At 44.7% G+C, this 288,358-nt stretch overlaps 1 protein-coding gene and 1 pseudogene across 1 annotated transcript; both read left to right on the plus strand.

Moving 5' to 3' along the window:
* The first annotated feature begins 8,149 nt into the window (after nt 1-8,149).
* Nucleotides 8,150-229,973, plus strand: LOC126235465 (protein Wnt-1-like). The gene is made up of 6 exons (XM_049944187.1): nt 8,150-8,490; nt 8,609-8,860; nt 109,906-110,171; nt 198,272-198,438; nt 203,541-203,684; nt 226,684-229,973. Exons 1-6 carry the CDS (start codon nt 8,150-8,152, stop codon nt 227,176-227,178), a joined length of 1,665 nt encoding a protein of 554 aa, XP_049800144.1. The 3' UTR covers nt 227,179-229,973.
* Nucleotides 62,166-62,286, plus strand: LOC126238649 (5S ribosomal RNA; annotated as a pseudogene).
* Nucleotides 229,974-288,358: the final 58,385 nt, after the last annotated feature.

Raw genomic sequence — 288,358 nt, forward strand, 5'->3', positions numbered from 1 at the left:
TTTGCTTCTAATTTCCTCATTTGAGTACAAAAGAGAGGCCTGCGTAATATAACAGAGTATTTTTGTGTGTTCTTTCTATAATCTGAGGTGTGGCCATGTTTGTAATGGCGGGATGTCTCTTGTCTGTTTGCAGCTTGGTACCACTTGGTTGTACATAGTTTAACGCTGTAACTTCATCAGGCTAAGGTCCGCCACGAAACTGTGCTTATTCCATTGTAGTTTACCTGAACACATAAGCTTCACAAAAACGCAAATTTCCAGAAAGGAATCCGTTCAACTAGTAGGTACGGAGTGGCTGCGAACGTAATTTCTTATGAACAGCAACATTTTGATACTTTCCCGAACGAAAACAAGAGTGTAGGCCTATACGTTAAGAAATGTGATAAGTAGGTGACTTTGAAATATTAGTTGCATTGTAAGACATCAACCCAAGCAGAATTTAAAGTACAGAGCGAGCACAAAATAACTTTACAGTTTCAAAAATTCATACAAATGAAACGGTACAAATTATTCGCTTCAAATCTTAAATGTTTAGTAGAGTATCCCTGGAAGTTTCTTTTACGAATGGGTGCAGTTCTTTTGTTAGGGGCTGCTGCCGCCGGAGAGTGCAAATGGTTCAAATGGCTCTGAGCACTATGGAACTTCTGAGGTCATCAGTCCCCTAGAATTAGAACTACTTGAACCTAACTAACCTAAGGACATCACACACATCCATGCCCGAGGCAGGATTCTAGCTTGCGACCGTAGCAGTCGCGCGGTTCCGGAATGAAGCGCCTACAACCGCTCGGCCACCCCGGCCGGCTGTATTAATATTCTGTAAGAACAGAGGTAAGCAGACTGTCTGATTTTTCTTTTTTTCATAAGAATTTGTTGCCTTTGTAATCAGACAGCTATACATAACAGTTCAGTCGAACAGTCTAAACGACATCAAGCTGGAAATCCAGCACTCAAAAGGAATAAAAGAATTTAAGAGAAGATTAGTACGTTACGTCGACACTGCGGGAGTGAAACACTACATTGTTAAATTGGCGTTTTCATTAACTCTTTTTGTCCGTCTTCCATGTATAGAGTACAGTGGGATTTCTGGTCGATTTCATCGATTCATATCCATAGAAAGTGGCCCAATACGAAACCTAACTCCACATACACCACACAAACCGACAATATGTGTCTAATGCCAATCGCTGCAATCGTTTTTCCGTACTTCTAAGGGAAGGGTGTGCTTTCGTAGAATTTCGTTCTTTTCAACCAAACAAGAAAGGAAAAGGAACAAGATCAGGGTTTAACGTTCTCTCGACGACGAAGCGCAAACTCGGATAAGGGAAGGGTGAGGAAGGAAGTCAGCTGTACCCTCTCGAAGAAAACATCCTAGCATTCACTTAAGCAATTTAGAGAAATCACGGAAAACCTATATCTGGAAGGTCGGACTGTGATATGAACCGCCATCGTCCCGAATGCGAGTCCAGTGTACAAATCACTGCAACATGTCGATCAGTCATTGATGACTTATTCAAATTCCGGCAGTTGCCTGATAACTAAGGAAAATAGCCTGAAAAATTTGGTCAGAAACAGGGGATTGGAACTGTTTTAAATCGTTCCTAGCAACGAAATGAGATGACGGACGGAATTAAGATTGGAAGAGGTGTCAGACAAGGCTGTTTCCTTTCGCTTACTCTGTTTAAACTCTTATGTACATGATTTAGCTTAAAACAAAAGAGGCTGCGTCAATAGGCTAGGAGTAAAGATAATGAAATGTAGAAAATTTGCTGATTATATGGCATTAATTAATCGAAAATAAAAAGACAATTAACGTTATGTTAAAAGAGCTGAATGCCAGATGTAAGAAGTGAGGAATGAGTATAGATGTGAAGAGGGCTAAGACCGTTATTTTCACAAGACAAGCAAGACAAATAAAAGTGTAAATCTGAAGTGGTAAATCGTGATCTAGAAAGTTAAGTGTCTAGCAATTGGATAAAGGATGGGAAAGACCCAGCATAGTTTAACAACGAAATTCAGAAGATGCTGAGAAAGCAAAGGCTGTTGCACTCTTAGTTCAAAATAGAACGCAAAAATGACGACAAACAAAGGTTTGTACAGATTCGTGCATCCGTGAAAAGACCTATGCGCGAAGTATACAACTACCACCGTCACACATTAGCAAATGATCCGGGAAAGAACTCGAGAAAATTCTAGTACTATGTAATATCGCTGATTGGATCTAAGGCATTCATTCAGTCACTTGTTGACCAGTCTGGTATGCAGTTGAAGATAGCAAAAAGAACGCCGAAGTTTTAAATTTCTCGTTTAAGAAATCGTTCACTCAGTACAATCGTACAAACATACTGTCATTTGACCATTGGACGACATAATAATAAACGTCTATGGTACAGAGAAACAACTGAAAGATTTGAAAGCAAATGTATCACCAAGTCCGGATGGAATCCCAATTCAGTTTTAAAAAGAGTATTCTATGGCATTAGCTCCTTGCCTGGACTGGAAAAAAGCGCAGGTGACTCCAGCACGTAAGAAGGGTTAAAACACGGACCTGCAAAATTACGGACCAGTATACCTAACTTCGGTTTGCTGCTGAATCCTTGTTCGTATTCTCAGCTCAAATATGATAACTTCAATGAGACGAGAAGCTTATATCCACGAATTAGCATGGTTTCAGAAAGTATCGCTCGTGCGAAACTCAGCTTCCCCTGCGAACTATGGACGAAAGGCAACAGCACATGCCATGTATCTAGATTTCCGAAAAGTATTCGACACGGTACCCCAGTGCAGATTGTTAACAAAGGTACGAGCATATGGAATAAGTTCACAGATATGAGAGTGGCTCGACGACTTCTTAAGTAATAGAACGCAGTACGTTGCCATTGACGGCGAGTGTTCATCAGGGACAAGGATATCGTCAGGAGTGCCCCAGGGAAGTGTGATAGGACCGTTGTTGTTCACTACATACATAGATGATTTGGCGGATAGGGTGGGCAGCAATCTGCCGTTGTTGCTGATGATGCTGTGGTGTTCGGTAAGGTGTCAAAGTTGCGTGACTGTAGGAAGATACGAGTTAGACAAATTTTCTAGTTTGTGTGATGAATGGCGGCTAGCTCTAATGAGAAAAAATTTAAGTTAACGCGGACGATTAGGAAAAAACAAACCCGTAATGTTCGGATACAACATTAGTAGTGTTCTGCTTGACGCAGTCAAGTCGTTTACGTATCTGGACGTAACGTTGCAAAGCGATATGAAATGGAACGAGCTCGTGAGAGCTGTGGCAGGGAAGGCGAATAGTCGACTTCGGTTATTGGGAGAATTTTAGGATAGAGTGGTTCACCTGTCAAGGAAAACGCATATAGGGTGCTGGTGCGACCTATTCTTGAGTACTGTTCGAGTGTTTGGGATCCACACCAGGTCGGATTGAAGCAATTCAGAAGCGGGCTGCCAGATTTGTCACCAGTACGTTTGAACAACACGTGTCACGGAGGTGCTTCTGGAGCTCAAATGGGAAACTCTGGTGGGAAGTCGACATTATTTTCGAGAAACACTATAAAAGAAATTGAGAGAACCGGCATTTGAAGCTGATTGCCGAACGACTTTACTGCCGCCAATGTACATTGCGCGTAAGGACCACGAAGATAAGATACGAGAAGTTAGGACTCACACGGAGGGAAAAAATAGTCGTTTATCCCTCGCCCTGTTTGCGAGTGGAACAGGAAAGGATTATGACTAGTTGTGGTACAGGTACCTTCCGCCACGCGCCGTACGGTGGCTTGAAGTGCATCGATGTAGAACTTCAGGTAGCTAAGACGCAAAATAACGAGTAACATAATATGGTATGTAATGAAGAAATAAAAACAAGGGTAAGCATTGCAAAATAAACATCGTAGGAGGAAAATGTTGTTTGGCCCATTAAGTAAACAGTTAAGAAAAATAGTGATTTAATATGTAGAGGGTGTTGCCTATATGGCGCTGAAACATAGACACTGCGGTGGAGAGGGGAGAAACGCTAATAGGCTTTTGAGACGTGGATCTGGAAAAAAATGGTGAGTGTGAAACGCACAGATAAAACAAGGAACGAGGTTGTGATACAGAGGGTGAATGAGAAACAACGTGGAAACAGTTGGTTAGGACGCTGAGTGAAAAGAGATTGCATCATAAAGGATGCACTAGGAGGAGCGGTAAATGGGAAGAGGACCAGAGGAAGGCGAAGATACCAGCTAATTGACATCAAGATAAGTGCTTGATATGTAACTACAAAAAGGATACCGGGAAAACGGGAAATCTGCAGAATGATTAGCAATCAGTGACGGACCTGGAGGGTTGTGTGTGTGTGTGTGTGTGTGTGTGTGTGTGTGTGTGTGTGTGTGTGTGTGTGTGCGGCGGGGGGGGGGGGTTGTATGTCAGTTTGTACCAAGGCTTACAGCGATTTCAGAAAGTAGTGACGGTTGTAAGTTTATAACGTCATTGAAAATATCAAAATCATTCCGACAATGAGTGGTGAGGCAGAGCAGGACTTGGGCATGCGGACGTTAGTCGCCGTTTTTATTGAACTGTTTTCAAAACATTCGCAAAAGTATGGAACATGCTTAGATCTTACATGAACGCAAGTTAATGATTGATCCACATCGTACGGGAATATGGGCCGTACCTTACATAAAAATCATCAAAAGACAAGACACGTGTGGAGTTCAGTACAACAGAACGCATGTTTCAGTGTGATATAACTGTAATCGCGGTCCTGCGATACACTCGAACAAACAGCGATCCCTGGGTATCAGTCACGCATGCAAATAATTGAAGCGTCAAGCATTTCTCAGATCGATTGAGTTTCATATGTTTGTCATACTGCAGTGTCTTGTGCTTCCTAATAGAAAAATTTCGCAGCAAAATATCTTGACCAGATGTATTTAACTGTTGTTCCAAAAAGCATTTTATTTCCTTTAATAGTGTGCGTAATTGTAGTTTCTATTGATCGTTTGTTACCATAGGTAGATTCAGCTGTTACGCAGTACGCTGTATTTGATTCATAATATTCACTCGCACTATGTGTCGGGAAACACCTATACGGGACGAGGTGTCAAGACTCAAACACGTCCAGTTCCACACAGGAAGTATAGTACGTCACAAAGGAACTGAAGACGGTGTGCTGTTAGCTGCCAGATGTACAGAACTGAAGTTTTAATCTTAGATTGAATTTGAGAACTGGGGAAGACTTATCTGTACATTTTATTTGAGTGTAATTTTGTTATTTCAACTTATTGCATTTATCTTTATATTTCACTGTTGTTATTTTCAAATTTCGCTGATAAACATCATAATGTTTTAAATATATTTCTAGAAATTTGGCCCTGAGTGAATGATTTCCAGTTTTCTTTTTTTCACCCACACAATTTTTGGTGATATTTCACCATCACCAAAGGGCTTCCCTCTAATTTAGTAAACAGCGCTTATTTTTCATATCGATTCTGCCTCCGGCAGAAGAACTGCCGCTCGATTACAGTATTTCATGTGGAATTTTGCTGTTAGAAGTTGTAGCTTCCATGTTGCCAAAGTTCTTTATTGTATTCGTAATGCGCACTGTTTCACCGTTTACGAGACAAAATGGCAGAAGAGTTGAACATAATGTTGATGTTTGGTTTGTGGGCGCTCAACTATGCAGTCATCAGCGCCCGCACAAAATTCAAATTTTTGGACACTCCAATTTTCTACGCAGTCCAATCTAGCCACTATTACGAATGATATTGATTATGAAATGAGAATCGAACCCGGGACCCCGTGATCCAGAGGAAGCAACGCTAGCCACTAGACCACGAGCTGCGAAACGCAGAAGAGTTGAAAGTAATGCAAGTTTTGATGGAATGCGTCTTGCAAATACTTTTCATGGGTTTAGCAACGTGGAAAAGCGCGCCACTAACAATAAAATTGCAGACGACGAACGTTATTGATATACCGGCTATGCTGCAGAAGACACCACGGGCAGTGATGTTCTTCAAAAGCAGCCAAAAGTTATGTAAAATCACACAAACTTTTCCACTAGAGCAACGCAAAACTAGCTCAAGTCTTGCTTGGTGAAGTTCGTTCACGTCGTTTTAATTCATTCTCGGGCCCAGTTACAATAAGCAGTCATTTTTCTTACATCGTTGTTTGCTGAAGGGCACTACCACCGCAGGACATCTGGCTACGACAAATTAGAGCCGACAACAGCTTTAGAGCATAACAATGTAATTTTTAACGCGACAAGCGTATGATGATAAACCCCTCGGTTCAAAACCGGAAATGACGGTAGTTTTTCATAACGAATTATATTATTAAAAGTGACTGCCTGCTGCTTTTACATCCTTAGAATCAACCTGATTTGATGACAAGTAATCACGAATATCCTGCAAAGTGTCAGTTTACGGCAATTCTGAGACTGTGGAAGTCGACAGTTGTTACATTTACGAAATGTTTTTGTTTTAACGATTATAAATTGTCGGTGAAAGCCTGCGACAGTGTAACCAATGGATTTGTTTATGAAAATAAAAACAATTAACGGCCACTTGGCTACATATTACTGTATTCTTCTTCTATTGTCCAACACAATGCTAAAAGTTCTTAGACCATTAACATGTCATATCTGGTAAGGTCAGCTGACTTGTGCTCGATAATCGCGTAAAAGCCGAAATCTAGGTGGTACAGAAGAAAAGTACAGTGATCTTCAGTCAAACCGCGATTTATTCTTTCAAAAAATACTCTATGACTGTGGCTTAGCACCATCGACAATTTATTATCAAATAACTTTTTCTGCTACGAGTCACAATTATCTTTTTTGTAAGATCGATTTTTGTTATACGGCACCTCCACTGCAGGGAACTCTCGCTGACAACGAAAACCAGCCTAGCGTTTTGGGAGGTAACTTCCACTGTCAAATCTGTGACGATTTCGATGCGTGAGTTGCTGCATTGTTCTGCTGTCTTTACTGTAGCTAACACCTAAAAAACTGACGCAATTTTTAATTCTGTATATAAAAATTGTTCCTTAATTCTGTGTACAAAGTCAAATCATTAGCTAAAAATTGCATGTGTTGTTATATATTACAGTGTAGAAAACACAACAATGCAGCAACTCACACTTCGAAATCATAATGAATAAATAGCATAGCACACAAGAAACCAACTTGAATATAAAAAACATTTCCCAAAAGACGTCAGCTGTTTTTCATTGTGGCGAGAGTTCCTTGCGTTGGTGGTGTCCTATAGCAAAATACGTTGTAAGAAAAAGAGAATCGTGTCTGGTAGCAGAAATGAAATGAAATGTCGTGTGACGAGGGCCTCCCGTCGGGTAGACCGTTCGCCTGGTACAAGTCTTTCGATTTGACGCCACTTCGGCGATTTGCGCGTCGATGGGGATGAAATGATGATGATCAGGACAACACAACACCCAAGTCCCTGAGCGGAGAAAATCTCCGACCCAGCCGGGAATCGAACCCGGGCCCTTTGGATTGACAGTCTGTCGCGCTGACCACTCAGCTACCGGGGGCGGACCTGGTAGCAGAAAAAGTTGTTTCGTGAATAAACCCATTGTTTTTACAATTGCAAGTTTTCATCAACTAATGAATAAAATAAAATAAAAAACAAATCGTAAAAGTAACATCATTAGACTTCCATAGTTTCTGAATTGGCGTAAGCTGATACTTTTCATGACATTCGAGATTTCTCTTCATCAGCGCTCATTATTGGTACAGGTTCATTATTAGAAAGTGAAAACAGCAGCCAGCCACTTTTAATAATACTATTCGTTAAGAAAAACTACCCTCGTCACACGTCAAAAACATTACGAATAAATGACATACCACACAAAAAACCAACTTCAATGTGGAAATTATTTCTGAAACGCGAAGGACAAAATATAAACAAAAAGAAAATCGTGATTGGTACCGGAAAAAGTTATTTTACAAACAAATCCATTATGACCTGTAGTGAGCAACAATGGAGCAGATTATTTAAATTGGTAGCGTTGCTAAGTAAACTGGTCTGTATGTTTTTGGCGCGGGAATGATTAGGAAAACGACTGTGAGGAACAAATTTAGTTTTGTTCCCATTAGGCTGACGTGCGAAATCACAAAGCAGCGCTGGTTTGCGAATCGCTTTATCTTTTCTTGTAAGGTACAATGGAAAGAGTCAGCTTAACAGACGCCGGGAATGTTTCCCCCGGTGGTCCACCGGGCTGCCGCTGCTGCCGCCGCCGCCGCGACGGCAAAGGGGCGGAACCGACGGCGCGGAGTGGGGGCCGGGCGGCCGCGATTGGCCGCGGCCGGCCCGCCCAGCAGGCGCGGGAGCGCACGCGGCGGCCGAGCGGCCGGCGGCCGGCCACGCCCCCGCAGCTGCCGGCCAGGAGCGGCCTCCCCTCCCCTCCCCTCGACCCCCTCCAGCGACCGGTAGCGGCGGCTGCTGCTGCGCCTACCTGGGCGGGCGGCGCGCTACCTAGGGCGCGCAGCGGCTCAGATGAATGGTGGCGGGCTATGCGAACACTGAGCCGCCATGAGGTGGAGCCGGCTGCTGCTGCTGCCGCTGCCACTGTCGCTGCTGTGCCTGCTGGCCGCCGCCGCAGCCGCCGACGCGCAGTCCACGTCCGCGCTGTCGACGCCGTCCGCCCCCGCGTCGCCCACGACACCCACCGCCACCGCCCCTACTGCCGCCCCCGCAGGCCTGCGGGGACACCGGCGAGGAGGCGCCAACCGGAGACCGCGCAACGGGAACAGCGGGCACCACAACAACAGCCACGCCAACGGCAGCAACAACAACAACCACCGGGGAGGCACCGAGAGGCGGCAGCGACACCGCAAGGGAGGCGGAGGCCGCGGTCGCGGCTCCAAGTGGTGGTACGTAGCAGCGCTGCCTGCCTGTCAAACTGTCACGTGCGCGCATCGAGCTGTTTACTACTCTAGCACCTCGCCTCGCTCGTAAACCGACGGCCGGTTCGCGCCAAGATAGCACTTTTCTGTCGGCCTTTTCACATTAGGGAGCGTAAACAAGGTGTCGATGTCGTATAAGAGTGCTGCCTGTTTCTGTTGTGGTACGGTTTTTGCGAGCTTTGTAAAATGTACACAGTGTTTGCCCACGTACAACCCTTTTAAGGTATGTCAAACGCCTCTATGATTTCTATTAAACGTAGTACCTCTTCCTAATTCACATATATCATCAACATAAAAAATACTCATCAGAGATTTATTACATGTAACACAGATTTTGTGAATTCATCTCGCAGCTGTAACTTTTGTAAGGGAATGTCGTTAAATATGGCGCGAACGCAGAGGAGGCAGCGTTCACATCAATCTGTTACCACAATATATTTGGTATTCTCATCCTTTGGCTCCGCCACCTCACAACCGAAGTCTCACCTAACCTAAACTCGGGCTACGCTGAAGATCACGCTCTCGCTGCAACCAAGATTTCAGGGGCAGAAGGGCGGTGGGGGAGGTGCAGGGGGGGGGGGGGGGGGAGATCCAGTATCAAATCAGATTTCTTAAAGTTCCGTTGAAATAAGTGTTGCGACAATTGCGAGAGTGTATGTTTTTCCATATCATGCAAACGTCAATGCTTACACGTATTCGTGCGTTTGAAGTTGCGCTTTTAGTGTTTTAACAAAGTAGTTGACTTCTGTTCTGCGATCTTTCCTATACTCCTAATAAACAGCTAGTAGGAGTCGACAAAGTTTGAACAATTGCGTGCCTTGCTAGAGACTGTATAGGACACGGTACGTGCTCCTTCCGAATAAATTACCTGAACATCGTTGTAGAAGAACGTACGATTTCAAATGCGTTTTCGATCAGCAAATATATTTTATTTATTCACATAAAAAAGCTTGTCAACGTTTCTCACGTTAAATGACAGAAAAAAAATCTTAGTGCTGATAGAACTTAGATTGCCGTATCTTTTCTCCTTGGGAGAATGCGTTGTCAGCATTCAGTTAAAGATAACATCTGTCTAGCTAACTGATAAATTGGAAGACAACCCGAAATGGGTGCTGATCGGACAGGAGCTTGTAATTTTGAAGAATAATTCTTTCCTTACTTTACTGCAAGTTGGTCGACATCATGATATGACCCGAATATTAGTCGCTTTCCTCGCAAGTTGTGGCAATGTCGCAAACGTTTTCAGTGTATATCTCAATATTATGGCATATACACGACAAGAATTGAATTTCCACTGTGAATCAACGCTTTTCTTAAGTTGTAAATCAGACCTGTCTTTATACATGCAGTTTGATGAGAAAGACGCAAATGTTCGGTTTTGTTTACTGTACTTGCTTCAGTAACCGTTGGTGTTTTATTTGCGTTAAATTTCGGACAAGCGTGAGCTGTCGTTCTCGAAATTTAAGTTCATTGAAGACGTTTCTAGAGACCTGTGGCATTATAAAACTTATTTGAATACCGGACGCAGAGTTAAACAGCGCCAGAAGCATTTTACGTGAGCGCGGCAAAACTTCCGAGGGGCCATGTAAACAAAGTGGCACTTGTGAGGACTGCATTAAGTAGTCCTGGGTGGGGGAGTGGGGCCGTTAGTAGGGCGCTAGGGACTCGCGCAGCTGCTGTTTACTTAAGGTGCTTTGTTTACAACCGAGCTGTTCAGAAACATTTTGTCTGCTGACAGCTATTTTGGGAGCTCAGGCGTGTGGAGCGCATCTGTTTAACAAAAGCGGTCATCAATCTGAAGGTGAGCTTTGTCAGCATAGTGCTTCCCTGAGCGATGTACCGTCTGCGACATCGATAGTGGCTACGTTGGAGACGGCACGTTAAAATCCCAAAGTTGATTCCTATTGGAGGTGGTCTGCTACCTCCTCTTTCCACTCACCGGAGTTTGAAGAGCGGCAAGTTCCTGCTTTTCTCACGCACAAAGATTGTCATCAATTGAAAAGTTATCGTATAGAAAACCTTACCATTTCTACTGTGACAGCTAGTGATATGCCACGCCACAGGAGCAGGTTTATCACTAATGAATTTCGTTATTGCCCAAAATAAAAGCAAATAAGACAGTTCAAATGACTTTGCACGTTATGTTTATTTACACGGGAAGAGGGCTCTTTGTCTGCATCTGGCTCTGTGTGGGATGGAGTAGTTTTCTGTTGTAATATGGAACTTCTTGGTCACATATCTCAGCATGTCTGTAACAATCCCACGTCTGAAACATAACTCCTGTCATTCGCATTGACGTCCTTTGACCACGTGCAGTTTCATCTTTTTTTTCCCAATATATTACGAATTCCACACGATAATGCAGCATTCAGGCATAAACTGTAAAGGTTGTTTCTTCATAACTTGCACTATCCCAATATCCTATGTGGACTGAAGTACACTACCTGACGTAAGTCATCGTTCCGTTTCGTACTCTGGCGCGTCGTTCAACCATTGCTCTTGCTCCATGCAGTTGTGGTTTACTAATACCTTAGTCAACGACTACAGCATTTTTACACATAGCGGACTGCACATCTTTGAGTCTGGAGATATTTTTAAAGTCGTTGCTCGAGGCTAATAGCTTGAGAAACACTGAGGAAAAGTTGACGCAATTAAGTTTTGATAGCGCTTCGCCTGAAAGCACGTACGGGAAAGGTGTGAGGTCACAGTTGCCATTGCCAGTCAGGCTGTTAGTATATGTTACTATTCGCGTCGTAAAAAATGTCTGTTTCAGGAGCCAATTTAAATCGAAAAACAAAGTTTTCCGATGAATAAGTATTTAAAATGTGAATCTCTGTTTTGCGCAGAAGGAAAGTACAAGATAGCTTCGAGTATCTTAAAATGTTTGACAGCAGCATCACATTTTTGTGGTGACAGCAAGAGATCCACAGTTATTTGACAGGGAAGTTGAACCATCGAGTTTCGCTTCAGTGTCTGGGGTTAAACGAAGCCACCACGGCAGCAAAAAGACTGCACGTGTTTACGACCCACGTCAGTCAGAGTCGAATTAAACCAGTTGCCCCGCTCCTGTCACGACATATTTGTCAGTCACTGAATGAACAAATTTCTCAGATCTCTGTTGACTTTATATGTTCATCGCACTACTGTTAAGCGCCGAATCGTATGAGAAGAGCATGAAATCTGTTAAGATAAAAAAACCTTTTTTTTCTCAACATCAAATTAAGATGATTCTTAAACTGCACTCCGTATGTTCAAGATTGCTCATGTAATCGGTTTGTGATTGCTCAATACTGCAAAACAGTTTGTAATTTTGAACAAAGGAAACTGGCAGCTTAACATGTCCAAAGGCGTGCTTCTGGTATGCTTAGGACAATTTTCTACGCTGCTGAAATATTAGTGTTAGTGCGCGCAGGAAATCAATTTCAGGTCCATGTTTGATTAAGGCGATAGGCCCATATTACACTGTGTAAGATACTTCACAAACATTTTATAAAAACTAGGACCGCGCTCTAACTTCTACAAAAGTACAACGTCAAAAATTTTATAGACCGTCTTCACTAACATACCTCTGACAACGGGCATATGATTAGTGAAACTGAACGGTTCAAATTTCTTAGTGTTCAGATAGATATTAAAAACTGTCGAGGAAAGTCCACGTTCAAGATCTTATTCAGAGTTAATGCTGCCATTTTTACTATTCGAACGGCATCTGAAGTAAGTGTTAATTCGACACGAAAAGTTGTCCACTTTGCTTAACTTCATTCGCTTATGACGTATGGTATTATATTTTGGGTTAACTCTTCCCATTCTCAAAGAATATTTTTGGCTCGGAAACGGGCATTAGTCTTGGTATTCTGACATTGGCCGCTCAATATATATATATAAATACTTCACTCTCGTTTCTTGTTAACTATATCAGCTTATTCCCTAGAATTAGCAGCTTCAACTCAGTTAATACTAGGCAGAATCCAATCTGCATTTGGCTCGCACTTCCTTGGCTCTTGTACAAAAATGTGTGCAGTATGCTGCTGCAGCCATTTTCATTAAGCTACCACAAGAATTCAAAAATCTTAGCAGTAATCCACGTGCTTTCAAATCGAAGCTGAAGAGTTTCCTCATGGATCACACTTATTCTGTCGAGGAGTTCCTTGAAAAATCAAGCTGATTCCTGTGTTATATTGTTGATTGAGTTTACATAAACTTATGGCTTGTCTTATTTTGTTTATTTGGGGTGGGTCATAAAAGCTTTATCTGTTATTAATTTTATATTGTAATTTCTTGTACTGTCACGTTCCATGACCTTGGAGATTCGCTCCTCAAATTGGTCCTGCGGAACTAGACGTGTGAAATAAACAGTTCTATTACACTCTAATACGTCACCAATGATAAGTGGACTGATGTTGCCAATGAGACTCTCACAAGACTATTAACGACGAATTATTAATCACATCGAATATTTGACAGTTTTGTCCTACAAATGCTACATCGCACTATGGTTAATCTTCGTGCGATAAAAGTCAGTGAAAACCGATAGATTGTGACACCAAGAATGTTATTGACCCTTCGATATTTCTAGTTAAGGACTGCGGTGTTCGAATCTCCCTTCTCAATTTGACTGTTGCGTTACTTCAGCGACCAGAACTGGGATATTGCGGGAAAGTAATAAACCATATTGTCAGTTGGCCAAATAATTTCAGCCGAACAATGCTTCACAGTGGCTAAGACACTCGTCGCATTCGGCAGAACCGGCATTAAACTCCCGGACTAACCATACACACTGGGGTTTTCTGTAGTTTCCCTACATCGCGCGTGCCGAAGTGGCCGTGCAGTTCTAGGCGCTACAGTCTGGAACAGAGCGACCGCTACGGTCGCAGGTTCGCATCCTGCCTCGGGCATGGATGTGTGTGATATCCTTAGGTTAGTTAGGTTTAATTAGTTCTAAGTTCTAGGCGACTGATGACCTCAGAAGTTAAGTCGCATAGTGCTCAGAGCCATTTTTGAATCCTAAATCGCCTAAAGCAAATGCTGGATGGACCGATTTTCCTTGTCGTATTTCGCTTTGCGGCGTTACTTACCAGTCTAGCTCCGTGTCTCGTACGTGTCAGCTGCGGACGTCTATGTATCTCGCACTTCCCCGCCGTCCACTGAGACTAATAGGCGTATTGCTCGATGTCGCTGTTACTCGCCACTATGAGGAAAGACAATAACCTGTTGTCTCTCTTCGCCGACGGCTGGAAGGAAAATGATTTATATATCAACAACCGACCTGTTCCCTCAACTCCCTCTATTCGACTAGTTTCAGCTTTTGTAAAGGTAGCGACACTAGTAATTCAGAGATTGGCAACGGCGAATAATCAAGCACTTTGTGCAAGGAGCCGTCTATAAGGTAATTTTGCGCAAGCATTCGGACTCTTAAAAGCTGCCTGAAGCTCGATCGGTTTTCACTTACGGAAGCTTGTGCAAGAGTACCACATGCACTTACGCAGGTGTATATGCCGACAATGTGTTGAGCATATGCAAGAAACAGCAAAGTGATGGAAAGGTTTAGCGAAATACGTGCAAGCGTTCCTAGTTTCACGAACATTAAATAGAAAGCCTGTCGCTACAAAGCAAAGAGAGAGATTGCGTACGTTGTATTCTTAAAGAAATACAAGGAAATCTTAAATGTCACAACGGAACTTGTTATTGACGAAACTAGAGTATAAAAAAAGAAAAAAAAACAGTGGAAGTTATTTATCAATTTGGGGCAGGCAGAGTGAGATAAGTTATATTCGTATTTGATGTCGTCCTAGGCCCTTCAGCTTGCGAGAAACCACAATATTGTTGTCAGTCTTCCGTGTGCTTGTCTCGTCTTCCTAACTGTTTTTTGGTTGAAGGTGACTAATCTCTCGGTCCATTAATGCTGAAATAATTACAGCGCATGAATGTATCTTCAGCGAGAAAGACTGGTGTTGTGAGAGAACCTTTTTCGTTTCATTAGGCTGTTTGTACACATACCATGTTTCCTCATTAGATTTTTTTTTTTTTTTTTTTTTTTGCATCGCATGCTAACTCCACAGATTAGAAGATCAAACCAAAACTTGTAAAAAGTACCATTCGATTGTTAATAGGAGAAAGAATTTCTAAAGACATGCACACCCAGGATTGTCAGGGTTCCAGTTCAGTTTGTGGCAGCGCTTAGTCACGCATACCATGTCCAACGTCTAGCATTTCTAGCAAGCAGATAACGTGAAAAGCTTCGCCGAATGCTGTTTAATATGTAAACTACATAAAAGTGAGACGCCGTAATTTTTATATTCTACATTCGTAAGTGCAAATATACAGCGCGTGGCGGAGAGCTCACCGTACCAAAATAATGTCAGTGATTTTCTGTCCTATTAATCTCGTGTACTGAGAAAGGGAAAATTACTGTCGATATGCCTCAAAATCTGCCCTCACATATCTTTGGGTTATCCTGATAAGTCCTGTGGGAGATACACTACTTGGTAGAAAAACTGTCGAAAAGTCTCCCTGGAATACAGGTTATCTAATTTTACCCACAAGGGTTTCGCGAAAACAAGGTCATCTTTCCTCCATAAATTCCCCGTTTAAGTTGACCGACAACATCTCTTCTTCTTGGACTTATCCACTTATGTTGATACTAGTAGCGCGTCTCGTTAGATGTATGCTGCCATGCTTACTTGGTAAGAACTCCAAACGCTGCAGAAATGCACTACAGAATTGGTCGCATTAGCGTTATGCTCGAGATTTCCTTTACAAATGCACTGTACTTGCCCCGAACTCACATAAAGAATGTCTTCCATTTACTCACGTACTGCACTTTTTACTCATTCGTCCCTATAGCATCGCTTCTTCGCATTACTCCTAAATACTTAAACGACGTGACGTATTCCAAATGTTCGTCGCTAAATTTCTTATCTGGTTCTGTCTGGTTAATTAAGAGGTCGCATGATAGTCTCAAACTCGCATCAGTCTTCCTAGCTCTTCGACAACTTCTAGTGATTTCACGCTCTATTACAAAGCGTGCACAAATTATCCTACGACCGGAGACCACGGCAGTGCACGCGTGCTAACGAGTACTAGGGATGGTGTAACATTCACATTCAGTGCAATTCACCCCATTTCCTCACACAGCTACGAACACTTACTTTATCTGGAGACGGCTTTCCTCTCTACCCGTGGAATTATTTTTAGCAGCGTGTCAGAAACGATTCCTGAACAATTTTTATGATCTTCGTCCAGCATCCGATTATATTACGCCAGTCGGCGCGCACACGTTCTCACACAGGTGTCAACACCGTGTCCAGGAACTGTGCCTCTCTTAGACTGCTCCGTCACAAAGAATTTCTGATTAGCTTTCCTCTCCATACAGTGCAGTTCGCTGAACACTAGTCGATTATAAAGCGGACTCGGTGAAATAATAGGATATTCTTTTTATTTACTTTTCTATGCGAGAAGCATTAGCTACCGCAGGGAAGTATATTGCCTCTGCCTAAAAGTAAAACTTATCGGTATTTGGTTAAGAGAGGGAACCTAATAGAAAATTTGTACCTTAGTGGTTTCGAGATAATGCCCTCCACTGAATCCATGAACGCATTCTTGGTGAAAATTAGTATTGAAATTTGATGATGATTGTTTATTTATATTTATGGATTGCGACAGCTTCTTCAGTTTCAGAAGTGCGTGACGCGGCTGCTTGCTTCTAGAATTTCCGGTGGGAAACTGATGAAGGAACCCTGTGTCTGTACATTCCGTCTGAACAGTGCGCGAACTAGAGCTGCTGAACCATGGCAGTGCAAACACAACAAAAATTCTAGTGTTTTGTCGCATGGAATTATAGGGAATGTCGAACAACCGCTCTAGTTTCTTACTATTAAGCTTTATTTATACGTATTGGTGCATCGATGTGTAGATACTTATCACTGACGTCACTCGCCGGCCGATGTGGCCGAGCGGTTCTAGGCGCTTCTGTCTGGAACCGCACGACCGCTACGGTCGCAGGTTCGAATCCTGCCTCGGGCATGGATGTGTGTGGTGTACTTAGGTTAGCTCTAAGTTCTAGGGGACTGATGACCTCAGAAGTTAAGTCCCACAGTGCTCAGAGCCATTTGAACCATTTGAACTCTCTGAGAATCTGTTTCCACAAAAAGCCCCCAAGCATCCAATCCATAGTGCTCAGAGTCATCTGAACCATTTTTTTTATGTCGCTTCTCTTCAAACACTGAATATTGATTAATCTTTTTCCTCTCCTTCACAGGTTTCTTACCTATATGTTCATTGCTTATCGCACCTTGCTTTCACACTTTATAGGTATCCTATATGTAAATGAAACGTTTATGGTTTAGTACGTTCAAAACATTGGTCTACAATAAGCCTTTTTTTAACTCTGTATATCTATCTAGCTGCTTGGCTAGCTTCCACCTTCAACTAATCCCACCTGAGATCGCGGAGCTTGTATATAACTCTCCCGTACTGATCATAACGATTGGTAACAAATATCCGGATGGAAATGTGTTCCTTTGACATGGCCTGATGGGGATCCGAAAAACTCGATCAACACTCAAAATTGGATCTCAAAGCAGTTCTCTATGACGTATCTCCTGTATAAGTGCTACACTTCAAACGAACTCCCCGAACCCTGCATTCGCCTTCCATTTAACTGACTTTACGTCCTCGTCCCATTTCACGTCGTTTCGAAACATTACTCCGTGAGACTTAATCAACGTCACTGAGTCTAGCGGTATGTCATCATTATTGTGTTCGAACATCACAGGAATGTTCGTTGCGGAGGCAGTCACGGCCCGCAAAGAGCAAATTTAAATTTGACTACGTACGCGGCGCTAAGAGATGTTAACAAATGGCTCTGAGCACTATGGGACTTAACTAGAGATGTTAACACCACTGAAGGAAAAATTCCTAGAGAGGCTTTACTCTCTCATCTCACTGAAGCACTGCTCCGCCTCGGGTGGTCACGTTAGCACTCTGGTTAATTCAGTGGTCTCGCGTCGGGAAGAGCTTAGTTCAAAGCCCTACTCGACTGTACCTTATTTAGATTTATTAGATACCAGACTGAGATTTTCACTCTGCAGCGGAGTGTGCGCTTATATGAAACTTCGTGGCAGACTAAAACTGTGTACCGGACCGAGACTCGAACTCGGGACCTTTGCCTTTCGCGGGCAAGTGCTCTACCAACTTAGCTACCCAAGCAACTTGGGTAGCTCAGTTGGAAGAGCACTTGCCCGGGAAAGGCAAAGGTCCCGAGTTCGAGTCTCGGTCCGGTACACAGTTCTAATCTGCCAGGAAGTTTCTTATTTATTAGATAATTTTGTAGGGGATGTCGGTACGGTTCCTTAAACAACACCACGGCCAGTATCTCACCTTAGCCGTTTCGGACTAGGAGCTTGTACTCCGGAATGAATAATCTCGTTATCGACGAGTGGACGACACGTTAAAATCTGGTGCTCTTGCCGACTATTCGGTTGGTAGTCCATACATCGTTCCTGGCGTAAGTGAAATCCTCTTTGTCGCCGGCTGGCTTCACCCTCCTGCTGATTATTTCTCCAACCTCGTTTCATTATAGTCGACCTCTCAAAACAGCGACATCCCAGTACGTTTTGGCTTTCTCACTTTCACTGTCATGAATCTTCCGACGAGAGGTTTTTTACTCTGTCTTCACCCATAATGATGTAGTATACTAATGATGCTGCAGTATACAGAGAAGTTGCAGCATTAGAAAATTGCAGCGAAATGCAGGAAGATCTGCAGCGGATAGGCACTTCGTGCAGGAAGTGGCAACTAACCCTTAACATAGACAAATGTAATGTATTGCGAATGCATAGAAAGAAGAATACTTTATTGTATGATTATATGATAGCGGAACAAACACTGGTAGCAGTTACTTCTGTAAAATAACTGGGAGTATGCGTGCATCACGATTTGAAGTGGAATGATCATATAAAATTAATTGTTGGTAAGGCGGGTACCAGGTTGAGAAAATGTAGTCCATCAACAAAGGAGGTGGCTTACAAAATATTTGTTCGACCTATACTTGAGTATTGCTCATCAATGTGGGATCCGTACCAGGTCGGTTTGACGGAGGAGATAGAGAAGCAGAGCGGCGCGTTTCGTCACAGGGTTATTTCGTAAGCGTGATAGCGTTACGGAGATGTCTAGCAAACTCAAGTGGCAGACTCTGCAAGAAAGGCGCTCTGCATCGCGGTGTAGCTTGCTGTCCAGGTTTCGAGAGGGTGCGTTTCTGGATGAGGTATCGAATATTTTGCTTCCCCCTACTTATATCTCCCGAGGTGATACGAATGTAAAATTAGAGAGATTCGAACGCGCACGGAGGCTTTCCGGCAGTCGTTCTTCCCGCGAACCATACGCGACTGCAACAGGAAAGGGAGGCAATGACAGGGGCACGTAAAGTGCCCTCCGCCACACACCGTTGGGTGGCTTGCGGAGTATAAATGTAGATGTAGATGAATCGGACTGGCAGGGGATAGGATGCGGGTGGGAAGGCTGGAAGGCCCTTCATCTACTCTGGTCTATTCAGTGCTTCAACTTTGCCATTCCTCCATACTTACGTGGTCCGATCAAATTTCTGGCTCACGTCGCTACCGCCAAATGAGGAAGACTCTTGATAAAGGGTCTACCGAGTTCGGTGTTTAGTCCCTTAGCCCCCCAAACACCAACCAACCGCTCTGTACCTCCGCATGGAAGAATGACAAACAGCTATCTTGCAGATTAAAACTGTGTGCCGTGCCAGTACTAGAACATGTAGTGGGAAGCGCTCGTACCGCATTGAGTTATCAATGCACGAGTCACTTCTGTGAGGACAACTCGTGAGTCATGCCTGTATAACTCAAATTTTCTTCGAAAGGCAAGGTTCCAGATAAGAAATCTGGTCCGGATGCAGTTCTAAACTGCTCCGAAGTCTCTGAACATCTGGTAATAAATATGCAACGAGTCGGTTTTTTACGATTAATTCAACCACGTGCAGTGGTCCGAAAACATGTTCGTGGTTGAATAAATCGTAAAAAAGCTACTGGTTGCATATTTATTACCAGATAAACGCCAATTTAAATCACAGTCGTTGTTCGTCATCCGCAATGGATATACTGAAACCTGTGAACACCGTTCATTCCCTGCAGTGTGCAGGATTCATTGTGGTTGCTCGATACTTCCTCAGGATGGGGAGCTGATACCCAGTCACCCCGAATGTGAAACCAGTGGTTAACCACTACGAAACATCGCTCGGTAGAAACTTCTCGGAGTACTGACACTGTTATTTATTACTTTTTGCAGCATATTCCAATACCGGTTGCTGACGTGCGGCAGTAGTCGAGCTACAGGTTTGTTTCATCGTCACAGTCCTTTGGTAGAAGTGTTGAAGGGGTCTGTGATTCCTGTAACCTAGGAAATAATAACCGTCTGAGTTGTAGAGCTTAGAATCTTAACCACAGTGCGATTAGCATTTCTCAGATAAAGCTGACATGTTCCATGTGAATGAGAATGAACCGGTAAGTTTTATGTGAATCTCAATGGCAACACCATATCGTCTATCATGCATATTACTCGTGGAATATTCGGTAAGTCCTTCAAGATGCACGCTGCGTTCGGTTTTCTGTGAGCACTTACACGAATATTCTACCAACGAAAGAAGTTCTTACACGCACGCCAGAATCACACCCTCTAACATTTGTTAGGTTGCCATAGATTGTTACGTCCAGAATTCCCAACTGTTTGCAATAGCATACATTCTCACCCAAATGGGGAATGTGTGATGCTAAACATCGAGACCGCGACTTAAAAAGTTAATCTTATTTTGTCGCAAGAATAAGGAGTTCCGCGACTTTGAAGAGAAGATCGTTCATCCGGATGCCACTTGTATTGAAGACAAAAGTTACGAAAGTTCTATTTCACGAATTTCCGATACCATCACTGAACCTTTTATATAAAATGTGTGTTTAGACTCTGCCCAGTAATATGCGAAGATTCCTCATGCGACTATCGACATGGCATTTCTGGCGCTTTATATGTGGGATTAGGGGCTTGGTTATAAAGCGAAGTATTTTAAGATACGTCACACACCGCGGAACTCATATAAAGTATCAGCCAGAAAGGTCCGGCAGAGAGCTGAGAATGACAGAAAATACGAAGCTTGTTACATGCATATAATAATTTAGAGAAAAAATGTCATTCAGGTGATATTGTTGGAAGTTCCTATCACTGCAGCAGCAGCACCGCAGCCAATCACCGTCCACTTGCTACGAATCCACACCTTATAGAAAACATACATTTAACACAATACGATATAACTAGTCATGAAAATCTTACCAGTGAGATTTTTATCATATCTAAATTATTGATCTTCAGCCAGTGTACTGTAAGACAAACTAATTGTTGGTGTCTATTACTAACGTCGTAAAGATTAAGATTTTCTTCTCATCGTCACGAGACAGCCGCAGTCACTGATGCAAACCCAGTGTGTAAAATTTCGCCTCAGCTAGACATCTTTATTTGTATTGCAAGCTGTTTGCGGGTAACAAGTACCAGCAGGTCCTTATAATAATGCATATCCTACAGATGACTGCTATTCAGTATTGGACATAAAGTGAAAATGGTCATGTAGGTCTGAAACTGGCCAATTAAAGATTAATACTATAGTTGTTGCAATAGTTCTCTTTTTGTGGGTGATGCAGCTGTTTGTTATTCGGTGTGCAGCAGAACTTCACTATGTTCTTGGTACAGTGTTAACTGAGTCGTTATTATCATCATCCGTATACTCATAATCATCATCAAATGTGTTGAATCACACTGCTCATAAAACAGTACTACTGGTTCATAAGTAGCCCACGTGCTTATGGATCATCCAGACGGACATGCTACTAGGTCTAGTAAAACTGTGTGTAGTGTCTGACTGTCCCGACACAGTAAGGAAATGTAACACAGACTGCGCTTCTTGCATTGTTATAGCGACCTCGCTATTAACGCGACACCAAACATGATCTTGTGTAGAGTATTCAACCGATACGCCCAACAGTGATAGGTAACGACGTCGTTTATAGACGGTCAATCCGTCGTGAAGACTATTGAGAGATCCATATATACAGGGACTTTCAAACCCTTTAAATGTAAAGTAATGTGCCAGTGTTACTCGTGCAATGTCACCTATTAATTAATGGCGTAAAATACTCTGGCGCGTTCGTTTGGAGATACAAAATGGAGCGAACATAGGCCTATCAACAAATTAATGCGAACGTCAGACTGCGATTCACTGGATCGCTTATAAGGAAGCGTAATTTCTCAGTAAAGGAGCCGCACCTAAGAATATCATAAGAGCTATGTTCGAAATGATGTGTAAAGGCGGTACGTGAGCGTCCCATAGAAACATTATAAACCAAAATGTGTACTCGACAAGGGCTGCTATCTTTTTCTAACCATTATCTGCAGAAGACTATGGCCGAGGTCCTTTCTGCTACCCAAATATTATAGAAAAAAAACAATGAATGATGACAGCCTCATGTCAGAGCAGGAATGGAAGTTTACAGGAAATAGCTCCATCTGGACAGCAGCGGTGAATGAGTTGGGAAGACAATGGGGTATTAATGTGCTACGAGATACGCTTGGTTTTATTTGGATCGCAGTATTCACTTACTGGTTTTACAATTAACTGCGTGGGGGTTACACCTGAAAAAATTTAGAAAAACTGGAGTCCTTAGCGCGGTAGCTGTCGATGCGGCAGATAGAGACAGGTGCGGATTGAATAAGCGCGGCGAGACGAATTAATGACGATCTAGCGTAAAGACCAGTCTGGGCGTGGTTTTTAGACGGTTGTGCAAGCCGTTTTAGCTAAATACTGGGCTGTTCCTCCCCTCCGCCTCATAAAACACGCTGCACAAACAGTTAAATACGTTAACACACGGAACACTGTTTTCCCGTTTCACAGACAGATGGTGCACACAACTTCACTCTCTCATATTAGCTGACAACTGTGGCGGCAGAAAGGGAATTCAGCCACAAAATTAAACAAATTTATCAAACCATGGTAACACCAGTCCCCGCACGACAGGACAGACGCTGGGAACCACACTGGGAAATGAGGTCAACTATTTACTACGGAATTAATGTCGGTGGTTGTTATGCCAAACAGAAACAACGCGTGCAACGTGCAAAAATCTTGCACGGATCCGAATGTGAGTACCTAACCTGCCACGTCGCTAAATAAAATGATTCGCTAACGATTGCATAATTCCACGAGAAGGCGGTACATTCACTACTGAGAATCAGCCTTCTTTCGCCACCATACTTCGCGCAGATCCCGATTCCATGTCCACAATCAGCGTAACACGCTTCAGAGATATGGGACATTTATTTAGAAAAGACTATTGTCAAAGTAGAAAATTGAATCAGCACTGAAAAACTCTGTTTGCAGACTGCTAGTTTATCAGTCCCCAAAAAGTCTAGAATTTTTAAATGGTTGGTTGGTAGCAAACGATTTCTAACCTCGCGACACTCTTGATCAAGTCTTAATACTGTCTTGAAGCCTGCAGTGTTTTCCCAGATATGGTACGGTATTCTTCAGACCTGAGAACCAGAGCCAGATTAAAATGGAATCGAACCCGCGGTCTAACATGTTAACATTTGTCATGTATAACGCATCAGGTTTAGAAACTACGCTGAAGGCCCAAAAAAGGAAAGAATCGTAACATCAATCTTGAACCTTTAAGAGATGAGGTCAGACCTTAGCTCATCGAGAAAAGACACGCCGCAGAATTGTATTCAAGATTGCGCTGGGCACTGATTAGTCATAAGAGAGATACAGAGTTTCCTAATTTACTGTTCATTTGAAACACACTTTCCACCACTGGACCAAAAAGTAAGCAATATACCTAAGAATAACAACAATCTCTTGCAGCCTCCGCTTTGACACTCCATTAGTTCCTTTCCTTGGTTCCAAGATTAACAGAACAATGCTTGCAGAGTGTAAACCAGTTGAGCCTCCTAACAGACGTGACGTAAAACGCCGTTCTCCCATGGAACGCCGGCCGTCAGTCAAACGGTTTTATGCTACTAAATGTACCATATGTGGGGAGAGAGTGACAGACAGAGAGAGAGAGAGAGAGAGAGAGAGAGAGAGAGAGAGAGAGAGCCGACCGAGCGGTGGGGTTTTGGGGGGGGGGGGGGGGGAGGGGCCGGGGTTTACTTGCAGCAGTAGGATCCTCATAATTCGTCAATTGCAGCAGGAGTGTCACAGAAATGCACTTCGATTGGAGTGGGAAACTTGGGCATAGTCATTGTACATAACGGAGAGAGTTATTCTTAGAGTTTATATATGTATACTGTCCAGCATCAAGACTGCAATGGTTAAACTACAGAAATGTTGCTTCATACGGAAGTGTAATCAGTTATGTGCACCATCTGCTGAAACAATATGAGGAACTAGTGATAAAAGCTTACACTTCCATACACCGTGCGGTAAACTGAGGATTAAAAATATCGACACTGCAAGTATAAATTACTTATTCACACACTGGTTTTCGGCTATGAGACAACTGAATGTCGCCACAACAGGTAGGATGACGCCCTAGTTCTACAGATATTACTCATGTAGACACAAGGCTGTTGAAATAAAGATCCATATAAAAAATGCGAAGGAAATCATTTTTGAGGTACGAATAAAGTAGTTTATTCTACTGCTGCAGTCAGGTTCTCTAACATATGGATAACTGAAGGTTATTATTATCTCGTTCTGCGAGGTCCCAATGGAGAATTCAGAAAGTGCCGTAGATTGTATTCTAGGTCAGTAACAAGAAACTTTTTGCGTCTGATTTATTTCAAACAGTTCTCATATTATTCGCACGTTTTCCTCGTGAATGCTGTGTCTAGTCTTTTTGTAGTAGTGAGTTCAGCAATTACTACGAAGACGATTGTAATTCATTCTCTGGCGTGAGTGCCTAGCAATTTCCATTCTACATTCCTTCAATCACACTAGACCAACTAACGACTTGGTGGAGAATGTGCACGCAACCTACTTGCAGTCAGTTTGCGAAGTAAGATTAAAAGTTTCCCCTGTCACGTAGGTAGCAAACATATTTTGAATTTGCTACGTGTTACGTAATAACCTGTCATGCGTCGTCTTCAGCTGCGGAATGTTTTTGTTTGCTCGTTCAAGTGGTCGTGTCGTGCGTGATTCTATGAAATGGATAAACTGGAATACCGATCTAAGAACTCTTTTCGACGAGTTACCGGAATTCCTTCTAGTCAATGAAGGAGTCGGCTTTCCAACGGCCATTAAATGGATGTCTCAATACTACTCGGCTATACTTATGCCGGAGATGAGTCACATGAGGGACGACTTGCCAAAGCTGAAACCATCGAGAAACGGCAGAATGCTGTTTTGATCGGTAGGCAATTACAAGGTGTATGAAAGGCCTAAAGAAAGGCTAGATTTTAGATGAAGAATTCACTATGAAAATATTTCGTGCAAAAAGCGTGTGGAATGTGTTGATTCCGACCAAACTCGAACTGTGGCATAAGAAGCTGACTTTTTCAGAACAAATGCGATAAATTGTGTTCGAACGATTTATCGCTCTGGAAACTACGAATGTCCTCCACTTCTGAGGAAACGAAACAACAATCGAAACGGTGGATGCGAGCCGGTGGCCGTACTCAGAAAAGACAGAAGCTTATGTCACCTGCCGGTGGCGTTTTTATTTGTTACTAGGTTTGATCGTTACTCTGATGTAGCCACTTCCAGTATGTGGCGAACACTGTTGTTTACTCACAGTATCAGATATTAAAGTAACAACCATCGTTCAACTTACAATGGGTATGTCGAGTTCGCTACGACGTACTTGGACAACAGAGGCCAGATTTGCGATGTCTCGAAGAAATATAATATTCAAAGTATAAACACACATATTTTCATAACCTGAGAAACTAAACGTGTTTTTGAAGGTTCGTCTCTGTTGTGGACGAGACAGGCGCTGTCAGTGTTGCACTTCCATCACCAAAAGTAAATTCAAAAACCTTGCTGTCCGCTTCTATCAGGAACGTTTTGGAGCAATGTGCCGGCACTGTTATGGTCGCTAGGATGCAATAGGTTCTTGCTGATTAAATGATAAAGGCTATTTTATTTTGGCTTCCAGCAGTTAAGTGGCCTGTAACATACCACGCTTTGTTTACAGTTATTCAACACATTAATTAAAGGATTTTATTTTATGTCCTTTTCCCTTTCACGAACAGAACTACTGCATCGCTATGATTCGATCTTGTGCAGCTGATGTTGTGTGAGAGGTACAGAGTATAACTAAAAACTGCTTTTCGATGCAGCATAATTCCCGATGAAGGATATACAAATCTTTTGTTCGTGTTGTCCCTGTTGGCAGCAGCGGCAGTTCTTCTGTTCTTTCTAGCAATAAAGATACGTTGGAACATTCTGATATCTAGCTTGTTTGAACGAAACAAGCAACGCAGTCCCTGTATCTTCGTGTTATGCCTTTCTCGCGCTTTTTCTATCTCTGGCTCAGATATACTGCCGTAATTAGATCACTATTTTGACTATTGTCGACGGTGAATTTAACAATGCCAAACTCATTACAGTTTCCAGTTTTCGACCTCTGTTTTTCATCAGCTGCATTATCATCTCTATATTCAACTTAAAGCTAAATTGCGGTGTATTTTTGTTGCGATTTCTCTAGCAATGAGCCTAAAAAAGTTTGTTTTTGTATATAGAAAGAAAAAACACGGTTTTGACACCGAATTCACTGATTTCGACACACTATAAAACGACTTTAACACCGCTGATCACTGACATATGTTTTGACAACGGCAATACCCAAAGACAGTTGTTAATATTGCAACAGTAGCAAACACTGTTTAATTTGTTCGTTCGAACAAAATAAAGCCCCCCTGAACCATAGACCTTGCTGTTGGTGGGAAGGCTTGCGTGCCTCAGCGATACAGATAGCCGTACCGTAGATGCAACCACAACGGAGGGGTGTCTATTGAGAGGACAGACAAACGTATGGTTCCTGAAGAGGGGCAGCAGACTTTTCAGTAGTTGCAGGGGCAACAGTCTGCGTCATTGACTGATCTGGCCTCGTAACATTAACCAAAACGGGCTTCCTGTGCTGGTACCGCGAGCGGCTGAAAGCGAGGGGAAACTACAGCCGTAATTTTTCCCGAGGGCATGAAGCTTTAGAGATCTACTTCAAACCAGTCTCTGGACTGAAGACGAGAACAACAACAAAATAAAAAATAGGCTAATAAATGTGGATGATACCGTACTGCAAGAAAAGTATATTTCACCGCCTGAGAAGCGAAGTCTTTTCGAGTTAAATAGCTTTTTCGTTTCAAAAGAAAATATGAAATTACGAATCATGTTGGCGGGACTGCAGTATTATTTCTTATTAATCGATTTTTTATCTTACGTATTTTCGTCTTAAGCGTTTCACGGCATTATGGCTAATTTGCATTGTTCTAACGTTAGTGGGTAATACTACTACTTCAATAGAGTGCAGATTTATGTGTAAGGAAAATACGGACGGCGAATAATACAGTCAAGAAGATATTGAATGCTCTTGGAACGTGGTGCCAGACAACAGAAGAATACTGAAGACTAGATCGAATAACTAAGAGAAACGGAATCGAACTGAGAGGAAAAGAGCATTACCTCACACGTTAACTAATGTAAGGAATAGAGTGTTCGGACACGTGCAGTAACACGTATTGCAGTGTCTGTTTGTAAGAAGTACTATGCGATGTTCCTTAGGACTAGACTTACGATTAAATGTCTCCCCTATATAGGAATTACGCTAAGTGTAAGAGTGCAGGTTAATGACATGTGGTTGAAGACACGTGGAAGTTGGGTCTGGCCATGAAGCGTGCACGAATAGCCGAAACTTTTAAGGTGACCGCTTGCGACAGGCGATAAATCACAGTCCGGAACAAATTTTCGATGTCGTCGTTCCATTCCACAATTGGAGGTTGTCCGTATTCGCAACTGCTAATTTGTTTCCTGTTCATCCTGACACATCAAATAGTAGCAAGTTGGCTAATTGAGTGACGTGTGGGAGGAGAGGAGAGCTCAGCGGAAATTGTACAAGATGAACAAGAATTGACTGGAATTAAAATACTGACCATTAAAATTGCTACACCACGAAGATGACGTGCTACAGACGCAAAATTTAACCGACAGGAAGAAGATGCTGTGATATGCAAATGATTAGCTTTTCAGAGCATTCACACACGGTTGGCGCCGGTGGCGACACCTACAACGAGCTGACATGAGGAAAGTTTCCAACCGATTTCTCATACACAAACAGCTGTTGACCGGCCTTGCCTGGTGAAATGTTATGATGCCTCGTGTAAGGAGGAGAAATGCGTACCATCACGTTTCCGACTTTGATAAAGATCGGATTGTAGCCTATCGCGATTGCGGTTTATCGTATCGCGACATTGCTGCTCGCGTTGGTCGAGATCCAATGACAGTTGGCAGAATATGGAATCGGTGGGTTCAGGAGAGTTACACGGAACGCCGTGCTGGATCCCAACGGCCTCGTATTACTAGCAGTCGAGATGACAGGCATCTTATCCGCATGGCTGTAACGGATCGTGCAGCCACGTCTCGATCTCTGAGGCAACAGATGGGGACGTTTGCAAGATAACAACCATCTGCACGAACAGTTCGACGACGTTTGCAGCAGCATGGACTATCATCTCGGAGACCATGGCAGCGGTTACCCTTGATGCTGCATCACAGACAGGAGCGCCTGCGATGGTGTAGTCAACGACGAACCTGGGTGCACGAATGGCAAAACGTCATTTTTTCGGATGAATCCAGGTTCTGTTTACAGCTTCACGATGGTAGCATCCGTGTTTGGTGACGTCGTGGTGATAGCGTATTGGAAGCGTGTATTCGTCATCGCGATACTGGCGTATCACCCGGCGTGATGGTATGGGGTGCCATTGGTTACGCGTCTCGGTCACCTCTTGTTCGCATTGACGGCACTTTGAACAGTGGACGTTAGGTTTCAGATGTGTTATGTGCCGTGGCTGTACCCTTAATTCGATCCCTGCGAAACCCTACATTTCAGCAGGATAATGCACGACCGCATGTTGCAGGTCCTGTACGGGCCTTTCTGAATACAGAAAATGTTCGACTGCTGCCCTGGCCAGCAGATTCTCCAGACCTCTCACCAACTGAAAACGTCTGGTCAATGGTGGCCGAGCAACTGCCTCGTCACAATACGCCAGTCACTACTGTGATGTCGTGTTGAAGCTGCATGGGCAGCTGTACCAGTAGACGCCATTCATGCTCTTTTTGACTCAATGCCGAGGCGTATGAAGGCCGTTATTACGGCCAGAGGTGGTTGTTTTGGGTACTGATTTCTCGGGATCTATGCACCCAAATTACGTGAAAATGTAATCACATGTCAGTTCTAGTATAATATATTTGTCCAATGAATACCCGTTTATCATCTGCAGTTCTTCTTGGTGTAGCAATTTTAATGGCCGGTAGTGTAGAAGGTTAAAGTGGATGTAGTCATTAGTTATGCAGAAGTGATTAGCGTGGACAGCTGCATCAAACCAGTCTCCGGTCAGAAGGCAGCAGTAACAACGTGGGCGGTAGAGACTGGACCAGTGGCGGATACCGGAAGGCGTGAGGCGGCGTGCGCCGGTTATCTGGTCACGCAGTGCGGCGGTCGCAGCGGCCCGTGTCGGAGCGGAGGCCGGCCTGTGGCGCAGAGACAAACAACCGACAACAGCTTAGTCCGGCCAAACGACAGGCGGCGCTGTTTGTCGACTGGGCGGGCGTGTCGGTCCGGCCCAGCCCAGCCTGACGCGTGGGCGCGTTTACCCAGCGCAAGCAGCGCCCCGACCCAGTGTGTAGCGCGGCACGCAGGCGCGGCTGCTGATACGGCGAGGACGTGCTCAGATTCCTCGTCCGGTACAGTCACACGCCGGGAACGCGACGTGCGAAACCCTGGGAGAGACTCCCGACTGCGCTGCAACCGTAAACAGCCTACAGCTTCACTTTCTTCGTTGGCTCAACTGAATGTTTCTTAAGACTCCCTCATTGTCGTTGTGTTAGTTCAAAAGACAGACCGGTTGATGCCACGATTCTTGACTCTAAGAAGGCATCCGAGAATTCCCCGTGTAGCTAGCTACTGTCAATCTCCGTGGGAATCAAGTGGTACTATATTATCGAATGCGAAAGGGGCAAATAGATGAATGAAGCCGGCCTGTTGTGGCCGAGCGGTTCTAGGCGCTACATTTTGGAACCGCGCGACCGCTACGTCGCAGGTTCGAATCCTGCCTCGGGCATGGATGTGTGTGATGTCCTTAGGTTAGTTAGGCTTAAGTAGTAAGTTCTAGGGGACAGTTAACCTTAGATGTTAAGCCCCATAGTGCTCAGAGCCATTTGAGTTTAGAGATGCTTAATGCAGCTGATGAAAAACAGAGGTCGAAAACTGGAAACTGTAATGAGTTTGGCATTGCTAAATTCACCATCGACAATAATCAAAATAGCGATCTAATTAAGGCTGTGTTCGAGCGAAGTATATCTGAGCCAGAGATAAAAAAAAGCGCGAGAAAGGCATAACACGAAGATACAGGGACTACGTTGCTTGTTTCGTTCAAACAAGCTAGATTTCAGAATGCTCCAACGTATCTTCATTGCTAGAAAGAACTGAAGAACTGCCGCTACTGCCAACAGGGACAACACGAACGAAAGATCTGTATATCCTTCGTCGGAGTTTTTGGCATCCAAAAGCAGTTTTTAGTTATACTCTGTACCTGCCACACAACATCAGCTGCACAAGATCGAATCACAGCGATACAGTAGTTCCGTTCATTAAAGGGAAGTACTCGTAATAAACGTAGCTTCGGAAACCGATGGTTTCTGCAATATTACGGATACACAGTTGTAGTTCAAATGGTTCAAATGGCTCTGAGCACTATGGGACTTAACATCTGTGGTCATCAGTCCCCTAGAACTTAGTACTATTTAAACCTAACTAACCTAAGGACATTACACACATCCATGCCCGAGGCAGGATTCGAACCTGCGACCGTAGCGGTCACACGGTTCCAGACTGAAGCGCCTATAACCGCACGGCCACACCGGCCGGCCACAGCTCTAGTCACTCAATGCTAGAGCAAAGCCAATCGAAAGCTATGTTTATTTCGAAACACCTCAAGTGAGACGTAAATTACAAGCTGCCCTCGTTTCATTTTATCATCATTCCGGATACCATAGTCCTGGTAAACAGTGTTTTGACAAAAATATGTATCGCTCCTGCTCGCTAATACTAAAGCTTTGCATGTTCCCCGACTTGAACCAGTCTGACTTTTCGTTGTGGGAAATATATAAGTTTTGGTGCGTTCCAGCCGACAGTGTCAATGAGCACTTGAAACGCACTGTGGATGGTTGTCAACAAATTCAGAAGACGCCTGGGAATGTGTACGGGCGTCGATGACGAGACGTCAACGCCGGCCACGTTGAGCACTTGCTGTGGTGCGCTTGTCCTCACGTGCATGTCTGCAGTCTGAATCCTCGGGAAATCTACTATCAGCTGCTCATGCACTCCATCGTAAAACGTCGCATCGAGAAAGCCACTGGTTCCTGGACTTATTTGTTTTGGGATTATTTGCCTATTTCATCGACTTCTGCTCGCCCCTTTCGTTTGTATCTGAAGTTATCAAATATTCAGTATACTACACAATTAATTCGTTTATCGGTCAATAAATCAAATGAATAAGCTTTAGCACCTCAGATGACTTAAAAGCTGCTTGTTGGGAGATTAAATTCCTTTAAGAATTTTTAGAGAGCGTAATTCACTTGTGAAGAAGCAGACGAGTTGGCTAAGGCAATGGCAAAACACTAGACTCGTATTTGGGAAAGAAAGCTAGTGAAATAGATGTTGGCCGGTTGAACCTGAAGATGGTGTACTGAATCAGCGAAACTGGTTGCAATATAATAAAATAACATCACAACGAAGGCTGTAGGTGTTTCATTTGATTGCATAAGTGAGCGGCCGAAGACCCGCAGAGCATCCATCACAAACGTGCGCATACAAAAACTATCAAATATAAGTTTTCCATAATTCCCTAATTGCTTACGGCAAATGCCGGAATGGTTCTTTTTGTGAAGAACACGCACGATTTTCTTTCGCATTCTTCACCTATTCAAGGTTGTTTCGCCTCTACTGACAAAGTGGACGAGAGGTAAAACCCTAAACTTCTTTCCTTTCTCTTTACGAAGAATACGCTTACAAATGCCTCAGCAGGAGCACTCTGTGACACTTTTCTTTCTAATTGTGTTCCTCTAAGACGGGAGTAATAGGGAAGAACGGTCAAGGCGATCCAACGATTCTTCATAATTGATAATAAGTGTGATGTCACAGAAATTCTCGGTGAATTTTGCTTAGCAGGAAGCAGTGTCTGTGTTACCCGAATGATTTAGGGTTCCGAGAACCAATATTCCGAAAGCAGTCAAGCAATATACACTTTACATCAAGACCACGATAGAGAAATCGGAGCCGGCCGGAGTGGCCGTGCGGTTCTAGGCGCTACAGTCTGGAACCGAGCGACCGCTACGGTCGCAGGTTCGAATCCTGCCTCGGGCATGGATGTGTGTGATGTCCTTAGGTTAGTTAGGTTTAGGTAGTTCTAAGTTCTAGGGGACTGATGACCACAGCAGTTAAGTCCCATAGTGCTCAGAGCCATTTGAACCATTTTGAATCATTGCTTTTCCATCCAAATTGTGGTGCGATACGGCGTTTCACAAAAATTTGTTGCCTCTATGCTTTAATTATTTGTGACGCAAGGCGTCAAATTGTGTGTCTATCAATCACTGCAAGCCACCACTCATAGAGATTTATCAAAATGCTCGAATATACGAGATCTAAGAAATTCACAAGCTTCACAACGGGGAACTGAAGTTTGAGAATATCTCCTGGAAACTTCAATATTAATTTGGTCGTGTTGTACAAGTGGGATACATACGTTCGAAATAAGTTACCATGTAGTATAAAATTGGGGGAATGCAAAAAGTATCAAGGAATATCAGTTACAAAAGAAGGTTCGTATTAGTAATTTTTACTTGTGTGGCAATACGGGAGCAAATAAATGCTTTTCCTGGGAGTATAAGACGATCTCATAATGTATTTACGGAGAAGTCGGGGTCGTTGACATATTCTTGTCGATATGCGGCAGTTTCTCATCCCCTAAGATGTAAGAATTTTGATATATAGCCTATATATGAAACTAGATTTCTTACTATCCTACTATATAACTAGCTTTTCTCCGCTGTTCTTTCTGCCAAGATACTCAGATGACAGCATCACTAAAGCGTTTCGTCTTCGCTACACTTACTCCTTTACTCACGCTGCACAATGATAAATTACCTTTCCTTACAGTTCCCATGATGATTTTGTCCGTTATCATCAACGTATTAGAAACAATTGTATTACTATGCACCTGATGCCTAATAAACACACAGGCGGCCTATAACTCATGATAACGTCAGACTAAGTCAAATCAATTACATACTCTTTTTCCTCGTGCGTTTCATACTATGTTATTGGAAGGACTCGGAGCGGAATTGTGGAACAAAGTAGACAATCTGTTGCTCCACTAGTGTTCACTATTTAACGTGGCAGGGGGGCTGCCTTTACATGTGTTGTCAAAGAAACAGAACCGACTGAATACATTAAATATGCTTTGTAATTTCAGACTGTCAGATATTTCAGCTCTAGTTGTACAAAAGCTGCGACATTTGCAAGTCTTCGGAGTATGGAGCAGCGTCAAGGGCAGTAATAGTTAAAATCGCAGACTTTACCCACATATAACTGTTGTTCCTGAGAAAGTGTTGTTGAATAAAAATTTTAATGATATCGAGGTGTACGTTAGCAAACGTGAGCTCATAAAATGTGAGTTTATGGCGATGAGGAATACAAGGTTCTGCCCAACGTGAAACGCAATGATCCAGTGCTGAATATATAGTTAATAAGTAGCAGCTGGAGTTAGTTCTGTAATACAAATATGTGGAGGATGCAATGCTTAGAGGTGAGAAATAAAACGATAACACAGGCTCAGAGATAGCTAATGCAAGTGGCAGGCATTGCCAGTCTTCCAGTAAATGAAAGAGTTTGTCAGTAACTGGAAAACTTGGACAGCCTATAATGATATATTACTAAAATACTTTTGAATGAATACGGGTTAGACTGACATTGAACATAATGCAGTATCGTGACTAGTGAATACTGGTGTCTTATGTACTGCGAAAACCTACCAACAAAGAATTCACGAATTTTCAGGCGCTACTATTACAGGGTATTATTGACCCCCTTTCAAATCTCTCTCGTATTGTTTTTGGAGATAAAATGCTCCATCCATGAACTGAACCTAATTCAGCCCTAACGGCCAGCAGATTAGCTTCTACGCACTTTTAAATAATTAAACTATGGTTACTAGTGAAAGATGACAAATATGTGAATGTAACTATTTACACAACTAGCAGCTAACAATGAAATTACAAAACGGGAGAGACAGTACTCATATTTTCTTCCCTATAATTTGATTATAAAAACCATCTCCAGCAAAATCTGGCCGTATCTAATGACCTCGTTGTCGACACTAATCTTCTCTCCTTCCTTTTCCTTCCAGTAAAATTACTAATAGTTTAAAAAGAAATGCTACTCAACAAATCGAGGACGAATTTTATTTCACCAGCTGAAAAGTAACTTTGTTTCCCCTTAGTTAAATTTTTCTACAGACTTAAAACAGAAACTAATAAGTGCCGTCATAAAAATTATATAATTGAGAAATGGTTTTCTAATATGTCGTCCCTAGGGACTGGAGATAAACAGTTTTGACATTATGAAGATCTAGTCCTCGTTAGTTTCTGGGTGAAGTTGCATTTATGAAGCAAGCTTGTCTTCTTCACATGAAAATTTGTTTGGTTAATTGATGTTCCTTCATTTCGTGAATAAATGAGAATAACATTTCTGAAAAGGACAGTTTACTTATGATTTGTCAAGTTTTGAGTACTAGTCCATAATTCATCATACACTGCTTCTTACACAAATTTTAATGCTGCGACCTTGGACGAGGGACAAGAAGCAATATCTTGCTAATAACAGTGTGGCGTTTCAGATTCAAACATTTTCGCTGTCTTTTTGCTTTATCAATGGCTACGGGTCATTGGAATGTCTGAACAGTTGTTGAGGCCATTAGAATGGCGCACCCAGCGGTAACAATTAGCAAGGCTGATTTAAGAGGTACTTAATCAGGTTGTACATAGGGCTGAGTGGCTTTCAGTGATACACCCTCTTCAGTACAAAAACAAATCGTTAAACCCTTGTAAAGTCTAACGTTCAAGCAACATTTCGCGTCTGAACCGAACGGAACATAAAGTAGGTACATTCTGACAAAGTGCTGTTCTCCGTGCAACCACGAACATATTTCCTGAGTATCAGATTCCACCGTTGTTGTTGGGACTATATATTTGTAGAATAAAAGATCACAAGCATCATAGAGGAACTGAAATAACATCTACCGAATGTGCTTCGTTTTCGTATCTATTGATTGCCGTGCGTTAAACATATATTAGCACATGCAACGATTCTAAACTAAGGAAATTTAGACGTCTAACATATCACAACCAATTCAAGATGTTCAATCAGCGTTCTTCACAAATGATAGTACGCAAAGACGAGAGCATTGTAATATTTCCTCTAGGGAGGAACTTATTTGTCGAAACTGCGCAATAGCATTCTGGGCGTGAGCCCAAGTGCTCCGGCACACGCAAACATAGCGTCTCAGGTTGAAATTACGAGTGCCACGTATTTGTATCTTAAATTTAATGGTTCAAATTGCTCTAAGCACTGTGGGACTTAACGTCTGAGGTCATCAGTCCCCCAGACTTAGAACTACTTAAACCTAACTAACCTAAGGACATCACACACACCCATGCCCGAGGCAGGATTCGAACCTGCGACCGCAGCAGCTGCGAGGTTCCCGACTGAATCGGCCACAGCGGCTGGCTACATTTAATGGACTCAGACACATTTTGTAAAACATTTCACAGCAAAATTTCAGAAGACATTTCACGACTGTAGTTACCTTCCACGATCTATCATTTGCTGTTTAAGTACCGGCACATACGTTTTGTATAAAATTTTATGTCGTTTAAATTTTTATCATGTAAAATTGTATTTAGCGTACTAGTCCCTTTTGCGTTCACTCACCTGTTGAACATCTTGTTTGACTATACTTATGTAATATTTTAAGTATCACCGACAGATACGTTAACCTGATATAAATTGAACAGATCTTATCCAGAGTGTGGCTTGGAACAGAAGAAAACAATTTCCTCAGCAAAAAGCCTCTTTAAGATGACGCTGTGGTCATTTTACTGGTGGAACCTGCAAACAGTTCGATTCCTTAAGCACGGTGACTATAATGAAAGAGTCAATTTAGGGGCTAATGTCCCGTCGGCGACAATGTAATTAGAGACAGAGCTGTAAGGTTGCGGACGGACCTCGAAGAAAATTGACTGTGTCACTTCTAGTGTACAACCCGACATTTACCTTCAGAAGTTCAGGAAAACCGAGAAAATAGTGTTCTGAAACGTTGTCCACCGGAATGCAGGCCCAGTGTCTTGGTACCTCACTCGGTGGAAGTGTGAGCACGTAAACGTCCCTGGCACTGTTACAGTGTACGTTCTCACAGTATTTTGTAGGTGTCCTCAAAAGGTCAGTGTCGATTAAACGGGGCTAGGTTTATCTGTAGTTTGGCGGCGGCACATGTGAGGGCGTGCGTTTTCGGCGGTGTCTGGCGGCAGGGAGGCCGTGAGAGCGCCGTCGCCGCCTGGCTGGGCTGCGCCGCGCCGTATCCTTGACCCCGGGCGGGCAGTATCTCACTAGCCGCGGCTACTGCAGGCTGCTGCCTGCTGCTACCGCCACCGTGCGCGCCGGGCTGCCTACACGGCCGCGCGCAGGCGCAACCAGTGGTCTCAATACGGCCTGCAACCGCAAGACAGTAATGCCCGGGTTACAAACAAGTTCTTTCGCTTCATTTAAACTTTAATTTAACTGCCGGATATTACAGCCATCTCAGTCATTTTCAAAAACCATTTATATTTTCCGTTTAAGTCAATTTAATTAAGAGATTTTGGTAACAACTGAAACTCTAGTCAGTAACAATTTTCCATTATTTCGGAGGGTTAAAACTCCATCAGCCGGATGACTGTCAGTTAATGAATCATTCATGTACCACTTTTGGATAACCTGTTGCACTGCGTAATCGTACAAGACAACAAAACGATACCTTAGTGGCCGGCCGCGGTGGTCTCGCGGTTCTAGGCGCGCAGTCCGGAACCGTGCGACTGCTACGGTCGCAGGTTCGAATCCTGCCTCGGGCATGGATGTGTGTGATGTCCTTAGGTTAGTTAGGTTTAAGTAGTTCTAAGTTCTAGGGGACTAATGACCACAGCAGTTGAGTCCCATAGTGCTCAGAGCCATTTGAACCATTTTTTGATGCCTTAGTGCAAGGCTCAAAGTTTTGAGAAAGTCTTCTACACTTGCAAGAGGATTCAGTAAAAATGGATAAACAAAACACACATTAAGAGAGCTGGGCCAGCGGAATCGCCAGCCCAAAGAAAGGAATACCAAGAAGAAAGAGATCTAAAGTCTACGCCTTCCTACCGTATGTGAGAAATGTTACGTTCTTCAAAAATTGCGGGAATAATGGGGTAGTATAAAGAGGACGTGACCTTCCTCCCACCGACGAAGATGGCAGCTCATAGGTGAGACGTGAAGTCTCGTAAGAGGTATAAATGAAGGTTGTATCAGTGCTATTACTGACGTAATAAAAATATATGGACTTCACAGGTTGTGGTCACTACTTCCTTTAATTAAAAGTCTCGGTTTATACATCATCGTCTGATTAACGACGGTTTGGGTGAACACGTCATACATACGTATGGAGTCGTGTATCTCATCCATTAGACAATACGAAACGTTCGTACTGTCTTATGATCAGACAGATGACTCCATATATAAGTATGACGTGTTCATCCAAACTCTGATTAATCTGATAATAATGATGTCCACAGAAGTACGTAATTAAATAATCAGCACACAACCTATGACTTACACGTCTTTTTTGTGGTGTCCATTATATCACTGATGCAATCTTCACAAGACAGCTGCTCTACAGCGATCTGTAACACGTAATCCATGTTAACGAAAGGGTGGGTATATATGCAATTTCTAGTCAGTATGGTAAGACGTGCATAAAACAAATAACAGGCACTGCACAAAAAAGGCGTATCGAACACCAGTGACACACCTGCTTTCTAAAGCCCAACAAACTTAAAAGTGTCTGAAGGCTGTATCTCCTCTTATCATTCCATGGATTGCCGAACGGAAAAATCAACAAACTGGTTATAGTCTCATCCTTTTGTGATTCTGTGGATAGGGAAGCTAACGAAATGTTAGCAGGCAACCTTCCTGACAAAGACGAGGGCTTCAACAAATCATGGAAACCACTTACTTCATATCAGAAGCTCAAGAAATCAAGTCCCGAGTGCACGCCCGAAAGATGATGGAACAAAACTAATTTCATGTCTGCACTCTCAGAGGAATTACTGTTCTGTCTTCACTGTCGGGCATTAAACAAATTCCATCCATTTTAATAACCAACTACACAGCTCATAACCACTGAAGATTTTTTTATTCTGTGTTCGTTTTGTTTTGCTTATAGAACAGTAACTTTATATTTGTGACTTTAGATCTTGTTACCGACAGTGTTATCTCTGACACACGCGCTTTTACTCCAGTACTGTGTCAAGTGGTTTAAATTTTGCCAGCGACTCACTCTGAAGACGATTGTAAGGTTATCATCCGAAATAATCAAAGAAGGCATTACCATATGCACGACCGACTAATGATGGGATAACCACACATAGTTTCGACCTTAACAAATGCTGGCTCCAAGTCCGTCGCTTTTATCCGGCACCACCTCCAGCTAGCTCCCGGCTCCGTGATCGGATATGAGATTTCGGCTTTTATGTATGATGAGATAAAAGAAATTATTCAGACAGTTAGGGGAGACGAAAATTTAATTGTGACGGGGGACTGAAATTCGATAGTAGAAGAAGGAAGAGAAGGAAAAATTTTAGGTGAATATGGACTGGGGTAAAGGAATGAAAGAGGAAGCAGCCTGGTAGAATTTTGCACAGAGTATAATTTAATCATCGCTAATACGTGGTTTTAAAAAAATGGTTCAAATGGCTCTGAGCACTATGGGACTTAACTGCTGAGGTCATCAGTCCCCTAGAACTTAGAACTACATAAACCTAACTAACCTAAGGACATCACACACATCCATGCACGAGGCAGGATTCGAACCTGCGACCGTAGCGGTAGCGCGGTTCAGGCTGTAGCGCCTACAACCGCTCGGCCACCCCGGCCGGCCACGTGGTTTAAGAATCATGAAAGGTTATATACGTGGAAGAGACTTGGAGACGCCGGAAGGTTTCGGATTGGTTATATCATGATAAGACAGATATTTCGGAACCAGATTTCAAATTGCAAGATACTCGCAGGGACAGGTTTTACTCTGACCACAATTTATTGGCTATGGACTACAGATAATAACTAAAGAAAGTGCAAGAAAGTGAGAAATTAGAAGGATGGAACCTGGATAAGTTGAAAGAACCATAGGTTGTTGAGAGTTTCAGGGAGCATTGGGCAACAACTGAGGTTGTTGAGAGTTTCAAGGAGCATTTGGCAACAACTGACGAGAGCAGGAGAAAGAAATACAGCAGAAGACGAATGGTAGCTTTAAAGCTGAAATAGTGAATGCAACAGAGGATCAAACAGTTGAAAAAAAGCCTAGCAGAAATACTTAGATAACACAGGAGATATTGAGTTTAACTGATGAAAGGAGAAAATTTAAAAAATGCAGCAAATAAAGCAGGTCACACGCTCCTGTAACTTCTGTATATTGTAGGTGGGTCGGGCATACATAAATTCCTTTAAAAGTCCTCGTAGGCAGTAGTCCAATACCCTGAATGGGAAGGCCATGCTACCCCACCCCCTCGAAAAAATCCATCGCCTATGAGACGTTGCGGTGAGGTGCAATCGTATGATTTGTTAAAAATGGGGTGGTGCTCCGTCGCATATAATTCACAGACTACTTTCTGAGAGGGTATCGGATTCCAATAGCGCTGGGTAATTCGTAGCGCTGACTTCGGCGATACACAGCACCCCTTAATTTCTTTGGTAAAGTGTACTGGACAACGAATCTCACACCGACAGTTCCTGCTCATACACAGCTTCAGAAGCGATGCTGACGGCTCACCTCCGTGACTGTTCAAGGATATTCATTTGGCGAAACGAGCATATTGTGGTAATTTACTATGCCATGTCTTGTGAATCCGAATGTTGAACATTACTCGTCATAATTACGAAGACCCATTCCCAACAGGTATTGTTATCTGGACATACAATTCTAGAAACTTTTAGTTTTGACCAATATTACTTCGTTTAGGAATATCTGACAATTCTCTTTGACCACCCTGTACTCTTGGGGCATGCTCGTACTTATATTTGCGTCTGATGGTTTCTCTTCGTTAAAATGGTACAAAAATTATTGTTTTAAAATTTCTACAGCCTTATAATCAACAAAACATAGAAGTAGGTAGAGTGGTCTTTACCGTGGCGAAGGACCGAAGGGCGTGTGGCTGGACCTGCCATCTCTTGCGTACCTAAAGCGGCTAGCGCAGCATCAGTCGCGCTGCTGTTTTCTCTGCGTCTGCTTGTTTACTCACTCCCTCATCTCACCTTTCTATCGGCTCTGTTTTAGATTTCTTAGTTTTCAGGTTAACTGTGACTTGTTCATTTTACAATTGTCGAGGGCAGAACGCGGCACTAATTTTTGTTTACGAAATATGGGAACAAAGGCGTCCGGCAATACTCGACTGTACACGACTGACGCACGTGTCTCGGCATTGTATAGTCACGTTGTCATAGTGCGTTACTACTTCTGCGTATGCTTAAGGTCTACTGAAATGTACAGAAAAACAGAGGTCTGCTTCGTTTGAAAAAAAAAAAAAAATGTAGAAACAGGGTGTGTCTGGTTGAGAGGGACAACCTTGTAGCACGGTCTGCACACTTTCTTAGAACGGTGAGAGAAAACGATAAAGGTGCAAACAAACCTAAAACTGTGATCTAAATCCCAACTCCAGTTACTAGATCGTAAAACGAGACTGACAAAACATACAGTGAGCGTCACGGGCTGATGATTAAGCTTTTCTTTCATTTGCAGTGTCGTTTCGAATCGGCAGCGTAAGAAGAAGAGCAACACGAGGCAGCTCCGTAAAGCAGACGGCAGTACCCGCGCCGTAGCTGCCAACCTCATTGCGGAGAATCCCCAATGTATCTCACGTATCTTCTCGAGAATGGATAGTCTTATCACTCTCTCTCCACCGTTAAAAACAATTTCGATATGTTAGCTAAATTTCGTACGCAGCAACCTTTGTCCTAAAATCCACCAAACGTAAAATAGCCAGCAATTGCATTTTTCAAAAATGTTCAAATGTGTGTGAAATCTTATGGGACTTAACTGCTAAGGTCATCAGTCCCTAGGCTGACACACTACTTAACCTAAATTATCCTAAGGACGAACACACACACACACACACACACACACACACACACACACACACACACACACACACACACACACACACACACACACCCATGCCCGAGGAAGGACTCGAACCTCCGCCGGGACCAGCCGCACAGTCCATGACTGCAGCGCCCTTGCCGCTCGGCTAATCCCGCGCGGCTTACATTTTTCACTGCAAACTTTCGTAAATACGCGCCGTGTTGTACTTTATTTCGAAACACCACAATAACTATGGGTTATAATTAAAAGAAAAAAAGTTCACCATGAAGCTGAAATTTGTGTTTATAAAATTTGGAATTACCGAATAGTTTGCTCAAAACTGGATGAGAAAGACTGCATAGCGGAGAACACTCGCGAATTCCAGAACAGTGCTTTCCATTTTTTTACGCGAAAACTTAATGTTTTATTGAGAAACTAATTACAGAGACGGGTGTAGCTTTGCTTCATCTACGTAAAACTTTTTTTTTTTTTTTTTTTTTTTTGCAGTGACTTCTATGCTGCCTGCCTACGATGTGGCTTACTGATGTGTCGTTGAGGGTGATATCTTGCTGGTCGAGTAATACGGTTACTGGCGGAAAGAGCAATTTCGGGTGAGGTGCAGAGTTGATGTGTTGATCGGCTAAAAATTGCGGATGCAATTTTGTCATATGATGACATGATGGAGACCGTGGCTGTTGTTTGAAGACGAATGTTGATGGTGTTAGGACAGTAACTAGCCACAAATTTACTTTCAGTTCCTTTATTCAAAGGGCACCTTACCGGTTTCGAATCGTTGCGATTCATCCTCAGTTTACACGCTTTCTTTATGACATGTGGTGCGTTTGTTTTACAGATTAATTGTCCTAAAATATAAATAATACATAATTATAAACACGCCACACACAGATGGTTGCGTTACAGATTTTCGTTGCATGTGACTTACATGAAACGTCTGCTTGGAGTGTTTGTTTCCATAACATTCGTCGAACAGATGTAAATGCATTCCTACTGCCTTCTTATTGTTGCACACGTAAATTGTTCTCACTAAACACTTTAGATTCGTCACTGAGAAGATTGCATGTGACTTACGTGAAACGTCGGTTTGGAGTGTTTGTTTCCATAACATTCGTCCAACAGATGTAAATGCATTCCTACTGCATTCTTATTGTTGCACACGTAAATTGTTCTTACTAAACACTTTAGATTCGTCACTGAGAAGATTTCTACCACGCACCACATGTTTTGATACATACAAAGAGCTTACAAACATATGAGTATCACAGATGCTATGATATATCGTAACATTTGACGATAATGTCCTATGTTTGGAAAGGATTATGTATTCATTTACGCAACTGTAATGCCTTTTACACTAGTACAGAGACATTGAATTTTTGAGTTGATGTAAAGGTAAAATAGTATTTAGCATCATGAGATTTATAGTAACATATAAATTTGGTACTTAATCTGCAGATCATGCGAGCCGGGGACAAGAGGGTGAGTAATAAACCACCCCGTGCCGTCACGTTCATCGTCCCACGCCCCCCCCCCCCCTCCACTCCGCTCCTCTCCCCCTATCTCCGTGTTGACCAATTAAAGAATGCGCCGTCGGGCTGAGGACCCTGGAGGCTGTTATCGCGTGTGTGGTGGCCATGCATATGGATCAGCGGCGCTCGCCCGTTTCCGCCGCTCGCCTCGGCGAATTCCTTCGTAAACGGATACGCTATTAACGTGATTTACGAGCTCCGCGGCCGGGGCATAAACGCACAGCAGATGGCCGCGCCACGGCGGTTTTATGCCAGCAGTAACATCCCAGCCGGCGGCTGGCGCCGTCCTCCCTCATCACTCAAGCTGGCGAGCTGCCGCCGGGAGCGCGTGTCCGCTGTTTATGGATTATCTCGACAGTCTTTAGATCTGTCAGTCCCCCAGCTCTGCGTTTTCCTCGCGGAATTCTCTGAACAAGCTGGTACTGATATCGTTCAGTGTGGATGCCTTAGTAACGCGACTGAGTAGTTAAGACAGAGGCCTCGTGGGGCATTACAATCTTCGGCACCGAGTGGGTACTAATGGTTTACTTCGCATACGATAATCGCTTATGGTCTCAGCCGGGTATTCTTCAAAAATGAGATCGCTGCTTCCATCATCAGCGCTTCTTCGGCTGAGCTTCCCTAATTCAATTGAAAACAATGGTTCTCCCGTCAAGGACACAGACAGTTGCCACTCGTCCTCACCAAATCTCAGCTTGCGTTGCGTCTCTAATGACTCCATCGTCGACGGGACGTTACATTCGATGGTGTTTCTAATGGAGTACTAAAAACATGTTTCCTCGTGATAAGCTCGGTCTTATCTGTTATATGTAATTCATCACTAACAAAAGGCATTTCTTCAGATAGGCTGAAAAGCCTCGATAAGAAAGGTCATAGGAAAAATGACGGTAACTACCGACCTATGTCACTGTCACTGTCGATTTTTTGAGAAGGTGATGTATTCTAGAATACTATCTCACCTAACCTACAATAACATCCTCAGAAAATCTGTGGACGAGCGGTTCTAGGCGCTTCAGTCCGGAACCGCGCTGCTGCTACGGTCGCAGGTTCGAATACTGCCTCGGGCGTGTGTGTGTGTGTGTGTGTGTGTGTGTGTGTGTGTGTGTGTGTGTGTGTGTGATGTCCATAGGTTAGTCAGGTTTAAGTAGTTCTAAGTCTGGGGGACTGATGACCTCAGATGTTAAGTCCCATAGTGCTTAGAGCCATTGGAAACATATGAGTCAGAAAACCACTGTTTGGATTTCAGAAAAGTTGTTCTATTGAGAATTCCATTTACAGTTTAATTTACAAAGTTTTACGAGCATTAAATAATAAAATGGCACCAGCTGGTGTTTTCTGTGACCTGTCTAAGTCATTTGACTGTGTAAGCCACAATATTCTCCTAGATAAACACCGAGCGAGGTGGCGATGCGGTTAGCACACTGGACTCGCGTCCGGCCATCCTGATTCAGGTTTTCCGTTATTTCCCTAAATCTCTTCAGGAAAATTCCGGGATGGTTCCTTTGAAAGGGCACGGCCGACTTCCTTCCCCATCCTTCCCTAATCTGATGAGACCAATGACCTCGCTGGTTTGCTCTCCTGCCCCCAAAACAATTCAACCCCTAGATATGGAATTGATGGTGTAGCCAGTCAGTGGATAATGTCATATCTAACCAAAAGAATGCAGAAAGTTGTGTTTAGTAAGTAATTCGACCAATTTCCGGAGACATTATTTTGACTGGAGAGAACTCAATTGTGGGGTCCACAAGGCTCAACATTAGGTCCACCACTGTTCCTCATACCTGTAAACGCTCTTGCGTTTAATAAGCAGGAACGGGAATTAATTCTTTTTGAGATGATACAAGTATTGTAATCAGTCCAAGTCCTTCTTTCCCTCTTTTCCAGTCGTTGTAATCATCTTCCAGTAATACACTCATCGAATTGTTCTTTGATTTCATTGTTATTTCATATTATTTTCTTCTCATTTTATTGCGTATACGTCGTGCCAGTCTCATTGTAATTGATTTTCGAGCCTACTTTGAAAATTGTTCAACACAAAATAAATAAGAAGGTAAATATGATCATTAAATAAATAAAATTAAGCTTTAAAAGTGTGCTGTTTGGCTTTGCTGAAAAAAAGTCGCACGACATGGTTGGTTCAGGCGCCTAATTTGAAAGGTTTTTACTATTCTTCTTACTCAATGGAAACTTTCTTTCGCGAAGTGTGTTTGTATTTAAATATATGTGGTACATGTAGTGACAGAAATGGGTTTGTGTGTAGTGTTCCACGTCTGTGTTGAATGCTTACGACAGAAGGGGAGGGTGAATCCCGGTGACAGATCATAGCCTACTCCTCTCGAATAACATTAACCACGTCCCCAACTGTCGGACGAATCATTGTCAATCGTGTCACGTTCTCACTTCATGAGATACTGCGGAGACGTTTGGAATTTAATCCAGGACACTGACACAAATACTGGTGATAGGGACTTTACACCATTAATCCCTCTTCCCCCTTGCCGAAAAGGCGAAGGGGTGGTAAGTAGCCAGTACGCCTCCCTTCCCCCCTTCCCCCCTCATTCTACTAGGGTATCACAACGAGGCAAGGCTCTTAGATACTTATATAAGTAATTTGTATTAATTGGCATATGGAACGGGATGTATTTATGAGACAAAAGCAATCATTTTTCAGTGTTTACGTGCTCTGGTTGACATGACAGCTTCCTACCATGGGACCTTTATCCTACTAAATACCGTTTGTAACGTGGTAATAAACTGTCTCGGCAAGGCATCGGGACGATGTAGCTATGCCATCCTCGGCGGCCGGATTGGCCGAGCGGTTCTAGGCGCTTCAGTCTGAAGCCGCGCGACCGCTACGGTCGCAGGTTCGAATCCTGCCTCGGGCATGGATGTGTGTGATGTCCTTAGGTTCGTTAGGTTTAAGTAGTTCTAAGTTCTAGGGGACAGATGACCTCAGCTGTTAAGTCCGATAGTGCCCAGGGCCATTTTTTTTAAGCCATCCTCTCCTCGATTTGTATGCACGGTCTCAAATAAATGTTGATTTAATTAAGGCCGGATGGGACAACATTTCGCTCCGGGCCAGGACAAAACACGGCGCGGTGTTCCGCGAACAGGGCGGCGTGGCGCAGTTTGCCTCGGCGAGATGGTACGGCACGGATCCCCCTTATAGAGTGGGTCAGCGGGCCCCCCGCGGCGCCCGCGGCCAGACAGCCTGCTTCCTGCCGTTTTTCCCGCGACACGCGGCGGGTCACGTACCGCGGCTTCGCAGTATTAGCAATATGGACGGCGGTGTCGGCCGACATGCTCGGCGTAGGCTATTACAAGGCTTTTTGCTGTCGACGCTGGGAGCGGCCAGGCTACATGTGTTCTCATCGCCACCCAGGTAGAGAGGTCTCTCCCACCTGTCTGCCTCTCCCCACCACTCCCTCCTTCCACACCAAATCCGGCGAGCCGCTTGTCCTTAACACTCGTGTTATACAACGCGCGCATCTGTATGCGTAAACTCACGGGCGCACAGGTGTCGTGTCGCCCAACTTCTCTTTCACTTGGCTCCGCTAATCAACCTCGATACTTAACTCCGTCAACCAAACCATTGACCGACTAATGTTTCAATCTGTGACCCACGTGCGTCACAAATTTTTGTTCTCCTTTATATTATTCATCATCTCCGCAGTTCTGGGGTCTTTCCGCCGTTCTCTTGTCATGTTTCCCATTCTCTACCATTGCTCTAACGTCCTTGCTCTGTTGTAGCGTCTGTGCTCTGTTAAAGCATCTCTGCTGTTATCAGTCCTTACATTCCCCCTCTTATATTCCTTATTATCTTCCCTAGTTACCTCTTGTCTCCTCCAGTTACCTCTTGTCTTCTGCAGTTCGTCCCAGTTCGCTGTGGATAGCTTTACAGTGCTAAGCGATAAGGCTGTTTTCACGTAAAAGTAACCGTTTACTTTTGGCTCTTTAGGAGATAATTCAACTGTTCAGTTCTTCGCCGGTTTTTGTGTTATATTAATATTTAGTAAAATTTATACAGCTTATTAGACCAAGTAAAATGACTATTCATAGATGTGCTTCCCTTTATTCCCTTCATGACTGCATGCCAGCACTACCCTAACAGAGAGACGCGAAGCAAGTTGCGGTGCTTGCACCAGTCAACACACAAAGTAGTCCCCTCCAAAAAACAATAATTTTTAGAAATTTCACATATTCTCGTATTAAAAAAAAGAGCTGCCATGTTTTTAATTATTATTTTTGTCGTGATTAAGAGAGTATAATTATTCTACTTATATTTTTTGGATGCAGAAAATTCTCCACATGGCATGGCACATGGATACTAGCATGTTCATAATATAACGTGTTGCATGAATGAAATGCGCAACAGTTCAGATTTGACGTAAGTAACGAATGTCTTTGAGTTCCTCATAGTCTCTAGGATGTTACCTGCTACAGAGTTAAAGAAGTTGTTATAACCTCCTCCTCCTCCTCCTCCTCCTCCTCCTCCTCCTCATACTCCACCTCGCCAGCCGGAGTGGCCGAGCGGTTCTAGGCGCTTCAGTTTGGAACCGCGTGACCGCTACGGTCGCAGGTTCGAGCCCTGCCTCGGGCATGGGTGTGTTTGATGTCCTTACGTTAGTTAGGTTTAAGTAGTAAGTTCTAGGGGACTGATGACCTCCGATGTTAAGTCCCATTGTGTTCCGAGCCATTTGAAGCATTTGTTTAGGAAACTACATTTAGTTCCTCTGTGGCTAAGTGTAAACGTGTCAGACTATTACTTCTTAAGTCACGGATTTACTCTACAGTCGAACCAATCGTTTCATCTATCACCGCGTCTTTAATCCCTGGCAATCATTTGTATTCCATGCGTTGAAAATACCGAAATGCTCCATAGGTTAAAGTCTATGTTGAACTGTAAGTCCTATTGTGACTGACTTCCCAAACTAATTTTTGGATTGAGAACTGGTGAGTCTATCTTTACAGAGTTTAACGAACGCAATTTTTTAGTGTCATTTCAAGCTTTTACAATTTCCAATTACATTTGTTTATTACACGTTACTTTAGCTTAAACACGATTTCTTTTGAAGTCTGTAGTTATAATTGTTCTGTTCTTACGCTAATTCTTAATTTTTCCTGAACTATAGGAAAAACTACAGTCACGCTAGTATTCACTTGCAGATGTCCGTTGTTAACACAGCTCGTTGTTTGAGTGAAACGAAAAACAGTTCTCTGAAGTCGGAGTTAAGATAGTTCCTGAATTATTAATAACTACTAATTTTACATTGCTTATTGTTTATTTTCTGGAGTATATAGCTCTTTCATTTCTCTCCAGCGAGTATATTTATCTTTATGTTGGTAAGAACTTGTTTATACGTTTCTAAGGCATGTGACGTTCAGTTCCTCATAACTGTTCTCTGTGATGTATCCTGTGAGTTGCTAAGCTACATGCTGCTTGCTACTTCGCCAATGAAGCGTTAGGAATCCTTCGTATTTTAGTCCTTTACATTTCATTTTTGTACAAGTATGAGAAGTTCACTCTCAGAAATATGCACGCAGTTTCGCTTCGTTATGACATCATTTGTGCAGACTAGAGCAATATCTGCCTCTATTATGCATTCTTAAGTTTCGTGTCAAGATTTTGTAAATAGTCCATTTTTGTACGTAGAAAGTAGCTGAGTGGTACTAGGAAGTTGGTGATACTTGTTTCGGCAGATGGTCTGATGGATTTCGTTGACCACAAAAGAGGTAGGGCACATTAGGCAAACAGAAGCTGGAAAGGGTGCACCAGCTGCAGGAATTCGTTCGCAGAATGTCCACTTCGGGGTAAGGTGGGTCTCCAGAAGCTGTCAGCTGCCACTTTGCTGATACGTAGCATGTGTTTTACATTTGGCCAGGGCGCGTGCGGTCGATTCTACTCAAGCTGCCGACGATCTCGACACGATACATGAGGTGTGCCTGGGCCGCGAGGAGAAAGCGCAAACGTGCTCGGACAGTGGTGGGGACTCTGTTTTCTCTGCCTAGTCTCACTCGATTTATGTTTTGTTTGTTTCTGTTTTTAACGTCCTGTCAACGGCGAGGCCATTACGCAGCTCAAGTGCGCGAGGAGGATGGAGAAATCGGCTCGAGAAACGTTGGTCACCATTTACCGTTCTGTTCACTGGTCTTCATTTCGTGCCCTTCGACAGACAGACGTTGGAATGCTTTTTTTTTTTTTAACATTGCACCATAAGCAGTCGACACTTTCAGAAAAGTGTCGCTTTCCACAGTAGGTAACGCACATTACTTTCCCCTGATCTGCCATTCTCGTATCACTGATTACGGCCCTGTTGAGACGGCTTTAAACTGTATTCTCCGTGTCTTGCCTTTTGCTCATAGTTTGTGCATCTTGCCTGCCTTTGCGTGCCTTACTTCTTCCGACTCTTTGTTTCTAATTTGCTTTCATTTTTCCTTCCTGTTATCTTTTTGTCTTCATTCTTTCCTCTTTCCTTTACGTCTAGTAAGCTCAGAATGGACGGGTCAGTGTAGGTCACCCATCCACTTCCCTCAAATAAGATATCGTTTGGAACGATTTTTAAATGTCATATACGCCACTGACTGCTCATTTGTTACAACATCTGTTACTCCACTTTCGACCTTTTGGTCATTTCTGTATTGTTGCAGGTGATGAAAACACAGCAGTAGTCAACATTAATATAAAGCATAAAAATGACGTGAGCCTCTGTGGCACGCGACAGCTCTTGTTACATACACCAAATAGTGTGTTTCTGCTAAGAGTCGTCACTTGCATTGTCTCTGGCGTTTAAGCAGACATTCACCATTTCGTTTTTTCGCTGTATAGCTGGAGTCAGCCCAAACAGATAGTGCTCGTCACTTCTTTCATGAGATGCCCAGTGTCGACGGTAAGCGTCAGTTTGTTTTCCGTTACAAACAAAAAGATTTTTAAAGCGAAATTTTACGTGACAATTCGATAGAGCCGACCCAGATTAGTCTAGTGAGATACTTTTTATCGACATATGTTAACAGGAAAACTAGAATACGCGGGCTAACCAGTACTTCAGCAACGACAGCACTGCCTCGGCCGCGCTGACTGCTACCGCCAAGCCTAACTGTCCCTGTTAACACATACCGACAAAACGAGTACAGAACAAGAGTACTTTGGGAGCGCCCTATCGAATGACCAAGTAAATTCCAGTCTTATTTATTTACTTGTTTCAGTGGGAAACAAATCTTCTCTTTCTGTTGACATTGGGCGTCACATTAAAGATATGATGAGCACTTTTTGTTTGGGCTGACTCGAGCTATACAGTGCAAAAGCGAAATTGCAGATATCTGTCGGAATACCAGACAAAATGCGCCTGACGACTCTTACGAGAGACACCAGTTACATGTGTGAGCCTGTTGTCACATACACCACATATTTTTGAGGAAGGTTGACACGAGACATCTAGACTCACGTTATTTTTATGCTTTTTATTAATGTTGACTTGTGTTGTGTTTTAAACATCTGCAACAAGATGAAAATGACCGGAACGTCGAAACTGCAGTAGTGAATACCTTAATAAATGTACAGTCAATAGCGAATATGAAGTCGTTTGAAAAATACTACTGGACTGTGAGCCCACCAAAAAAAAAAAAGTTTGGAACGAAGTAACAGGAAACAAGCTGAAACAAATTAGCCCTCGGTCACAATTTTTAGTCTTATTAACCATGTTACAACACTTCTAAATGTGCCTTCGTCAGAATTTAAATGTTTAAAGTTGCCTATAACATAATTACGAATTTATGGGAAAAGAAAATTTTTGTGTAAAAGTGTAAGTACTGACTAACATACAAGACAGAGACAGTACTTACAAGTCACGTATAAAATAAATAATAGGCCAGGAGGGCTTTAGTCACCAAATACTTTTTAAAAACATTGCATGAAGGCGAGCCACTATGGGCTACTCATGTCTGTAAAGTATAGGTAGCAACGGACTGAGGCGCCCGTGTTAACAAGTGCGGGCAGGTGAACATGACACCAAGAGTTCCATCTGGTAGCCGTAAATATAAGTAGGCTACATAACATTTAAAATATAGACAGCTGAGTGTTAAAATGAATAGTATTTAGTGCTTGAACTCATACGAAAAGTTTTATATGGCAACAGCAGACAGGAAACTTTGAAAGCCATAACTGCCTGTCAGTACAGTCAAGGTGCCCGCGTGTAATTACGACGCCCCCGGTAAAATGATAAATATCCATCTCCGAAAGTCTGAAACTTCCGATACCTCTCTGTATTTTGAGTCCACCGGGACTGACTCCATTTCCTGTCAGGAGGGGTGACGAGCGACTCCCAGATTCCACCAATTCAGAGCAGCTCTGGAAACTTGTGGAACAATAGCGCCTTGTAGTCAATCAGCGCAGGAGCTACATGAAGGTTGAGTTGTTTCTCGCTTGCTCACAGGTTCAGCTCCTCTGTCGCTTGTAAATACTCTAGTCGGTGCTGCCATCTAATAGAAGCACTTCAGAACTAATTCTGCCAATGAAAGACACAAAGTTTCCGCTAAGTCACCGGGATCGAATAATTAGTCGTACTGCAACTCATCCTTATCGACGCAGAAATGCGAAGTACTTTTTTTATCTTTCAATAACCGTGTAATGCTAGAGAAGTGAAAATTGGAAACAAACGATGACTGGATATGGTCCTAATAGTAGCAAGGCAAACAGCTAGGAACGGGCGGCGGATTCATGTGGTGCAGTGTTCCCGAGGCAGCTGGGGAAGACACCTGTTGGACGGAAAGGTGACACATCAGAGGTGTGGCCAGAACAAATAGCGTAGCGAACGACAGCTTCAGCGGTTAGAGGCGGTCCCAGTGTAAAGCCTGCGGCTGAGCGCTGCGCTGCGCGGTGCGTTATTGGTGACACTGACTGCGTAGGGGGGCGTGGCACCTCTGCCGCCATTGTGGCCGCCGTAATAAATTCTTTACGATGCGCTGGGCGTCGCAGTCTAACTGCGCGCATCAGTCAGCACTCTACGGTGCCACTTGTTGCATGCAAAGCAGGGGAAGCGGTGCTTACACTGAGGACAGCCATACATCATCGTAAAAGGGGAATCGTTTGTTTAAGGCATAATCGGGAAAGGCTTCGATACGTTCAGCACATAGAGCTGCTTTACGGCCACCGTTTAGTGGAAGGAAGGAAGATCAGGATTTAACGCTCCGTCGACGACTGGTTCAATACAGAATGAACACAAGCTCGGGTTAGCGGAGGATACGTGAGGAAATTGGATGTGCCTGCCCAAAAGAACCACTGTGGCATCTGCACTGATTCAAGAAAACAATTGAATACCTAAATCTGCAGTCCTCACGAAACCATGACAGAGTGCGTTGGCTGTTAACTAGCGATGAAACGATTCAGTAGTTTCTGCCGTGTCTGGGTGAAGTGTAGGAAATACGAAGGTGTTCAATGTGGAGGACGGGACTTGAACGGTACCTACTACTTACAGGTCATACAAAACAGATTCACGTTACAAAGTTTTGCTGTCCTTTAATCGCCTGTATTATGTGTAAATTGTTTCTAGAGACGTGGAAGTAGTAGGATTCCCTTAGCACCGCCACTTGTGTTGGTAGTTCGAATGGAGCGGTCCACTGTCTTAACGAATCTCTGTAACAGCTCTGAAACGAATGCCATGAAATGATTCCTTCATCTTAGGGATCAAGCTGATGTCACAGGAGCTTATTGAGTCCATGTCGGTGATATAGCACTTCCCAGCCCCATCGATCGAACAAATCAGTCACAACTTGCACCATATACGTCGGAGCATTGTCCTGGAAAATTGTGGGTGGGTATGTTGTCCTCTTAGCTGGTTGCAGACTGTGTGCCAAAAGATGAACAGCTTAGAGAAAGAAGCGACGACACTTTCCACAGCACCCGCGTACCATTTTGCAGGACAATCCTCGGACGCGTATGGCACAAGTTGCGACTGATTTGTTCGATCGATGGAACTAGGGAGTCCTGTGTGACACTCCCCGGACTTAGGTCCTTGTGACTTCAACTTGAGTCCTAAGATGAAGGAAACATTTCAAGGCATTCGCTTTAGAGCTGTCACAGAGATTCATCGGGCTACAGACCGCTTCACTCGAACTATCAAGACAACTGGCGCTGGTAAGTGTATACTATGACTTCCACGTCACTGGCAACTGATTATACATAATGCTGGTGACTTATCTGAGGGACAGTAAAACTTTCAAAAATTTACCTGTGTTGCAAAAGTTGTAATTGGAGAAGTCTCATAAAAGAATACCGGACATATATTCTTAGTCTTCCTAACCACAGAAGTAAGCATCAAATTTGTTCTCGTACTGTAAATGTACTGTGTTCATTTATGGCTTCTGAGTAGAAATGATACAATTTTAGATAATTTTTTATTCTTTTATTTCGTATCAAATCAAGTAAATAGCTGTCGCCTTCTTATCATATAAGCGAAATGTTGCTGGGGAGCAGAGAAAGAGAATAAAGAATAAAGAACGAAGTCGATGTGTCTCCTCTGTGATCAACAACGTGCCAAAAAAACTTCGATTTTTACTTTCAGTGACAGACGAGCATCATTTTAAGCGTACCAAAAGGTACTGATGATGTGTAACCGGAAACTGATAAAAATGGTCAAACGTCACTTAGATTCCATTGTGGCTAAACCACGTGTTCAGGTATTCGGATAGACCAGTTGCGAAACTGTTGCTCGTGAAGGAGTGTCTGCTTGTAAGGCGCTCGTGAGAGATGTTCAAATCACTGATCACTACTGGGCCACTACGCAGAGAAAGGACAATCACAGTTTTGTCTGAGTCAAGAGACGGAGAGGGAGAATAATTTGAAGTGGTAGACTCTAAAACAGAGAAACGGAATATTTTGAAAAAAAAAATTGCTGCCATAATTATAATTGTCGGTATCTATTGAAGCAATGTTTTGCAATCGTTTGCATACCATTAGCGCACAAACCGCAGGAAATCAAGTCGGCTGTCACAGACGCGTAACTAAACTTAACCGCTGTACTTCTGCAATAGAAATGGCCAGATCTTTAACCAACAATAAAAAGAAACCCACCCTCTATCTCACACTTCCCGGAGTTAAGTAGGCATCGTTCTGCAGAGACAAATTTCTGCAATTTTTATCTTTCCTTGTTCTTTCACATTTTCTAAATTTGCCTTATAGCATACAAAGCAAATGATGATGTTGTCTTCAGTCCAGAGACTGGTTTGATGCAGCTCTCCATGCTACTCTATCCTGTGCAAGCTTCTTAATCTCAAAGTACCTATTGCAACCTACATTCTTCTGAATCTGTTTAGCGTATTCATCTCTTGGCCTACCTCTACGATTTTTACCCTCCACGCTGCCCTCTAGTACCAAACTGGTGATCCCTTGATTCCTCAGAATATGCCCTACCAAACGATCCCTTCTTCTAGTCAAGTTGTGCCACAAATTTCTCTTCTCTCCAATTCTGTTCAATACCTCCTCAGTAGTTATGTGACCTACCAATCTAATCTTCAGCATTCTTCTGTAGCACCACATTTAGAATGCTTCTATTCTCTTCTTGTATAAATTATTTATCGTCGACGGTTCACTTACATACATGGCTACACTCCATACAAATACTTTCAGAAACTACTTCCTGACACTTAAATTTATACTCGATGTTAACAAATTTCTCTTCTTCAGAAACGCTTTCCTTGCCATTGCCAGTCTACATTTTATATCCTCTCTACTTCGACCATCGTCAGTTATTTTGCTCCCCAAATTTTGCTCCAAAGCAAATAATAAGTAGCAATTAGCTTTGCACATCTCTGATTTTTATGTGCCTTACAATTAAACAAATTTACCTTAAGTTGTACGCAACATGTTACGTTTTAACCCCTATCTTGCATTGTGAAAACGTAGTTCACAACGAATATTCCAAAACCTCAACTTAACGAAAGCAGGGAAAAATCAATGAACCTACTGAATTTTCGAGAGCATGTGCATATGAAAGAACGATTTCTAAAGTTATTGGGACCGGAAAACATCTCAGCTGTACAAGGAAGAGTAAGTGAATCCGCTGTATCCTCGGTAATGGAATGGACCGAGCATTCACCCCAAGTGATGCAAGGGAAACGCCCAGAATCATACAGAAATGCGACTCGGGCGAAATTTCAACTTTGCCTTTCTTAAAACGAATAAATTACCTAAATATGCTATCTTTTTGGCTGCACTTAGTGACTGTGGGAGTAATTTTACTGTAACAGTGTGAAAAGATGTTAGACAATTAGGAAAATGGGTGATACAAAATTTTAATTGAGTAAATAATGAGAAGCCAATACATATTGAAGTTTTTACGTGACTAATCTGTTATTTCACGAACCTTTAGACTATCAAAGACGTGAAGGGAATGAGGACTGCACGTAAATATTAGGGCGTATTCGTTGGTGGCCGTCCCGGTGCTCGGTCTGCACGTTTCATTCGCCAACAGATGACGACGAAAGCTATAAGCTTGCCAATCAGTGGTCGCGTGTTTTTTGCGCGCAGCCCTTTCAGTGCGAGGAGATTCGCAGAACAGGTAGAGAAGGCGAGAGAGGGCGTGGACGGCGCGAGCTAATTGCAAACAGCGGCGCCGCAGCCGACAGGAAGGAGCGGGCGTGGATCGCGCGACCACCCGCGGCGCAGCCACACCCAGCAGACACCTGCTAACAGGCCGCCACCTGCTGCTGCACCTGCTCCTAATTGCCCGCCAGCCAATGTCGGCGCGCCTTGCCTAAGAGCAGCCGACTAACGTGCCACCTCCGTACACGCTAATTGGCACATTAAACCAATCTGAAAGTCAAACATTTTCTTCCTTATTACGTTCTCGTAGACCTCAGAGTACTTGGGTAAGGTGAAAGTCAGCGTACAGGTACACACTTACGTTCCTATCAGTAAAATTCTGCTGTAAAAGTTGACGCAAAGACGTAAATCGAGGCAGAGTAAAACTCTGTGAGGAATGGGACTCCTATCCAGGAACCTTGCCATCTTACGGGGGGTAGGACGTCAAACGGGCCGACTTGGAGCAGGAGACTCACCACAGGACATTTTCATTTCTACTGTCTATACTTTTACAAATAAATGCACAAACTTTGTCGCCATGACCAGGAAGGATTGAGGACTCACAGTCATCGCAGTGGAAGTTCAAAAACGTAGCAAAATACTCTTTTTTTACATGTGAAATTTCATCATTTTTTCACTTATTACTGGCTGCATTTGTTGCTATAGGTACTCTTTTCTTCCTAAGTAAGAGAGATTCTCCGATGAATTTTTCATAGCATACAAACAGTAGTTTCAGGTGTATGAAATTATAGAATTTTCCAAATCTATTAAAAAGCTATGGAAAAAATTGAGATAATTAACTATAAAACTTGAGTTTTTTCTAAACATGAAGTTTAAAATGTAACAGTTCATTCATTTTTCATAAATTAAATAACTTCTAGAGTTTCATACACCTGTAACTATGGTTTGTATGCTGTGCAAAAGTCATCGAAGAATCCCTCTTACTTAGGAAGGAAAGTGTACCTATAGCAACAAATGCAGCCAGTAGTAAGTGAAAAAAATTACGAAATTTCACATGTAAAAAAATGTTTTATTACGTTTTTGAGCTTCCACTGCTATGAGTATTAATCCTGAATCCTTCCTGGTCATGCTGTTAAAGTTTTATGAATTTATTTGTAAAAGTATAGACAGTGGAAATTAAAATGTCCTGTGGTGCCTCTCCTGCTCCAAGTCGGCCCGTTTCACGTCCTACCTCCCTTAAGTCTATATCCATACTCCGCAAGGCACCTTACGGTATGTGGCGGAGTGTACCTCTGGTGCCACTATCATTTTCCTCTTTCTCTCTTGGACTTGCGAACGGGGCGTGGGAAGAACAACTTCAGTATCTTTCCGTATGAGCTCTAATTTCATAGTTTCGGGTCATGGTTGTTCAGCGAGACATATGTGAGAGGAAGTAATGTTCCCCGAAACTTCTCTGAACGTAAGCTCTCTGAATTTCAACAGTAAACCTATTCGTGATAAACAACGCATGTCTTGTAGCAACTGCCAATTATGCCCGCACACCCACCGTCGTCGCAACTGCACTGATATTGCTTCGACGTTCCCCCCCTTCGGCAGCGGAGCTGAACTCACAAGTTTATATACATTCTTTCGGCTAGTAGAGAACCATTCCCTGCCGTTTGGGTCGGGCATAAAACATCTTTCAATCACGTTGTGAATCTGTGTGAACTAGCAGCTGAAAACTGATCTCGCTTTCTATTTCCAATGATATTTCAAACACTTTCAACCACGACATATCCAAAGACAGTGATTTTATTTATTACTCGGGAATTACATAGCAGCCGGACGGAGTGGCCGAGAGGTTCTAGACGCTACAGTCTGGAACCGTGCAATCGCTACAGTCGCAGGTTCGAATCCTGCCTCGGGCATGGATGTGTGTGATGTCCTTAGGTTAGTTAGGTTTAACTAGTTCTAAGTTCTAGGGGACTAATGACCTGAGAAGTTGAGTCCCATAGTGCTCAGAGCCCAATATCTCAAAATAATCTATTATCCACCACTCCAATGTCTAATCCACTTATCAGAATGATATTTAATTAGGCTTATAATCCCTAACTTCCGACTACCACGAGAGACTGCGAACTTGCACCATTGAAAACAGACTCAAGAGAACAACGCTGCGCATTGGCTTATACATTATATTCAAAACGAAACGCAAGTCTGTTATGTCTTCCTTGGATTCCCTTTGTACTACTTTGCGTTACTCTATTTCAAATATACACTCTTTATAAAATTTTAACTGTTACTTCGAAATACGACTCCCGGGTTTTGGCTCTTGGGCCATTTCGTATTACAGATTTTAACGTAATATTCGTTTCTGAATACGCACTCTCTAAAGAGCGGTTACACAATGAAGTTCGTTGAGTCTCTCCGTAATGCTCTCGGGCTTTCTAAAAACGATCCCTTGACGAAACTTGCAGCTCTTCATTCAACCCTCTCTCTCTCTCTCTCTCTCTCTCTCTCTCTCTCTCTCTCTCTATATATATATATATATATATATATATATATATATATATATCCCTCCTGTTATGCCAAGGTAGGCTACGGTGAATCAAACTTGTTGCGAGCTACACTGATTGGATACCGCTTGGTGGTGTTGCGGTCACGTGACACTGTAACAAAAGTATGTAAACGGAGCAGAAATGGACGGGGGATCACTCTAGTGAAGATATGGGCTCCAAATGGGGAAATCCATCGAGATAGGCGACTTTGACAAAGAGCAGATTATCATCACGTAGTGCCTGTGAACGAGTATCACGAAAACGGCGAAGCTGGTCGAATGTTCACGTGCTACTTCTTGAGCATCTACGGAAAGGGGTAAAAGGACAGTGAAACTACCACAAGGCACTAAATGGCTGGACATCCACAACTCTTCACAGAACGCGTGATTCGGAGGCTCATATACTCTGCCTGAAGAGCACCCTGCTGGTGCATGTGCAAGTGTATCCGAGCACACCGTTCATCGTACATTGTTGAACATGGAGCTCCGCAGCAGACCACCCCACGTGTTCACGTGTTGACCCAACAGTATTTTCAGTCACGACTGATGTGAGCACGAGGCGATAGGGATTCGACCGTCATCAACGGAAACGTGTCTGCTCTTCGGATGAAACATATTTTTGCTACACTAAGTCGTCATCGAGGCTCGAGACGTGCTACTCCGTACGGATGCACCATCGTGGGCGTTTGAAGTCCTGGAGGAACACTTTCTGGACCGCATTCTGGCTCTGGGGTACCCACTGGCATGATTCTCGATTGGCCACCATATTCTCCGGAGCTGAACACATCAGACTCCTTTTTGGGGGCTATATTAAAGATAAGGTGTACAGCAATAACCATTGCTGAACTGAAAACAGCCATTCAGGAGGTCAACGACAGCATTGATGTACCGACAGTTTAGCTGTTCATGGAGAATTTCGCTATTCGTCCGCTCCACAACATCGCCAATGATGGCAGGCATGTCGAACATGTTATAACATAAATCCGAATATCTATAGTGACGCCGTCCGCTGTGGCCGAGCGGTTCTAGGCGCTTCAGTCTGGAACCGCGCTGCTGCTACGGTCGCAGATTCGAATCCTGCCTCGGGCATGGATGTGTGTGATGTCCTTAGGTTAGTTAGGTTTAAGTAGTTCTAAGTTTAGGGGGCTGATGACCTCAGATGTTACGTCCCACAGTGCTTAGAGCCATAGTTTGTAACTGATGTACGTTTTTTTTTTCTTTTTTTCATATACTTGCATAATTGTATCCCTGTGAGTTAGTCTTGGAGAGATGTTCTGTGCACTGAAGTGAGTCTGTTTTTGGTATGTTTTCTGCAGTCATCTTCCGAAACTTCGGAGTTACTGACCATTAATTATTGATATTCCACCCTTCTCTACGCTGGAAAACAAAGTGACGCGCAATATTTTTTTCGTATTATTACTTCTAAGCTCTGAATGCTGCAGAGCCACTCATTCTATCCCGGTCGTCCTATTCGTTACATTTCGTACGTGTTATCTTGAATTGCTGGCAGTCGCAGCCAAATGCCCACATTGTTGTATGAAGGCAACAAACTCCGCTCGGGCTGTAGAAAGTTTGTCAACACCACGACCGGTTTCACGCCAGTTTAGGTACATCTTTAGGTGATGTAACGGTGTCCACAACATTATTTAACGCTTTTATTGAAGCTTCTCCCCGTCCGTCGCATCCCCGATAAAATTAATTTCAGAAAATGTGATACCGGGATGCTTCCTTCGATGCTACCTCCCGGCTTTTGGTCACCGAGCAGAGGAGTTGAGAGTGAAATACCTGGCGGCGCACAAGTGTCGCGGTCCACGGAGCATCTGTTCGTTTTTTGGCTCTGCTGGAATTGCTGTGTGCGCAGGGCGTCCGGTTTACGGAGCGCGTCCGCGCGGCAGGTCGGCGACGCCGCCTTTCTTGCCGGCGGCTGGCGAATGAACGCCGGCAGGCCACGCTAATGATTTAATTACCGATGTGTCGCGCATCGCGGTGGCTTCTTGCGGCGCCGACCTCTCGTTTCGCGGTACGGGCGGCGCCACACAACGCACCCCAGCGGCCGGCAGCGCGTCCGCTGCCGTCGCCACGCACGACCGCGCCGCATCTCCGGCCGAGCGGAGGCGCAAAAAAACGGCGCCGTGTTCGCAGCCGCCACCACCACCGCTGACATCGACGCGCTGCGGCCGACGCGGTCGTTAATTGTTAACGGTGGGGAACACGAGCAGCGACTAAGAAACGCCACTCGATGGCACAAAGTGGATACCGCGAATGTTTTGTAACTGTTAGAGGTATCCAAACGCATCTTATGGAAAAGTGCCTGAGCGGCACGTAATTTAATCTGTTGTTGACACAGCTTTCTTGCTGTTTCTACGGTGATGGAAGAAATGGGAGCCGGCCGGAGTGGCCGAGCAGCTCTTGGCGCTACAGTCTGGAACCGCGTGACGGCTACGGTCGCAGGTTCGAATCCTGCCTCGGGCATGGATGTGTGTGATGTCAGGTTGGTTAGGTTGAATTAGTTCTAAGTTCTAGGGGACTGATGACCTCAGAAGTTAAGTCCCATAGCGCTCAGAGCCATTTGAACCAAGAAATGGGAACATCAACTACTAATGCTTGTTACTCACCCCCCTTTAAAAGCACACGCCTGTAGCTTTGGAACAATGTGGATCAGGGATGTAGTCTTTCGCCCCTACTGTTCAGTCTTTACATCGAAGAACCAGTGGTGGAAATAAAAGAAAGTTTCAGGGTTGGAATTAAATTTCAAGGTGAAAGGATATCAATGATATGTTTCGCTGATGACAATGTCATATTCGGTGAAAGTGAAGAAGAATTACATGATCTGCTGAACTGAATGAACAGTCTACTGACTACAGAATACAGATTGAGAATAAATCGAAGAAAGACGAAAGTAGTTAGAAGTAGCTGAAATGAGAATTGCGAGAAACTAAACATCAGGATTTATAGAATGAAATTTGGAAGTTTGGACGTTGTGAGACGAGGTACTGGCGGAATTAAAACTGTAAGGACGGGTCTTGACTCATGCTTGGCTAGATTAGATGGCAGAGCGCTTGCCCGCGAAAGGCATAGGTACCAGAGTTCGAATCTGGTCGCACACAGTTTTAATCTATCAGGGTCACGGAGTAGATGAAGTTAAGGAATTCTGCTACCTAGACAGCAAAATAACCGATGACGGACAGAGCAAGAAAAACATAAAAAGCAGACTAGCATTGAGAAAAAGGGACGAAGAGAAGTCTACTAGTATCAACCATAGGCCGTATTTGAGGAAGAAATTTCTGAGAATGAACGTTTGGAGCACACCATTGTATGGTAGTGAGACACTGACTGTGTGAAAACCAGAACAGTAGTGAATCGAAGCATTTGGGTTGTGGTGCTGCAGAAGAATGTTGAAAATTAGGTGGACTGATAAGGTATGAAATGAGGCCCTGCACAGTATCGGAGAGGAAAGGAATATGTAGAATACTGTCAAAAAGAAGGAACGGGACGATAAGTCATCTGTTACGACACCAGGGAACACCTTTCATGGTACTAGGGGGAGCTGTAGAGGGTAAAAACTACAGAGGAAGACATCCAGCAAATAACTGAGACTGCAGAGTGCAAGTGCTACTTGGAGATGAACAGCTTGGTAGGAGAGGAATTCGTGGCAGGGCACATCACACCAGTCAGAAGCTGATGACTCAGAAAGGATCGGGGATGGCCAAGAATTCAGTTCACTAGCCGTTCCCTGGCTCACATGCTGTAGCACTCAGCCTTGCTGCACACTTTCCCCACCGTCGTGCCACGCTGAGGAGGAGGAACAGGAGAAAACTGCGAACGAGCCCTATTTAGGTGGCAATGCAGTCGCACAACATATTACTTGGTTTCATATTTTTCACTGATACAGATCACAAACGTCACATTTTCAGTATTATTTATTTTTGCCACGCTGAAGACAATTTTTATCTGGTACAAACAGTCGACGGCAACGGCCTTGCCGCAGTGGATACACCGGTTCCCGTGAGATCACCGAAGTTAAGCGCTGTTGGGCGTGGATGGCACTTGGATGGGTGACCATCCAGCCAGCCGCCATGCGCTGTTGCCATTTTTGGGAGTGCACTCAGCCAATTGAGGAGATACTCGACCCAATAGCAGCGGCTTTGGTCAATAATACCGCCATAACGACAGGGAGAGCGGTGTGCTGACCCCACGTCCCTCCTATCCGCATCCTCCCCTGAGAGTCCTTGCAGAAAGGACTGAACTGGGGTACGTTCAGCTTCGTAATGCCAATTGAAGGGCTGTCTGATTGAGAGGTGTGGTGAGCCAGCCAGCCTCGAAACTGTTTTTAGGCTGTTTCCCACAACTAGCTAGGCACCCAAGTTCCGGCTCAGATTTATGCTACGTAAATATTTAGTAAATGCTCTGTAACTTGAACATCCTGAGCGTCGTCTTCTTTCCTATAGCCAGTAACCCTAGTATGGGCTGTCTCCCACCAGGCATCTCCAACTCCCTTTCGTCGACAACTTTGCTATTTATTGTAGGTCTCTATGGAGTTGTCTCATTGAGCAGCGTCTTCAGCGATGTCTCAATCGTCTTTACTCGTGGAGAGTCGACAATGGCTTTCGCTTTTCCACTGGCAAAATAGTCTGTATGAATTTCTGGCGGCGCAGTGGGTTTCTCCCACCGTCTTTACATCTTGGGCCTGTTGTTCTTCCGTTCTGTGAAACTACGAAATTCCCGGGGCTCATGCGTGATGGGAAACAATCTTGGTCCTCCCACGTGTCTCACCTGCCGCACGCTGTATCCGGTCCCTCAAAGACTTACGTGTCATAAGCGGCACTTCCTGGGGAGAGGATCGGACCACGCTCCTCCGTTTGTACCGACCCCTTGTCCGTTCAAAACTAGAGAATTGGTGTTCATTTATTCCTTCCATCTTACGCTGTCTTAACACACTCCACCATCGCGGTATACCTTTGCCCACTGGCGCCTTTTACATTAGCCCGGTTGAGAGTCTCTACGCAGAAGCTGCCAAACTACCACTTTCATACCGGCATGAGGTCCTCCTCAGCGGAAATTCACGCCGCTTTCGTCACGGTCCGTGCGGCTCCCACATCGGAGGTTCGAGTCCTCCCTCGGGCATGTGTGTGTGTGTGTGTGTGTGTGTGTGTGTGTGTTGTCCATAGTGTAAGTTAAAGTTAGATTAAGTAGTGTGTAGGCTTAGGGACCGATGACCTCTGCAGTTTGGTCCTATAAGACCTTACCACAAATGTCTGCCCCCGGTAGCGGAGTGGTCAGCGCGACAGAATGTCAATCCGAAGGCCCGGGTTCGATTCCCGGCTGGGTCAGAGATTTTCTCCGCTCGGGGACTGGGTGTTGTATTGTTCTAATCATCATCATCATTTCATCCCCATCGACGTGCAAGTTGCCGAGGTGGCGTCAAATCGAGACACTTGCAATCGGCGAACGATCTACCAGACGGGAGGCCCTAGTCATACGACATTTACATTTACCGCAAATTTCCAATTTTCCACGCAATTTGTCTGCCATGCCGAGATACTCATTCTATACCCTCTTTTCCAACGACTCCTTGACCACTAGTTTGGGGCGCACCCTTTTTCTGTTACTTCTCGGAATTCGCTTTCGGCTACAGCTTAACTTCACGCTATCTGTCACATTCCCGATGGGTGTGAACACTTCACCGCTTTGGCTTTGTGCGGCGGCCCGTATTGATTTTGGACTTCATTCGCTCTCAAGGACACTACTCCGGATTCGATCTATAGCTGTAAGTTTCTTGATTTTCGCACGCTACCTAGCGATAGCACCTTCGTGTACACTGATGACCCTAAGACCGAGCATGGTGTCAAATTTTCCTTCGTCATTGGAACCGACAGTTTTCGGTATCGGCTTCCAGAACACTGCTCGATTTTTACAGTGGAGCTCTAAACCGTCTATCAGACGATCCCGTAAATCCAGCGACACAAACTTTTGAAGAGGAGTAGTCTGAGGCAAGACTATAGCACTGTGCAGATCTTGATGGTGTTAGGACAGCAACCAGCCACAAATTTACTTTGGCTGCTGTCCTAACACCATCAACATTTTTCAAATAACAGCCACGGTCACCATCATGTCATCATATGACAAAATTGCAGTGTGCAGATCGTTTGTCGGAATGATTATTGTCAGGTAGTTAACCTTCCTCGCTTGGTCGGAGAGAAAGACCACCCCACTTCTCTGAGTCATACATTAACAACTGATTAAGCTGTTTAGTTGTTATTGGAAGTCTCTGTTAACATTGTACCCTTTTTACATCATTGTTAACTTTAAGCATAGTATTGTTCAGAACAATGTTATGTGTGAGCCGGCCGAAGTGGCCGCGCGGTTCTGGCGCTGCAGTCTGGAACCGCGAGACCGCTACGGTCGCAGGTTCGAATCCTGCCTCGGGCATGGATGTGTGTGATGTCCTTAGGTTAGTTAGGTTTAACTAGTTCTAAGTTCTAGGGGACTAATGACCTCAGCAGTTGAGTCCCATAGTGCTCAGAGCCATTTGAACCAATGTTATGTGTGAAGTATTATTCAGTGAAGTATCGTACAGACCAGTGGTATGTGTGAAGATCACGCGAAGTTTTACTCTGTCATTTTGAATACACACTTCATTCTAAGATAATTGTCTTGGAATGTAATTTAATAGGAAAAGTTACATGCCCCATCCCAGTGTTTAAAGAAGGTTTATCATTAAGCATTGCCACATCGCACCATATGGTCTGAAACAGTTTGAATACTGTTCGGAAATTTTATTTAAAAGTATAAACCTAGCCTAGACTCTGCCTGTTTGCTGTTGTGCTTTCGAGAGATCTGCAACAATGTTGTCAAGACGCGAGGTAAATGTACTGTTTGATTAGGGCCAGGTAATTGCTTTACTTCAGATGGGCATTTAATATTAAGGTAAGTCGTATTCAGACCGGTTACAGTTCAGTTGAAATTAGGCTCTGTTGAGCCAAAGGTTGGCATACGAGTTTAAGTTGAATAACAGTTTCTGGACACACAAACTGTAGACTTTCTATAGAGTGGGAGGTAAATTTGGGCTCAATTTTGTACAGAAACACATAGTGAGGAACTTACAAAGTATTCGTAAATGAACGAGTTTATAGAATCAAATTGACTCTAAGCACTAGGGGACTTAACATCTGAGATCATCAGTCCCCTAGACTTAGAACTACTTAAACCTAACTAATCTAAGGACATCACACACATCCATGCCCGAGGCAGGATTCGAACCTGCGACCTTAGCAGCAGCGCGGTCCCGTACTGAGGCGCCTAGAACCGCTCGGCCACAGCGGCCGGCTTTATAGAATCAAAATTTGCTTCAGCTGCAAGTAATTTTCTTAATTTATTCCACGACCAGTTTCGGAGCTGAAAGCTTCATCTTCGTATGCCACCAAATGATTACGGGAACATACATATGTGGCGGTCGGGCCAGTCAGTCATTAAGGATCACACCCACGTCAAGCGACCGACACGGCACGACAGGGAAGTGACTAGTCACTTCCGTGACGAGAACTGAGTTCATTGCAGCCGTTCGACTTGATTATCCATTAGTCAAATGTAAACGATACGCCTGTTCTGAGCTAAAGTTTAAGATGGGTTTCGTTCGTTGTAAGGAGAATACACGTAGTTCAAGTGACTTCCTACGGTATCGTCATACATTCGCCAGTCCCTCTTCTCTTTCCCTCCCCCAGAACCCTCCTCCCTGCTACAGAACCGCCTCTCGCCGTCGGTCCACGGTGACTGACTCGCTTCTTCGCAGGCGCCTCGTAAATTCCGAGCAAGTGACTACTTAGAAATGTACAGCCGAAGGGGCGAAAGTAAATAATGGCAAGCTGTCGCGGTAACTCGTATCGTTTCCAGCGGCAGCAGGGAACTCTGAACAGGTGTTTATCGAGGCGGAATAAAGTGCAGCCTGCTCTGTGCACGGCAGCAACTGCTATCGGCAGGACCCCGTCCTGCGGCCATCGCCTTGTCACATCGCAGGGAGCTGCGGCTGCATCAGCGCTGTGCGATGTTTCGTGCTGCGTGGCGAGCGAAATCGTCCGCTCAGCGTGCGTACGTGTCTCGCGCTGACTTAGATACATGTAATATCGATTTACGGTCGACCGGTAGTTGGGCAGCTTGCGATTCGAGCAGCAGGTGGTTTAGCTCAGATCTATCCAGCCCGACTTCTATGACTCACTGCTGTAACACCGGTGCCACTGCAGGTATGGGAGCCGCGCAGGCGCAGTGCGAAAACAGCAGTTTTACGCGATAAACCAGCAGTCAGTAAACGAACACAGTTTTTCGCTATACTTTCATTTACTGATTTATTTGTTCTGGCAAGACGAGTGCCATCAAGCGCTCTTTTAGATAAAACAGGTATTTTACATTATGATCATTAGCACACCGATATTATGAAAAGTTTCGAATTTAACAAGAGATCCAACACTTGACACAACTGCTACGGTAGTAGCTGTAAAAGAAAAAAATCCGGATAAGTGTTAGTAGGACTAGCGCACCGAGGGCTCCATACAGTCTTGATTTATGTATCGATAGAGGCAAGATATAAGTCTACCCTGTCCTGAGAAAAAGGGCTCTCAACAGGACAGACAGACAGTTGCTTAACAAACGACAAAAAAATACATTTTTCGTGTGATATAATTACAAACTGAGCCGGCCACGGTAGCCGAGCGGTTCCAGGCCTTTCAGTCCGGAACCACGCGACTTCTACGATCGCAGGTTCGAATCCTGCCTCGGGCATGTATGTGTGTGATGTCCTTAGATTAGTTAGGTTTAAGTAGCTCTAAGTCTATGGGACTGATGACCTAAGATGTTAAGTCCCTTAGTGCTCAGAGCCCTTTGAACCATTTCAATTACAAACTGAGAACATTTGGATTTTTTCCTTTACTTCAAAAAAACCTTACTCTTGTCAAATTTTATGATTATAGGTCGACGGGAAGTACACTACAGGTTTTGATGAGAGTGTTCGCGAGTATCAAAATATGTGACGTACATGGCCGTATATTCTGATTGTACGCCCGTTCATGAGGAAGAAGGGTTTTTAACAGTCCGTCAGATAAACAGGCAGGCAGACAGACGGACAACAAAGTGATTGTATTAGAGTTTCTTTTCACCGACTGAGGTACGGAATCCTAGAAACAACAATTTATTTTAGTTTATGGAAAGTAGAGTAACGTAGGAAAAATACAGGCAGTTAGATTTAAACTGAGTGCACTGGCAGCAATGAAAGTGATAGGAGGCTTGGGGATGCAGAAGGAGAGAAAAATGATAAATATATATGATGAGATAACGCAAAATGAATTGTGGGACTGTCTAGAAATGAACAGAGGGAGGAGCGTAACTTTCGAAAGATGGGAGGCTTACTGTTTCACAGAGAAAACTGCCATTACATGTTAACTTATCAGGAAAAACTTAGGATGTTGGTAAAAGAAAGTGTTACAGTTGCCTCTTAAATGCAACAAGGCATTCAGTTACGTGCAGAGTGCGTGGTAGCTGGGTTTTTCCCCTTCCAGCAATATTTCTTAGTCACTGGTAATGTTGGCCTATTTACTGATTAAAAGAATTTGTTTAGGCAAGAATTTGTTTAGGTACCTGTTTATGGATTATAGAGCTAATAAAAGCAAAGCAGCTAAGTGTAAATTTATTCGGTGATTACCTCACAATAAATGTTCAGTTTTAATAGCAGAGTCTGTTATAGTTAAATAAGGTACACGCCTGATGGCCATTCTCCTTTAAATTTTGTGTACCGACTAAAGTAAGAAAATTTCGATACTTTTTTACGGCCAGTAAACTGCACGTGCATCATCAAATGAAGAAACGTAGTGCCTTCTCCCATTACGAACGAATTCTATAATAATATTTTCTTCATTACATGCACAATAATGGGTATCGGTGCCTTGCTTCATCGAATACAGGAAACAGTGCTTGACAAGCCAAAATATATGTGCTCGTCTGAAGTCGCACTGTCAAGATGAATTTACTAGGAGAGAATAACGAGGAATTTTCTAGGTTCACATGGTGAATAAAATCTTCCCCACTGGCTGTTTAAATTCTTTTATTAAGAAGTCACTACCAGTTTAGCAGCAGCAGATATGCGTTTTCAAATGATAGACGTTTTAAAAAGTGTCATCTCTACTGATGCAACCCGGTAGTGAGTTTTTACTTAAAGTATTTTAACGACCAGTGCGGAAGGTTTTATTTACCACAAGGAACTTTTGCTGTGGCTGCCCGACCTTTAAAATAACATATCTAAAATAACATGCTTCTAGTTTCAATTCATGACGAGATCGAAGTTCCAGGGTGGTTGGGTAATGTCATCCATAACTCTTTACAAAGCGGAAATTGACAACAGTGGATAAAGCCTCGTAAAACGTGTTCTATAGATAGCCTTGGGAATACTCCGTAGCCTTAACTGGAAACATTCTGATAGAAATTTTGACTGATAATGTTAGGCCGAAGTTCGGTTTCGTAGTCAAATAAGATTCTAAATATACAGATTCAAGAGGAAAAAGTAACAAATTTCTTCATTGGAGTAGCGTTCTGAATGACGTAGACCAGTTTCCTTATTTTTAAATTGATACTTTTTCAGTAAAATAAGTACTGGGGACTAAATAAGATCGTGCAGTTATTGTAGCGGATGATTGTTTATACTGACATCTCCATTTACATTCAGTGCTACAATATGAAAATACATGCTAAAGATTATTAACGCACTGATTACCACAACGTGAGAGACTGAACACTCGTTTCGCGTTAAACAGATATGAAAGGAAGTCAGCCGCACAGTTATTGAAGGAAGTCAAAGGGTTCACAATCCTTGACGAGTAATCCGTGCATTGAGAATGCGGCATGTCTAATGAACTATATCTTTGTGGTCTTTCCGCGAAATGTAAGTTGGCGGCAGTAAAGTTGTACTGCAGTCAGCCTCAAATGCTGGTTCTCTAAATTTCCTCAGCAGCGATTCACGAAAAGACCGCCTCTTTTCCTCTAGAGACTCCCACCCGAATTCCTGAAGCATTTCTGTAACACTCGCGTGATGATCAAACCTACCAGTAACAAATCTGGCAGCCCGCCTCTGAATTGCTTCTATGTCCTGCCTCAATCCGATCTGATAGGGATCCCAAACGCTCGAGCAGTACTCAAGAATAGGTCGTATTAATGTTTTATAAGCGGTCTCCTTTACAGATGAACCACATCGTCCCAAAATTCTACCAATGAACCGAAGACGACCATCCGCCTTCCCCACAACTTCCATTACTTGCTTGTGCCACTTCATATCGCTCTGCCATGTTACGCCCAAATATTTAATCGACATGACTGTGTCAAGCGCTACACTACTAATGGAGTATTCAAACATTACAGGATTCTTTTTCCTATTCATCTGCATTAATTTACATTTATGTATCTTTACACCAATCACAAATGATGTCCAAGTCATCTTGCATCCTCCTACAGTCACTCAACGACGACACCTTCCCGTACACCACAGCATCATCAGCAAACAGCCGCACATTGCTATCCACCCTATCCAAAAGATCATTTATGTAGATAGAAAACAACAGCGGACCTACCACACTTCCCTGGGGCACTCCAGAGAGGATACCCTCACTCCGATGAACACTCACCATCGAGGACAACGTACTGGGTTCTATTGCTTAAGATGTCTTCGAGCCACTCACATACTTAGGAACCAATCCCATATGCTCGTACCTTAGTTAGGAGTCTGCAGTGGGGCACCGAGTCAAACGCTTTCCGGAAGTCAAGGAATATGGCATCCGTCTGATACCCTTCATCCATGGTTCGCAAGATATCATGTGAAAAAAGGGCGACTTGCGTTTCGCAGGAGCGGTGCTTTCTAAAGCCGTGCTGATGCATGGACAGCAACTTCTCTGTCTCAAGGAAATTCATTATATTCGAACTGGAAATATGTTCGAGAATACTAAAACAAACCGATGCTAAAGATATTGGTCTGTAATTTTGAGGATCCGTCCTTCTACCCTTCTTATATACAGGCGTCACCTATACACAGGGAAAGTTTTAATCTGCTACCTGTTCTGACAGTGCACTATAATTTTGTTATACGTCAAAATGAGTAAATAGCGTCCTTCTAGTGGCACGTAATGTTAATACTATGAAGTGAGATAGTGGGAAAAATGTTGGTACGTTGTTGAACACAGTTGCTGTGATCACTCGAAGTATTAAAACTGTTTCGTGTTCGACGCGGAAAGATTTCGTGAGGCCATCACGCGGCCTGGATTCTTGTTGCCGTAACAGCGAGTTCGGAACGACAAAACCGTCCATAATGCTGTCTCGCGCAGACGTACACCGCGAGGGTCCGGCTAAATCACTTTACATGGCCGTCGGATTTAGTACTCGGTTCGTCGAACTTGGTTTATACGGCACGCAAATGACAGGCGAATGCTTGCTTGTCGGCGCTCGCCGCCGCCGCGCAGCGTCTTAATATATAGAAGCGCGCAGACGCCGGGCGACCGCGCTGATGCATGCTCCGCGGCCGGAGCGGGGCGAAGCGACGCAAGACAAATGCGCCCGCGGGCTATTTATATAAGCCCCGCGACGAGCAGAACAATATTTCCGAGCTGGCATCAGGCTTGTGTATGTGCTAGCCGGGCCGCACCGTATATTACCGCCGGCCGCGTACATACAATTGTAGTCAGCTGGCGGCGGGGCCGGCCACGGCCGAGTAGGACTTGTTAGCGATCTGGGCAGACGCAATGCTTCAGCCGCGGAATGCCGCGCGCCGCACCGCGCACTGCTGGCCTCGCCTCGCCCGCTCGCCGCTCGCGCTAGCCGCTCCGGCAGAGGCCCCGACAAGGGACCGAGGGCCGGCCGGGACGAGCTCAGTCCCGCGATAATTAGCCACGGACAAAGGCAGCCTTTACCTCTCCTATCTCGCGCCTCCAGAGTCGCGGCGTAAATCCCGTGTGTTCGTCGTCCTGCTCGCCGTATTAGAGTACACGCGACCTTGCCATATGCGTTAGCGCACACGTTTATTCCCGTAGATCATAGAAATACACTACTGGCCATTAAAATTGCTACACCACGAAGATGACGTGCTACAGACGCGAAATTTAACCGACAGGAAGAAGATGCTGTGTTATGCAAATTATTAGCTTTCCAAAGCATTCACACAAGGTTGGCGCCGGTGGCGACAGCTACAGCTTGCTGACACTAGGAAACTTTCCAACCGATTTCTCATACACAAACAGCAGTTGACCGGCGTTGCCTGGTGAAACGTTGTTGTGATGCCTCGTGTAAGGAGAAGAAATGCGTACCATCACGTTTCCGACTTTGATAAAGGTCGGATTGTAGCCTATCGCGATTGCAGTTTATCGTATCGCGACATTGCTCCTCGCGTTGGCCGAGATCCAATGACTGTTAGCAGAATATGGAATCGGTGGGTTCAGGAGGGTAATACTGAACGCCGTGTTGGATCCCAACGGCCTCGTATCACTAGCAGTCGAGATGACAGGAATCTTATCCGCATGGCTGTAACGGAACCTGCAGCCACGTCTCGATCCCTGAGTCAACAGATGGGGACGTTTGCAAGACAACAACCATCTGCACGAACAGTTCTACGACGTCTGCAGCAGCATGGACTATCATCTCGGAGACCATGGCTGTGGTTACCCTTGACGCTGGATGACAGACAGGAGCGCCTGCGATGGTGTAATCAACGACGAACCTGGGTGCACGAATGGCAAAACGTCATTTTTTTCGGATGAATACAGGTTCTGTTTACAGCATCGTGATGGTCGCATCCGTGTTTGGCGAAATCGCGGTGAACGCACGTTGGAAGCGTGTATTCGTTATCGCCATACTGGCGTATCACCCCGCGTGATGGTACGGGGTGCCATTGGTTACACGTCTCGGTCACCTCTTGTTCGCATTGACGCCACTTTGAACAGTGGACGTTACATTTCATATGTGTTACGACCCATGGCTCTACCCTTGATTCGATCCCTGTGAAACCCTACATTTCAGCATGATAATGTACGATCGCATGTTGCAGATCCTGTACGGGCCTTTCTGGATACAGAAAATGTTCTACTGCTGCCCTGGCCAGCACATTCTCCAGATCTCTCACCAACTGAAAACGTCTGGTCAATGGTGGCCGAGCAACTGGCTCGTCACAATACGCCAGTCACTACTCTTGATGAACTGTGGTATCGTGTTGAAGCTGCATGGGCAGCTGTACCTTTGCACGCCATCCTAGCTCTGTTTGACTCAATGCCCAGGCGTATCAAGGCCGTTATTACGGCCAGAGGTGGTTTTTCTGGGTACTGATTTCTCAGGATCTATGCACCCAAATTACGTGAAAATGTAATCACATGTGAGGTGTAGTATAATATATTTCTACAGTGAATACACGTATATCATCTGCATTTCTTCTTGGTGTAGCAGTTTTAATGGCCAGTAGTGTAGCTCAGCCAGTGGAGAGAACTTCTTACCAGCCCGTTTCGCACATGCATAATTATTGCAGCTGCATGCATTAAATAAACAGAAATGTCCACTAAGGCGCAGCTTCCATAGCCTTCCCCCTCTCCCCTTTTTTTAAGTTTCAAAATACAATTCTGACATTGTCAGCGCGGGAGCGATCTGTATTGTTATGAACAGTGAATAAATTGTCAGTTATCGAGTTGGTTAAAATAATTTATTCAAACAGATGACCGGTTTCGGCAATTCTCTGTTGCCATCTTCAGATCTGTGTTTAGTTGATCACAATCCTACATCAATACAGTAAGTGGTGCTATACAATGTTTGTCTTTTGTATGCCAACCGGATAGGCGTTGCGTGGGTCTGCTCCTAAAACTTGAAGGGTAGGTCGAATGTAGGAAGCTAGGAGGAGCAGGTGAAATAGAACACTTGGTACTGCAATTGAAAGTGGTTTTACTATGTACTTTGGCTGAGGTGAGCATATAGGTGCGAAGCTGTACATCAAGTTACAAAGTGACAAGTAGCGCCTCGCCCACTATGAAATAGAAACAATGTTGCTTGGTCGTCTGCTCATCATCAAATGGGCTGAATATGGAGCGGCGCTCCTAGAGCTGCACAGCGCCTCCTAGAGAGCGCTGTCGTCGGTGTCGGTGTCGTAGTGCCAACCTAACGAACTTGCACCTACGCCGTGGCATCGGAGCTGTCAATACCACATTGTCCATGTTGGTATCAGGAGTTACTCCAGAAGTCGGCATGTCAGTTTTAAAATAGCAGCTATGTACACACATATTACTGCGCCGATTACAAGTGCTAACATTCATCACCACGTATTAGCGATAGATTATTCTAAGGAAATACGGAAAGATTTGAACAAAATTTCCACAAGGTGTAAATGAAACGCATCTGTTTTTATATGCAGATAAATGTGAAATAATCTCTCAAACAAAGAGAAAGAACAGTATAGTATCTGATTACAAGATTAGTTGAGAATATCTTGAGCATGTTACATTTTATGTCTAGGGCTAAAACTAATAAACGATATGAAATGGGACAATCACGCGAAATGAGTACTGGGGTAGGTGAATGGAAGACTTAGTTTTATTGAAAGATTTCCGGGAAAAAGCATGCATATGTAAAAGAAATCACATTAGAGGCTCTAGTGTGACCAGCTCTAGAGTGCTGTTCAAGAAAGTCCTAATATTAGACATCGAATGAATGAAGAGGCATGCTGGCAGGGTCGCAAGAGGTCGGTGTAGCTCACAATAAAGTGTAATAGAAGTGCTCGGAGAACTTACTAGCAATCCTTGGAACAAAGACCATCTCCTTCCCGCTTAACTATGTTGGGTAATTTTACAGTCCCTATATTCAAATATAGCTGATGACTGTGCGTCCATTATGCAGCCACCAATGAGAATAGGGATATTGAGGAAAAGATAAGAAATATTAGGTCAGGCACAGAAGTATATACCCATTCGTTTTTCCCTCGCATACTACGCTTAGTAGTAGGAAAGGAAATCGCTAATATTTGCACCATGTGCACTCCGACACACAATGTACAGTTCGCATCATCAAGTACGCTCGTTTTCCACACCCCCGCCCTTTTGACAGGTCGGTGGATATTAGTCCCACAGTGGTACTTTCCAGAAAGTAGCTGATACGTGCACCAGGTTTGATTGAATTCGATCCAGTGGTTCAATAGGAGACGTGGATCATAAACAAATGCATATACTCACATATATACATACTAAATACACGTTTATAAACGTATGGATTAGATGTCCCATTACGATCCCTTGTGACTCATACTATGTTACTTTCGGTTTTGCGGAACATTCCTCGTCTATTATAGCATACTGAGTATATTAGTGGAATATTCCTCCATGCAACCACGTAATTGGAAAGATTCTGCATACGATCGTATCTTAGGAGTAGACGATGTGGTACAGCGTAGAACGCCTTGCGGAAATCCAGGAGGATCGCATTACTCTTGCAGGCGACACTGAATGGGCAAATCAGTTTGGCCTGGGGCAGTTGGGCGCCTTCGTTAAATGCGAGCAGAGGCCGCTCTCCCACGTCAGTCAGAGGTGAGCAGCCTGGCAGTTAATCAGGGAGGGGCGCCCCGCAACGGGACACCTGTGGCTGCTCGCTGCACTACACTGCACTGCACTGTGCCCGCCGAGCACGGTCTCTGATTCCGCGCGTTGTGGCGGTTGGGCCTCCCTACAAGAGTTCGCTGCGCACCCAACGCCAATGGCCTTCTGTCGCAGTGGACCGTTATCCCTGAAAGAGATCACATGCCAGACTGTACGTCGATTAAAGTTTAGCACCTAACTAAATTCTCGGGGTAATAGGAGGACGTACAAACAATTTCAATTTAAAAGTGATGTAAGATTTTTAATATGTAGTCAGCGCACAAATATACATTGTAAGTCATTCTCCAAATTTATTCATTTTTTTCCTTCTACTACCATAGTGCAAAATTAGAAGTGCAAGGAGTGGCGAATAGAAGTTGTAATCCTAAGATTTGCTGATACAAATGATGCTTGTTAGTGTGTCGTCGTCGGAGTATGAGAAATTGTATTTTGTTTCAAATTTCATAATGTGAAAATAATTATTTATTTACCAAAAATGGCATTTATTTGTTGATTTAGCAACTCGGGAAAACAATAGGAAATATAATCTATTACCGTTAAGTGCTGACTACTAAGAATGGATGGGCAGCAAAAGAAATTAATAGACGAGTAAAAAGGGCAAGGGGTGGTCTTGGTAAGCTAAGTAGTTTTAAAGACAAAGCTTCCAAAAATCGAAAGCGCCTAAAAGAGATGTTTATAAGGCAGTCGATGTCAAGTAGATGGTATTCATAATTTTGATCTAATAAATGTTACGAAAACAGTGCAAACACGATTTTTATTGTTACAGTTTTTTCTTACTCAAAAATTTTTAGTTTTTCCGCGGAAAATTTCATTTTAACTGCCAGTAGAGTAAGTCTCCCAAGGTTAGGAAGCACCACTCTGTCGCAATAAACGTGTGTGAAATCATACGGGACTTAACTACTAAGGTCATCAGTCCCTAAGTTTACAATCTACTTAAGCTAAATTATCCTAAGGAAGAACACACACACCCATGCCCGAGAGAGGACTCGAACCTCCGCCGTGACCAGCCGCACAGTCCTAGGCTCCAGCGCCTTAGACCGCTGTCGCAATCGACGCGGATTCCACAAACAGAGAAACTCAGTTATCTTTGTTCATCCATCACATACGGATACCCATAGATAACCAATCTCAGGTTGGTGTTTTGTTGCTCTACGTTCAGATGGCATTAGACACACTACTTCTGGACCCCTACTGAAAAAACAAATCAACTTTGCCTCTGGAATCAGAACTTCCTTGCTGGTAGAAATCAGTACGTCATTCTGAAATAGGTGACATCGTCAGGTTTGAAGGTAGTTTCAGTAGTGACACAAAGAAAGTATTACAAGGTCGTTGTTGTTTACAAAGTGCGGGGTGTATCCTAACGAAGCGTGTATCTTAATGAAAACGATATACTTCCAAGGTTCACAGATGGTATCTTAAGGAACAAATTGTGGATAGCCACCCAGATCTGCCTACGTCCTCAAACTACACTATCGAACGCTCAAGCTATGTAACTACTCACATTCACTAAAAATACCTTTTTTAAAATATTGAGTGTTAGTTAAGTGTGTCGCGACTTTAAATATCTAATTTTATATTTGTTTCTATACTCCGCAATCATATTCTCTTGTTCGATTTACGAAAGGTGCGTGGGAAGCACGACTTTCGATAAATCTCTGAAGATGTGTCGGATTGTGGGGCGCTGAACTGCGCGGTTGTCAGCGCCCGTACAAATTTCCAACCTTTACTCAGTCCAATCTCGCCACTTTCATGAATGATGATGAAACAATGAGGACAACACAAACACCCAGTCATCTCGAGCACTCCGTCTTCAGGCCACGAGTGGCCTACCGTTACCATCCGACCGCCGTGTCATCCTCAGTGGAGGATGCGGATAGGAGGGGCGTGGGGTCACGGGAATCGGTATAACCACTGCGGCAAGGCCGTTGCCACCAGTCATCTCGAGGCAAGTGAAAATCCCTGACCCCGCCCGGAATCGAACCCGGGACCCCGTGCTCGGGAAGCGAGAACGCGACCGCGAGACCACGAGCTACGGACGCTGAATTAAGACTACTTTCTCTGAGTTCCTCGTCATCATTTCGCGAGACGCATATGACCCTTCCTGGGACGTAAACCAGCTGAATTTCAGCAGGAAGCCTCGACGTCGTCCACAACGCCTCTCTTGTAGTGTCTGGAGTTGAGTATCTCCGTGTCGCCCGCGCCGATTAGACGACCCAACGATGAAACGTGCCACTCCTCGTTGGATTTTTCTCCCTGTTTTTCTATTAATGCAACTCGTTGGGGGTCTCACACTGAAGAACAAGAGCCAGGAGTCGTTAGAACAAGTGTTTCGTAAGCCACTTCCTTCGTGAACGAATTAAATTTTCTAAATATTTTCCCCATTTATTTTTTTTTTCTTTTCGGTCATTCTATATTAGACTGTTCTGGATGCTTATACATAGGATTCTGCAGATTGTAAACCAAGAAAGATGAGCAACTTTGATTTTTAAAAAATAATGGAAACAAAAATCCGTCCTTGGCGTGAGTGGGGAGCGCGCGTCAGTGCCGTTGCTGGGCATGTGCTAAGGATTCGCTACTCGTCGGGTCGAACCGAGTGAGAGCCGCGACCCGCAGGAATGCAGAAGCAGACAGGGTCGGCCGGGTCACCACGCCACGGCGCGTGCGCGTGCGCGCTGCTCGCCACTTCTACAGAAGCTCGTCGCCTGCAGTTCCGCCACTGCGGCCGCTATTCGCATCACGCGCAACACCAGTCCAACACAGGAATCCCACCAGCAGCCTACGTACAAGCTCACAGCAGTCAAGAACCATTACTTCACGGAACTTCAGCTGCTCTACTTTCCAGACCCCCGGAGGCACTAACGCTTCTGTAACGTCTTCCGATCGTTCCACTGGTTAATGTTGCACTGCTCGCCTCTAAAATTGCAAATCCATAAAGTCGGCACGCAACAAGTCAGACTGGCATAAAATATACCACTTGCTTGGATCATTTCAATGTAATCGTAAAAAGCAGGTAGAATTAAAGTCATCCATATTCTGTATATAAAGAAGGATTACGCACTGGGTTTCTCATTAAGAAATAGCAGGTTGTTGTTGTTGTTGTTGTTGTTGTTGTTGTTGTTGGTGGTGGTGGTGGTGGTGGTGGTGGTGGTGGTGGTGGTGATTTGTGAGACGATCGGATTATGCCTCACTTAAGAAGAAAAAACGCCTACTGACGCGTAGCTGAACGATCAATGGCGTATGATTTAGCCGATGGATCGTGGCCTACGGAGGTAGCGTTTTGTCATCTGACAATATTGCTGTTCACGTTGGTCGAAATCCCACGACTTTCATACGAATGTGGAAGCCATGGCTTCAGGGTGGCCGTAGTCAACGCCATGCAGGAACTCAGCGTTTTGATTTCGACTTGAAACCTCTACTTCTTGTCTATGGATTTTTTTCAATTTTATCTCTGGGAATATTTTCTGTAATCTGGAGGTCTTTTAAGTCGTTCTGTGTTTCCTTAAGTCAATTCGATTTGGTTTTTTCTTTTTTTTGTTGCGGAAGTAGTCAACCAATTTTTTGGTCAAACTACTTCGGTTCTTTTTTAGGATGTCTTCAGAAAAATCAATTTTTATTTTCCGTATTGTGTCTGAGAGTTTTTCGGTAAAAGGTTTCGTTTCTGATTGCTGTTGTCGAATTTGGAGCCTAGGATTTTTCTTAATATCTTTCTTTCTTTCATCGTCAACCTATTAGCTGGGTCGTGGTTGGTGAAGGACAGCCAAGTGGTTTGGTAGGATCGATACCTTGCACCAGTGAGTCTGTTTAGTGATATATAAGGTCCTATTAATCTGTCGCCAACAATTCCTGCCCATACATTAATTGAAAATTGTTGCTAATGCAATTGGCGTATTGATTTACATCAGCCCACATACGTTGGTTAGGAAAATTGACAGTCCCATCTAACAAGAAACCAGCCTCGTTTGTAAGCAGTATCTTAGCTGTTAAAAGTGGATCTTCACCACATCTTCCAACAACTGACAGAGCTCTCGTGGTCGAAGGGCTTGGACACGCTGCACATGATACGGTTATAACAACTGTTCGTGCAAATCGCCCAGACTAGAGGATGACTAATCGCAATACATACAGAAGTTCTGCGTACACTAGTTCCAGGATGTTCTTCCACTCATTGCAGTACTCTCATCTCCTCAACGGAAGTGCAAAAGGTGGAAAGTATACAATGTTCCGCCATTGTTGTATCTATGGAGCCAGTCTGCTAGTCGCCGGGAGAGGTGGCAAAATAACTGTGTAAATGGTACCCTCCGTTCTGTATGTTTCTTCGGCATACAGTACACTGACTCGACTGTTGCTTTAATACGCCTGAAAAAAAGAAAAGTTAATCATGTCTACCACATTCCGTGTGGAATAGTAGGCGTCCATAATGCTGATAAGTACAGAGATAAAGCTGCAGTGTAAAAGCATTTCACAAACGTATCGCAACACAGCCTGTTTCCATTAGAATAAATGTATACGGTGTTTCTGAAAACTGTGAGTACGGTTTACAATAACAGTAACATATGTTTACTGTTTGCTGTACCCTAGGTATATAATAATTTGAGTCCTCATTTGTTTACTGCATTCAGTAACTAGTTCATAATAGCAAAGAACTTGCAGTAGAAGACATTTGTTTCGCAGTAGCTCATAGATCTTACTGTATGTATTTTAGAGCCCATGTTTACTAGATTTTTTCCTGTTTTGGTCCATACTACCAGCGCTCAAAACACAGCATACTTTTTAACACCCTTTCTAAGTAAAAAACCTTGTCAACCAGGTTATTGATTTTACTCGTGGTGACAATGACGGGAACAACTGTCTAAATCACGACTTTAATTCGATATGTTGTGGCTTGAACCAGAGTAGTTATTATTCAGACATATCGCCATGAAAGACTCAGATGACAAAAAGAGCAAACACACTTGCTGCCCTGGTAATCATCCGAAAGACTGCGGTTCTACAGTGTGTGGCGCGAACGCGGCGCCCCTCTGCCCCTAGTGCTGCGGGTATACTGACCCGCGGCGCAATGCCCTACCAGTAGCTTCCTGGCAATGCATGTCCTTCTCGTGGTTAAACATACTGGACAGTGGTACCAGTTTTCGACTAATCGTTCGTAGGAGAAATATCGTACATCACGAGTACTAAACTAATAATGTAGGATTAATCTACGAGCGCATACGCGAGTTGATGGCATATAATTACCTCTTTTGATGTTGCAAAAGTCTCGCCGTCGATGAACTGGCAATCTGTTTGTTAAAGTAAAATGGCGAGCTAGTAGTAAAGACGTCATCAAACCGAAGGTTGATTTGGCCACCTAGGTGCTTTACTAGGCGTGGTCCTATTAGAAAAAGTATGCACTTGCCTTCGTCTCTGAGGTTCGGACTGACTCGTTGAATCCATTGTAGAGGCCTACACCTCAAAATGGACTGCGAAAAACGGTACAACAAGGAATTTTTGTAATAACAATATTTGCAGGAGTTGAAAGAGGTGATAAAGTGAATAGGTCTAACTGTGGATCGAACCCAAGGCAATTGGAACTAGGAGTCATACGGATTTACAAGTGGAAATACACTCCTGGAAATTGAAATAAGAACACCGTGAATTCATTGTCCCAGGAAGGGGAAACTTTATTGACACATTCCTGGGGTCAGATACATCACATGATCACACTGACAGAACCACAGGCACATAGACACAGGCAACAGAACATGCACAATGTCGGCACTAATACAGTGTATATCCACCTTTCGCAGCAATGCAGGCTGCTATTATCCCATGGAGACGATCGTAGAGATGCTGGATGTAGTCCTGTGGAACGGCTTGCCATGCCATTTCCACCTGGCGCCTCAGTTGGACCAGCGTTCGTGCTGGACGTGCAGACCGCGTGAGACGACGCTTCATCCAGTCCCAAACATGCTCAATGGGGGACAGATCCGGAGATCTTGCTGGCCAGGGTAGTTGACTTACACCTTCCAGAGCACGTTGGGTGGCACGGGATACATGCGGACGTGCATTGTCCTGTTGGAACAGCAAGTTCCCTTGCCGGTCTAGGAATGGTAGAACGATGGGTTCGATGACGGTTTTGATGTACCGTGCACTATTCAGTGTCCCCTCGACGATCACCAGTGGTGTACGGCCAGTGTAGGAGATCGCTCCCCACACCATGATGCCGGGTGTTGGCCCTGTGTGCCTCGGTCGTATGCAGTCCTAATTGTGGCGCTCACCTGCACGGCGCCAAACACGCATACGACCATCATTGGCACCAAGGCAGAAGCGACTCTCATCGCTGAAGACGACACGTCTCCATTCGTCCCTCCATTCACGCCTGTCGCGACACCACTGGAGGCGGGCTGCACGATGTTGGGGCGTGAGCGGAAGACGGCCTAACGGTGTGCGGGACCGTAGCCCAGCTTCATGGAGACGGTTGCGAATGGTCCTCGCCGATACCCCAGGAGCAACAGTGTCCCTAATTTGCTGGGAAGTGGCGGTGCGGTCCCCTACGGCACTGCGTAGGATCCTACGGTCTTGGCGTGCATCCGTGCGTCGCTGCGGTCCGGTCCCAGGTCGACGGGCACGTGCACCTTCCGCCGACCACTGGCGACAACACCGATGTACTGTGGAGACCTCACGCCCCACGTGTTGAGCAATTCGGCGGTACGTCCCCCCGGCCTCCCGCATGCCCACTATACGCCCTCGCTCAAAGTCCGTCAACTGCACATACGGTTCACGTCCACGCTGTCGCGGCATGCTACCAGTGTTAAAGACTGCGATGGAGCTCCGTATGCCACGGCAAACTGGCTGACACTGACGGCGGCGGTGCACAAATGCTGCGCAGCTGGCGCCATTCGACGGCCAACACCGCGGTTCCTGGTGTGTCCGCTGTGCCGTGCGTGTGATCATTGCTTGTACAGCCCTCTCGCAGTGTCCGGAGCAAGTATGGTGGGTCTGACACACCGGTGTCAATGTGTTCTTTTTTCCATTTCCAGGAGTGTATTTGGAAATAATTTAAGTAAAAGAAATTGACTTCCAAGTTTTAGAAATGCGCATATTACACGAATTAGAATACTCTGGCACATTCAAGAAATTTCTGGAAATTTATGGTAAGGACCAAACTGCTGAGGTCATCGGTCCCTAAGCTTACACACTACTTAATCCAACTTAAACTAACTTACGCTAAGGATGACACACACACACACACACACACACACACACACACACACACACACACACACACACACACACAAACCCACCTCCGAGGCAGGACTCGAACCACTGACGGGGAGAAGCCGCACGGACCGTGACAAAACGCCTCAGATCGCGCGGGTACCCCGCTCGGCGCACATTCAAGACTACATTGCTGAAGACAGTAGAATTGTTGCGATTTGGCTCTATTGACTCAGCTGTTTGTTGCTTATTGACTACTTTATATCGAAACAATACGACTTACAATGAAATGCTACACGTCGAAGAATCTAGATCACAAATTAAAATCGTGGTTTACATGGCGGGCACTGACGCCAGCAACTTATTTTCTGTTTCATCTGGTACGTATTGCCACTCTCGCATCATGTTGCTTGAAATGTGTGCCAATTTATATTCGTTTCTGTCTCTTAACGCCTATAACAAAATTTGTCCTTGTATTAAGCTGTTTGTAGGTGATGTCCATACGTCCCCAGTTTTACAATGTTTGCTACATATATTCCGGTTATCAGACATAATGAACATAAATGGTTTTGATCCAGTGCAACAAAATTACTCTAATTATAGAACCTAAATAGTGATGGACTACACAAAGCAATTTCAGCTATCTCTTTCACTAAAGTGATTGTCACTGACGTTCCCACCCGCCATCTCTATACCTTCCTCCTGCACACATGGTTTTTCCGTGTTTAGGCTTAACTCTTTTTGTGATATCCGTTAATCGCTTGAGACAAATGCCGGGATGGTTCTTGTGAAAGGGCACGACCGACTTCCTTCCACATCCTTCCTAATCCGATGTGACCGATGTCGTCGCTGTTTTGTCCCATCCCCAAAGTTCAGCACCCAGTCAACCATCTGAGGTCATCAGTCCCCTAGAACTTAGAGCTACTTAAACCTAACTAACCTAAGGACATCACACACAGCCATGCCCGAGGCAGGATCCGAACCTGCGACCGTAGCGGCCACGCGTTTCCAGACTGTAGCGCCTTTAACCGCTTGACCACCACGGCCGGCAGAAAGACTATAAAAACAACCGCTGTTGGAATAGTACTTCCACAATTCATCAATCAACTACAGTACCACACTCCATAACTGCAAGATCAAGTTACGCTTATACTCAGATATGGTGTGTAGATGACCTTGCGAGCAGAAGACAGTTACGTGTCTACAAAGGAGACAGTTTACAAATCAGTCGTGCGACCCATCGAAGAATATTGCTGAAGTGTGTGGGACCTGTACCAGATATAAATAACAGGAAGTACTGAACGTATACAGAGGAGGGTAGCACGAACGCTTACTTACTTGTCTGACTCACTACAGAGTGGCACAGAAGTGCAGAAGTAACTGACCTACCAGATACTTGCCGAAATACGGAAAATACTTCAAGGAAGCCCACCGATACAATTTCAAGGGGTATCTTTAATCGACGACTGTTGGGATGCAGCAAAATTCCCCACATATCGTTACCGTAGGGGTTGCGAGGACAAGATTAGAATACGATATTCCAACCCTCTGTCGTTAAAAAGAACGATGAAGTGTTTCTTCGGAAGTGCATGCATATCGGAAGTAACATTGCACCGTCTTTCTTAACAACGTTGGCAGTGCAATGTAGTACATATACGCCGATACCAGGCAGCGACTTCCAATTAACATGGACTTCTCTGTACACTACTGGCCATTAAAATTGCTACATCACGAAGATGACGTGCTACAGACGCAAAATTTAACCGACAGGAAGAAGATGTGATATGCAAATGATTAGCTCTTCAGAGCATTCACACAAGGTTGGCGCCGGTGGCGACACCTACAGCGTGCTGATATGAGGAAAGTTTTCAACCGATTTCTCATACACAAACAGCACTTGACCGGAGTTGCCTGGTGAAACGTTGTTGTGATGCCGCGTGTAAGGAGGAGAAATGCTACCATCACGTTTCCGACTTTGATAAAGGTCGGATTGTAGCCCATCGCGCTGGCGGTTTATCGTATCGTGATGTTGCTGCTCGCGTTGGTCGAGATCCAATGACTGTTAGCAGAATATGGAATCGATGGGTTCAGGAGGCTAATACTGAACGCAGTGCTGGATCCCAACGGCCTCGTATCACTAGCAGTCGAGATGACAGGCATCTTATCCGCATGGCTGTAACGGATCGTGCAGCCACGTCTCGATCTCTGAGTCAACAGATGGGGACATTTGCAGGTCAACAACCATCTGCACGAACAGTTGGACGACGTTTTCAGCAGCATGGACTATCAGCTCGGAGACCATGGCTGCGGTTACCCTTGACGATGCATCACAGTCAGTGTACTCAACGACGAACCTGGGTGCACGAATGGTAAAACGTCTTTTCGAATGAATCCGGGTTCTGTTTACAAGATCATAATGTTCGCATCCGTGTTTAGCGACATCGCGGTGAACGCACATTGGAAGCGTGTAATCGTCATCGCCATACTGGCGTATCACCCGACGTGATGGTATAGGGTGCCATTGGTTACACGTCTCGGTCACCTCTTGTTCGCATTGACGGCAGTTTAAACAGTGGACGTTACATTTCAGATGTGTTACGACCCGTGGCTCTACCCTTCATTCGATCGCTGCGAAACCCTACATTTCAGCAGGATAGTGCACGACCGCATGTTGCAGGTCCTGTACGGGGACTTCCTGGATAGAGAATATGTTCGACTGCTGCCCTGGCCAGCACATTCTGCAGATCTCTCACCAACTGAAAACGTCTGGTCAATGGTGGCCGAGCAACTGTCTCGTCACAATACGCCAGTCACTACTCTTGATGAACTGTGGTATGGTGTTGAAGCTGCATGGGCAGCTATACCGGTACACGCCAACCAAGCTCTGTTTGACTCAATGCCCAGGCGTATCAAGGCCGTTATTACGGCCAGAGGTGGTTGATCTGGGTACTGATTTCTCAGGATCTAAGCACCCAAAATGCGTGAAAATGTAATTACATGTCGGTTCTAGTATAATATATTTGTCCAATGAATACCCGTTTATCATCTGCATTTCTTCTTGGTGTAGCAATTTTAATGGCCGGTAGTGTATTTGTAAGAGTGCATGTTGCGACGCAGGAACAGCGACATACGTAAGTTCGGGTGTGGCCGTGAGTCGTGCACCGGTAGCCAACGCAGCTAGTGCGACCGCTCGCGTAAGCGGGAAATACAGATGTAGATAGTGGTAGAACTTGAAGTTTGTGTGACAATAAGAGATGTTATGTGAACGTACGGCATCGAACCAAATATACGTAAAGAAAGAGATAGTGAGGTTAAAAACACCTGTTGAACAGGAGTGGAGCGGACACTGCAGAGTTGATGAGAGAGGTGGGTGTGGAGCGCACTGTGCTCGCCGGACGGCAGCCAGCTGTCGGGTGTCCGGAGGCCGTGTGCTGGGCTGCTAGGCCACTGCCGCCGCCGCTGGTTCCCATGGGGACGGCCCGGCGTGGCGTGCCGCGCATTCCCGCGCCGACTGCCGCGTGCCGGCTGATTACGGCGCTGAAATATACCGCCATTGTCCGCATTCCACGCCCGCCAGGGAATCGGGAGGCCCATCGGCCCGCCGGGCCCAGCAGTTTCGGGCCACAGCCTCGCCGGTGGCGCGTCCGCTGCGGCTGCTTGCGAATCGCTCCGGCACCGTGGTCGTTCCGTATAGAGGCTCAGGCGGACGTCACCGGACAAAATACGTCGTCTCCTGGAAAGCGCGCACTGGTCGTTTTCGACCGCTGTATGTGGCACAAAAGTGATAATACGCGGTCATACGATCGTCAGCGGCTGGCACACACTGAGGTGAAAAAACTCGTGCGGTTCCTCTTAATATCCTGTCAGACCTCGGCGCAACGCAGCAACTCGACGTGGCATGGACTAAACAAGGTGTTGGAAATCCGCTGCAGAAATACTGAGCCATGCTGCCTCTGTAGCCGTCCATAGTTGCTGGTGCAGGACTTTGTGCACGAACTGACTTCTCTATTATATTTCATAACTTCAAATGGCTCTGAGCACTATGGGACTTAACTTCTGAGGTCTCAGTCCCCAAGAACTTGGAACTCTTAAGGGGGGTAGGACGTCAAACGGGCCGACTTAGAGCAGGGGAGGCATCACAGGACATTTTAATTTCCAGTGTCTATACTTTTACAAATAAATTCATAAAACTTTGTCAGAGTTGTTGGTTGGTTGGTTGGTTTGGGGAAGGAGACCAGACAGCGTGGTCATCGGTCTCATCGGATTAAGGAAGGATTGGGAAGGAAGGCGGCCGTGCCTTTTCAGAGGAACCATCCCGGCATTTGCCTGGAGTGATTTAGGGAAATCACGGAAAACCTAAATCAGGATGGCCGGGCGCGGGATTGAACCGTCGTCCTCCCGAATGCGAGTCCAGTGTGTAACCACTGCGCCACTCCGCTCGGTAACTTTGTCAGAATCACCAGGAAGGATTGCAGTGGAAGTTCGAAATCGTAACAACACATTTTTTTACGTGTGAAATTTCATGATTTTTTTCACTTACTAATGGCTGCATTTGTTGCTATAGGTACACTTTTCTTCATAAGTTACAGAGATTCTTCGATGAATTTTGCACAGCATACATACCATACTTACAGGTGTATGAAACTCTAGAATTTATTTAATTTATGAAAAAACGAATGATCTGTTGTATTTTAAACTCCATGTTTAGAAAAAACACAAATTTTGTAGTTAATTTCCTCAATTTTTCCACATTTTTAATAGATATGGAAAATTCTAGAGTTTCATACACCTGTATGGTTTGTATGCTGTGCAAAATTCATCGAACCATCTCTCTTACTTATGATGAAAATTGTAACTATAGCAACAAATGCTGCCATTAGTAAGTGAAAAAAATGATGAATTTTCGCATGTAAAAAAAAATTACTTCGTTATGTTTTCGAACTTCCACTGCTATGAATGTGAATTCTGAATCCTTCCTGGTTATGCTGACAAAGTTTTATGAATTTATTTGTAAAAGTATAGACAGTGGAAATTAAAATATCCTGAGGTGCCTCTCCTGCTCCAAGTCGGCCCGTTTGACGTCCTACCCCCGTTAAACCTAACTAACCTAAGGGGATCACACTCATCCACGTCCGAGGCAGGATTCGAGGCTGCGACCGTAGCAGTCGCGCGGTTCCGGACTAAAGCGCCTAGAACCGCTCAGCCACCGCGGCCGGCATTTAATAAATGTTGGATGGGATTCTTGTAGGGCATTCTGGGTGGCCAGGTCATCTGATCGGATTGTTCAGAACGCTCTCCAAACCAGTCGTGAACAGCTGTGGCCTGGTGACGTGGCGTATTGTCATCCATAAACATTCCATCGTTTTTGGGAAGATGATGTCCATGCATCGCTGCAAATGGTCTCCTTGTAGACGAACATAACCAAATAAAGTAAACACAGCCCTCGTCATTATGGAGCCATCACTAGCCTGCACAATACCTTGTTGACCACTTGGGTCAATGACTTCGAGGGGCCTGCGCCACCCTCAAACCCTATCATCACTTCTTACCAACTGAAATCGGGACTCGTCTGACCAGGCCACGGTTTTCAAATCTATGGCCCAACCGATACGGCCACGAGCCCAGGAAAGGCTCCGCAGGCGATGTGCTGTTAGCCAGAACATTGGCGTTGGTTGTTTGCTGCCCTAGCCCATTAATGCCAACTTTCGCAGCACTGCCCAAACGAATACGCTCGTTGTACGTCCCACATTGATTCTGTTGTGGATTGGCAGGAGTGCCAACCCTGGATTAATAGAGGAAGCCGAAAGGCACGCGTTTTAGCTCACGCAGGCTGGCGTGAGGTCTGGAACAGGACAAGGAAATTAGAACTTAGAAAAAAGGACGCAGATGGTGGAATACTTAACTTTAATCCATTAATGTTGAACGTAGCTCTTGTCTGTACATTATTTACAATACCAATAGTAACTGAACATGGCGCCTTGCTAGGTCGTAGCAAATGACGTAGCTGAAGGCTATGCTAACTATCGTCTCGGCAAATGAGAGCGTATTTTGTCAGTGAACCGTCGCTAGCAAAGTCGGTTGTATCAACTGGGGCGAGTGCTAGGAAGTCTGTCTAGACCTGCCGTGTGGCGGCGCTCGGTCTGCAATCACTGATAGTGGCGACACGCGGGTCCGACGTATACTAACGGACCGCGGCCGATTTAAAGGCTACCACCTAGCAAGTGTGGTGTCTGGCGGTGACACCACAGATTCCTGAGCTTATTTCACGCAGTGTTGCCTGCCTGTTAGCACTGACAACTCTACGCCACTGGCCGGCCGGTGTGGCCGTGCGGTTCTAGGCGCTTCAGTCGGGAACTGCGTGACCGCTACGGTCGCAGGTTCGAATCCTGCCTCGGGCATGGATATATGTGATGTCCTTAGGTTAGTTAGGTTTAAGTAGTTCTAAGTTCTAGGGGACTGATACCCTCAGATGTTAAGTCCCATAGTGCTCAGAGCCATTTGAACCATTTGAATCTACCCCACTACTTTCAGTCGTTAAGTGAATGCGGTCGGCCACTGCGTTTCCATAGTGAGAGATAATGCCTGATTTTTTCTTTTTTTTTTTTTAATTCTTGGCACACTTTTGACAGTGTGGATCTCGGAATATTGAATTACCTAACGATTTCTGAACTGGAATGTCCCATGTGTCTAGCCTCAACTACCATTCCGCGTTCAAAATCTCTTAATCCCCGTAGTGCGGCCATAATGATGTCGGAAATCTTTTCACTGGAATCAGTTGACAGCTTCGCTAGTGCACTCGCCTTTTATATTTAGTGTAAGTGAAACTACCGCCATGTGTGTGTGTTTATGCTGTAACTTTCGTCACCTCAGTGTCAGTCACGGCAATGAAATGGTGAAAATGTGTCAGTCGATTGTATGAAATCAGCACAGTAAAATGGGTGGACGTGGAGACATGACAGAATGGCAGAAAAGAGCTGTCGTGTTTGGACGTGTCGATGACCTTAACGTGAATGTAGTTGTCCGATTTGTTGGTGTTTCTACGCTGACTGCCCAGCGTGTCTACAAGCAATGGTGCACCCCTTGCAGCCAAGTAACACGGCGTAAGAAAACACGTTAAAAAGATCCTGATCGGCAGGGCCCGGACTCGTCTGTCATGCTTTTTCGGTGACAGTCGATTTTAAACCCAACAGAAACTGTTGCTGTCAGTGAATACAGGTCCGTCTCAACCTTTTTCCTAGCAAACATTGCGAAGGTATGCATGCACTGGACATGTAGAGACAGATATCTCGGAAAAAGGCCTTTGCTCGCAGCGTGGAATAATGAGGTTGCACGTCTTCAGTGGGACAAACCACATACAAATTGTATAGTAGCGAGGTTCGACGACTCGCTATTTCGCCTATTTTCAAATGATGCAAAGTGTCGAGTACACTGACTGCCTAATAAGGCGTTGAACACACAGAATGAGCCGCGGGGGATTAGCCGAGCAGTCTAGGGCGCTGCAGTTTTGGACTGTGCGGCTGATCCCGGCGGAGGTTCGAGGCCTCCCTCGGGCATGGGTGTGTGTGTGTTTGTCCTTAGGATAATTTAGGTTACATAGTGTGTAAGCTTTGGGACTGATGACCTTAGCAGTTAAGTCCCATAAGATTTCACACGCATTTGAACACAGAATGAGGAGGGTGTAGTTAAGGGTGGAGGTGGTAATGAGAACGTTTAGAGGTGTTTTCCATACCGTGACTTGGCAGTTAATGAGGTTATCCTAAACATGAACAAGGATTTTTTTCCAACTTTCTTGGTGACCAAGTATTGCCTTTCATGTGTACCTTGCTGCCATTGCCGTCTTCCAAGGTGACAGAAGCCGTTTTCTCAGGCCTTGAACCTCTAACAGAACTGGCATCTAACGACAAGATATATAGGTACTTTACAGAGGACAGTGCAAGAGTATACGCCACCAAAGATTCTGTGACAAAATGACGTGAAGTGTTTGACGGTACTGTGGCATAACACGAAAAAATACACTCTAGATATTGAGTTGTAACACAATTTCCATTGAGACTGATTTTAGGAATCGTGTTCAGTAAAAGGTTGCTAGCCACGACTCGTCCTTTGTGCTGTACTAAAACCAGTACTTTCTTTGCTTAATTAACTTACAGCTTTCTTTATGTGTCGTACCTAATAACTATGGGGAATATCATGTACTTCAGAAGTACAGTGGCTAAGAGGGTAATAGGCAGATAGCACATCCACAGGTTCGGGGCTGTATTTTCAGTTGTGCCCTAGATTTTTCTGTCTCATGTGACTTGTTCCGATTCCGGTGAAGATTTGCACAGGGTGATTCAGCTGCCCCTACCACTGTGGTTTATGCAACCCACAATTCCTTCAAATACCACATGCAAGATGTCCGTATTTTCTCCTTTGCTACATACAAACTATTGGTCCTACAGAAAAGATGAACAGGGCCTTCTTATTGGAAATTTAATATTTAAATTTTGTACTGGGATACTTTTTTGCTAGAGGGCATAGTTTTAGACTAACTGAAGAAAAATATGCAGAAGTGACCTTCATCGTGTTTTTCTTGAATAACTCGAAAACTGTGACATCCAGCGAAAATGTATTCCAGTACACAAAATGCGAATACATCAAAATTCCTACAGAAAGTTCCTTTTTTATTTTTTTCTGTATAACTAGTTGTTTGCATGTAGAAGTGATAGAATAAAATAAATCTCTCACGTGGTTTTTGAAGAAAAAATTCCGAGTTGCATCGTCGACTGGAGTCAACATTAAAGTGTAACGAATAACGCTTAATTAGATGGATAAGACAGTACGTCGGCGAGAGAAAGACAAGATCACGACGTCCCCTAAAGGACCATGTTCATTGAAGCAGCATGTTGTTGAATCAAACCTTAGGGTGAGGACAGTTTCATTTAAGAGGAGTAGGCTGACTAGTATCCTTTCTTGTGAAGGAAAAATTGTGTAGGCTTGCTCCAGTAGCGAGTAAATGGTTTCTTCTGCAGACATTTACTAGAGAAATTTCTAATTTAGTGAAGTATTACTTTTCCTCCAGTTCTTAAATCGTCTGTCAAACAAAATCATTCATAACTGCTCTTCCTTCCTTATACACAGTGCTGTTTACATACTTCTTAGGGAGTTGGGACTGTTGGTAGCTGAAGAGGGTCGTGACGATTGCCTCGACAGCAGTCGCCGCCGCTCAGAAGCGCGGACGGGGACTCCCGCTGCCGTGGCAAATTAACTCGCGAGCCGTTTTATTGCGGCCGCGCAGCGCGTTTATGAGGCACGGCCGCCCGAGGAATTTTGATAATTATATTTACGAGCCCCGGGGCAGGTGGTCATGTGTGGTGGCGCGGAGCGCAAGAGGCTCAGGAGGTGGGATGAGGGGAAAGGGGGGGGGTTTATTAGGCTGGCTGGCTGGCAGGCGGGCAGGCAGGCAGGCTCTTAAACAAATTACGGCCCCCCTGAGTACGCATTCTTCCCGCCATCCGCACCGCCGCCGGTTTATTAAGGACGCACGTCCTCCGCAAGTGACGCGAGACGCCGACAGCTTAATGTAACTTGAGACATCCCTTGTCTTGTATAATTTTCTGCTGGCGCAGATTCCGAATTGAGTTCACTGTGACCCTTGCCGAGGAATGTATTCTGTCTTCAGCCTTTGAGTCAGAGAGAACTTCAAATGCAATTTACAAATGTATCACAGAAACATATTTTTGTTCTTGCATATCAAGACCACCACCACCACCACCACCACCACCACCACCACCACTATCATCATCATCAATTTTCTTATCACCATGTCAGTACATCATCAACATATCATTATTTGGTCATCACCATGTCGTCATTTAGTCGTCACCTTGCCAATAACCAGCCATCAATGAGAATTTTACTCTGCAGCGGAGTGTGAGCTGATATGAAACTTCCTGGCAGATTAAAACTGTGCAGGAGCGAGACTCGAACTCGGGACCTTTGCCTTTGGCGGGCAACTGCTCTACCAGCTGAGCAACCCAAGCACGACTCACGCCCCGTCCTCACAGCGAGGTACTGGCAGAAGTAAAGCTGTGAGGACGGGGCGTGAGTCGTGCTTGGGTAGCTCAGTTGGTAGAGCACTTGCCTGCCAAAGGCAAAGGTCCCGAGTTCGAATCTCGCTCCGGCACACAGTTTTAATCTGCCGGGAAGTTTCAACCAGCCATCACCTTGCCAATAACCAGCTGTCACCTTGCCAATAACCAGCTGTCAGCTTGCCAATAACCAGCTGTCAGCTTGCCAATAACCAGCTGTCAGCTTGCCAGTAATCAGTTGTCACCTTGTCATAAATTAGTCAGGTCAATGCCATTGTCTAGAGTGCTACCATTTAGTCATGACCACACCACCATTTATAGTCACTGTGTCAACGGCATATTAATCCTGCTTCATTCCAAGTGAACACCATTATTGCCAGTACCATTATTGCCAGTACCATTATTGCCAGTACCATTATTGCCAGTACCATTATTGCCAGGACCATTATTGCCAGGACCATTATTGCCAGGACCATTATTGCCAGGACCATTATTGCCAGGACCATTATTGCCAGGACCATTATTGCCAGGACCATTATTGCCAGGACCATTGTGTGAGGACCATCAGGTCAACCACATTATCTTTCATGATGGCTGCTGCCCCTTTTGCTGAAATTTTTAGATCAATCTCATTTTTGTAAACTAGAAACTAGAAACTTGAGTCTCAGCAGAATACTCTCTTACAGTGTCAGAAACGGCCATTAAATTAAGTTTTAGTTTTCAGTGATGTTTCTGGAGTGCAGCCAGTCCTGGTTTACTACCACGCACTATATTTCATCCGGGCACCCCTCAAATAACTGCGGGTTTGTCGTCTTAGGAATGACTTAGGCAGCCCACCTAAAGAAAACGACAACCGGCTGCAAACTTGGAGTGTCCCAAACTCTGACAAAACTCTAAGATTCACAGCAATTTTGGCTATGCAGCCGACTCGGACTGTACTCGGACAGTAGGATTTATGACGGTGGGAAGGTGACCGGCTTCCACGGTGAGGGTGAAAGTTCCCAGAGAGGACAGCCGCGTAGCGTCGTGGACAGAAGGGAGAGAGAGCCGCGGCCGCTGTCACAGCCAGAGCCGGAGTCTGTGTTTTTGCCGTCCGCCGCTGCTGGAATCCGCGGCCCAAGGCCGGCCCGCGCGCCGCGCCGCCGCGTCCTCGCCACTACGCCAGCGGCAGAGCTCAGCGCCTGCTCACGCCACACCGCGCTGACAGCCGCCGCTTCTGCATTTCGGCCCGCGACACGCAACGCGAGAACACTGCGTCCTACTGCCTTTAGCAGGGAGTGGAAATTACAAACCGAGAGTTCGTATTTGTCATCCTTCTTGAGCGTGTTACGCTGGATTTCCGGCGTGTTGTGACGAATATCGATGTGTGGGGTGTGTCATCGATACAACATTCAATTGAAACTACCGTAGAAACGTCCGCCCCGGATATCTGAGTGGTCTGCGCGACGGAATGTCAAGCCTAAGGGCCCGGGTTCGATTCCCAGCTGGGTCGGAGATTCTCTCCGCTTAGGGACTGAGTGTTGTGTGGTCCTAATCGTCATCATTTCATCCCCATTGACGCGCAATTCGTCGAAGTGCCGACAAATCGAAAGACTTGCACCCGGCGAACGGTTTACCCGACGGGAAGCCCTAGTCACACGACATTTATTACCGTACAAAAATTTCTTGACGTTAAAGATATAAACTGAGATGACAAAAGTCGTGGGATACCTCATAATGTGTCCAACCACCTCTCGACAGGCGCAGTGCAACAACTCCGCGTAACGTAGACTCAACAAGTCGTCGAAAGTCCTTTGCCGAAATATTGAGTCATGTTGCCTCTGTACACTTCCATAATTGCGAAAGTGTTGCAGGTTCAGGATGTTGTACACGAAAGGCCTCTCAATTTTGTCCCATGAATGTTCGATGTAGCCAGCCGCGGTGGCCGAGCGGTTCTAGGCACTTCAGTCCGGCCGGCCGCTGGTGGCCGAGCGGTTCTGGCGCTACAGTCCGGAACCGCGTGACTGCTACGGTTGTAGGTTCGAATCCTGCCTCGGGCATGGATGTGTGTGATGTCCTTAGGTTAGTTATGTTTAAGTAGTTCTAGGGGACTGATGACCTCAGATGTGTTCTTCAAAGCAATCGAGAACAATTGTGGCCCAGTGACACGGCGTATTGTTATCCGTACGAATTCCGTCGTTGAATGGCAGAACTAACCATTTTCAATCGATGATCTGTTCATATGGCTCAGAGGACCAACTCTATTCCAATGTCAACGAAGACCACACCATTATGGAGCCACCACCAGTTTGGACAGTGCCTTGTTGACAACTTGGGTATGTGGCTTCATGGTGTTGTGTACCATATTCGAAACGTATCATCAGTTCTTACGAACTGAGATCGGTATTAGTCTGACCAGGCCACGGTTTTCCACCCGTCAAGGTTCCAACCGACATGGTCACGAGCCCAGGAGAGTCGCCACAGGCGATGTCGTGCTGTTAGCAAAGGCACTCGCGTCGGTCTTCTGTTGCCATAGTCCATTAATGCCAAATTTCGCAGCACTTTTTTAACAGATAAGTACCTCGCACGACCCACATTGATGTCTGCGATTATTTCATGCATTGTTGCTTGGCTGTTATCACTGACAACTCTAAGCCAACGCCGATGCTCTTGGTCGATAAGTGAAAGCACGTTGTCTGTGGTGAGAGGTAATGCCTGAAACGTAGTATTGTTGGCACACTCCTTACATTGTAGATTTCCGAATACTGAATTCCCTAACGATTTACGGAATGGAATGTTCAAAAATTTGTGTTAAATCTTATGGAACTTAACTGCTAAGGTCATCTGTTGTGGCGTAACAAGACAGCTACGCCACACTGAAGTAGCCGAAAGGCACGCGTTACTGACGCAGGCTAGAGATAGGTCTGAAACAGGATACGTAATGAATGCTATAAAGAAAAGTACGTACCTCCTTGAATACTTAACTTTAATCCATCCTTGTGGTACATCGCTCTTGACTATACAAGTGAGACTCTTTAGATACAAGCTATGTAAGGCTAATGGCGCCTTGCTAGGTCGTAGCCATGGACTTAGCTGAAGGCTATTCTGTCTCTCGGCAAATGAGAGAAAGGCTTCGTCAGTGTAGTCGCTAGCAAAGTCGTCGTACAACTGGGTCGAGTGCTAGTAAGTCTCTCGAGACCTGCCGTGTGGTGGCGCTCGGTCTGCGATCCTGACAGTGGCGACACGCGGGTCCGACATGTACTAATGGACCGCGGCCGATTTAAGCTACCACCTAGCAAGTGTGGTGTCTGGCGGTGACACCACATCATCAGTCCCTAAGCTTTCACACTACTTAACCTAAATTATCCTAAGGACACACACACACACACACACACACACACACACACACACACACACACACACACACCCGTGCCCGAGGGAGGACTCGAACCTCCGCCGGGACCAGCGTCACAGTCCATGACTGCAGCGCCTTAGACCGGAAATCGAATGTCCCATGTGTCAAGCTCCAACTATCATTCCGTGATCAAAGTCTGTTAACTGTCGTCATGCGGCCATAATCACATCGGAAACCTTTTCGCATGAATCACCTGATTAAAAATGACAGCTCTGCCAATTCATGACCCTTTTATACCTCATGCACGCACTGGACTCGAATTCGGGAGGACGACGGTTCAAACCTGCGTCTGGCCATCCTGGTTTAGGTTTTCTGTGATTTCCCTAAATCGCGTAAGGGAAAATACCGGGATGCTTTCTTTGAAAGGGCACAGCTCTTTCCTTTCCCATCCTTCCCTAATTCGAGCATCAGCTCTGTCTCTAATGACCTCGTTATCGACGGGACGTTAAACACTAATCTCCTTCTCCCGCATCCTTGCGTACGCAATACTATCGCTAACCATATAGAATGTGAACTTCGTTATCCCATGACTTTTGTCACCTGAGTGTAAAACCAAAACACCAATATGTAAATGTTCTTAACAAATGTAATTACCATAAGACGTGGCATAAGACTATGGAATGTTCCGTCAGTCCATAAAGTTAAGAGACTGATTTTATTCCTAGCTTGTAGGAGACACAACGCAAGAACTACGGTGGCAGATAGAAGTAACCGCTGGAAACAGTAGATGTGCCTTCGACTAGTCAGTTGTGGGCAGACAGCGTTAAGTAGGGGACGTGGTGGCCGTAGTGCGTCGACATTGTTGTCACAGATGTCAGTGGAGCAACCTGACTTCACTAAGCGTTCAAGACATTCTCCAGAATGTTACGAAGGAGAGAGAAATTTGCAAAGTCTGTCCAGCGCACTCTGACTCCCGAACAAAAACGACGCGTGGACGCTTGTCCTTACTCGATTGAAATGCAAAATGTGGACAATTCTTTTCTGGAAAGAATCATCAGGAGTGGCGAGATTTCGTATTATCAATGCGAACCTAGAAAAAAAAAACAACGAGAAAGTGTAGAAAATCACTGCTGGGGTGAACTCTTTGACTACATAACCGACGTTCAAGCCTATGTGACGCCCGTGCTAAACAACAGCTCAAAGAAGATCTTTTCCGATAGTTTCATACGGGGGGGAGGGGGGGGGGGGAGTGGTGGCGGCGCTGTATACCTTACAACATCTAAAACTTTAAAAACACTACCTAATTTTTTCTCTATTTGTTAATTATCCAGGCTGGAGTCTTTCTGGACTGATGGGGTACGTATTCGTTAGTTAATATCATTTACAAATTGGTATCTTGGTTTTATGTCTTTATTGTCAAATCGCTTTTCTGCGGTAGCCACATTCAGTAATTTTCTATCAGTCACGTAACTCTTACGCTAAAACACAGACAACGTGTGAGACATTGGACATCCTTGCTGCTCATTTCATGCGTTTTGTACAGTGCAGTCTCCAGCTACATGCATCCATGTCGTTGTTGCATACTTGGTCTGATGTGCTGTGATACTACACAAGAAGAGTTGGCGGTAGTTGGTTCCAGAAGTATCGTGGACGTGCATGAGCAGCAGGAACGTTACTCCGCACAAACCAACCATGCTGCCCGTGAGAATTACGCCCCCTGAACCAGCAGCGCCACTGGAAAGACACACGCGCTTAAGTAACCATACACTATCAGAAGTTGTCATTGCAAGTCGTAATTCAGTCCGTGTCTTGGTAGGAGTTCCTGCAGAACGTTCTCCGTGTCTTCAAGTCGTCAAGTGAGATACAAACAATGGCCGAGAGATACAGTCGTTAGTCTTCAGTAGAAACAGAACAGTGAATTAGTATTACCGTGTATGGGCAGAGACCGCCTACCTAGAGATTTAACGGAGTAATGCTGGTTTGGAACTGATCTTCGAATATTATACAAAAACAGAAGATTGGTTTTCTTCCTACTTCAGTTCAGTGTAAGATGGTAAGAAATATGCCCCTTATATGAAGTCATTAAAGATCACCTAACTCACGTTGAGCGAACAGTAGGTCTGAACAAAAATGACTGACAACGCACAATGCATCTTGTAGAGGGTATAGTATGGACGTATTGGAATAATTAATGTCGGGTGATGGTTTTAAAGTAATTCACACGAAATGAAAACTTCGTGGAAACGCATCGATTTACTGGAGTCTAGTTTATCCCAGGGAAGTATTCGAGTGACTGTGGCCGGCTGGGGAGCGGCGAAGACAGCTTAGGGCGGCTCAAGTTCTTAGAAAGCAGTAATGGGGCGCGGCGTCCAGCTGCCTTAAGATAAGTGACAGTGAGTGGGTGGTTGACCACATGCTGGTGTACCGGGAAGCAGACGGAGAACTTGCACGCCTGTTGATAAATGTCCGTTGTTCCGTTTTCAGTGAAACAGGCGAGAAAGCCGCGCAAAGCTATGGTGGAGTGGTCAACAGAGGAAAAAATATGCGTGTTCGTGACTATAGCAACTTCACGGTCCTCAGAGTCTGAAGTAAATCAGGTGAAGAGCGACAGAATGAACCTTGCAATATTAACACTCCTGAAAGAAAGGTTCGCAGGAGAACTTCTGTAAAGTTTGTAAGGTAGGAGACGAGATACTGGCAGAAGTAAAGCTGTGAGGACGGGGCGTGAGTTGTGCTTGGGTAGGTCAGTTGGTAGAGCACTTGCCCACGAAAGGCAAAGGTCCCAAGTTCGAGTCTCGGTCCGGCACACAGTTTTAATCTGCCAGAAAGTTTCAGTTCTGTTTTGCCTACACTAGAGGGAGAAGCCATTAACTGAGTGGTCAGCGAAGATGGCTGCCATGCTGAGGGTCCGGGTTCGATTCTCGGTACTGCGAAGGAATTTTCCCTGCTGGGAGGGCTGGTACGGGGTACAACGAGGCTCATGATGCGAACTGAGAAGCAACTTGACCGAGCAGCAGCGGCTTCACAGTCTGGGAAGTGCGCAAAATGGCATGCAGTTCCAAATCGACCCGCATGACGCCGCAAGACAGAGGATGGCACGGCGGCCGGTAGACGGAGGTTGGTCCTTCAACGCCTGGCGAGGAGCCCGAAGGTAGAAGCCAGCAAATGAGCGGGTAAGACAAGGTGTTACAAAAAGGTACGGCCAAACTTTCAGGAAACATTCCTCACACACAAAGAAAATATTTTATGTGGACATGTGTCCGGAAACGCTTACTTTCCATGTTAGAGCTCATTTTACTACTTCTCTTCAAATCACATTAATCAGGGAATGGAAACACACAGCAACAGAATGTACCAGCGTGACTTCAAACACTTTGTTACAGGAAATGTTCAAAATGTCCTCCGTTAGCGAGGATACATGCATCCACCCTCCGTCGCATGGAATCCCTGATGCGCTGATGCAGCCCTGGAGAATGGCGTATTGTATCACAGCCGTCCACAATACGAGCACGAAGAGTCTCTACATTTGGTACCGGGGTTGCGTAGACAAGAGCTTTCAAATGCCCCCATAAATGAAAGTCAAGAGGGTTGAGGTCAGGAGAGCGTGGATGCCATGGAATTGGTCCGCCTCTACCAATCCATCGGTCGCCGAATCTGTTGTTGAGACTTCGACTGAAATGTGCAGGAGCTCCATCGTGTATGAACCACATGGTGTGTCGAACTTGTAAAGGCACATGTTCTAGCAGCACAGGTAGACTATCCCGTATGAAATCATGGTGGTGAATCGAGGAAGTACAGTACATACTGACGAAACTAAAATGAGCTCTAACATGGAAATTAAGCGTTTCCAGACACATGTCCACATAACATCTTTTCTTTATTTGTGTGTGAGGAATGTTTCCTGAAAGTTTGGCCGTACCTTTTTCTAACACCCTGTATAAGTAGAAGCCAAAGTGTCTGGCCGTTACCTCACTGTACTTGACTGCAGTGTCATATCTCGTTATGGCAGCCCGGTATAAGGATTGCTAATTAGGTCGAGTGGAGCTACTGGAATTCCTGGAAGCGGGAGCGGTGCCGGATCGGCTTTTTACCGAAACGGGAGTCAGTTGGCCGGTGGCGTCGCTGCCGCATAGCTGGGGCGCATTCTCGCGATCGCCGGCAGTTGCGCCGTGCCACGGCACGCTCTTATTTCGCCAATTACACGCCGCGGTGCCCGTGGTGAGTTACGGCGCCGGCGCCGCAGACAATTAAAATGGCGCACTGGCAGGGCCCGGCCCGTCGCCGCAGCGTCGACGCCGCACAATGAGCAATTAGGTGGGCGCGCCTGGGGCCCGCGGGACGGCCGCGCACGAAACACGTGTCGCCGCGGAGGACCGCGAGTAATGACGGCCGCGGGCTCCGCAAAAAGCCGGCGGGGGCCGGGGGCCGGCGACGGCAGCGCCGCATCCGTCACCGGCTGACGGACAGCGCGGCGCGCGCCGGCAAAAAGCCACGGCCGGAGGGCGACATTTGGCCGTCACGGGCCGGCTTTGTCACGGCCTCCGGCCGGTGGGCGCCGCGGAGGGAAGGGAAGGCGAGGCGCGGCGAGGCGAGCGCGGCCCAGGGAAATTCCTGCCGTTCTGAGCCAGCGGGGGCCACCGCGGGGCACCCGGCCTCCCTTGTCTCGCCAGCTCGAAATATGACGGCCATCGCGCCGCGCGACACACTCGCAGAAATGCCTGATAGGCGTTCGCCGGAACCCTGTCAACTCGTGGGACGCTCAGATTCGTCGCTGTCACGGCTGCAGCAGCCGGTGTCGCAGCGGCGACAGCGAGTGTTCGTCGTGAGGGAAAACTGGAAGAAAGATGGGACGTTAACGTCCAGTAGATGAGACGTTAGTGGCAGATTTGTATAACTAGAGCGCAGCTGCGTCCTGTGCGGGCTGTAATAATTGTGTTGAAAGTATCCAACCAAAATTGTATCCTTTTATTCTGTGAAAGTATCAGTGATAAAGTTGTTCTAAATTAATTATTCAGCAGAATGAAATTTTCACTCTACAGCGGAGTGTGCGCTGATATGAAACTTCCTGGCAGATTAAAACTGTGTGCCGGACCGAGACTCGAACTCGGGAAATTTGCCTTTCGCGGGCAAGCGCTCTACCGACTGAGCTACCCAAGCACGTCTCACGCCCCATCCTCACAGCTTCACTTCCACCAGCACCTCGTCTCCTACCTTCCAAACTTTACAGAAGCTCTCCTGCGAACCTTGCAGAACTAGCACTCCTGAAAGAAAGGATATTGCCCGCGAAAGGCAAAGGTCCCGAGTTCGAGTCTCGGTCTTGCACACAGTTTTAATCTGCCAGAAAGTTTCATATCAGCGCACACTCCGCTGCAGAGTGAATATCTCATTCTGGAAACATCCCCCAGGCTGTGGCTAAGCCATGTCTCCGCAATAGCCTTTCTTTCAGGAGTGCTAGTTCTGCAAGGTTCGCAGGAGATCTTCTGTAAAGCTTGGAAGGTAGGAGACGAGGTACTGGCGGAATTAAACTTGTGAGGACGGGGCGTGAGTCGTGCTTCGGTAGCTCAGTCGGTAGAGCGCTTGTCCGCGAAAGGGATAGGTCCCGAGTTCGAGTCTCGGTCCGGCACACAGTTTTAATCTGCCAGGAAGTTTCAATTATTCAGCAAACCTGCATCCACCTGCGTCTGTGAACTTGTTTCGTGCACTCCTCCATTTTGCCAGAAGTGCAACATGTATTTGACTCAGCAATCAAGTCTAAGACAATAATGCCGTTTGTGCACTGGCATTAAGATGGTACTGGAAAATTAACTTTTGGCCCTGATGTTTACTTGGTTCTTTCATTGCTCGGTAACTTTAGTTTACTATTTTCATATTCAACACAAGCAAAGGATGTGGATTATGATTCAGGCTGTTAGATTTAAACACAATGTTGACCTCAGTATGTTGTTGTTGTTGTCTTCCGTTTTTGGTTTTGTGCAGCTCTCCATGCTGCTCTATCCTGTGCAAGCTTCTTCATCTCCGAGTACTTACTGCAACCTACATCCTTCTGAATCTGCTTAGTGTATTCATCTCTTGGTTTTCCTCTACGATTTTTACCCTCCACACTGCGCTCCAATGCTAAATTTGTGATCCCCTGATGCCTCAGAACGTGCCCTACCAACCGGTCCCTTCTTCTTGTCAAGCTGTGCCACAAACTCCTCTTCTCCCCAATTCTATTCAATACCTCCTCAGACCGATGACCACGCTGTCTGGTCTCCTTCCCCGAAACCAACAACAACAATACCTCCTCATTAGTTATGTGATCTACCCATCTAATCTTCAGCACTCTTCTGTAGCACCACATTTCGAAAGCTTCTATTCTCTTCTTGTCTAAACTACTTATCGTCCACATTTCACTTCCATACATGGCTACACTCCATACAAATACTTTCAGAAACAACTTCCTGACACTTAAATCTGTACTCGATGTTAACAAATTTCTCTTCTTCAGAAACGCTTTCCTTGCCAAATGCCAGTCTACATTTTATATCCTCTCTACCTAGACCATCATCAGTTATTTTGCTCCCCAAATAGCAAAACTCCTTTACTACTTTAAGTGTCTCATTTCCTAACCTAATTCCCTCAGCATCACCCGACTTAATTCGACATGCTGTTTGTAGTAGCTTACCTGCACTCCTATTTTTTTTATTCATTATTAAACCAACTCCTGCATTACCCCTATTTGATTAAGATGGTACTGGAAAATTAACTTTTGGCTCTGATGTTTACTTGGTTCTTTCATTGGCGGGTATCTTAAGTTTACTACTCATTTTTATATTCAACACAAGCAAAGGATGTGGATTATGATTCAGGCTGTTAGATTTAAACACAATGTTGATCTCAGTATATACATTGTTAAATTTTTAAGTCATACACAAAACCTACTAATTCAATCATTCTCGTAGCACGAATGACTCTTACAAAATTTTTTACAAAACTCTTACTGCGTCAAACCTTGGACTTACAAATCCTAACTCTGGGAAATTGTCTAACAAAATCAAATTTGAAATGATTATTTATCTTCTCTCATTTACGTGCTAAAGGTTATTCAGGGGCAGCGGCCTTACCTTTACGCTGTCTGCACACGTCTGCTTCCTCCGGGCACCTACCTGCGACTCTCCGGTTTTTTACTACGCGCGCCCAGCTCTCTCAACCATCAAAGATCCTCCTACTCAAATATATTATACTCGTTCCACCTTCCGATTGGCAACTACCGACTATTTTCTGGAGCTACCCTGATCAGACCTTAGCACATGTGTGGCAGCGAAACTTGGCAGATATTCTAGCGCATTAATGCGGGACCTATTAAAGTTTAAAAAAATCTTTTTCCAATTTTGGCCAGCAGGTGCAAATCTGGCCTTATAAATGCATGAAAGACGCATGTTTCCTTACGCATTGAATTAGGAACTGGACGTGGGCAGAAGACGTCAAACGAGTGAGAAAGGCGTAACGCTGATTTTATTGTTAACTGCAGCTTAACCCATTCAGACCGTCTGCCTACAATTGTGTACATTAACTTTTACTGTGTCTTAGCTGCAACAAAAGTATTTTATCCCAATGAAACCTGAGATACAAAATTGTAAATGTCCAGACTTCCACCACGCATAATTGCTGCCAACTGTTGCGCATCATTATGACAATATCAGCAAGTAAATGTATAAATGTACCAGTACGCAGCAGCTTGTGACATCCACAATACACAGATGTGGTTGTTCGCTATGTTCCACCATATAATTGCATATTGTTTTTTTCATTGGTAATTATTGAATTATCATTTTACAGTTCATTACAGTAGAGAATATTTTGTAATTGCCAATGGCCTTGTCGCAGTGGTAACTTTGGGTTCTGTCAGATCGCGAAAGTTAAGCTCTGTCGAACTTGGCTAGCACTTGGGTGGGTCACCGTCCGGGCCTGCAGAGTGCTGTTGACAAGTGGGGTGCACTCAGCCCGTGTGAGGTCAATTGAGGAGCTACTTGATGAGTAGCCGCACCGGTGACAAAAAGTGACAACAGCCGGGAGAGCGGTGTGCTGATCACATCACCGAAGTGGCCGTGCGGTTAAAGGCGCTGCAGTCTGGAACCGCGAGACCGCTACGGTCGCAGGTTCGAATCCTGCCTCGCGCATGGATGTTTGTGATGTCCTTACGTTAGTTAGGTTTAACTAGTTCTAAGTTCTAGGGGACTAATGACCTCAGCAGTTGAGTCCCATAGTGCTCAGAGCCATTTGAACCATTTGAACATCCCCCCGTATCCGCCTCCGGTGACGCCGAAAAGTCGAGGATGACACGGCGGCCGGTCAGTACCGTTGGGACTTCAAGGCTTATTCGGGCGGTGTTTGTTTGTATTTCGTAATTAGTTACTTTAGTCCACAAAATGAAGCCAAGTGCACAAAGTATGTTTTGAAAATGGGTACTTTTGTCTAAGTCTTGCATATAAAATCATTAAAAAATCACCCAAGCCCATTGCCACATAAAAAAATGGCTGTGAGTACTATGGGACTTAACTTCTGTGGTCATCAGTCCCCTAGAACTTAGAACTACTTAAACCTAACTAACCTAAGGACATCATACACATCCATGCCCGAGGCAGGATTCGAGCCTGCGACCGTAGCGGTCGCGCGGTTCCAAACTGTAGCGCCTAGTACCGCTCGGCAACCACGGCCGACCATTGCCACATAAACGAAAATTTTCCTTCCTCCAGAAAAAATGCAGGCATGAAAGAGTTAAACAGTTTTTTTCAGCATGAGCTCCGGATACGTCGACAAGTTCTGTGCAGCGCCAGATTTGCCAATGGCGGCTAAAATTGGAATATTATTTACTTTTTTTGTTGTTGTTGTTGAGCATAAATCTGTTCCACATTGAAGCATTAGCATGTCTACCAAAGTTTCGTTGCCATCCGATAATCAGAGCCCACATTGGAGCTCCGTGAGTAATTGCACTTAAATTCTAACTATCAAGTATACACTGACGTGACAAATCACGAGATAGCGATATGCACATACACAGATGACGGTGTTGTCGCTTACACAATATGTAATAGGGCAGTGCATTGGCGGAGCAGTCATTTGTACTCGGGTGATTTATGTGGAAATGTTTCCGACGTGCCGGCCGTAGTGGCCGAGCGCTACAGTCTGGAACCTCACGACCGCTACGGTCGCAGGTTCGAATCCTGCCTCGGGCATGGATGTGTGTGATGTCCTTAGGTTAGTTAGGTTTAAGTAGTTCTGAGTTCCAGGGAACTGATGACCTCAGCGGTTAGGTCCCATAGTGCTCAGAGCCATTTGAACCATTTGTGTGGAAAAGTTAGAGAGCTGATTCAGTCATGGAACGTGACTGGATGGCCGAGGCCGTCAAGGCGACCGTTGTCGAGAAACGGAAAAATCAGGACTGGAGTCCCAGTCCGGAACAAATTATCAACTTTCCCCGTTGATGTATTTCAATCCTCAATACAGCTGATCTGTTTATGTCCTCCGAATCATAGAATATATATTCTTGAACTAATATTACGCTAAATGCATCTTGCAGTAACAATCTTCAAAAATAAATCTGTTATAACTGCAATAGCACTGGTTCAAATACGCAGCGGGAACCAGAACTCTATCGAAAATCTTTCAATGGTTGTTCAGGGATACCTTCTGAGTATTTTGGTACAACGGACACAGGATCTCTGGTGGCTCGTTGCAGAGCAATAGTAATGATTCAGTCTGCTTGATACCGCAGTCACCCTCGTTTCTGTGTTCTCGCAACAGCGGAGAAGCCTGCAGTATGCAGTAATCAAAACGTACAAGCTACACGAAGGAGTGCAACAAATGTGGTGTGACATTATTACCATCACTTTGAAAACACCTCAGCAAAGCGTTGTCGTGCAGCTCTTCCATTGCATTCACTGAACGGGCACATCCGGCTATCCCCACTTAGATTTTTCGTGATTTCCCTAAATCGCTTTAGTCAAATGCAGGGATGGTTCCTGTGAAAGGACACAGCCGACTTCCTTCCCCATCATTCCTCAATCCGATGCGACCGATGACCTCGCTGTTAGGTCCCATCCCCCGAATCAACCAACCAAATTCTGCACTTTCTCTCTTTCTTTCGTATATCTGTTTAAATAGGTTATTTCCAGAACACTGCGACTAAAATGGCTTTGTTAGTTAAATGGTTTAAATGGCTCTGAGCACTATGGGACTTAACATCTGAGGTCATCAGTCCCCTAGAACTTAGAACTACTTAAACCTAACTACCCTAAGGACATCACACACATCCATGCCCGAGGCAGGATTCGAACCTGCGACCGTAGCGGTCGCGCGGTTCCAGACAGAAGCGCCTAGAACCGCTCGCTCACACAGGCCGGCTTTGTTAGTTACTTTACAAAGATGTTGCAGTTTGCGAAGTTTATCCAGCAGGTGGCCCACAAGTTGCAACTTGCCACACTCGCGCAGAACATCTGCCTGACCGGGAGGAGAGAGGGCCCCATTACAGCTCGTTGGTCTTGCAGCACTTTACTCCCACCCTCGGCATGTCCAAAGTTGGCGAGACATGGTACGGTATCTCGCTGTCGTATGCTGCCTCTTATCATGGAGCGATGTCCGGCTTCTTAATTTCTGCCATCCATATGTGCACTCGGTTCCTGCTCATAGACACTAATGAGGAGCTGCGTTCTCTTACTTCAAGATTTTCTTGGAGCGCAGGTGTCTCCCAATGAGCTGCGACCTGTTCATTGTGTACCGGGAGTCGGTTTCCATCTTCACCTGTCCACTGCTGCCGCAATCTATAGGCACACGCGAGAGGTTGCGATGCCAATGAGCCGGTGGAGTTTCTGCTCTGTTGTTGGCCTCAGCATCGCGTTGCAAGTCTCATACACTGGTTTGCCACGCTATCCGCCTCCTTCGCATAGGCATATGAGCTCCTCACGGGATTAGCGTATTCGGCAGCAGACACAGGCCGTCCCATAGGTGATGTCCGCAACAATCACGGACCGGCATCCCATATCCTCATCGTTAGCAACCTGATAATGCTGTTTCTGGCACAGACGTCGGTTTACTTCGTGATACAAAAGTGTTTAAACGACAGCTCGCGATCTAAGGGCTTTTGCAAAAATTTATCCAAGAGGGGGGAGATTGGAAAATTGCCGTTTTTTTTATAGATGATTCGTGGTTTTTGAGAACGTGTTGTGTCCTAAAAACTTATTTTGACGGGAAATATATAAAAATCATTGTTTCTGAAACGTTAGACATTTATCCACTCACCTCGTTTTTAGAGAGCTGATCTAAGCATCTTTCGCTAGCCTCAGCGAAACTATTTTTAATGTTATTGAATCCATCGAGTTCCAAATAAATCTGTAAAAGATTTCCAAAACATGTCTTTAATATTATGTTGATACTGAAAATTAAAAAAAAAATGAAATAGGGAAGAAAAAGTGGATCCATTGAAGAAATCGTATTGCAAAGGTAACCAGCAAAAACTTCCCGTACCCTCGAACTGAAGAGACAGGAAATATACCTATAAAAAACGCTTAGTCTACTTGTATTTCTTACAGAACTTCAAATCTGATCATGCGAATGGATATATTTCGTTGCTTTCCTAACTTCTACTTTTTGATGCTGATTATCATACTAAACTTTCAAGAAAAAGAGTTTAGAAAGAGACATTAAGGGCTTTTGGGGTAAAATGTACCTCAGGGCCACAATTCGATCAGATCAGTGTGAGAATCTCCCAAGACAACCATCAAATTGGCCGGTGGAACATAGAACTGAAGCAATTCACTCCGCATCTCCTCTGTTTGATTCGTTGCTGTGCAGTCATGTGGAATATACTGCACAGTTAGTAAAGCGAGCCTGCTTGTTGCACTGTGTTGAAAAAGCGTGGGATATTCTCTAAAGATACGCATCCGCCACGACAGAAAAATAGAGCAAGAACCACAGCTGCGTCAAGGAAACTGTAATTTCTCGTGAATTTTTGGCAACGAAACAAACTTAGTCAGATAGTACTTCTCAGTGCTACAATGTTTCCCCTTACATCCAGCACTGCTAAATCTGGGGTTTGGTAACATCACAGTCATTTCTACAAAAGAGTGAGAATACAGAGGGGTCCAAAAAAATGTTTCCACTGTTTAAAAGTCCATAACTAGCAAAGTAATTGACGAGTTGTCTCATCTTTGGTAGTGTAATACTTTGTAGTTCCGGAAATCGCCACACAAGCGTTGTATTGCGTTTTTTTGTTTTGTCAGATGACAGTCGCCAGATAGTCAGTGTTTTGTTCTTAGTTGCACCCAGTTACTCGAGTAAACACGGCTGGCGCAAGGCTTACATTCGATGAAAGTACGAAAACATTAACGAGGTTCAACGGCAATGGCGAAATGAGTATCATACAGAACCACCGACACGTTTAACGATTCGTCTCATTCGAAACAAATTTGAAGCCGAAGGCTGTGTTAAAGATATACACAAACAACGATCTGGACGACCTGTAACAGTAACAAGTCCAGCTAACTCCCGTCGTGTGTTACAAGAATTCACTCGTTCACCACAGAAGTCTATGAGACAGTATTCCCCTGAAACTGGAGTGAGTCGCTCAAGTGTTCGGCGAATTTTGAAGACAGCAAAGTGGAAGTGCTGCATCACGGGATTGCTACACGCAATGAACGAGGACGACGCAGATCGCAGAATGGAGTACTGCGAGTTGTTTACTAACATGGTGCGCAACGATGAAGAGTTTGCAGAGATGATTGTGTGGTCTGATGAGGCACAGTTCAAACTCAATGGTACAATAAATCGCCACAATTGCATCTACTGGGCTGCCGAAAATCCGAACGTTCAAGTAGACAAAGCCGTGAATTATCCAGGAGTAAATGTGTGGTGTGGGTTGTCTTACCGGGCTTGATTGGGCCATTCTTGTTTGACGGCACAGTTACCGGTGAGGTGTACCTTCAGAAGCTTCAGACATCCATTTTACCTGCCATCCGAGACTTGGATGGAGACGGAAGAGTTTACTTTCAACAAGATTGTGCCCCAGCCCACTGCCAAAATCGTGTTAGGTCGTATCTCGACGAAAATCCACCAGGAAGATGGATAGGCCGTAGAGGTGCCGTGGAGTATCCACCACGTTGCCCAGACGTAACTCCTCTCGACTTTTACCTGTGAGGAAGACTAAAGGACGTCGTTTATCGACAAAAGCCACGCACATTGGATGAACATCGAGAATCCATCGTATATTTGTGGTGTGCGTACTGCAAGACCTTCGGTACACACACCATCAGATTATTTGACTTGTCGCTCTAGCGAAGTAGGCGAGTGTCAGCAATATGTCTCGTGGTCTTATCGTGGCGTGTTTATCTTCTGCCGTTAGGTCAGACGATAGAAATGCCACTTGCACGCTTAGAGTAGCAGATTGACGGTGACCAACTTTAAACAGAACTTGATTAATTTTCAGACACATTTATTAAAATATTAAAAACATAGATCTTACGTAACTGGATTCTGGATGCTGTTTACAATTGACAATCTGAAGTTCCTTTGGTCTTGGTACGTTAATCTTATTCTCACATATCTCTGATACTTGACGAAGTTTCTATGCATTTCTCTTCATGGCTATGTACAGGCATATGATAATCTTATTAGGCGCAGACTGAAACTTGACTATAGACTGGTACAGACAAATGTAGACTGCCACAGACTGGTGCAGACAAGTGCAGACTGATGCAGACTGACTAATCGGAGGTCTGTACACTCTTTATAATACCTCGCGCGTTCAGGTATCACTGCGCGAGTGTGATCCGCGAGGAGAAAAGGTTCTACGTTAGCAGCGATCTCATTGGCTGCGTTACATATTAATACGCGGATCGGCGGAAGCAGAATTTGGTCCGTCTCTAAGACAGCGCCATCTCGTAGTGCGGAGACAGACGAGCGCTGCGCCTGCGCTGTTGTGCTTAGCGGGGCTCGCTCTAGTGGGAAAGTTGTGTACGCGCTGACTATGCGGAACTATGTACACAACAATATTCATGTGCAAATATCCAACTGAACATGTTGCAGTAGTAGTTCATGCAGCAGTTCGGCGGCTTCGTTTGTGTGTGGATGTTAATGGTGACCATTTCGAACACCTACAGTGATATCTTTAAGTTGGACTTTAAGCTAAACTTTCACCAAAAATGAGACAACTCCGTCAATTAGTTTGCAAGTTATGGACTTTTAAACAGTGGATACATTTTTTTGGACCTCTCTGAATAAGGAGTCTGTGACACAGGTTCCAGGGGGAGACAAGCGCCCCTATTGCCCCTCTTTCGCTCACCGTTTTGTGAACGCCAAAGTCAGATCTAGAGGTCGGCGCTGATGACTTCCCCCTTGGCATTTCGGCCGTGAGCAAACCTGGCGTCGTTCGCCTCGCCACATCGCTTCCAGTTCTCGCCGTGCCCCGTATGAGAGTGGGTGTGTTTGTGCGTTCGCAGGGGGATCGCCAAGATCGGGGAGCCGACGAACCTGTTGCCGCTGCCGCCGGGGCGCGCCAAGGCGCTGGACCCCATCATCCACGCGACGCTGCGGCGGCGCCAGCGCCGGCTCGTGCTGGACAACCAGGGCGTGCTGATGGCCGTCGTCAAGGGCGCCAAGCAGGCCATCCTCGAGTGCCAGTACCAGTTCCGCAACCGCCGCTGGAACTGCTCCACGCGAAACTTCGTCCGCGGCAAGAACCTCTTCGGCAAGATCGTCGACAGGGGTGAGTAGAGGCCCGAGCTCACTTCTGTTGCCTGTCTTCTGGTAAGGGAACCTCCCCATCGCACCCCCCTCAGATTTAGTTATAACTTTGCACAATGGATAGGCCTTGAAAAACTGAACACAGATCAATCGAGAAAACAGGAAGAAGTTGTGTGGAACTATGAAAAAATAAACAAAATATACAAACTGAGTAGTCCACGCGCAATATTAGCAACATCAGGGATAGTGTTAGATCAGAAGCGCCGTGGTCCCGTGGTTAGCGTGAGCATGTGCGGAACGAGAGGTCCTTGGTTCAAGTCTGCTATCGAGTGAAAAGTTTACATTCTTTATTTTCGCGGTTCAAGTCTTCCCTGGAGTGAAAAGTTTACTTTCTTTATTTTCGTAAAGTTATGATCTGTCCGTTCGTTCATTGACGTCTCTGTTCACTGTAATGAGTATAGTGTCGGTGTTTTGCGACCGCACCGCAAAACCGTGCGATTAGTAGACGAAAGGACGTGCCTCTCCAATGGGAACCGAAAATATTTGATCGCAAGGTCACAGGTCAACCGATTCCTCCACAGGAAAACACGTCTAATATATTCTATACGACACTGGTGACGGCATGTGCGTCACATCACAGGAATATCTTGTCAACCCACCAGTTACCTCGCATCGGACGGACGGACAGACAGACAAATAATAATTGTCTGAAAATAAAAAATTAAACTTTTCACTCGAGGGAAGATTTGAACCAAGGACCTCTGGTTCCGTAGCTGCTCACGCTAACCACGGGACCACGGCGCTCTTGCACTCAGATTATCCTTGATGTTGCCTATCTTGCGCATGGACTACTCAGTTTGTATATTTTGCTTATTTTGTTCATAGTTCCACACAACTTCTTCCTGTTTTCTCGATTGATCTGTGTACAGTTTTTCAAGGCCTATCCACTGTGCCAACTTATAACTAAATCTGAGGGGGGTGCGACGGGGAGGTTCGCTTGTGGGTATGTGGACGGACGTCTATCCCATATCTAGACTTGTTGTCAGAGAAGTGGCCTAAGGACTTTGAAAGTTGTACACATACACTTGCAGTTATTTCAGGCGTCTCATTTTTGGCCTTAGTGCCCTGAGTGGTAAACACACCACTGCTGTCCTCGTCTTAATCCACACGGACACAAAGACAATCGTTTAAAATGTATCTATTTATTATGGATATTTGCGAATGAAAGTTTGTGCTAAGCCAGGGATTCGAACCCGGGTCTCCTGTTCACCGGGCAGATGAGCTAGCCACTAAGTCGTCCTGGCACAGTGGCTTTGCATAACAGCACTGCGCCAGGGTGGCATAGTGGTCAGCACATCTGCCTAGTCAGCAGGAGAGATGGGTTCGAATCCCGGACTTCGAACAAATTTTCATTCGTCTCTGCAGTCTGCATATAAGCATCACAGATATTTCAGACTTGAGAAAGGTCTTTGGAACGATATAGTTTCATTTGATTTATTTATTTACTGTTTTATTTAGCCTGACCAGATTAGGACCTTTAGGGACTGTCTTAAACTAGGTTGGGAGTTATATATACAAATAATAGCAAAAGACTCTCAATTTGTAAGCATGCTTGTGGTATATATATATATATATATATATATATATATATATATATATATATATATATATATATATATATATGAGGTAGTCAAACGAAAATGAAACAGTCGGAAAAAAAGCGAGTGAATTGTTTATTACTTCAAAAGTAATCATCGTAACTGTTAGGACATTTATCTTATTGTGAAACAAGACGGTCAGTGCCTCCATGGAAAAATATTTTGTTTTGTCTACGGAATCATGAATGTCTTTCTTCACCACTCCAAAAAATATGGAAATGGGGCGGGGGAAGGGGGGGGGGGTGGGAACTGTGTGGAAGGTGAGTAAGGGCTTCCCAGCGCAAGTTCTGAAGCGTACTCCAAAAAACTTTGGTAACAAGTGGACCCGCAAACGTACCTCCATGAAGACACTGAGGGTCTTGTCTCATGGTGGCATAAATTTGTAAATAGTTATGGCGACTACTTTGAAATAATAAACAGTCCAGTTACTCTTTCCTACACGTCTCGTTTTCATTTCACTGTTCCTTATAAATTTTATAATAATAATGACAATAATAATAATAATAATAATAAATTTAAAACTTTTAAAACGGTGTTTAATATCATCAGAAACAGAGGGGATAGCTTGAAAACTGTGATACTTCTGATATTTTGAGGAAGATGGTTCCAAAGTCGGTTTCTTGATATTAGAAGTGATTTGATCAAGTGATCAGTGCAGCGATAAAAGACGCTACTAGCTTATTAAAAGATCAACAAACAATCGAGATCTGTATTTATTATGTAATTTCAAAGTTTGGGGCCTACAAAAATAATTATAAACGGTAAAGAAAAATTACATGTAATTATGATTAATAGCGTAACATTAATAGTCACAAGAATAATTTATAACTATTACGACAAGAGGAAGTGATCAAAGCTCAGCCTAAAAGCCTCATGTCCAAGGTATGTGTTCTATCAACTTGAACTAATAAATACCAGAACGATAAAATTCAGTCTTTACGACGCTGTCGTGAAGCTTCTACATATGTATCTCATAGCAGTGCAAATACATCGGAAAACCAACATTTTCTATATTCACTAACGAATTAAGGAAAATATGGGATAAAAACAATCTCTTAGAAACTATTTTCTTCGTATCGTACACCCTGCCGGCTTTGTGGCCGAGCGGTTCTAGGCGCTTCAGTCCGGAACCGCGCTGCTGCTACGGTCAGAGGTTCGAATCCTGCCTCGGGCATGGATGTGTGTGATGTCCTCAGGTTAGTTAGTTTTAAGTAGTTCTGAGTCTAGGGGACTGATGACCTCAGCTGTCAAGTACCATAGTGCTTAGAGCCATTTGAACCATTTCGTACACCCTGTATATGACATTCTAGAGGTACTCAACGCTTTTTCCAGAAAATTCATGGAAAAAAACAACGAATTTTGGGCTGTTGCGCAGCCAGTTAACGTTTATAACAGCATAGAAGCATGTCGAATGAACCAATAAAGGAAATTAAAATTCTAATTTCATTCAGTGACAGAGAGGTGTCACATCTACAATTCACGTAATAATAATAATAATAATAATAATGTGTAATTTCGAAAAACAAGAGGGTGAAACGTAGTTCATGATATTTCATACTGTATGACACAGCCGCTGCAGCATTAAACAGAACAGAGAGACATGGAATGGGGTGATCCTATAATGACTACATACAGAAAAACAAAAATCATAAATGGATCACACGTCGGTTAAATTTACGTTCTATGTGTTTTTGTATTTCATTTTGAGTAAATTTATTATTTTATTATCACCTAGACGTAGTGCTTGCGGTACCTAAAGCACGCCGTAAAATAAAGCGCGCACAGCTAAGCCCTTACAGCGCTGTGACATCATGCTGCGCCGCTGGCTCCTAAATTGAATCTGAGCTGGCGGCGCCTCGTCGGGCAGTTAGCGGCGAGTTGTGACGGTAACGATCCACTGCGCCCATCTGCGTAACTCCACGGATGGGCTGTCGCCGGTCGCGGGCGGTCCGGAAGCACGAAGCGCGCGCGGCGGTTTTTTGGCGACCGTATTTCACGCCGATGCGGCGGCGAGTGCCTCCGCGCTGCACCAGAACCTGTTTGTTGCCGGCGTCCGTTCCGGCTGTTGTGCACTTCGGCTCGTCCTTTCTCCTCCTCTCCTGTCTTTAAGCTGTTGCGTTGCTACCTGTCATCGCCGAGACCAGGTAATTTCACGGAATTTCTCTTTGCCGCTGGTATTAAATAGTCTCGTAAAAGCAGCGGCAGAAGGTAATGCTGCACATTTTTCCCCGTCTCCCGGGTTCTCTTCCCCGTAATAGTTTCATCATCATCACTACCATCACCAAAACGTGCTGCTGGCTTAGTGCACTCTTGGCGAAAGTACAGGCTGTTTCAAAATCATTATACAGGATTTAAGGCTTTCCAGAATTTACTACATTCAACTTACAGTTATAAATAATACCGTAAATGAAACAGCAACTCAAACAGTTTTGTTTCTATACCTGTGAGCAAAGGGATGGGTGACTGAATAACGTGTTGAACGAGTGAGAGCCTTTCACACTAACGCCAAGCCTAGTCGTCAATTAGCAGTGCTAGTGATGTCATTGTGGAGACCTTTTAAGGAGAAGCGTCCAACTCCGTCCGTATCGTTTGCAGTTGTTACCAGCTCTACAGCCTGCAGACTATGATTTGCGTGCCAACTTTGCAAACCAAATGTTTATACATGGCTATGAAGATTTTCTGCATCGTGTCGTCTTCAGTGATGAGTCGTCAATTCACCGAAGTGGAAATCTGGTTGCCATATCCCGCCCCCTTTGTCAGTGAAGCAACAGTAAGTTGTGTTCCTTACCTTGATGCACCAGAACTGTAGCTCTTTCCTCGATTGGAAAAGCTGAACCACAGAACTTCATTTGGCAACAAGACGGTGCGCCTTCTCACTAGCATAGGTCAGTGCTCGATTGGTTAAGCGACGTTGTTGCCGGCCGCCGGATTGACTGCAAGGGGCCGGATGACAGAGCTTGCTTTGCATAATCTCCACTTTCATACACCGACGCGATGTAGTTTTTACCTTCGGATGTTGATAAACGATCATGTGTGTGTGGCTCCGCTACCAGCTGATCTACCCGACTTTAGAAACAGCTCTGTTTCAGCAATTGCTCCAGAAACACTGATCAAGGCTATGAAAGAACTCGCCTACTGACTCGATGTGTGGCGAATGGAGGTCACATTGGACACTTCTAAGAAAAACTGTTTGAGTTGCTTCGTTATTTGATGTATTATTTGTCAATGTAGGTTGAATGGAACAATTGCTACAAAGCCTTAAAACCTTCATATTCTTTTTGAAACACCCTGCCCAATTATTGCACTACAATAACTTGCAGCAACACCACCACCACCACCACCACCACCAACACCCATCATTAACGTCTTCCCTAAACTCACTGAAATCCACTCCTTCCCCTGCTTCCGCTTTTCTTTTATTCTTCGACAGTCAAAATTGGCGTGGCGTAAAACAATGCTTAGATGATCTCATACAACACCGTTTACTTAAAGACCATTATCAATAGACCGCAGTTTTGATGGGTACCCTTCATTACTGATTCATGGATCGTCGTCTTCATCTCCATAATCTTCATCGTCTCCATAATCTTCATCATCATCATGATCCCCTAAAGGCAACGCCTTCTGTGTCCCTCGCTGTCTGTAAAGTTTTGTTGTTACTGCAGTTCATTCTACTGAAAACCTATGTAATGTGAGTGTTCTTGGCCTGCATCTTGATCTTTTTTCCTGGGGAGCTTTCATCGACAGTGTCTTTTATAGTGTTGTTACGCCGAAATAGTATTCAATTAATGTTGTTCTTCTCTGTGCTATGTTAACCAGTGTCATTACCTCTTCAATTTCTTTTAGTAATTGTTAGATTTCCTTTCAGTCCAGGAGGTTTTTGTGGCTCCTCTTCATATCCAAATCTACGTTGCTTGTAATTCTTTATTTTCTTGCTGCTTCAGAGCTCACATAACAATCATAACTTAAAAAATGCTGCAAAAAAATGTTTTGACGAAATTTTTGTTTCTGTATTAAGATGGCTGTCTGTTACTAAATTGCTCTTATTTCACAATGCTTGCTTAGTCACTGCAGTTCTCCTTTTAGCATCAATTATACTTCGGTTGTCAACTTATATTGTACTTCCCAGGTAGCAAAAGTCATTTACTTGCGTCAGCATTTTATTTTCTGTCTTAATGTTTGCACTTATTCGTATGTTCGATTTACTTACAACCGTTATTTTGGTCTTGTTGGGGTTTATTTTAAGTCAGTCGCTATCCAATGCGTCAGACGAAATTTTCAACATATCGTTCATATCATTTTCACTATCCACTAAGACATATCATCAGATGGAAAACAACGTACTCAGTAACCATTGATTTTGATCCCTTTGGACGACCATTAAATGACTCAAAAAGCTACGAACTTGTTCACTATGCATGCACTTCTAGTATTATTTTCAGGTTAATACACATTTGGTTGATATTTCTGCCGAGGGCACCAAAAATCAATCCTCAGCGTACGTAATTTTTAGTTGCATAGTGCACTGCACAGCACAACTACATTGGGAATGAAACTGTTAGCACGACTTTGTTGCGATGATGACAGACTCCTCGCCCAACGACTCACCCTGCTTTTGTTCACTGCCAGGTCTCCGTAGACAATCTGCGAGCACGCATGATCTGCGATACTCTGGTATCCCTCAAAAACTCAGTTAAAACTCACTGTTTAGAACATACCTCCGCTACATATGCCAGTTTGAAGACTACGTATGGCACCGGCACGTTTCGGAACTTCATGAATCTATAGGAACTGAAACTGGAATATCCCACGATGTCCCACAACAAATTACGAATTTTTTCTACAGAAATTGGCCGGAAAGAAATGTTGCATTACATTCCAAAAAATAGTATGGAAGCAAAATTAATATGATACTGGAATGAGATTTTCACTCTGCAGCGGAGTGTGCGCTGATATGAAAGTTCCTGGCAGATTAAAACTGTGTGCCGGACCGAGACTCGAACACGGGACCTTTGTCTTTCGCGGGCAAGTGCCCAACCAACTGAGCTACCCAAGCACGACTCACGATCCTTCCTCACAGCTTTAATTCCTCCAGTACTTACCTCGTGAGACGTGCTTCGGTAGCTCAGTTGGCAGAGTACTTGCCCGTGAAAGGCAAAGGTCCCGAGTTCGAGTCTCAGTCCGGCACACAGTTTTAATCTGCCAGGAAGTTTCAATATGCTAGTGTTTCTTCATTTTTAAATAATTGAAAAGCCACGATCGCTTCAATCGTTTATTAGATGACCGGTTTCAGCAATCTGAAGGTGCCATCATCAGATCTGATGATGGCACCTTCAGAGTGCTGAAACCGGTCATCTAATAAACGATTGAAGCAATCGTGGCTTTTCAATTATTTAAGAACAGAGTGATCGCCCGACGGCACACCGTGTGTTCACTGTGTCTTCATTGTTCCCTCACGAATAACGACACATGCCACAACATGACTATGCCCAAGTCAAAGCCAAAGGCCGGTGTCGGTAGAGTCGACCAATCCTCTATCCATTGGGCCGAAATTACTTGGGGAAAGGTGCACGGAGCTCCTACAGCAACAGGCCAGTCGTGCAGCTTCGTGCGTCATCTTTGTCTGGCCGGTATGACAAAGCGGATTTCTGCGGAGGGCGGGGTGCCGGCCAGACGGGCGCCGCGGCTGCGGCCGCGTATTCTCCGTCGGCGGCGACGTGTTGATCAGCTGACGAGGGCATCAAAGCCACCGCGCAGGTAAACTGTGAAGGCGTCGCTACGTCGCAGGTGGCCGCGCGAGGCCGGGACGTCGCGCCTGCCGGAGTAAACACACGTGGCGCTGGAGGCTCACACTAAGAGAGCGGGGACCCAGCCAGCTGGCGGGCGCCCAGTCGCGATCAGAAACGGAGCGAGTTCGAAGCTAATGTTGCGGGTTGCATACTTCACTAATCAAGGCGTCGCTGTTACAACTGTGTTACGCCGCCTTCCTTCCTTCCTTCCACCCTTCCTTCCTTCCTTCTTGCCTTCTATTCCCGCGAGTATAACGCGTCTGTTCACTGTGGCACTGCGGTCGCTTCATATACGTCCACTCGTTCTCTCTTACTGAAAACTGTAGGAGTGTAAGGCTAGTCACGATTTAGTTCGTTGAACGGACGATCTTCCTGTTGTAACGTGGCACTGACAAGGCGAACCGGTTGTCGGGATCTTCTGGCTTTTAACGAAGCTGTATTTCGTGAGGCTGTGGAGGGTGAAGACGAAAATTAAGTGATGCCTTGTATAAAATTGCTAATGTGTTCATTGGAGGAGAAGTGATATCTGGAATAAGTTCCAGACGAAAAACAGGCACACATTTCGTCCAATGGCAACAAAGTGGTTGTAATCTTATTTATCTCACCTCCAAATTCAGAAAACTGGACACAGAGAAATGTCATTGTGATGTCACTCTGCCCAACATTTGCCCTATTTCTGTGTTCATTCGCTCATGGCAACTTAAATGTATGTACTAACATTGAGTTATGTAGCTTATCGATCATATCTGTAGATTTTTGGAAGCCTGTTGTGGATTTATTTCAATTATTTAATCACCATTTAGAGAATGTCCTTCATTCTCGTGTTGCGATTTCTTGTGCTATCGTCCCAAACTCGGTAACTTCTCGAAAGTCTGTGTGCGTGAGCGTAATTGTTATTCTCTGTACAGACAGTCTTCATGGAAAAAGTTACCTTCCAGAGTTGCAGCCCCTTCTTTCCTTCTACTCTGCTGCTTGTATTGCGCTCCAGGAGACCCATTTTGTCAATTCTTACTCACCCGTCCTTCGTGGGTTCCACTCTTTCTGTCGGAACCGAATTGGCCCCTTGCGGGCTTCTGGTGGTGTTTGCACCTTGGTCCCCACCATACCACATACACACAAACATACACACAAATGGCTCTGAGCACTATGGGACTTAACATCTATGGTCATCAGTCCCCTAGAACTTAGAACTACTTAAACCTAACTAACCTAAGGACAGCACACAACACCCAGCCATCACGAGGCAGAGAAAATCCCTGACCCCGCCGGGAATCGAACCCGGGAACCCGGGCGTGGGAAGCGAGAACGCTACCGCACGACCACGAGATGCGGGCCATACACACACACACCAGCATATATGCATACATCGCACCCCGACAAGAAAAGTAAAACAATTCAGTAATGCAATATGTGAGAAAAATCGACTTAGAGAATTAATACGATAGAACTTGAATTGAAATATTGTAAGATTACTTTAACATTGAAGGTGGGGAAAATATTACATTGTTACCAAACCATCGTAAAGTTTACTACTCCAAATTTTATTCAAAGGAATTCAAAAGGTATCGGTCATGCGTGTTAATCACAATTATTGAATCTCCAGTATTATGTTATATACCAAATTACTTACACAATGAACTGTTTCATACCCTGCTGAAATCGTAAATTTTACGAGGGTTTAGTAAGCTAGGGTTAAATTTTAAGAAAGTATTGTAGGCAATATATCCCATTACAGTTTTCGTGCACGTTGGGGCACTTAACATGAGTTTTTCAGCGACATAGATTAGAGATGCCGTTCTTGCGTCACGTTTCTCGCCAGGATGCGATATGTATACAAGTATATACTATTACATATACACACAAATATATATGTAACACATCAAAATTCACTGCTAACCGATCAGTCACTGTGCTGATTATATATATGACGCCACAGGACTCGTTGGAGAGTTTAAAGGGAGCGTAAGGTGCTCATACCTAGTCTCTGGTGTCCAGTACCCCAAAAGATATCAAGGTAGGAACATGAGCAGTTAACGATCCGTCAGCGGCGAGTTCATTTCGGATGGAGCGGTGCGGTATTCGGACAGCTACGGCCTACTGGCGCGATAGCTCACAGGGTAAACGACGTACAGCTAACTGGTCACCGATTTTGCCCACGCTTAGGACGGTCGCAGTGAGCTGTAATAAATTCTGCTCTAGTACCGATGTTCTTGTCAAGCGTCTTCGAGAAATCGAGAGATAACGTTGGTTCTTAGTGATACTTCTTTTGGTAGGATGTTGTCTTAGCAGTTGTATCACCCTGATATGAAGAATAAGTCGCTTTATTTCCCTAGAAAGTCTTATATTGCAAAATACTTCGATTTCCAACACAAATTCCTGTCTACAAAGCATGTTTCGATTCACAAGAGGACATCAGTTTCTGTAAACACGTAACAGGCAAGAAACATGTATTTGGAGGGAAAAAATTCTTTAAGAGCAGTTTTACTTCCCTGTTTTAGAGAATTACAAGATTTGGGTTTCACGAAGAAATTTACGTCCTAAGACTATTTTAGCTCTCCAGAAGAATTTTAGTTTTTACAAAAACATTAAATTTGCTTTTAACACCGCAGAAGGCTACTTTCCTAAACTAGTGTTATAAGTTCCGTTTGTTCTGGATGTCCCCTGTCGCAAAAAGTCGAACGTTAGCGCTGAAAGATGGTACTGAAAAAGATAGTTACTGGAGGTTGAGGGGCAGGATGAATCAAACAATAGTCTATTTGGTACGCATTACGCTAGGAGGCAAGATCTCAGCCTCTAACGTGCACCAAGAAAAATTGCGACAGCTCTATGAACTGCGTCTGTTGAAGACAACTATCTGCGGTGTAGCACAGGTACTAATTGCTGTTCCATTAGAGTGCCTATGGAGTCAAAGGATTTACTTCCGCCGTTACTACACAAGAGTTACATTAGTGGCACTACAGCTCTCTCCGAAAACAGTTATGTCCACTGAGCGAATGTAACGTTCTCAAATTAAAGCAGAACAAAAAAAGGCCACACTTGGGAATAGCGGGAGCATATTACGCAATCCCTAGGAGTGCTTTTTACGACGTGTTATTAAGAGGAGTTTTACAGGTCACGGTTGCGCCGGTACGTCAAATGGTGCGGTTACGTCGACAATATAAACAGTACCGGGTTGTTTTTCGGTAACAATTTTTTCTTAAAGTGAAAGCGAGTTTCACGTTTTGCGCTTAGCACGTCGTAAAACATGGGAGTCTGGAAGTCCGGAGTTCTCACGACGGCCTGAGAGAGTGGCGGCTGGATTACTGCGCGCGGCGCGGCCCGGCTGGGTTATTCCGCAGTGGCGTGATTTACAGCGCGGCGCGGGAGCGCGACTTCCATGTCTGGACAGCGGCGCCGCGAGGGCAGCTGCGAGGGATGTGTTGCAGCTCGGTTGTCACAACACCTGCTGCAAGCCGCTGTAATGTCAGAGGCGACGAACGCTGCTCTACAACACCAGTGAAAAGTAGAATCAAAGCCGCGCAGGATTAGCCGAGCGGTCTCGGGCGCTGCAGTCATGGACTGTGTGGCTGGTCCCGGCGGAGGCCCGAGTCCTCCCTCGGGCATGGGTGTGTGTGTTTGTCCTTCGGATAGTTTAGGTTAAGTAGTGTGTAAGCTTAGGGACTGGTGACCTTAGCAGTTAAGTCCCATACGATTTCACACACATTTGAAAATTTAGTAGAAAAAAAGGGTGCCCCTTGGATAAAACCGTGGAGGCAAAGGTGGAAAAATGGGCCCCTGCTGGTATTATGGGCCCCCTACATATTTGGAAGTACAGGCCATGAATTCTAGCGGAGAGCACATGAGGTACTAGAACTAGTTGCCAAACTTCACTGTAGAGTGTGCGGACGTAGTAGCTGTCAAGGTTTGTGAGTAGTTGTGCTGTGAATTTTTTCGCTGTCATCAAAAGTTTGAAGGGTTAGTGTTTATTTGAATAAAACTCAAATTTCTAACATGTTATTACTAAAACTAAGGTAAGGTACGTATTTGGCTTGTTGTTGGGATGCCGTTTTACATTAATTAACGTCGGTTGCGAACCAAACTAACTGTAGCCAAAATCGTTTTTCCCAAGATGTCGAGGGTGGATATATGGGCCCCTTTTGCTGCTGGTATTATGGGCCCCGTAAAACCAATCAGATTTTATGGGACCATTTACAAATATTGTTACTCTTTATGTTTCAGATGCCTCGAAGACATCTTGTACCACCAAAAAAATCGAAACGGCAATCGTGGGACAAAGCAAATATGTCAAATGCTATTGTAGCTACTAAAGAGAAAAAATGGGGTTGAAAAAAGCGGTTAAAGTGTACTCTGTCCCTCGTTTTACGCTCCAAAGGCTTTCACGAATCGATAAACCGGTCGAAGAAATAGTTAATATTAAACTGGGCCGTCCACCGGTTTTACCACATGGACTTTAGGACGAACTGGTTAAATATCCTCTCATTATGGAATCCAAATTCTACAGCCTTACCAGAAATTACGTCAGGCGCATGGCCTACCAGCTTTGCACAAGAAATAAAATCCCTCATCCATTTGTAAAGGGCGAAGTTTCTGGTCAAACTTGGTTTGACCATTTTATGTCGCGGCACAAAAATATTCTGTCTATTTTGAAGCCATCCGCAACTTCGATTTCACGTGCTAATGAGGTTAATAAACAAGCTGTCGACAATTTCTTCAGTTTACTTGAAGCTGGGTTCAGTAACTACAAATATCCTGCAGACAGAGTTTTTAATGTAGACGAATCAAAAAATGGCTCTGAGCACTATGGGACTTAACTGCTGAGGTCATCAGTCCCCTAGAACTTAGAACTACTTAAACCTAACTAACCTAAGGACATCACACACATCCATGCCCGAGGCAGGATTCGAACCTGCGACCGTAGCGGTCGCGCGGTTCCAGACTGTAGCGCCTAGAACCGCTCGACCGCCCCAGCGGGCAGACGAGTCAGGTCTTAGTGTCGTTCAAAGAAAAATTTCTCGTGTTATCGGCCTGAGGGTAAAAAGGCAAGTTGGTGCATTATCTGCAGCTGAAAGAGGATCACTTGTAAGGTGTAAAAAGATGCTTGTGTGTGTGTGTGACTATTGCGAATGGACTAGGCGTAAGCTGTCAAAATCATCCCACCAGTAGACTAATTAACAATGTTCAGAGTGAATCTTTCTTTCATTATACACAAAAATTAAATAAAATTAGTTTTTTCAAATTTTTGTTTCTTTTTATTTCAAACTACCTAGGGGCCCATATTACCAGCACAAATTCTTGAAGCAATAAAATGCAGACTATCAGGAAAAATAAAATTTTGTTTTAACTATTAAAAAGTTGAGCCAAAACATGTCGTAACTATTTGCAGGACATACTAGAGAAATGCTTTATGTTAATTTCAGGTGATTGTACTAAAAATAAAAGGTGTTATATAAAAAACAAAGTGGGGGCCCATTTATCCACCTTTACCTCTAATAATACCGAGCGAGGTAGCGTAGTGGTTAGCACTCTGAACTCGCGTTTGGGAGGTTAACGATTCAAATCTACTTCCGGCCATCTTGATTTAGGTTTTCTAAGGCGAATGGCGGGATGGTTCCTTTGAAAGCGTACAACCGACTTCCTTCTGCGAGGGTAATAAGTGGAGACTGAGATACATTACCGGCCATTAAAATTGCTACACCACGAAGATGACGTGCTACAAACGCGAAATTTAACCGAAAGCAAGAAGATGATGTGATATGCAAATGATTAGCTTTTCAGAGCATTCACACAACGTTGGCGCCGGTGGCGACACCTACAACGCGCTGACATGAGAAAAGTTTCCAACCGATTTCTCATACACAAACAGCAGTTGACCGGCGTTGCCTGCTGAAACGTTGTTGTGATGCCTCGTGTAACGAGGAGAAATGCGTACCATCACGTTTCCGACTTTGATAAAAGTCGAATTGTAGCCTACCGCGATTGCGGTTTTTCGTATCGCGACATTTCTGCTCGCGTTGGTCGAGATCCAATGACTGTTAGCAGAATATGGAATCGGTGGGTTCAGGAGGGTAATACGTGCAGCCACGTCTCGATCCCTGAGACAACAGATGGGGACGGTCGTAAGACGACAAACATCTGCGCGAACAGGTTCGACGACGTTTGCAGCAGCATGGACTATCAGCTCGGAGACCATGGCTGCGGTTACCCTTGACGCTGCATCACAGACAGGAGCGCCTACGATTGTGTACTCAACGACGAACATGGGGGGACGAATGGCAAAACGTCATTTTTTTCGGATGAATCCAGGTTCTGTTTACAGCATCATGATGGTCGCATCCGTGTTTGGCGACATGTCGGTGAGCGCACATTGGAAGCGTGTATTCGTCATCGGCATACTGGTGTATCACCCGGCTTGATGGAATGGGGTGCCATTGGTTACACGTCTCGGCCACCTCTTGTTCGCATTGACGGCACTTTGAACAGCAGAAGTTATATGTCAGATGTGTTAAAACCCATGGCTCTACCCTTTATTCGATCCCTGCGAAACCCTGCATTTCAGCAGGATAATGCACGACCGCATGTTGCAGGTCCTGTACGGGCCTTTCTGGATACAGCAAATGTTCAACTGCTGCCCTGGCCAGCACGTTGTCCAGATCTATCACCAACTGAAAACGACTGATCAATGGTGGCCGAGCAGTTGGCTCGTCACAATAGGCCAGTCATTACTCTCGATGAACTGTGGTATCATGTTGAAGCTGCATGGGCAGCTGTACCTGTACACGCCATCCAAGCTCTGTTTGACTCAGTGCTCAAACGTATCATGGCCGTTATTACGGCCAGAGGTGGTTGTTCTGGGTACTGATATCTCAGGATCTAAGCACCCCAATTGCGTGAAAACGTAATCACATGTCAGTTCTGGTATATTATGTTTGTCCAATGAATACCCGTTTATCATCTGCATTTCTTCTTGATGTAGCAATTTAAAAAATGGTTCAAATGGCTCTGAGCACTATGGGACTTAACTGCTGAGGTCATTATTCCGCTACAACTTAGAACTACTTAAACCTAACAAACCTAAGAACAACATACAAATCCATGCCCGAGGCAGGATTCGAACCTGCGACCGTAGCGGTCGCGCGGTTCCAGACTGAAGCGCCTAGAACCGCTCGGTCACAGGGCCGGCTGTAGCAATTTAAATGGCCAGTATTGTATTAACTGTCGCCTAGGCCAGTAATGCAGTAAACATGCGACAAACTATGTAAACATGGCGGCAATAACGTCATATCACTGACGAAACTTTGAAACATAACTAAAATAGACAGTTAAGGATACCAGAAGTTACTTTGACGAGGAAACTGTATCTAATTATAGCAATTACGATCAATAACATATAAATACGAGAAACATATTTTGAAAAGAAAACTGAAGCAGTATCCTAAAAACAGGATTTACGGCATACAGAGCGAACTAAAAAGTTATTTATCGTGAGTAAATCTTCGCTAGTTTTGGAAAATACACTAAGCTATACAACTCAAGTGAACACTGCTCTACACAGTAACAGATATATGTATGTATAAACAGTAAATAGCAACGATTATCACAAAAGAACTTTAACTGTTTGTCGGAAAAAACAGAAACGAAGCACTTAAAGAAGCCCTACAGGTACAGCGGGGAACACCTTAAATCGTACCTATTTAAAAAGAATTACTTAGAGCTAAGCACGATGCAAACCAAGCCAAAGGAAGAGAAATAATAATAAATCAACAATAACTCATAAAATCAAATATATTAATATTACCAATTAAAATAATTAAAGATAATAATATTAAAGCCAATATCACTGATAATTCGACTGAATAATACAGTTTCCTCCGAAACAGATAAGACAGTATTTTGCTTCACATTACAATTCAATTTCTCTCGGAACTAACGAAAGTGCGACAAGGTATCGAAATATACCATAAAATCGGACGTAAATACGTATGCATATATGCACCCACATCTCCTCCTAATCCGCTGGACCGATTTCAACGAAATTTGGCACACTTATGACTTACAACTGGAAACAGTCGCTTGGGGTACGAATCACCTATCTATTAAAGGGTTGGGGGAGGGATAAAAAATCAGCTTTGCCCACGACGCCCTTACTTTAGTCATCCAGTATTTGAAAATGAGAGCCGGCCGGAGTGGCCGTGCGGTTCTGAGCGCTACAGTCTGGAACCGAGAGAGCCCTACGGTCGCAGGTTCGAATCCTGCCTCGGGCATGGATGTGTGTGATGTCCTTAGGTTAGTTAGGTTTAATCAGTTCTGAGTTCTACGCGACTGATGACCTCAGAAGTTAAGTCGCATAGTGCTCGGAGCCGTTTTTAAAAAAAAATGAGAGCACTTAGTGACTTGCAACAAACTTTAAACATAATTTCAAGCTCTTACGAAATTTCTTCTCACCGAAAACCCCCACAAAATGAAGAAAGGAAAAAGAGTTTATTGCTTATTAGACTTCCGCTTTTTAAGTTGTAAGACTGTTGCATGAAGCATGACGTTTTAATTCATTACTTCCTTATCTATTGCTCTACTCACAACATATTTCGCAGATAGTAGGCACATATACCACTGGATGTACCTGCAAAATCATTTCATTTTACGACACACTGTTTAGGAGACACGACGTCATAAGCACTGAGCTGCGTGAAAATGAAACTGCAGGGGTTAATTCGCTAGAGATAAAGGTGAAATGTGTGTTCAAATGCGTATGAAATATGTTAAATATATGGGAAATATATTTGACATAGGCGTACGTAGGGAAAGTCACTGGTAAAAAGTTCATCCTAAACCCCTGGAACGATTTCATCCAAATACGGTTCACGGATTAATAACGATTTGGAAAGAAATATTGTGCGGGTAAGAGCCACCAGCCTCCTATTGGGGTGGGGGTGATAACGTGGAGAGCGAAGAGGGTGAGGGGAAGGAGGAAGGAGATGGTCAGAGAAAGGGGTGGGGAAATGCTCAGAGAGAAGGGAGATAAGGAGGTGGACAGATAGCAAAAAGAGAATAGGAGGAGGTGGTGGCAGAGATGCACGAAGAGAGGGGGAGGAGCAGATGGAGTCAGAGAGAGGAAGAAGCAGCAGACGGAATGAGAGAGGGGCAGGAGATGGGAAGGGTGTGGCGAGGTGGAGGAGCTAGACAGAGGGAAGGGGAGGGAGGAGATTGTCTAATAGAAGGTTTGAATATACACATACACTGGTACTCAGCTAGTAGCTCTACAAAGAAATTCAGAATGCGCGCAAAGAAATGAAGCCACAGCGGCCTTTTTCATTACGTCACTGACCAGAGCCGACTACTGGTGTCACAAATTCCTCTTGATTTTGTCGAACTTCTTTCGAAGAGAGCTACTAAATTTTGATATTAACGGTCTTCTTTCCAACAGTGCTGTTTCCTCTCGCTCGCGTCTAAAGCCGATACGCCACCTGCCACTGAACCGGGGAACGGGCCGTAGCGTTATTCGGTGGTCGGGATTTGCCTGCAGGGTTATCGGACCCCGCCCAACGCCAGAGACAGCCTTTACGTCAGTACTTAGTGAAACACTCTGTTTTGGTCAGATATTCCTCGGCAGTATGTTGTATGTCGTGGGTTGCTGACACCCTCCACGGACTGGACACCAGGTCTTTGTGCGTCCCGCGAAGGCCGGGGGAGCGGATACGATGTTCCGCAGACGGGCGACTAGGACTGGTTGCCGGGCAACGCGTCACGTGGCTCCATGCACTCCCAGCGGCCTACATTCTGCCAGGCAAATGAAGGCGACGGACAAAAGGCTGCATATCTGCCGCCGAGATACGTATAGCCGTGTCGCGCCCCGAGGACACGGAAATCCGTCAAGACACGCGACCGTGCGTTCAACCGCGGATTCCGAGAAAGCGTACAGCACGTCCGCGTTGCGAGATGCTCAGCTGCGCGGCGGCGGACAACCTGCGACATTCGTCCCTGAGCCGCCGTCCGTGTGAACGAGTAGCCGCCGATAGTTTTATAAAGGCAGTGCACAGCCCCTGGTGGAACCTCTAAAGTAGTGCATGGGAGCTGGAAACCCTACATCATCTCGAAAATTTTAAACTGAATGTTCAAAATAAACTCTTAACATGTAAACGCCCTGATAATTATACCAAGGTTATTTAACGTCGGGCCAGTTTAGCTCCACTGTTACATTTCTGATATGGTAGACACTTCGAAAGTTCAACAACGGACTACTCTGAAATATTTCTGGAACAATCAGGTTTAAATACTGACCATAATTACTGTATGATTAACAACCGGCATGTATTGAGTTTCACTTTATAAGTTCAGCTTGTGCAGGGCAAATGTGATTCTCAGGTGTATTACTTGTAGCACGAAAAAGATAAAGAAATTAGTGAGCAGACGTCCTTGTGGAACCGACTTTTAGTGCACTGTCCCTGTAATTGCATGTCTTACCCACATGCCGTAAAAATTATAAGCAAGACAGCGGCGAAAGCGATGGATAATCAAGTGTTGTTAGCCATGAAACAACACACTGCAGTATAACGCCCGCCCCCCCCCCCCCCATATTGCAAGTAACGGGACCGTTGTAATGTAAATGTAAACATATGAAAATAACGTGGTCATAACTATAGAAAAAGCGAATCTTTAAAGCAATGGCTACGAAGTCTTTCGTGACGTATTTCTTGAATAAAAATCTCTCGGTGTACATGCCGCGTCAATTCAGGATAAAACTCCAAGCTTTCAACCACTACCTCCATGGTCGTCGTCAGGGCTCAGTTTTAGCCCTGACGACGACCATGGAGGTAGTGGTCGAAAGCTTGGAGTTTTATCCTGAATTGACGCGGCATGTACACCGAGAGATTTTTATTCTTTAAAGCAATGAATTTCTAAAAAAAATGAACAATTATCTACTTTTTCTTTTCGTTTTGGCCACCTGCAGACAACGTCTTCCGGTGTTCATCCTCGTACAATATTCTTTCATTCTCAAATTCTTCGCTATTCTGTCGATGTTTCTGTCCTGGGTCTAACTCTTTCCTGGAAACCTATGGAAGCATGATTTTTAATTTGAATTGTAAATTTCTTCTTCTTCTTCTTGCGTTATGGCCTCTGTAGGACCACGGGTACCCCTTCGTGGACTGCATTTTCCTCTTCTTCTCCCACAACCTCTTCGTTCTTCCTCTTCTTCTTTCCCGCTCTTCTTCCGAGATCTTCAGTGTCCGTTTCTCCTGTCGACTCCACTGGTGACACTCCAGTCTTTTCCTGTATTCTTCTCTTTCATTGATCTCCGGCATCTTGGTCGGTGTATATTTGTTCCTCCAATTTTAATTTCCTTCGACCTTGATCCCCAATTCCGTGCAGGACTTCCGAAGTTCAACAATCCACTTGGTTCCTGTCTTTCCCCTTGTCCTCCCTGTTGTTTCCCACACTCTCTTCGTCATTATGTCCATACTCATCCTAACTACATTTCCCAGCAAATCTTGCCCTTTTGAGTCTGATTTCCCCGGATATTGTTCTCTATTTCCAGTATTCCCATTTATTCTTGATCACTGTGTACCTCTTTGATCCAGCTCACTTTTTAGTTCTCTTGTTCACAAGTAACTATAATATCCAATGTGTTACACCCTCCGAGGTTCATTCTAAATATGTGTCGGACGAATGTAGTTTTCCTGTTCTTTGCGTTAAGGCTGACTGTGTCTGTCTAGATACAGTTACTCGATCGCTAATGTCCCATAGTGACCATTGCCTGTTATTCGGGGTCACGATATCCTCTTGACAATTCTGCATTATGAAAGTTCTGGTATCATAATAAATCCTGCTCTTACTAGGTTATGACTTTGTTGCAATCAGCCACGGTTAACAATGCTATTTATTAAAAACAAATACGGACGGTACCGGTTTCGACCCGACAACTATTCATGTGCTTAATATTTCATTTGTGTTGAACAAGAGATATCTGTTGTTTTTATTGACAGTGGCGCAAGTTTTTTGGGATGATTGTGCTGTGAAACAAAATCCGCTATCACAAAAATAAATGGTGCGCGCACACACACACACACACACACACACACACACACACACACACACACACACACACACACAGAGTCGTATAACATGAGACTGCGTGGGATAGGAAAAGACAGATCAGTAGCCTAGAGTGCTGTTTTGTGACACAACTGTGTAAAAAGGCGATTACATTCCACTGGGTGTGCGTACGCTAATAACTGGTGTCGCGCGCGTGGCTATAGCATACTGCTACGAGTCGTGGAATGAACAAAGATAATAAACTTCTTCTGTCTGAGCTGTAAAAAGAGACGGACATAATACAGATATGTGAAGAAAAAAAAGAATATTGTGTCGCTTTCAGTTAATGATATTCTGTTGTTAAAATATATATAGAAAGAAGAGTAACTTACGATTGTAAATAACTAATATAATATAACGAAGTTTATTTAAAGGAATAAAAGGGACGATGGAGTTTCATTACAGTGATGACTAAGTACGAAGTTCATGTACTGGTATGGGTCGCGTTAACTAAGCGGTTACATGTGTACTAGAGACTCGGGGAGAACCTGCAGCTTACACGATCAGATTTATCTTTAAACGTAAAATTTCTAAGAATAATATGTTCTGCACGTAATTCCTTGAACTCTGAAATCGAATGGACGTGGCCGGCCGGATTGGCCGAGTGGTTCTAGGCGCTACAGTCTGGAGTCGCACGACCGCTAAGGTCGCAGGTTCGAATCCTGCCTCGGGTATGGACGTGTGTGATGTCCTTACGTTAGTTAGGTTTAAGTAGTTCTAAGTTCTAGGGGACTGATGACCTCAGCAGTTAAGTCCCATAGTGCTCAGAGCCAGCCAGTGGACGTTTGAACTCTGTTACAGCTCACAACAAACACCATGAAGTGATCGTATTTTTCGAGTTCTAACTAAATCTTCAGACATGTCAATCAACCAAGACGAATGAGCTCAGCTTACCCCGACCTCAACAATATAGTAAAAAAAAAAAAAAAAAAAAAAAAAACAACCGCACGCACTCACGCTCTCACTATGAGACACCACATAAATATCCTGACTTCCTCCTTACCTGTCAATGCGAGCCAGTAGGAATCGTAGTGGAAACCGTTATCGATACGCATCTCCTCATTAGTACCAACCTATTAAAAATCTGTGTCTACGATTTTCTTGACAAATGGGACCAGGAACAGGATGAAACAACATACTAGAACATCTGAACATAGCACTGGTACCACTTGCGACAGTGCTTCGAAAGCTGGTGTATAAAACAACACGACGGTGCAGTCACATACCTGGCAAGAAGAGCCTAGTTTGTTAATAGGCGGAAGCTGACATGTTTGTGCAGCGCTGTGCGACCATCTGAAATGGTAAGTGGCCGCGGCGGTAGTAGATGCATGTAGCGATAAAGTGCAGCGGCCAGTCTCGCACGCGTCCTTGTCAGGTAATAATGGAGTGCTCGGCCGCATTACCCGCGGCGGACAAGTGAGTTGTCGTGACGCGCGCGGCTGCGGCTGCTGCTGCAGCTCTGCTCTTGACGGACGGCCGAACGGAAGGGCGTGCGACACCGCTTATTTGTTCCTGTCGCCTAGCAACGCTTTCACCGCACGCGTTCCTGCGAGTCGCGCCGCCACTCGCGTAATAACTCCGCGTTGCAAAAGCGCGCACCAGCTGCGCGGCGGGTGCGAGGACAGCGCAGTTCCGACACTGGGGTGGCGCCAGCTTCCACACCCGATACGGCGTTCACTTGCGCCATTTGTGAACCGCCGGCCGAGTGCTGTTCTGGGCGCGCATTAATCAGTTAGGCAATGCACACGGCTAGCGCCGCTCCAGAAGCGGCGCTGTAACTGTGGGGACTGGTGTAGATAAACAGCGATACTGCTTTGTCCGACACGTGTGCACTGCACAACAGTTACAGTTCAAGTTGCTGCCATAGGCCTTGTGCAAATGTCTAGGCTTTTGCTGCTTCAACGAGTATGGTAGCGTATTGCATAAACGGATTACATTTCCGGAGTTTGCCATCATCATCATCATCACCTGACCATCATCATCATCATCATCACCTGACCATCATCGGTTTCACATTCTCCAGATTTTTTCATCCATTGCAATTCTGGGGTTGCTTGCTTTTCATAATTGGCTATAAGAGTTACACTTCTTCGTAGTTAAGTTCCTTTACTTCCCTCGGACACTGTACTGCTACTTGGCAGTGTGAGAATTACTTATGGCCCTGTTACAAGGCAACTGGTGATGCTGGAATATAACACAAATAAATTAGCTATTGAACAAAAGGGTCACCACTAGGCTTTATCACCTAGAAAAGAATGAAACAAGATTCGGATGACTTTCGGTTGTGCTGTGAGGAACAATAAAACATTCATTACCAGTGAAAAAAAGCTATTTTTATTGCTTTAAGAGGACGTTACGCCAACGAAAGTTTCCAGCGACAAATACCGTAAGAGATGCAAGTTTTTACATCCTACTCTCCTCTGCCCTTTCCTCTGGTTTTGCCTGTTCGTCACGTTCCCCAATTATTTTGAACGTAAGCCACTGTAGTCTGCGTTATTACTCAGTTGTGAATTGTTTTGGCCTTCATATACTCACACTTTTAATCCTGGAGTACAACGTAATATAAGATTTATTTGTTCATAGCTTTCTTCCGTATTGTACGAGTAATATGGTTGTGGTTTTCGTATAGATGCGTAGTTGTGAAAGCTCACATATCTTTGCAGAAAGAATCTTTGCACATTTATGAATTACGGCTTTACGCGACCGCTACCGTCGCAGGTTCGAATCCTGCCTCGGGTATGGATGTGTGTAATGTCCTTAGGTTAGTTGGGTTTAAGTAGTTTTAAGTTCTAGGGTACTGATGACCTCAGATGTTAAGTCCCATAGGGCTCAGAGCCATTTGAACCATTTGAACCTTTAGTGACCCGCCGGCCTCTTGATTCACATACTGAAGCTCACGTGGTTCCTCGCCACGTGACACGGCGCGACAGCAGAGGTTCTAGCGCAACGTTTTTTTGATACTACACTCATTTTGTATTCATTACATCTTCAGAAGTTGAAATGTAACAATGCGTCGTCAACTTTGATTCTTTACTATGCGGACACTATGTTGTGGAAGTTCTAGGAGGGGAGTGTTTTGAACTAGGGTTGCGTAAGTACCGGCAGAGTTCGGGCCTGAACTACCACTGTCAACCGCAGAAAACAATTGCACTGTAGCCATACCAAATGCTTTGTGTACTCCAGTTTGCATTGCGTTGTGGATGTTTCTTTTTTCTAATTTTGAAATGAGTGTAGAGATTAATTCTGATGCATAAAGGGATTCGAATGAGACTCACTCAATGAAAAGGAATCAGCAATCTTTATTACCTTTATGTCAGTTCTGCTTTCGTGGAAGCACAGAACGCGGACGTAGGATGGCTGCTCTTCGACAGGGAGGCGGTACTTATTCTCCCACACCGCTCCTCTCTCCTCAGACAGTCAAAGTTCCTTCTTGTTCACGATCGCGACCGACTGCCACAATATACTGCCCGGGTAACAGTTACGATGCTTTACACCAGCTGTCTTAAAATCTTTCGCTGCAAATCCTGCAACGCCGTTAGTGGCGAAACAATGGTCACGACGCGTAAATAAATGTAAACATGTGAATGTGAGATGTCAGACATGTTGAAATGTCATTGTGTTGTTGTTGTGGTCTTCAGTACTGAGACTGGTTTCATGCTGCTCTCCATGCTACTCTATCCCGTGCAAGCTGCTTCATCTCCCAGTACGTACTGCAGCCTACATATTTCTGAAACTGCTTAGTGTATTCATCTCTTGGTCTCCCTCTACGATTTTTACCCTCCACGCTGCCCTGCAACACTAAATTGGTGATCCCTTGATGCCTCAGATCATGTCCTACCCACCGATCCCTTCTTCTAGTCAAGTTGTGCGACAAACTCCTGTTCTCCCCAGTTCTACACAATATCTCATCATTAGTTATGTGATCTACCCATCTAATCTTCAGCATTCTTCTGTAGCACCACATTTCGAAAGCTTCTATTCTCTTCTTGTTCAAACTATTTATCGTCCATGTTTTACTTCCATACATGGCTACACTCCATACAAATACTTTCAGGAAAGACTTCCTGACACTTAAATCTACACTCGATGTTAACAAATTTCTCTTCTTCAGAAACGCTTTCCTGGCCATTGCCAGTCAACATTTTATATCCTCTCTACTTCGACCATCATCAGTTACTTTGCTCCCCAAATAGCAAAACTCCTATACTACTTTAAGTGTCTCATTTCCTAATGTAATTCCCTCAGCATCAGCCGATTTAACTCGATTATAGTCCACTATCCTCATGTTGCTTTTGTTGATGTCCATCTTATATCCTCCTTTCAAGACACTATCCATTCCGTTCAACTGCTCTTTCAAGTCCTTTGCTGTCTCTGTCAGAATTACAATGTCAGCGGCGAATCTCAAAGTTTTTATTTTTAATGTCATTATGGAAAAATAAACGCCTATAAAAACAGCTGGTTGCCACTAATTCATTATAAATTACCCTCAGCTTCAGCGGTGCAACTGTTTTAAAACGTCTAGGCTCCCTCTCCCACGAATTTCTTCCGCAGTCCGAATTCAAACCAATGGCGAGCAGACTCCGGCCCGTGAACCGCCTGTTGCCCACCCTTGCTCTGACGAATTTCGCGTGATGGCAGCCGTTCATCTTCCCTCGCCCCCTGGCACAGCCACGTGAGGACAGGCGCTCAGGCTCACCTCGCGTGGTGTGACTGGCGAGACGGAAGTGCGTTGGCAGCCGGGCCGCGTTTGCCGAGCAGCGGGCAACGGGCAGCAGGAAGCCCATACCGGGAGCGGCCGCCCTACAAGGCTGCGGTCGCCGCTGTCCCAGCAGCCGACCATCACACGCCGCGGCCGCGCGGTATGTGGACGTCAACGGGAAGGCCTTCCTGCCCCACACAAAACGCGGACGGCGCCAGCATCCGGGAATAAACCACACACTTCCGAAAGGTGTCGCTGAATGGGTCTCGTGCTCATCTGCATCTCTCTACTACGCAAGCCCTTTAGCAGTTTTGCCTCTCGGACGATCTCAGCGTTGCCATAAGTAGCAACACCCTATCACTTTTTTGTGCCTAGGAATCCTGCGTACTCGGTTCGCTAGACGATCAATCAATCAACTCGTACACTACTGGTCATTAAAATTGCTATACTAAGAAGAAATGCAGATGATAAACGGGTATCCATATGACAAATATATTATACTAGAACTGACATGTGATTACATTTACACGTAATTTGCCCGCATCTCGTGGTCGTGCGGTAGCGTTCTCGCTTCCCACGCCCGGGTTCCCGGGTTCGATTCCCGGCGGGGTCAGGGATTTTCTCTGCCTCGTGATGGCTGGGTGTTGTGTGATGTCCTTAGGTTAGTTAGGTTTAAGTAGTTCTAAGTTCTAGGGGACTGATGACCATAGATGTTAAGTCCCATAGTGCTCAGAGCCATTTGAACCATTTGAACACGTAATTTGGGTGCATAGATATTCAGAAATCAGTACCCAGAACAACCACCTCTGGCCGTAATAACGGCCTTGACACGCCTGGGCATTGAGTCAGAGTGTGGTGGCGTGTACAGGTACAGCTGCACATGCAGCTTCAACACGATGCCACAGTTCATCAAGAGTAGTGACTGGCGTATTGTGACAAGCCAGTTGCTCGGCCACCAGTGACCAGACGTTTTCAATTGGTGAGAGATCTGGAGAATGTGCTGACCAGGGCAGCAGTCGAACATTTTCTCTATCCAGAAAGGCCCGTACAGGACCTGCGACATGCGGTCGTGCATAATCCTACTGAAATGTTGGGTTTCGCAGGGATCGAATGAAGAGTAGAGCCACGGGTCGTAACACATCTGAAATCTAACGTCCACTGTTCAGAGTGCCGTCAATGCAAACAAGAGGTGACCGAGACGTGTAACCAATGGGACCCCTTACCATCACGCCGGCCGATACGCCAGTATGGCGATGACCAATACACGCTTCCAATGTGCGTTCACCGCGATGTCGCCAAATACGGATGCGACCATCATGATGCTGTAAAGAGAATCGGGATCCATCCGAAAAAATGACGTTTTGCCATTCGTGCACCCAGGCACACCATCGCAGGCGTTCCTGTCTGCGATGCAGTGTCAGGGGTAACCGCAGCCACGGTCACCGAGCTAATAGTCCATGCACCTGCAAACGTCGTCAAACTGTTCGTGCAGATGGTTGTTGTCTTGCAAGCGTCCCCATCTGTTGACTCAGGGATCGAGACGTGGCTGCACGATCCGTTACAGCCATGCGGATAAGATGCCTGTCATCTCGACTGCTAGTAATACGAGGCCGTTGGGATCCAGCACGGCGTTCCGTATTACCCTCCTGAACCCACCGATTTTCCGTATTACGCTCCTGAACCCGCCGATTCCATATTCTGCTAACAGTCATTGGCTCTCGACCAACGCGAGTAGCAATGTCGCGATACGATAAACTGCAATAGCGATAGGCTACATTCCGACCATTACCAAAGTCGGAAACGTGATGGTACGCATTTCTCCTCCTTACATTAGGCATCACAACAACGTTTCACTAGGCAAAGCCGGTCAACTGCTGTTTGTGTGCGTTAAATCAGTAAGTGGCTCGAAACAGCATATCCAGACACTCCGGGATGATGATGGCATTGAAACACAGGATGACACGCGTGAAGCTGAAATACTAAACACTCTGTGTTTCACAGAGGAAGACCGCACTGCAGTTCCTTCTCTAAATCCTCGCACAAACGAAAAAATATCTGACATCGAAATAAGTGTTCAAGGAATAGAAAAGCAACTGGAATCACTCAACAGAGGAAAGTCCACTGGACCTGACGGGATACCAATTCGTTTCTACACAGAGTACGCAAAAGAACTTGCCCCCCTTCTGACAGCCGTGTACCGCAAGTCTCTAGAGGAACGGAAGGTTCCAAATGATTGAAAAAGAGCACAGGTGGTCCCAGTCTTCAAGAAGGGTCGTCGAGCAGTTGCGCAAAACTATAGACCTATATCTCTGACGTCGATCTGTTGTAGAATTTTAGAACATGTTTTTTGCTCGAGTATCATGTCGTTTTTGGAAACCCACAATCTACTCTGTAGGAATCAACATGGATTCCGGAAACAGCGATCGTGTGAGACCCAACTCGGTTTATTTGTTCATGAGACCCAGAAAATATTAGATAAAGGCTCCCAGGTAGATGCTATTTTCCTTGACCTCCGGAAGGCATTCGATACAGTTCCGCACTGTCGCCTGATAAAAAAAGTAAGAGCCTACGGAATATCAGACCAGCTGTGTGGCTGGATGGAAGAGTTTTTAGCAAACAGAACACAGCATGTTGTTATCAATGGAGAGACGTCTACAGACGTTAAAGTAACCTCTGGCGTGCCACAGGGGAGTGTTATGGGACCATTGCTTTTCACAATATATATAAATGACCTAGTAGATAGTGTCGGAAGTTCCATGCGGCTTTTCGCGGATGATGCTGTAGTATACAGAGAAGTTGCAGCATTAGAAAATTGTAGCGAAATGCAGGAAGATCTGCAGCGGATAGGCACTTGGTGCAGGGAGTGGCAACTGACCCTTAACATAGACAAATGTAATGTATTGCGAATACATAGAAAAAAGGATCCTTTATTGTATGATTATATGATAGCGGAACAAACACTGGTAGCAGTTACTTCTGTAAAATATTTGGGAGTATGCGTGCGGAACGATTTGAAGTGGAATGATCACATAAAATTAATTGTTGGTAAGGTGGGTACCAGGCTGAGATTGATTGGGAGAGTCCTTAGAAAATGTAGTCCATCAACAAAGGAGGTGGCTTACAAAACACTCGTTCGACCTATATTTGAGTATTGCTCATCGGTGTGGCATCCGTACCAGATGGGTTTCACAGAGGAGATGGAGAAGATCCAAAGAAGAGCGGCGCGTTTCGTCGCAGGGTTATCTGGTAACCGTGATAGCGTTACGGAGATGTTGAGCAAACTCAAGTGGCAGACTCTGCAAGAGAGGCGCTCTGCATCGCGGTGTAGCTTGCTCGCCAGGTTTCGAGAGGGTGCGTTTCTGGATGAGGTATCGAATATATTGCTTCCCCCTACTTATACCTCCCGAGGAGATCACGAATGTAAAATTTGAGAGATTCGAGCGCGCACGGAGGCTTTCAGACAGTCGTACTTCCCCTGAACCATACGCGACTGGAACAGAAAAGGGAGGTAATGACAGTGGCACGTAAAGTGCCCTCCGCCACACACCGTTGGGTGGGTTGCGGAGTATAAATGTAGATGTAGATGTAGAAATCGGTTGGAAACTTTCCTCATGTCCGCACATTGTAGGTGTCGCCACCGGCGCCATCCTTGTGTGAATGCTCTGAAAAGCTAATCATTTGCATATCACAGCATCTTCTTCCTGTTGGCTAAATTTCGCGTCTGTAGCATTTCACCTTCGTGGTGTAGCAATTTGAATGGCCGGTATTGTACGTTACTTTCACAGATGTGCTGCAAACAAAGGGCGTCATACGAAATAATCAGTCTTCTTCAGAACAGACAAACATAAGTCTGTGCTACGTAGAGATTTTTGATCATAGAGGCTATGATGCGTCGGCTAACGAAGTGGCAAACGGCAAACGTTGAAGCTGCTATCGAAGTAGCTGCTGCGCCGGCCGGAGTGGCCGAGCGGTTCTAGGCGCTACAGTCTGGAACCGCACGACCGCTACGGTCACAGGTTCGAATCCTGCCTCGGGCTTGGATGTGTGTGATGTCCTTAGGTTAGTTAGGTTTAAGTAGTTCTAAGTTCTAGGGGACTGATGACCAAAAAGAAGTTAAGTCCCATAGTGATCAGAGCAATTTGAACCATTTTTTTTTAAGTAGCTGCTACCAGTCGGGCGCGGCGTTTACGTCGTATTCACTTAGGGACCGCTCCTGTAGCAGTATTAGCATTATCCTCCTGGAGGGAGGTCATTTCTCTTTTCTGTCGTTCCCGACTGGAGCGCCGGCGCCGACTTTACGCCGTAACCACTTTGGTACGAAAACTGGTCGTCTTTGGTCGTCTTGCTGTGGGTACAAGATCAGTCAGAATAAACTCCTCCCCACGGGTTGGACGACTTTCTTCTATCTTATCGCGAAGAGGTAACTACACTACACAATGCATTCCTTATGGGTTTGCCTTCTGCGTTATAGGCCGGTTTAGGAAATGACGCGCGGGCTGTCAAACGCGTTTTACTTCATATCCGCCAAAGCAATATGGCGAAGGACATTTAATTTTTAGTTTTGGACCTCCGTTTCTATAGTGTCTTTTTTAGCCATTTTTCACTATGTCTGTTCTTAGATGTCTTCTATTATGTCAATTGGGACGTATAGACATTTTTTAACTCCTCTGTCTTTGTGTTCTATAATTTTTACTTTGTCACACATGACCTCAGCTGTTTTTTGCGCCCTAAAGCAAAGCAAAACAAAACCAACACCAAACCAAAGCATTGCGCATAGCTTTTTCAACTATCGTAGTCTGTTAATCGACGACCTCTGCCGGCCGGTGTGACCGAGCTGTTCTAGACGATTCAGTCTGTATCCGCCTGACCGCTACGGTCGCAGGTTCGAATCCTGCATGGGGCATGGATGTGTGTGATGTCCTTAGGTTAGTTAGGTTTAAGTAGTTCTAAGTTCTAGGGGACTGATGACCTCAGATGTTAAGTCCCTTAGTGCTCAGAGTCATTTGAACCAACTATTTGACGACCTCCACAACTTGCTTCTCACTGTAATGAGCTGACCTAATGTCAAGTATTTTTTACCCATTACGCTTTAACGTACGTTTATCATGCGAGTTCTCCGAGGATGTAGCAGATACAGCATATGATGCAGAACGCGCTCTACACTTTCCTCACTGTAACCACACGACGAATGAGATTTAATTTTCCACCATGCACACCGGATACGGCACAAAGTACTGAGCATCGAACGGCCTCTTAAAAACGGAGGGTCGTAATTGATGACTGTATCTCGTTTGTTGCGTTGCAAGTTGAGTGTCTTGGTTCATTATACAGTTTATCCCTACTCATGCCCTGTAGGCTCTTGTGTGTCAACTAACTTCAAGAATCACAAAATGCCTTTTCTTTAAAACGGTCCATTTTAACTGATGATTAGGACGATTGTGACATTAGTTTTGTGCGCCAGCCCCCTAACCCCCCCCCCCCCCCTCCTATAACAAGTGGTGGAAAAGAAAAAAAATGGTACAAATGACTCTGAGCACTATGGGAGTTAGCATCTGAGGTCATCAGTCCCCTAGAACTCAGAATTACTTAAACCTAACTAACCTAAGGACATCAAACACATACATGCCCGAGGCAGGATTCTCACCTGCGGTCGCGCGGTTCCAGACTGAAGCACCTAGAACCGCTCGGCCACTCTGGTCGGCTGGAACGGAAAAAAAAGGTTTCCCTTTCCGCGCTGCCTCGGACGCAATATATTTGATGCTACTTCAGGCCTGAATCACTGGTGCACTTTCCCTGCGACACGCCTGAAGATACTTCTGAATAGATTGGTGACCCTCCATCAAAGATAAATTGCCGCATCCGCCCTACCAAAAATTACCCACAAATTTCGTTTGATGTCCCTGATGATCGTACTTCCATTGACAAGCGTTGGTGTCGTATTGAGTTAAATGATTTTAGAAAGTCGAGAAATCTTGTATCCATCTGACTGTCTTGATTCAAGGCTTTTAGCACGTTGCGTAAGAGAAGCGCGAGTTGGGATCGCACATCCGACGTTTGCGATATTCATGTTGATTGGTATAGAAAAGGTTATTTTGTTGGAGATATTATTTTGGAGCGTAATAAAGATGTATAAGAATAAATGCCCAGTGGGAAGGATTTTGTCAATGTTTAGTATAAATCTAGTGCGTTGCTCTTACCTTTGAATGTGAACGTTCTAGGTTAGGCTTCACCGACTGTTTCCAACACTGATTGAAACAACATGTTTACTGTTCCCAGTCTCTATTTTATTTCCACCAGGCCTTTCAGGCGTTTAAAATTCCATCATCTGGATTTGTATGAATTAATACGACGTGTACGAGTTATGTGTGCGACTTTAGAGACGCTGTGGCACTTTCTCCACTGGTCACAAGCTCCTTTATATGTTTGATCAGTGTTCACAAAGTGTATGTGGTGGTGTAAATGATATAATAAGACACGAAAAGCAGCCTGTGACACTGTAGACATTAACACAGGTTACCCCACGGTTGTAAACACGTCTCAGTCATTTCCTATTAATTTACGCAAATTCAGATGATAATAAATATTTAAATGTCTGAACTGCGTAGTGGAAATAAAATATACTGTGGGTAGTAAATCGAGACTTGTACAGCCAATCGACATCGTACTTTCATTAATCGGTGTTAACCCTGCAGATTTTTTCGAACAGGATGGGCCGCCCTACAGTCACAGCACCAGGAATATCCTCAATCTGGATAAGTGAAATGTACTGTGCACAAAATATTTTGAAGTCTATTTCGTCAGAGAAATTTTTTCCACTGAAGTCTGAAGAAAAGACTACAGTAAAATTTTCTACCTGGCTTCATTGGTGAACAATATTTTCATTTAAAAACAATGTGGAGGAGGAACACCATGGTCTTCAGTTAGCACTGTTTACTGTCCTTACAAAACAAGCTACTTATCACATTGCAAGCCTAGTGCTTTACTTTCACGTTACTCGCCTGAAACAACGGTTTGGAAATTAGCCCCTAGGAAAAATGTTTAGACAGATATGTGATCAGGAAACCGGCTGCGAACATGTTACGATGGCAGAGTGCACGCAGTTACCTGAAGATGAAATGAGAAACAACTGAAAAATATTTCTGGGATGTCAGATGGTGGGATTGCGGTCCCCGTTGTCTTGTCGCACCGCCATTCTCGCCGTTAAGAGTGAACCCATTTCCAAAGCAAAAACGAGAACGACCATCGCTTGTACCGAGAGTTTTTTTTTAGTATGAAAATAGTTTAGTTAGTCTATTCTTTACCGCAGAAGAGAAAAGGGAACATGCGCAGACGGCGCGCTGGTCATTAAATCCAGCCGCTGCGAGACAAACACGGCGCTGTCGTACGCTGAGGGAAGCAGTGCAGTGTTGCGTGTGTGTTGTCTGGTGTGCAGAGGTCGGCCGCAGTTGCAGCTCGGTGCTGTCCTCGGCTGCTCGCCGTGATTAACTGCCGGCTCAGCGGAAGAGAACAATGGCCTCGGTTCGTATTAATTGTCGCCACTCGCTGGCGACCTGCAACAGGTGCGGCCGCGCCACGCCACGCAGCTGGTGTGTGGTACTCGGCGACGATGGAACGCCAGGGGGTGCCCCACTTGTCCCAGCCGCAGCCTGTTTATTGTTCGCCCTTTGCCAAGTCTTGCGCAAGACCGACGTGTTGTAAGGGTATTGTAGAGTAAAATCCTAACATCCAGTTCAGTTTACTGCGTATAGTTTTGCCACGTCAAATTGGTCATCCAAATTTTTATCGATGAAGCTGATGCTCCATAACGAAGTCACAGTGACTGACATTCAGTCTAGTAAGAAAGACGGATCTTTCTCTATGGTGTGAAAGGGTATGGGGTACAAAATTCCGAAAATAAGAGGAGGAATATATCTGGAAATTGCAGTAATGATTCTCACTATGCGTCACTGTCCTGACTTCAAATCAGAACTGTTTCGCCGTCTCTTTTCATACATAGGACACTGTTGTTAAGACACTTGTTTATTCTTCCAGCGGCTGACAACTTTTATCTTCATAATTTCCGACAGAAGAGTACAGTAAATGGTGACACGGGGTGCCAGCCACAACATCTCCCCTTTATTCACTCATTATTTGACCATAACGACGGCAAAGAAGAACCATTAGTCACAAACGCTCATTATACAGGGTGTACGGAAATTCCCGTAACAAACTTCTAGGACTTTTAGAGGGGAGTGAGTACATAATATTTTGAGTAAGAACTCATGTTCAGAAATGGAAAGTTTCCGTTCTACGACGGTTTCAATTCAAATGTGTAACGCATCCACGTCTACTTCTACTCAAGCTAACTGGTTCTGCATACTTGAGCTTTCTACAAAACGTATTGGACCTGTTCTTGGAAGTTGTGCCACTAGATGTGGTTCAGCATGATGGTGCACCATCTCACTTCTCGCATGTACTTCTAAGACTTTTCAAAAGAGGATATGGTGAAAGATGGACAGACAGAGATGGTCCAAACGTGTGGCTGCTGAGATCGCTGGATTTAACTTATGTGGACTACTACTCGTGAGGTCGTATGCAAAGTACAATTTACGAGACTCCTGTACAGAAAGAGGAAGATCTGCTGGCAGAAGTTCTGGCCGCTGCACTAGAAACTGAAGAGACACCAAGTGATATGGACCGTGTGTACAAGAACATACTTCGTAGATACAACGTCTGTAACAACGTTGGTGGTCGCCACATCGGGACGCTGCTGTAGTGCATCAGTTTTGCTCTGTACGTACAGTATGTTGGTCTCTTTTTTTGTTGTGGAATAATGTAGACACGTAATGAATAACTTCATACTAACAAACGTGCTCAATTGATAAATGGATGTTTCCTTTCGGACTTTTATCTAGTAATTGTGCTGCGTCACGCCTAATTTAATTTCAGATGGAGAAGTGGATGATAAAAATCTTAATTGAAACCGTCACACAACGGAAACGTTACGTTTCCGGACATGAATTTCTATTCATAATATTATGGATTCGCTCCCCTGTACAAGTCATAGAAGTAAGTAACCGGAATTTCCGAACACCCTGTATTCATATTCTAGATACAAGAAATTGACACACCGTTCAAAATTAACGAGTTTTGATTATTTTCCGGTTGGTTTTTGTCTCCTCTTGTTGGAACTCCGATTTCAGGCTATGCTGCGTGAACTGATTTCGTCAGTAGCTTGGTGCAAGGGCGCCTGTACAACATGTTGTGTGTGTGTGTGTGTGGGGGGGGGGGGGTTAGATCTGGGGATATGGAGTGTTTTTAGTATTTTGGAAGACTAATGGTGACCAGTTCTGACCTTGTTAAAAACCTGTGTGACATCGAATTTTAATAAATTTCTTGAAAGAAAAACACCAGACTAAACTGTGGGGAGGGGAGCTGCCCCCTCCCTTGCCGCCGGTATAAACTTCCTTTGCGTGGTATGTCATCAGGGCTAGTCTCCGCGGCAACACGTCACGGGGTTTGGAACTCCCGCGAGGCCACTAGTGTGAATGCTCTGAAAAGCTAATAATTTGCATATCACAACATCTTCTTCCTGTCTGTTAAATTTCGCGTCTGTAGCACGTCATCTTCGTGGTGTAGCAATTTTAATAGCCAGTAGTGTATTACAAGCAAGCTCGGCTCGTGATCGACAGTCGCAGTCTGCGGGCTTCGGGCTGTGCGCGGTTCCGGCCGCAGCTGGTGGGTCGTCATCAGCAGAGGGCGCGCTGCGAGTGACGGTGTCGCCTGGCGCGGCCGCTTGCGCAAGTACCCGCTGTCCGCACCACGCCTCGCCTTCCGCTCGTGGCGCCCCTCCACGCCGCCTTCGCGGAATATTCCCTGACTCACGTGAGAAACTGACGCGACGCCCGACGTGTGTTGCGAATGTCGCCCCCGCCTTCTGACCTGAGCGCTCTTAGTGACTAACCTGCCGAGGCACGGTCCAGCTCCCGTCGAACGCAATGTTGCGAAATCGTCATCTTGCGGCAAGCGAACACAACTGTATTATTGAGAGCAGCGCGGGATAGCCGCGCGGTCTCGGCCGCCTTGCCACGGTTAGCGCGGCTCCGCCCGTCGGAGGTTCCTTCGCGTAAGTTATTTTAAGACGCAATGAGTAGTTTGTAAGCCTAGTGACGATGCCCTCAGCAGTTTGGTCCCATAGGAACTTACCACCATCACTATTCAGACCCATAGGAAACGAGAAAAAAAAACTTTATTTTTCTCTAGTTTCTTTAACAAGTTCCCAGCTGCAGCCAAATTCTATGAGAAAGCCTAGTAGCTGCTGCTGAAACAAAACTAGATGGGTCTGATGACATCTTCAGCGGAATTGTTCTGTTCGAGAAGCGAAATCGTTAATACCAAAAGGAGTATTCACTCGATTGAAGGGTTCCTATAGAGAGAATGCACACGGACGTCAGCCTTCCGTGCGGAGTCATCTGCCAAAGGAGCCGTCCCTGAAAAATCGCTAGCAAAAGGCGCGAACCTACCACTACTTAAGTTTTTGTACATCCATGTTTTTGACAGAAAGTCTTGGGGATAACGGTGGTTTTCTATTGTGAGAAAATGGAACGCCTACAGTTTCGGTGCTTCAATGCGCCGTCCTCTGGCTGTAGTTGATGCTGAAGGGGTTGACAAGATGCCTATATATATATATATATATATATATATATATATACCGCATCTGTGGCCAACATAACTTGTTAAGCAGACTATATGAAAACTTTGGTGTCAGCACTCCGATTATCAATCACAGAGCTGAGATCTTAGGTTACCTGAAAAATTAACGGCGCGATCTTCAGATACACAATGCAACGTGGTAGTTGCTAACTGAAATATTCTACTTGGACTCTGTTGCGCGGATTCTTGCAAACAAGCATTCCATTGTACATACATACTGCGAGAGACAAATCGTTGAGATGCAAATCGGACATAGGAAACGAACTCTTAAATGCTCATGGCAGTATAGACTTAGAGTCAGTTTACAATGCGAACACAAATACAACAAATTTTTCCTAATCCAACAATAGACAGAGCACAGTGCCCCGGTTCCTTGGCGTTACTGGAAGTCATGGTGAACAGAAAGGACGTCAGGCCAAGGAATTAATAATAATAATAATAATAATAATAATAATAATAATAATGTAGAGGAAACTAAGGAACAACGTGCATCGTAAAATGAAGAAATTAGAAAAATTGTGAAAATGTGTGTGACAGATGCACTGTTATCAAATTCGCCACAGGTGCCGGCCGCGGTGGCCGGGCGGTTCTAGGCACTACAGTCTGGAACCGCGCGACCGCTACGGTCACAGGTTCGAAGCCTGCCTCGGGGATGGATGTGTGTGATGTCCTTAGGTTAGTTAGGTTTAAGTAGTTCTAAGTTCTAGGGGACTGATGACCTCAGATGTTAAGTCCCATAGTGCTCAGAGCCATTTTGGGAGATAATCTGAGCGGCCGTCTTCGGTTGTCTGCAGATGACGCTGTCGTTTATCGACTAATAAAGTCATCAGAAGATCGCAACAAACTGCAAAACGATTTAGAAAAAAATATCTGAATGGTGTGAAAAGTGGCAGTTGACCCTAAATAACGCAAAGTGTGAGGTCATCCACATGAGTGCTAAAAAGAACTCGTTAATCTTCGGTTAGACGATAAATCAGTCTAATCCAAAAGCCGTAAATTCAACTAAATACTTAGGTATTACAATTACGAACAACTTAAATTGGAAAGAACACACAGAAAATATGGTGGGGAAGACTAACCAAAGGCTGCGTCTTATTGGTAGGACACTTAGAAAATGTAACAGACCTACTAAGGAGACTGCCTACGCTACCTTTGTCCGTCCTCTTTTAGAATACTGCTGCGCGGTGTAGAATCCTTACCAGATAGGGCTGACGGAGTACATTGAAAAAGTTCAAAGAGAGGCAGCACGTTTTGTATTATCGCGAAATATGGGAGAGTGTGTCACAGAAATGATACAGGATTTGGGCTGGAAATCATTAAAAGAAACACGTTGTGTTGCGACGGAATCTTCTCACGAAATTCCAGTCACCAACTTTCTCCTTCGAAAGTACTTTGTTGACACCGACCTACATAGGGAGGAACGACCACAACGATAAAATAAGGGAAATCAGAGTTCGTACGGAAAGATTTAGGTGTTCACTCTTTCCGCGCGCTATACGAGATTGGAAGGATAGGGAATTGTGAAGGTGGTTCAAAAAGATGTTCAAATGTGTGTGAAATCTTATGGGACTTAACTGCTAAGGTTATCAGTCCCTAAGCTTACACACTACTTAACCTAAATTATCCTGAGGACAAACACACACACCCATGCCATACGGAGGACTCGAACCTCCGCCGGGATCAGCGGCACAGTCCATGACTGCAGCGCATTAGACCGCTCGGTTAATCCCGCACGGCCGAAGGTGGTTCGATGAACCCTCTACCAGGCACTTAAATGTGATTTGCAGAGTATCTATGTGGATGTAGATGAAATATGCGTTTATCCTTACGGATCACAAGCAGTTTGTTTTTCAACGGCACGATTGCATCGACGAGCAGAACAATACAAAGTGTCGCAAAACTTTCAGTGATTCCAAGAGCACCACGATGAATTCACTGAACTCCCCTGGCTAACAAACTCCCTTTATTTAACTCTAATAAAGAAAATGTGGGACCACCTCGATCATGTTGTCCACACCATGGATCCTCAACTCAGAAGCCCAGCATATCTTCCCTTGGTACTAGAGTGGACATGGCTACACATCTCTGCCGATACTTTCCAGAGCCTCATTGACACTCTGCCCGTCTCGCAACGGTCTACGCTGCGAAAGATGATTACTTAGGCTTCTGGCAGGTAGTCCCATAAGTGTGACCGGACAGTGTCCCATGCAGTAGGGGATGGGAAACTCATATCTGGATAGCTAGACGGAGGATTTTAACTGTCTCGTCCTTCGAATTGAGAATGCAGTGACTCGCCACCTCAAGAGATTGTACGTTCGGATAGATATCGGACGATACAGGACGTATGCAAAGTGAGATGCAAGTGATGCCGACCAACTAGACATGGCGCTGAGCGAGCCGTTAACAGCACCGAGGACGGCTGAAGTTGTCAGGAGACAAGGTTCAGTACACGGCAGTGAAAACGTCATAACACGGAGTGGAGTCGCTGCGGGAAGTGGTTGTAGCGCGGCACCTGTTGCCACTGACGACGTTATTCAGTTTGGGCGAGCTGTCAGCTGTCAGAGCGCGGCCGCGGCCAGCCCAGCCCGGCACAGCACGGCCGCCCGCCGGTGGCGCGCCGTATCGTTTATCGCGGCGCTGCTGCGTGCTGAGGAATCAGGTTAAGCGCCACGGGGCTCCTTTAAAGGCAGCTTGCCGCCGCCGCATTCCCTGGTCGCAGGTTTCACAACAGAGCCGCGTCGCGCCATGCCGAGCCGCCACGTCCACCTGCTCCCGGCTTTGCGACAGCGATGACACCGCAGCCACAGAGTCGAGAGGGCCACACAGGGAAGTTTTCACTAGGCTTCTGGCACGAGTGAAACCGTGACCTCTCTACTGAACTACATACCTGCTCTTTGTTCTCCTCCCATCTCCCTCACCCCCGCCCCCCTCACCCACCCACCTACTGGATGGGTGCTCGTCGCCTGTTCCGACCCAGAGGGCCCGTGGCTGCCCTTCCTCGGAGCTTTTTATGTTCCGGTCACAGTGGCACTGGTGTTGCTGGATTCCGCCGACAACTGAAATCGGCCGGTCTTTTCAAATTAGTACACCACTACTCTATGGCCACACTGTAGCCGATCTCATCGTCCGGATATAGAGACCAATAATTCAAAATGACAGTCACTATCGCATTATTTATTTTGCCGCCAACCGGTTTCAACCGACGGTTGATAGTTAACAACCTTGCACAGGCAGGGTGACGACTCCAGCGAGTGGCCAAATGGTGCAAATTGACCTGAAGATAACCCCCACCGCGGGTTGGAACCAGCTGGCGGCAAAATAAATAATGCGAGTGTGACTGTTCAAAAAATGGTTCAAATGGCTCTGAGCACTATGGGACTTAACATCTGAGGTCATCAGTCCCCTAGACTTAGAACTACTTAAACCTAAGGACATCACACACACCAATGCCCGAGGCAGGATTCGAACCTGCGACCGTAGCAGCCGCGTGGTTCCTGATTGAAGCGCCTAGAACCGCTCGGCTACGAGTGTGACTGTCATTTTGAATAATTGATTATAAGTAAATTAATTGCTCTTTATCTCCATACAACTATGTTCTCTAAAAATTTACGGATGTAGAGGCTTTGGACGAAAATCGGTGAAATTCAAATCCATTTGTTTTCTTCGGTCAAATCGACCGACGTTCTTACACTGGAGGTATGGACTTCGAGAAGCTGATAAGCTCATTCCTAGAAAGGGTGTGAGTGGCATCCTGAGGATGAAAAGTACCATAATCGTGATATAATTCGGCATCTGTGGACTAAAATCGCAGGTTTGTTGGAAACCACAAGTAGGCGAAATTTTTATCGGAAATTTCAGACATGAATTATAACCTCAAGACATAATTCATTCAAGAAGGAAGGGAAGCGTATCTTAGGCGAATAGTTACTGTAGTGGACCTTTTCTGGGTTGTGACAGCCGGCTGGTGTGGCTGAGCGGTTCCAGGCGCTTCAGTCTGGAACCGCGCGACTGCTAAAGTCGCAGGTTCGAATCCTGCCTCGGGCATGGATGTGTGTGATGTCCTTAGGTTTGTTAGGTTTAAGTAGTTATAAGTTATAGAGGACTGATGACCTCCGCTGATAAGTCCCATAGTGCTCAGAACCATTTGAACCAGAAGTGGTGTGGCTCCAGATGGCCAAGCGATTAGAAAAAAAAAAGTTGCATTTTTGGCGGGGATCAGCCGAGGCATGTGAAATTTTTGTTAGCGTACTGTCCATACAGCGGCCAGTGCAGTGGAAACAGCACAGAACTGTAATCGAAGTGCCTTGGGGTCGAACTTTATGTTCAACTTACGTGTTACTTAAAGTGCAAAAGAAACATAAATAATGTTTAGTATTGGAATGATATTTCTGCCATTTGACTGAACAAATTTCTTTATTTTATATTAATATCATGATTTTGGCCTTATGCCATTATCAGGAACAACGTTGTTGGCTATAGCAACGTCTAATTATATACAATATCCTTGTGATTGATAATGGCTTAAGGTCTAAATCATGTTAGTTATGCAAAGTAAAGAAGTTTGTACAGACAAAGGGGTGAGGTATCATTCAAACACTATCAGAAGACTGGCTCAAAAATGTGAGAAGATTACCTAGGTTCCATGTATTGTATATATAATATTTTCACAAAAGGCATGGAATGGAAAGGTAAAGGAATATTTGGGATGTCGATGAGATAAGCGCAGTTTTGTAGCTATCTAATGAAATTATTTATCTGACCAAATGAATAGACATCGCAGCGCTGCAATAGCGGAGAGCATATGAGGGGAATCAGTTTAACACTGCACGATGGCAGAGATGCTTCAGCTTGAATAATCTCGTCGTATAATTTTGGGTTTGTTATTCCTCCCCAAGAAGGAATTCGTCCCCATGGGGCTCCATCACATCCGTCAAAAACTTTTTGTATAAGATGGTTATAAGTTTCCCGGTTTTTGATGAAGTAATGACGACATTCCTATACTTTGCCTTTGACTTTCCTTTTCATGCCTTTTATAAATATATTAATAAATAGATGACACAGAATTATTTTGGTTTATTTGCAGTTTTAGTAACGTAAAAATTGAAATCGAAAATGAAGAAATAGTTTCCACATGCGGAATCTATCCCGCGGCGCTCGGGTTACCATCCTGTACTCCTATGCTACGCCAACCGCTGGCTGGCAACTACGCTAGAACAAATTTCACATGCCTCATACGACCTGCGTCGAAATTCTCTTACTTTTGTCACTTCTTTCGCGGCCAAGCCCTGCACATACCATAAATTTACGCGAAATTGGTGATAGTGAGTAGCCGCGGTCCCCTTGAGAGAGTTTGCTTAAGCCTGGTATACAACTGACTTACCGTCTCTCAATCTCAGGTTGAGATTCATAGGAAGAATTCTAAGAAAATGTGACTCATCGACGAAAGAAGTAGCTTACAAAACGCTTGTTCGTCCGATTCTTGAGTATTGCTCATCAGTATGGGACCCTTACCAGGTTGGATTAATAGAAGAGATAGACATGATCCAGCGAAAAGCAGCGCGATTCGTCATGGGGACATTTAGTCAGCGCGAGAGCGTTACGGAGATGCTGAACAAGCTCCAGTGGCAGACACTTCAAGAAAGGCGTTACGCAATACGGAGAGGTTTATTATCGAAATTACGAGAGAGCACATTCCGGGAAGAGATGGGCAACATATTACTACCGCCCACATATATCTCGCGTAATGATCACAACGAAAAGATCCGAGAAATTAGAGCAAATACGGAGACTTACAAGCAGTCGTTCTTCCCACGCACAATTCGTGAATGGAACAGGGAAGGGGGGATCAGATAGTGGTACAATAAGTACCCTCCGCCACACACCGTAAGGTGGCTCGCGGAGTATAGATGTAGATGTAGATGTAGATGTATATAAAAATGACACACCATTACCATCTGTGGGGATAGGCGTTCGAACACACGATTTACACGTGTAAGATTACCGTATAAGAAACAAAAACACGGCAGAGATAAGATATACCTAGAGCAGGGGGTGGCTATAAGGAGTCAGTGATACGTTAAAAAAACTTAACAGTAGAATGCGTACAGAAAGTTCTTTCGGGCTTAGTCCATATGTGTCTAGGAGGAAAAATACTGTGAAAGAAGGTATCCCTAGGACCACTGCAAATAGAGAAGTAGCTTGCATGTGTTTCATAACTCGAGAAGATCAGAAATCTAATACGTCCAGTCAGTGTTAGAGACTGTCCCGGATTTCTGTCGTGCGCAATATGTTTCTGTCTCGTTTCTTTTTTTCTTTTTTTCTTTTTTTTCTTTTTTTTTGTTTTTTCTTCCACGCCATATTTGCACATTCAAGCTCTCTATTCTCTGGCCAGTCCTCCATATCTCAGTCAGTGTACCCATCCCTCAGCTGATTTCACCCTCCCACAATTCGTTCGTCTTCTGTCTACGTTAAGGTGTACATATTTCCTCCTGCTGTTCGTATTATATAAGTCCCTATTACTATACGTCACTATCTCTCTATTTTTTCCCTGCCCTTTCTTATCTACCTCAAGATTTCCTTCACCCTCTCCTCTCTTTCTTACTCTATCTCCTTCCATATACGCAAATCTTTTCACTCTTTCTGTTCGTCAGTTATTACGAAGTAGGTCTACCCTTAACTGAGGAGTGTAACTACTTTTGTCATCGCTCTGTCTTCCTTCACTGTTTTTTAATAATTTTACTAATCTTGAAACTTTTTCAGTATCTCCTAAAACCTCGCTAACGCAATCCCATCACTATACTGCCCCAGGTCGTGTGTCCGCATGGTACTCAGCGGGAAAGGTTAAGCCACTTTCAGTTATACATTACGTGTTACTGTATTACAGTGCTTTATCTGTCGACGACTCTCCCATGAGTCCATATAGTGCTCTCGACTAGTTACTCTTAACTGATGGCGACCTTATTGTGTTCCGTACGTTATTCTGTAATTTTTCTGATGAAGAATGGCCTATTGTAAGAAAGGTGCACATCGACGGTGGCAGTTACACGGATAGCTTACCTCACTGGACAACGTTCGAGGACAAAAATATACACAATATGAAGTCTCGTAAAGACCGACCAAATACAGCAGCATCTAACAAATCTCTCTGTACGCTTGTGAGTCAGCTGCGTTCTTTCGCAGCCCGGATTGCTGGACACAGTGCAGGCTGCAATCGGCATGTCTGAGTCTTTCGACATGACGCGCCGCGGCCGGCATTCCGCTCGTCAACTGGCATACCGCAGGGACAGGTACACGCGTTCCAGGGAATGACCTCGCCACGGCGTCTCTGTGTGTACCCAACTCAGTGGCGTGTCAGAAGCGGCGAACGAGGAATGCATCCCAAGAGGAATTTCTGCGAGAGAGACTCGCCGACTGGCATTAGCAGTAGCGAAAAATCTTTATGGAATGATGATGGCTGGAAAGCAAATACTGATGGTGATTGAGTTGGCGCGTCTCCATTGTGGCAGATGTGAGTCGGATATGGGGCGTGATTAAGATACCGAACGCAACGATCCTATCGCTTTTACTCGCACTTGTGCAGAATTTATGTGACCAACTTAGAGGTCGTAAATAAAGCACCGGAGGAATGTAATATCAACGAACCAGGCAACTATCTGGCCATAGTTCTCTTGCGTCCATTCTTCATGCGCTGCTACCTTCAGACATGAGCTGGAGTGGAGAATCGAAAGTTACGTATCAGTCCATTGTTGAAATCTGAGCAGGAAGAAACGGGGTGAGGGAGGGGGAGGGGTGAGGGCGAGATACACACACACACACACACACACACACACACACACACACACACACACACACACACACACACACACACACACACACACACACACACACAGCCTACAGTTACGTTGACAATGTCTCCTTTTTTCACTATATTTCCACAACACACCCAGTCTTCTGCCTTGGATGTTGCAGCCTCTACTCTAACCGGACCTTTGCAGGAAAAAAATTCTACTCGGTTGGACATCAGGAGTATATATGCTGTCAGTCATACTGGAAAAGCCTCTGAAATCAGCAAGTACCCTTTCTAAACTTTTTATTGCAGTATGGAAGATGTTACACAGCCCGCCGTACTACTTGTTTAAGTCAGAAACTCGGTACACAGGACATGGACATGCCATATAAAAAAATGATAGGTGCTGACAGCTATGACTTGCGTGGATGACAGAAAATAATTTATCTTGTAGCTAACCCAGTGCATGGTCGTCCATTGCTCGTAGCAAGTTGCCTATCAAATTGTTTTCAGGGTAACAAAATATTTTATCTAATTATTGACAGAATTTTAAAATGCTGGAATAGTGTACTTCTTAAGAGGTATAACCTTATCTTAAAGCTTCAGCACAGTACGACAACTAATATAGTTTGAAACTGTGATTATTGGGTGTTAGGGATATAAGTGCAGATATTTTTACCAGTGACTGAGGACAGTGTACTGAACAACGTTACATCATTATTTACTTCATTTGCAGACTAATAATTATAGTAATATGTTTTTAGGTTGGTTAGTACATGTACAAGTGGAACCAGCAAGCCCCTAGGCAGCTGGTCAGGTGTTGAAGTGTGGACGCTTGGATGCCAAACGGTTAGTCTGTACTGACAGATTTAGAGGTTTTGTTACGACTGTGTAAAAAACGTCAGGTTGTAAAATATGTAACGAGTTTGCAGGAAGACTGTTAAACACAGAAAAGAGGAAAAAAATTAAAAAAACAGCACACTGAAGAGGGTAAATACAGTATCTACTATTACACCGCCGACACCCTGCATGACTTGAGGCAGCGTACCTCATTGTATGTGAATTCCCCGTATTGTATTCATCCAGTATTTGAGAGTGAGAGCTTGTAGCGAACTCCACCAAACATTACACTTAGCTTCAAGCCTTTTCTAAACTTACACTACCGGCCATTAAAATTGCTACACCAAGAAGAAATGCAGATGATAAACGGGTATTCATTGGACGAATATATTATACTAGAACTAACATGTGATTACATTTTCACACAATTTGGGTGCATAGATCCCAAAAAATCAGTACCCAGAACAACCACCTCTGACCGTAATAACGCCCGCGATACGTCTGGGCATTGAGTCAAAAAGAGCTTGGCTGGCGTGTACAGGTCAGCTGCCCATGCAGCTTCAACACGATACCACAGTTCATCGAGAGTAGTGACTGGCGTATTGTGAAAAGCCAGTTGCTCGGCCACCATTGACCAGACGTTTCCAGTTGGTGAGAAATCTGGAGAATGTTCTGGCCAAATGGTACAAATGGCTCTGAGCACTGTAGGACTTAACTGCTGAGGTCATCAGTACGCTAGAACTTAGAACTACTTAAACCTGACTAACCTAAGGACATCACATACATCCATGCCCGAGGCAGGATCCGATCCTGCGACCGTAGCGGTCGCGCGGTTCCAGACTGTAGCACCTAGAACCGCTCGGCCACTCCGGCAGGCTGTTCTGGCCAGGGCAGCAGTCGAACATTTTCTATATTCAGAAAGACCCGTACAAGACGTGCAACATGCGGTCGTGCATTATCCTGTTGAAATGTAGGGTTTCACAGGGATCGAATGAAGGGTAGAGCCACGGTTCGTAACACATCTGAAATATAACGTCCACTGTTCAAAGTGCAGTCAATGCAAACAAGAGGTGACCGAGACGTGTAACCAGTGGCACCCCATATCATCACGCCGGCCGATACGCCAGTATGGCGATGACGAATACACGCTTCCAATGTGCGTTCACCGCGATGTCGCCAAACACGGATGCGACTATCATGATGCTGTAAACAGACCCTGGATTCATCCGAAAAAATGACTTTTTGCCATTCGTGCACCCAGGTTCATCGTTGAGTACGCCATCGCAGATGCTCCTGTCTGTGTTGCAGCATCAAGGGTAACCGCAGCCGTGGTCTCCGAGCTGATAATCCATGCTGCTGCAAACGTCGTCGAACTGTTCGTGCAGATGATTGTTGTCTTGCAAACTTCCCCATCTGTTGACTCAGGGATCGAAACGTGGCTGCACGATCCGTTACAGCCATGCGGATAAGATGCCTGTCATCTCGACTTCTAGTGATACAAGGCCGTTCTGCTAACAGTCATTGGATTTCGACCAACGCAAGCAGCAATGTCGCGATACGATAAACCGCAATCGCGATAGGCTACAATCCGATCTTTATCAAAGTCTGAAACGTGATGGTACGCATTTCTCCTCCTTACACGAGGCATCACAACGACGTTTCACCACGCAACGACGGTCAACTGCTGTTTGTGTATGAGAAATCGGTTGGAAACTTTCCTCACGTCAGCACGTTGTAGGTGTGTGAATGCTCTGAAAAGCTAATCATTTGCATATCACAGTATCTTCTTCCTGTCGGTTAAATTTCGCGTCTGTAGCACGTCATCTTCGTGGTGTAGCAATTTTGATAGCCATTAGTGTATTTTGTCTTACATGATTATTATCTAATACTTAACAAATTCATTTGTGTGGTAATCAGATGTTCGGAGCTGTTTTAAACTTGGGAGTTAGATTCTTCAAAGAAGTAGGGGATGAGTGGGGGGGGGGGGGGGGGGGAACACTAGTATCTTCTATCTAAACTGTACGACGTGGGCAGTATGTAGTGTCCCTGGGAGAAAAGGTTAATGATGTGACGTCTGTGACATAAGAGACGAAGAAGGAACAGCAACGATGGTATATTAGTGGTAACGTGGAAGCGGCGCACAGTTACGGAGAGGCCGCCCGCAGGCGGTGCTCCGAGAATAGTAGGAGCGCTGAGAGCGGCGGCGAGATCAAGGGGCTGCTATCGCTACCCTACTAGTCCCGTTCATCCTGCACCCGGCTCCCGGCAGCGCGTGCCGCCACTTAGCGCCAGATGCGCCACGCCGGGATTCCCCCGTCTGTGTCGGGGATTACCCCCTATATCTGCCAGTGACGCCGGAGACCACCTTGCGCAGCACTTAGCGACTGGTCGACCAGCTCGGTCCCGAGTTGTTGCACAAGGTCGCGGGCGAACGCTGCTGCTTCTCTTAAGTGATGCCTGCAGTCACAACAGTCTATTAGTTGTAGTGCCCGGCACACTGGACAGCAAGTCTGGAACGCATCTATTCAGCGAACTTAAAATAGAATATTATAGTACCTCCAAGTGCATGTGGCTAGAGCAAGCAATTCCCTGGGCAGCAGACCAGCTATTGAAGATTGGATGCATAGAAGCAAAACGGCTAGTTTATACTGAGAGGTACTGTCCTCTTAACGGTGCAGTTACGACCGTGCAGAAAGCATCAGGTTGCATTCCGTTGGGACATTTAAGGAGTTTCAAAGTATCACTCTAAATTTGCTGACAACACCGAATAGAAACCCCCCCCCCTCTCTCTCTCTCTCTCTCTCTCTCTCTCTCTCTCTCTCTCTCTCCCTCCCTCCCTCCCTCCCTCCCTCCCTCCCTCCCTTTCCCCCTCTCCCTCCCTCCCTCCCTCCCTCCCCCCTTTCCTTCCCGCCCTCCCTTCCCCATCCATCCATCCATCCATCCTGTGTGTGTGTGTGTGGGGGGGGGGGGGGAACTGCGGAAACTAACATTGATCGTGTGTCATACTTCGCAGTAGATCAGTGTGTATTCTATAAATCACCTTGCCACAGTTTCAATTAGATCCACTAAACTTACGTCTCACAAACGATGCAAGCATTTTTTGAGAGACCATCTGTATGTTTTCCGCAGCCTGAAAGGATCTTTATTGCTTTGCTTAAGCGGTCGTAGAGATCGTCTCTGACATCACACTTAACAATGTTATGTCCTCTGTAAGATCTAATATCAGTGACATCTCATGCAAACCGTGCCAAGGTGATTCAGAATATACACCGTGGCCTACAATAAATTACAACTTACAGGATCATTGTGCCTGTGTGTCCCATAAACACACACACACACACACACACACACACACACACAGCGTGTCTCAGAATTCGTTCGAGGTCTGCTGTTTCATCCATGTGATAAGAATTCCAAAAGTAACAACAGCTTTGCACTAACGCCTTGTACGCAGTTTCCTTACCAGTTCCGCAGAATTCATCCAACAAACTCAAGTCTTTCACTGACCTTATGTATCACTCACTGATTTCCCGAATATTATACGTCTACGTCTAATGTGCTATGGCAGCAGAGAAGCGACGCGAGTGCGTTTGCTAACAGCGCTATATCGCCTGCAGCGCGTCTCTTGGGTTCGCAACCATACTGGTTGGACCCTAAACTACCGGAAAACCGTACCTGGTCGGATGAATCCCAAATTCAGTTGTTAAGAGGTGACGGTAGGGTTCGAGTGTGGTGAAGTCTTCCCGAAGCCACGGATCAAAGTTGTGAACAAGGCATTGCGGATGCTGGTGGTTTCTCCATCATGCTATCGGCTGTGTCTACATGGATTGGTCTGTGTCCTCTGGTCGAACTGAACCGATTATTGACTGGAAATGATTAATTTCTGCTACTTGGAGCCCGTTTGCATCCCATTGATGGACTTCATGTTCCCAAACAACCTTGTCATGTCATCGGGCATTAATCGTTCGTGACTGGTTGGAAGAACACTCTCGACAGTTCGAATGAATGGTTTGGCCTCCCAGGTCACCCGACATGAATTCCATCGGACATCTGAGGGCTGTAATCCGGAGGTCAGTTCGTACATAAAATCCTGCACTGGCAACATTTTTGTAGTTATGGTCGGCTACAGAGGCAGTATACACTACTGGAGAATGTGCTGGCCAGGGCAGCAGTCGCACATTTTCTGTATCCAGAAAGACCCGTACAGGACTTGCAACATTCGGTCGTGCATTATCCTGCTGAAATGTAGGGTCTCGCAGGGATCGAATGAAGGGTAGAGCCACGGGTCGTAACACATCTGAAATGTAAGGTCCACTGTTCAAAGTGCCGTCAATGCGATCAAGAGGTGACCGAGACGTGTAACCAATGGCACCCCTTACCATCACGCCGGCCGATACGCCAGTATGGCGATGACGAATACACGCTTCCAATGTGCGTTCACCGCGATGTCGCCAAACACGGATGTGACCATCATGATGCTGCAAACAGAACCTGGATTCATCCGTAAAAATGACGTTTTACCATTCGTGCACCCAGGTTCGTCGTTGAGTACACCGTCGCAGGCGCTCCTGTCTGTAATATAGCATCAAGGGTAACCGCAGCCATCGTCTCCGAGCTGACAGTCCATGGGACTGCACACGTCGTCGAACTGTTCGTGCAGATGGTTGTTGTCTTGCTAACGTCCCCATCTGTTGACTCAGGGATCGAGACGTGGCTGCACGATCCGTTACAGCCATGCGTATAAGATGCCTGTCATCTCGACTGCTAGTGATACGAGGCCGTTGGGATCCAGCACGGCGTTCCGTATTACCCTCCTGAAGCTACCGATTCCATATTCTGCCAAGAGTCATTGGATCTCCAGCAACGCGAGCAGCAGTGTCGCGATACGATAACCCGCAATCGCGATAGGCTACAATCCGACCTTTATCAAAGTCGGAAACGTGTTGGTACGCATTTCTTCTCCTTACACGAGGCATCACACCAACGTATCACCAGGCAACGCCGGTCAACTGCTGTTTGTGTTATGAGAAATCGGTTGGAATCTTTCCTCATGTCAGCACGTTGTAGCTGTCGCCACGGGCGCCAACCTTGTGTGAATGCTCTGAAAAGCTGATTATTTGCATATCACAGCATCTTCTTCCTGTCTGATAAAATTCGCGTATGGTGTAGCAATCTTAATGGCCAGTAGTGTAGCTCGGTATTTCTGCAAGGGACTTCTAACGACTTGTTGAGCCCATGCCGCGTAGAATTGCTGCGCTACTCCGGGCAAAAGGAGGTCCGACACGATATTACGAGATATCTCATGACTTTTGTCATCTCATTGTACATTTAGGTTCAAATGGCTCTGAGCACTATGCGACTTAACTTCTGAGGTCATCAGTCGCCTAGAACTTCGAAGTAATTAAACCTAACCTAAAGACATCACACACATCCATGCCCGAGGCACGATTCGAACCCGCGACCGTAGCGGTCGCTCGGCTCCAGACTGTAGCGTATAGGACCGCACGGCCACTCCGGCCGTCGTACATTTAGGACAATTTGAAGTGTGAACTAATAGCAGTGATTGGTAAAGGTGCACCGGTGTGAGTCTGAACAGAGAGGGCACTATGGAGAATAAACATGGGACGCAGGTCGTAAACAGACTGGCTCAGTGGCTGCTGTCCCTCGGCGACTGGTGGGGGCGGCGCTTGGCGGACCCGTGGCTGGGTGCAGGGCGCCCCGGCGCCGCGTGCTAACCATGCCTGGCGCCGAGGGCCTCTAACCGCTCGGACAACAGCACCGCAGCAGTTGGTTTAACGGAGTGTGCGGGCGCGCTCCGACACGGCGCCTATTGACTCTCGAGCGGGCACCATTTCCGAACGAGGGCCGTAGGCGCCTGCCCACGCACTTCCCCCGCCTGTTAAGCCTGGGCGCGCCACGGTAAATAGCTCTCATTGTGTTAGCTCGTGCACTCATTCGGGCAGGTGTAGAAATAACAAAACAATCAACAGTTTGCCTTCCTCGCCTATACCTTTTACGTATAAGGTCGTTCAACTCCGAACGTGTAAACTCAAGCCATCACACAATGTTGCTGGTGCTTTCGTATCAGCGCAGGTACCAGTACTGTTGTGTAGGATGGAAACCAAAACAGGCAGTTAGCATCTACGTACACTGATGTGTCAAAATCTTGTGACCACTGCCCAAGGCGACACTGAATATCGCCTGCTGATGTTGCTTGTGATTGGCATTGTAAGGAAAGTGAACTGACCAGTCATATTAACGTGACCACCTGTCAGAAGCCTGAATAACCTTCATTTGCAGTACCGACCGATGCAAGACGTGCAGGAAGGCAGTCAGTGAGGTTCTGGAAGGTACCAACAGCGATGTGGAACGATCACGATTTCAGTACCATGGTCATCTGCGCTAGATTCCTCGGGAACTGCCCGATAGAGGTGGTCCCCCACGTCAATTGGGTTTAAATGCGGGCAGTTTGGTGGCCAGAGGAGTACGTTAAACTCATACTGGTGCTTTTCAATACACGCATGTACACTAGGACCTGTGTGACACGTTGCACTGTCCTGCTTGTATGAGGTGCATTCAAGTTCTAAGGCCTCAGATTTTTTTTTCTCCGGACTGGAAAGAGATAGAAACATGCGATTGTTTTAAAATGAGGCCGCGTTCATTGTCAACACATCCCAGAGATGGCAGCACCGTACGGCAGATTGAATTTTACCGCCAGCGGCGAGAATGAGAACTGTTTTAAATACTTAAAATGGCGACGTTTTCCTTACTTGAACAGCGTGCAATCATTCGTTTTCTGAATTTGCGTGGTGTGAGACCAATTGAAATTCATCGACAGTTGAAGGAGACATGTGGTGATGGAGTTATGGATGTGTCAAAAGTGCGTTCGTGGGTGCGACAGTTTAATGAAGGCAGAACATCGTGTGACAACAAACCGAAACAACCTCGGGCACGCACAAGCCGGTCTGACGACATGATCGAGAAAGTGGAGAGAATTGTTTTGGGGGATCGCCGAATGACTGTTGAACAGATCGCCTCCAGAGTTGGCATTTCTGTGGGTTCTGTGCACACAATCCTGCATGACGACCTGAAAATGCGAAATGTGTCATCCAGGTGGGTGCCACGAATGCTGACGGACGACCACATGGCTGCCCGTGTGGCATGTTGCCAAGCAATGTTGACGCGCAACGACAGCATGAATGGGACTTTCTTTTCGTCGGTTGTGACAATGGATGAGACTTGGATGCCATTTTTCCATCGAGAAACAAAGCGCCAGTCAGCTCAATGGAAGCACACAGATTCATCGCCACCAAAAAAATTTCGGGTAACCGTCAGTGCTGAAAAAATGATGGTGTCCATGTTCTGGGACAGCGAGGGCGTAATCCTTACCCATTGCGTTCCAAAGGGCACTTCGGTAACAGGTGCATCCTACGAAAATGTTCTGAAGAACAAATTCCTTCCTGCACTGCAACAAAAACGTCCGGGAAGGGCTGCGCGTGTGCTGTTTCACCAAGACAACGCACCCGCACATCGAGCTAACGTTACGCAACAGTTTCTTCGTGATAACAACTTTGAAGTGATTCCTCATGCTCCCTACTCACCTGACCTGGCTCCTAGTGACTTTTGGCTTTTTCCAACAATGAAAGACACTCTCCGTGGCCGCACATTCACCAGCCGTGCTGCTATTGCCTCAGCGATTTTCCAGTGGTCAAAACAGACTCCTAAAGAAGCCTTTGCCGCTGCCATGGAATCATGGCGTCAGCGTTGTGAAAAATGTGGACGTCTGAAGGGCGATTACGTCGAGAAGTAACGCCAGTTTCATCGATTTCGGATGAGTAGTTAATTAGAAAAAAAATCGGAGGCCTTAGAACTTGAATGCACCTCGTAGATGTCATCGCACTAAGAAAAACCAAACTACATGAAGGAATAGACATGGTTCCGACGGATATATGCATACTCTTGGAAATCCATTGTGCCTTCGAGAATGACAAAGTCACCCAGGGAATGCCCTCCGGTCTGGACTCTTCTGACGATTGTTGCAGGGTATTTGCTTCCATACGTTTCACTCTGTACACACCAATGGCCATCCATCATTTGGAGAACTCCTCCTGAGGCCGCTCAGTGGACGTGCATTTGCGGTATTGATCTACTACTTTAAGCCTCTGTCGCCAGTGAACAGCAGTCACCATGGGTGCAGGAACTAGCGCCTGCTCCAGAAGCCCACAACCAGCCATTTTCGCTGAACGGTCGTTGAGGAGACTCTGTTGGTAGCCCCTTGGTTCATCAGGGCAGTCAGTTGCCAACAATTGCACGTGTATTCACCTGTACACATCCCTGCAGCCATCGTTCATCTATGGGTAGGGGGACAACAAGGACATCAGCGCATTTCGTCAGTGCAGGTTGCCTACATGAGGGGTAGGTATGCACTCAGGGGCAAACCTGTCCCTGATGTACGCAACCCGCACTAACAAAATGCACTGATGTCCTTGTTGCCCACCTAATTCTATGGTCCGTGGTGCATCACAGTTGCCCCGGCGCCGGTTTTGGACAGCGCCATTTTGCCACAGAGAGTGTACATTAACTGGGGCGGCATGCGAACAATTTGTGACCTTAACAATTTCGCAAATGATTCCACCTGTGTCCCGAAAGCCAGTGATGATGCCCTTTTTGAGGTCAGTTAAACAGATAAATCAGCGGGTTTCCACATTACAACTACGAATGCAGTGTCCCCCCCCCCCCCCCCCCCACTGATGATGTTCACCACTGATCTAGTAATCGGATACTATCCTATTCACGAACGCTTGTAACTAGAACAGGCGACTGAGGACTCTAAAGCGAGTGAGGCAACGAAATGATAAGACACTCGATGGAGGAGGACTGCCGTCTGTGTTGTGACAAGGCGAAAGTACCTCCATGTGTCCACAACTATGGGTTCCTAGACTGCTCGGTGAGACGAGAACACGTGAAATATTAGTTCACTTAATAACATAAATGAATAAAAAATTTACTTAACTTCACAGAATACTTTGCCACAGGATTTCTTGATAAGTCACAACTGTTATTGCCCATGAAAGCATCACTTCATGCATAGATTAACAAATTGTTCTCTTGCAATACATTGTTCCACATTTAAATGAACAAGTCCATCACAAAAATTCACTATCACGTTGGTCGTAGAATAAGAATAAGAAGAAGAAGAAGAAGAAGAAGAAGATGATGATGATGATGATGATGATGATGATGATGAATACGACTGCTGTAGCTGAGGTCTCGAGCTGAGCAGCCCTCTTAAACACGACACTATGCTGGCCTCAGCGTGAGGGAGCTGCTGTGTTGAGAGGAGAGGCGTGGACTTCACGAGCCCCTCCCATACGTCACTGTCGACTGCAGAGAGTTCTTGCTAATGTCTGTGGTATAGATTCACGTTGTCGACTTTGGTGTGGCGCCACGGTCTCTGTACAATACCACAGTCTGGCCACCTGTCGTTTCTCTAAAACACTTCCGGCAAATGCCGAAACGTTTCCCTTGGACTGAACACGGATAACTTGTTAAAATTTTTTCTTGTTTGTTGTTCCCAGGTCTGTTTTCACTCTGATGTAAGATTGTCATTCGACGAAGGGAATAAATTCCACATACGTACATCTGCATAGATACTCAACAAGCCACCGTACGATGCGTGGCAAAGGGTACCCTGTACTACTATGTCATTTGCTTTCCTGTTCCACTAGCAAATAGAGCGACGTAAAACACCGCTGTCTGTATGGCTTCTTACCAGCCCTAATTTCTCTTATCTTCGTGGACCTTACGCGCAGTAGCGCTCGGCAGTCAACTTCAAATGCCGGTACTCAACAGAGCCCCTCGAAAAGAACGTCACCTTCAGGGATTCCCGTTTGAGATCCTGAAGCATCTCCGTAACACTTCCGTATCGTCCGAATGTACTGGTAACAAATCCAGCTGCCCGCCTCTGAATCACTTCAATGCTTTCCTTTAATCCGACCAGGTACGGATCCCAAACACTCTAGCAGTACTCAAGAATATATTGCACCAGCATCCTATATGCGGTGTCCTTTACAGGTGAACCACACTTTCTGAAATTCCCCAAATAAACCAAAGTCGATCATTCGCCTTCCGTACCACAGACCTCGCATGCTCATTCCGTTTTCTATCGTTCTGAAACGTCATGCCAGATATTTAGAAGACTTAACTGTGTCAAGAAGGACACTGCTAAAGTTGCACCCGAACATTACGGGTTTGTTTTTCCTACTGATCCGCATTAACTTGCATCTGTCTATATTTAAAGCTAACTGCCATTCACCACACCAAGTAGAAATTTTGTATAAGTCACCTACCTCCTACAGTCAGTCAACTTCGACTCCTTACCGCACACCACGGTATCATCAGCAAACAACCGCAGATAGCTGCTACCCTCTCCGCCAAACCGTTTATCTATACAGCGAATAGCAGCGGTTCTATCACACTTCTCTGGGACACCCACGACGGTAACCTTGTCTCTGATGAACGCTCGCCATCGGGGACAACAAAATGCGTTGTATAACTTAAGAAGTCTTCGAGCCACTCACATTACTGTGAACCTATTCTATATGACCGTACCTTCGTTCGTAGCCTGCAGTGGGGCACCGGGTCAAATGCTTTCCGGGAATCTAGTAGTATGGACTCTGCCTGTTGCCCTTCACCTATAGTTCACAGAGAAGAAGGTAGACTCAATTTCGCACGAGCGATTCTTTCTAAAACGATGCTGATTCGTTTCTCGATCAATATGGGTTGATGGTACCAAACGTGCTCTTTTTACTGCAGTTCCTTCGTAGGTCACATCTTTAACTTATTTAATTCCAGTTACGTAAATTGTTCCGAAACACAGCTTTCGTCAAACACAAATTAATGTGTTTGAAGTGAAAGTGGCAGCATCCATGTGAGAAACGAGTACTAACGTGTATCACTTCATATACGTTTCATCCAGGACTGAGTCCGATAGGTTGTGGGTTTCTTCTGGAGGGAAGGAGGTCAAGCCGGACACCGCTTCCGAGTACATGGCAACACCAAGGGCGCGCCACACAGCGCTCTCCTTGTACGCTTAGGGAATTACCAACAGCCAATTTGACGTAGGCTGATTAATTCCGCAGCAGATGTTTGATATTTACAAGGCCGCGGGAAAGCAGGTTAGAAGCGCACCTGGGCGTCTGAACAACACGCCAGCCTGAGCCGGCTGTCACTCCCTACACGTCCTCTGCTAACACTGCTAGCGCTCCGTCGTAGGTATGCGATCACTTCCGTATTACAGTTTCAACTTAAAGATGATAATGATTATCAGTAATATGGCTCTCAGCACTATGAGACTTATATCAGTAATACGGGGTGATTCAAAAGAATGGGAAGTTTTGGGAAGTGTTGTGGCAATGCTGCGAGGTATGTGGCGGCGAATGACATATAAGCAGATTACTACTCTCCACTATCTTGCCATTTAATCGACAGTAAACCTGAAGGAATGGTACGGTGTGCAACATGTCTTTACAGTAAAAAGCCTATTACAAGAATGAAAGTGTGAAGGCAGCACGTTGCGAATTTCGGCGTCACTTAAACATCGGACGGTGTGGTCGTTTTCCATCAGCGCTTACAGTTGATATCTGGGTCAGTAATTTCGTAGCAATGTGTTCCGCACCGAAGAAGTAAATTGCGAGGAGAGCCAGAACCGCTCGTACAGGAGAGGATAGCAGGGCTGTGCTAACTGCTTTCATAAGAAGCTCACTGTTCGACGTCACACAGCCTATACAGTTGCATCGCTACTGATTTTGGATTCAAAATTTCGTCCGTGCGGACTGCAGAGCGTTCTACATGTACATCTACATTTATACTCCGCAACCCACCCAACGGTGTGTGGCTGAGGGCACTTTACGTGCCACTGTCATTACCTCCCTTTCCTGTTCCAGTCGCGTATGGTTCGCGGGAAGAACGACCGCCGGAAAGCCTCCGTGCGCTCTCGAATCTCTCTAATTTTACATTCGTGATCTCCTCGAGAGGTATAAGTAGGGGGAAGCAATATATTCGATACCTCTACCAAAAACGCACCCTCTCGAAACCTGGACAGCAAGCTACACCGCGATGCAGAGCGCCTCTCTTGTAGAGTCCGCCACTTGAGTTTGCTAAACATCTCCGTAACGCTATCACGCTTACCAAATAACCCTGTGACGAAACGCGCCGCTCTTCTTTGGATCTTCTCGACCTCCTCTGTCAACCCGACCAGGTCCGGATCCCACACTGATGAGCAATACTCAAGTATAGGTCGAACGAGTGTTTTGTAAGCCAAGCCCCTTTGTTGATGGACTACATTTTCTAAGGACTCTTCCAATGAATCTCAACCTGGCTACCGCCAATCTCAACCTGGCGACCTCAGCAACTTCAACGTAACGGTCTGCTAATGCGTAGACAATATGCCGAACGCATGGTAGCAAAAGTGCACGACGACGACAATTTCATTAACAACCTGTGCATGTCTGGTGGAGCTCATTTCCACCTAAGTGGCTTTGTCAATAGACGGAATTTTCGCTATCGGTCTCAGAAAAATCTACGTCAGCTACACGAGCGTCCATCGTGCAACAGCAAGATTGCTGTATGGTGCGGCATGTCATAGAGTGACGTTACAGGCCCCTACGTTTTTGAAGATGGTGACGGGTGCGCAACCACTGCAACGTCTGTTCGGTAGGTTGCCTTGATGAAAAGTTTTGTTGCGCATCGAGTGCCCCATTTTCCTACCGACAGTTGGTTTCAACATGACGGAGCAACAGCACTGATATCGATGGAAGCTGGGCGACGATTGTTTGGTAACCGTATTATTTCAAAACGCGATGACATTGCACGGCCCCCAAGATCGCCTGTTTCGACAGCATGTGATTCTCTCTCTCTCTCTCTCTCTCTCTCTCTCTCTCTTATGGGCCACCTTAAGAGCACTGTTTACCGTACTCCATATGCTACCACCATAGAACTTAAGGCAAGAATTCGAAGGGGAATAGTTTCCAGGATTCCTTCTGAAATGTTAAGTCGAGCCATGCATAAAGTTTCTACCAGGCTGCAGAAACGTTTGCGCCGAGGAGGAGCTAATCAGTCGGGTGTGACTTTCAAGAAATAAAAATGCGTGACATTCCATAATGGCATACTCTGTACTATGTTTGTATAAAGTAATTGTGCTGATCCGTCAATCTCCATTCCAAAACTTTCCGTTCTTTGGTTCACACCGTCATACATAAAAAACAAAACCGCAATGACCTTGTTTACTAGCTCTGAAGCCGAACTTCGCACATTACAAGTGGAGCCCGAAGTTATTTTTGAATGAGATCTTTCTTGTAAAAGATAGTGACATTTGGGATAAATCTAGCCGATCATCCAAAAACAAGAAGCTGCGCTCCATGAAAAGAGTAGTGCTAACACTTCATTTAAAAACAGTGACGGAATTTTGGACAGACAAGAAGCGAAGCTTTCTGTTACGTGAATCAAGGCTTAGCTTGCCCAGAATCGACCCCAGTCAATAACAACAACAGTAGTAGCAGTAATTCATAACATCTGATGTGCTTAGTCTTTCAGCTGTTTCTGTATTTCTAACAGCAACGGGATCAGCATTTCCCTGGTGTACGGCTAAAAGGCAACACAGATGTTTGTCACTATACCAAACTGAAAGGCGCTATTCTGACATGTGGCTTATATCTGTCAATGGCTACCTCTCGCACCGTAATCGTTTATTACTCTGGTTTTCCAACCACGTTTAAACGAAAGACGCCGTTGTTCCTATGTATAAAAAGAGAACACATGTCGAACTGATTGCGTTCAAGAAGGAATGTTGTCGGGCACAGCCAATTGTCTTAATACCGAGAATCTCGAATGTTAACAGTGAAAACTTTTCATCGACACGTCGCTAAAGTGTGTGAATCCGTCTTTATTTCCTAGTTCAACAACTCTGTCTGTTACGACTGGGATCTTCTGAACACCTTAGTAAGGATACCGCACTGGCCCTCCATTTCACGGGGCTCACACAGAAAAATTGAAGAGTAACTTTCAGTTCTCAAAGTCGAACAGCCCCTCCCCTCCATTCGCAACCATGTTATCCAGAAATAACATTTATAATTGTCGTTCTAAGACTTCTATATTACCCTCTTTTGTTTCCCTATTTTTTAAATTTTCACTTTTCCGTGGGAAAGATGTAAAGAAAAGCAAGTCTCCCAAAGATTACCAGAAATAGAAGCAACGGGCCCGAGGCTGACGTTCACAGTAATTAGAGTAATAGCTAACGAAGACAGCAATATCAGAGACAAAAGTTTTCATTCCACATTTTTATCCCCTTTTCAGTAGTCATCTAGGAAACTGTTGAGTGCATCATTTAACTGTTCACTGTCGAAAACTCTTCCAGTGAATGGAATGAAAGTAAGAGATTATATCTTTTTCAGTATTTCGCTGACTTTCTATCCAGTGGCTCGGTGGCTAAGTAGGTGAATGCCAGATCGGGGTTCAGTTCTCAGTCAAGCAATGGATTATTATCTGCTATTAATCGCGTCTCTTGTCTCTGGCCACGACTTGCATCTGTCAAAAATGTAAGTTGCAGCGTGGGTCATAACGCACGCCTAACAGCTGGCGTCCACATTACTGACTGCGTGCGTCAGTTTCAAATATCTGAAGAGGGCAAAGCATACCTCCTCCTATAATTTTTAAGTACAACTAAGACATTCACGTGCTCACGCTCAAGGTGTTCGTTGTTCTCTATGTAGCTGCTTAAACTCTGAGATTCAATCCCAGTTTTATGTATTGTGCAACTGACAAGTTATCACTACTTTCAAACAACGGATTAACTAAGTTAAACGTGCGAACTAAAATGAAGCTATAATAAAGACTACAAAAGTAATCGTGTACTTTTATGTGGAATTTATTGCCTTTATTGATAGTTACTACTCGACGGCATCCAGCAGTAAAGAGTAAGAAGGTATAAGTACAACAACACAACAAAACAAACGCGTATTATCTACACATTAATCATAGTATCCCACACAATGGAGAGAATTATTTTATATCAGAAATCTATGATCACCTATGCATTGAATAGTCTCCAATACCCCATGAAAACACACAAGAAAAGTACAGTATCTGAGGAAAACACTTAACTGCGCATTCAAAAGATTGTGTGCGTATAGTTAACCGCAACCATCAATACAGTAGACTCTTACAAACATGCAGCTTGCTTCCAGAAGAGAGACCCGTTGGATTTTCCACGCGTGCAAACCTCGTTAACAGTTTTCATACATACGACCAGAAGAACACTAGATTAATTAATGAAATCACAGCGCACAAATCATTGTAATTTAAAAAAAAAAATGCTTTGTTCAATCGAAACCCTAAGTCTGAAAAACAGACCCTGTCATCTCGCCCCTTTTTCTGTCCTGAAATACGTGAGAGAGGAAAGGAAAACTTCCATTCGTCTGTGAAAGTGCAGTATACTGTTCCAACGAAGTGTTTCTGCAGCGAAATCAGCTGATTTTAATAAGCCCTTCTTGTAAGTGAGCTTTGCATTATAGCTTTTCCAAGGCAGTAAACGCCAGAACGCGTCGCTCGGATGATGAACGACACGGAGAAATCACATTCGAATGTTAGTTTAATACCGTTGGGAAAATAAGCGCAGGCGGCTGTGCCGTGAGCAAACAGCAACATTTCAAGAACTCAAAGCGATAGTATCACACGAAATTGGAATTACGATGACCTCAGGAGACACAAAAAGAAAATCGCCGAGGAATTTATGGCTTAAAAGTATTTTAGCGAAGGAGAGGGAACTTTAAGATCTGGATGCTAAGAAATTAAACGTTACATAAACAACAATTTATCTCCGCAGGTAGGCGCAGACCGCGAATCGTGGTCGAGGAACGCAACCACTTCCACCGTCACCTCCACGACCTTGTTTAAAAACCTGTATCCCATGGGCGGCGAAAGAAGGAAATGAGTTTTCAAAATCATTTTTCATCACTGAGACACTGCACCTGATACTTTCCATTCCGCTCCTAGAAAAAAGGGAAAGAGATAAACATTAAAGTTATGATAGACGATTCGTGGTCTTAGAAATGTGCCATTGAGCAACACTGTTGATCTATTGCCACAAATATGGTTCTCGCTCAGTTATTCTAGAGACGTTTTAATAGGAATTTTTACCAGACCTTATTTTATCGCGACTCTTACGACTTCTTTTTTTTGCGTTTTTGCTTCACTCTGAATGCACCAGTTGCGTAACCTGATAACTGACACTGTCCGACGAAGCTGTGACAACAAATAACCGTAGATTGAATACATACGGCAACACCTGGTACAATCGCTTACAGTTAGACAGGAAGGAAGGAAGAAAGGAAGGAAGGAAAGAAGGCAGGAAGGAACCAACGAAGCAAGGAAGCAAGATTAGCATTTTACCTCCGTTCGACGATGAGGTTATCACAAGCTCGGATGGGGGAAGGATTGTTGGGAAATTGTCTTTGCCTGTTTAAAGGAACGGATCCAGTATTTGTCTTACGCGTTTTAAGGAAACCAAGCAAAAACCGAATCTTTTAAACTACTTTTATTTCAGAGCCATAACCGATTTCGGGCATTCATTTCCATTTTCAGATAGCTAACGTTTCCAGTTAAATGAATGACTTCAACAACTGCATCTTGGCAGCTCCAGCTCCGCACAAGAACAGTTGAATATTTAGTGCCACTCTCATGTTGGTTCCATGGCAAAAATATGCGAATATCACGGCACGTATTTAGATTACGAGTGAAACACTTGTATGCACTACTTTAACTTCTAGTTATTATTTTTTGGTTTACTGTCTTTTAAAGAAATGTAATGGTTCCACCTCTTCATCCTCGATTTACGCTCTCCGCAGTCGCCTTCTTTGGCGACAGTCTGAAATAAAATTAAGATTCTTCTGCAGAAGTAATTCTTTTTTGTTGACTGAGCGATAAAATTAATGAAATTTCTTAGTCAAATATCTGAAGAGCTAAACTCTTCTTCTGGGACGGAAATACCTTCGAGCAATCGTATTTTTGGAATCTAAACAAAACCATTTTGAAATGTATTACGGTGACTATATAGACATGAAATTCTCAGTAGTGATGGAAATAAAGTAAAAGGTAACAGACTTCAACAGAACAGACCTTCTGGTTCACACATAGCTAAAATAAACAAACAAGGTAATCTACACTCCTGGAAATTGAAATAAGAACACCGTGAATTCATTGTCCCAGGAAGGGGAAACCTTATTGACACATTCTTGGGGTCAGATACATCACATGATCACACTGACAGAACCACAGGCACATAGACACAGGCAACAGAGCATGCACAATGTCGGCACTAGTACAGTGTATATCCACCTTTCGCAGCAATGCAGGCTGCTATTCTCCCATGGAGACGATCGTAGAGATGCTGGATGTAGTCCTGTGGAACGGCTTGCCATGCCATTTCCACCTGGCGCCTCAGTTGGACCAGCGTTCGTGCTGGACGTGCAGACCGCGTGAGACGACGCTTCATCCAGTCCCAAACATGCTCAATGGGGGACAGATCCGGAGATCTTGCTGGCCAGGGTAGTTGACTTACACCTTCTAGAGCACGTTGGGTGGCACGGGATACATGCGGACGTGCGTTGTCCTGTTGGAACAGCAAGTTCCCTTGCCGGTCTAGGAATGGTAGAACGATGGGTTCGATGACTGTTTGGATGTACCGTGCACTATTCAGTGTCCCCTCGACGATCACCAGTGGTGTACGGCCAGTGTAGGAGATCGCTCCCCACACCGTGATGCCGGGTGTTGGCCCTGTGTGCCTCGGTCATATGCAGTCCTGATTGTGGCGCTCAGCTGCACGGCGCCAAACACGCATACGACCATCATTGGCACCAAGGCAGAAGCGACTCTCATCGCTGAAGACGACACGTCTCCATTCGTCCCTCCATTCACGCCTGTCGCGACACCACTGGAGGCGGGCTGCACGATGTTGGGGCGTGAGCGGAAGACGGCCTAACGGTGTGCGGGACCGTAGCCCAGCTTCATGGAGACGGTTGCGAATGGTCCTCGCCGATACCCCAGGAGCAACAGTGTCCCTAATTTGCTGGGAAGTGGCGGTGCGGTCCCCTACGGCACTGCGTAGGATCCTACGGTCTTGGCGTGCATCCGTGCGTCGCTGCGGTCCGGTCCCACGTCGACGGGCACGTGCACCTTCCGCCGACCACTGGCGACAACATCGATGTACTGTGGAGACCTCACGCCCCACGTGTTGAGCAATTCGGCGGTACGTCCACCCGGCCTCCCGCATGCCCACTATACGCCCTCGCTCAAAGTCCGTCAACTGCACATACGGTTCACGTCCACGCTGTCGCGGCATGCTACCAGCGTTAAAGACTGCGATGGAGCTCCGTATGCCACGGCAAACTGGCTGACACTGACGGCGGCGGTGCACAAATGCTGCGCAGCTAGCGCCATTCGACGGCCAACACCGCGGTTCCTGGTGTGTCCGCTGTGCCGTGCGTGTGATCATTGCTTGTACAGCCCTCTCGCAGTGTCCGGAGCAAGTATGGTGGGTCTGACACACCGGTGTCAATGTGTTCTTTTTTCCATTTCCAGGAGTGTATGATCATGTTTTTCTTTGTCAATTTGCTTTTGCCTTCAGCGCCTTCTACGATGGTATCAGCTCAGTATCAGTAATTTAACGGTATTTATTTATTAATTTTTAATTTTTGTTGTGTTTAAGTGATTGTGACGCAACGGACTGCCTAAGTCCTTGCTCCTTGTTCTAGCAAAATGTCGTCATCTAGAACTAAAAGTACATTGAAGCATTTATGATTAAAAAATTGGAGTTGCCTCCACTTAGTTTTCTATGGCTCCAGTACTGCAGCCACAAATGTTCGCTGTATTTTTATACAGATACTCTCCTGAAAGCAAATTTACAAAACCTAACATTTCCCGCGAGCGAAACATTCGCATTATGCTTCGCGGAGAGGATGCTGATCATGTCGGGTGCGGTCCGCGTGGTAAGACGCTGCTTTCTTCTGGTCCAGTTCTAAATGATAACCTGCTTGCATATAAATGTATGTACCATGGTTCCAACCAAACTTCACTTGTCACAAATCAGCTTTAGGTTTAGATATTTTGTGCTTCTTCTCTGAAGACGGACAAGTCTCCGTGACTAACTTCAACCAGATCGCCCTCACATTAGTGGGCAAGATAATGGAATGAGTAATGTTCAAAATTCGGTTCCAGTTTACATCCGGGTATTTGACAAGCAACGGGTGTCATGGGTCATTCTTCAAGTGAAAGAGATGTAGACGAACTGTCTGGAACTATCCAAGCACAACTCGTGGCCCGTCTTACAGTTGATGGCAATTCACGAGTCTTGCATAGATGTTCAGGTGGTAAGAGCATTGCCGTCTTGCATAGATGTTCAGGTGGTAAGAGCATTGCCTGCGACAGAAGAGGTCCTGAGTTCGCGTACTGGTTTTTGATGGAAAAAATATTTATAGAATCTCCAGTTTCCCGAAAAACACAATGGGCGGTCGAATGGTTACTTTATACAATGAAATTACAGCTTATTCCTTTCCCAATGTTGCAGAAAGCATCGTCTTTGCACTGAATGTGAAGTCTGCTTTGAAGAAGAGCGCTCGGAATGTTAAGCAGTACGTTGTCTCAGAGCATCGCTGGTAGCTTTTTTTTGTAAATCGATGGTACCTTTTTTGAAAACAACCGAATATTTTCTTCGAATAACAAAAGAAGTAGTAAATCACGTATTTGAACTGCGAGTTACTGGGGTTACGCCCGGCTCAAGCTGAAAAAATCGTATTAATTGCATAACGGAAGATGTAATCACGTATTCCTGAAAAGAAACATGGTATACCGATGGCCGGAGGACTTGTTCCATTAGCTTCGCCCTTGTCCCGCTTCCAGGAGGCTCGCGTTGCTGCCTGCAACTTTCCTTGAAGCGGAACTACTCTCCGCTGCACGGATCAAAGAGCACGCGCTAGGAATTTTTAGTCACCCTTGTGGGAGAGTGGAGTTCATCTGTAAACGGAGTGCGTCCAGCAATCCCTTCCTGTTGCGGGCATTAAAAGTACCGTACAGCGTGCAGGCTCGTGACCTGAGCACCGTAGAACGCAGCTGCCGCCGCAGTACACGAACGATCACTGTCTGTAAATCTCTGCCTTTACAACCGTCTTATCGAAATATGCCGCCGGCAAGAACGTGAGGGCAAGAAGATCGGTAGCGACCTTCTCCTGCACATCTACGAAGACGTTGCTAGTGCAGTCTCAATGAGACTCGCGTCCAAGGTGAGTGCGCAGATGTTTGGAGCAATTCAGTGCCAGCAACTGTTAACAGCCATGTGAACATGGCTAATAAACCTAGCGTTGACTTATGGCGGGATGTCTGGATAATTGCCAACAGAAAACGTACACTCTTTGGCTGAAGTGCGGATTTACAGTTGACACGGTGTGAACTGCCTACATCCCAGTACAACTTTCCTTATTGCTAAAAGATGGTAAAAACGACCATATAAAGGTGACATGATGGACCTGCTCAAAATTATCCCCATCGCCGACAAAGTGGATTGAGTAGTCAGATATTAATATAGAGCTTACGCCTGTATTTTATTTTTGACTTTACACTTGTTTGTCTTTCATCACCGAAGTCGATTCAGTGTACAAGGTGGGAAGCTGCCCCTATTGATGTCGTTTATGCAACCTGCAGTATTATTCTGACTTCCATAAACCATACGCGAGATTTTCATATTCTCCCGCTCGCAACGCACAAACTGTTAGACCTACTAAAAAAAAATGAAAAGGATCTTTCATATTTTCTCGCTCGCAACGCGAAAACTGTTACACCTACATAAACAATGAAATGGATCTTTCTGTAGGAAATCCAATGGAGTTAGACTTTGTAATGGGCTACGTTTTCGCTGTAGGATACGGTTTCCTAATTATTCAAGGAAAACGTACAAAACTGAGCTTCAAACGCACTTCCACTTTCCACACTCATCCTCCATCAGTCAGAATTTCTGGTACGTTGCTCGTGCTACTCCCCCTACCATTGTACAAATATTTCCGACTACGCGAACTATTTCCGTTATTAGACCTTTTTTGTCTCTACTGATTGCGTTGTTACGCCACCAGCAGAGTCGGCTGTTTCTTTAACATTATTAATTTAAACGTGGCCATAAGGGAAACGAAAGGAAAACGACTTAGGGAAACGTTACGCTAAAACTAAGTATGGTGAGAAATGATCCAAACTTAACCCTTACAAGCACAGTAGTTCCATAGTCAGAAGGCCCTACGAATACAGCGATGTAATTGTTTTATGCTGTAAAAGTCATAAAAATTTCCGGTAAAATTTACATAAACGTCAATTTTACAATGTGTAAGTGCTCGATTAAACCGGTGGCAATAGCCTATACTAGTAATGCTGATCGGTCGGGGCTGAGTATGTGAATAGCGTTGCGTTTCAAGGTCACTTTTATACGTATTTTTTAATAATTCGAAAACTACGGCCTGTAGCGAAAACGTATCCCACTACAAATTTGTTCCTGCAGGATTAACAGTTTGCAATTAGCAAGTGAGAGAGTGTGAAAATCTTGCGCGTGCTTTTTGAAGGCCAGCTGTAACATAGCAGGTTGCACGAGACGATACCGATAACGACATTGACAGGGACAGCTGACCCATCTTCTATAGCCTACAATATTTTGTTTACGTGTGTACGTCATACTATAAATAAATAAACCCAATTATGCCACCCGACAATGTTGTAAATCAAGAAAACATTGTTTCACTTGAACTGCTGTATACGATCCTCCTAAGCAGAGTCTGGTAAAATTGTGTTCCAAGCTAGCGTTGAATCGGTAACGTAGGAATGTCTCAGACAATTCTTTTCCATTTCTTTATTACATTTGAACCCCGACCATACTACTACTACTACTACTACTACTACTGTCGGAACTGGGATAAAGGAATGTGCCAGATCCTGCACTCTTAAATTTTTTTTTTAAATTATTGACTTCAGCCTTTAGTCTGGTTTGTTTACTTCTAGTGCGATGGGAAGCTATTTGCTTTCGTCTCAACACATGCCGTTCATTCTTTATCTATACTCGTTTCCTCACCTATTCTGTGCAGAATGACCTCATTTCGTTTCGTATTAGTCCAGTTAACTTTTCAGCTTACTTGAGCAACACATCATGTCAAACCATATGGTTTTCTTGTTTTCGATTCCACCCCTCCCCAGACCACGATTGACTCTCATACAGTACTTTGCTCCAGACGTACATTCTCAGAAATTTTTTCGTCAAATTAACGCCTCCTCTTTTAACATAAATGAAGCACTGTACTTCATTGCTACTTCACGTAGTAAAATTATTTTCAGACTGAGATGAATGTATGTGATGTCCTTAGGTCGGTTAGGTTTAAGTAGTTCCAAATCTAGGGGACTGATGACCTCAGAAGTTAAGTCCCATAGTGCTTAGAGCCATTTGAACCATTTGAGATGGGCATAGTTCTGCAATACATCGGATGTTCAGTGATGACAGCGAGAAACTAGCGAACTAGACCAGGTGACGACAAGTCTTGCACACTGCACGTACACGTGTACGTAAAACTGCGACACAGGGCAATGCGGACTTCATTGCCTCAGCAGTGCTGTACCAGTTTTATGCCATGTGTTAGTTGCCCGTTTTTGTAGACGCTGTGATTGAAGTAGCATTCATTGCTATTCCCATTATCTATAATAACGCAGCATTTCAAACCAATGCAAATTTTACGAATAAAAATGACTCCTTATTTTTAAAAAAGTTTATTAAAAAACGAAAAACTTTTGCACTGTTGATATGGTTGACTGATATTTCTGTGTTTTTTTTTTTCCTCGGTTATTGTTTGTTGTTGCTGAGGTCTTCAGTCCTGAGACTGGTTTGGTGCAGCTCTCCATGCTACTCTATCCTGTGCAAGCTTCTTCATCTTCCAGTGCCTACTGCAACCTACATCCTTCTGAATCTGCTTAGTGTTTTCATCTCTTGCTCTCCCTCTACGATTTTTACCCTCCACGCTGCCCTCCAATGCTAAATTTGTGATCCCTTGATGCCTCAGAACATGTCTTACCAACCGTTCCCTTCTTCTTGTCAAGTTGTGCCACAAACTCCTCTTCTCCCCAATTCTAATCAATACCTACTCATTAGTTATGTGGTCTACCCATCTAACCTTCAGCATTCTTCTGTAGCACCACATTTCGAAAGCTTCGGTTCTCTTCTTGTCCAAACTATTTATCGTCCACGTTTCACTTCCATACATGGATACACACCATATAAACACTTTCAGAAACGACTTCCTAACACTTGAATCTATACTCGATGTAAACAAATTTCTCTTCTTCAAAAACGCTTACCTTGCCTCTCTACTGCGACCATCATCAGTTATTTTGTTCCACAGATAGCAAAACTCCTTTACTACTTTAAGTGTCTCATTTCAAAGCTCGGTTATTAGTAAGAAATAAAAAAAAATAAAATAAAAAAAAAACCTGAGACCAAACAAATACCGGTTAGTTTTGAATAACCTGCATTTTTCGGTATTTATGTGCACGGTTATTAGTAAGAAATAAGAAATCAGAGAGCAAACCAATATCGAAAAATGCAGGTTATTCAGAACTAAAATATCGGTCTCGGTTTTAATTGGTCGATTTTTGCCATCCCGAGGCGAGTGAATACTGCCGCAGTCTGCTGCCTCCAGCAGCCAGCGTGTTTGAATGAGACCAGAATGCGAACGCGGACCAGACGATGAGAGGTAGGAAGCTGCTCTGTTGGCGGCGGCAGCTGGGCGCGCTCATCTCGAGCAAACGACGCCTCGCACCCGGCTCCAGGCACCACCATTCTCCGGCGCCGCTCCGGTTGTCGTGCGATTTGCAAGCATTACCGTCGCAGCGCGCGACAATGGGCGCCGCTGCCGCTGCGTGGGAGGCTGGAAGCCCCCGCCTCCTCGCCAGAAAACGAGCGGCAGCTCCCGGGATCCTTTTTCTTCCAGTAGACCTCCTCCGCCCCTCTGCCCGCCGTTGTATGTGTGTGTTTGGAGGGGGGAGGGGAGGGGGGCGGTCGAGGGGCGATTCCCGTGGGAGATAGCTGTCGCCGGCAGGGGGTCCCCGTCGCGGGACATCCCATTCCTGGCCGCCTGCCACAATGGGACTCGCAGATTTATGGCGGCCTCGCGCCGCACGGTAGCCGCTTACAACAAATTAGGGGGGTGCGACCGGGCGCCCCGCGGCGACCGACGCGCACAAAGCGGAACTCGGCCCGGCTCTGAATAATTCCATCTGGCCCGCGCGTCATCGCCGCGTCTGACACGGCTGCGCGTACGTTTCCTTGTGCGGCCGGCGACATTCTTGAGGGGCTGAATGGGCACGTGTCAAGCGCGGCAGGAGGACGGGGCAAGGGACGCTCCTCTGCCTGTCTCTGTCCTCTGAAAGAGGGCGACAACTTCGCGAGACAGCCCTCATCGCCTCAGAGTCGAGAAGCTCCAAAACGCCGAAGTGGCGACCGAACTAGATTGCCTGTCCGTCTCCTAATAACTTGGCACCTATGCCGAGTAGCAGTTTGTAGCAACTGTGAACGGACCGGAACATCTGTAACCGTATTCACGGCTGGTCGTCGTCGTGAGTAAACAGTAGTAGTCCGCTGAGTTACAGAGCACTATCACTCACATGAAAGCAACAGTTTGCAAGGTTAGAACAAGAGTTGTCAGCAGAGTTCCAAGTGCGCAAGGGCTGCGGCTGGGAGATGCGATCTTTGTGCAGCTCCTTAACATGGCCAACTAAGTCATGACGAACAACATTTAAAAACCAAGGCAGGGTGGTAGCATACTCTGATGACCCAGCACAATTGCAAGGAATATCTTCACAGACGAATGGAAAAACTGGTAGACGCCGACCTCGGGGAAGATCAGTTTGGATTCCGTAGAATTGTTGGAACACGTGAGGCAATACTGACCGTACGACTTATCTTAGAAAATAGGTTAAGGAAAGGCAATCCTACGTTTCTAGCATTTATAGACTTAGAGAAAGCTTTCGACAATGTTGACTGGAATACACTCTTTCAAATTCTAAAGGTAGCAGGGATCAAATACGGGGAGCGAAAGACTATTTACAATTTGTACAGAAACCAGATGGCAGTTATAAGAGTGGAGGGCATGAAAGGGAAGCAGTGGTTGGGAAGAGAGTCAGACAAGGTTGTAGCCTATCCCCGATGTTATTCAGTCTCTATATTGAGCAAGCAGTAAAGGAAACAAACAAAAAATTCGGAGTAGGCATTAAAATCCATGGGGACGAAATAAAAAGTTTGAGGTTTGCCCATGACAGTGTAATTCTCTCAGAGACAGCAAAGGACCTAGAAGAGCAGTTGAACGTATTGGACAATGTCTTGAAAGGAGGATATAATATGAACATCAACAAAAGCAAAACGAGGATAATGGAATGTAGTCGAGTTAAATCTGGTGATGCTGAGGGAATTAGATTAGGAAATGAGTAGTAAAGGAGTTTTTCTGTTTGGGGAGCAAATTAACTGATGATGGTCGAAGTAGAGAGGATATAAAATGTAGACGATTTAAGTGTCAGGAAGTCGTTTCTGAAAGTATTTGAATGGAGTGTAGCCATGTATGGAAGTGAAACAAGGACGATAAATAGTTTGAACAAGAAGAGAATAGAAGCTTTCGAAATTTGGTGCTACAGAAGAATGCTGAAGATTAGATGGGTAGACCACATAACTAATGAGGAGGTATTGAATAGAATTGGAGAGAAGAGACATTTGTGACACAACTTGACTAGAAGAAGGGATCGGTTCGTAGGGCATATACTGGGGCATCAAGAGGTCACCAACTTAGTATTGGAGGGCAACGTGGAGGGTAAAAATCGTAGATGGAGACCAGAGATGAACACACTAAAGAGATTCAGAAGGATGTAGGTTGCTGTAGGTACTGGGAGATGATGAAGCTTGCACAGGATAGACTAGCATGGAGAACCGCATCAAACCAGTCCCTGGACTGAAGACCACAACAACGACGATCGAAGCCTTGAATAATTGTGCTGCATTGGAAGGAGCAGCTCGTAATTTAGGACTGGAAGTTAATCTATACAAAAAAAAGTATATGACGATGGAAATCGTGCTGGCGAGAGAGGAGAGACTTCAATAAAAGTAAATGGGAAAGAGTACTAAAATGTTTACATACCTAGGCTCGATAATAACAGAAGATTGCACAAGAGCAGCGGAAATTAACGAATTGAAGATTCGTTCACTAGCACACTATTGTTGCGTAAAGAAGCATTCCATAAAAACACTGATGGAGAAAAAATCGCAACACCAGAACATAACTAATGTAGAGTAATGGAATTTCGTGAATACGTTTGTCTAGGTAACATATTTAAGTGATTAGTATTGCACGACGACGCGTTAATGTAAGCGCGAGATACGTGAAGTGCTCGTACATTAATAACCTGTTTAGCCGCCAGAACGTGGAATACGAGCATGCATTGTGTTGTACAGGCGCAGGATTTAAGTTTTTGTGACGGAATTCCATGCCCGTTGCGCTTGGTCGGTCAATACAGGGACGGTTAATGCTGTTTGTGGGTGACGCTGTAGTCGTCGTCCAATGATATCCCATAGAAGTTCGATTGGAGACAAATATGGTGATCGAACGGGCCAAGGTACCATGTTGACACTCTGTACAGCATGTTGAGTTACAACAGCGGTGTGTGGGCGAGCGTTATCCGGTTGGAAAACACTCCCTGGAATGCTGTTCATGAATGATAGGACGACAGGTCGAATCACCAGATTGTTGTACATTTTGCAGTCGGTGTGCGTGGAAAGCCGGCCGCTGTGCCCTAGCGGTTCTAGGTGCTTCAGTCCGGAACCGCGCTGCTGCTACGGTCGCAGGTTCGAATCCTGCCTCGGTCATGGATGTGTGTGATGTCCTTAGGTTAGTTAGGTTTAGGTAGTTCTACGTCTAGAGGACTGATGACGTCAGATGTTAAATCCCATAGTGCTTAGAGCCATTTGAACCCTTTTTTGGTGCGTGGGATAACCACAAGCGTGCTCCTGCTGTCATACGAAATCGAAGGTCTAGGTCCAGAGCGTCTAGAACGCAGGCAGGTTGGGTGCAGGTCATCAACTGGCATTCTCCTAGCCAACAATCGGCCATCACTGGCACTGAGTCAGAAGCAGCTTTTATCAGATAAAACAACAGACCTCCGTCCTGCCCTCCAGTGAGCTATCGCTTGGCGCCACTGAGGTCAGAAATGGTAGTGGTTTGGGATGAGTGGAATGCATACAAGGCGTTTGACTCGGAGTTGCCTTTGAAGTAACCGATTTGTAATAGTTGGTTGAGTCACTGAGTTGCCAACTTCTACTCCAATTGCTGTTGCACATGCAGTACGATGCGCCAGACAAATACGCCGAACACTATGGTCTTTCCTCTCGGTAGTGCCACGTGACCTTCAGCAGCGCGGTCATCTTGCGACCGTACATTCTCGAGACCACCGCTGCCAGCAGTCACGTAGAGTGGCCACATTCTGCCAAGTCTTTCTGCAGTATCGCAGAAGGAACATTCAGCTTCTCGTAGTCTTATTACACGATCTCGTTCAAGTTCAGTGAGATGCTGATAATGGCGAATTTGTCTCCTTGAACGCATTCTGGACTGACATCTACTCACCACGTCCAGTTTCAAAGATAACTAACGTTCACAACGGTTACAACCCTTATTTAAAGCAAACCTGATTTGCATCGTTATCATCAGTATATTGACGGGTTTTGTGATATCACCTGAGCAAAATACCGGGTGATCAAAAAGTCAGTATAAATTTGAAAACTGAATAAATCAGGGAATAATGTAAATAGAGTGGTACAAATTGACACACATGCTTGGAATGACATGGGATTTTATTAGAACAAAAAATACAAAAGTTCAAAAAATGTCCGACAGATGGCCCTTCATCTGATCAGAATAGCAATAATTAGCATAACAAAGTAAGACAAAGCAAAGATGATGTTCTTTACAGGAAATGCTCAAGATGTCCACCATCATTCCTCAACAATAGCTGTAGTCGAGAAATAATGTTGTGAACAGCACTGTAAAGCATGTCCGGAGATATGGCGAGGCATTGGCGTCGGATGTTGTCTTTCAGCATCCCTACAGATGTCGGTCCATCACGATACACATGCCACTTCAGGTAACCCCAAAGCCAATAATCGCACGGACTGAGGTCTGGGGACCTGGGAGGCCAAGAATGACGAAAGTAGCGGCTGAGCACACGATCATCACCAAACGACGCGCGCAAGAGATCTTTCACGCGTCTAGCAATACTTTGCTCTTTCTTTTTCTTTTGGGTTCTAATAACACCCCATGTCATTCCAAGCACGTGTGTCAATTTTTTCCTGTCTGTCAACATTATTCCGTGGTTTATTAAGTTTTCAAATTTATACTGACTTTTTGATCGCCCGGTATATCGATATGAAAACAACGATGGCAGATGTATTACTGTAGTTGAAGATGAATGAAAATCTCAAACGGATGTTAAGATTAATGTAGATATTTATAAAAATGTACGTGTGTTTCTTCGGTAAGTAAATCGGGCATGCTGACGGGGATATGAAGGCCAGTTTTTACAGGGTTCCCTGTGCGGGCCCACCATCTCGCACGGTGTCAAAATTACGAGAGAATGAGTTGCCGGGGCTTAGCAAAACAGCCTCTCGCGTCTCCTGGCATTAAGATGCACTCACCCATGCCAGACGGTTGTTCGTGCCACAAATCTGCCACCCCGGCAGCGCGCACGGTCGCCGCTGCCCCTCGGAAATATACATACATAAGTCGAAACGAGGTTCCCACAGCGGAGAGCAGGTACGGGTACAGGTTCCCCCGCCCGTTAACTGCATTGTCTTACGAAGCACAATAGACGCGCGCTGCGCCTCGCCGTTATGACTCGGGACGCTAATAGCCTGCGACCGATGCTTTATGCCCGGCTGAAATGGCGCGCAGCACCGCACAGACCGGTTCCGCCGCTTCGCGTATCGATCTCCCATCGATAAATATCGCTGTACGTGTCAAATATAATAAGAGTCTAAACTTTTTCTGCCCCCCTCACGGCTGGAAATACACAAACATAAGTCAGCGGGCGAACAAGCCATTCCCACAGAGCGGCGCGTGAGTTGTATGCGTGGCGTCGGCGACACGGCTGCGGCCAGCGAGCAGAATGCGTGCTGCCCGGCGCTCTCGGTTTCTTTACTGCGAGCGTAAATTCGCCGCCTCTTATGTTCTCCACTGCACTTCACAATGGAACACAATATCCAGCTTGTAACGGCCCATTTAAGACTCGGACGGATACTACCGGCGTATGCCTCTCAGCTCCGCCATAAAATTTTCGAGACACGCTATTCGAGTAAGCCAAACAAATTCTCGAGCCGTAAATCTCGCGCACTGATACGTAAATCGAGGTCTAGTCGTATAGGGCCACTTTATGCCTTTCAAAGTGAGTTCACTACATGCTCAAAGTAAGTCATTACAGACCAGTCGACTGCTCAGCCCTTTATATTTACTTTTCAGTACTATATATCGGATTATTAGGCCCTTAAGGCCTTCAAATAACCGCAGTTACCTGAGCTGAGAAAAGTGGTGGGGTAGTGACATGCACATTCTACAGATGGCGGTAGTACACAAGGTAAAAAAGGGCAGTGACTGGCGGAGCTGTCATTTGCACTCAGGTGATTCATGTCCGATGTACTTATCGGCGCACGACCGACTTTGGATGCGGAATTGTAGTTGAGACTAGACGCATGGAACATTCCATTTCGGAGTGTGCCGAGAGGATCAAATTTGAGGCACTGCCAGCCGACGGCCTTCACTTTACAACTGAGAACCGTGGCGTTTTCGTATAGCTGTCAGTGCTGACAGACAAGCAACACAAGGTGAAATAAGCGCAGAAATCGTTGTAGAATGTATTCATTTGGACAGTGCGGTGAACTTTGACGTTAGTGGACTATGGCAGCAGACGACCGAGGCGAGTGCCTTTGCTAAGAGTACGACATAGCCTGCAGCGACTCTCGCGGGCTCATGACTACATCGTTTTGATCCTGGACTGGAAAACGATGGCCTGGGCAGATGAGCCCCGATTTCAGATGACAAGAACTGAGGGTAGGGTTCGAGTGTAGTACAGGCTCCACCAATCCATGGAGCCTTGTTGTCATGAAGGTTCTACGCAAGCTGGTCGTGGCTCTGTAATGGTGGAATGAAATGATCGTACCCCATGAGGGGTGTTCGGCCGCCGGAATTACGAGTCCTTTTTAGCGAGTCAATGATGATGAAATGAAGATGAAAGACACACAACACCCAGTCATCGTGAGGCAGGGAAAATCTCTGACCCTGCCGGGACTCGTACCCGGGACCCCGTGCGCGGGAAGCGAGAACGCTACCGCAAGACCACGAGCTGCGGACTCTGTAATGGTGAGGGCTGCGTTCACATCGAGTGGACTTGCTCCTGTGGTCCAGCTGAACCGATCATTGACTGGAAATGGTTATGCTCGGTTACTTGGAGACGATTTGCTGCCATTCATGGACTTCATGTTCCCAAACAAAGATAGAATTTTTATGGATGACAAAGCGCCGTGTCACTGGGCCACAGTTATTCGCAGTTGGGTTGAAGAACGTTCTGGAAAGTAGGAGCGAATGATTGGGTCACCCAGATTGCTCGATATGAATCCCATAGAACAGTTATGAGACATAATGAAGAGGTCATTTGTGCGAAAAAGTCCTGCTCGGCAACACTTTGCGGTTATGGGCACTTGTAGAGGCAGCATGGTTTAATTTTTCTGCAGGACACTTCCAACGACTTATTGAGTCCATGCTGTAGAGTTGCTGCACTTTTTTTGAGTCATCAGTCTTCTGCCGGCCGGGGTAGCCGAGCGGTTCTAGGCGCTACAGTCTGGAACAGCGCGACCGCTACGGTCGCAGGCTCGAATCCTGCCTCGGGCATGGGTGTATGTGATGTCCTTAGGTTACTAAAATGTAAACTTTCACGGCCGGAAATATCATGTCCATTATAATTATCCGGTCTGTTATGCCGTGGTCGGTTTATGAATTCCGTATTGTTTCCCAACGTTTCGTCTCCGACTGCGGGAGACATCTTCAAGGGGGTCCGTAGCTTGATGGAAGGTCCAATTCAGTAGCGAGCCAGTGTGTGTGTTGGACCTTCCATCAAGCTACGGACCCCCTTGAAGATGTCTCCCGCAGTCGGAGACGAAACGTTGGGAAACAATACGGAATTCATAAACCGACCACGGCATAACAGCCCTGATAATTATAATGGACGTCCTTAGGTTAGTTAGGTTTAAGTAGTTCTAAGTTCTAGGGGACTGATGATCACAGCAGTTGAGTCCCATAGTGCTCAGAGCCATTTGAACCATTTGAGCCAGTTAAGTCCCATAGTGCTCAGAGCCATCAGTCTTCAGACTGTTTTGAAGCGGCGCACCACAAATTCCTCACCTGTGCCACCTCTTCATCTCAAAGTACCACTTGCAACGTACGTCCTCAGTTATTTGCCGGATGCACTCCAAACTCTGTCTTCCTTTACAGTTTTTACCGTATGCAGCTCCCTCTAGTACCATGGAAGATGTTCCCTGACGTCTCCCTCTAAGATTCTCCGCAGCACCTTCCCATTCCTTACTTTATCAGTCCACCTAGTTTTCAACATTAGACTGCAGCACTACATCAAAATGCTTCGATTCTCTTCTGTTCAGGTTTTCCCACAGTCCACTTTTCGATACCATACTACGCTGTGCACCATACGTACATTTTCAGAAATTTCTTCTTCAAATGATGGCGTAAGTTTGATACTAGTAGACTTCTCTTGGTCAAGAACACACTCTTGCACAGTGCCTTGCTCCATCCATCCTTCGTTCGTTATTTTGCTGTCTAGGTAGAAGAATTACTTAACTTCATCCTCTTCGTGACCATCAATTCTGATACGTTTGTCGCTGCTCTCACGTCTGCTACTTCTCATTACTTTCGTCTTCCTTAGGTTTATTGTCAGTCCATAATATGTACTTATTAGACTGTTGAGTCCATTCAGCAGATGCTGTTCTTCTTCTTCACTTTCACTGATGGTAGCAATGTCATCAGCGAATCTTATCGTTGATATCCTTTCACTTCACATTTTGATCCCACACCTGCACCTTACTTTTATTTCAGTCATTGCTTCTTCGATGTATAGATAGAAAAGTAAGGGCAATAGACTACCTTCCTGTGTTACACCCTTTTTAATCAGAGTACTTCGTTCTTGGTCTTCCACTCTTATTGTCCCCTCTTGGGTCTTGTACATGTTGTATATTACCCACCTCTTCCTACAGCTTACCCCTATTTTTCTCAGAATTTCGAACTTCTTGGGCCATTTGACATTGTAGAACGCTTTCTCTAGGTCGACAAATCCTACGAACGTGTCTTGATTTTTCTTTAGTCTTCCATTATCAACGGCAACGTCAAAGTTGCCTCTCTTGTGCGGTTACCTTTCCTAAAGCCAAACTGATTGTCATCTAACACATCCTCAATTTTCTTTTCCATTCTTCTGTATATTATCCTTGTAAACAACTTGGACGCATGAGTTGTTAAACTGACTGGGCGATAATTCTCGCACTTGTCAGCCCTTTCAGTCTTCGGAATTGTGTGGGAGATGTTTTTCTGGAACTAAAATATTATATCGACAGACTCGTACGCTCCACACACCTACGTGAATAGTCATTTTCTTGCCACAGCTCCCAATGATTTTAGAAATTCTGATGGGATGTTATCTATCTTTCTGCCTTATTTATCTTATGTCTTCCAAAGCTCCTTCAAATTTTGATTCTAAAACAGGATTCCTTATCACTTCTATTCCAACGCCTGTTCCTTCTTCTATCACTTCACACGGATCTTCCCCTTGAATGTACACTTTCCACCTACCCACTCTCGCTTCTGTGTTTAACTATGGAATTCCCATTGCACTGTTTTATCGCTCTTGCTTTTAATTTCACCGAAGGTTATTTTTACCTCTCTATATGCTGAGTCAGTCCTTCCGACAATCATTTCATTTTCGATTTCTTCACATTTTTCACGCAACCACTTCGACTAGCTTCTCTGCGCTTCCTATTTATTTCATTCCTAAGTGACTTCCTGTATTCCTGAATTTTACTAAACGTTTATTTCCTTCTTTCATCACTCAGCTGAAGTACTTCTTCTGTTACCCATGGTTTCTTTGGAGTTACCTTCTTTGTATCTATGTTTTTCTTTCCAACATCTGTGATTGCCCTTTTTAGAGATGTCCATTCCTCTTCAGGTGAACTACCTACTAAGCTGTTCTTTATCGCAGTACCTATAGCCTCAGAGAACTTCAAGCGTATCTCGTCATTCCTTAGTACTTCCGTATCCCACTTCTTTGCGTAATAATTCATCATGACTAATGTCTCAAACTTCAGCCTACGCTTCATCACTACCACATTGTGATCTGAGTCTATATCTGCTCCTGGGTGCGCCTTACAATCCAATATCTGATTTCGGAATCTCTGTCTGACCTTGATGTAATCTAACTGAAATCTTCCCGTATCTATCTAATAACTAATTAATGAGAGTGACTATTGCAATATACAGGGTGATCAAAAAGTCAGTACAAATTTGAAAACTTAATAAACCACGGAATAATGTAGATAGAGACATAAAAATTGACACACATGCTTGAAATGACATGGGGTTTTATTAGAACAAAAAAAAGTATTGCTAGACACGTGAAAGATCTCTTGCGCGCGTCGTTTGGTGATGATCGTGTGCTCAGCCGCCACTTTCGTCATGCCTGGCCTTCCAGGTCCCCAGACCTCAGTCTGCGATTATTGGCTTTGGGGTTACCTGAAGTGGCAAGTCTATCGTTATCGACCGACTTCTCTAGGGATGCCGACGCCAATGCCTCACCATAACTCCGGACAAGCTTTACAGTGCTGTTCACAGCATCATTCCTACACTACAGCTATTGTTGAGGAATGTGGGTGGACATATTGAGCATTTCCCGTAAGGAACATCATCTTAGCATTGTCTTACTTTGTTATACTAATTATTGCTATTCTGATCAGATGAAGCGCCATCTGTCGGACATTTTTTAACGTTTGTATTTTTGGGGGGGGGGGGTCTAATAAAACCCCATATCATTCCAAGCATGTGTGTCAATTTGTACCTCTCTATCTACATTATCCCGTGATTTATTCAGTTTTCAAATTTATACTGACTTCTTGAGCACCCAGTATATATTATTTCAGAAAAATCTTAGGATACAGTTGCATACGACACGGACAAATTTAACATCCTAGAAATGCCGCAATCTTCGTGCATTAGTTAATTTATAAACACAGTAAATATCGACGGCCCCAAAATTGATCCTCACGGTACACCCTTACTATGTACCGATGCGGTGCTCTCCAAGTTAAGGAAAGTGCTGCTGTGGATCGTTGAAGACCTGCGTGCCCAGTCCGCCGCACTCACAAAGAGGTCGGCCCCGGCGAGCGCTTGAGCGCCTGGGAAGCCGTCTGCGCATCGGCTGCGGCGGCGACTGTACCCTCGCGGCCCGGCCTGAGTTATGGATATCGTGCTAATGGTGGCGGCCCCTGCGCCTGCCCGCCCGGGTAATTGCGTCATCACGATGAGCTGCGGCCGGCCGGCCGATCGCCAGGGACACTCGCCGTCTTAATAGCCGGGCCGGGCCGGCTCGGGTTACACGGCTCGGCGCGCGCACGCGCGGGCGCCCACCTCCCACAACTCCGCCGCCACTTTACGGGCTGATCACTCCGCCGCTGCGACCGTCTGCGAGCCCACTGGTAACCGCTAGGGGCGTGTTCCGTGTGTCGGCTGCAGCCGGTCCACTCTGAGCTCCGCACTGTATCAGCATAAAGCACTCGAGAACACAACCACCACAGCAACAGTTCCTTTCCGTCAAACGCCTTTCGAATGTCGTCGCCGCCGTCTTAAATCGTGGGATTGAGCGTCTACTTGTTTTGCCTTCACAAATACACCGAGGGCACAGAAGTCATGTGATAGCTATATGGACATATGAGGTATTATCGCGTTCACAGGGTATAAAAGGACAGTGCGTTGATGGAGCTATCGTCTGTACTCTGGTGATTCATGTGGAAAGATTTCCGACGTGACTACGCCCGCACGACGGGAATCAACAGACTATGGACGCGGAATGGTACTTGGAGGTAGACGCACGAGACGTTCTACATCGGCCGGTTTAGATTCCCGGCCGGGTCAGGGATTTTCACCTGCGTCGAGATGACTGCGTGTTTGTGTTGTCCTCATCATTTCATCATCATCATCATCATGAATGTGGCGAGATTGGGCTGAGCAAAGGTTCGGAATTTGTATGGGCGCTGATAACGGCGCAGTTGAACGCCCCACAAACCAAGCATCATCATTCTACATCGGAAATCGTTGGGAATAAAATATTCCGAGATACATAGTGCCAAGAGAGTGACGAGAATATCTCATTTCAAACATTACCTCTCACCACGGACAACACAGTGGCCGACGGCTCTCACTTTGATTGAGAGCAGCGGCGTTTGCGTAGAGCTGTCGGTACAGACAAACATGGAGCACTGCTTGAAGTAACCTCAAGAATTAATCTGGGACGCAAGACGAACGAATTCGTTAGGACGGAAAGATGAAATTTGGCGTTAATGAGCTATGGAAGCAAAATGGTTCAAATGGCTCTAAGCACTATGGGACTTGACAACTGAGGTAATCAGCCCCTAGATGGTTCAAATGGCTCTGAGCACTATGGGACTCAACATCTGTGGTCATAAGTCCCCTAGAACGTAGAACTACTTAAACCTAACTAACCTAAGGACATCACACACATCCATGCCCGAGGCAGGATTCGAACCTGCGACCGTAGCAGCCGCGTGGTTCCGGACTGAAGCGCCAAGAACCGCTCGGCCACAGCGGCCGGCGCTATGGCAGCAGCAGAGCGTCGCGAGTGCCTTTGCGAACAGCACGGCATCGTCTGCAGCGGCTTTGCTGGGCTCGTGACCATGTCGGTTGGACCCTAGACGACTTGCAAGCCGTAGCCTGATCAGATGAGTCCCGATTTCAGTTGATAACAGCTGATAATGGGATTATAATGTGACAAAGACCCCACGAAGTCATGGACGGAAGTTGTCAACAAGGCGCTATTCAAGGTGGTGGCTTCATAACGGTGTGGTCTTTGTTTACATGGAATGAGCTGTATGCCCTGGTGCAATTGAACCGATGGTTGACTGGAAATGGTTATGTTCGGTTGCCTGGGGGCCATCTGTAGCCATCCATGGACTTACTGTTCCCAAACAACGAGGGAATTTTTGTGCACTTTGAACGCGGAATGGTACTTGGTTTGAAGAACATTCCGGAGAGGTCGAAGAAATGGTTTGGCCTCCCAAAACGCTCGACATTAATCTTTCTGAAAATTTATGAGTCGTAGCCTTGAGGTTAGTTCTTGTACAAAATTAGTGTACAAAATCCTTCACTGAGGACACTTTCGCAGTTAGTTACGGACATCTATAGAGGCAGCATGGCTTCGAGCTACTGCACTACGCCGTGCAAAAAGAGATCCGATACGGTATTAGCAGGGATTCCATGACTTTTCTCACCTCAGGTTATGTTCATCGATTCCTCACGACGCCTCACCTTCGTTTAGGGTTGTACTTAAGGATTTTCTTGAATCATCCTTCGTCTCCCTTCATTTGGAGAGGTGAATCACGTTATACTCTGTGACAATCCGATGAAAGGGTTTGGACTTGGCAAATGCTTTGACAATGTTACCTGCCGCCATGTAAAGTGTCGATACTGAAGTGCGAAGCAGGAGGTGTTACGGTAGAGGGTGTTTACCGTTGTTAGCGTATGGTTCCCCTATCGTGCTTCAAAAAGCGCTAAGTGCGGAAGGGTATGAATACATTTTAAGGCATTGTGGACTTCGCATACTAGAACAGCTTAGAAACGAAGATTGTTTGGTTCGGATGACAAAGAACCCTCTCATAAACACCATCTGCGAGGCAGTGGTTTGTGGACAGTAACATTTCTGTAAAGGACTGGCCTGTCGAGGCGCCAGACCTGAATCCAGTTAGGTGAGTTGGAACATCGACTTCGCACCAGACCCGAGTGTGCAACATCATTTACTTCTCTGGTTTCACCTGTTGAGGAATAATGAGCTACCAATCCTCCACAGACATTCAGACACCTCACTGAAAGTGTCTCCAGTAGAATTCAAGCTGAAGGGTAAACACTCCCAATATAATGTCTAGTAATAGGTATCCTGATGATCAGACACTGATCCTCTGTGTCCATAACTTGCATCATTACTATAATGTACATGGGGAGGATCAGAACAATGTGCATCATAATTAGTCAGTCTTCCTTAACTGTGTTCCTCAGGAGGCTAGCAAAATAAAGCTCACCATGATATAAGATCTGTTATATATAATTGAACTCTTCTTCATCGGGAAGCACAGTTTCAAAAGCGCAGTATCGGACTAGGCATTGCACTGGCCTTCCTCCTACCTTTGAACTGAATTACCCATTCAGTTGCAACTAGGACAACCTTCTTTTTTCAGTTCACTCCGGAAACGCTCGACATGGCAATTTTGACTTCAGCACCTCACTCCCAGATAGGAAAGAAAAGTAAATGGCAAATTTTCTGAGACCACCTGAGAATCGAACCTAGTGCATTTGTATTTGTAGCGTGGTGCTTCCTTACTGAGCCGGCGAGCTGACGATTATCGCTGTTAGAGCTTACTTTCCGATCTGCTAAATGGAAATGCCGTGTGGCTAGGTCCTCCCGTCGGGTAGACCGTTCGCCTGGTGCAAGTCTTTAGAGCTGACGCCCCTTCGGTGACTTGCGTGTCGATGGGGATGAAATGATGATAAGGGCAACACAACACCCAGTCCCTGAGCGGAGAAAATCTCCCACCCAGCCGGGAATCGAACCCGGGCCGTTAGGTATGACATTCTGTCGCGCTAACCACTCAGCTACCAGGGACGGACTCCGATCTGCTGAGCAGTATGTTTAATAAATCAAACGTGGACTGGAGGACAAATAAAAATAATACATCTATGATGTGTATATTCAGACTGGATCGATGAAGGAAAATTAGTACCAAGGCCAAGATTCGAACACGGGTCTCCTGCTCACCATGCAGATGCACTGAGCACATTGGCACGGTGGCTTTGCACAACGACACGAACTACCCTGGCACGCATCCCTCTCAGTCCAAATTCCCACTCACTCCTTCAGCCCACTTGGTATTCCCTCCAAGTTCGAAGAGCATTGCAGAGCGACTGTATTGGAATAATATTTCAGTGTCGAAAGAAAAGAGGATCCTACCTCAAACCCAATTCAAATGACACTATATGGTTCCAGAGACTTTTTCAGTTCTCAACCTTCTGTGATTTATACATGCACGCTGAAGGGATGCATGAAAATTTGTACCAAGGTCAGGGTTCGAAACTGGGTCTCCTGCTCCCTAGACAGATGGACTAACCACTACGCCATTCTGGCATAATGGGTTTGCACAACTGCACAGACTACCCCAGCACGCCTTTCTCGTCAATCATAGGCGTTTGAGACTTGAAAAAGGACCGAGCGAGGTGGCGCAGTGGTTAGCACACTGGACTCGGATTCGAGAGGACGACTGTTCAGACCCGCGTCCCGGCATCCTGATTTAGGTTTTCCGTGATTTCCCTAAATCATTTCAGGCAAATGCCGGTACGGCACGGTTTCGAATTTGGAGGGAATACCAAGTGGGCTGAAGGAACGAGTGGGAATTTGGACTTCCTTCCCTATTCCGATGGGACAGATGACCTCGCTGTTTGGTCCCTTCCCCAAGATCAACCAACCAATTTGTAAAGGTCTTAATTCGAGCAAAACATATATGCCTGGCATTCAGGGAGAATCCCCGTTTCGTTGGATGCTGAGGGGCTATTCCAACACATCTGGAAAGTCTCTGCAATGCTGTTCGAATTTAGGAGGAATACCGGATGGTCTGCGTTGTGAAGGGAATCTGGATTGAGGAGGGTGATGTGCGTTTGTGCAAAGCCACTTGCCAGGATCGCGTAGTGGTTGACGCATCTGCCTAATGAGCAGGAGACCTGGGTTCGAATCCTGGTCTTCGTACAAATTTTCCGTCCGTGCTTCAGTCTGAAAATATATAACATAGATATTTGAGACTTGAAAAGGTCCCTGGAACCACATAAGTTCATTTGAAAAACGTAACAATTCAGCGCCGACGTTTTCACGAACGTTTCCCGACGTACCATAGGAGCCGGGTCACTCGTGAGAAACCGTATAAGCATTGGCGATATCAAATATCGCCGAGTATCGAGAAAAGGCTCGTGAGAAGAGAGGGGTGGTGCCGTGGCAACTAGCAGTGGGAGGCGCTGCGGTATTGCGTAGCTATAATTTCAGGACGCGGCCTGTGCGTCGGGATTACGTTTCGGCACGCCCCCTGTCTGTTTGTTTGCGGTTTCCTGGCACATTGTAGGCCGGGGCCGCTTCCGCCGTATCGGCTGTCCCTCCTCAGGTGGGCGCTCGCCGGCCCTTTGAAGGGCGAGTGGTGCGCGCCTAATCTCGCGAGTGCACCCTGCACTTACCCCTTCCCTTTGACCGGCCCTCCAAAGGGCCATTGTCTCTGCACTGGGCGAGGGCGCGCGCTGCTGTTTAGCGGCGAGTTGTGTGTCAAGACGGCTGGCTGGGTACTTGCCACTGCTGCGCTCCACTCTCATCGCCTCTACTGGGGACTGGTGATTACGCGCGCGCCGGGGGCACCCATTGTAAGCCGGCCACTGGTCATGCAGCCCATGATCAAAGGCCGTCATTAAGCTGCGCAGGCGTGGGGGGGGGGGGGGGAATGGGGAGAGGTCTCAGTGACGAAAAGTCTTTATTCAGGACAGCGGCCGCAGGTCACCACTAACTCTGCCGTCTAAGAATCCAAGCAGAAGCCTCCCATTTCTCCGTGCTTCCTGTTAGTACTCTTGACAATGGTACTACTCGTCCTGTCCTGTTTTTGAGTACCCACGTGTCTAGTATTACGGAAGCTATCGCCTGATCCCTAAACAGTTGCCTTCTTATCAATGTTTTCCGTATGTTCCTTTCTTCACAGATTCTGACGAGAACCACCTCATTCTTTACTCCAAAAGTCAACCTAATTTTCAACGTTCTTCAATAGCTCCACATTCAGTCGTTTCGATTCTCTTATTTTCCAGCTTTCCCACAGTCCACGATACACTCCAATACACTGCAGTGCTCCAAAGATTTCTTTCTTAGATGAAGTTTGACACTGACAGACATGTTTTAACCAGTAATGGCCTCTTTGCCAGTGCTGATCTGCTTGTGATGTCCTCCTTTCTTCTTGCCCTATTGGGCACGTATTATTTTGCTTCCATGGTAGCAGAATTCCCCCACTTTGTCTACTTCGTGGTCCCTTATTTTGATTTTAAGTTTATTGGCCGTCTCCTTTCTGCCACTCCTCAACGCTTTCGTTTTCCTTTCCAGTTTACTCTTAGTCTGTAGTGTGTGCTTGTAAGACTGTTAATTCCATTTCACATGTCTTGCAATCCTTCCTAACTTTAACTGAAGATGGCAATATCAGCAGATAATTTTGCCCTGAATTTTAATCCTACTCTTTAAGCTTTCTTTTATTTCTGTGATTGCTCCTCAGTATAAGCGTTGAACAGTACGGTCGAACAACTACGTACCTGTCTTACAACATTTTTACTCTGAGCACTTCGTTAAAGGTCTTCCATACGTATTGTTCCTTCTTGGTTCTTGTACACATTGTATATTACCTGTCTTTTCCTATACCTCACTGTATTTTTCTCAGAATTTCGCATCTTGTACCGTATTAAATTGCCGAAAGCTTCCTCGAGGTTGACAGATTCTACGAACGTGTTTTGATTTTTCTCAAGTCTTGCTTCCATTAACAATCGCAACGTCGGAACGGCCTCTGTCGTGCCCTTACCTTACCGAAAACCAAACTGATCGTCATCTCCACACTCTTCCATGTATATACAGAATACTTATAAAGGTAGTCAAGATTCTTCGATTGTCGTTAGTATCACCATCTGCAAAACAAGTATGTATTGGCGAATTTGAAAGCTATCGGGACATCAATTTGCCAAATCACGCTTTGCACGTGCTGCCAGTAATAATAAACAGAAGGACAGAAATGAAATCTGAATGCTTACTGTGTGGAGGTAAGTTTGGTTACAGAACGGGAAATAGTAGTGGAAAAGGAGTTCTGACATTCCGATTACTAATGTAAGGAACATAGAAGAAAACTGAGGATACATTCCTAGCATTTGTGGACCTAGAGAAAGGCTTCGACTATGTAAAGACTAAAAAGCTTTGGAGTATACAAAACGCGTCTCCATGTCAGTCACTATTTACCAATTGCTGAATGCGTTCTGGCGTTTCAAGTAAGGCTTCTCTGTATATCGTTTTTGCCCATATCTTTAGTCCTACTGGAGCTAGGAGCTTATAAACCCCACGGTGCTGATACTCAAAAGGTCTGTTGTTTCTGTGCCACATTTGGATGACATCAGTCAAGGAGTGTGGGAGGTGATCGTGGTCATAAACAAATACATCCACTCTGCGCATATATATATATATATATATATATATATATATATATATATATATATATATATATAGTGTGCGCGCGCATACGTGCATGTATACCAAATACACCTTCCCAGTTTGCTGTTTTATTTAAGGATTATTTGCACAGGTCAACAAACCAAAATACTGTGAAATTTGTTAATAATTTATTTGATGTCAGACTTTATCACAGGTGCCTCATTACAGATACATATTTAACTAAACTTTGGGATCCATTCAACTATATCATCATGCAAGCATCAACAGATGTGTGTATCTAGACCCCCCCCCCCCCCCCTATGTATATAAGATATAAGCTGTTCAGAATCCTTGGTCGATGGGGGCTATGCCTGAAATAAACGAGCAAAAAAGAAAAATTTGTGTTGAGGTGCGTGTAAGGCAGGGCCGTAGCCTCTTGCGATTGTTGTGCAACTTGTGTGTAGGAGAAGTGATGACAGAAGTGAAAGAAAATACTAAAAAAGGAATAAAGTGTAGGGGGGACAGACATTTTGTAAGTTAGTCTTTAGAGGCCTCTAGAAACCAGTGAACAGCATTCTTAGCAGGAAGTGCAACTAGTAAGCAAAGTAACACAGGACAGCCGAAGCAAGGCAGATATTAAAAGTACAAGACAAATGATATTTTTTTGCTGTCTTTTCAATAAATCTCTACTCATGCCAGATACTGAAAACGACTTGAGGCGGTAGTTCCTGAAGTATGCGTCTGAAGCCAAGTGTTGTATGAAAGGAAGAAGATATTTGAATCGTAAATCAGGAGGGGAGGAAACGACTCGAAGCATTTTGAATGTTATTTATAAGTCTGTTATTACCAGTTTGTATATTTCCTGCTTTTAAGGGTCCAAGATTCACACCCAGTGTCGAGTATTCTCCAAATGAGGCAACTTTCCACCTCTGTTAACTGAGATGGTTGTTAGTCAAAATATGCCTTGGGGTTGTAAAAACTTATTACTGTATCTGCTACAGTCCACCTTTCCTCGGTTGTTATGCTACCTGAACAACACAATCCATTTACTCACTTTAAAGATGTGTTTCTTATTTTGATGGGTACTCCTATTTTTTTGCTCAGTTTATTCATGTCCATTATTGTTAGTTTCTTTCGTATGTTTTTTATGCGAATGTGTGTAAGAGTACCTGTGGAAACGCGTCACACATCATTAGAGGTTAACCATCCCCGATTCATTAATGAATCGAACACCCATATATAAAACAAATTCAGATTACTTTACAAATGAGACAACTTGTTAAATACACTACTGGCTATTAAAATTGCTACACCACGAAGATGACGTGCTAAGCTTTTCAGAACACTCACACAAGGTTGGCGCCGGTGGCGACACCTACAACGTGCTGACATGAGGTAAGTTTCCAACCGATTTCTCATACACAAACAGCAGTTGACCGACGTTGCCTGGTGAAACGTTGTTGTGTTGTCTCGGGTAAGGAGGAGAAATGCGTACCATCACGCCTCCGACTTTGATGAAGGTCGCATTGTAGCCTATCGCGATTGCGGTTTATCATATCGCGACATTGCTGCTCGCGTTGGTCGAGATCCAATGACTGTTAGCAGAATATGGAATCGGTGGGTTCAGGAGGGTAATACGGAACGCAGTGTTGGATCCCAACGGCCTCGTATCACTAGCAGTCGAGATGACAGGCATCTTATCCGCATGGCTGTAACGGATCGTGCAGCCACGTCTCGATCCCTGAGTCAACGGGTGGGGACGTTTGCAAGACAACAACCACCTGCACGAACAGTTCGACAACGTTTGCAGCAGCACGGACTATTAGCCCGGAGACCATCTCTGCGGTTACCCTTGACGCTCCATCACAGACAGGAGCGCCTGCGATGGTGCACTCAACGACGAACCTAGGTGCACGAATGGCAAAACGTAATTTTTTCGTATGAATCCAGGTTCTGTTTACAGCATCATGATGGTCGCATGCGTGTTTGGCGGCATCGCAGTGAACGCACATTGGAAGCGTGTATTCGTAATCGCCATACTGGCGGATCACCCGGCATGAGGGTATGCGGTGCCATTGGTTACACGTCTCGGTCACCTCTGGTTCGCATTGACGGCACTTTGAACAGTGGACGTTACATTTCAGATGTGTTTAGACCCGTGGCTCTACCCTTCATTCGATCCCTGCGAAACCCTACATTTCTGCAGGATAATGCACGACCGCATGTTGCAGGTCCTGTACGGGCCTTTCTGGATACAGAAAATGTTCGACTGCTGCCTTGGCCAGCACGTTCTCCAGATTTCTCACCAATTGGAAGCATATGGTCAATTGTGGCCGAGCAACTGGTTCGTCACAATACGCCAGTCACTACTCTTGATGAACTGTGGTATCTTGTTGAAGCTGCATGGGCAGCTGTACCTGTACACGCCAGCCAAGCTCTGTTTGACTCAATGCCCAGGCGTATCAAGGTCGTTATTACGGCCAGAGGTGGTTGTTGTGGGTACTGATTTATCAGGATACATGCACCCAAATTGCGTGAAAATGTAATCATATGTCAGTTCTAGTATAATATATTTGTCGAATGAATACCAGGTTATCATCTGCATTTCTTCTTGGTGTAGCAATTTTAATGGCCAGTAGCGTATATAGTCTTGGTAACTGGTGCTGCGTAAGTAATGTATCCTCAAGAAACATACACAGATTCTAGGTTCAGTACTTGACTTACTGTGTTAGACCTTTAACGTAAGTTTATACATTGTAGAGAGTAGCTTACGGCAGTCTTAATTGTACGAAGTAGTGAATATGAAGGTTTCCCTTCGTGATATAGACACTGCTTGCTGTGAGCACATAATGAGGATGCCCGTTACGCGTGTGGGCCGTGTTGCAGGCTGCCGGGAGACGGCGTTCATCTACGCCATCACGAGCGCCGGCGTGACGCACGCGATAGCGCGCGCCTGCTCAGAGGGCAGCGTGTCGGCCTGCTCGTGCGACCACAGCTACGCGCATCGCGCGCACGCCCACGCCAAGCACCCTCTGCCCGGCACCGCCGCCGCCGCCGCCGCTGCAGGTAAGGAGCCGAGCCGCCAATACGTCTCCGAAGAAAAGAAGCTAACAGAGGAAAGTGCCCAAAGCCGGACACGCCCCCACCCCACTTTGATTTTGATTTTTTAAAATCAGAAAATAGAAAATTGTTTGTAACCTACCAACAGATAAAAATTCCGTAACCTCCCAACAGTAAAAACAATATAATTATTTATTTCCTTCACATTCAATGTAACCTTGCAACAGATAAAAATAGTTATATATTGCATTCACATTCAGCGTAACCTCCCCATAAAAAAATTGCGTAACCTATCAATAATAAAATGTGACTAATCTCTCAATAAAATTGTGGCTCACTTATAACCTTTCAATAATTGACTGTGACTTTAAACTGGTAAATTTTAGACGTGAGCAGGGCTGCGTCATGGCTGTGAAAGATCATACTGAATAAATTGAAAATTCTTACCTCAATAAAGTCGCCGGATAGCGCGTATATATCTGTTCCTATACGAAGCTAAACTTTTCTGACACAGCCCTGTGCTATGCTGGCCGAGAGATTTGTCATGTATAAAAGAAACAACTGATTTTTCTTTACAATAATCAGGATGACCATGGATTGGAGAAATTAGTAAATTCTTAAAATTGAGATGAATAATTGTCAAAAGTTAATTTTTTTATGAGAGATTATTATTAAGAGATTTTTTAAAACATTTCACATGGGACCTGATACAACAATAGTACATATTCGCGAGGGTGCTTTTACCTTATACTACAATGTTCAGGTTCCGCCATCGCTCCCCAAGACCGGCCCAGCCAACTCCACACACGACTGATCGCTACTACTACTACTACTACTACTACTACTACTGCTGCTACTGACACTGCTCCTACTGCAGCCAACACTACTCTCTGGTCTGAGACACTCTTATGGCTTACATATCGCAGGCAGCGCGTGAGCAATCCATCGAAATTACATCTGCTTGAGTGCGCTAGCAACAAATTCCTTAATCATGGACCTCTTACATGTTTCAAAACCGTATCATAATTTTAATATAACGTTATGCACCACTTACACTTAATTAAATCGGACCCCTTTTAAAAATAACCAAAAAGCACTAAACAAAATTGGACAAAGGTATTAACTAAGAGAAAATATCTTGTAGTTTCAAAGTAGGTTTAATATTGCATCTTTCAGAAAGTTAAAGAATGTCTCTATGATTCCTTTGCTTAATCCAATAGCTCTGCCATACGATGTTCCTGTAGGTTTTCATTCTGACCCTTTAGTTTTGTGACGTTTAACGAAAAGATTAACCCAATTTTCACCAGCAATTTCGCCTTTGAACGGGTATTCACTGTTATTCCCCTCTGACAGTTGTAATGCCATTATTCACAATTTCTTACGAATAAGCCCAAAGACAGAAACTTCCATAGCAAGACAGTACTATACGAGATGTTCTTCGAAATCTTTACTCGAACTGTAGGTCTGCCTTTTTTTTTTTCTTTTGCTGCTTCCTCTGGTGTACCGTACTTCATGCTGGACAGCATCGTAAGGGTTATTTCTCTATCATTAAACTGCTTGCTGACCTCCTTCCAAACCACTTTATTTTTATGAACTGCGTCAATAGCTTTAGTGATTTTAGAAGGACTCCACTTTCTTTAATCAGCCTTCGCCATTATCCTCTTCGTAACCGCAATGCAATTCCAAAAGAATAAAGGTGTGTACTAATACAAGAGATTTGAAACCTGAAGTAAGGGGTCTGGTTTAAGCAACTATAGCGTACATTTTGTTAACCAAATATCTGAATGAAACCGTTTAGTCACAAACACTAACATTTGAAACTTATTAATTAAGAACAGTCACATGTTGAATGGCTTATCTGCCGTAACGGAAAATGTAGTACAAGGCAAAAAAAAAATATTTTTTATTGTCAAAACATGTAGCCTGCTGCCAAACATAAATCACGAGTGAAGCGAACTACTTGAGCAGTCCGCGACAGAGTGGTGCAAGCCTGAGCTACCACATATTTTGGTTCCGCTAGAGCTTAAGAGAATACACAGCCAAGAACCATGGGGCCCACTTTAGAGGGGTAGTCAGATTTTGGACACTAACCTCTACAATGTATATTTTATATTATATTAAAAAAAATGAATATTTGTGTGTTGGTCTTCTATGTGTTCCTATACCATTCATACGATGGCGGTGAAACATTGGTGACTTTTTGTTGCGCACATCTGTGAAGGTTTCTTTTGGGAACAGAACCAACTACCACCCATAGGGCTGGAAATGAAAAGACAGTGACATAGCAAGTTAATGCAGGAACGCTTGGATCAATTTCAATTAAAATTTTGTGTACATTTGATTCACTGTTTGTACAAATATTTTGTTGGTGTACCATATCACAACAGATATACAAAAATATTTGATAACAAGCTATACTAATATCAGTGTGGTTATTGATGTGAACCTCGATGACAGTTGGGAACAGGGGGTGGGTGCAAACACAACTCTGCAATGCCTGAAGGAGTTTCTACATCAGTTGGCACACGTATCACTCTCCGTCTGAAAAACATTGCTGTGACAGTAGCTCACCCCTAGCACCTGTATGGCTGAGGATTCAGGGTGAAAAGGCATGACATAAAAGCATAAACCCAGGAATGCCTGGAGAAATTTGAACCAAATGTGGTATACACATGACTCATTATTTGGATAAAAATACTGAGGGAGTAAGAGGCGACGTGTAGCAATTCACGGAAAGGACTTTCTGTTTTTTCTTTCTGCCATTAATTGACCGGGAATAATTCAGAAGTAATAAACGCAGTCTGTTCCTTACTGTGCAATTCATCAAACCACATTGTTGGAATGAGGAACGTAGGGAGCCAATAATTTTGCCAGCGTGTTTCGGAGCCAAAGGTCATGCCACACGACTCAGCACCACAGATAATTTAACGTCATCTCCAGAGGCACATAGTATAAAACAGCGGAGAGACACAGTTATCAGCTACAATATCTTTTCTCGAAACGACAACCAATTACTGACAGAATTAAAAGTTCCTCAGACTCAAAATGAAACGGCAGGGAGAAATTCGCTAGAGATACGGATAGGATATTATGAAATATGTTACACTAGCGGGCGTTCTATAAGTAATGCAACATTTTTTTTTTCTGAAGTACCCTCTTAGCTACAAAAACCTGGTTTTCAACATAATCTCCGTTGGACGCCCTTTCGTCACCTTACTGGGAGGGCCTGTGTGACCGCATGGTACCACACCTTTGAGTACCCGAAGCGGTCGATGAGTGTTTCAGCACTACCATCAGCGACGTCCAGATGTGTAGCAAGGTGTTTGATTGAGATCCGTCAGCCACCTCAAACGACACTGTCCGTACGTTCCAACACTGCAGGAGTCAGACATGTGTGCGGCCGCCCAGTACGCAGGAGATCGTAGAGTTTTGCGCGACTTCGTTGCGATGATGAGAGACACCACGCCCAACGACTCACCGTATTTTTGTCCACTGCTGGGACTCCGTAGACATAAGAAACTCGATCACGGCTCTTGGCTTGGAACGCACTACCGTTACAGGCGCCGTATTGAAGGCTGTGTATAGCGCTGCCACGCATCGGAACTTCATGAAACTACACTGGTGTCCAAAATTAAAGCAACGAACCGCTATTTCCCCCTCCATTGCCTAATTCACGTTATAATCATACAAACTACCACAAGATATCCGTACGATCCTGTTTTGCAGGGAAGATGGTATTCCGGTCGATGGACAATCAGGCCAACGGTGACGGCAGGGCACCTATGAAACCGGGTATATTTTGTGGGTTGTTCCCCGCAAACAAACGCTGTGTTCACAGTCAGAGTATGGCGGAGTATGGCCAGAGAAGACTCCTACTAGTCTCCCTGCGGTAGAGGGCCGTAGGAAGACCGGAAGCAGGACAGTCGCAAACTGATGTAGCTCGATAGCTTAATGGGAATCACTCTGTTGTTTTTCGGATGTGGTGACCGTTAATGGAGACCGAAACTGTATCCCGAAGACTAGGGTACGGCCGACTACGTGTGACATTAGAAAGAGAGAACTGGCTGTAAGGGCACGGCAGTACCGCCTTAATACTGCTCGACAACTGACATCTCACCACGCAGCATCCACTCGACGTGTTGTATCGAGGCAAACAGTGTACATAAGGCTTCGGCAGTGTGGCCTTTACTGTCTGAGACCTGCTATATGAATACCTCTGACGCGTCTTCACAGAGGGGAACGGCGAGAGTGGAGTCGCCATTATGCATCGTGGACAGTCGAACAGAGGGTCGATGTTCTTTTCACAGATGAGTCACGATTTGGTCTGGGGAGTGATTCTCGACGGATTAGTATCTGGAGGGAACATGAAACACCATTTTCGGACCAAAACATTGTGCAGAGGGAGCCACAATGCTGCAAAGCACTGACCAGTTCAGTGTTAGGTAACAACAACCAGTGAAAAGTCCTAAAGTGGACTATGTAAGAATGGTTACGTGTCACTCTTAGGTCCCTGCTAACGTGTTAATCATTCGTGTTTCCGTTTTTAGAATTTCCGGCAGAACTGCATGCAAGCGATAGTACAAGGTGTAGATGTAAACCCCGTGCCCCCAACATAGGGAGTTTTTTAATCTGTATACGATTTCTCCCACTTATTTGCCGACGTTGGTTGCTGATGCAGTGGAATTTAGTGCGTAACTATGCACCTGTATTTGAGTGACAGCTACAAAGTACTCGGGCAACATAGTCCAACATAAGAAGCTTCAGCCTTCTTCTAACTGCAACGCAAATCTTCCGTCTGATACGTGTGCTACTAGGAACTTTTCGCCCATCAATTCTAGCTTACATCTATCCTGTCCTGACTTTTAATGCGTGACATAGCTTAAGTGATTTTTACTTAAAACCGAACTAGTGCCAGTGACATGAAAGAACAGTAACACACTTCTCGCACAGGAGACGATATTATGTTGAGTTTTCGGTTGTCCAGAGGTATCAGGTGAGTGGTATTGTTGTGGTTGTTGCAGGAGCGGGTGGGCTGCTGTCGGCAGCGCCTGCGGGGGCGGGCGTGGCGGCGACCGGGGGCCGCACCGCGGCGCAGGCGGCGGCCGACTGGGAGTGGGGCGGCTGCTCCGACAACATCGACTACGGCTTCAAGTTCTCCCGCGAGTTCGTCGACACGGGCGAGCGCGGACGCTCCCTCCGGGAGAAGATGAATCTTCACAACAATGAGGCGGGCCGAGCGGTGAGATAACCAACTCTCTCTCTCTCTCTCTCTCTCTCTCTCTCTCTCTCTCTCCCTCCCCCCTCCCACTCTCCCCCTCCCACTCTCCCCCTCCCACTCTCCCCCTCCCTCTCCCCCTCCCTCTCCCCCTCCCTCTCCCCCTCCCTCTCCCCCTCCCCCTCCCCCTCCCCCTCCCTCTCCCCCTCCCTCTCCCCCTCCCTCTCCCCCTCCCTCTCCCCCACCCTCTCCCCCACCCACTCCCCTCTCCCCTCTCCCCACTCCCCTCTCCCCACTCCCTCTCCCCACTCCCTCTCCCCACTCCCTCTCCCCACTCCCTCTGCACACTCCCCAATCCCTCTGCACACTCCCCAATCCCTCTGCACACTCCCCACTCCCTCTGCACACTCCCTCTCCCCACTCCCTCTCCCCAATCCCTCTCCCCACTCCCTCTCCCCTCTCCCCAATCCCTCTCCCCTCTCCCCAATCCCTCTGCACACTCCCCAATCCCTCTGCACCCTCCCCAATCCCTCTGCACACTCCCCAATCCCTCTGCACACTCCCTCTCTTTCTCGACACATTTCCTTCCTCTTCATTTAGTTGATTCATTTCTGCTGTCAATATCTTCCTGTCTTTTCCGAGTGGCTTCATAACCGCACCATAAACATACTCCATCAAACATCAAATTCAATTACAATTCAAATCCCCAAGAACGTCTACGAATTAACTGCTTGTTAACTGATTTCTGTTCTCAGTTTTTTACACCTAAATATAACAAGATTTTTATATTATGCTATGCCTGATTTCCGTTATCCATGACGATAAACGTGGGCAGATTGTCTGTCAGGAAATTAAACCGTAGCACACCTTCAAGTCCTCCTTTACCTTCCCTTCATCCTTCACCTTAATTCTCATCTCATCCTCCTTGAAAACAGGGCACTTTCGTCTTTAAGGACGGTCGCCGATCTTTATTTACACAAAGCTGCCCTTTTTCAGTGATCAGATCAAAAAATTGTTCAAATGGCTCTGAGCACTATGGGACTTAGCATCTGAGATCATCAGTCCCCTAGAACTCAGAACTGCTTAAACCTAACTAACCTAAGGACATCACACACATCCATGCCCAAAGCAGGATTCGAACCTGCGAACGTAGCGGTCGCGCGGTTCCAGACTGAAGCGCCTAGAACCGCTCGGCCACAGTGGCCGGCTAGTGAGCAGATCGCTTCCCTTTATTTTCGTATAACCAGTTCCGGGCCACTTGCCCATCTTCAGATCTTTCGTTATAGTTATGGAGCAACTTGTTGATATGAAACTGTAAGTTCACTATGGTGAACTTATCCACAACTTTATCAGATGATTTGTAGATGGACGACTATCCCTAAACTGCTTATATGAAAATAAAGAGAAACAATCAGTAGACTGAAATTTTGACGACTTTGTCTTGCTCCTTCCCCTCTAAAGTTTCTCCACCATACCCATTTTCTCCATTTTCTCATTTCTGGAAACTGTAACTGAAGGAGCACTGACAGGGAGACCTGCAAGGGCAGGCAGGGTAATTTGGGCTGCAGCAATTATGTAGAAGTGGAGTGGCAAGCGACAGGAATGGAGTAGGTAAACCTTACTGTTGATGATCAAAACGATGACAGGAACATCTTCCCAAACACGAATTGCACCAACTTCTTGTTGATGGACTATGGCACTGTCGTTTCGAGACCATATTCTTACACTAGTAACATTTTATATGGCACAAGCTCTCCCCCTCCCCCCTTCTTACCTCCGTCAGACATGAACTCCCTTTTCTTCGGCTTTTGGTAATACCTTTAAAAATAAATCGGTATTAGTGATTGTGTAAATGTTTTTTTAATAAATGAATATCACATATTCCTCGATAACAGAAATAAATTTCTGAACTCCCGTACTAAATATTAATAGAAATCTGTTTAAGGTAATTGCTGACATATTTAAAAACTTTTAGTGAAAACTTTAAGAACTACACAAATTACATTCTTCTAGCTTCAATAAAAATGTGCTATGTTTTAGCTTGAGTTGAAAGGACGAAAATATGAAATTTCTATTTCCTTTCAGTTTAGAAATGGAAGTATTTCAATGTATATTTTACAAGTTATTTCACTTTTCAGTGGAAAAACTAGTATAATAATACAAAAAATCTAATTTTACATTTAAGTGTTAGGCATAAGACACTACTTAACTGCGTAAGTTGCATGTCACATATGAAGAAAATTTACCAATAAGTAGCTAAATTTTAGTTTTGACATGAAAGTATCTAAGATCGGTAAACATAGCCAAACCTTTATGTGTGGAACTGATAAGGAAACCAGAAATTTGCGTGTGATACGAGACAGCAATACTTTGAGAATAAAGTCATTATAGTTACTAATTTCCACAAGGTAACGTATGCTTGAGAGAAATTGCAAGCCAATTAGGTAAGGAAACAGTCGAAAGGCTTACATTTCAAATATATTACACTAAAATGGACAGTAACAAATACCGAAGTCAATAACCGCATATTCGAGACTTTCGAAAACAGCTGCTTTACGTCCACATGTTTGGTGTATACTTACCCCTGCGTCAGTTTTCGCTACAGATTTTGCACTAGAACTAATCTAGCGCCGCAAGCTGCTGCTTGTCTGGTTTGGGCCTTAAACCGGTCCTGGGAATGGGGTAGACATCGGTTGACTGATATCCAACAGCTGTTCCTGTTCCTGACTGGGTGGTCAATCAGAACAGGGTTTTCACACCTCGTGTGCATAGCGACCGCCGTATGGACCCCAGCGCAGCTCGCTCGTCCATTACGTAGGAGTCGAACGAGAATAGTGAAGTAGGGAGTGCCTGTCTCGAGTCGCGCAGTTTCCAGCACATAGTATCGAAAGTGTCGGCCCGCTCCGCCGGGTGAGCACTGTCTGGGGTGCATTCCTGCAGCGCCTGGGGCGGAGAGGGGCGCATTCCTGCCGCGGCCGCAGGTCGAGAAACAAACTATCGACGCGCTAATCGATAGCCAGCCGCTAATCGATAGCCAGCGAGCACCGGCACCTGCCCGCATGCGAAGTGCCACAGCTGACGGCGAGGGTCGCTCTATACTGGAAACGCTGTCTTGCCTTTTACGTCGAAACGGAGCGAGTGGAGAAGTCTGAGAAGTGTGAGGAGAAAGTCCCCTCCCCTCAAGGGCGGAAACCTGGAATTATACAAGAGAAATGCGCATGTGTGTGTGGCCCTTACCTGCTCTCAGCGAGGACAAACCCTTTTCCGGAAATTTAAAGTCACTTTCAGACCAGCTGCAGCGGCTTACTGGTAGACTCTGATCCTGTCCCAACTTCTTAACGGAACACTCGATTCTGCTCCCAGAAGACTCTCGGAACATACAGAACCATCATTGGATTTTCCAGGCCACGGGTTCGTGGTTGCATAACACAGGATAACGACGCGCTAAGGAGGTATTCTAGTTGAAGTAGCTATCACGAAGTTCGCCAGAAATGCCTTTTAACGGACTCATTCAGAAAGCCTGAAGCGGGGGTTCACACACTGCTTCTCTGCAGTACGGTTCAGAGCCATACGAGAAGTAAGATATGGTTTCGTAAAGATAAAGAAAAAATAATAGCGTTGTACGTTAACGAGATTCGCTTCCGTTGTGCGAAGGTTTGTGACATAAGATCGATTTCAGATTTACAAAAATTCCAGCTACTCGACATCTATGTCGTTAGTGTGTGTTTTACACATGATGTAGGCCAACACTTCCAATGTCTCTTAACTTCCCACTGTCGAGCACCGGGTGGGAAAAATGAAGACGCAGACTTTTCCTTGTGTGCTCCGATCCCTCTTTATTTCATCGCGATAGTCATTCGTCCTTTAAGTGAGGCATAACAAAATATTTTGACCTTTGCGGGAGAAATTTGTTTACTAAAATTTTGTAAAAAAACATTTTACTGCAGTAAGAGATTGCTTTCTTTTAATAAACTTCACCCTAGCCCGTTGATCACGTCCGTGACACTCTCTCCATTTTACCGTGATAATACGAAACGAACAGCCCTTCCTTCACGTTCGTTTCCTCTCTGGCAAGTATCTTCTAATGAGCAGAAATATTCCAGAAGAACAGTTTATTTAGAAGGTTTTGATGCAGATTTTAAGCGTTCTGCCATCAAACCTCTGTCCTTGGCTCTCCACGCCGACCGCTGTGGCCGAGCGGTTCTAGGCGCTTCAATCCGGAACTGCGCTGCTGCTATGGTCGCAGGTTCGAATCCAGTCTCGGGCATGGATGTGTGTGATGTCATTAGGTTAGTTAGGGTTAAGTAATACTAAGTTCTAGGGGACTGATGACCACAGATGTTAAGTCCCATGGTGCTCAGAGCCATTTGAACGCATGGTATAAACATCATAAATAGAAGTTAGTCTCGAATATATACTTCGTTAGGTTGACAACAAATAGGTAAACACACCAAACAAGGTGAAACACGCAATTGAGTCGCAATATTTACGTTTTGAAAAACATTGTACGACGAAATAGTTGTAAAGAGTGACAAAAGAACAATAGACCACCACAAAAAGAGAACAGGAGAAGGCGAAACATGCATGGAATAAATAATGTATCTAGCAGCAGGAAAAGGCAGTTTTATTTACGAAACAAGTATTTATATGCTTGCTGCGGAGGATGGCCACACAAACAAACCTGTTAGATAGTCATCTCAGATGTTAAGTCCCATAGTGCTTAGAGCCATTTGAACCATTTTTTGGCTTTCCACAACATTTTATGTCCGACTACTTCAGCTTAAGTTGTTATTAGGTAGTACTGCTAGATGTTTAAACGGATCGACACTAAGTAAATTTGTGTCATTTATCAAGTAACAGGAATTTTCTAGCTACGTACATGGACGACTGCACAGCTTCTACTGTTCAGGGTCAATCGCTATTCTTTGCACCATTCAGATATCTCGTCAAAGTAATTTTGTTGTTCACTTTGGTTTTGTTGGCTTTACTAGACGGTAAACTACGACAATCTTATAGAGCTGGTAAACTGCACTCCAAATTATTTATGTAGATTCAAGAAAAGCGAACTATCTGCCACATTCCGCTGGGGAACGTCGGGTGTCACAACATTTCCAATAGATGGGTTCGCTTTGTAACCTTTTTAAACTAATCCAGTCGATGTCCGATATACATACAGTTTGCTAAAAGGTAACTCGTCAGTTCAGGAGCTAAATACCCTCTCCGTACATCATCTCACAGACCTCGTGCTCCGTGTACAGGCACGCTGACGAGACTAATCCGAAACAGCTTCACCGTGTAGGTTTAATTAGGCGAGAACCGTAACTGTATTTTTTCGTCGTTTGCTTCTGAGCGCCTTCGAACACTAATAGCTGCGTCCACCAAATAAACTAGGACAGCCAGCCCACTCTGCGGGTTCCGCACAGTAGACGTCTTTCGCTGTTAGCAATTAATTACACGCGGAGGGAAGTGACGGCGATGCCACCCGCGATCTAAGTGCGGGAAAGTTTCTGTCGTCGCAGATGGCAAAAACGCGTAATTACTGAAGGCAAACGTCTGCCAGGATGGCCCACAATGCTCCACGGCAGTAGACGTTTTCATTAAATGTGTTATTACACCTGCATTACGATATTATTAAGGCTCGACGTCGTATTTCACTTAAAGCTGAGCTCGGGTAGCAAAGAAAACGAGCCGGGGACGCCAGAGAGGGAAAAAAGTTCCCTTGTGAAGGTACAGTAAGGGAAGAAAAAAAAAGAGAGGGCTTTCGTAGTAATTAATCGGCGTAACTTTTATTTTTGAGCGGAATCGTGCTGCCTGCTCCCCGCTGCCGTCGAGCCGGAGGTAGAATTTTAATTAGCCGAGAGCGTGCGGCAGACAATGGCGAGCAAATAGCAGTTCAAGGTGGCGGGCAGTCCCGCGGAGGCGCTGAAAAACTCATTCAGGGGGGATGCAACGGCCAGGGCGGGCAACCTGTGCGCCGCAAAAACCCCGCACATATGCCGCGCACATACCCGCGTACACGCAAGCCTCACTTAATGACGCAATAAAATGGAACTGAATAATTGCTTGTAAAAGGGAGCCCCACCGGCCTTAGTGCCGGTTTTTGTGCCCGTAGAATTCTGTCTTCCTCTCCCACCTTCCCCTGCCGCGACCCCCCTCTCGCGGTCACCCCTGTTGGTTTCATCTGTACTGCCTACGTTTGTTCCGAGTGAAATGTTTGTGGGCAAAATTGGCCGCCCTGCAGACGAGGCCAGTCCATCCGGGCGCAACCATAAGTCAAGGCAAATGGATGGCGACCGCGCAAGGGGAAGGCGGGGAGCGGCGGAGGAAGGGGGCAGAAAAAAGAACGGAAAACGAAAGAGAGGACCGAGTGGCGCCCTCCTCTTTTGGCGTTTCGGGCAAAACGTCTTTGGAAATTAATACCGGTACAAATTGAGCGCTGCGCCTTTCTTGTGGCTGGCTGTGGATGGAAACACTTAAAAGAGCGCGAGTTGTGATTTGTTGCTTCCTCCCCCCGTCTCCCCTCCCCTGCCCTATCTTCCCCTACCACGGAGAAGATCTGGGTGCCGGTGGAGGGGAGGTGGGGAAGGGGGGGCAGAGCAAGGCCGACGTTTAATAGCGAGCTGTGTAGACACAGGGCAGTGGCAGCTGCACGTAAAAACGTAATCGCTGTCCCACGTGGATATTACCAGGCCCCAAGCCGCAGACCGCTTTCGTGAGAACTGAACGGCAGCGGCGACGCGGGGACTAAACGGCCGTACGCACAGGCATTACAAATTGGCGTATCGCACTCACTCCCTGCTCGTTCTCGACTATAGCGAGCAAAGAGTGGTCCACTTATTGCCTGCAGTTGCGCGTTTTCTCTCCGGGACGTTCGACCTGTTCAGATCTATTACTGCAGCTGCAGCTATTGGCGCAGGTTAATAATTCCACTCACGGCGGTCTGGTTGTATTGTTGCACTCAACAAATGATACATGGCAGATTCGCAGTAACAGCTTGTCACAGAGGGCAAAACAAACGTACTAAATATATGGCACCACTGACAACTTCTGAAATGTGGGAGTCTCCTTCTTCTATGACGTCCCACAATTTTCATAAGTGTGCAGAACTGTCGTTTACTTTACTATCGGTGTCGCGGCCGTTGGCGACGGAAAAGCCGTGATAGCGGGATGGGAAACGAAATCGCTCGTGTCCTTTTAAAACGAACCATTCTGACATTCACATCAACCGATTTCAGGAAAAACGCGGAAAACGACAATTCGGGAGGTCGGGCGCGATTTAAACACTTTTTTTTTTTTGTGTTCCGTAAATGAACCTGCGCTTCTACGGAAGGGACCGTAACGTCTAGCAAAGTATTATGACTTGCAGTATTTACGACTGGAAGAGAGACGTTGTAGACGGAACAGATTTGACAAACCACGGTCTTAAATCCGTTTTACACAAGAAATGGATTTTATGCTTTCTTGTCTCCGTAGTCATTATAGTGTTGTTCGCTTTGTTTTCGTGACACACTAGTTTTCTCTTACACGATCAACGAGATGTTTGAAACCAAAAATGTGTGTACGTTTTACAGACAAAAAGCCTACACTGTCCATAAATAAGAACGTATATAGATAAACGTGTTTTAGTGAAAATTATTTCAATAATGAAAATGTCGGAATTATTTGACGAGAAAAATAAGTTTGGTGTTATTTGGCACTTCGCAAGAAAACAATCCCGAAAGGATAAATTACAAAAGTATGCTATTCATTGCGTCCTAGATATTGTCTGATGTGTTCGCACTTTGCAAGTTTATATTTTCTTGAGCAAATTATTGTATATGTTCTGAAATGTTTGGATAGCACTTTGTTCTCGGTGCAAATGATGTACTACACCATATTTGACAAGAACTTCCACTACCAGTTCTGCTGTGGATGTTGATAAACTGTTATCATTGCTTGTTCCTATATTTTGCCACTATATTTTGGTATTTGCTTAAAATGGATAGTCCCTCAAAGTGACTATTTCATCTTTAAAGCAGGAATGGCTCCATAAGTCCTTTTGACGTGAATACGTCTTCTAGAACAGAGTTAGGCTAGGTATGAGGGACTAGCCAGTGAAGCAGTATTGTAACGTTTGCAGTGTAATACATTTTGAGTAATAACTCCAAAATTAAGTTACGTCACTTACAGAATATATAAATCTGTTCACTTTTTCACGTTCCCTCAGAAAAGGGAAGTGTGCAGCACGATACCTGTAGCAGCCAACACAGCTGACCTGGGTACTGCATTGTTGACGTTATCGTCTTCGCTTCTGCTGTACGAAGTGGTAGGTTACAAGACAGCGAGTGACAGACAAATGCTGCATTTGTTGAAAAAAGTGCATTAATCGTAATGCCTATGTCCGTAGTGCTTAAGAAACAATGACTGTGCTCGAATATTGATAAGGCATCATTTCCACCACGCCACGACTATGATTTATGGCTCCAAACAAGCGGTTTTGAAAGCATCTTCATTTATTGCAGAGAAAAGTAACTGGCATATGATAGATGAAGTTGTTGGAGAGCAAAAAGTGTGAAATGCTGCGAAACTGGATAAACAGTTCGTGCATCTTAGTTGCTTCAGCCTCAAAATAAGGTTTTACTGTTTCCGTATTATCTTAAACATTAATATGCATTCACTACGGCTTCAAAACACCGAGGAAGAAAAGGGAATGAGAGGAAATTTAAAAAAGTTACAAAGCAAACAAAAATAAATAAATTAGACGACCGTGAGGAGGAGGAGGGGGAGAAGGAGGAGGAGGAGGAGGAGGAGGAGGAGGAGGAGGAGAGAAATGACAGATCCAAATGAGAATGAGGTAGGGGAGAATAGCACAGGTCTTTCCACGTGACAAACCCCCTTAACCCCAACGTCTGGATTCAAATGACTATGGCATTGATGGGCTGTGCATAGTTGACTTACTCTTTCTCTATTTATTACAAAGTCTTTTTCTCAGTTGTAGCCCTATAGGTATTTAAGGAAACATTTGGCCATCATACGCTGGCATTTATCTACATTTATTTCTTTCGAAGTTTCCCGCTTCTGTGGTGTCTACCCAGGAGACGTCCGTACATTTCAAGTGTTGTGAAGGAGCATGGTAGAAACAAAGTTGCCAACGCTGCCAGTTGCGATCTTTGATATTTTGAAATACGCAACCAAGGCGACGAACTCAGCGTTTCCTTGGTCATCTGTTTCACAATACAGCAGACAATTTTCAGTAAGACACTAGATTTTACGAATGACTTGTATTTACAACCAATTCTCACACTTTTTCGTCTGTATATAATTTTCATTGTCTCGTCCTTTTGGAACAATATTAAAATGGAAGACTTGCTACGCCAAAAAACCTGTCACCCTGGGCTGTGGCGCGGCTCATCCCCCCCTCCCCCTCTCCATCAGAGCCATTCCTGTCGTAAGGACGACAAACTGCAAAGCAGACAGCTCTGAGAACACACGCAATTTTGGCGGCGACGTCTAAACGAAAAAGACTACACCAAACAGACGAGGCATGGCACAGCAATAAAACGCCAGGGGCGTTGCAGCAGACTCACTTTCCTGGAGTAGTCAGTAGAGACAAAAGGTGGGGAAAGGAAGTTTTAGGACACTGGAAACAAAATAGCGTGCGAGAAAGAAATGCATGAAGCGCAGTCTCAAATCTCTCTCTTCCGAAAGACGCAAAGATCGGCATGCAGATCAGTGACACAGATAAAAATTAGGGACCTGGGGGGGGGGGGGGGGGGGGAGTGGAGGCGGCAAGGGAATCTACATCTACATTTGTATTTATACTCCGCAACCCACGCAACGGTGTGTGGCGGAGGGCACTTTACGTGCCACTGTCATTACCTCCCTTTCCTGTTCCAGTCGCGTATGGTTCGCGGGAAGAACGACTGCCGGAAAGCCTCCGTGCGCGCTCGAATCTCTCCTAATTTTACGTTCGTCATCTCCTCAGGAGGTATAAGTAGGGAAAAGCAATATATTCGATACCTCATCCAGAAACGCCCCTTCTAGAAAATCTGGACAGCAAGCTACACCAAGATGCAGAGCACCTCTCTTGCAGCGTCTGCCACTTGAGTTTGCTAAACATCTCCGTAACGCTATCACGCTTACCAAATAACCCTGTGACGAAACGTGCCACTCTTCTTTGGATCTTCTCTATTTCCTCTGTCAACCCGACCTGGTACGGATCCCACATTGATGAGCAATACTCAAGTATAGGTCGAACGAGTGTTTTGTAAGCCACCTCCTTTGCTGATGCCCTACATATTCTAAGGACTTTCCCAATGAATCTCTAACTGGCACCCGCCTTACCAACAATTAATTTTATATTATCATTCCACTTCAAATTGTTCCGTACGCATACTCCCAGATATTTTACAGAAGTAACTGCTACCAGTGTTTGTTCCGCTATCATATTGTTGTTGTTGTGGTCTTCAGTCAATGAGACTGGTTTGATGCAGCTCTCCATGCTACCCTATCCTGTGCAAGCTTCATCTCCCAGTACCTACTGCAGCCTACATCCTTCTGAATCTGCTTAGTGTATTCATCTCTTGGTCTCCCTCTACGATTTTTACCCTCCACGCTGCCCTCCAATACTAAATTGGTGATCCATTGATGCTTCAGAACCTGTCCTACCAATCGATCCCTTCTTCTAGTCAAGTTGTGCCACAAACTCCTCTTCTCCCCAGTCCTATTCAATACCTCCTCATTAGTTATGTGGTCTACCCATCTAATCTTCAGCATTCTTCTGTAGCACCAAATTTCGAAAGCTTCTATTCTCTTCTTGTTCAAACTATTTATCGTCCTTGTTTCACTTCCATACATGGCTACACTCCATTCAAATACTCTCAGAAATGACTTCCTGACACTTAAATCTATATTCGATGTTAGCAAATTTCTCTTCTTCAGAAACGCTTTCCTTGCCATTGCCAGTCTACATTTTATATCCTCTCGACTTCGACCATCCAAATAGTAAAACTCCTTTACTACTTTAAGTGTCTCATTTCCTAATCTAATTCCCTCAGCATCACCCGATTTAATTCTACTACATTCCATTATCCTCGTTTTGCTTTTGTTGATGTTCAACTTATATCTTCCTTTGAAGACACTGTCCATTCCGTTCAACTGCTCTTCCAAGTCCTTTGCTGTCTGTGACAGAATTACAATGTTATCGGAGAACCACAAAGTTTTAAATTCTTCTCCATGGATTTTAATACCTACTCCGAATTTTTCTTTTGTTTCCTTTACTGCTTGCTCAATATACAGATTGAATAACATAGGGGAGAGGCTACAACCCTGTCCCACTCCCTTACCAACCACCGCTTCCCTTTCATGTCCCTCGACTCTTATAACTGCCATCTGGTTTCTGTACAAATTGTAAATAGCCTTTCGCTCCCTGTATTTTACTCCTGCCACCTTTAGAGCTTTCTCTAAGTCCACAAATGCTACAAACGTAGGTTTGCCTTTTCTTAATCTATTTTCTAAGATAAGTCGTAGGGTCAGTATTGCCTCGCGTGTTCCAACATTTCTACGAAATCCAAACTGATCTTCCCCGAGGTCGGCTCCTACCAGTTTTTCCATTCGTCTATAAAGAATTCGCGTTATTATTTTGCAGCTGTGACTATCATATAATCATACAATAAAGGATCCTCCTTTCTATATGTTCGCAATACATTACATTTGCCTATGTTAAGGGTCAGTTGCCACTGCCTGCACCGAGTGCCTATCCGCTGCAGATAGGAATATAGAGGTTCAGCGAGGAACAAAGACGCGCTAGACAAGTCAGTTGTGGCGCAGGCAGATATAAACAATAACCTGCGAGACGCCTTCCCTTTCGTTTGCTGACAGCGGCGGCCTTCAGTGCAGAGCGAGCGCACGGACGGGCGGACGACAGCTCCGGGACAATGCCGGCCCGCTCACTCATTAATGTGTTACACGCACCGGCGCGGCGGTGACGTATTCCGTCGAGTCAGTGCGTTATGGACGAGCGGCGCGGCCGAGGTCGTGACCCCGCGGACGACGAGGCGCGTTTTATTATTTACAGTGGATAAAGAGGCCGGCGCGCGCACAATGAAGACGTCCGCGGCCCGCCGGCCCGGCCGTACGTCACGCGCCGCGTGGCAAATTGAACAATGCGCCCCTGGGTGGCCATTGTTGGCGGCGTTGTCCGCGCAGCGGGGCGCCGCCAGGTGGCTCTGCTCTCCCCACCCACCGGCCGCCGGCCGCGTCGCGTCGCGTGAAATTCCTTTCCTTCCTTCGTTCTTTCTTTTTATGTCCCCTCTACACATCTGCTAGCGACATTCTCCCTTTCGGCCGCGAGCTCCTAAGCCGTTGTTGTCGTCCTCGCATCCGCAGCCCAGTAGCGGACCGTAATGCCTCTTCAGACTTGGGCGCAGTTCACATCTGTCAATGAAAGCTTGCTCCTCTGCACTGCGGCAACCACCCACGCGGAACCTGAAGCATCCCACTTCACTCCAACCACCTCAAAATCACATAAACTGAACGTACGCTCTCGCGTCAAGGTCCATTAGTTACTGCTGGATTCGATTTCTCCTATTCACCTCAACCAAAGCCCTACACGTCCTTCTTTGTAAGGTTGCTAATGTTGTTGTTGTTGCCGGCCAGAGTGGCCGAGTGGTTCTAGGCGCTACAGTCTGGAACCGCGAAACCGCTACGGTCGCAGGTTCGAATCCTGCCTCGGGCATGGATGTGTGTGATGTCCTTAGGTTAGTTAGGTTTAAGTAGTTCTAAGTTCTAGGGGACTGGTAACCTCAGATGTTAAGTCCCATAGTGCTTAGAGCCATTTGATCCATTTTTTTGTTGTTGCTGTGGTCTTCAGTCCAGAGACTGGTTTGATGCAGCTCTCCATGCCACTCTATCCTGTGCAAGCTTCATCATCTCCCAGTACCTACTGCATCCTCCATCCTTCTGAATCTGTTTAGTGTATTCATCTCTTGGTCTCCCTCTACCATTTTTATCCTCCACGCTGCCCTCCAATACTAAATTTGTGATTCCTTGATGCCTCAGGATATGCCCTACCAACCGATCCCTTCTTCTAGTCAAGTTGTGCCACAAATTTCTCTTCTCTCCAACTCTATTCAATACCTCCTCATTAGTTATGTGATCTACCTATCTAATCTTCATCATTCTTCTGTAGCACCACATTTCGAAAGCTTCTATTCTCTTCTTGTCCAAACTATTTATCGTTCATGTTTCACTTCCATACATGGCTACACTCCATACAAATACTTTCAGAAACGACTTCCTGACACTTGGATCTATACTCGATGTTAACAAATTTCTCTTCTTTAGAAATTCTTCCCTTGCCATTGCCAGTCTACATTTTATATCCTCTCTAGTTCGACCATCATCAGTTATTTTGCTCCCCAAATAGCAAAACTCATTTACTAAGTTAAGCGTCTCATTCCCTAATTCCTGCGGCATCACCCGATTTAATTCGACTACATTCCATTATTCTCGTTTTCCTTTTGTTGATGTTCATATTATATCGTTCTTTCAAGACCCCGTCCATTCCGTTCAACTCCTCTTCCAAGTCCTCTGCTGTCTCTGAGAGAATTACACTGTCATGGGCGAACCTCAAAGTTTTTATTTCTTCTCCATGGATTTTAATTCCTACTCCAAATTCTTCTTTTGTTTCGTTTACTGCTTCCTCAATATACAGATTGAATAACATAGGGGAGAGGCTACAACCCTGTCTCACTCCCTTCCAAACCACTGCTTCCCTTTCGTGCCCCTCGACATTGTAAGGTAACATGGATAAAATACAGGGCCACAAGTTATTTGTAACTTGCATACAAACTATAGGGGACCATCAAACGAAACTCGAGCACCCGCCACAACGGGATGATGGAACGAACGGGATGATGGAACGTTTCTATTTAAAAATAATCTCCATACGCTTTAGGACTTTTATCCCACTGGGAGACGAGATAACCAATTGCTGCTTCGTAGAACGCTGTCGGCCACTGACGTATCCACAGGCGCACCCACTCTGCTACTTCCTCGTCCGACTGAAACCGACATCCTCGCATGTATTTAGGTCGCCAACGACATGAAGTCACACTGTGAAAGCTCTGGGCTGTACGGAGGATATTGCTATGTTTGCCAACCAAACTGATGAAGCGTAGCCTTCCCTGATTGACAGTTTTGGGGCGACTGTTATCGTGCAACTGGATGATTCCGTCCGAAAACATTCGTTTTGACTTTACGAAGTATCTTCTTAGCGTCGCTAACTGGCTGTGGTTCCATGCTCGAAGAACTCTGTGGACAGAGGGCCGCTGCAGTCTAAGGAGCTCATCACGACCTTACCGGAACTTGGATTTCTTAGGCGCGTATATGCGGGATGTTTCCACCGTATGCTCTGCTGTTTTTCATCGAGCTGTCGGAACACTGTCATCCGGAATCATCCTGTTTCATGGTGACTTAATACGTGAGGTGATTACTTTTGAATGAAGCCAATCCGTGGTACCGTTGTGACAAGCCTCCGTATTTCATTTGAATGCCTGTCATCGAATGCCGTTATATGAGTCGACAGACATGGAATGGAAGCAGCCTATCCCCGATGTCATTCAGTTGGCTGACTGAACACGCGTTAAAGGACACATAAGAGAAATTTGGAAAGGTGGTTAAAGTTCTCGGAGAAAAAGTATAAATTTTGAAGTTTACTGATGACGTAGTAATTATCTCAGACAATTCTCTGAACAGTAAAGGACTTCGGAGAATATCCGAGTGAAACAGCCATTCTCTTAAAAAAAATATACGAGGTGTGGCTAGAAAAAAACCGGACTAGTACTGGTGAAACAATAAAACGAATGCAATAACGCTGAAAGTCGCGTGGCCTGTCACGTGACTCTCGCTCCGCCTACTGCTCGAGTTTCATCTGCCTCCTGCACTCAGTCTGCCCGTGGCGTCTGTTTTAAGTAGTTGACGTTTTGTCTGTGCGTCGGAAAATGTTGAGTGTACAGAAAGAACAGCGTGTTAACATCAAATTTTGTTTCAAACTAGGAAAATCTGCAAGTGAAACGTTTGTAATGTTACAACAAGTGTACGGCGATGATTGTTTATCGCGAACACAAGTGTTTGAGTGGTTTAAACGATTTAAAGATGGCCGCGAAGACACCAGTGATGACACTCGCACTGGCAGACCATTGTCAGCAAAAACTGATGCAAACATTGAAAAAATCGGTAAACTTGTTCGACAAGATCGCCGTTTAACAATCAGAGCAGTGTCTGAGTTAACAGGAGTTGACAAGGAAAGTGTTAGGCAGATTCTTCATGAAAGTTTCAACATGTACAAAGTGTGTTCAAAAATGGTTCCAAAGTGTCTCACAATTGAACAGAAGGAACGCCGAAGAATGATTTGTTCTGACATCCTGGAAAACATTGAAAGTGATCCCACCTTCTTACAAAATGTTATTACTTGCGATGAATCGTGGTTTTTTTACTTACGATCCCGAAACTAAACGCCAATCGATGCATTGGAAAACTCCTGGTTCTCCACGACAAAAAAAAGCACGAATGTCAAAATCGAAATTCAAGGCAATGATGATTGTTTTTTTTTTTTGACATCAAAGGGATTGTGCACATTGATCGGGTACCGGAGGGACAAACAGTGAATCAGCATTACTACATTAGCGTCCTGGCTACCCTACGTGAGCGAGTACGGAGAAAACGGAACGATTTGTGGAGAAAAAAGTCATGGATCCTTCACCAAGACAATGCCCCAGCTCACAGTGCGTTGTCAGTGAAGACGTTTTTGGCAAAACACAACATTCCCATCTTAGATCATCCACCCTACTCACCTGATTTGGCCCCCTGTGACTTTTTTCTTTTCCCTAAAGTCAAGTCAGCTTTGAAAGGAACAAGATTTGAGACTGTTGAAGCAGTAAAAGAAAAAGCGACGGAAGTACTGTATGGACTTACCGAAAATGATCTGCAGCATTGCTATGAACAGTGGAAAATTCGTATGGAGCGGTGTAGAGACCGAGGAGGAGAGTACATTGAAGGAGATAACATGAAATTGTAAATAAATGTTTTTTCCAGCATCAGTCCGGTTTTTTTCTAGCCGCACCTCGTATAAGATAAACATCAACGAAAGTAAAATAAGGAGAATGCAGTGTAAGTGAATTATCTCAAACGTTGCTGAGGGAATTGGATTAGGAAATGCAGATTTCCTCCTGATCGTGAGGCCACAGATTTTTTCCAGTGAAAGCTAGGGGTGTCCTATTTCTCACGTCAGTAGGGACCAAGTGCTGGGAGCAACTGAGACTGTTGCACGGTAGGAGCGCCGAGTCGATGAGCGAGCAGGAGTGGCTCGTTGTCCGTAAGAGAAAAGCCTGAGAAAGAGCGCCCCAGCCCCTCGTAAGGAGGCATTGTGCGGGCAGCGGCACAGCGGCGAGCGGCGGGTGGCGGCGGCGGATTTCTCTGGGGACACGCCCCTGCGCCGCCCCCGCAAGCGGCGGCCGTCTTCCCACGCCGTCACGTCCATCCCCACGGGACGCCGCTGGCCGGCCTGAGGACTGCCGGGCATTTCCATAGTAACGGCGGCGTGCCTAAGATGCTCCCGCGTTTCTCCCGCCACCCGCGCCGCACCGCTCCGCACGCGACACCTGTTCCTTCCGCTTCGTAGGCCTCACATATGGGAGCACAACACTGAAACCGAGTACTGGCTACCACCGTTGCAGTTTCTCTGTTGACTCTGAAGGGGAGTATCGCCGACTGAGAGACCAGAGGAACAGTTTATCTCGAGGAAGCGTGCTTTGTCCCATTTTGTCGTAATGTGCAGTCGACTCTTGTTACTTCCGTTGAACTCGGAAGTATCCAAACATTCGAATAACTGAGAATTCGATTTAACGCAAGTACTACTGATCAAGGTGGAAACAGTGAAAAGCCGAAATACGAGCATACGTTACAAGATTGATACCGAGGTTTCAGTAACTTAGAAACGGAAGCTGAAAGGAACAACCAGAACCCAAAATAAGGTTTATTTTTGGCCAGTTTCATTATTTATCATTTTAATACAGAGGACCCGGTGTTAACCTGGATATGTATTTTTGCCCATCTTCTCCTCTCCCATTTCTCTGTCCTTATCCTCCCTCCCCTATTGGTGTCTGTCTCCTTCTTCCCCTTCTTTGTCTTCTCCTGCCGCCTCCGCTTCTCTCTGCACATTATGACCTCCACCCCAATAGGAGACTGACTGTTCTTACTGCCTCAGATCGTACTAATGTGTGTACCAAACTTGGTTGAAATCGTTTCACATGTCAAGGATAAGCTTTCTTTCCATGTATATAACCACGAACGCACATGACAAATATATTTAACATATTCTTCACGTATCTGTACATATCTCTAGCGAATTTCGCCCCGAAGTTTCATTTTCACGCAGCCAAATGTTGACGAAATCCTATCTCCTGACCCGTGAATCGTACAATGATACAATTTTGCTGGAACATTCAGTGGTATATGTGAATACCGTCTGCAAAATGCGCCACGAGCACAATAGTAAATTAGTAGCAAATTAAAACTCATACTTCATACGACAGTTTTACTGCATGAACAGTGGAAATATAATAATCGGTAAACGTGTTTCCTTTCAACATTTTGTGGGATTGTATTGTGCATTGAACCGGGGACCTCGTACTCATACGGATTTATGGACAGCCCTGCAGGATTCCTGGTATCAGTTTCCTCCAGCACCACTCCAGACTTTAGTCGAGTCCATGCCACGTCATTTCGCAGTACTTGTACGTGCTCACGGGGGCCCTACACGACATTATGCAGGTTTCTTTGGATCTTAAGCGTATATATCCATTTTGATAATAAATATGGATTTCAAATTAACGGCACGCACACATTTATTATTATTATTATTAGTATTATGTTATTGTTATTAATCTCATGGCCATACGCATACGAAGTTTACAAAACTAACACGTCGCCATTTAAACACAGCTCTCCAACATAGAATAACGCAAATGACAACAGCTACAAATGGATGTTAAGGCTTTTTATGTATTGTATCACGCCACTCGTAGCTGCTAGGAAATCTTCGAAAGGACACTTTTAGGCACGTGGGGATGTGTTGATACGACATGCTCACTTGTGAAAAGTGTCTGCACATTTCTAAGAACTCGTAAGAGAATTTCAGTTCATTTATTTCTCCATGCTGGACAAACTGTGTCATCAACGCTCGTATTTTCTCCGTAAATCATTTTAAAAACAAAGTTAGGTTTTTTCTTTTGAGTTAGTGGGTCTACCCTCATTTTGGGCGAACCCGAAACCTTCAATTACCAGACTAGCAACAAATGACCTGGCGAATGACCTGAAACACACAATCACCGACGGGTATGTTGCGTCCTCTCCTGTTCTAATGTGTTTTTGGCGTAGTCTGCCACGACAATCATTTTAGTTTATCGAGTGTACCAAACAAAAGAGGATTTTCTCGATTTTCGAGGTTTTCTTCGAGAGGCTTCACACGTTCGGTTCATCGACAAATTCGATTTATCTAGGTTCAAATTGGCAATAGTCGACTGTATGTGTGTGTTGTTTCACGTACGACTAGAGCGCTCTTCCCGGTGTCGCGTGGGAACTGACACTCTTGTAGGCAGGCTGCAATCACCGGTTGCTCGGAAGGTAGAAGATGGCATATCGGGTTTAACAGTGAACGAATGAGCAGCCTAGGAGCAGTGTTGTCGGCTGACGAGGGCAGAAGGCACTGGACGGACGGTTACAGTAGGCCTATTTGTCACGGCTGGCGTCAGGTGTCGCAGCCACAATTAGTCATCCCCACTGACTGATGGCAGCCGTCCTGACTAATGGACACAACGTACACCGGCCTCACACGCTCTTTCACATACGACCTCCACCCGCGCCCCGCGCGCCACCCAAGCTGCAACCGCGTAGCTAGTTCGTAATATAGGAGCTGTGTTGTCCAATGCGTCCTGAACAACCCCTGTTTATGTGTCTTCCGGTGTTCAGTGAGACATCCCCTTATCTGCTAGTGCCTGTCAAGCTAACTTAGTGCACCTCTAATCACGTCTTAGAGCCGTCTTCCCATCGTCGTCATGAATGTTAACTTGGTTCTTAGATCTGCGCCTCACACTATAGCTGTGACTAGGATTGTGAATGGTTAACCCACTAGACTTGTATTTGGAACATGTCGTCTCGCCATCCTGATTGAGATTTCCTGTGGTTTCCCTAATTCAATTGAAGAAAAATTCCAGGATAAGGTTACAAAGGCGAAGCCCAAAACCCCGGTTTATCTAACAGTTCCTACCGGTTGTTAATGTTACTCTCATTTCTTGCCAAGCTTTCATCGTTGACCTAGAAACGACGGAGAGGCTCCGTCGTCCCCGCCGCATCCGCAGTGATCCACAACCCCACGACGACTACCGCAGTCCACTTCACCCCACCGCCGCCCCATACCGAACCATTCTTTCAGGGAGGGTTATTGTGCTGTTCGGCCCCCAGTGGACGACCCCTCCCCCCCCCCCCCCCCGGGAACGTCTTACACCAGACGAGTGTAACCCCTACGTTTGTGTGGTAGAGTAATGGTTGTGTACGCGTACGTGGAGAACTTGTTTGCGCAGCAATCCCCAACATAGTGTAGCTGAGGCGAAATAAGGGGAACCCGCCCGCTTTCGACTAGGCAGATGGAAAACCACCTAAAAACCTTCCACATACTGGCCGGCTCACCAGACCTCGACAGAAGTCCGCCGGGCGGATTCGTGCAGGGGACCGGCACGGCACGCCTTCCCAATCAGGAAAGCCATGGGTTAGACAGCACGGCTAACCGAGCGGGTCAGTTAATAATTAGTAAGTAGGCAAGTAGAATGATCGTTTATGTGAGAGACTGAAGGTAAATATGAATCTCTAACTCGTCCTCTGGTTGTAAACTTAGGAAGAACTACGGATGTTCATACGAATAGAGCACGTGGGTGGAAAGCAGACTCTGTCTTTCGCTGCCAGGCGTATCAGCAGATAAGTTTTCTGGGCCATGACCGCTCAGTAGCTTCACGCTAACCCATGCGAGACAAACTCTACATTCGAGCACTATTTAGAAACTTTGATGTTCTGTGGTACGCATATCAACATTCGAATTAATAACTGCTTTTCTTACCATGGGCGAGGACATCTGAAAATTCCTTCTGGATTGATCTGCATACCCGCAAACAAGTGGCAGTGCTTACCTGGTTAGGATATATGACATGTACAGTATGGCAATTCGAGTTATAAGACTGTGGTCTTATCGCTGGAACAACTAGCATCATAGTACCACAAGGTAAAGTGAGTTTTTGGGTCTTCCCTGCACAACGGGATGTACTTCTGCCCCCCCTCCCCCCTCTCTCTCTCTCACTCTCTCCCTCTCCTCTCTCTCTCTCTCTCTCTCTCTCTCTCTCTCTCTCTCTCTCTCTCCCTCTCTGCCGGTAACCATAATTGGGTTCGATGTTTTTGAACTGCCCTCAGGTGATCGATCAAGTAGTATCGTCGCGATTTTGTGATATTTCAGCTAGTTGGCTAATTACAGTTTCAGACAAAAAATAGAGCACAGCACACTACAGGGAAATGAAATGAGTGTATGGCATCGTTGGCCGGGAGGTCCCTATTCGGGGAAGTTCGGCCGTTAAGAGCAAGTCTTCTTTCATTCGACACCACATTGGGCGACTTGCGCGCCGGTGATGAGGATGAAATGATGATCTGGACAACACAATACCCAGTCGCCGAGCGGAGAAAATCTCCTACCCAGCTGGGACTCGAACCTGGGCCCGCTTGCATGGGAGGCGAGCACGTTATCACTCAGCAAAGCAGGCGGACACTACAGAGGAATTACCCGAATGTCCGAAAGTGACGGAATTCGATAGATGTAAAAGAGAGAGAGAGAAAAAAAAGATTATAATTTCAGAACAATTGGATGATTTATTCGAGAGAAAGAGTTTCAAAAATTGAGCAAGTCAGTAGCGTGTTGGTCCACCTCTGGCCCTTACACAAGCGGGTATTCGGCTTGGCACTGATTGATGAAGTTGCTGGATGTCCTCTTGAGGGTCATTGTCTCCAGACACGTCTTCGGCCTGGAGTCTTACTTTCTTCAGTTACGAAAGTCCCACTTTGAATTGAGCCCCGACGACTAACGGATACGTGTCTAGAGACAATACGGACAGAGGTGGGATACAATCCCGAACGTCGCCCGCCGTATGGCCCGATAACCAGCAATGTTGGTCTGGGCCATTTTTTTCCTAGCTGGACCCCTCTAGTTGTAACTTGCGGCACCCATACAGCACATCTGTACGTTGACGATATTCAAAATCTCGCTTTTTTTGCCCTTCATGGCAAGCCAGCCTAGGCTATCTTTTCCACAAGATAATGCCCGCCCGCACACGGCGAGATTTCCAACCGCTTGCTAAACCCTACCTTGACCAGCAAAGTCGCCCGATATCTTCCCAATCGAGAACGTTTCGAGCATTATATACAACGCTCTCCACCATCTCGGGATTTTGACTATCTAACGTTCCAATTGGGCAGAATTTGGCATGACATCCGTCAGAACATTCAGCAATATAAATCAGTGCCAAGCCGAATAATTTCTTGTGTGAGGGCCAGTGATGGACAAACGCGTTATTGACATGCTCAGTTTATGAAGCTCGTTCTCTTGAATATATCATCCAATTTTTCTGAAACTGTAATCATTCGTTTGTATCTACATGTACCTCAGATGTACCGATTTCTGTACCTTACCGATAAATACACTACTGGCCATTAAAATTGCTACACCACGAAGATGACAAGCCACAGACACGAAATTTAACCGACAGGAAGAAGATGCTGTGATATGCAAATGATTAGCTTTTCAGAGCATTCTCGTATCACAAGTAGTCGAGATGACAGGCATCTTATCCGCATGACTGTAACGGATCGTGCTGCCAAGTCTCGATCCCTGAATCAACAGATGGGGACGTTTGCAAGACAACAATCATCTGCACGAACAGTTCGACGACGTTTGCAGCAGCATGGACTATCAGCTCGGAGACCACGGCTGCGGTTACCCTTGATGCTGCAACACAGACAGGAGCGCCTGCGATGGTGAACTCAACGACGAATCTGGGTGCACGAATGGCAAAACGTCATTTTTTCGAATGAATCCAGGATCTGCTTACAGCATCATGATCGTCGCATCCGTGTTTGGCGACATCGCGGTGGACGCACATTGGAAGCATGTATCCGTCATCGCCATACTGGCGTATCACCCGGCGTTATGGTATGGGGTGCCATTGGTTACACGTCTCGGTGACCTCTTGTTCGCATTGACGGCACTTTGAACAGTGGACGTTACATTTCAAATGGGTTACGACCCGTGGTTCTACCCTTCATTCGATCCCTACGAAACCCTACATTTCAGCAGGATAATGCACGACCGCATGTTTCAGGTCCTGTACGGGCCTTTCTGGATACAGAAAATGTTCGACTGCTGCCCTGGTCAGCACATTCTCCAGATCTCTCACCAATTGAAAACGTCTGGTCAATGTTGGCCGAGCAACTGGCTCGTCACAATACGCCAATCATTACTCTTGATGAACTGTGGTATCGTTTTGAAGCTGCATGGGCAGCTGTACCTGTACACACCATCCAAGCTCTATTTGACTCAATGCTTAGGCGTATCAAGGCCGTTATTACGGCCAGAGGTGGTTGTTCTGGGCACTGATTTCTCAGGATCTATGCACCCAAATTGCGTGAAAATGCAATGACATGTCAGTTCTAGTATAATATATTTGTCCAATGAATACCCGTTTATCATTTGCATTTCTTCTTGGTGTAGCAATGTTAATGGCCAGTAGTGTAGTTCATGGTGTGTAGTCTTTTTGTCCTCTCAAACAATATAGACGACATCCACAGACTGACCAAGTACCAGACAGTAGCTGAGCTTCACGCTGAATGACATCTCTTGCATTACACTGTACTGAGAGCTGATTCTGAACGTGTCGCTTGTGTTTACCTGCAGCACGTGGTGTCGGAGATGCGGCGCGAATGCAAGTGCCACGGCATGTCGGGCTCGTGCACAATCCGCACGTGCTGGATGCGGCTGCCCAGCTTCCGCGTCGTGGGCGACAACCTGAAGGACCGCTTCGACGGCGCGTCGCGCGTCATGCTGAGCAACGCGGCGGCACCGGGCGGCGGCAAGCGCAGCCGCTACAACCTGCAGCTGCGGCCCTATAACCCGGACCACAAGCCGCCCGGCGTCAAGGACCTCGTGTACCTGGAGCCGTCGCCGGGCTTCTGCGAGCGCAACCCGCGCCTCGGCATCCAGGGCACGCACGGCCGCCAGTGCAACGACACCTCCATCGGCGTCGACGGCTGCGACCTCATGTGCTGCGGGCGCGGCTACCGCACGCAGGAGATCACCGTCGTCGAGCGCTGCGCGTGCACTTTCCACTGGTGCTGCGAGGTCAAGTGCAAGCTCTGCCGCACCGTCAAGACCATCCACACGTGTCTCTAGGCGGCTCCCCTACGGACACCCCCCCCCCTCTCCCCCACCACCACCACCACCACCACCAACACGTCAACCATTCCTCTTCTCAGCGCTGCTGGCCCTCCGACTCCGCCAACTCCTCTCCCGCTTCCTCCAGACCTCTCTTCCCGTTCACCGTTTTCCCTAATGCAGTGAGTTTCGCATTTCGTTATGCCCAATTCCACTCCACATGATCATCCTTTAAGAAAGTGTCTGTGTCAGAATTTACTTTCATTGCCCATTTTCCAGGAATTTGGAACCGACAGGCCTTCTTCAGCGCGCTCGATAGTCCCAAAATGCCATTTCTGTGTAACGAGGAACTCAACGACGCTGGTCCAGATGTAGTTGATTGTAGCAACTAGGCACCTCTTATCTACTGTTCCGACTTTAGAGCCTGGAGAAATGAATAAGAATGAAGTAGTGCATGCTTACCAAAAACCCTCACCTCTTAAACGTCAACCACCCCTCTTCTCAGCGCTGCTAGCGCTCTGACTCCACCTGTTCTTCTACCGCTTCTTCCAAACGAGTCTCCCCATTCATTGTTTTCCCTACTGTAGTGTCCATTTTACATTTCGTCATGCCCAGTTCCCCTCCACATAACAATGCTCTATGACTTTGAGTCTATATCTGAATTCCATTTCCTTACCCCTTCTTCAGGAATTCAGAATCGAAGTATCTTCTTTAGCACAGCAGTGCTGTGTAACAAGAAACTGCAACGGCGCCCGTCCATCCCAGTTTAGTCGCTTGTAACAAAACAATTTCTAGGCACTTCTGAACTATTGTTCAGACTTAGACCCTGGAGAAATGAGTAGGCTTTGAAGTAGTGCATGCTCACCAAGAGCTCCGTTTATCACGAACGTGTGTGTCACAACTCTTCAAGATTCTGCTGTGCGAGAAATTAAACCTGCGTACTGCCTTACACCGCACTCGAAACTAGTTTAAGAGTTCGATTACGTGCGTTGCTCCTCAAGTTTTTACACTTTAGCTATAAGCGTATGGCTCCAAATGATTTTACCGTGTATCTGAGGTAATAGTCTAGAGCCGAATAAATTGGTGACCAAGTTGTTCCCTATATACTCGAAATGGGGGACGAGCCATTATCAAGTGGACTGCCAACTCGCAGGCCAGCCATTTTCAGAATTCACACCGTTGGTGAGAGGTTCTTCGTATATGCTGGTACATCATTCACCGCATTTCCCCCAATTTACCCAGTTACTACGGTTTCATTTTCTCTCCTCTCTCAAACCAGTTGTGTTTACATGCTGCTCAATAGTTTTTCACACACGAAGGCTCATACACTTGCTGATAAAGGCATTACCAATGATACGAATATGTTTACAAACACCAAAATTCTTCTCTCAGATCGATACCTTTTACTCGGGACCGTTAATATATAGAGAGGCAGCAAATGAAGCATCTCCTTCGTTTCCAACGGCTGCATTTTCATGCAAATGTAAACCAGAACTGCGTAAGTCAGCCGTTTGATAGAAATCGTCAGTATCCAGACACAACCAATCTTTCAATGCCGCCATTTCTGACATGAATCCCTCTTTCCTTCCACTCTTTTAAGTTTCCGCCTACGTCTCATCCTGTGCGTCTTACCCCCAGAAGAGCTACAGTAGGAACAGTTGTCTTACACGATACACTGTAGCAGGTGTTTCCGCTTCCTCCCGCTCCTTGTTCCTGCTGGTCAGAGCGCGCACACCCCTCTGTGCGCAGGGGTGGTCGAGCGAAGGGATCGTAAATCGTCCTGGGAAGGAGTTTCACCCGTGTGTGTGTATGTATGTGTGTGTGGCGTGCGTGTGTGTTCGCTGGGAGGGGTAGCGGACCGGCGTTATCTGTGAGGACGGCAAACACGCGCCGACAAACACCGGGGAGTTATCTCGGAGACAGTTGGGCAAACAGTGAAAGCGTTCTGTACATACGTCTGTGTAAATACTTGAGAGACGCTAAAGACAATATAGTTTTCAAAGAGTTGCGCCGGGGAGGGCCTCGCCTGCCCTCGTCTTCCTACCTGCGGCGCGCCGGCCGCGGCGGCTGCTGCCCTGAAGACTGACGTCCGCTGTTGTAAATCTACTGTAATTAAACGAAACACGACTGCGACGCTCGTATTTAAAAGAAAGAGTGTACCTTCCGATGCCATAAGCTATTGTAATTTTCCTTACAGATGACTGAGTTTAATTGTACAGGGTTTGTGTAGTCATCCCAAAGCGTATTACTTGACACTAGTCAAAACTGAATGAAAGCGTTCTCGTAGAAACGCTGTACATATACAAGACATAATGCTATAAATATATATATTTTTTCTAATCTAGATAATTTAGCGCTTAAGATGATTATAACACTAGAAGCGTGTTGAGTTACACTTTACATTATGTTTAGTTATACATTTAAATGATAATGCCTAGATATATTATTTATTGAATGACTGTCTGTCAAAAACATTTGCGTCCTTAAAAAATCGCGATTGCCAAAATTTGTAAATATAGTGGATTTCTTATGAATTTAGACGCTAAGAGAGAGACTACTTACATGTTTGTACTGTGTCTGTACATATCTTAGTATTTATGTTGAGAAGTATTTAATTTGAATTTTTGTGTACATATTAACGGAGTAGAGACTGTTTCTTTTCCGATTCTGAAGTACTTAATTACCAAACGCAAGAAGCGTAATTATTTGTGAGAAAATCATGTAATTTACAAGAAGATAATTTTTTGTTCACAGTTGTGTGTCTTTTGAGTACTGAAGTTCCAAATGAACTTTTTATTTTAACTATTCTAGACTGTCAGCAAAGTCACTGTAAGTCGTGTAAGAAATGTAAAAAAAATATATTTTATTTTATGTTATTTTGTTTCCTATGCTGACGCAACATTTTGTTTTGATAATATTATGCCTTTCTTCAGCAAAATGTTTTTTTTCCCTAGCTTTGTTATTAAATAAATAATCTGATGAACTTCCTATGAGGTTGGTTTAACTTTTTTGAAATTTTGCATCCCACAACCTTTACCCTATATCTCTTTATCACTCACTTATTGCAACTTAATAAACTCATATTGAGCAGAAAATCTGCTGTTTTATTAAGCGCAAATCTGTATTGCCAGAGAAAAAATGTTTAAGGGCAACGAACTCGGAAACTGAAAGGAAGTCTGTCTTCTTAGAAAGTGAGCATATGGAAATATACACATATAGTCAACATTGTAAGAATACAAAGCTTATCTTTTCTGCACAGTGTTCCAAGATGGTTGGAACAACTTCGGAAACCAAGTACACATCAATAACAAAACCATAGTAACAACCTCGCTCGATAGACACTGTGTAAGGCTACGGCACCTGAAACACTCAGACCTTTTTTAGGCGATGTTAGCTGAAAACTTGCTGTGACCTTGCCGATGCAGGTGTCCAATGGTTTGTCTGAATCACTCCATCCAAACGACTTGACAACTTCCTTATTTTCTACCTCACCCTTCCTCTCCGGCATTCCTCACATCTATTCCTGAAACTCAGTTATTACTTCATCTCTCCTCAACTTCCTATTTAGGAAGCCACCATTAGAAAGGAATACGTTGCGACAATTGCATGGAAATATCGCACGATGGTAGAGTGATCACAGTTCATCACATCTACCAGTTTTCGAGTACACTGACGAGGATAATTTTGGATTAATGGCGTTATCTCCATACACGACACTGATGTTTCTGGCTACTTTCCCCGCTGTCACCCCTCTATTGAGCTCAAACAGAAGAATATGTCGGAAATGTTCGATTTCTCCACTTGGAACTCAATTTTCTAGCGTATACAGCTCCACTCACTATCTCCACATGACAAAATGACAATATGTAAACTCAAACAGCAATAGTGAACTACCAATAAAAATGGCAAACGATAAATAAACCCGTAGCAACCGGAATACCATCATGCAAACCAAAAACGCTACGAACTTACGCACCAGCATAGTAAACACATAGATTTGCGTAATTCGGACAATATCGACATTAATTGAAGAAAGGAGAAGCGGGGAAAAACACCACACTCTTCAACGATCATAAGGCATTAGACAACTCCTGCACGCGTCGCTGAAGAGAAAGCTATGCCACTGATCCAAGTTGGATTCCCCTTAACTCTAAAACAGTACCGCGCAGTTGCATTCCCAACGTGTTCCCTACGAGGTGTAGTTTCTAGCAGCGGTCGTCAGCTGGTTTTACCTGCGGGAAATCACTACAAGAAAGATCAGTATTTTGTGTCCGATGATAGCGGTTGTACACTGTGGTGTACGTCAATTCGGCGGGCAACTTCCCACGCTGACATCTTTCCTTCCTTGCCATGAAGTGACAATGCGCGCACAGTGCAAGTTTGAAATGACGCGTCGTGGCATATTATAGGACTGAACAGCGGTCGTACGTCGCCTTCTCCCGTTCACCGTTGGAAACACACACCGCTGTACCGAACTGCACTAAGAATGCAGGCTTTAATTTTACTTTCATTACAATGACGGCTCTACGGAGCGATTTCGTGTGATCGAAAAAGTGTGTAGAGAAAGAAGCTTCCGATGTGGTAGCATAAACCAAAACAAGAAAAATATGTCTAGTAAACATGGGCCCGAAAAGGCGTACCCTAACAACTAGGGTCACTTTTTTATCTTGTGAAACAAATCTCTGCTACTGCAAACGCTACGATGTTACGAATGGTCTACATAGTGCATTAATTTATACCATACTACAACCTCAAGGAACATGGACTACACTTTTTATAACACACACACTGTATTAAAAAGTGTTTTGTGTTCTGAGGGGCGATGGCATATTATGGACTACTGCGTTCTGCAGGTTGTTCATAATATACAGGGTGTAACAGGCGTAAGTAAATATATTTATGTTGGCTGGACGCAGCATACTGAATAACGTTATATCAGTATTTGCGTCATTTGCAGACTAATGATTATAGCTGTTAGAAATTATAACTATTAGAAATAATATGTATATAGGTTGGTTAGTACCTCCAAGTACATTGGGCAAGAGCAAGCCGTTAATGCTTAGTTTTCCTTGGGCAGCGGGCCAGGTGTTGAAGCGTGGATGTGTGGATGCAAAACGTTTAGCCTACACTGACAGGCGTAGTCCACTTAGTGGTGCAGCTACAACCATGCAGCAAACACTAGGTAGTAAATCACCAGACGTATTTGTGGGAAGACTGTTCGATGCAGAGAAAACGTAACCAGCACACTGTTGTGTGTACATATTAAGGTATCACGTATAAAGGTATCCCCACCCACACCTGTTACACCATGTATATACACAGTGTAATTGGCGGGTATGTTATTTTTAATAGTTATAAATGCCAGAGAATATGTCCTAATGGGATTGCCATTCACATGAAAAAAAAAAAGACCTTGATCAGACCAAGTAAAAAGTTGCTAATCTGTTGAAGCCAGTTAAAGAAACGAACAATCACAGTTCTTCAAATCTAAAACATCGAAGAAGACACTCTGCTTGTGACATACGCCGAGAAAAATATCCTAAGTAATAGGCACCAAAGCTCGAAAAATTGGCTCAGAAGTTCACTGGATCGCAGACACAGGAACGTAAAAGAAAAATACAACGCACCAGGACGAGCCAACGATTAATAGTAAAAAAAGAGATAGATTAGGAGGGAATACAGTGCACAAAACTGGATATAAGAACACTTACAAGGAGTAAGGCATGGAGAAATCTTGGTAGTACACAGAAACCCATGGAATTTTCTAACCCCCACACACGTAACGAATCACAATTTGCTGTAGTCAGTGCATTAGAGGTTTATGTAGTTTAATTATAAAGTTCTGTATAACACTGTGATAGGAAAGAGCATCCGGCCGCTGTTGACAACTAACATTGCCAAGCAATTCCATAAATTAACATGTGGACGCTGTGAAGACACAGGATGGAGGCCGGGAAAAAGAAGAAGATTGCGCAAAGAAGGCTAAACGCGGAATTTTAGTAGGTGCAACGAACTTTTTAACTTAACACGAAATTCGCTTTAAATGTAACTAGAAAGTCGGCCGGATCCTGTCATTAATCGAATACATCGAACTGTGCATTAAAGATGCATTATATAGCCTGGAAACAGACAGGTGGAGAAAAATAAAGCAAGAATATTATTTTATCTTAAGACATCTATGTAACCAGCTGTAAAATTTAATGGCTGTCATCAGCAAAATTAGAGATTCGTAGTGTCATATAACTGCCGCATCAAGAACAATCTCTTTCTGTGATGACTTATGGGAGAAGAAAATCTTTAGCATGTGATTGTGGGTTACCACTGGTGTACTATTAAGTACACATGTTCGTATTTAATATTCACGAAGCACACAGTTGGAATAGACAAATGAAAGAAAACTTAGTAACCGGTTTGCTTTTGCCTTTGAAGTAGAGAGCAAATGTAGGACGTTACTTTTGGTGTTCATTGATTCATGAACGAGAAATTTTCCAAATTTCTCAAGATGTATTTACAGACGAATGCATTGCGATAACGGAGTCAGTGCAGTTTGTTAGAGGAACCCCAGTAGCAGCAGTGTTGCTGCTGACAGGCAAGATGTCTTTGGTGAAAGCAGTGGAAGCCAGGACCTGGTCCAAGACATATTACAAGATGTCTGTCTGATGGGCAGGCATGTGGGTACCTGTAAGGAACGTGTGTCTCTCAATAACTCTCAGACACAGAGCCACCAATTCAGTGACACGACTACGAAAACTTAACACAACAGATTTTAACGAAAATGCTATAAAATGTGGTTCTATGCAATGAAACTGATCATGAGACATTACTTGTATTATCTCCCACGTAAGTAAGTAAAATAACCAAAGGTGATGACGGGATCTTGTGAACTTGGATGATAGACAGAATTAAATAGCATGACAGATTTATTGATAAAAACATGAGTTAAATGGAATGTAGTTTCACTATCTCACATCTATAGTAATGTGATGTGATTGGCAGTTGACAAAGATGGATGAAGGGTGATAGTTCGACTTTAATTGTGACTTTAAATGGATGATGCGATCTGACTGTGATTAATACACATGACAGTGATAATAAACTGAATCTAGAAACGAACTTGTAAGGCAGCGATATTTTGCCTCCTTACGTGATCAATTAACGTGATTATAAGTTCGTTAACATATTTATATCATTTGGGATCGAAGGTTAGGTGGGATTATCAATTAATTAATCGTACTGTTTGATACTGGACAGCTTCACGCTAACAAATGTAACACTACATGCATGGAAAAAGTAATTTTTGCGCTGGCTAGGATGGCGAGAGAGGCCGAGGAAGCGACGGACTTCCGGTAGGTCGGGGGAAGCTGGGAGTTTTCTCTTCGCCGTTGCAGGGCAGAATCTTACAGCCTGTCACAAAGGTGAGACAGCCCAGTGAACGTCGCCTTCCGTTGTCTAGGGTGTAAGCGAAAGTTGAAAGGGGGCAGCAAAGATAGTCATCTAACAAGAATCGCCTGCAGTTTTTTCAGCCCCATTGGAATGTGACCGCTGTCGCCAAACAGATGCACAGGAGTCAACGGTTAAAAGTTCTTCCTACGCAGAACGTGAAGCACTGTCTCGCCGCCTGTATGCAGGAGGTCTTAGGACGGACATTGCTTTAGATTGTTCAAGAGGGTTGTAGAGCATTTTGTATTAACTGCTCGGGGTTGGCAAGCAGTTCTATAGAAAGAGAAGAAGGGAAACGGTTTGTAACAAAGGCTGTCACTGGCCGAGTTGATACACTAGTAAACCGATGTTTGTTAACATCGAGGGAGCATACGTCGTGGGGCTCTGTGGTGGGTGTCCAGTCGACACACATTTCTGGAGAGCATGTAATTTGTTTGAGACATTGCTGGCAAAGCGTCTAGTAATCACTCGCAAACCTAGTCTCAGAAATTTCCGATTATGCCATTTGAAGCAGAATCGTTTTGTTTCTCTGTGAGCAGACGAACAAATCGGTGCTTCTCCACGGAGCTTAAGGCATTCCAAAGGGCTCACTTCCGACCGCGCATTTGAGTCAAGTGTCTGCTGCTGGGAAATGTGCAAGCAGATCTTCTTGACTCTTAACGGACTTTGTACTTGAAAAACTTCGAACGTAGCAGTTTTCACACGCAACCACACGTCCTCGGTGTAGTTAAATTCACATCACATCTGTTTATCCTACTTCGTGCCCACAACAACTGCAGCCTTCCGCACATCTGCGCACCAAACGTGCTCTCCACTCAACTATGTGTGGTGATATATGTACCATACCTTGAGAAACAGGGAACCGCAACGATAAAAGTGTTCAGCTCCACTAGATTATTCTTTGAGCTCTCTGTTGTCAGCGCCAGCCAGGGTGGAGGTGTTTGCTAACTAAGAGGCTAGGCAGCATCATTTATTTAAATGGTCCTGTCATGAAAACGGGGATTTTTGCGTAGGAGATAGGTATTGTGCCAATTTTAAATTTAGTATGACTAGTAGAATTAACTGAATGTTGTAATTGTACAGATTACGCTTTGAAATCACCTTGATTTTTTGTAATAAATATTTTGATAGCAGCCTACTATTCGTATTTAAATAGGATTAGTCTTTCCCCAGATTCTGCATACGTTATTTAAGAACATTAGTCAGATAGGATCAATTAAGTAATTTTTCTGTCTGAGGGCCATCAACAATTGCATTGTTTGTCAGGTCACAACGTATTAAAGTCACAACCCACCCCAGTGCTGCAAACTACTATAGTGCATTTTAATCGGACAACTGTTGATGTTGTGGGTTTGCAGCAGAGTAAGAGAATTCACTCTAGAGATTCCTAGTGCCAGTGCTGTGAAATGCTCACCATATAGGTGTAGAAAATTCGAGATGTAATGCCCAGTGAGCCTCAGTGTCAAGTCGGATGGTGGACCACCATAACATCCTTTCTGTTGGATACACCTTCGTGAACAAAGTCCAAAAATCCAAATCCCATCTGGAGAAAACGACTGAATCTCATCCGTACTCCTCCATGGTTCGCCACTGAACACACTGCTCCCCACACACTCTGCCAGGCTTCCAAAAACTTCGCTTGCAGTTTTCACCACGAAAACTGAAACCAGCAACTGAAAACTCGGTAAACCCTCCTGCATCAACTGTGCATCACTTCGCTTCCTCTATCAGACAGGAAAAAGCTGTTCTTCCGCTCCCAGTACATCGACAGGCATTAACTATGACAATTTCTGATGTTAAGGATCTCGGTAGAATCAGTACACTGTTATTATGCACGCTCGGGAAACCTCTCGGAGTAGAGAGTCTGTGGGACATTAAGCTGGTAGCAGTCTTACTGGAAGGAGGAAACAGTATGAGGCCCCATGCCAAAGCAAAGGACTCTGCATCGCCTCATCTAGAAACAATTGTCGTTCTCACACTCCTACGTAACTCTGCGAAAGAAGTTATAAGAAGTAAGAACGATTTCGTTCCTCTGGCTACAGGGAAAATATGCCCAGGCCTCCCTGCTCCTGTCTCTTTGTTCCCTGTGGCCAGTGACACCCTGTGGCTCGGGCTGCGTTCTCTGTAGCAGCTTCTGACATGCAAAAGTGCCAGCTTGCCTGGCACCATCAACCCACAGTTGTGGCTCCCCGACGAAAAACAAAATGGCTCTGAGCGCTATGGGACTTAACATCTGAGGTCATCAGTCCCACGAAAAACAAGTGCTTGTCTCCTCCACATCAAGTAACTGCATGCATCTAGCTGTGACTGGATTCAGCGTTACAGTCACTGTCAAATGGTTCAAGTGGCTCTGAGCACTATGGGACTTAACATCGATGGTCATCAGTCCCCTAGAACTGAGAACTACTTAAACCTAACTAACCTAAGGACATCACACAACACCCAGTCATCACGAGGCAGAGAAAATCCCTGACCCCGCCGGGAATCGAACCCGGGCGTGGGAAGCGAGAACGCTACCGCACGACCACGAGCTGCGGACACAGTCACTGTCAACCCTCTCTAATAATCTCATTGACAAAAGAGTGTGATTATCAATTCGACTGAATATGTAAAGTTAAAGAAAGATGGGTCTAAAGGATCAAGCAAAAATTTGAACTGTAAGCGATTGATTGCTTGTCAGTCAGTCTGAATTCAGTAACAAGGAAAGGGGACAACTTTGTCAACCATGGGGCAAGACGAAACAAAAGTCAACATGGAAACATTCTCAGTGATTCCAATAGATACTGATACATATATAATATACGCAGATACTGGTACAAATCTAATATACGCTGAATATAGGACTGAAGGCCATGCTGGATGTTGATAGGCCACAGTCACACAGTTAGACAACTAAAATAGCTACAATTCAAATGGAATATATTCAGCTGTAAAACCTAACTCATTTACTGAGATCAGAGAATAAATATGCTACACAATTTTTAAAATATTGAAGAAATTCTGTACCTCCACAAACCTGCGAACCCCCCGACTCCAGTTCCGAGAAATGTGTCTTGTATTTGACTTAAGGTCCAACACTGGGTAATCTCCTTACGTCAACACTCACTCATTAATAAAAATGCAATAACTGGTGAAGCATGACATGTCTGCATAATACTTCAAGCAGGTAACTGATTTATTAATGAGCATTATATTGCCTAAACAGAAAGTTAAACATGAAATTTGTAGATGCACTTGGACAAAATATTTGTTAGAAATGTGTCACCATATACAAGATTACAGGAAGAGAAACATATTAACTTCATAATAATAATGTGAATCAGCGGCAAGAAGCATAACTGCTCAAGCTGGATACATATGAAAGCAACAGACAACGAATGTATGTCGTGTGTCAGCCTAAGAACAGAGTAAGTTTTACAACATACAATAAGAATAATATACACGGTACATCAAAAAGAATCCTCCGATTTGGTACTTCTGTATTTCTGAAACTAATAAACAGATACAATGAATTTTGTTTTTTGATGAACGGGAAACTCAAAAAGTTTTTTTTTTCATATCTTTTCATAGGTGTCGAATATGCTCCCCATTAGATGCACGGCATATGTCTGTGTTGTATTCAGATTGTTTCCACACTGCAGCAAGCATGTCTTAAGTTACAGTTTCCACAGCTGCTGTTATGCGATGTCTCCTTTCTTTCATTGTTTCTGGTAACACAAACAAAAAATATTGAGATGTGTGTGAAACTTTATGGGACTTAACTGCTAAGGTCATCAGTCCCTGAGCTTACACACTACTTAACCTAAATTATCCTAAGGACAAACACACACACCCATGCCCGAGGGAGGACTCGAACCTCCACCGGGACCAGCCGCACAGTCCATGACCGCAGCGCCCTAGACCGCTCGGCTAATCCCGCGCGTCAGTAACACAAACAGAATCTTTTATAAACCTCCACAAGAAATAATCATATACAGGCAGGTCCGCTGACCTTGGAAGCCAGTATGGTAAGGCTGAACCTTATGGTCCAGTGCCACTGATCTGTCGTGCAGTAATCCTTTGATTTAAAAATCAGTCCAGACTAAGATGTCCTGATACGACCTATCTATTATGTACTTCTTGCAGTCGCCTTCCTTGTCTCTGAGTGGCTCACAAGATTGACACTGAATTAAATGTAGCTCTATGATGAACAGAAATACGTTCGAAAAGAAAGGAAGGAGTAACACAACCGGCGTGTTGTCGCTATCCAAGATGACAGTTAACATTATATACCAATGGCCTGATAGGTTCAGTTTTCATAGCTAATACGAATAGGCTACTCTCGCTAGGAGCAAAAGATGTGTACGTGCATGCTGCAGGTAACCTCATGGCAGAAAGCTACTTTTGGAAAAACCTGGCCAAATGTAATGAATGAGTCACAGGAACTCAAAGAAGGAATCTCTACAGGTTGTTGGGTCTAATTACAGAGAGACATTGCTGTTGTGAGTCATGACAGACGGTCTGTTAAGGAAGTGTTTAGCCTTCAGGAAAACCTCCAGCGTGGTGGGCCCCAGGGGAAGCGCATTGTGGTAGTGCCACCCGCCTGTGCCATGCTGTCTGCTACCTCCCAAGTTTATCAACACCAGACCCATCCGGCAGGGACTCACGCCGTCACTCTTGCTTTCCATTGCTGCCTTTGGCCAGATATGCAGGACCACAAGCTTCGGAGCCCCGCTGCATCAAGTGTTGCTGGTGTGCGCGCGGAATGCGTCACCTGTCCGCACCGACTGAGTCTTGGCCAGCCCCTCATTCCCCAGTGCCGAGTCACCTCCATAGCTGTGTGCCGCGCGTATGCGTTGTCAAGTGCCAGGTCCAACTCTGTACAAACCTCATACTTGCCAAAACTAATCGATTACTGACAATCTATTTACAACCACAATTTATAAATACAAGAAAGGCACTGACGACGAAAAAATTCAAGTATTTACTTCCAGAGCATCAAATAATGAAATGAATCTTACACTAGCTCATCTACTACTCGCAATATATATACTGAAGAGCCAAAGAAGCTGGTACGCCTGGGTCCCCGCGAGCACGCAGAGGTGCCACAACACGACGTGGCATGGACTCGACTGTTGTCTGAAATGTGCTGAAGGGAATTGACACCATGAATCCTGCAGGGTTGTCCATAAATCCGTAAGAGTACGAACGGGTAGCGATCTCTTCTGAACAGCATTTGCAAGGCATCCCAGATATGCTCAATAATGTTAAATGGCTGGGGAATTTGGTGGCCAGCGAAGTGTTTGAACTTAGAAGAGTGTTCCTGGAGCCACTCTGTAGCAATTCTGAACAGGTGGGGTGTTGCATTATCCAGCTGGAATTGCCCATGTCCGTCGGAATGCACAATGGACATCAATGGATACAGATGATCAGACAGGATGCTTTCGTACGCGTCACCTGTCAGACTCATATCTAGTATCAGGGGTCACATATCACTCCAACTGCACGATCCCCACACCATTACAGAGCCTCCAACAGCCTGAACAGTCCCCTGCTGACATGCAGGGTCTATGATGGTTCAAATGGCTCTGAGCACTATGGGACTTAACTTCTGAGGTCATCAGTCCCCTAGCACTTAGAACTACTTCAACCTAACTAACCTAAAGACATCACACACATCCATGCCCGAGGCAGGATTCGAACCTGCGACGTAGTGGTCGCGCGGTTCCAGACTGTAGCGTCTAGAACCGCTCGGCCACCTTGGCCGGCCAGGGTCTATGGATTCATGAGGTTGCCTCCATACCCATACACGTCCATCCGTTGGAGATAATTTGAAACGAGACTTGTCCGACCAGGCAACATGCTTCCAGTCATCGATAGTCCAATGTCAGTGTTGACGGGCCTGGGTGAGGCTTAATGCTTTGTGTCGTGCAGTCGTCAATGGTACACTCGTGGGCCTTCAGCTCCGAAAGTCCATATCGATGATGTTTCGTTGAATGGTTCGCACGCTGACACTTACTGACGGCCCATCATTGAAATCTGCAGAAATTAGTTGGAGGGTTGCACTTCTGTCTCGTTGAACGATTCTCTTCAGGATCTTTTTCCTGCTGCAGCGATGCCGGAGATTTGATGTTTTACTGGATTGCTGATATTAACTGTACACTCGTGAAATTGGCGTACGGGAAAATCCCCACTTTATTGCTACCTCGGAGATGCTGCGTCCCATCGCTCATACGCCAACAATAACACAATGTTCAAACTCACTTAAATCTTGATAATCTTCCATTGCAGCAGCAATAACCGATCTAACAACTGCGCCAGTCACTTTTTGTCTTATATAGACATTGCCGACCGTAGCGCCGTATTCTGCCTGTTTACATATATCTGTATTTGAATGCCCATGCCTATGCTGGTTTTTTTGGCGCTTCAGTGTAATACTCAAAACAACCTAAATCTAAATAATATACTCTTAACCTAATCTGAATACATGTCCTCTCTTTTGATTGATCGTTGACTCGCCGTCTATCGCCGTCTTCAGCTGCTGGATTTCGAAGCCGCACCTCCACCATTTCGACTTTTTGTCGTTTCCAGTTTCGTTCTCTCCAGTTTCTCTCCACCATTACCGTTTCCTCCTTCTAAGTTGTTTCGGCTATTCTGTCTGTCTGGGGGTGGTGCCTCAGCTTGCTGTCTGCCTGTAACTGCGCCCACCTGATTGTTCGTTTCAATAGTTATTATTACTCCTTCGCTCGTTATTCCTATTCTGTGGTTCACGGAAGTTTCCTTCCGAGTTCCTCCTCTTTTCTCGCGCGTTTTTCGTTTCGTAAGCGTAGTCAGATTCACGGAGAGTGCTTTTAAATGCGTCACCATGTCTCCGTACCTTCCTGCAAGTAGCTGTTGGCAATCGAACGACAGTTTGATATAACACAAAGGAATAATTTCGCTGTTATTACATAGCCCATCCAGAAACTGGGTCTTTCCGACAAGTGATTCGAACAGTTCCACAGGGCTCCAAGTCTTGACATATCATGATCTTACCTTTTATCCTACTCTCGATGTCTCGTTACCAATAATTGATTGAATGAAGCTGCTCTAAATTCTTTGTACGCTGTAGGTATCTGCAACGCCATGCATCTTTTCTGCGACTAATCATTCCATGTGACCACAGATGAATTCTAGCTTTTATCTTAATGGCCAAGGATGCGGTATCGACCTACCAAATTACGCAATGTAAGGCATTGGGTGTCAAGTATTGCTGTTATCCCGACAGTTTTGAAAGTTCTGAACAGACATGAAATGTCTGTGATCGCAGCCCATGTCGTTTTCGATAGTTCCTTCTCTTGCTTCTGGAAGCGAATTTCTTCTCTGTGGTGTGGCAGCATTATGCGGGTGGTTATTATAAATTCCTGCACTGTTTTTCTTTCTAACCTTTTATACACATCTCTGCAATCGTAAACAATAATACACCGGTTCGGACCCTGACTCGCTAATGGTTCGTTATGTGTACCCAACGGCTGCATGACACACTGGTGATCCCATGATATGCACAGGTGCGTTATATCTGAATGTTTTCTTATCGTATCCTCTTCTTGCCCCATCACTTCTCTGCTATCGCTGTCCTCTATCCATCTCTTCGTTTAACGACTTTCAAAGCGTTTCATGCGATCTTGCATCTCTTTAACAATATCACTCTGCTGTGTACTAATTCGTGAATGATTCTCCCATACTTTTAGTAGTTCTTCATGCTGTAGCCAAGCTGACTTACCTCTCCGAATTTTGCGATACTTGTTCCTGCGTTTCTTTTAAAGTGTTCTTCCCATGTTCCTGTAATGTAGCTAAAATCTTCTCCATTCAGCAAACTGCTTGTTGTGCTTGTCTCACGTGTTTTTTCGCGACTAGTGCATCTTTCCGTGTTCGGTACGACCTATCATTTCGTCTTTCTTTGCTATATGTTTTGATTCTGTTGCTCTCTGCCGAATTTCCGTTATTTCGTCCTTGATGTCTACATTTTTCTCCCGTCTTTCCTCTCCTGCTTGTTTTAAAAATGCTTTATTTTCTTTACTTTCCTTCCGCCTTTTATCAGCCACTCTTTTAAAAGTTCTTCATTTTCTTCATTTTTTTCCACCTTTTATCTTTCGCCTGTTGTAATAATTCTTTATATTCTCCACATCCAAATGGTTCAAATGGCTCTGAGCACTATGGGACTTAACATCTGAAGTCATCAGTCCCCTAGAACTTAGAACTACTTAGACCTACCTAACCTAAGGACATCACACACATCGATGCCCGAGGCAGGATTCGAACCTGCGACCGTACTAGTCGCGTGGTTCCGGACTGAAGCGCCTGGAACATCTCGGCCACCGCGGCTGGCTTCTCCACATTCCTTCAGCCTTTCATCTTACGCTTGTTTCAGAAATCTCATTTGCACGCACTTTCTTTTGCTGCTGATTCTGGTGAAGATGAACTTGCTACACTGCGTCGTTCTAAATGGTTCAAATGGCTCTGAGCACTATGGGACTTAACTTCTAAGGTCATCAGTCCCCTAGAACTTAGAACTACTTAAACCTAACTAACCTAAGGACATCACACACATCCATGCCCGAGGCAGGATTCGAACATGTGACCGTAGTGGTCGCGCGGTTCCAGACTGCAGCGCCTCGAACCACTCGGCCACCCTGGCCGGCTACGTCGGTCTGTTAGCGAATCAGACTTCTCATTACTTCCTGGCATCGCTTGTTGGATGCTAACTACTCTTCTACATGGCGTGAACCTACTTCTCCTTCATCCTCGCAGTCGTGGCATACTTTGGGGAATTCCTTGCAAGAAAGGGATAAGAGCGAGATGGAGAGAGAGGGGGTAAGGGGGAGATGGTTAACAGAGGACTGTACTACATACACACCCCGGCAGCGCCATGTACTCAACTGTACATATAAATGGATGTGTGCTTCTATGTACTTCCACCTAAACCATTAGATCGATCTGAACGAAACTTGGTACGTATATCACTTAGTATCTAGAAAAATGCATTTTATCATTTTATGATTAAGAACTAGCTAGCTTCCATAGGAGTGGGAGTGAGGGTGAAAACGTAATGTCTTGAGGAGCTTCAACCCAATTTTGTATATGCATGACTCTTTTCTTTATTATTTGTACAAAAATACTGTGTAGGTAATATACTCCTACTTCGCGCCCCTATGTGTGGGTATGAGGATAAGAATGCGTGACATGTAGAAAATTCGGTAACAACCCCGATATTACTATCGAATCTATAGTTGTTTGGATTGCTTGGCTCCTGATGTTTCGCCCCTACAGGCGCACGCTTGTGTGTGTGTGTGTATGTGTGTGTGTGTGTGTGTGTGTGTGTGTGTGTGTGTGTGTGTGTGTGTGTGTGTTTCGAGAGGGCAGGACCAGGGGGGGGGAGGGAGCTTGTGTGTGTGTGTGTGTGTGTGTTTGTGTGTGTCTGGAGAGAGCGGGACCAAGGCGGGAGGGTGCTGTATCATCCCGTCTGTGTAACGCGTGAAGCATTTTCTACCAAACTGGACACACGTACTATTTGCAACATGGAAGAAAATTACTGATAGTAAGACCCTTCTAGGAAGCCTACGACTGAGTGCAGGAATGAAAAGAGATGGTATTAAAGCGTAACTCAGGGACACCGAGAGCAATTCCAACCAAATCAGATATACATGACTCATTATTTGTATAAAAGTACGGTGCGAGTAAGATATCCCTACTGCCACTAGAGACGGGGACAGGGATGAGCAAAAAACGATCTGTTGGTATTTATTTCCTTTATTTACATGACATGGAATACTTCAAGGGTATGAACTGCATTGTCTCTCTGTTTTTTGTTGATCATTGTGTCAGCCAGGTGAGGCAGTAAGTTTGTCAACGTATTTGGGAACCTATGATCGTGCCACACAGCTGAATATCACACATGAATTTGGCATTGCCTCGAATCGTGTAAAACGGCAGAGAATCAGACAAATATGTGTGAGGTACGCATACGCAGGCAAAGCTGCGAGTAATAAATGAGTACACAAAATGCAGGGTATTCACAATGATCTGAAAACTTTCAAGTGATTATAAAAAAAAATATTTACAGTGATGTAAGGTATTGTATGATTGTTGGTATCGAAACAGCAACTCAAGAATTTGTCTTGTCACAGTTATCGCCAGCAACATGGCTACCAGATCGACGGAAAAGGAACATTGAATTATTCATATTACAATTGCAGAAGTGATAGTTTCACTTGTCAACAGGACGGTGCTGCACTGAACTTGCACAAAGATGGCTGTGAGTTCGGGGATGCCGAGCTGCTACGACGGCGGATCAGTTGTCAATGGGCAGGCAGTCTCCAGATGTTGGATGGTCGGCACGTTTTCCGGTCCTGACACTGTATCATTTTTACCTCTGGGGTTACATCAGAGACACTGTTTTCACAACACTTCCCCACAACATCGCTAACTTACAAGCATGTATCAGGGTAGCTGTGACTGATATCGATGTGGACTCTTTGTGGCGAGTGTGGACCATATTGGACTACAGCGCTGAAGAGTTGTGAATATTGAAGAAAAGATTTCTCCACTTATTGTTTCCATACATATAAACATTTAGTGCGTAACCTCAATCCACACATTTTTTTTAAATCACTTGAAAGTTTCTACGTAATTTCGAATAAACCTGTATATTTCTGCTGTCAAAGATTATGTTTTGGATGTTAGCAGCTGTTTCCTGTTATAGAAAACCATTCTTCCCTTGTATAGTTCTTGCGAGAATGTCTTCCTCGAATCATCCTTCTTTATCTGTTCTACTTCCGAGATAGCAAAATTTACGGTGACTAGCTAAAGACTTGCTGAAGCTGGAAAATATTACAGCGGTATCGAATGCGAAAATTTTTCCATATTCTAACAACTTCATAAAATATTCAGTCATTACGAGGTGTATTATGCAAAGTTCAGAAATACTATAGGAGAAAAATTCAAAACAAAAGGAAGCAGATGTATTAAACTGCCGGACGCGCAGCGAACTCGAGAGGCGCATTCACGACTGTTCGTCTGGTATCCCGGCCAGTCTGAGACTGGTTTTTAGGCGGTTATTGGCGGTATTTTATATAAATATTGAGCTTGTGTCCAGTATCCATTCAGATAAAACGATACCGGTAAACAGACCGCTAAAATACGATCACACACGTAACAAAGTCTACAGGATCTACAAACGGTGGCGCACACCTTCCCTTAGTTTAACTGGAGACTGAAACGGCAGGGTGGGCACCTGGCCACAGAGGTAAAATGAAATAAATATGCCAAATCGTGAAAGCAGTAAATCCCGTATGACCTGAAAAAATGAGAGATTTTAATCTTAATCTTTATATATCATGACACTTATTTTTTTAAAAAATAAATTTTTAGTGCCAGGGGTCAAATACAGGGAGCGAAAGGCTATTTGCAAATTGTGCAGAAACCAGACGGCAGTTACAAGAGTGGAAGGGAACAGAAGGGATGCAGTGGTTGAGAAGGGAGTGAGACAAGGTTGTTGCCTATCCCCGATGTTATTCAGTCTCTATATTGAGCAAGCAGTAAAGGAAACAGAAGAAAAATTTGGAGTAGGAATTAAAGTCCAGGCAGAAGAAATAAAAATTTGAGATTTGCTGATGACATTACAGTTCTGTCAAAGACAGCAAAGGACTTGAAAGAGCAGCTGAAGGGAATGTATAGTGTCTTGAAAGGAGTATATAAGATGAACATCAACAAAAGCAAAACGGGGATAATGGAGTGTAGTCGAATTAAGTCGGGTGATGCTGAGGGAATTAGATTAGGAAGTGAGACATTTAAAGTAGTAGATGAGTTTTGCTATTTGGGCAGCAAAATAACTGATAATGGTCGAAGTAGAGAGGATATAAAATGTAGACTGGCAATGGTAAGGAAAGCGCTTCTGAAGAAGAGAATTTTGTTTGTCAGGAAGTCTTTTCTGAAATTACTTCTATGGAGTGTAGCCCTGTATGGAAGTGAAACATGGACGATGAGTAGTTTAGACAAGGAGAGAACAGAAGCTTTCGAAATGTGGTGCTATAGAAGAATGCTGAAGATTAGATGAGTAGATCACGTAACTAATAAGAAGGTATTGAACAGAATTGGGGAGAAGAGGAATTTGTGGCACAACATGACTAGACGGGATCGGTTGGTAGGACACGTTCTGAGGCATCAAGGGATCATCAACTTAGTATTGGAGAGAAGCGCGGAGGGTAAAAATTGTAGACGGAGATAAAGGCATGAATACACTAAACCGATTCAGGATGATGTAAGTTGCAGCAGTTAGTCGGAGATAAAGAAGCTTGCACGTGTTGCAACTGATCAAACCAGTCTCGGGACTGAAGACCAAAACAGCAACAACAACAACAACAACAACAAATTTATTTAATCTGATCAAGTTTCTCAGTTTTATTGAAGAACTACATTAATTAGTGTTGTAAATAATAACAATGACGTTAACAATAGAAGTGGCCGGATGATAACCATATAGGCCTATGAAATGTCATTCTCAATGGCAACATTGGCAAGCGTATAATAAGCAGTACCGCTGCTACTAAACTACTGCTACTAATAATAATAGTGATAATTGCTGTGTCGTCCGAAAAAGATACAACCGGGTCAAAAGCACCACAGACGCAAAGATGCGAGCTGGTGCCAGTGTCATAGAGACTCGCCACTTGCGCAAGTTCCACTAGCGCCGTGGCGGCGCTGAGGATGAAGATATCGAATTCGCCTCGTCCAATTGCTGGCGGAGTACAGTCGGCCAATGACCGGACAACTACTGTCAGAAGCCAGTTAGCCATTGAGGGCTTTTTGTGTTCTATTACAAGCAGTGTCGCAGAATTCTTATTTGTCAAGATTCAAAGATAAATAAACCTCTTAACTTATTTGCGTAACTTTGTTACTAATTTGTTGTAGTGTTGTAAAACCTTCGTTCTCCTGCCCTGTTACCTGACATTGGGGCGTAGTTGTGTAATAGTGGCAACGAGAAATTGTCTTAACGGTGTACTGCACCAGAAGGTGTTTCACGAACCAACGAGCTCGGCCTACCGTAACTACAGTGGCAGCTCGGTCTCCACAGCAGTTGCGACGAGGCCTTTACAAAATTGGCGACGAGGGTTTAAAAAATAACAGCAGTAACAGATTGCAGAATATCGAAATTTTATCATCACTGACAGTACAACGTGAGAGTTTATACAGTGAGGTAACAAAAGTCATGGAATACTCCCTAATATACACTCCTGGAAACTGAAATAAGAACACCGTGAATTCATTGTCCCAGGAAGGGGAAACTTTATTGACACATTCCTGGGGTCAGATACATCACATGATCACACTGACAGAACCACAGGCACATAGACACAGGCAACAGAGCATGCACAATGTCGGCACGAGTACAGTGTATATCCACCTTTCGCAGCAATGCAGGCTGCTATTCTCCCATGGACACGATCGTAGAGATGCTGGATGTAGTCCTGTGGAACGGCTTGCCATGCCATTTCCACCTGGCGCCTCAGTTGGACCAGCGTTCGTGCTGGACGTGCAGACCGCGTGAGACGACGCTTCATCCAGTCCCAAACATGCTCAATGGGGGACAGATCCGGAGATCTTGCTGGCCATGGTAGTTGACTTACACCTTCTAGAGCACGTTGGGTGGCACGGGATACATGCGGACGTGCATTGTCCTGTTGGAACAGCAAGTTCCCTTGCCGGTCTAGGAATGGTAGAACGATGGGTTCGATGACGGTTTGGATGTACCTTGCACTATTCAGTGTCCCCTCGACGATCACCAGTGGTGTACGGCCAGTGTAGGAGATCGCTCCCCACACCATGATGCCGGGTGTTGGCCCTGTGTGCCTCGGTCGTATGCAGTCCTGATTGTGGCGCTCACCTGCACGGCGCCAAACACGCATACGACCATCATTGGCACCAAGGCAGAAGCGACTCTCATCGCTGAAGACGACACGTCTCCATTCGTCCCTCCATTCACGCCTGTCGCGACACCACTGGAGGCGGGCTGCACGATGTTGGGGCGTGAGCGGAAGACGGCCTAACGGTGTGCGGGACCGTAGCCCAGCTTCATGGAGACGGTTGCGAATGGTCCCCGCCGATACCCCAGGAGCAACAGTGTCCCTAATTTGCTGGGAAGTGGCGGTGCGGTCCCCTACGGCACTGCGTAGGATCCTACGGTCTTGGCGTGCATCCGTGCGTCGCTGCGGTCCGGTCCCAGGTCGACGGGCACGTGCACCTTCCGCCGACCACTGGCGACAACATCGATGTACTGTGGAGACCTCACGCCCCACGTGTTGAGCAATTCGGCGGTACGTCCACCCGGCCTCCCGCATGCCCACTATACGCCCTCGCTCAAAGTCCGTCAACTGCATATACGGTTCACGTCCACGCTGTCGCGGCATGCTACCAGTGTTAAAGACTGCGATGGAGCTCCGTATGCCACGGCAAACTGGCTGACACTGACGGCGGCGGTGCACAAATGCTGCGCAGCTAGCGCCATTCGACGGCCAACACCGCGGTTCCTGGTGTGTCCGCTGTGCCGTGCGTGTGATCATTGCTTGTACAGCCCTCTCGCAGTGTCCGGAGCAAGTATGGTGGGTCTGACACACCGGTGTCAATGTGTTCTTTTTTCCATTTCCAGGAGTGTAGTTTCGTATCCCCATTTCCCAGTGTAGTTCAGCATCTCGACGTGACATGGGCTCAACAAGTTGTTGGAAGTCCTCTGCGGAAATATTCAGCCACGCTGCCTCCATAGTCGGATTTTCTGCACGAACTGACCTGCCGATTATGTCCCATAAATGTTCGATGGGATTCATGTCGGGTGATGTAGGTGGCAAAATGAATCGCTCGAACTGTTCAGAAAGTTCTTCAAAGCAATTGCGAACAACTGTGGTCCTGTGACGTGGCACATTGTCATCTGTAAACATTTTATCGTTATTCTGGAACATTAACCCCATGAATAGCTGTACATGGTCTCCAGGTAAAAAGCTTGTTTTTGTGGCCATCCTACGCAGTAAGGGAGGAAATACTTGTTTTGTAAATAAAACACCGATACCAACAAACTATAAGTAATTATTTATTTATATAAAAACACGACCTGACTGTTTGATAATCTAAAAATATCAAAACTGTATCGTTCTAGATCCCACTGAAGATTACATAGAGCAAGAAAAAGGCGAAACGCATCTGCGAGAAATAAATTGAGTTGCAGAAAGAAAAGGCGGTTCTTTTTACAAAAAAGGGACTCCAAGTAGTCGAACATAACCATTTCCAGTCTGTTCCATGAAAACCCAGCTCTTACCATTATGGAACAACCAATAGCTTGCGCAGAGCCTTGTCCAACTTGGGTTCATGACTTCCTGGGTTGTGCACCACACTCGAACCCTACTGTCGGCTCTTATCAGTCAAAATTTGGACTTACGTGACCATGCCACGGTTTTCCAGTCGTCTAGATCCAACCGACCTGGTCACGAGCCTAGGAGTGGCGCTGTAGGCGGTGTCGTGCTGTTAGCAAATGCACTTGCGTCGGTCTTCTGCCACCTTAGCCAGTTAACGCCAAATTTCGCAGCATTGTTCTAACGCACACGTTCATCGTACGTCCCACATTGATTTCTGCCGTTATTTCACGCAGTGCTGGTTGTCTTTTAGCAATGACAACTCTACGCAAACGCCGCTGCTCTCGGTCGTTAAGCTCGTCGGCCACTGGCGTTGACCTTGGTGAGGGGTAATGCCTGAAGTTTGGCAATCTCGGCACGCTCTTGACATTATGAATCTCGGAATGTTGAATTTCCTAACGACTTTCTAAGGGAATGTCCCACGCGTCTAGCTCCAACTACTATTCTGCGTTCAGAGTCTTTTAATTCCGCCGTGCGACCATAACCACCTCGGAATTGTTTTCATATGAATCATCCGAGTACAAACGACAGCTTCGCCAATGCACTGCACTTTTTACCTTGTGTGCGTAATACTACTGCCATCTGCATATGTGCGTATTGCTAAGAATGACTTCTGTCATCTCAACATAAAGTAGCGAGTTTTAAGACTTGGCCAGATACGGAATTTGAGAAACGGGCGATCTGTGGTGGAAAACGAAGCCATTTATAGGTAATGAGATAAAGGATATGTATCAGAGGAAAGTCAGACGTTACTGTTGTTCTAGGAGACTGGTACATTAGCTCTCTTTTGAAGTCAGAGTTGCGATTTATATGTTTGACATCGCCAGGAAGATCTTTTCGGAGTCGAGTTCGTAGTGCCGAAAATAAATTACATTGCGCGGGTATGTAATGACGCGGCCCAGAAAATATTTTTCTGTGATGGGAATAGCGGCAACATTTGGCGAAACTGTACAGATTAATTGAAAAAAAAAATGGAATTACATGGTGAAATAAACAGAATCTATGCAGATCTCTGCTGTTATCTGCGCAGCACATTTATATTTCAATACAATTGTCCGTCTTGATCGGTATTTTTATTTTTTTTAAATAAACACCATAGAGCGTTTCGGCTACTGGCATCATCAGAATCGGTCAAATAATCGGAACAAATGAGAAATAATATTTCAACCAGAAATACATTAATATAGTGTACAGAACAAAAGGAAGACGGGCCATATTTACGACCTCGATACAGTGTATCTTATCAATTCAGCGGTAAACTTGCATCATGACTAGTGCTGTTTAGTGAGGCAGCTTACCGTATATAACAATCTGTGACCCTGTGACCAAGTGCAAATAGACTTGTCACCTAAAATTCAAATTACGGGTAAAAACCAAGCATGCAGTCATTTCAAAAAATAATCTAGAAAAAAATATAATTTTATATTTTAATTTCGTTTGAAATTTTATTTTTCTTCCACACTTTCTCCACACTCGTTTCAGAGAAGATCCCCGCTGTTTTACACATCAAACACATTAACATCTTCATCAGAAAAGCTATAAACAGGGTGTCCACAATTAAAGTTCGACCTTCAAAATGCTGTAGAAAGAAAACCACTGCTCAGAATGACGTCAAATTTGAACAGCATACCATTGACGGGGGGGGGGGGGGGGGGGGGGGGGGGGGGAACGTCATGAAAAACAAAATTCAACGGAAATTTATTAATAGATGGCACTGAAACGTCTTACCGTAAATGGGGTTGGATACAAACGACAGATGATTCGCAATACCACGGCTGTGGTTTGAGTTGCGCAAGCTCTACTGTCCATATTTGTCGCACTTTTATTTAGGTAAGCCCATCCGTCACGGCAAGGCCGAAATCAGATGGTCCAAAAACCACATAAAAGAAAAATTATAAAGGTTTTCAATTTTCCTGGAGCCAAAAAACACGTAAAAAGCAAAATGACATCGGTTCTCAGTTGTTCTGAGGCCAAAAACCGTGTAAGAATCAGAATGCGATCGGTTTCTAACTGCTGGCCCAAGATATGTTCAACATGCTGTCCATCGTTTTCTTTCATTAGTTGAAATCGAGAAACAGCATGTTCTAAAACAGATCGGAGTGTCTTGGGGATCACGTTCATTAACCATGAGCATTGCGTGCCATAAATTCAGCTACGTTCGTAATTGGAGCACTGAAGACAACATCCTTCAGGTAATCCCACAGCCAAAAATCTCACGAACTAAGATCAGGTGGTATGGACGACCAGGCAGTAGGGAAATGTCGGCTGATAATTCGAGCCTTTCCGAAATGGCTCGGCACCAGCCACTTCACTGGCTGTGCAACTCGTATGCAGAGGAACGGCGTCTTGCGGAAAAATGATCCTACCTACACATCCACGATGTTGAAGGGTTGAAATGATGTTGGTGCACACAAGAGTCTAAAAAATGGTTCAAATGGCTCTGAGTACTATGGGACTTAACATCTTAGGTCATCTGTCCCCTAGAACTTAGAACTACTTAAACCTAACTAACCTAAGGACATCACACACATCCATGCCCGAGGCAGGATTCGAACCTGCGACCGTAGCAGCCCCGCGATTCCGGACTGCAGCGCTAGAACCGCACGGCCACCACGGCCGGCCACAAGAGTCTCACAGCTTTTACCAGTACAGGTAAGACGACCCGCAGGACTCATCTCCCCGAAAAAATACTGCCGTAAGGCAAACGTTGCCGTCTACCCGCACCGCAAAGACACCTTTGCAGAATGAAGTGGTACCAATTGCCCATATTCCGCAAATCTGCGAACTGACTTGTCCTTGGAGATGGAAATGGGCCTCACCTTTCCGGAGGATGATCTATGGCCACTCACTGTCCACTTAATTGCGGCCGGCCGGGGTGGCCGAGCGGTCCTAGGCGCTACAGTCTGGAACCGTGCGACCGCTACGGTCGCAGGTTCGAATCCTGCCTCGGGCATGGATGTGTGTGATGTCCTTAGGTTAGTTCTAGGGGACTGATGGCCTCAGTAGTTAAGTCCCAAAGTGCTCAGAGCCATTTTTGAACTTAATTGTGAGCAAGTAATGCCAGAGCGAACGTTTGTCTTGGTGCCAGAACATGAGTGAGTTTGAAATTATAATTAAATCAATACCATTAGCTACTGACGGTCGTTGATATACATCAACGGGGACAGTTGAAAATGTGTGCTCCGACCTGGAGTCGAACCCGGGATCTCCTGCTTAAATGGCAGACGCTCTATCCATCTGAGCCACCGAGGTCACATAGGATAGTACGACTGCAGGGATTTATCTCCGGCACGCTCCCCGTGAGACCCACATTCTCAACTTATAGTCGGCACACTACATTCGTAGTGCCCCTGCCATTATACCCGTTACTCGCGGCAGACAGTCCACCGAGTCCTGTAAGAGTTCAGGCAATTCGTTTGCATCCGCACTGAGTGAGTTTGTATGGATAGCAATGTATGATGTTTCGTGGGATTTTTGCACCGTGCTCGGAGGCATGTCCAACGTTCGGGCAACTCCTCGTGCACTACATGTTTGCATACCACCACTCGACCCCTCTTCCAACTGGCAACACCTTCGACAGACGTCGGATCAACTGCCTCCCTCCCTCTGCCACAATGCACTTCAAAACAACATGTCTCTTCGAATTTTGTAATTATGTTCCCCACACCCTTAGGAGACATCGGACTAGTGCCATTTTTCATACTCTTGCGTATCCGGAACTTCTCGAGGGCTACTGGCGCACAGTCTTGTAAAAGAGCTTTACCAGCAGCGCGATCCTTCACGGAGACAGTCACGTAGGGCTCTCCGACGTAATCTAAGGAAAAGTTGTGTGCCGGGCCTCGGTGTGCATGTTCTGCCGCTTACAGCGCCATCTATTGGCCAAATTTTCCGAAAAATTTGCTTTTGTCCCCTGACGTTCCCTCTTGCGTCCATAATGTGCTGTTAAGATTTGACTTCATTCTGAGCAGTGGTTCTCCTTTTTGAAGCAGGAACTTTAATTACGCAGATCCTGTTTATTTTCCATCAGCCTTTTGACTGGTTTATTGAGGCATCCTCTCCAGCGCCAACCTCTTCATCTCAGAGTAGCGCTTAATACGATTATTTGTTTGATACACTGCGGTCTCTGTCTTGGCCTACAGTTTTTACCCTCGACAGCTTCCTCTAGTAGCATGTAAATTTTCTGTGATCTCCTGTTACCCTGTAGCTTATTGTACTCACTGTTTTCCACATACTCCATTCCTCACCGTTTCTCAAGGGAACATCCTCATTTCTTATCAATTCACTTAAGTGTAGACATCCTTCTCTAACGCTCTCTTCTATGTAGTGCTGTACTACAGAAATATATTGTCAGATTAAGGACTATGTTTAATACCACTAGACTTATTTAGTGAAGAATCTCCTCTCTGCATGTTCTAGTCCGCTTCTTGCGGTATTGGCAGATATTCTGTTAAAATACGCGCTCCGCCAGTCACACCGCCGCTTTTCCTACAGCCACCACCGTGGCATGAGGGCGCTGCCACGAACGCTTACGTCGCTGCCAATGATATGAGAGCATCCCCTCTCTGGAGCTCCTGCGGCGGGTCTACTAAACTTCAAACATCGGTGCACAGGCCCATTCTCTGTGTTTTCATAACATTTACAGACTTCTATAGCGGTCTGAGCTCGTCATCTACGGAATAGCCATTGTATTGATGGCTGACTGAATTGTAAACCTTTGGATCTGCATATATTACAACATTTAAATCTACTGTTAGCAACTGACACTGCAACTACAGCAAGCAGAGTCATGTATTACTTTTACTATTTGATACTGGACGTAGAATAAATTAATATCTGAATTCTCGAGCCGCATCTGTTCTTCGTTCCTTAATTCACTACAGTGTCACAAAACGTACAGAGGAGGTTACAAAACTTCTTTGTAGGTGTTGAGGTATGGTGAGGAGGATGAACGACACAGGTATGTCGCACACAGACGCTGGCTGAGACATGAATTTTTCTCAGAAAGACTTTGCAGGTTAATTTTGCTGTAATCAACAAATGGCACTTGACCCATCTGCATAGCAGAGCGCGTTAACGTGTCATTTTCGGGATTCGGGGAGGCGAGCCAGCCCCGCAATGAATCCATCTGACAGACCAACAAAGGCAGCTTAGATGTGGTTTCCCACATCCAAATAGGTAATTACTTGATTGGTACTCACGTCCCGGCTCAGATACATGGTTGGCAAAATTTGGAGAACGTTCTCACACTTGAACATGAGGTTTACTCTACATATAGACAGACTAGATATACAGATGCCATCCATGGGGGAATGGTGAGGTCACGGAGGGCATCTGGCCACCAACTGTGGCAAACATTGCCAAAACCCATGTAACAATGCCGACACCGCAGAGATAAGGGAAGAAAGGGCAAAGAAGAAGAAGAAGAAGAACAGCCAACAAATGGAAGTATGAATATTGGTACAAGTTTGTTTATAATGTCCAAACGTTTGGACTTATTATATTTTAGCAGGCCGTCTACAGCGCTTACTGATTTGTAGCTGCATGTTCACTCCTGCTTAGATGTTTACATAATGTAACTCGTAGACGCTTCGCCGTGGAAAAACGTTTGCTGATGTGCCTAGCATCTCCAGTGTGAAAATATTTATGTTTTTAGACCGTCGCCAAGAGTAAACTGAAAGCAATGCACAGAGTTTTTTTTAAAAAAAAAAAAACGCATCTACTTGCAGTGCCATTAACTCGGGAGCACGCAGCCTACAAGATCGAGTGTTCGCGCAACGATTACGCGCGGCAGGTTGCCTAAACGAGATATTTGAGGGGCACCGCCGGAGGCGACGCGCCAGCGTGAAGCAGCGCCTCGGAGCCTGCAGAGACTTAACGTGGCTGGTGAGTTCATACGACACCCATGCTCGCCAGCTGACTCCTAACTTGGCTTATGCGTTTCACTTTTGTTGTTGTCTTCACTCGAGGACTAATTGCATACATTTTTCCTTGTTAAAATATACTGTGCAAGTTTATTCACCTGTGCGTTAGTACTGCAACCTACTTGAATTTGAAACTGCATGTTCTTTTTGTCAAGTTCCGCCATATACGTCTTTTCTCCCCCAATAGATTTAGTTCCTCCTTGTTATACGGTGTACCCATCTGCATCATTCCTCTGTAATACGACATTTCCAAACCTTTATTCCATTCTCGTTTGTACTGTGTATTGTCCACATTTCACTTCTATGTAAGGCTACACTCCAAATAGTTTTAGAAAGAAATGACTTCTTGATTTAGATTTAAATTCAGCATTGTAATATTTCACATTCTGAGAAGAAGTCTTACTATCATCATCTTGTATTTTTTAATTCTCTGTACTTCTTCCGTCGGTAGTTTTATCACAGCCCAAATAAAAATCTCTTACTGTGTCATTTCCTAATCCGATTCCCAGAGCGCAACCTGATTTAAGTCAGCTAAACTCCATTATTCTTGCTTTACATTCCCGTTCAAATAACAAAGTTAGAATCTCATCTAAACACTATAAAGATTTATGTTTTTTCTCCCTGATCTTTATTTACCGTTCCAAAATTCTTAGTGGACGCCTTTACTACTAGCTCAGTGTACACATTGTAAAAGAACTGGGATAGGCTTCAAGCCAGTCTCACTACTTTCTCAATTACTGCCTTCAGTTGGTGTTCTTCGACTTTTACAGCTCCAACGTGGCATCTGTACAAGTTGTAAATATCTTTCTTTGTTCCTGTGTTTTATCCCCGTCACCTTCATAACTTCAAACAGTGACTCTCAATCGTGGAAATGGCGATACTTCTGTTTCTGTATAATATTAGCCGTCTAGTAAAAGCTACAGCGTATATGAGTCAGAACTCTACATATATATTTGTTAGATAACATCTCTGATACTTTAGTGGATTTCAGTATGCATTCGTCCTCCAGTTCAGGTGCTGCTACGTCTCTGAAAATAGGTTTTATCACCTCCATTATTGCATGAGGCAGACTATGCTTATGAGTGTACACTTCACCAGTTAGCAATCCTTTGTTATATTTACACCAACTGTCTTCTTCTTTGGGACACAAGCTATGTTGGGGATTTTCATCGTCTTTATTGTTTACAGTAATAACACATACCTTTGGCTTTCCAACATTTCTCCTTTTCTTAAAAGCCTTCAGAGGATTTCTAATAACTTTACTTTTTTACTTTTACTCATTATTATACTTCAACAAAACAGAGACTCAAGAAACAGAATTAATTACGAATATTTTCGAGATAACGACAGAGTAAATAAACATGAAACAATCGACAATCACACCGGCGATATATATTGAACCATCACAGGTTAGCCACAACACATACTTTATCTCACATCACTAAAATGTACCTGATGAACACGGACGTTAATAATAACACCATTTGACAGCAGTTTAACAGCGCCACAGTGGGTCACGCTCATGTAGAACACATTTCAAAAAAAATTTAAAAATAGTTGTAGTCTTCGGAATTGAATAAATTATATATCTATTAATAGGTAATAGTCAGCAGATTCAGAAAACGCAAAAAAGTAAAAATTGAACTTTTCATGATTTTGAGCCTTTCCGGAGCCCCTTAAACCTAACTAACCTAAGGACATCACATACATCCATGCCCGAGGCAGGATTCGAACCTGCGACCGATGTGGTCGCGCGGTTCCAGACTGTAGCGCCTAGAACGGCTCGGCCACTCCGGCCGGTGGAAAAGCTTCGACAGCAGCCGCCGTGGTGCTCAAGAAGTCGTCCCACTGTCCGTGTGGATACTTGTCTTGCTGCAAACAAGTCTATTTCCTGACCCAAGATACGTTACGTGTCTGTACAGTCCTGCGCGGGTGAGCAAATAGTAAGTCTGTCCTCTAAGGAGGTAATTGTGTGAGGTCGTTGAGATCAAACTTGAGGTTGAGTACAGCTCTCATGATGCCATACTTGTACGATATTCGTAGGGCCCCATCCAGCGCGGGCAGCAATATCGCGGAACGGTAAACTGCAGTCTCGATAGGCCATTATGCTACCACTGACGAATTCAGACACATGCTGCTAGATGTTTCTACTTCTTTCGCGAGGCTTAACACGATCTTCTTACAAACATTCAACATTCAAATGGGATTTCTGAATGTGAAACCCGCTGTGTAATCTTTCGTTATACAGAATGTACACCGATCAGCCAGACCTACTTACCTAATAGCTGGTATGTTCACCTTTGGCACGGTTAACAGTGGCGACGCATCGTGGTATGGAAGCAATGAAGCCTTAGCAGTTCTCTGTAGGGAGCTGACACCACATTTACACGCACAAGCCACCTAATTCTCGTAAATTCCTGGGAGGGTAGCGATGAGATCTGACGCCACATTCAATCACATCCCAGATGTGTTCGATTGGGTTCATATCTGAGGGTTTAGCGGCCAGCACACCAACGGAAACTCAGCACTGTATTTCTCGAACCACTCCTGGCCTTGTGACATGGCGCATTATCTTGTGGAAAAATGCCAATGCTGTCGGGAAACATGATTGTCACGAAGGGGTGAACGTGGTCTGCAACCAGTGTACGATACTCCTTGGCCATCATGGTACCTTTCTCGAGCTTCACTGGACCGATGGATGCCCACGTGTATAATCCCCAGAGCATGATGGAGCTGCTGCCAGCTTTTCTCCGTGCCCCAGTACAGCTGTCAAGGAACTGTTTCCCTCGAAGACGACGAATAAGCGCCCTCCCATCGGCATGATGAAGAAGATATCGGGACTCATCAGACCATGCCACGCTCTGCCACTGCGCCAACGTACAGTGGCGAGGGTCATGTGCCCACTTCAATCGTACTTGCCAATGTCGTTGCGTTAACATTGGCACATGCATGTATCGTCGGCTGTGGTGGCCCATTGTGAGGAGTGTTCGGTACACTGTGTGTTCAGAAACACTTGTACTCAGCCCACCATTAAAGTCTGACGTTAGTTCAGCGCCTGTCCTGTTTTACCAGTCTGCCCAGCCTATGACGTCCGACATCTGTAATGAGGGGTGGCCGTCCAGTCCCACGATGTCTGAACGTGGTTTCACCTTGGTTTCGACACGTTTTGAAGACACTCATCACACAGCTCTCCTCGAGGACTCGAAAAGACGCGCAGTCTCCGAAACGCTCGTGTCGAGCCTCCGGGCCATCACAATCTGCCCTCAGTCAAACTCAGATGGATCGCGTGCCTTTCCCGTTCTACACACGGACAGCACGCTCACCGATACTACATGCTCCACTCGTGTGTCTGAGTAGTCATTCCTCGCCAGGTGATGCTGCTATGGCCTGAACGGGTTTATACCGATAGGAGTTCTGGCTGACCTGTGTAGATGGCGTTACTTCTACTTGTGATTGCGCAGAGATACTTATCATTCGTATGCAAGCGGGAAGATGCTCGTATTGCAGTATAACAAAAGCTAATATGCTCCTGTTTTAAAAGATTCTGACAAAAAAGCGAGGTACCACTTGCCTCGTTCTACTTTCCTCAGCACCTTTAACAATCCTCCCCAAAATTTTGGCATGCGAACTTATTCGAGGTATATTTAACATGCAATTCAGATCTCAGTCCCAAAAGCTCCCAAACTGTAACTCGCTCACACCCAATAGTCTATTGCTGTAAGTTGCTCATATCTATTCACTCCCATTTGTCCATTCTCACCCACTTACTCAGCCCAAATCTGCGTCTGTCTGTTATTGTCCTCTTTCTCTCAGCTACAGTCTCTTTCGTTCCCTTCTGTTACTACTATCCGCCTTCTCGGCCACTTTCTCCCTCTTAGTGCTATTATCTCATTCATTCCTAGACACTACTGCTGTCTCTTCTCGCTATCTCTCTCTTTCTCGTTCTCATTGCCATAGATTCTGCCTCTCACTATCACGCTCTCTCATCCACTTCCACTTTCTTCTTCTCTTTATTTCTCTCCCATTCGCGTTATTTCCTTCACTCTTTTTCTAACACTGTTCTGTCATCGTCAACCATGTTACACTGCCACTGTGTCCTTGCTCACACACGCACTGCAACTGTTTCTTCGCTCTTTCTATATCACAACCACTGTCTACTACTTTCCAGTATTTATTACTTTTCCTTTGCTTTCCCACCACAACTATCTCCTTCTGTCAAAGCACTAAAAAGCGCCAATCTGTTGACAAGCTAGAAATTTTAGGAAAATTTTAAAAGATGCTCAAGAAGGCAGAATGTGACAGATTTCCAGTCAGAGTCTTTTAATAAACAGAAGCATTTATGCCATTCTGGGGCTCCGGAAGGAGCATTTTTCCTCTGGTGTCCTTTTCCCTGCTGCAGCATAGTATGTCACTCATATGAAGAGAACTTTATGGGTCAGTAAAATTGTGATAGTTCACTTAAGTGAAATTGAAAAACCGTAAAACTATATAATTTTGCGGTCCAGACTGAATTTTATACACTACTGGCCATTAAAATTGCTACACTAAGAAGAAATACAGATGATAAACGGGTATTCATTGGGATAGATCCTGAGAAATCAGTACCCAGAACAACCACCTCTGGCCGTAATAACGGCCTTGATACGCCTGGGCCATGACTCAGACAGAGCTTGCATGGCGTGTACAGGTTCAGCTGCCCATGCAGCTTCAACACGATACCACAGTTCATCAAGAGTAGTGATTGGCGTATTGTGACGAGCCAGTTGCTCGGCCACCATTGACCAAACGATTTCAGTTGGTGAGAGATCTGGAGAATGTGCTGGCCAGGGCAGCAGTCGAACATTTTCTGTATCCAGAAAGGCCCGCACAAGACCTGCAACATGCGGTCGCGCACTATCCTGCTGAAATGTAGGGTTTCTCAGGGATCGAATGAAGGGTATAGACACGGGTCGTATCACATCTAAAATGTAACGTCCACTGTTCAAAAGTCCGTCAATGCGAACAAGAGGTGACCGAGACGTGTGACCAATGGCACCCCATACCATCACGCCGGGTGATATGGCAGTATGGCGATGACGAATACACGATTCCAATGTGCGTTCACCGCGATGTCACCAAACACGGATGCGACCATCATGATGCTGTAAACAGAACCTGCATTCATCCGAAAATATGACGTTTTGCCATTCGTGCACCCAGGTTTGTCGTTGAGTACATCATCGCAGGCGCTCCTGTATGTGATGCAGCGACAAGTGTAACTGCAGCCATTGTCTCCGAGCTGATAGTCCATGCTGCTGCAAACGTCGTCGAACTGTTCGTGCAGATAGTTGTTGTCTTCCAAACGTCCTCACCTGTTGACTCAGGGATCGAGACGTGACTGCACGATCCGTTACAGCTATGCGGATAAGATGCCTGTCATCTCGACTGTTAGTGATACAAGGCCGTTGGGATCCAGCACGGCGTTCCGTATTACCCTCCTGAACCCACCGATTCCATATTCTGCTAACAGTAATTGGATATCGACCAACGCGAGCAGCAATTTCGCGATACGATAAACTGCAATCGCGATAGGCTACAATGCGACCTTTATCAAAATCGGAAACTTGATGGTACACATTTCTCCTCCTTACACGAGGCATCACAACAACGTTTCAGCAGGCAAGCCGGTCAACTGCTGTTTGTGTATGAGAAATCAGTTGGAAACTTTCCTCATGTTAGCACGTTTTAGGCGGCGCCACCAGCGCCAACCTTGTGTGAATGCTCTGAAAAGCTAATCATTTCATATCACAGCATCTTCTTCCTGTCGGTTAAATTTCACGTCTGTAGCACGTGATCTTCGTGGTGTAGGAATTTTAATGGCCAGTAGTGTATGCAAAAAAAGCTTTAGATGTGCTTCAATACAACAATAACAGCGGGTTCCCAAAACCCTTCTGATGCTAACGGAGACTATTTAAAGCGTATTTCTCCGTTCTACGTCACTTCATCAATGACGTTTCCGATTCACATCCGATTTTACGTACACAAGTCGGGTAACTTTGAACCTTCGTATCTCGGAAGCGGATTATTTATTCATTAAAATATTACTCCTATATCTTTATAGAAATGTAAGAAGCGGCTCCATAAACTATTAAATACTACTGATTATTTTTGTTAAAGATTTCGGAGGCTCAGTTTCAGTTCCGTATCTTCTACTAATCTTTTCATCTCGATAGCCCTCTGTGGTGTCACCGCCAGACACCGCACTTGCTAGGTGGTAGCCTTTAAATCGGCCGTGGTCCGTTAGTATACGTCGGACCCGCGTGTCGCCACTATCAGTGATTGCAGACCGAGCACCGCCACACGGCAGGTCTAGTCTAGACTCCCTAGCACTCGCCCCAGTTGTACAGCCGACTTTGTTAGCGATGGTTCACTGTCTACATACGTCCTCATTTGCAGAGACGACAGTTTAGCATAGCCTTCAGCTACGTCATTTGCTACGACCTAGCAAGGCGCCATATTCTTCAAGAACGTATTCTGAACAGATAATATGGTGGCTCATGTACCGTCAAGAGCGACGTTCACCATTAATGGATGTAAGTTAAGTATCAAACTAATTATGTCCGCTTTCTGAATTCTAATTCCTTGTCATGTTCCAGACCTCACGTACACTCTTTGACAAAAAACTTGACCGGCAGCCGGCCGCTTCAGAGGCTAAGTCCGCGCCGATCGCGACATGGGACAAAAAAACTGGCCAACTCGCTAATTCTCTAAGTCCGGTTATCTGCACAATCTGGCAACACTGTGGACTGCGGCACTTCCTGGAGGAAAACTTGTCCCATGATAGAGCAACTCTAGGCTGATTACGCCTGTGGTCTAGCGGTAGCGTGCGTTCTTTCTGTTCATAATGTCAGTGGATCGAGAGCAGCTGGCATAAAATATTTTTATAGCCTCTTCTGTCTGAATGCTGAAGACGTGAATGTAATGGTAGCGCAGATTCAATCTATTTCGCTTTGTGACACACCGATATCAAAATCATATCCAGTAACGATTTTGCGGCAGATTTCCTGCAGACTGTCCTCCTCTGGACGCCGTATGCGGCAAAGCTCCGGGATCCATTTGCTGGCTACTGGCAGCGGCCGTGGCGACAGCAGCGGCGCTGCACTCCCCCGTTCTTTATCGAAAGCGCCTGCTACCGCTCATCGCTTTTGATGGTTTAAAACGCTTTATTATTAAATGTTGCTCCACAGAAAATTTCTACAATTTCCATTCACGCTCAAAAGCAACGGAGACAGACGCCCTGATTAGTAGGCGGGTATTATATTACATTAATCGGCAAGAGCTGAGTATGGCCCGAAATTAATTTTATAGACTGGGACGAAATTAAACCACCTCACTACATTCGATGAATTTATAAATGCTTCATACGTCGTTTCTTTTCCTTTCAAACTCAATTATTTGTGCAACTTTTGGTCAATGTTTGGATGTTTTCGTCAAGCCAGAGTGAGCGTCTGTGGTGTAAAGTGTATTACAGTTCTTGTTTCATTCCTTATGGTGAGTCTATGCGATAAACTGTGTGAATACCTTGCAATGCATGCTCTGTAGCAGTGCAGGAACACTGCACATTTGGAGTTCCATGTATGGGTTCATGAAGCATTTATTGTTGATCGGAAGTGATAGTTAAGGTCATCAGATTTAAACCAGAAAAATTTGTCGTTTTGAAGGTTTCAGAGAACGGAAAGGAATTGCTAACGCCGGTGTTAGAAAACGTCTACAGTTAAATGCTATTGCAAAAATTTAGAAGAAGGGAACTACATTAATGAACATGTGCACTTCATAAACAACCTTCTGACATGTTAGACCTATATGACGAACAAAGCTCAAATTTATATCGTTGACAGTCGGTTTGAATCTTTTCAGGGTCTATTTTACAGTGAAGCACCTTGGAATTTGCAAAGCAGAAATCCATGATATTAACTTAATTTACTAAGTCGAAATCGGACGAAGATTGATGTTTAAAGACATTCTTCAGATTTCGCATAAGAAATTTTTACTAGCAGTTTGCCACTCCATTAATTAAAATGGAAAATAAAAGGTTGTAGTCAGCGGCTTCTACCGTGATTCGAACTGCTATGTCTTATAGTACGAGCACTGCAACGCACAAGGGAACCTCTGAGCTAAAGACACACTGGCGGCCAGAGGCGGAATATAGTCACTGCGATGTTGCCTGAGCCTCAAAACGCAACCCTAAACACACGAACAGAGGAGGTGGAGATTACTGTTTTAACGTCCCGTCGACAACGATGTCATTAGAGACGGAGCACAAGCTCAGATTAGGGAAGGATGGGGAAGGAAATCGGCCGTGCCCTTCCTAAGGAACCATCCCGGCATTTGCCTGAAGCGATTTAGGGAAATCATTGAAAACCTAAATCAGGATGGCCGGGCGCGGGATTACACCGTCGTCCTCCCGAATGCACACACAAACAGGTGTTACTTATGTGAAGAACGCCGTTCTTGGAGTCCAGAAATTAAATATACTTTCTAATTGTGTCACCTTGCAGTGGATTATATCGTACGAGTCTTCGATGTGGAAAACGAATGTCAAGTGAATTTAGCGAGGTAACGCCGACCTACACCCGGAAGTAAATGCACTATCAGAGTGTTGACAAATACTTGCTACGACGCTGCCATTTCTAGGCTCTCTGACGAGGCAGCTCTTCAGCGAAATGCTTGCCGTGATTCTCCGATACGGTTCTTCAGAGTGGAGACGCGCGCGCACGTTTGGTTTTTATGCGGCGTTCTCCCCTGATGGTTTCTGACGTCGCCTTGTGGGCTATGTATACATATGAGACATTCAATTATCATTAATCCAGAACGATACAAGTTTCAGCTTCCGGCGTGGAAGAAGGCTGTTGACGCCGACATTACATCATTTCAACGTAGGGAAAGCAAAACGGATCATTCAATGTCTCTCATTCAACATAAAGCATGTGAGATAACTTTCCGTAACGTTCATAATCATCTAAAAATACAAACGAAGTAAAAATACACCGGAAGCTTATTCGAATTGAATATAACGCTTTGCACCTCGATGTCGAATTTGTCCACTTGCAATCTTTTGCAGCATATACATAGAATGTCATGATTACCACGAGAATGAAGAAATATGTTGGTAAGGATGGAAGCAAGAAGAGACGCAGTCAACAAATATTCTATTCCTCATGGCATTCATTTCATTTGACACGTAAGAAGAGGTAAAGCGGGAATTTACTTTCGTTAACACGAAAGATATGCCGCACATATTGATAACGAGGAAGTCTGCGTCTTCATACGTTTCCTCCTTGAAATCTGTATGCTCTATTATATACTAAGTAGCCCGATCATTGTTTCAGTAATGTTACCCTCTTGTTTGACCCCGTAACGATGAACAGATTCCAAATGCATGTCTCCCTTCCTGGGTTGTTTTTTGTGTTTTATTGCTTGGAATTCCTGAAGCAGACCACTGTGCCTTCCCCCCTCGTGGGTTAGGTCTCAAAACTAAACCGCTTTGTATCCAATGGCATAATTTATTCAGACAGCATCAGCATAAGACTATCAAACAAAGCCTTCCATTTACAGTTGCAGCACTCTAACCAGCACTGACCAAAGTGTAATCCACGGTCATGGTCCTAAATTACCAGCTGTCTGCTACTGTGGCAAAGTCCGTACTACACTGTCGATTCCGCAGCACCATTTTATCTGGTAACACTGTGTAGTTGCACAGTTGTGCTACCAGGTCTGTCCTCACACTGTCAACTTTATGTATCTCACTTCTCCTGTAGCGTAGATCTCGAGGAGCCGAAGTAAATGAGTGTATTCTGCATGACGCAACATTCAGTATTCCCTTCTTTCATAGCCACTCTTCATGTGCATCGATACCAAATAGGAATGCGAAAACTCTTGCGAGTGAGAGAATGACAATAACAATCGTAACACGAACAAGCAAATAATGAATGATGTTTATTCCAACGCAGAACGAGAATGGCTTTAAATATAAAAATCTGTATCTATATCTATATCCATATCTATTGATCTTTGAGTTGGCACAATGCAAATATATTCTTAGCATTTAGTTACTGAATTTAGTTCTGGATGTTTGCAGAGAAAAGGAAAAGTCGGTACTTCTCGCTAGTGTAATATAATGTGAACCAGCAACTACCCTTTCCTTAGAACACGACTCAAGCAGGTCCTCAAGTAGGTAGGAAGGCACTGCTGCATTCTGTTCCCTGACATTGCTCTGATGACGGTTAATGCAGATAGTTCCGATTATGAAATACAAAACGTATTGCAGGTTAGTTCCTAGGATAGTAACATTAAATTTGCGTTGTAGACGGCACATGATCGTGACGACTATCCATATTACTCATCAATATAAAAAGACAATATTTTGGGAATTTAGCAGGATTACTCAAAATGAATTCTGAAATTGGGTGACTGACTGCACAGGTGCTAAACGTCGTCAAGAGTATACGATGTCCTAATCGCATTAGGAATATGAAGATCGTCTTCGACATCTCGCAACTTTCACATTGCTATCTCCACCCTACTCCAGACAGCCCTCGGTGGAGTTGCACTACGTTGCCGATGTTATGGAAGGCCTTCAAACCGACAACAGACCACATATTGAAAAATACAAGCGAATTCTCTTGCAGCGTAAGCTTATTGTAACTAATCTAAAAATTATTGGAGAGGAACATTGTCCTATTCAAAAAAAGTAAAATGTTAAACACTGTTGACGTCAAACGGACATTATCTATGTCCTGTCTTGTGTCCTACTCATCTATAATATCAAGTGTACTATGAAAATGATTATATATAATGGATGATAGGGTAATGCATTGATACCAGATGGTGGGGGCCGGCCGGTGTGGCCGTGCGGTTCTAGGCGCTTCAGTCTGGAACCGCGTGACCGCTACGGTCGCAGGTTCGAATCCTGCCTCGGGCACGGATGTGAGTGATGTCCTTAGGTTAGTTAGGTTTAAGTAGTTCTAAGTTCTAGGCGACTGATGACCTTAGAAGTTAAGTCCCATAGTGCTCAGAGCCATTTGAACCATTTGAACTATTTAACACAAAATGACATTAAAAATTAAAGTTATTCACGAGCAGCTAGTTGAGAATATGTATGAACATTAAATGACACGACGAACTGAAATAATATGACGAAGAGTTCAGCGCTCACTGGGAATAGAGCCCCACACATATCGTTGTTGACTACACACAAAGAGACGTCAGCTACCGAATTTTTCTCCACCAGCTGCTCAGAATAGCATCTTGAACTTACAGTCATCTCGCAAATAGTTCTGTGTCTCACTGGGAGTTAAAAACGTCAGATATCGTTAGTGTTGACAACGAATGAAAATACATTAAAAATCAAAATTATTATCCACCAGCAGATAGGTGTTCTCATGATAGAGCTTGATAATACATAATTAAATCTTTAGTGCCAGGCCAGGATTCGATCCCATTCACGCGTAATATGTGAAGGTGTTGAGGAATCTGCAGTTTTGAACAAACAACAAATTGTAGCCGAGCTGTATTGCCACGAAGGGATCAAATTCCGCGCTAAGGGCGGTCTGAGTTGCATTCCCAGTTTAGAACCAATTTTATCGACATACAGAAGCTCAAATAAAAGATGGAATAAGTGTCCTGTGACCATACATAGCGTTTGTGTCGTCACTTGAAATAAATAACTAGTATAAGAAAGGTTACTGGTGATAGAGTTTCTACATGTCGCCACTACAGACTTTATTGTGGTTCAACCCACCATCTACTTGGTAAAGAAGGAATATCATCTTTAATGTGAATTTTCAGACCACGCAGCCATTATATCTCCTTCACTTGGTGTAGCCAGGAGAGAATGGAATCTGTCTCTCCCTATCTAAAATCATTGACAGAAGTGGGAATCGAACCCAGACCATAGGTATAACAACCTACCATCCGTCCAACAGACCACGAAATCCTCTTCTCTGCGAGTCATTGTTCTATCGTAACGCAGTTGCGCCACACTGGATGAGAATTCTGACACACAGGCTCCCTGTAGTAATTTGCAGCATGTTCAGTAAATTCATTTACTTGGTTGACCGAATCACCATGAACTAGCTGCCTCGGCTACCCAGTGCATACATTCGACTATTTTGTAATCACAGAAATAAAATCATGTAACTGCCACCTACACACAACTGCCAACAGTGTAGGATGCAGAAGTTTAAATAGGAAGTGTTCCTTTCCACTTGAGCTATTCTATTGCGCTATCTGTTACTAGAAAACGTCGTTCAGTGCAAAAGAAAAGCTGTAACTGTTTCTCTCTCAGAAGTCAAGACCTGGCCATATGCATAATCTCACAGTGCTGTGGAATCCAAAAGTTCTGCAGGAATAGTTGCCGAGCTCTGGAGCTGCTGTAGCTACGTGCCAGCTTGTAGCATAGATAAGATGTCGCGAGTTCGAATACATTCAGTGCTACATTTTTTAAAACGCAATTCTGCTCTCTGCTGAAGGTATCAATCTAATGGAACTTTGAACATAATTCCCTTCACTTCTCAACCCAAAGTAGTCGCATGTGGAAAAAGGGCTAACTACTGTGACATTTTGTTCTATTCAGGTTTAATGGACAGCAGGCAGCAGATGCATCTCGAAGATGTGCAGGGAGAGCGCATCGTGCCATAATATGTCAGAAAAGTATTTTCTACATTAGCCGTCGTGTGGTAGTGATATTTTATTCTTCTTCAAACTTTGTTTGACAGCTTTAACTCAGAACAAGTTTTCTACATGCATGTAATCAATAAACTGCATGTGCATTGTCAGACTGTCATAGGTAACATCAGAGAATTCGCATGTATCGTTGATGATTAATTTCTCTCTCATGTTTACTATTGTTTTAACAACACTAAAGGAAACCTTACGAAAATTGTGCACTGTATTATAAGAAATGAAATAAAACCAACCATGATAACCTTACGACGAAAGTATCTGTACACAAGCATGCCTCTATCGACACGAATTAGTAAAATACTACTCACTTAGATTTTGATTGGGTCTGTGTTTAATTGGTATGCTGTGTCATACTCAAGAGGTATGCAAATGTGGCATTTCATAAATATAGTTACGTATTCCTAGAAACCCAAAATTCGCCTGTCAGCAGCGGAAAGAGGCCTTACCTGTTGTGCAGCATTGTAAGTTTTTCAACATTGCACTTTGAGCTGAAAGCATTTTCTTGCGATTTCCTTATTGATGTTTGATCTGACTGCTTGTAGCTCTTTCACAGAAGGGATAAAAACGTTACAGTCAGTGAGACTGGAACTGCGAACCGTAACAGACGCTTTTTCACAGGTCAGCACGTTACCACAGAGCTGGCGAGGAAGTATGGGTCTGAGCTTCCTATTACGAGGACAATAGTAACTAGAACTCGTAAACCGCTATTTGAAGGTCGAGATTAGTTGCGGTTTCCACCTGCAACGACTTTCCTGGGCTGAAAACCGTAAATTTTCAATCTTTTGTTACCCTTCAAGCGATAATAACTCAGATTATTCAATGGAAATGACAGGTAAAATCAAATGAACTTTGAGGCTTAATTCCGTGCACACCAGGAAGTAACTCGTCGATCACAGAGTTGCCAAACATACGTTGCCTTGTTGCCAAATCTCAGTTACAGTACCAGCAGGAAGAAGACGAACCGATGTGATCCTACAGCGGTCTGGGAAGTGACCATAGCTGGTGTCTCCAAGTCACGGCTGCTACGGCCTGGAATACGTAATGCGTCTGATTCGCTTTCTGTAACTAGGTTTAGGGACTGGAGCGTAGTTACTAATAATACTCAGAACTGACTGCAAACTGAGCATCATAAATCAGTAACTCTCATTGTTGTTTTTATATTTCTTTCGTAAGTGTACTCAAAACTAAGAAAGTCATTCACAGGCGTTTTCGTGCCTCGCCGATAGTCGAGCACAACATACAAATAAAAATAAAAAAGAATGTGTGTGTGTGTGTGTGTGTTTGTGTGTGTGAGAGAGAGAGAGAGAGAGATAAATAAAAAGCAATGAGAGAGAGTGTAAAAAATTGTTGTAAAGAAATTGAATCATGGTATTTAAAGAAATCTTTCATTAAAATGACACGTTCCACATCATTACGAAATGTCGTATTCATGATCTATGGAACAAGAGTTAATCTAATGTAATCTAATCTAATCTAATCACATCATATTGATGATTAGCCATGAAGAGTCATGAATTACCGAAATTTTGGCCAATACCAGTAACCAAATCTAAACTTGAAAATAAAAGACGACAATTTTTGTAATAAACCGTGACTCCTATCAAGACCCTTTCGTCCCTGTTATCTAACCACGAAAGATGTCTGATATACCTCCATTCTGAAGTAACAAAGTGTGCATGCATTTAAAGATGAAGTGCATGATGTGAAGTTCTGTGATGGAGATACGAACCCAACACATAATCCGATTGTTAACTAAGAAAAATCAAATGTTACGTATAGGTTTTTCTTACGAGCCGCTAGGTGTCTGAATCTAAAATAAGGATACAAACTTTTGTGCCTAAGCGACAATCGAACTGCACACCTACCGTGCATCCACGAATATAGCTTAAGTATCAGTTGCTTACTCATGAACAGTAAGATGTGTGCGTGTTTGACCAGAAATAACGACACCTGTTGCGATTGTTGGAAACACATGAACAGACATTGAAATTGCGCGTTAATTTTCACTAGCAGGTGGGTGTGCACTTGATAAAGCTAGAAATTAAATTATGAATATTTTTGTACTGGATCAGGTTTCAGACCCACATACTTACCTTTGGAGGAGACCTAGAGAAGATTGCAGTCTTGGGAAAAGGAACGAAATGACTGAACTATACTGTTCCGAGAGATTCAGATCCTCGAAAGACGAGATACGAATTCGAATCACAGTCCAGCACCAAATTTTTAAACGTCTCTAGTTCAATCAAGTACAAGTAAAATAAGAGCCCTGTCCCTTTAAATGGCTATCGGTTCATCAAATAAAATAAAATTTTCTAATGTAAGTAAGCTTACTGGCGACTGTATTTCTGTTTACCATGACTTCCGCTGTGTCATTTCCCAACGTAAACCGGCTCTGCCCAGTTGGTAATGAGGGAACGTGATGTTTAATGCGGATTCTGGATTACAACGTCTTTCTCTTGAGGTTACCAGAGGTAAAATAAATCTTTTTGTGCCTCTTAAAAGTAAATGCCTGAACCCACGCATTGCACCTGTGATAGCTCGTTCCACCATACTATTGCGGCCACATTACCCAGCCCCAAGAGTGTGCTGTAACGGATGATGTGCTTAGCTTACAAAATTAGTCACGGTGGAAAAAATACGAGTCTATTAAATGGTCAAGTAGAAGCAAGCTTCTGACGCAGAGATTATGCTATTCTCATGTCAGCAGGATGTAAAGACTCTTCTAGGCATCATAGGCTGGATGTGAAGCCATTTTGATTTTTCACAAATTCAGCAAATTTCTTAGTTCGAGAAAATCCACTGTGAAGTGTGAAGTTGCCGGATAATTCGATTATTACTGTTATTATTAATATCATTTTATTCATACCGCTGCTGTAACACAAGTGCTTGAACATCATTTAATGCCTTTTGGTCACTATAGATGTAGTTTCCCAAGAACAGGTTCTTTCCCTGTCTACGGCATCCTTTTCATGTTAATATCAAACACCAGCAATTACTCGTAGATTACTTTAAAACTAAAGTAATTGACGAAGACGTTACTTGGTAACAAAAACGCACTGCCTTTCTTCATTTACTTTCGCCTAGAAATGGCTATCGTGTACTGACAAACCAAAAGGCAAGAGATCTTACTGCCTTCCGATATACGTTGCTGTTAGTTCTTCCACATGATTTGGTCGACATGACATGTTTCATGTTGTGTATGACAGACAGTGTTTTAGAAAATCTATTGTTTCCCTTTGAAATAAACAGAAGTATTTTCATTCTAAGCTGTCCAAGTACAAAATTTTCGCAATATTAGTTCAAATTTAATATTCGCTTCTATAATGTAGGAAAGTATTTCACAGTCGCAAAACTCGCATCCGAAACGTTGACCTTACACTTAGTCGCTGACCATAAATTCTAGCTCAGAGTGACACCAGTTTAAATAACCTAATGTAGCGAAGACTGTTTGCCAGTGCTCTTTCTCACCGGAAAATACGCAATTCACTCATTTGGCTCCATAAGTACACTGTAACAGTAATTTCTGTGTGAAATTTGTCAGTAAGCTTTTGCCTTCCAACCGGCAAAATACGGCAGAGTACGGCCGGTAAACAATTCACAAACCACGATTTAGTGCCAATAAGACGATTTCTTTAAACATTGTCGAAGCTGAGGGAATTTAGTTTCTGCTTAAATCGTGTTAAGCAGCAACGTTCACAGATATCTCAAATAGGAAAAAGCTGAATATCCAGGTACGAAGGTTGTAAAACAAACTTCCCACAGTTTGTGTCAGGTTGATCTTTTCGTCTGATAACACTGCTTAAGTATTTTGTCTAAGAGGTATCACAAGTAGTATCCCTGTAGCTGTGGGAATCATTGGTTGAAAAGGAGTTTAACACCAATGGGTACAGTGCTGCTAAATTTTCACAATTATTATCAACCTAAGTCTGAGTTCATCCACAAACTGAGGCGTATTTATAATATTGGAGCTAGACTGTGTATCCTTGTCTTTCTTGAGTGGTCATTGGAAGGCGTTTACACACACGTATACAATACTATGAATACTTCGAACGCTATGGTTAACGTTGCTCTGATAAACTACTTTTTTTTTTAATTCTTCTGGGTCTTCAGCGTGCAACATGTGTTGTAGATACAGTCTCAGACCAAAAACTTGACCGCCAAGTCGTTCACGTAAGGTGGACAATACAGTCGTGCTCCTCTCAGAATTCTATGTCTGGCAATATGCTCGATCTAGCAACATGTAGACTGCGGCACTTCCCAGAGGAAGTCTTAACTCCAGTCTTAGTACATTACTCTTGACTACGACCGTAGTCTTGAGGTAAAACGCGAGACCAGCTAATATTATATTGTAGATTCGCTTGAATTACACTCATAGCTTCAGCACCGAGAGGAAAGGGGCGATAAATATTTTGTCGATATGTGCTTTCGGTCGCCAGACGTCATATTAGCTGGTCTCGCGTTTTACCTGAAGACTACGGTCGTGTTCCAGCAGCGGTATGAATAAAATGATAGTAATAATAACAGTAATAATCGAATTATCCGGCAACTTCACACTTCACAGTGGATTTTCTCGAACTAAGAAATTTGCTGAATTTGTGAAAAATCAAAATGGCTTCACATCCAGCCTATGATGCCTAGAAGAGTCTTTACATCCTGCTGACATGAGAATAGCATAATCTCTGCGTCAGAAGCTTGCTTCTACTTGACCATTTAATAGACTCGTATTTTTTCCACCGTGACTAATTTTGTAAGCTAAGCACATCATCCGTTACAGCACACTCTTGGGGCTGGGTAATGTGGCCACAATGGTATGGTGGAACGAGCTATCACAGGTGCAATGCGTGGGTTAAGGCATTTACTTTTAAGAGGCACAAAAAGATTTATTTTACCTCTGGTAACCTCAAGAGAAAGACGTTGTAATCCAGAATCCGCATTAAACATCACGTTCCCTCATTACCAACTGGGCAGAGCCGGTTTACGTTGGGAAATGACACAGCGGAAGTCATGGTTAAACAGAAATACAGTCGCCAGTAAGCTTACTTACATTAGAAAATTTTATTTTATTTGATGAACCGATAGCCATTTAAAGGGACAGGACTCTTATTTTACTTGTACTTGATTGAACTAGAGACGTTTAAAAATTTGGTGCTGGACTGTGATTCGAATTCGTATCTCGTCTTTCGAGGATCTGAATCTCTCGGAACAGTATAGTTCAGTCATTTCGTTCCTTTTCCCAAGACTGCAATCTTCTCTAGGTCTCCTCCAAAGGTAAGTATGTGGGTCTGAAACCTGATCCAGTACAAAAATATTCATAATTTAATTTCTAGCTTTATCAAGTGCACACCCACCTGCTAGTGAAAATTAACGCGCAATTTCAATGTCTGTTCATGTGTTTCCAACAATCGCAACAGGTGTCGTTATTTCTGGTCAAACACGCACACATCTTACTGTTCATGAGTAAGCAACTGATACTTAAGCTATATTCGTGGATGCACGGTAGGTGTGCAGTTCGATTGTCGCTTAGGCACAAAAGTTTGTATCCTTATTTTAGATTCAGACACCTAGCGGCTCGTAAGAAAAACCTATACGTAACATTTGATTTTTCTTAGTTAACAATCGGATTATGTGTTGGGTTCGTATCTCCATCACAGAACTTCACATCATGCACTTCATCTTTAAATGCATGCACACTTTGTTACTTCAGAATGGAGGTATATCAGACATCTTTCGTGGTTAGATAACAGGGACGAAAGGGTCTTGATAGGAGTCACGGTTTATTACAAAAATTGTCGTCTTTTATTTTCAAGTTTAGATTTGGTTACTGGTATTGGCCAAAATTTCGGTAATTCATGACTCTTCATGGCTAATCATCAATATGATGTGATTAGATTAGATTAGATTACATTAGATTAACTCTTGTTCCATAGATCATGAATACGACATTTCGTAATGATGTGGAACGTGTCATTTTAATGAAAGATTTCTTTAAATACCATGATTCAATTTCTTTACAACAATTTTTTACACTCTCTCTCATTGCTTTTTATTTATCTCTCTCTCTCTCTCTCTCACACACACAAACACACACACACACACACACATTCTTTTTTATTTTTATTTGTATGTTGTGCTCGACTATCGGCGAGGCACGAAAACGCCTGTGAATGACTTTCTTAGTTTTGAGTACACTTACGAAAGAAATATAAAAACAACAATGAGAGTTACTGATTTATGATGCTCAGTTTGCAGTCAGTTCTGAGTATTATTAGTAACTACGCTCCAGTCCCTAAACCTAGTTACAGAAAGCGAATCAGACGCATTACGTATTCCAGGCCGTAGCAGCCGTGACTTGGAGACACCAGCTATGGTCACTTCCCAGACCGCTGTAGGATCACATCGGTTCGTCTTCTTCCTGCTGGTACTGTAACTGAGATTTGGCAACAAGGCAACGTATGTTTGGCAACTCTGTGATCGACGAGTTACTTCCTGGTGTGCACGGAATTAAGCCTCAAAGTTCATTTGATTTTACCTGTCATTTCCATTGAATAATCTGAGTTATTATCGCTTGAAGGGTAACAAAAGATTGAAAATTTACGGTTTTCAGCCCAGGAAAGTCGTTGCAGGTGGAAACCGCAACTAATCTCGACCTTCAAATAGCGGTTTACGAGTTCTAGTTACTATTGTCCTCGTAATAGGAAGCTCAGACCCATACTTCCTCGCCAGCTCTGTGGTAACGTGCTGACCTGTGAAAAAGCGTCTGTTACGGTTCGCAGTTCCAGTCTCACTGACTGTAACGTTTTTATCCCTTTTGTGAAAGAGCTACAAGCAGTCAGATCAAACATCAATAAGGAAATCGCAAGAAAATGCTTTCAGCTCAAAGTGCAATGTTGAAAAACTTACAATGCTGCACAACAGGTAAGGCCTCTTTCCGCTGCTGACAGGCGAATTTTGGGTTTCTAGGAATACGTAACTATATTTATGAAATGCCACATTTGCATACCTCTTGAGTATGACACAGCATACCAATTAAACACAGACCCAATCAAAATCTAAGTGAGTAGTATTTTACTAATTCGTGTCGATAGAGGCATGCTTGTGTACAGATACTTTCGTCGTAAGGTTATCATGGTTGGTTTTATTTCATTTCTTATAATACAGTGCACAATTTTCGTAAGGTTTCCTTTAGTGTTGTTAAAACAATAGTAAACATGAGAGAGAAATTAATCATCAACGATACATGCGAATTCTCTGATGTTACCTATGACAGTCTGACAATGCACATGCAGTTTATTGATTACATGCATGTAGAAAACTTGTTCTGAGTTAAAGCTGTCAAACAAAGTTTGAAGAAGAATAAAATATCACTACCACACGACGGCTAATGTAGAAAATACTTTTCTGACATATTATGGCACGATGCGCTCTCCCTGCACATCTTCGAGATGCATCTGCTGCCTGCTGTCCATTAAACCTGAATAGAACAAAATGTCACAGTAGTTAGCCCTTTTTCCACATGCGACTACTTTGGGTTGAGAAGTGAAGGGAATTATGTTCAAAGTTCCATTAGATTGATACCTTCAGCAGAGAGCAGAATTGCGTTTTAAAAAATGTAGCACTGAATGTATTCGAACTCGCGACATCTTATCTATGCTACAAGCTGGCACGTAGCTACAGCAGCTCCAGAGCTCGGCAACTATTCCTGCAGAACTTTTGGATTCCACAGCACTGTGAGATTATGCATATGGCCAGGTCTTGACTTCTGAGAGAGAAACAGTTACAGCTTTTCTTTTGCACTGAACGACGTTTTCTAGTAACAGATAGCGCAATAGAATAGCTCAAGTGGAAAGGAACACTTCCTATTTAAACTTCTGCATCCTACACTGATGGCAGTTGTGTGTAGGTGGCAGTTACGTGATTTTATTTCTGTGATTACAAAATAGTCGAATGTATGCACTGGGTAGCCGAGGCAGCTAGTTCATGGTGATTCGGTCAACCAAGTAAATGAATTTACTGAACATGCTGCAAATTACTACAGGGAGCCTGTGTGTCAGAATTCTCATCCAGTGTGGCGCAACTGCATTACGATAGAACAATGACTCGCAGAGAGGAGGATTTCGTGGTCTGTTGGACGGATGGTAGGATGTTATACCTATGGTCTGGGTTCGATTCCAACTTCCGTCAATGATTTTAGATAGGGAGAGGCAGATTCCATTCTCTCCTGGCTACACCAAGTGAAGGAGATATAATGGCTGCGTGGTCTGAAAATTCACATTAAAGATGATATTCCTTCTTTACCAAGTAGGTGGTGGGTTGAACCACAATAAAGTCTGTAGTGGCGACATGTAGAAACTCTATCACCAGTAACCTTTCTTATACTAGTTATTTATTTCAAGTGACGACACAAACGCTATGTATGGTCACAGGACACTTATTCCATCTTTTATTTGAGCTTCTGTATGTCGATAAAATTGGTTCTAAACTGGGAATGCAACTCAGACCGCCCTTAGCGCGGAATTTGATCCCTTCGTGGCAATACAGCTCGGCTACAATTTGTTGTTTGTTCAAAACTGCAGATTCCTCAACACCTTCACATATTACGCGTGAATGGGATCGAATCCTGGCCTGGCACTAAAGATTTAATTATGTATTATCAAGCTCTATCATGAGAACACCTATCTGCTGGTGGATAATAATTTTGATTTTTAATGTATTTTCATTCGTTGTCAACACTAACGATATCTGACGTTTTTAACTCCCAGTGAGACACAGAACTATTTGCGAGATGACTGTAAGTTCAAGATGCTATTCTGAGCAGCTGGTGGAGAAAAATTCGGTAGCTGACGTCTCTTTGTGTGTAGTCAACAACGATATGTGTGGGGCTCTATTCCCAGTGAGCGCTGAACTCTTCGTCATATTATTTCAGTTCGTCGTGTCATTTAATGTTCATACATATTCTCAACTAGCTGCTCGTGAATAACTTTAATTTTTAATGTCATTTTGTGTTAAATAGTTCAAATGGTTCAAATGGCTCTGAGCACTATGGGACTTAACTTCTAAGGTCATCAGTCGCCTAGAACTTAAAACTACTTAAACCTAACTAACCTAAGGACATCACTCACATCCATGCCCGAGGCAGGATTCGAACCTGCGACCGTAGCGGTCACGCGGTTCCAGACTGAAGCGCCTAGAACCGCACGGCCACACCGGCCGGCCCCCACCATCTGGTATCAATGCATTACCCTATCATCCATTATATATAATCATTTTCATAGTACACTTGATATTATAGATGAGTAGGACACAAGACAGGACATAGATAATGTCCGTTTGACGTCAACAGTGTGTAACATTTTACTTTTTTTTGAATAGGACAATGTTCCTCTCCAATAATTTTTAGATTAGTTACAATAAGCTTACGCTGCAAGAGAATTCGCTTGTATTTTTCAATATGTGGTCTGTTGTCGGTTTGAAGGCCTTCCATAACATCGGCAACGTAGTGCAACTCCACCGAGGGCTGTCTGGAGTAGGGTGGAGATAGCAATGTGAAAGTTGCGAGCTGTCGAAGACGATCTTCATATTCCTAATGCGATTAGGACATCGTATACTCTTGACGACGTTTAGCACCTGTGCAGTCAGTCACCCAATTTCAGAATTCATTTTGAGTAATCCTGCTAAATTCCCAAAATATTGTCTTTTTATATTGATGAGTAATATGGATAGTCGTCACGTTCATGTGCCGTCTACAACGCAAATTTAATGTTACTATCCTAGGAACTAACCTGCAATACGTTTTGTATTTCATAATCGGAACTATCTGCATTAACCGTCATCAGAGCAATGTCAGGGAACAGAATGCAGCAGTGCCTTCCTACCTACTTGAGGACCTGCTTGAGTCGTGTTCTAAGGAAAGGGTAGTTGCTGGTTCACATTATATTACACTAGCGAGAAGTACCGACTTTTCCTTTTCTCTGCAAACATCCAGAACTAAATTCAGTAACTAAATGCTAAGAATATATTTGCATTGCCAACTCAAAGATCAATAGATATGGATATAGATATAGATACAGATTTTTATATTTAAAGCCATTCTCGTTCTGCGTTGGAATAAACATCATTCATTATTTGCTTGTTCTTGTTACGATTGTTATTGTCATTCTCTCACTCGCAAGAGTTTTCGCATTCCTATTTGGTATCGATGCACATGAAGAGTGGCTATGAATGAAGGTAATACTGAATGTTGCGTCATGCAGAATACACTCATTTACTTCGGCTCCTCGAGATCTACGCTACAGGAGAAGTGAGATACATAAAGTTGACAGTGTGAGGACAGACCTGGTAGCACAACTGTGCAACTACACAGTGTTACCAGATAAAATGGTGCTGCGGAATCGACAGTGTAGTACGGACTTTGCCACAGTAGCAGACAGCTGGTAATTTAGGACCATGACCGTGGATTACACTTTGGTCAGTGCTGGTTAGAGTGCTGCAACTGTAAATGGAAGGCTTTGTTTGATAGTCTTATGCTGATGCTGTCTGAATAAATTATGCCATTGGATACAAAGCGGTTTAGTTTTGAGACCTAACCCACGAGGGGGGAAGGCACAGTGGTCTGCTTCAGGAATTCCAAGCAATAAAACACAAAAAACAACCCAGGAAGGGAGACATGCATTTGGAATCTGTTCATCGTTACGGGGTCAAACAAGAGGGTAACATTACTGAAACAATGATCGGGCTACTTAGTATATAATAGAGCATACAGATTTCAAGGAGGAAACGTATGAAGACGCAGACTTCCTCGTTATCAATATGTGCGGCATATCTTTCGTGTTAACGAAAGTAAATTCCCGCTTTACCTCTTCTTACGTGTCAAATGAAATGAATGCCATGAGGAATAGAATATTTGTTGACTGCGTCTCTTCTTGCTTCCATCCTTACCAACATATTTCTTCATTCTCGTGGTAATCATGACATTCTATGTATATGCTGCAAAAGATTGCAAGTGGACAAATTCGACATCGAGGTGCAAAGCGTTATATTCAATTCGAATAAGCTTCCGGTGTATTTTTACTTCGTTTGTATTTTTAGATGATTATGAACGTTACGGAAAGTTATCTCACATGCTTTATGTTGAATGAGAGACATTGAATGATCCGTTTTGCTTTCCCTACGTTGAAATGATGTAATGTCGGCGTCAACAGCCTTCTTCCACGCCGGAAGCTGAAACTTGTATCGTTCTGGATTAATGATAATTGAATGTCTCATATGTATACATAGCCCACAAGGCGACGTCAGAAACCATCAGGGGAGAACGCCGCATAAAAACCAAACGTGCGCGCGCGTCTCCACTCTGAAGAACCGTATCGGAGAATCACGGCAAGCATTTCGCTGAAGAGCTGCCTCGTCAGAGAGCCTAGAAATGGCAGCGTCGTAGCAAGTATTTGTCAACACTCTGATAGTGCATTTACTTCCGGGTGTAGGTCGGCGTTACCTCGCTAAATTCACTTGACATTCGTTTTCCACATCGAAGGCTCGTACGATATAAGCCACTGCAAGATGACACAATTAGAAAATATATTTAATTTCTGGACTCCAAGAACGGCGTTCTTCACATAAGTAACACCTGTTTGTGTGTGCATTCGGGAGGACGACGGTGTAATCCCGCGCCCGGCCATCCTGATTTAGGTTTTCAATGATTTCCCTAAATCGCTTCAGGCAAATGCCGGGATGGTTCCTTAGGAAGGGCACGGCCGATTTCCTTCCCCATCCTTCCCTAATCTGAGCTTGTGCTCCGTGTGCTTCGTGTGTTTAAGGTTGCGTTTTGAGGCTCAGGCAACATCGCAGTGACTATATTCCGCCTCTGGCCGCCAGTGTGTCTTTATCTCAGAGGTTCCCTTGTGCGTTGCAGTGCTCGAACTATAAGACATAGCAGTTCGAATCACGGTAGAAGCCGCTGACTACAACCTTTTATTTTCCATTTTAATTAATGGAGTTGCAAACTGCTAGTAAAAATTTCTTATGCGAAATCTGAAGAATGCCTTTAAACATCAATCTTCGTCCGATTTCGACTTAGTAAATTAAGTTAATATCATGGATTTCTGCTTTGCAAATTCCAAGGTGCTTCACTGTAAAATAGACCCTGAAAAGATTCAAACCGACTGTCAACGATATAAATTTGAGCTTTGTTCGTCATATAGGTCTAACATGTCAGAAGGTTGTTTATGAAGTGCACATGTTCATTAATGTAGTTCCCTTCTTCTAAATTTTTGCAATAGCATTTAACTGTAGACGTTTTCTAACACCGGCGTTAGCAATTCCTTTCCGTTCTCTGAAACCTTCAAAACGACAAATTTTTCTGGTTTAAATCTGATGACCTTAACTATCACTTCCGATCAACAATAAATACTTCATGAACCCATACATGGAACTCCAAATGTGCAGTGTTCCTGCACTGCTACAGAGCATGCATTGCAAGGTATTCACACAGTTTATCGCATAGACTTACCATAAGGAATGAAACAAGAACTGTAATACACTTTACACCACAGACGCTCACTCTGGCTTGACGAAAACATCCAAACATTGACCAAAAGTTGCACAAATAATTGAGTTTGAAAGGAAAAGAAACGACGTATGAAGCATTTATAAATTCATCGAATGTAGTGAGGTGGTTTAATTTCGTCCCAGTCTATAAAATTAATTTCGGGCCATACTCAGCTCTTGCCGATTAATGTAATATAATACCCGCCTACTAATCAGGGCGTCTGTCTCCGTTGCTTTTGAGCGTGAATGGAAATTGTAGAAATTTTCTGTGGAGCAACATTTAATAATAAAGCGTTTTAAATCATCAAAAGCGATGAGCGGTAGCAGGCGCTTTCGATAAAGAACGGGGGAGTGCAGCGCCGCTGCTGTCGCCACGGCCGCTGCCAGTAGCCAGCAAATGGATCCCGGAGCTTTGCCGCATACGGCGTCCAGAGGAGGACAGTCTGCAGGAAATCTGCCGCAAAATCGTTACTGGATAAAATTTTGATATCGGTGTGTCACAAAGCGAAATAGATTGAATCTGCGCTACCATTACATTCACGTCTTCAGCATTTAGACAGAAGAGGCTATAAAAATATTTTATGCCAGCTGCTCTCGATCCACTGACATTATGAACAGAAAGAACGCACGCTACCGCTAGACCACAGGCGTAATCAGCCTAGAGCTTCTCTATCACGGGAGAAGTTTTCCTCCAGGAAGTGCCGCAGTCTACAGTGTTGCCAGATTGTGCAGATAACCGGACTTAGAGAATTAGCGAGTTGGCCAGTTTTTTTGTCCCATGTCGCGATCGGCGCGGACTTAGCCTCTGAAGCGACCGGCCGCCGGTCAAGTTTTATGTCAAAGAGTGTACGTATAGTCCTTCCCTCCTCACGCCAGCCTGCGTGCGCTTAAAACACGTGCATTTCGGCCTGCTCTAGTAACACGGTGTTGGCTCTTCTGCCAACACTACACCTTCATCGTGTATAAAGCATTTCGCTTCTTCTAACCTTTTTTTGTCTCTACTACTTTGCCCTCTACTGCCCCTTCCACTGCCTAGTTATGCATCCTTGATGACATACCGGATGTCACGCTAACGGATCTCTTTTTCTAGAAAGGGTCTGCCATAGACGTCTTTCTCATGTGGTTTTTATAGAAATTCTTTGTTTCGCATTTTATGTGTGCACTTAATGCCTAACATTCTTTGGTATCACAATATTACAAATGATTCCAGTTCCTTTTATTCTGGGTTTCCGGTGGCCCACGCTTCGCTTTCATAGTGCTGTATTTCAAACCTACAGTTTCAGGGGTTCCTGATACAGAGGTATCTTAGTGAAGAAGGCTTTCCCAATCTACATCTTAACCTGTCATTCCATGCAATCTTACTTTCACTGTCTCATCGATAGAAGAATCCTTTCCCTTCACTCCTCTACTGCGACTTTCCCAATTTTTATGTTAAGAAAGTCGTATTCTCCTATCACTCTTGGTCACTCGCGTCTTTGCTTCGTTTCTCGTTAATCCATATTCTGTGTCATATCTGCTGCACGTTCCTTTCAACTCAGCTTTCAGTTCTCCATTGTTTCAGACCGAAAGGTGAGCGAACCTGAGCACTGATGTTTGTTTGCCAATTCCTCTTTCGAAATATTCGGAATATTCTATTTCACTTCCTTCACCAATACTTGGGCATATAAGTTGAGAAATAGTGATGATAAACCATTCTCCTGCCTTACGTGATTTTTAACATGAACTAATCACTCTTGGTCTTTCACCTCCATTATTCACACTTGAATAAATATCTTCATTTTTTTAAATTTTTTAACAAGAAAACATCAGAAGCTTCATGGAAAGCTGTTGCTTACGAGTGGATGGCGTTTTCTCACGCTGCTCTACAGTACTGACGATAATAACTATAAGATAATTGTGTCAGAAAGCAGCCACAGCTAGTATTTCAAGTACAGAGGTACATCCAGCACAGCACTACTCGCTGTGATAGACGCCAACTATAGTTTAACGCGCGCTGATGTAATGCCAAGGACAGAATACTAGTGGGGGTAATTTTAAATTTAACTTTGGTGCACATACCTCGAAGACAACAGATGCCTGCCATTACCAGGAGTGACGTAAACTGCACCATACGTTATATTGACAAATGAAGTAATTACTGCGACTAATTACTTGTTGAAACCATACTGTAGTGTCAGATTAGAAACTGCGGAAAGAGGGTACGATATAGACCTAGTAGAGCGTGGGGAATGGTAGAATTTGTATTTAACAATCTGTATTCCAAATTCGCCAGAAAGTTTTGATAGATACGATTAAAGGAATGTGGTTAAGGGTCTACTGGTGTATTAAAGGAGTATTTCAATGCATTTTCAGAATACACCACGAAAGTTTTCAGTCGACTTGTGCGAAATACGCTGAAAATTTCTTATTAATATATTTCCGCTTGGAGAGATGCATCTTGGCAATGCAGTTCAATAAAGTGAAGAAACTTAATTTAAGAGAGGTAATCTCTCGGTGCGTAGCAGCTAAAACTTATAAGGAGACTGTAATAAGACAAAAATAAGCAATTTAAGATATGTTTCATATTGATATTGATAACGTAGTTGAGCCGTGTATCGACTTGGGCTACACCGTGTGTTTAGATTGCATTGGTTTTTCTTTTCTTCCCCTGACAAGTTTGTTTGGTATGTTGTCTGTCATTAAGCGGCTGCTTGGTTGTCTTTTCCCTCTGCTATCGATATCTGCGTTTTTGCTTCCGGGAAACTGCTATGGAGGAAGTGAGATCTTTGACCGGTTGTAACCTCGTGTGGTGGCGCGGAAGTAGGGGCGTTGCGCGCAGAGAGTGTGGTGGACACGGGAGGGCAGTGTGACTCTCCAGCGCGAAGCAGGCGTGGTCGGTTGTACCGAGTCGCCACGTGATGTATGTAGGGTGTGTGTAACGAGCGGGTCGAGTTGACGGAAGAGCTCCCCGCGGTGTTGGCTGTATACAGAATCGCCCCACGAGTAGTTGCTGTTCATTTCGCCTTGGTGGGACGTTAACAAGCTTCTTTAAATCCTACGTTTCAACACTGGAGTTTAAAAGGAGACACCTAACATGAAGGAGCGGTCACTACCCGTCAACGTTGCAGAGAAGACGTGAACTCCGGTGACAGAGCGTGTCGTAGTGTGACCGTGGCGTGTTGGGGACGCTGGCGACGCGTGCGCGGTTGGATGTGTGGATCCTTGCCATCGGAGGTCGTGTACTGCCTGTTCGAGCATAATTGCAAGTTAAGTTCGTGGAAGGTTTAATCATTGACTAACAATTTTGTGTAACCAGCGCCTCTTCTGCCTTGTGGCCTCCGGCGACCGGATTTCCTGTCCCTGGCACAGGTGTAATTGAAGACAGAGATCTTTCCTCCTCCTCTCGTTACTGTCCAATAAGAGGTGTAGTTTTGGCAGTTTAATTGTTTCGCTATTCTGTCGTGGGTTATGAGTAATTCATGCTTCTTGTTGGTTGATCATGTGGTCGCTCATTCAGGACTGTGCGTTGTAATGTTTCCTTGCACGAGGTTAGCTCTGATTCTGTCAGCGAGTTCTGCCATCTTATAACAAGTTTTCGATGGCTAAAAGTCGGTGCAGTGACCAGCCTGAGAGTGGCAATTGTGTTTACGGGCGTATTTAAATTGGTCAGTATTCTGTCTAGCCTGAGCATCTCTGAGTGGGTGATATGTGGCCGCTTAACACGGGTCCGTCATATCTGTTATGTTCTAATGATATTCCAGGACACTTTTGTTTATTTTTTTTTAATTCCTCGAAATTTGTAAGTTCCTTTTATTGCCATTAATCGTGTGTTTGCTGAGACCTGTTTAACTTTTTAATGGTGGTGTTGGTAGCTTCACTACCTCACCGTACTTTATTAACAAAGTTCTGTATTTACATTAGTAGCCTGTTTATTAATGTTCTTTAAATTTTTTAAATTGTTGTATTGCTATAAATTACTTTGATTGGCATTAGCGGCGTGTTTTAAAAGGTTGTTTATTGCCCTAGCTTCGGGGGTTTTTAAAATTTTTTAAAATTGTTGTATTGCTATAAATTACTTGATTGCCGTTAGCGGCGTGTTTAAAAGGCTGTTTATTGCCGTACTGCTAGTTTCTGTAAAATACGAATAAAACGTTTGTGAAAATCTCAACTCGACAGTAAACTACTAGAAATTTGGCCCCGTTTCCCAACTTGAGAGCCGGCCGAAGTGGCCGTGCGGTTAAAGGCGCTGCAGTCTGGAACCGCAGGACCGCTACGGTCGCAGGTTCGAATCCTGCCTCGGGCATGGATGTTTGTGATGTCCTTAGGTTAGTTAGGTTTAACTAGTTCTAAGTTCTAGGGGACTAATGACCTCAGCAGTTGAGTCCCATAGTGCTCAGAGCCATTTGAACCATTTTTTTCAACCCAACTTGTGGTGTGGCTTGTAGTAACCGTAACAACTGTGTGTGTCAGTAGTCTATGTAGCTGCAACTCTTCTCACATTCTGCGATGACACTGTTCCTCAACTTACATGTGCGTCGATAACGTTCACTGGTGCACAGAGAGATTCCACTGCGCAAAGTGTTGATAACTCGTGTTGATTCGTTGCAGGTTATGATCGGTAATATTGCCTTCTAGTAAAAGTCATAGGAAACTATGCACAAAGACATGAATGTTCCAAATTCCCAAACTTGAAATTAGGATGGATACACTGGCCATCAGAAGGACGAGTTTCCGTATTCGAGTCCCGGTCCAGTTTTCATACGTCAGGAAGTTTAATTTGAACGTTCAGTTTCGTCACTGAGTGAGGTGATGCAGCGGTAAGATAGTGGACGCATTGAAGAAGACGGAGATTTAGATTTCTGTATCGTGATCCAGATGTAGGTCCCCCATTATTTTGTTAAATCGATTAAAATAAATTATGGGATAGTTGCTTTGATACGGAAACAACTGGTTTTCTTTGACAATGTGAGCTTATTCTCCAAGTCTGACGGCCCTTTTGTCAATGGGTTGTTAAACTCTAAACTTCCTTCTTTCCCAAGATCCTTAATTTTGCAGGTTGTTAGCAACTGTCATTGCGGTTGCGTTTAGCCCTCCTTTTCCACGCAAACAAACAAACGCACTTGCCTAGTGTGTGTTTTCTGCATGCCATCCACTTCTGAAGAACGCTTAGATCATAGACATCTGCAAACTGTGTGTACTGTTGAATTGTAAAAGTGCCGGCCTTCGCGCTCTTCCACTGTGCATTACTGTTGCTGGTCTACAGGCTAGATAAGCGTCAGGTATGAGTCCACTGTCCATTCTGTACCGTCGCTAAAGGAGTGCTCCTAGAGTTCACTGTGTGACGAAATGCTTTCTTTTCTGTGAGGCTGGAGCTCATGCACACACAGTACAATGTAAAGCTTAATTTATTATTTACTTCTTCATGGTAGTCCACTTTTCTGATAACTAAAATTTACTGTTACTCACCAAATAACATTAATGTGAATCACTATGACAATTTTCAATTTTTTGTGTGGTTTTCTCTATTCTGAACGTTGAACTAAGTTTACAACACCTACCATATCACTGTTCTTTATTTCATTTTTTTCAACTCTTTTCATTGTAGCAGATACGTAGCAATACTTTCATCCAAGTGGAGTTATCTACGACTTCTTTTTCGACTCTCAATCGATTCTTGCTTTCCTGTCACAAGAAAAGAGCCTTAGGTTATCGTTATGTCACTAATACGAACACTGATATTAATATTAATATTATACTTCTGCCACGATTACTTTGGCAGTGGATCGCTGACACGCAGAACCCGGTTAAGTAGTATCTTGTCTTGTGTCGCTACACTCATTTTCTCTTCACTAAAGTCTGTGAGGGTGACACTCTTATTGAATTTCATCTAATATCTCTGGTTTATGTTGTACGTTCTGCTACAGTCTGGAACCGCTCCACCGCTACGGTCGCAGGTTCGAATCCTGCCTCGGGCATGGATGTATGGGATTTCCTCAGGTTAGTTAAGTTTAAGAAGTTCTAAGTTCTAGGGGACTGATGACCTCAGAAGTCCCATAGTGCTCAGAGCCATTTTTGCACGTTCTGCGCCAGATCGGCCATGCTGTCGAGGCAGGCAATATCTCGCTACCTGCCGACGGCAGGGCAACTTACAACGGAGGACGGAAGATGGGAACACCACAAACACATCACATCATCATGCCTAATACTGCGTAGGAAAACTACTGGCATTCAAAACAGTTACCAGTCGTCTTGGAATGGAAATCCCGTGTGGTTTTCAAGAAAGTGTTAGAGCATTCTTCCTGCAAAACAGTGGCAAATTCAACTAACAATGATGTAGATGGGTAGCGATCACGACCCCTTCTTAGCATAGTGCACGATATAGGCTCAATAATATTGAGATATGGTGACCGTGGTGGCCAAGGGAGGAGATACGATTCATCCTCGTGCCCACAAAACCAGTCCTGAACGATGCGAGCTGATAGAACAGTTGAACAGAGGCCATATCGTCTTGGATCACAGAATCACCGTCGGAGAACAAATATTGTGCCATGGGACGAACCTGATCAGCCAGAATGGCCACATAATGCTTGGCAGTAATTTGGCCTTGCAGAGTACTGATGGGGCCAATGGAATACGACGACATGGCTGTCCAAATCATCACCAATCTCCCCCTCTCCCATATTTCACTCTTGGGACATAAAGTCGAGCACCATGTCTTACCGTTACGAGCGTTTGCATCACTGATCAGTGGTTTTGAAGTTGCAGTTCACCCTGCAATTCCCTGCTCTCTTTGTGTTCTTTCGGTGCTGGCAGAGTTAGCGGGTGCGATATTCATTTCTCCACTGACTTTTGCAACTGTCGTCCTCTTAGTTTTCGTCACAATCCTCTTCAATGACCCTCTGTCACGATCACCCAACACACGATTTTGTCCGCGCTGTGACTCAGCGGATGATAGTTTTACGCATTCCCTGTATGCGGTATAAATCTTCGATACGGTGCCTCTTGAAACACCAAACACTTCACTGGTTACGGAATCACCAGCTATATTAACACCAACAATTTTCCCAAGTGCTTCATAATTTACAACTGTCATTGACTATTAAATCTTCATTGATGCATACAGTTATAGCTCTTCTCTTGACGTCCAATGTTCAAAATTTACAAAAGTACTTTTCCGTG

This window comes from Schistocerca nitens, chromosome 2 (assembly GCF_023898315.1).
Source record: "Schistocerca nitens isolate TAMUIC-IGC-003100 chromosome 2, iqSchNite1.1, whole genome shotgun sequence".
Classification (NCBI taxonomy): domain Eukaryota; kingdom Metazoa; phylum Arthropoda; class Insecta; order Orthoptera; family Acrididae; genus Schistocerca; species Schistocerca nitens.

Coding starts and splice junctions, on each gene's coding strand:
- LOC126235465 (XM_049944187.1), top strand. CDS start 8,150: ATGGAAAGAGTCAGCTTAACAGACGCCGGGAATGTTTCCCCCGGTGGT. Junction 8,491..8,608: donor CGCAGCGGCTCAGATGAATG/GTGGCGGGCTAT, acceptor CGCGCAGTCCAC/GTCCGCGCTGTCGACGCCGT. Junction 110,172..198,271: donor CGGCAAGATCGTCGACAGGG/GTGAGTAGAGGC, acceptor GCCGTGTTGCAG/GCTGCCGGGAGACGGCGTTC.